This window comes from Pristiophorus japonicus, chromosome 18 (genome assembly GCF_044704955.1).
Source record: "Pristiophorus japonicus isolate sPriJap1 chromosome 18, sPriJap1.hap1, whole genome shotgun sequence".
In the NCBI taxonomy this organism is placed as follows: domain Eukaryota; kingdom Metazoa; phylum Chordata; class Chondrichthyes; family Pristiophoridae; genus Pristiophorus; species Pristiophorus japonicus.
The window spans coordinates 63,864,038-64,152,395 of record NC_091994.1 but is presented as its reverse complement, the minus strand read 5'-3'; the positions used below and the strand labels follow the sequence as shown (position 1 = coordinate 64,152,395).

The window sequence follows — 288,358 nt, the reverse complement described above, 5'->3', positions numbered from 1 at the left end:
CACCTGACCACCGGAGGGCCCACCTGTTGGAGTCGCAAGGGATCCCAGCATCCCTTGGGAGCACAGTATATAAGCAGGACACCCACAAGGTACTTGCACTCTGGAATCTTAATAAAAGAGCTAAGTGTTGTGTATCTGTAAAGCATGCACTCCCATGTTCCGCCACCAAGGAGCTCATCCCCTGAAGTCCCAAGGGATCCCAGCATCCCTTGGGAGCACTGTCTATAAGCCGGCCCCTAACGCCTGTTCCTTACTCTGGAGTGTCTTAATAAAGAATGAGGTCACTGTTACTTAAACCTCCCTGTGTGCAGTCTCATCTGTGTGAGGAACACAATACTTAGGTCAAACTTGCTCATTGCACACAGTACTCAGTCTGACCATTTATTATGAGTGTAACAATTGGCGATGAGGTAACGAACAACCGCGCGAAAATGCAAATAACAGTCGGCATCCTGGAGAAGTTCTCAGAAGGGGACGATTGGGAGGCCTTCGTGGAGAGTCTCGACCAATACTTCATGGCCAACGAGCTGGAAGGGGACGAGAACGCTACCAAACGAAGGGTGATTCTCCTAACTGTCTGTGGGGCAACAACCTATGGCCTCATGAAGAATCTCCTGGCCCCGGCAAAACCAACAGAGAAATCCTACGAAGAATTGTGTACGCTGGTCCGGGAGCACCTAAATCCTAAGGAAAGCGTTTTGATGGCGAGATATTAGTTCTACACGTGTCAACGATCGGAGGGTCAGGAAGTGGCGAGCTACTTCACCGAACTAAGGCGCCTTGCAGGACATTGTGAGTTTGAGGGATTCCTAGAACAAATGCTCAGAGACTTTTTTGTACTGGGCATCGGACATGAGACAATCCTTCGCAAACTGTTGACTGTAGAAACTCCGAATCTGAGTAAAACCATTACAATAGCCCAGGCATTTATGTTCACCAGCGACAACATCAACCTGATTTTGCAGAACAAATAAGTTTCGGCCAGTACTGTGCATAAAGTAATGCCGGTTTTGAGCAGAAATATACAGAGCAGAATGTACACGCCGTGGCCTGACCTCAATTGACCCAGAGTCCGCCATTATCCGTTAATGCAAGGCAGTTAACACCCTGTTGGCGCTGCGGAGGTGATCATCGGCCCCATCAATGCGGCTTTAAGCACTATGCATGCAATGGCTGCAGAACAATGGCACACCTCTAACGAATGCGCAAGCGAGCTGCAAACCCTGTAAACCCTGCAAACCACCATGTTGCAGAGGAAGATCGATCCACAGTGAATCAGACAGAATTGGAAACTCGTATTGAGGAGGCAGAGGTGTACGGGGCACACACATTCATAATGAAATGCCCACCAATAATGTTGAAAGTTGAATTTAACGGTATTCCAGTGTCTCTGGAGCTGGACACAGGGGCAAGTCAGTCCATAATGAGTAAAACGGCCTTCGACAGGCTGTGGGTAAAGAAGGCACACAGGCCCAAGCTCAGCCCCATTCACACCAAACTAAGGACTTACACTAGGGAACTAATCCCTGTAATTGGCAGTGCTGAAGTCAAAGTCTCCTATGATGGAGCAGTATACGAACTCCCACTGTGGATTCTGCCAGGGGTTGGCCCCACGTTGTTTGGCAGAAGCTGGCTGGGATAAATCCGCTGGAACTGGGACAACATCCGAGCGCTTTCGTCCATCGATGACACCGCAAGTACCCAGGTTCTAAGCAAGTTACCTTTGTTATTCGAGCCAGGCATTGGAAGCTTTTCGGAGGCGAAAGTGCAGATCCATTTGGTTCCCCGTACATGACCCATCCACCACAAGGCTCGGGCGGTACCGTACATGATGCGTGAGAAAGTGGAAATCGAGCTGGACAGGCTGCAACGTGAAAGCATCATCGCGCCGGTGGAATTCAACGACTGGGCCAGTCCGATTGTTCTGGAACTCGAGGAGGATGGTACGGTTAGAATTTGCGGGGACTATAAAATAACGATTAACCGTTTTTCGCTGCAGGACCAGTACCCGCTACCCAAGGCAGACGACCTATTCCCGACCCTGGCTGGAGGGAAGACGTTCACCAAGCAGGACCTGATCTCGGCCTACATGATGCAGGAGCTGGAGGAGTCTTCGAAAGGCCTCATCTGCATCAACATGCACAAAGGTCTGGTATCTACAACCGGTTCGGGATTCGGTCGGCCGCAGCGATCTTCCAGCGGAACATGGAGAACCTGCTAAAGTCGGTTCCTTGCACAGTGGTCTTCCAGGACGACATATTGGTTGCAGGTTGGGACACCATGGAACACTTGAAAAATCTGGAGGAGGTTCTTAGTTGGTTGGATCACGTTGTGCTCAGGTTGAAATGCTCGAAGTGTGTTTTCCTGGCACAGGACGGCGAATTCTTAGGAAGGAGAATCGCAGCAGATGGCATCAGACCCACCGACACCAAGACGGAGGCCATCAAGAAGGCGCCGCGACCACAGAACGTGATGGAGCTGCGGTCGTTCCTGGAGCTCCTTAACTATTTTGGTAATTTTCTAGCTGGGTTAAGCACCCTGCTAGAACCCCTACATGCGCTACTGCACAAGGGAGATGACTGGGTGTGGGGGAATTCACAAGAGGCTGCCTTTAAGAAAGCCAGAAACTTATTATGTTCTAACAAACTGCTTGTCCTGATAACCCATGTAAACGATTGGTGTTAGCTTGCAATGCGTCATCATACGGGGTCGAGTGTGTGTTACAACAGGCTAATGAATCGGGAATTTTGCAACCAGTTGCATATGCATCCAGGAGTTTGTCCAAGGCCGAAAGGGCCTACAGCATGGTTGAAAAAAGGCTCTGGCATGCGTGTACAGGGTACAAAAAAGCACCAGTACTTATTTGGCCTCAAGTTTGAGCTTGAAACTGACCACAAACCGCTCATATCGCTATTCTCGGAGAGCAAAGGGATTAATACCAATGCCTCTGCCCGCATCCAAAGATGGGCGCTCACGCTGTCGGCATACAACTATGTAATCTGCCACAGACCAGGCACAGAGAACTGCGCAGATGCTCTCATTCGGCTACCATTGCCCACCACAAGGGTGGAAATGGCACAGCCAGCGGACTTGCTCATGGTCATGGAGGCATTTGAGAACAAGAAGTCCCCCATTACAGCCCGCCAGATCAGGATATGGACCAGCCAAGATCCTTTATTGTCCTTAGTAAAAAATTGTGTCTTCCATGGGAGCTGGTCCAGTGTCCCAGTGGAGATGCAGGAAGCAATTAAGCCATTCCACAAAGACGCAAAGACGAGCTGTCCCTGCAGGCGGACTGTCTTTTGTGGGGCAATCGCGTAGTCTTGCCCAAGAAAGGCAGAGACATATTTATTTGCGAACTGCACAACACCCACCCAGGCATCATAATGATGAAAGCCATAGCCAGATCCCACGTGTGGTGGCCTGGCATCGACTCAGATTTAGAATCATGCGTGCGCCAGTGCAACACTTGCTCTCAGTTGAGCAATACACCCAGAGAGGCACCGCTAAGTTTCTGGTCATGGCCATCCAAACCGTGATCGAGGATCCATGCAGACAATGTGGGCCCATTCCTAGGCAAAATGTTTTTGGTTGTCGTGGGCGCTTACTCAAAATGGATTGAATGTGCAATAATGTCTGTAAGCACATCCATGGCCACCGTTGAACGCCTACGAGCCATGTTTGCCACGCACGGCTTGCCTGATGTCCTAGTCAGCGACAATGGGCCGTGCTTCACCAGTGCTGAATTCAAAGAATTCATGACCCGCAACGGGATCAAACATGTCACATCTGCCCCGTTCAAGCCCGCATCCAACGGCCAGGCAGAACGGGCAGTTCAGACCATCAAGCAAAGCTTGAAACGTGTGTCGGAAGGCTCCCTGCAGACCCAGTTATCCCGAGTACTGCTCAGCTACCGCACCAGACCCACTCACCCACCGGGATTTCTCCAGCTGAGCTGCTCATGAAAAGGGCGCTTAAAACAAGGCTCTCTCTTGTCCACCCTGATCTACATGATCACGTGGAGGACAAGCAGCATCAACAAAATGTGTACCATGACCGTGCAAATTTGTCACGGGATATTGAGATCAATGATCCTGTGTTTGTGCTCAATAATGGACATGGTCCCAAATGGCTCACTAGCACGGTCACAGCCAAAGTGGGGAGTAGGGTGTTTCAGGTCAAACTGACCAATGGATAAACGCACAGAAAACACTTAGACCAAATCAAATTGTGGTTCACCAACAGCTACGAACAACCTGAAGAGGACACCACCAACTTTGACCTTCCTACACACACACAAGTGGCAACTGACATCACAGTTGACCACGAAACCGAACTCATCATCCCCAGCAGCCCGGCAAGGCCGGCTGCCCAATAGCCCAGTGAAGAACTGACCAACCCATCCATACCCGCATTTGTACCGAGACGATCGACAAGGGAGCGCAAAGCTCCAGATCGTCTCACCTTGTAAATAAGTGTACTGTTGACTTCACGGGGGAGTGATGTTATCTATTTAACCCCTTGTAACCTGCATCACACCTGACCACCAGAGGGCCTACCTGGAATCCCAAGGGATCCCAGCATCCCTTGGGAGCACAATATATAAGCAGGCCACCCACAAGGTACCTACACTCTGGAATCTTAATAAAGGAGCTAAGGTCACATTTGCTCATTACACACAGTACTCAGTCTGACCATTTATTATGAGTGTAACAGGAAGGATCTCACTTACCCTAGCTAGCACTATCTTCTCCTTACCCCCTAAAAACTCCCTAACTGTGTTTTGGCAATCAAGCTCGAATGACTTTAATGTTTCCTTTCGTATGTGCTCAGCAAGCATCACCAGCCTCTCCCTCACTGATTTTGATTAATTCCTTTCACAAGCACGTTTCTAGTCAAACAGCTGTTTAACACAAAGGAGAGAACAGCCTGTAGTTGAGAACGTAAGGCAACATATTGTTTCTGAAACTAAAATGGTTACAGAGAACACTTACCCCCAAATCACAATGTAATCATCATGGTTGACCAAGGAATCTTCAAAACTAATGGAGGCCACAACGGCAATGAATATGATACCGTGGAAAAGCAAAGATTGCAGAAACAGTTTTAAATATAACTGTATAAGACACAATGAGCTGCTTTTCATACATTTATATAAATCTGTTCTATGCAGTCAGATTAAGGATTCTTACTGCCCTGACACCAAGAAAATTCGGTGCTCCTCTTACCTCAACCTCGCCCGATCCATTAAAACATAAATGTAGTAAAATACATGAAAAAATAGGCCTGTCGAATATTTGCACACTACATTAATAATAAAGCAAATCATATCACAATATACTGTGTTTAAATGAAACAGGTCCCTGGCAGGCAGCTCATTTTTAGCTGGGGCCCCTAGACATTGGCATATAGGCTGGTGCATTAATCTGTCCTTGCTCCCATGATGGAAATTGTTTTTAACGTTGCAAAGTGCATTACTTAGAACCCGCCTTTTTTTAAAAATATGGGTGGAACTTTCACTTTAGCAGGTCTGTAAAACGAGCGGTTGCGGACAAGCTGCCCATTATATTTCTGCCTATTTCCAACTCTGTAACATTGCCCGTATCCGCCCCTGCCTCAGCTCGTAAGAACATAAGAAATTGGAGCAGGAGTAGGTCATTTTGGCCCTTCGAGCCTGCTCCGCTATTCATTAAAATCATGGCTAATCTGAGCTTGGCCTCAACTCCACTTCCCTGCCCGCTCCCCATAACCCTTATCGTTCACAAATCTGTCTATTTCCACCGTAAATATATTCAATGACCCAGCATCCACAGCTCTCTGGGGTAGAGAATTCCAAAGATTCACGACACTCTGAGAAGAAATTCCTCCTCATTTCCATTTTAAATGGCCAGCCCTTATTCTGAAACTAAGACCCCAAGTTTCCACACGCGGCAAAACAGGCGCCCCTCCGAGCTGGGCGCCCGTTTTTTGCGCCGAAAAACGGGGCCTGAAAATAAACGCGGTATTCTTGAGCGCCTTGCAGCTCGATGTCTGCTTGGCGTGGCGCACAGGGGGCGGAGCCTACCACTCGCGCCGATTTTGTAAGTAGGAGGGGGCGGGTACAATTTAAATGAGTTTTTTTGGTGCCGGCAAACCTGCGCGTGCGCGTTGGAGCGTTCGCGCACGCGCAGTCTGAAGTAAACATTGGCACTCGGCCATTTTAAAAAGTGCTGCAGAAAAAGTGAAAATTTGTTTATTGAACCCTTGCAAAGGCTTGCATTTTAATTTTCTTGATATTTCTGTGTGTGAGGGAGTGCATTCTGTAATTAAAGATAGACTGTGATAAACGGGACACATGCACTTGTTTGAGACTATTCAAATTCTTTGTAGCTGTTCAATTTTTAAAATTTTTTAATAAAACCATATTGCCGTTCCATGATCAGCACTGAGGCTTCTTGTAGCTTTCTCCCCCTGCCGTCGGTCAGTCCCGACGGCAAACCGCTGCCTGAAAGGCCTGCCTGAAGCACTTTCACACAGGTAGGAACATGGTTTATTTAATCTTTTCTTTGCTTATAAATTTTTATTCAGGTTGGATTTATTTATATAATATTTGTATAAGTATAACTAAGGATTTATTGTAGAATTTAATGACTTCCCTTCCCCCCCTCCCCCCCCACCTCGTTTCCGATGCCTAATTTGTAACCTGCGCCTGATTTTTTAATGTGTAGAGAAGGTTTTTTCAAGCCTACAAAAATCTTCACTTGCTCCATTCTAAGTTAGTTTGAGTACGTTTTCACTGTGGAAACTTTCAAATCAAGCGTCAGTGGCCAGACACGCCCCCTTTTGAAAAAAAAATTCTGTTCAAAAGTGAAACTGTTTTGCCTGACTAGAACTGCAGAAAACTTAAATGTGGAGAATTCCGATTTCTAAGATACTCCGTTCTCCACCAGTTGCTCCTAAAAATCAGGAGCAAATCATGTGGAAACTTGGGGCCTATGTCCCCTAGTTCTAGATTCCCCCACAAGGGGAAACATCCTCTCTGCATCTACCCTGTCAAGCCCCTTCAAAATCTTATACGTTTCAATAAGATCACCTCTCATTCTTCTAAACTCCAATGAGCATAGGCCCAACCCGCTCAACCTTTCTTCATAAGACAACCTCTTCATTTCCAGAATCAACCTCGTAAACCTGCTCTGAATTGCTTCCAATGCAAGTATATCCCTCCTTAAATAAGACCAAAACTGTACGCAGTACTCTAGGTGTGGTCTGACCAATGCCCTGTACAGTTGTGGCAGGACTTCCTTACTTTTATACTCCATCCCCCTTGCAATAAAGGCTAACATTTCATTGCCTTCCTGATTACTTGCTGTACCTGCACGCTAACTTTTTGTGTTTCATGTACAAGGATCCCCAGGTCCCTCTACCGCAGCATTTTGTAATCTCTCTCCATTTAAATAATAATCTGCTTTTTTATTTTTCCTACCAAAGTGTATAAGCTCACATTTCCAACATTATACTCCATCTGCCAAATTTTTGCCCACTCACTTAGCCTATCTATGTCCTTTTGCAGTCTTTATATCCTCCTCACAACTTGCTTTCCCAACTATCTTTGTATCAAGAACAAATTTGGCTACATTACACTCGGTTCCTTCATCCAAGTCATTAATATAGCTTGTAAATAGTTGAGGCCCCAGCATCCCTGTGGCACCTCACTAGTTATAGTTTGCCAAGCTGAAAATGATCCGTTTCTCTGTTTTCTGTTAGTTAGCCAATCCTCTATCCATGCTAATATATTACCCCCAACTCCGTGAGCTCTTATCTTGTGCAGTAACCTTTTATGTGGCACCTTATCGAATGCCTTTTGGAAATCCAAATACACTACATCTATTGGTTCCCCTTTATTCATCCTGCTTGTTACATCCTCAAAGAATTCCAGCAAATTTGTCAAACATGACTTCCCTTTCTTAAGACCATGCTGACTCTGCTTGATTGTATTATGATATTCTAACTGTCCTGCTACTACTTCCTTAATAATGGACTCCAGCATTTTTCCAATGACAAATGTTAGGTTAACTGATCTATAGTTTACTGCTTTCTGTCTCCCTCCTTTCTTAAATAGGGGCATTACATTTGCGGTTTTCCAATCCGCTGAGACATCTCCAGAATCCAGGGAATTTTGGTAATTGCAACCAATGCATCCACTATCTCTGCAGCCACTTTGTTTAAGACCTTCGGATGCAGGCTATCAAGTCCAGGGAACTTGTCCACCTTTAGTCCTATTATTTTATCTAGTACTTTTTCTCTAGTGATAGTGATTGTTTTAAATTCCCCCCTCCGTATAGCCCCTTGATTATCTATTATTGCATGCTTGTAGTGTCTTCTATCATGAAGACCGATACAAAATAATTGTTGAAAGTCTCTGCCATTTCCCTGTTTACCATTATTAATTCCCCAGTCTCATCCTCTAAGGGACCAACATGTACTTTAGCCACTCTCTTCCATTTTAGATACCTGTAGAAGCTCTGATTGTTTTTATATTTTTTGCTAATTTACTCTCTTAATCTATCTTCTCTCTCTATAATTTTTTTAGCTGTCCTTTGCTGGTTTCTAAAAATTTACCAATCCTCTGACCTACCACTAACCTTCACAACATTGTATGCCTTTGTTTTCAATTTGATATGATCCTTTACTTCCTTAGTTAGCCATGGATGGTTCATCCTTCTCTTAGAGTCTTTCTTTCTCAATAGAATATATCTTTACTGAGAGTTAATAGAAACATAGAAACATAGAAAATAGGTGCAGGAGTAGGCCATTCGAGCCTGCACCGCCATTCAATGAGTTCATGGCTGAACATGCAACTTCAGTACCCCATTCCTGCTTTCTCGCCATACCACTTGATCCCCTAGTAGTAAGGACTACATATAACTCCTTTTTGAATATATTTTGTGAATTGGCCTCAACAACTTTCTGTGGTAGAGAATTCCACAGGTTCACCACTCTCTGGGTGAAGAAATTCCTCCTCATCTCGGTCCTAAATGGCTTACCCTTTATCCTTAGACTATGACCCCTGGTTCTGGACTTCCCCAACATTAATAAGAACATAAGAACATAAGAACATAAGAATTAGGAACAGGAGTAGGTCATCTAGCCCCTCGAGCCTGCTCCGCCATTCAACAAGATCATGGCTGATCTGGCCGTGGACTCAGCTCCACTTACCCGCCCCGCTCCCCATAACCCTTAATTCCTTTATTGGTTAAAAATCTATCTATCTATGATTTGAATACATTCAATGAGCTAGCCTCAACTGCTTCCTTGGGCAGAGAATTCCACAGATTCACAACCCTCTGGGAGAAGAAATTCCATCTCAACTCGGTTTTAAATTGGCTCCCCCGTATTTTGAGGCTGTGCCCCCTAGTTCTAGTCTCCCCGACCAGTGCAAACAACCTCTCTGCCTCTATCCTATCTATCCCTTTCATTATTTTAAATGTTTCTATAAGATCACCCCTCATCCTTCTGAACTCCAACGAGTAAAGACCCAGTCTACTCAATCTATCATCATAAGGTAACCCCCTCATCTCCGGAATCAGCCTAGTGAATCGTCTCTGTACCCCCTCCAAAGCTAGTATATCCTTCCTTAAGTAAGGTGACCAAAAAGTTACGAGATATCTCCTTAAATATCTGCCACTGCTTATCTACCGTCTTACCCCTTTAGCCAACTTGCCTTCATACCTTTGTAATTGCCTTTATTTAAGTTCAGGACTCTAGTTTGAGACATAACTTTCTCACCCTCAAACTGAATTTGAAATTTTACCATGCTATAATCACTCTTCCCTCGAGGATCCTTTACAGTGAAATTATTAATTAATCCTGTCTCATTACACATTACCAGATCTAAAATAGCTTGCTCCCTGGTTGGTTCCACAATGCAGTGTTCTAAGAAACCATCCCAAATACACTCTATGAACTCTTCCTCAAAGCTACCTTTGCCAATTTGATTTGTCCAATCAATATAATGATTAAAATCGCCCATGATTATTACCTTTCTTACAAGCCTCCATTATTTCTTGATTTATACTCTGTCCTACAGTGTAGCTACTGTTAGGGGGGTCTGCCCAGTGCCAGGGTTAAAGACATCTCCTCGCTGCTGGAGAAGATCTTGGAGTGGGAAGACGAGGATCCAGTTATCGTGGTCCATGTAGGAACCAATTACATAGGTAGAACTAGGAATGAGGTTTTTGCTGAGCAGTTTGAGGAGTTGGGGTCCAAATTAAAAAGCAGGGAAGTTATCCCCGGTGTCCTAGTAAATATTTATCCCTCAATCAATATCACAAAAAAAAAGATTATCTGGTCATCATCACACCGCTGTTCATGGGAGCCTGCCATGTGGAAATTGGCCACCGTGTTTCAATACATTACACTTCAAAAACAGTACTTAATTGGTTGTAAAATGCTTTGGGATGTTCAGTGGCCGTGAAAGACGCTATATAAATACAAGTCTTTCTTGTTTCTTTCTCTCCTCATTCTTCCTTCCAAAATTCATCACTTCACACTTCTCTGCATTAAATTTCATCTGTCATGTGTTGACCAATGTCACCTGAAGTCTGCTACTTCCCTCCTCACTGAACATGAGTTTCATCTCATTTGTAAAATATTAAATTATTCCCTGTATAACCAATTCCAGGTCCTTGATATCTATCAAAATGAGCAGTGGTCTGAATACCGACCCCTGGAGGACATCACTCGAAAACACTCATTCACCACTATTCTCTGCTTTCTGTCCCTTAACCAAATTTGTACTCACACTGCCACTGGCCCTTTAATGCCATGGCCTTCAATCATGTTATTATACTTCCCAATACACACCTATATATCCAGCACACATTCACATACCCAGAATATATTAACATGCCCAGAACATATTTACGTACCCAGAACATCTTGGGGGGAAAATTCCGGCCGGAGACTTCCTTCGGACGAACGCCTCCGACCCAAAAATCTTTTACGAAAATACCTGGTGGTCCCGGAGACGCCTTTGATTCCAATCGAAGGCCTTCATTCCATGCATAGTGTACGGGAAGATGACTTCCCTGTACGTACAAAAATGCTGCAGTCACGTGGGTCTGGACCACCAATCACTCTGCAGTATTCTCATTGATAATAATGTGAACTCGTTTTTAACAAGAAACAAAACATAATAAAAAAAACTTCAGATATTTAAAATTAATTGAGATTAAAGTCAATTGAAATTAAAGTTAACCTCCAACAGTGCAGCACTCTCTCGGTGCTGCCCCTCCAACAGTGCAGCATGTTGTACAGCTTTCTTGCTCTTTTCGCTTCGTTGCTTTAAACATCAAATTACAAACACACTCAGTTGTAGTAATGGCAGGATCAGGCCTTTTATTTAGAAATTCATATGATATAAACCAAGTATGAAAGTTACTGAGATACTTCACAAAGGCAGCTCTCTGCTTGTTCTGATTTCCGTGGCTGCTTGTGACACACACACCTTCCGAGTTTTCAGTGTCTAATGTGTGGTGTTGTGAAACAGCCTTCCCTCTCATCTTTATACTAAAAAAGCTTTTGAACTCTCGTTTCCTTGCATAGCACATTTAGACAATTAACATGCAGATGATGTAGAATCAAAATGGCATTATCCTGAAATCACGACTAACTGCTTTCTGAACTACTATACACAAACCAGATCGTTTCCTCGTATAGTAACAAAGGTACACTCAAATAGTTAACATACAGATAAATGACCAGCTACTCATTATCCTAAAGTCAAGTCTCACTGCCATAAATCAACTCCCACCATGAAGCACTGTAAACACACAGGTGATCAGATAGACACATTGCAATGGCTAAATGGCTCCATGTCGTCTAGCAGCCTGTTTCAATCCAATCATCCTGTTTTAATCCAAACTTCAATCTTCAACTTTTAACCCTTTCGATATCTCCAGACTGCGCCAAAGCAAAGCGTTGCAGAAATGTGGGCTTGTGCTCCCACATTCCTCCACTTCTCTGTGCCTCAGTGACAGGCCTTATCTGGGTAACATTTGTATGGCCATTTGAGCTCGTTCAACAGCATTTTCCAGTTGTAGTCCTTGTTTTCAAACACGCCATCCATAGTAAATCAAAATGACTAGCAGAATTAATTGAAACAGCACCAGCATAAGAACTGGGTGTACCATTGTGTTCATCACGCCAGTTGCCGTTGGGCTCCATCCAAACAATGACTCCCACTGGCTTACATGTCCATCTGATCCAAAGTTGTGCGAACGTTCTCAATTTCCGCAGTGTGATGGTTAATATCCACAATTGCACAATTGCTTGATTCAAACTCTGTAGCTGTTGAAATCTTGTACTCCATTTCCGCATTTCCTTCTTCCAAATAGCAGCACGATTACCATATCCATTTTCATTTAAGTCACACAGCGCACCTCAGTAATGACCCTCTCGAGTGCTCAGACCTCTGCTCATTTTGATAGATCTCAGAGATTTTATGTAACGGCTACACTCCAGAAGGAGTGCTGCAATTCAGTTTTTTTTCAATAATTTATAAACATCAATGCAATGTTTGTCGGCATAACTGGCTAGTTACCAGTAATTCTTGCACTGTGGAAAGAAGAGAGTGAAAAATAGAGATAGAAAGAGGAGTGAAAGAGAGAGGAGACAAAGATAATGAAATGTAGCCAGAAAATCACCTGCATTAGCTTTTGTTCCCACTCACTCATCGTTACCTCTAGTATTGCCCAAGGACCTATCCTTGTTCCCCTCCTATTTCTCATCTATATGCTGCCCCTTGGTGACATCATCTGAAATCACGGCGTCAGTTTCTAAATGTACGCTGATGACACCCAACTCTACCTCATCACCACTTCTCTCGACCTCTCCACAGTCAGACTGTTTGCCCGATATTCAGTACTGGATGAGCAGAAATGTCCAATTAAATATTGGGAAGACCGAAGTCATTGTCTTGGGTCCCCAACACAAACTGCTTTCCCTAGCCACGACTTCGTCTTTCTTGCTAGCATCTGTCTGAGGCTGAACCAGACTGTTCACAACCTAGGTATCATATCTGACCCTGAAATGAGCTTCTGGCCACATATCGCAGGGTCAGGCCAGCGATTGCGGGAGTCGGCAGCGAGGAAGGACTTCAATTTGTTCATGTCAGAATTCTGCGCATGCGCCACCCGGTAGCCAGGAATGGTGCTGGACGAGGTGTGGTGCCGAATAAGGGAGTCCCGGATAAGGGAGGTTCAACCTGCACTTGCCTTTATTAGTTGAGGCAGGGAATATAAGAGCAAGGAGATTATACTTGAACTGTATAAAACACTGGTTAGGCCGTAGCTGGAGTACTATGTGCAGTTTTGGTCACATTACAAGAAAGATATGATTGTACTGAAAAGGATGCAGAGGAGATTTACAAGAATGTTGCCTGGACTGGAGAATTTTGGCTATGAAGAAAGATTGGAGATGCTGTGTCTGTTTTCTTTGGAACAGAGGAGGCCAAGGGGAGACCAAGAGGTGTATAAAATTATAAGGAACTTGGATAGAGTGGATAGGAAGGATCTGTTTCCCTTGGCAGAGGGGTCAACAACCAGGGGGCATAAATTTAAAGTAATTGGGGGTGGTTTAGAGGAGATATGAGGGGAAATTTCTTCATCCAGAGCGCGGTGGGGGTCTGGAACTCACTGCCTGAAAGGGTGGTAGAGGTAGGGGAAAAAACATAAACTAAAATAGGTAAATAGGTAAACTATCCCTCCTCATCCTTCTGAACCTGTCTGCAGCCTTTGACACTGTTGACCACTCCATCTTCTTCCGACGCCTCTCCACCAATGTCCAGCTAGGTGGGACTGCACTTTCATGGTTCCATTCTTATCTATCTAATCGTGGCCAGAAAATCTGCTGCAACGGCTTCTCTTCCCACCCCAAGGATCTGTCCTTGGCCCCCTCTTATTTCTCATCTATATGCCCCTTGGCGACATCATCCAAAATCACAGTCAGTTTCCACACATACACTGATGGCATCCAGCTCTACCTCTCCACCACTTCTCTCAACCCCTGCTTCGTATCTAAATTGTCAGATTGTTTGTCCGACATCCATGAGCAGAAATTTTCTCCAATTAAATACTGGGAAGACAGAAACCATTTTCTTTGGTCCCCGCCACAAACTGCATTCCCTAACCACTGACCCCATCTCTCTCCCAAGCATCAACCTGAGGGCGAACAAGATTATTTGACCCTGAAATGAGTTTCCAGCCACATATCCATGGCATAACTAAAACCGCCTTTTTCCACCTCCGTAACATTGCCTGCCTCTGCCCCTGCCTCAGCACTTCTGTTGCTGAAACCATCATTCATGCCAATGTAACCTCTAGACTTGACTACTCCAACTCACTCCTAGCCGGCCTCACACATTCCACACTACATAAACATGAGGTCATCCAAAACTTGGTAGTCCATGTCCTAACTCGCACTAAGTCCCACTCACTCATCGTCCCTGTGCTCACAGACCTACATTGGCTACCAGTTAAGCAACGTCTCGATTTCAAAATTCTCATCCTCCCTATCTCTGGAATCTCCTTCAGCCTCACAACCACTTGAGATGTTTGCGCTCCTCAAATTATGCCCTCCCGAGCATCCCTGATTATAACTGCTCAACAATTGGTGGCCATGCCTTCTATTGCCTAGGCCCCAAGCTCTGGAACTCCCTCCCTAAACCTCTCCACCTCTCTTTCCTCCCTCAAGTCACTCCTTCAAACCTACCTCTTTGACCAAGCTTTGAGACAGATGGAGACAAAGAGAAATGGCTACAAAGAGAAAGAAAGAGGAAGGGAAAGACTTGCATTTATAGAGCGCCTCTCACCCCTCAGGATGTCCCAAAGCACTTTACAGCTAATGATACACTTTTGAACTGTGGTCAACAAGTTAAGACCTGTACCAGCCAGGACCCGATTTTAAGTGATTGGTCTGCCATACCCAAACAAATGTGCGAGGAGACCAAACCTTACATTCGTCGCAAAGACGAAATGTCTATTCAGTCAGATTGTTTACTGTGGGGTAATCGTGTTGTTATGCCGAAGAAAGGCAGAGAGAAATTTGTACGTGATCTACACAGCACTCATCCCGGTATTGTCATGATGAAAGCCATCACCAGGTCTCATGTATGGTGGCCTGGAATTGACTCTGATCTGGAATCATGTGTTCATCAGTGCAACACATGCACGCAACTAAGCAAAGTACCAGCGGAATCTCCACTGAGTCTGTGGTCGTGGCCATCCAAACCATGGTCAAGGATCCACATCAACTTTGCGGGTCCTTTCCTGGGTCAGATGTTTTTTGTTGTGGTGGATGCATATTCCAAGTGGATAGAGTGTATAATCATGTCATCCATTACATCCACAGCTACTATTGAGAGCCTTCATGTCATGCTTGCTCCACATGGTCTGCCTGACATCATTGTGAGCGACAACGGATCTTGCTTCACAAGTCTGGAATTTCAAGAGTTCATGAAACTTAATGGGATTAAACATGTGAGGTCAGCACCATTCAAACCTGCTTTTAATGGTCAAGCAGAGCGTGCTGTCTGTTGTGTATGCAATAACTGTTGGACTGAGTACTGTTTAACTCCAAGAGGTATGACCTTGGCTCTGCTTTATTTAGGCCCAAAGTAACTAATATAGAAAATGGCTGGTCTTTTATACTTGGGCTGCACACACCTCCAACAGTGACGCCATCTAGTAGCTAGTGATCCCAAAAGTACATGCATGACAATACCCCCTCTGAGATATTAACACAGTCTTTTACAAATTGAGACGGTCCGGTGTTTTACGCTCCCGGGTTGACCGTCTCAGTTCAACTCCAGCCTTGGGTGAATGTTCAGAGTCTGTTGTGACTGATGGCTAGGTGGCTGACCTGGTGGGAGTGGCAATGACCATGTCAGGGATTGAAAGTCCATTTTCATTGAACATGTCAGTGATTGAAAGTCCCAATTCACTGATGACCACTGAGTCCTCTGATGACTGGGAGTAGGTAGGTCGATTGTCTCTTCCTCCGACTGTTCCCTTTAGAAACATAGAAACATAGAAAATAGGTGCAGGAGTAGGCCATTCGGCCCTTCTAGCCTGCACCGCCATTCAATGGGTTCATGGCTGAACATTCAACTTCAGTACCCCATTCCTGCTTTCTCGCCATACCCCTTGATCCCCCTAGTAGTAAGGACCTCATCTAACTCCTTTTTGAATATATTTAGTGAATTGGCCTCAACAACTTTCTGTGGTAGAGAATTCCACAGGTTCACCACTCTCTGGGTGAAGAAGTTCCTCCGCATCTCGGTCCTAAATGGCTTACCCCTTATCCTTAGACTGTGACCTCTGGTTCTGGACTTCCCCAACATTGGGAACATTCTTCCTGCATCTAACCTGTCTAACCCCGTCAGAATCTTAAATGTTTCTATGAGGTCCCCTCTCATTCTTCTGAACTCCAGTGAATACAAGCCCAGTTGATCCAGTCTTTCTTGATAGGTCAGTCCCGCCATCTCGGGAATCAGTCTAGTGAACCTTCGCTGCACTCCCTCAATAGCAAGAATGTCCTTCCTCAGGTTAGGAGACCAAAACTGTACACAATACTCCAGGTGTGGCCTCACCAATGCCCTGTACAACTGTAGCAACACCTCCCTGCCCCTGTACTCAAATCCCCTTGCTATGAAGGCCAACATGCCATTTGCTTTCTTAACCGCCTGCTGCACCTGCATGCCAACCTTCAATGACTGATGTACCATGACACCCAGGTCTCTTTGCACCTCCCCTTTTCCTAATCTGTCACCATTCAGATAATAGTCTGTCTCTCTGTTTTTACCACCAAAGTGGATAACCTCACATTTATCCACATTATACTTCATCTGCCATGCATTTGCCCACTCACCTAACCTATCCAAGTCGCTCTGCAGCCTCACAGCATCCTCCTCGCAGCTCACACTGCCACCCAACTTAGTGTCATCCGCAAATTTGGAGATACTACATTGAATCCCCTCATCTAAATCATTAATGTACAGTGTAAACAGCTGGGGCCCCAGCACAGAACCTTGCGGTACCCCACTAGTCACTGCCTGTCATTCTGAAAAGTACCCATTTACTCCTACTCTTTGCTTCCTGTCTGACAACCAGTTCTCAATCCATGTCAGTACACTACCCCCAATCCCATGTGCTCTTACTTTGCACATCAATCTCTTGTGTGGGACCTTGTCGAACGCCTTCTGAAAGTCCAAATATACTACATCAACTGGTTCTCCCTTATCCACTCTACTGGAAACATCCTCAAAAAATTCCAGAAGATTTGTCAAGCATGATTTCCCTTTCACAAATCCATGCTGACTTGGACCTATCATGTCACCTCTTTCCAAATGCACTGCTATGACATCCTTAATAATTGATTCCATCATTTTACCCACTACTGAGGTCAGGCTGACCGGTCTATAATTCCCTGTTTTCTCTCTCCCTCCTTTTTTAAAAAGTGGGGTTACATTGGCTACCCTCCACTCCATAGGAACTGATCCAGAGTCAATGGAATGTTGGAAAATGACTGTCAACGCATCCACTATTTCCAAGGCCACCTCCTTAAGTACTCTGGGATGCAGTCCATCAGGCCCTGGGGATTTATCGGCCTTCAATCCCATCAATTTCCCCAACACAATTTCCCGGCTAATAAGGATTTCCCTCAGTTCCTCCTCCTTACTAGACCCCCTGACCCCTTTTATAACCGGAAGGTTGTTCGTGTCCTCCTTCGTGAATACCGAACCAAAGTACCTGTTCAATTGGTCCGCCATTTCTTTGTTCCCCGTTATGACTTCCCCTGATTCTGACTGCAGAGGACCTACGTTTGTCTTTACTAACCTTTTTCTCTTTACATATCTATAGAAACTTTTGCAATCCGTCTTAATGTTCCCTGCAAGCTTCTTCTCATACTCCATTTTTCCTGCCCTAATCAAACCCTTTGTCCTCCTCTGCTGAGTTCTAAATTTCTCCCAGTCCCCAGGTTCGCTGCTATTTCTGGCCAATTTGTATGCCACTTCCTTGGCTTTAATACTATCCCTGATTTCCCTTGATAGCCATGGTTGAGCCACCTTCCCTTTTTTATTTTTATGCCAGACAGGAATGTACAATTGTTGTAGTTCATCCATGCGGTCTCTAAATGTCTGCCATTGCCCATCCACAGTCAACCCCTTAAGTATCATTCGCCAATCCATCCCAGCCAATTCACGCCTCATACCTTCAAAGTTAGCCTTCTTTAAGTTCTGGACCATGGTCTCTGAATTAACTGTTTCATTCTCCATCCCAATGCAGAATTCCACCATATTATGGTCACTCTTCCCCAAGGGGCCTCGCACAACGAGATTGCTAATTAATCCTCTCTCATTACATAACACCCAGTCTAAGATGGCCTCCCCCCTAGTTGGTTCCTCGACATATTGGTCTAAAAAACCATCCCTTATGCACTCCAGAAAATCCTCCTCCACTGTATTGCTTCCAGTTTGGTTAGCCCAATCTATGTGCATATTAAAGTCACCCATTATAACTGCTGCACCTTTATTGCATGCACCCCTAATTTCCTGTTTGATGCCCTCCCCAACATCACTACTACTGTTTGGAGGTCTGTACACAACTCCCACTAACGTTTTTTGCCCTTTGGTGTTCTGCAGCTCTACCCATATAGATTCCACATCATCCAAGCTAATGTCCTTCCTAACTATTGCCTTAATCTCCTCCTTAACCAGCAATGCTACCCCACCTCCTTTTCCTTTTATTCTATCCTTCCTGAATGTTGAATACCCCTGGATGTTGAGTTCCCAGCCCTGATCATCCTGGAGCCACGTCTCCGTAATCCCAATTACATCATATTTGTTAACATCTATTTGCACAGTTAATTCATCCACCTTATTGCGGATACTCCTTGCATTAAGACACAAAGCCTTTAGGCTTGTTTTTTTAACACCCTCTGTCCTTTTAGAATTTTGCTGTACAATGGCCCTTTTTGTTCTTTGCCTTGGGTTTCTCTGCCCTCCACTTTTCCTCATCTCCTTTCTGTCTTTTGTTTTTGCCTCCTTTTTGTTTCCCTCTATCTCCCTGCATTGGTTCCCATCCCCCTGCCATATTAGTTTAACTCCTCCCCAACAGCACTAGCAAACACTCCCCCGAGGACATTGGTTCCGATTCTGCCCAGGTGCAGACCGTCCGGATTGTACTGGTCCCACCTCCCCCAGAACCGGTTCCAATGCCCCAGGAATTTGAATCCCTCCCTGCTGCACCATTGCTCAAGCCACGTATTCATCTGAGCTATCCTGCGATTCCTACTCTGACTAGCATGTGGCACTGGTAGCAATCCCGAGATTACTACTTTTGAGGTCCTACTTTTTAATTTAGCTCCTAGCTCCTTAAATTCATTTCGTAGAAACTCATCCCTTTTTTTACCTATGTCATTGGTACCAACGTGCACCACGACAACTGGCTGTTCTCCCTCCCTTTTTAGAATGTCCTGCACCCGCTCCGAGACATCCTTGACCCTTGCACCAGGGAGGCAACATACCATCCTGGAGTCTCGGTTGCGGCCGCAGAAACGCCTATCTATTCCCCTTACAATTGAATCCCCTATCACTATCGCTCGCCCACTCTTTTTCCTGCCCTCCTGTGCAACAGAGCCAGCCACGGTGCCATGAACTTGGCTGCTGCTGCCCGCTCCTGATGAGTCATCCCCCTCAACAGCACTCAAAGCAGTGTATCTGTTTTGCAGTGGGATGACCACAGGGGACCCCTGCACTACCTTCCTTGCACTACTCTTCCTGCTGGTCTTCCATTCCCTCGCTGGCTGTGGACCCTTCTCCTGCGGTAAGACCAACTCGCTACACGTGATACTCACGTCATTCTCAGCATCGTGGATGCTCCAGAGTGAATCCACCTTCAGCTCCAACTCCACAACTGTTTGTTGCAGTTTTGTCTGATCCATATGTTTCCTGCATGTTTGCCCATTTTTGAGCTTGACAATAAATACTCTGTTGCCCTCCTTGGCCATGACAGTACCAGTGATCCACTTGGGACCCTGACCATAATTCAGAACATATATAGGATCATTTACAGAAATATCGCATGACACAGCTGCGCGATCGTGATACCCTTGCTGAGTTTGTCTTCTATATTCAACATGATTATTCAAGTCAGGGTGTACAAGAGATAGCTTGGTCTTAAGACCTCTCTTCATTATTAGTTCAGCAGGCGAAACCCCGGTAAGCGTGTGTGGTCTTGTCCTGTAACTATGTAGTGTGCATGAAAGGTGGGTCTGCAGTGACCTTTGGGTCACTCACTTCATACTCTGCTTTATGATTTGGACAGCACGTTCTGCTTGCTCATTGGATGCAGGTTTGAATGGTGCTGACCTTACATGTTTGATACCATTGAGTTTCATGAACTCTTGAAACTCTTGATTGGTGAAGCACGATCCGTTGTCGCTAACAACGATGTCAGGCAGACCATGTGTCGCGAACATGCCACTGAGATTCTCAATGGTAGCTGTGGATGTGCTGGATGACATGATTGTACACTTTATCCACTTCGAATATGCATCCACCACAACTAAAAACATCTTCCCAGGAAGGGACCTGCAAAGTCTATGTGGATCCTGGACCATGGTTTGGACGACCACGACCACAGACTCAGCGGCAATTCCGCTGGTGCTTTGCTGAGCTGCATGCAAGTGTTGCACTGATGCACACGATTCCAGCTCAGAGTCAATTCCCGGCCACCATACATGAGATCTGGCGATGGCTTTCATCATTACAATGCCGGGATGTGTGCTATGTAGCTCACGTACAAATTTCTCTCTCCCTTTCTTGGGCATAACACGATTGCCCCACAATATACAATCCGACTGAATAGACATTTCGTCCTGGCGACGAATGTAAGGTTTGGTCTCCTCGCACATTTGTTTGGGTATGGCAGACCAATCACTTAAAATCGGGTCCTGGCTGGTCCAGGTCTTAACTTGTTGAGCCATGACAGGGGTTTCTTCATTCTCAAAACTATAACTAACAATAGCTCCACCAGCTGTGGCGTTTCCACCTCTGGTGTGGGCAACGGCAGACGGCTCAAAGCATCGGCACAATTCTTGATGCCAGGTCTATGGCGAATGACATAATCATAAGTGGATAATGTCAGCGCCCACCTCTGGATGCAGGATGAAGCATTGGCATTGATACCTTTGTTTTCAGAGAACAGTGAAATGAGCGGCTTGTGATCTGTCTCCAGTTCAAACTGAAGACCAGCAGGTACTGCTGCATCTTTTTAACCCCATACACACAGGTTAGTGCTTCTTTCTCTACCATGCCGTAGGCTCTTTCCACTTTAGACAAGCTTTTTGAAGCATACGCGACTGGTTGAAGTTTACCCGACTCATTAGCTTGTTGGAGTACGCAACCAATTCCATATGACAAAGCATCACAGGCCAATACTAAACGTTTACATGGGTCATAATGTACCAGCAGCTTGTTAGAGCAAAGTAGATTAGTGGCTTTCTCAAAAGCTCTCTCTTGAGATGCACCCCACACTCAGTTGTCGCCTTTTCTTAGCAGCATGTGCAGTGCTTCTAATAAGGTGCTCAATTTAGGTAGCAAGTTACCGAAGTAGTTGAGTAGACCCAGGAACGAAAGAAGCTCCATCACATTCTGCAGCTTGAGTGCATTCTTGATGGCCTTAGTTTTCGCGTCCGTGGTCCTGATGCCACCAGCAGCAATTTTCCTCCCCAGGAATTCGACCTCTGGTGCCATGAAGACGCACTTCAAGCGTTTCAGTCTGAGTCCCACTTTGTCCAGACGATGTAGAACCTCTTCCAGGTTGTTCAGATGTTCCTCGAAGTCACGACCTGTGATCAAGATGTCATCTTGGAACACGACGGTTCTGGGAACGGACTTCAGTAGACTCTCCTCTGAAATATTGCTGCAGCCGAGCGAACTGCAGCTCCTGTGTCATGTAGGCCAACGTCAAGTCCCGTTTGGTGAACAACTTCCCCCCGACTAGCGTTGCAAACAAGTCATCAGCCTTTGGTAATGGGTACTGATCCTGTTTTGAAACCCTGTTGATCGTAGCATTGTAGTCTGCACAGATTCTGACTGTGCCATCACTTTTCAGCACAGGAACAATGGGGCTGGCCCATTCATTAAATTCAACCGGTGATATGATCCCTTCACCCTGGAGTCTGTCCAGTTCGATTTCGATCTTCTCCCTCATCATATACAGAACTGCCCGAGCTTTATGACAGACGGGTCTTGCATCCGAGTCCACGTGGATCTGCACCTTGACTCCCGTGAAGTTACTGATGCCTGGTTCGAACAGCAAGGGGAACTTGCTCAGTACTTGGGCATATGTATCTTTCTCCGACGACAAAGCCTTGATGTTGTTCCAATCGCATCTGCTTTTTTCAAGCCAATTCCTGCTGAACAGCGTTGGACCATTGCCTGGGACAATCCATAGCAGTAACTCGTGAACCACACCGTCATACGACACTTTAATTGTGGCACGGCCAATCACCGTTGAGTTCTTTGGTGTACGTGCGCAATTTGGCATTGACTGGATTCAGCCTGGGCCTCACAGCCTTAGTATCGTACAGCTTGTCGAATGCCCTCTGGCTCATTATCGATTGACTCACCTCCGTTTCCAGTTCCATCGATACCGGCCTCCCATTAAATTTCACATTGATCATTATCAGTTTGCTCTTAATTAGGAACGAGTACAGTCCATACACTTCCTCCTCTGGTATCTCGGATTGCGTATCCGGATCCGCGCTAGTCTGACCATCATCCTCCACATGGTGTGTCGCAGCACGCTTGCTCATCTGTGAACACCTGCGCTGGAGATGCCCCACTCTCAGACAGCCTTTGCAACTATATTGCTTTAATCGGCACTGCTGGTGCCGGTGATTTCCCCCACAATGCCAACACGAAGAAATCGGATGCATTCCCGCTGGCAGACTTTGGGCAGCCACAGGTTTCGCGTACGCAGTCGGGTAGGCCCTGCCATGTGCCACTCTGCCAAATCAATCATATTTACAGTATTTGCCGAGTTTCGATTTTTCACTGATATCTGCTTTAGATTTCTATCCATCGTCATGCATGACTGAGCGATCTCCACCGCCAATAGTTTACGCAGGATCACCTCATGGTTGATGCCGATTACAAAGAAGTCCTGCAGCATGTCTGCCAACACAGCCCCGAACTTACATGGTCCCACTAGACGTGTCAGGTCGGCAACGAATTCTGACGCATTCTGGCCCTCTGCGCGAACGTGCATATAAAATCTGTATCTCGAGATGATGATGCCTTCGTCTGGTTTAAGGTGGTCCTGTGCAAGTGTACACAATTCTTCATACATCTTCTCTGTTGGACTCATAGGCAGGAGTAGATTCTTTATCAGACCATAAATTTTTGGACCGCAAACCATGAGGAACACCGCCTGCCGCCGATCTGCGTCGCCGACCTCCTCCATTTTGTTGGCCAAATGGCTCACAAAGTCTGTCCAATCTTCTCCTTCCACAAATCGCTCCAACAATCTAATTGTACTCATTTTTGCATGCAAGGTTCTTGTTGCCTCGTCGCCAAATGTTGTGTATGCAATAACTGTTTGACTGAGTACTGTTTAACTCCAAGAGGTATGACCTTGGCTCTGCTTTATTAAGGCCCAAAGTGACTAATATACAAAATGGCTGGCCTTTTATACTTGGGCTGCATACACATGCGTGCAACCCAATGGCCTCCAGCAGTGACGCCATCTAGTGGCTAGTGATCCCAAAAGTACATACATGACACTGTCCAAACAATCAAGCAGCGTATGAAACGTGTAACTCAGGGTTCACTGCAGACTCTCATGTCATGCATATTGTTTAGTTACAGGACAAGACCCCAAACGCTTACCGGGGTCTCTCCTGCTGAACTAATGATGAAGAGAGGTCTCAAGACCAAGCACTCTCATCCATCCTGACCTGAACGATCGTGTTGAAAACAGATGTCAAAATCAGCAGTGGTATCATGATCATGCTGTTGTGTCACACGACATCTGTTAACAATCCTGTGTATGTGCTAAATTATGGTCAAGGTCCCAAGTGGGTCACCTGTACTGTTATGGCCAAGGAGGGTAACAAAGTGTTTATTGTCATGCTCAAGAATGGGCAAACATACAGGAAACATGTTGATCAGATAAAGCTGCGGCACACGGATGAACTGGAACAAGTTGAGGAAGATACGATCAGTGACCAACCAATATATATTCATTCATCAGAGGACTCCGCCATCATCAATGAATCTGGACTTTCAATCTCTGACATGGTCATTGCCACTCCCATCAGATCGGCTACCCAGCCTCCAGTCATAACTGACTCAGAATGCTTGCTCAGAACTGGAGTTGAACTGAGACGATCAATTCGTGAGCGGAAAGCCTCGGACCATCTTAACTTGTAAAAAGACAGATACTAAGATCTTGAAGGGGGATGTTGTCATGTATGTATGCTTGGGGCTACTAGCCACCATGGAGCGCCACTGTCGGAGGTCATTGGGCTGTATGCACGTGTGTGCAGGCCAGGTATGTAAAGCAAGCCACAATGTAATACGGGCACTTCAGGCTGGAATAAAGTTGAGCCAGGTTTGCACCTGAGTGAGGTTACAGTATTCAGTCTATCGAGTTATTACATACATAACAGGCAGGTACAGCAGGAGCAGCGAGGTTGGGGCACAGGAGCGGCGAGTGATCGGGACCCAGAAGAGGCGAGGGCCCAGGGGCAGCACCAGTCAGCCCACACTGCAATATGTGTGCGCACTAGGTCCGTGCAGCAGAGCTGGTCTCCATGTAGCAAAGGCAGAGTGGTTTCAATGGGGGATTTTAACGATTATATAGATTGGGATAAGCAGACTAGCTCATGTCAGAAAGATTTTTTGAGTGTGTTCAGCATAGTTTTCTGTAACAACATGTCCTGGAAACCAAAAAGGAGGCAGGCCACATTAGATTTAGTAATTGAACCATATTTAGTGAACAGCCTAATGGTGCATGAATATTTACCTAATAGCAATCATAATATGATCGGACAGTATGTGAACACTTATCTAATAGTGATCATAATAGAATCGAGTTTAACATACTGTTTACAAAAGGAGAGATGCAAAACAGCAATTAATATTCTAGATTTATGTAAGGCTGACTTCAACGGGATGAGACAGAGGCTGGCCACAGTAAACTGGCCAAATCTGTTAATGGGTAAAGCAGCAGAAGATCAGTGTGACATATTCAAAAAATAATTTAATGTGATACAAAACCAGGTTAAATCCCTAAGGGCCAAAAGCTCTATTTGCCAAAAAAAAGCCATGGACGGCTAAAGAGGGAAGGGACAACATAAACTAAAAGAAAAAACATAAAAAGTGCAAAAACTAGCACAGATCCTGGCAACTGGGAGATACAAAAAACAACAAAAGGTGACAGAACAGAAAGTAACAGAAAACTAATGACGGTGATATTGTAAATGAAAATAAGGAAATAGCGGACATATTGAATAATTACTTTGCATCAGTATTTACAGTAGAAGAGGATAGAATGCAGGATATCCCAAGGAAACTAATATTAAATCTGGGGTGGGGACTCACCAAAATTATTGTAAGCAAAAAAACAGTAATTAAAAAAATAATGGCACTAAAGAGTGACAAATCCCAGGACCAGGTGATTTCCATCAGAAGAGACTGTTAACTAAAGCTGAAGCTCATGGAATTGAAGGCAAATTATTGACTTGGTTAGGAAATTGGCTGAGCAGCAGGAGACAGACAGTAGGGATCATGGGTAGGTACTTTTAAATGGCAGGATGTGACTAATGGAGGCCGAAATTCAGGTTCCGGATAAAGCCCGTTACCGCCATTTTGCAGCAGCCACGTTTCTATGAGGTCCCCTCGCATTCTTCTGAACTCCAGTGAATACAAGCCTAGTTGATCCAGTCTCTCCTCATATGTCAGTCCAGCCATCCCGGGAATCAGTTTGGTGAACCTTCGCTGCACTCCCTCAATAGTAAGAACGTCCTTCCTCAGATTAGGAGACCAAAACTGAACACAATATTCCAGATGAGGCCTCACCAAGGCCCTGTACAACTGTAGTAAGACCTCCCTGCTCCTGTATTCAAATCCTCTAGCTATGAAGGCCAACATACCATTGCCTTCTTCACCGCCTACTGTACCTGTATGCCAACTTTCAATGACTGATGAACCATGACACCCAGGTCTCATTGCACCTCCCCTTTTCCTAATCTGCAACCATTCAGATAATATTCTGTCTTCGCGTTTTTGCCCCCAAAGTGGATAACCTCACATTTATCCACATTATACTGCATCTGCCATGCATTTGTCCACTCACCTAACCTGTCCAAGTCACCCTGCAGCCTCTTAGCATCCCCCTCACAGTTCACACCGCCACCCAGTTTAGTGTCATCTGCAAACTTGGAGATATTACACTCAATTCCTTCATCCAAATCATTGATGTATATTGTAAAGAGCTGGGGTCCCAGCACTGAGCCCTGCGGCACTCCACTAGTCACTGCTTGCCTTTCTGAAAAGAACCTGTTTATCCCGACTCTCTGCTTCCTGTCTGCCAACCAGTTCTCTATCCACGTCAGTATATTACCCACAATACCATGTGCTTTGATTTTGCACACCAGTCTCTTGTGTGGGACCTTGTCAAAAGCCTTTTGAAAGTCCAAATACACCACATCCACTGGTTCTCCCTTGTCCACTCTACTAGTTACATCCTCAAAAAAATTCCAGATTTGTCAAGCATGATTTCCCCTTCATAAATCCATGTTGACTTGGAGCGATCCTGTCACTGCTTTCCAAATGTGATGCTATTTCATCCTTAATAATTGATTCCAACATTCCCCCCCCCCCCCCCCCCCCCCCACTGATGTCAGGCTAACTGGTCTATAATTTCCTGCTTTCTCTCTCCCTCCCTTTTTAAAAAGTGGTGTTACATTAGCTACCCTCCAGTCCATAGGAACTGATCCAGAGTCGATAGACTGTTGGAAAATGATCACCAAAAAATCCACTATTTCTAGGGCCACTTCCTTAAGTACTCTGGGATGCAGACTATCAGGCCCCGGGGATTTATCAGCCTTCAATCCCATCAATTTCCCTAACACAATTTCCCACCTAATAAGGATATCCTTCAGTTCCTCCTTTTCATTAGACCCTCGGTCCCCTTGTACTTCCGGAAGGTTATTTGTGTCTTCCTTCGTGAAGACAGAACCAAAGTATTTCTTCAACTGGTCTGCCATTTCTTTGTTCCCCATTATAAATTCACCTGAATCCAACTGCAAGGGACCTACGTTTGTCTTCGCTAATCTTTTTCTCTTCACATATCTTTAGAAGCTTTTGCAGTCAGTTTTTATGTTCCCGGCAAGCTTCTTCTCATATTCTATTTTCTCCCTCTTAATTAAACCCTTTGTCCTCCTCTGCTGAATTCTAAATTTCTCCCAGTCCTCAGGTTTGCTGCTTGTTCTGGCCAATTTATATGCCTGTTCCTTGGATTTAACACTATCCTTAATTTCCCTTGTTAGCCACGGTTGAGCCACCTTCCCCGTTTTATTTTTTACTCCAGACAGGGATGTACAATTGCTGAAGTTCATCCATGTGATCTTTAAATGTTTGCCATTGCCTATCCATCGTCAACCCTTTAATAATCATTTGCCAGTCTATTCTAGCCAATTCAAGCCTCAAACCATCGAAGTTACCTTTCCTTAAGTTCAGGACACTAGTTTCTCAATTAACTGTGTCACTCTCCATCCTAATAAAGAATTCTACCATATTATGGTCACTCTTCCCCAAGGGGTCTCGCACAACAAGATTGTTAATAAGTCCTTTCTCATTACACATCAGCTCCCTGGTTGGTTGCTCAACATATTGGTCAAGAAAACCATCCCTAATACACTCCAGGAAATCCTCCTCCAATGCATTGCTACCAGTTTGGTTAGCCCAATCAATATGTAGATTAAAGTCACCCATGATAACTGCTGTACCTTTATTGCATGCATCCCTAATTTCTTGTTTGATGGTGTCCCCAACCTTACTACTACTGTTTGGTGATCTGTACACAACTCCCACTAGCGTTTTCTGTCCCTTGGTATTCCGTAGCTCCGCCCATACCAATTCCACATCATCCAAGCTAATGTCCTTTCTTACTATTGCATTAATTTCCTCTTGAACCAGCAATGCCACCCCGCCTCCTTTTCCTTTCTGTCTGTCCTTCCTCAGTGTTGAATACCCCTGGATGTTGAGTTCTCAGTCTTGGTCACCCTGGAGCCATGTCTCCGTGATGCCAATTACATCATACCTGTTAACTGCTATCTGCGCAGTTAATTCTTCCACCTTATTCCAAATACTCCTCGCATTGAGGCACAGAGCCTTCAGGCTTGGCTTTCTACCACACTTTGCCCCTTTAGAATTTTGCTGTAATGTGGCCCTTTTTGTTTTTTGCCTTAGATTTTTCTGCCCTCCACTTTTACTTTTCTTCTTTCTATCTTTTGCTTCTGCCCCCATTCTACTTCCCTTTGTCGCCCTGCATAGGTTCCCATCCTCCTGCCATATTAGTTTAACTCCTCCCCAACAGCACTAGCAAACACTCCCCCTAGGACATTGGTTCCGGTCCTGCCCAGGTGCAGACCGTCCGGTTTGTACTGGTCCCATCTCCCCCAGAACCGGTTCCAATGTCCCAGGAATTTGAATCCCTCCCTTCTGCACCACTCCTGAAGCCACATATTTATCTGAGCCCCTATCCCCTATAGCTCTCCCACTCTTTTTCCTGCACTCCTGTGCAGCAGAGCCACCCACGGTGCCATGAACTTGGCTGCTGCTGCCCTCCCCTGATGAATCATCCCCCTCAACAGTACCCAAAGCGGTGTATCTGTTTTGCAGGGCGATGACCGCAGGGGACCCCTGCACTACCTTGCTTGCACTGCTCTTCCTGTTGGTCACCCATTCCCTATTTGGCTGTGTACCCTTTACCTGCGGTAAGACCAACTCACTAAATGTGCTATTCACGTCATTCTCAGCATCGTGCATGCTCCAGAGTGAATCCACCCACAGCTCCAGTGCCGCAATGCAGTCCGTCAGGAGCTGCAGCCAGACACACTTCCTGCACACGTAGTTGTCAGGGACACCGGAAGCGTCCCTGACTTCCCACATAGTACAGGAGGAGCATAACACGTGTCCGAGCTCTCCTGCCATGACTTACCCCCTAGATAAACTTAATTTGGCAACAACAATGCTAAATGTTACTTATTGATAAAGAAAAGAAAAAGAAAAACTACTTACCAATCACCAGCCAATCACTTAGCCCCTTGGCTGTGACGTCACCTTTCGATTTCTTTGTACTTTTTTTTTGCCTCCCTGCTGCAGCTGCACCGTCTGGCCTCCTCGAACTCCCCGCCAACCTCACCAAACTGCCGATGCTCCTGTTGGGCCTTTATAGGCCTCTCGACGTCCCGCTCCACCTCCTCGAACTCCCCGCCAACCTCACCGAACTGCCGCGCTCCTGTTGGGCCTTTATAGGCCTCTCGACGTCCCGCTCCGCCTCCTCGAACTCCCCGCCGACCTCACCGAACTGCCGCGCTCCTGTTGGGCCTTTATAGGCCTCTCGACGTCCCGCTCCGCCTCCTTGAACTCCCCGCCGACCTGCCGCGCTCCTGTTGGGCCTTTATAGGCCTCTTGACGTCCCGCTCCGCCTCCTCGAACTCCCTGCCAACCGACTGAGAACAGTTCTGGACACCACACCTTAGGAAGGAGTGTAGCGTAGATTTACCAGAATGATACCCGCACTCCAAGGGTTAAATTACGAGGTGAAATTACACAAACTAGGGTTATATTCCCTGGAATTTAGAAGGTTAAAGGGTGACTTGGACAAAGTTTTGAGGATATTGGGCTCAAATTTCCCCAAGAGTTGCCCCGTTTTTTTTGGAGTAAGGAGCTTTTTTTGGAGTAACTTAAAAATCGCAAATTTCCTCATTTAACTTGCTCCAATGTAAGTCAGTTAGTTAAGTTTTTTCTAGTTTAGTTTGTTCTCTCCAAAAGGGGCCATGACAAGCCACTTACGCCTCTTCTGGCCATTGAAGCAAATTTGGCCAGCTGAAAGTTACTCCAAACTAACAGGCAAATGTATGTGGCCACTTTTGTAGGCACAGAAAAACCTTACCTACATGTAAGAAATCAGCGCAGGTACCAGAGATGGGCGGGGGGAAGGTATGTTTACGGATTCTAAAGCACTAAAGACCTTCACAACATCAGCACACTCAGCACAACAGCTGCACAACATCATCAAAAATAAGTGAAAGATAAATCAGCTACTGAAAATAGAGCAATCCTACCTTGCCAACTGCACTGCAGAACGCACTGGCTAGCCCTCCCACCAGGGCTAGGGTTGGCAGGCACGCATGACTGTAGGGGTGAGAAATGTTTACTTTTTACAGTTGGCCCTAAAAGTTGCGTGGTCTTAATGGAGCATGATTCACTTTTAATGCAAAATATCTTTTATTGGCAATTTTACAGTGCACTTCAACGACAACAACAGCAAAGAAAGGCTGCACCTATCCCTCACCCACATCTCAGGGAAAGTGCATTTCCTCATAGATTCGATGATGGTGGAGGAGGGGGGGGAGGGGGGGCATTGGGGGCCTGGTTTGGGTCTGAACAGTGGCTGGTGCATGGATTGAAGTGGGAGTGGCATTTGAGTCTCCAGCGATTGTGCCCTTATTGCAGAAGCTAGTTCCCTCGTGGCATCTGCCATCATTTGCACACCCTCTGAAATACCCGCCCTCATTTCCCGTCTCAGTGCTGAGATTTCACCCGACAGTGTCGCGACCTCAACACACACCCCACTGACGGCCGTCACATGTGATCTTGTGAAGGCATTGCTCTCCTCACCTAATGAAACAACCAAATTAACCTCTGCTGAGGGCTGCATCTCAGGAGAGACTGGTCGACTTCTCCTTGTTAAGTCCTGACTCTAATGTATTGACTTACACGAGATACATGCTGAAGTCAAGGTCATTTCGGACCTGCACCTTTAATTCCAGCTCTCCACTGCTGCACTTGCCTGAGACCTCCCTTTATATACCACAGTGGGACAGGTATGCAGTGTATCCTGCAAGTGCACCCCTGGTGGTAAGGTATGCTTATTGTTACAGGTCATAGCCAGTTACAGTCATGTATAGCATGGTAAGATAGTTATATACAGTAATGTGAGATACATGACATCACCCTCCCCAAGGTCTTATTGCCTTTATAGATTCAGTCTCTCAGGTGGTCTGCGCTCTCGCGTGAAGCGTCTTAGTTGTGGTTCAGTTGTTTGCCTTGGTGCCTGTTTTTCGCTCGGTGTGATTGCTGGTATCTCGCCTGGGCTGTGAGACTTGTATTTATATAGCGTCTTTCATGGCCACTGAACATCCCAAAGCATTTTACAACCAATGTTTTTGAAGTGTAATGTATTGAAACACGGTGGCCAATTTCCACATGGCAGGCTCCCATGAACAGCGGTGTGATGATGACCAGATAATCTTTTTTTTTGTGATACTGATTGAGGGATAAGTATTTACTAGGACACCAGGGATAACTTTCCTGCTTTTTAATTTGGACCCCAACACCTCAAACTGCTCAGCAAAAACCTCATTCCTAGTTCTACCTATGTAATTGGTTCCTACATGGACCACGATAACTGGATCCTCGTCTTCCCACTCCAAGATCTTCTCCAGCAGCGAGGAGATGTCTTTAACCCTGGCACTGGGCAGACCCCCCTAACAGTAGCTACACTGTAGGACAGAGTATAAATCAAGAAATAATGGAGGCTTGTAAGAAAGGTAATAATCATGGGCGATTTTAATCATCATATTGATTGGACAAATCAAATTGGCAAAGGTAGCTTTGAGGAAGAGTTCATAGAGTGTATTTGGGATGGTTTCTTAGAACACTGCATTGTGGAACCAACCAGGGAGCAAGCTATTTTAGATCTGGTAATGTGTAATGAGACAGGATTAATTAATAATCTCACTGTAAAGGATCCTCGAGGGAAGAGTGATTATAGCATAAAATTTCAAATTCAGTTTGAGGGTGAGAAAGTTATGTCTCAAACTAGTGTCCTGAACTTAAATAAAGGCAATTACAAAGGTATGAAGGCAAGTTGGCTAAAGGGGTAAGACGGTAGATAAGCAGTGGCAGATATTTAAGGAGATATCTCGTAACTTTTTGGTCACCTTACTTAAGGAAGGATATACTAGCTTTGGAGAGGGTACAGAGACGATTCACTAGGCTGATTCTGGAGATGAGGGGGTTACCTTACGATGATAGATTGAGTAGGCTGGGTCTTTACTCGTTGGAGTTCAGAAGGATGAGGGGTGATCTTATAGAAACATTAAAAATAATGAAAGGGATAGATAGGATAGAGGCAGAGAGGTTGTTTGCACTGGTCGGGGAGACTAGAACTAGGGGGCACAGCCTCAAAATACAGGGGAGCCAATTTAAAACCGAGTTGAGAAGGAATTTCTTCTCCCAGAGGGTTGTGAATCTGTGGAATTCTCTGCCCAAGGAAGCAGTTGAGGCTAGCTCATTGAATGTATTCAAATCACAGATAGATAGATTTTTAACCAATAAGGGAATTAAGGGTTATGGGGAGCGGGCGGGTAAGTGGAGCTGAGTCCACGGCCAAATGTCGGAGCAGGCTCGAGGGGCTAGATGGCCTACTCCTGTTCCTAATTCCTATGTTCTTATTAATGTTGGGGAAGTCCAGAACCAGGGGTCACAGTCTAAGGCTAAGGGGTAAGCCATTTAGGACCGAGATGAGGAGAAACTTCTTTACCCAGAGAGTGGTGAACCTGTAGAATTCTCTACCACAGAAAGTTGTTGAGGCCAATTCACATAATATATTCAAAAAGTTAGATGTAGTCCTTACTACTAGGGGGATCAAGTGGTATGGCGAGAAAGCAGGAATGGGGTACTGAAGTTGCATGTTCAGCCATGAACTCATTGAATGGCAGTGCAGGCTCGAAGGGCCGAATGGCCTACTCCTGCACCTATTTTCTATGTTCGGTGTGATTGCTGGTATCTCGCCTGGGCTGTCTGTTGAGACTGCCCTTTCCTCAGCTTGTTCCACCTGTCTGTCCATCAGGTGTGGTGTGAGTTCCACATTGTAGTCTGCCTCTGGTTCTTCAGTGTTATCAGTGAATCTACTTTTTACTTGGTCTACATGCCTCCAGCAGGTTTGGCCATTGTCCATTTGTACAACCAGTAGCCTGTTTCCCTCTTTGTCTGTTACTGTCCCTGCAAGCCATTTGGGACCCCGGCCATAGTTTAGCACAAGCACTTTGTCCTCTATCTCATTCCACCTCCCTCTCGAATTTCGGTCATGGTACTCAGTTAGCTTTTGATGCTTAGCCTCAACAATTTCATGCATGTTTGGGAGATTAACGAGAGCCTGGTCTTTAAGGTTCGTTTCATCAATAGTTGCGCGGGGAGAACCCCAGTCAACGAATGCGGACGAGATCTGTATGCCAGCAGCTGTCACGACAGGCGGCTCTGCAGCGTGGGACCTTGGATTCTGAGCATGCCTTGTTTAATGATCTGCACTGCTCGCTCCGCCTGGCCATTGGAGGCCGGCTTGAAAGTTGCCGTCTTAACGTGATTTATACCGTGGTCAACTATAAAATCGTGAAATTCTGCGCTGGTGAAGCACAGACCATTATCACTGACCAATATGTCAGGAATGCCGTGCGTTGCAAACATGGTTCTAAGACTCTCCACAGTGGGGGAGGTGGTGCTCGAGATTAAAATGTGCACTCGATCCATTTTGAAAATGCATCAACGACTACGAGGAACATTTTGCCCATGAATGGGCCCGCATAGTCTACATGCACCCGTGACCATGGTTTGATGGGCCAGAGGCTTAGGGGTCATTACTGAGTTGGGCACAAATGGTGCACCGACGGACGCAGAGCTCCAAGTCCGCATCACTGCCAGGCCACCAGACATGAGATCTGGCTATGGCCTTCATAAGGACGATCCCCGGGTGCTCGCGATGGAGCTCCCGGACAAACGCCTCTCTGCCTCGTAAGGGCATAACTACTCGGCTGCCCCACATTAGGCAGTGTGCCTGTAGTGAGAGTTCATGCATGCGCCTATGGAAGGGTTTGACCTCCTCGGGGCAGGCATCACGAGCCTCTGCCCAGTCATCGGTTAAAATGCATCTTTTAACTAGAGATAACGTGGGGTCACTGGTCATTCAGGCTCTGATTTGGCGAGCCGTCATGGGCGAACCTGTGGATTCAAAGGCATTGATTGCCATGACCATCTCACATTCCTGTTCGTCAGACCCTTCTGTGGTCGCCAGGGGTAGCCTGCTAAGCGCGTCAGCACAGTTTTCTGTGCCTGGTCTGTGCCTTATCATGTAGTCGTAAGCCGCTAGCATGAGTGCCCACCGCTGAATGCGCGCCGAGGCATCGGCGTTGATTGCCTTGCACTTGGATAGTAGGGAGATGAGGGGTTTGTGGTCGGTTTCTAACGCAAACTTGGCCCCAAAAAGGTATTGGTGCATCTTTTTGACACCGTACACGCACGCGAGCGCCTCCTTCGCAACCATACCGTACCCGCGCTCCGCCTGGAGGCATAAGCAACGGGCTGCAATTTACCCGCATCATTGACGTGCTGTAAAACGCATCACACGTAAGGACTAACTTTTTACCCGAGTCAAAAAAGGCTAAAACACTGTTGGAACATAGAAGGTTGCGTGCCTTATTGAAGGCGCGTTCTTGGGCGTCCCCCCAAAACCAATCGCACCCCTTTCTGAGTAGCACGTGAAGAGGCTCCAGCAGCGTGCTCAAGTTCTGCATAAAGTTCCCAAAGTAATTGAGTAGCCCGAGAAAAGCGCGCAGTTCCGAGACATTCCGGGGCCTGGGTGCCAGGTGAATCGCTTCGGTTTTGGATTTGGTTGGGCAGATTCCTTCAGCGGCAATCCTTCTGCCCAAAAATTCAACCTCAGGCGCGAGAAACAGACACTTGGATTTCTTAACTCTTAGGCCTACCCGATCCAATCGAGTTAGTACTTCCTCAAGATTGCGGAGATGAGAGTCGGTGTGCCTGCCCGTGATGAGTATGTCATCTTGAAACACAACCGTCCTCGGGATGGACTTGAGCAGACTCTCCATGTTGCGCTGGAATATAGCAGCTGCCGACCTGATGGTGAATGGTCATCGATTTTATACAAAAAGGCCTCAATGTATGTTGATGGTGGTGAGTAGCTTAGACTCTGTCAGTTCTTGCGTCATATACGCAGATGTGAGGTCAAGCTTCGACAAATTTTTTCCTCCAGCCAACGTGGCAAATAGGTCCTCCGCTCTGGGCAGCGGGTATTGGTCTGGTAGGGAGACTCTGTTTATGGTAGACTTGTAATCCCCACAGATTCGCACGGATCCATCAGGCTTCATGACGGGGACGATGGGCTTGCCCAGTCACTGAATTCCACGGGAGAAATTATGCCTTCCCGCAGAAGCCGGTCCAGTTTGTTTTCAATCTTTTCTCTCATCACATAATGCACAGCTCTAGCCTTGTGATGGACCGGTCTGGCATTCTGTGTGATGTAGATTCTAACTTTAGCCCCTTTGAAGGTGCCCACACCTGGCTGAAAGAGATGTTCAAAACGGCTTAGAACTGTTGAGCAGGAGGTCCGTTCTTATGACGACATAGCGTGAACATCATCCCATTTCCAATTAAGTTCTGCTAGCCAGCTTCTCCTCAACAGGACTGGGAGATCCCCCAGGACAATCCACAGGGAAAGTCGGTGCACCATCCCTTTGTGTGTGACTGAGAGCATGGCGCTGCCAAGGACTGGGACGATTTCTTTAGTATCGGTCCTTAGTTTGGTGTCGATCTTTGTGAGTTTTGGTCTGTTGCTTTTGTGCGGCCACAGCTGTTCAAATTGTTGAACGCTCATGAGGGATTGACTGGCCCCCGTGTCCAGTTCCATGTTGACGGGTATCCCATTGAGTAGAACCCTCATCATAATTGGAGGCGTCTTGGTGTAGGAACAGTGGACATTGATCGTGTTAACCCGCTGTACCTCGGCGTCCCGTGCACTGTTCCAACCATCTTCTAGTGCGCTTTCCGACCCTTCCGATTCGTATACTCGCCGAGCTGCTGTTTTTCTGCACATGCGAGCCAGATGCCCTGTGTAGTTGCAGTTTCTGCAAACAGCATGCTGAAATCGACACACCATGGTAAAGTGCCTTCCCTCACATCTTCAACACAGACCGTTTCCATTGTTTCCGAAGGATGGGCTGCATCTAGCTGATCTCCCTTGAGCTTCTCTCAATCTGTTGTTGATTGCTCGCATTGTGGGTTGATGAGGTGTGATCGGTCGTTCATGTTGCCCTTGATTTTGATGGCTTCTGGCGCCACTGTCTGCTGTTGAAGGCCTGCTCTCCTGCCTTTGTCTGTGTATGGGGGTAGCGGTTTGTTTCAAAATGTGAACCCCTTGTTCCAATGCCTCGTTAGTTGTTGTACCCGAAGTATAGATCAGCCTCATTTCTTCTTCGCCTGCCACAACGTCTGTCTTGACCAGTGCTGTTGCCTTTAGAGTCGAGTTCTTAGTCTCTATAAGCTTTCGGAATATGCCTGCGCGGCCTATTCCTTCAATAAAAAAGTCTCTCAGTACTTCTCTCCTTAGTTCATCGGGGAACTCACATGAATTAGCCAGCCTCCGAAGTTCCGCCACGAAGTCGGGTATGCTTTGGCCCACACAGCGTCTGTAGTTGTAGAACCTGTGTCTGGCCATGTGTACGCTGCTCGCTGGCTTCAGGTGGTCTCTCACCAGTATGCTCAACTCCTCAAACGACTTGCTTGCTGGTTTCTCGGGTGCCAGCAGGTCTTTCATTAAAGCGTATGTTTTCCAGCCACATCTGGTCAAGAGATGGGCTCTTCTCTTGACTGCCTTATCGTCGCCCAGCCAGTCTTTGGTCACAAAGCTTTGCTGGAGCCTTTCTATAAAGTCATCCCAATTGTCTCCAGCATTGTATTTCTCATCTGAGCTGTTGGTAGCCATTCTGTGGATTCTGTGATCCCGTAACTCGTCGCCATTGTTAAGTCCTGACTCTAATGTACTGACTTACATGAGACACATGCTGAAGTCAAGGTCACTCAGGACCTGCACCTTTAATTCCAGCCCTCCAGTGCCGCACTTGCCTAAAACCTCCCTTTATATACCTCAGTGGGACAGGTATAGAGTGTCTCCTGTAAGTGCATCCCTGGTGGTAAGGTATGCTTATTGTTACAGGTCATATCCAGTTACAGTCATGTATAGCATGGTAAGATACAGTTATATACAGTAATGTGAGATACATGACACTCCTTCCCCTTGCCGTGGGTCTGCCTAGTGGCACCTCTCCAGTGTGAGGCGCAGGCTGGTGGTGGACTGGGTGTCCCAAGATGCATTTCCCGACCGCCACTGGTACCCGTGACCTCGGAAGGTGTGAACCCATGGAATGTTGCCGAGGAGCTCATGGAGGTTTCTGGCAGTGTGATGTCCTGTGCTATGGCCTGATCCATATCGCGGTCAGCATTCTCCCGTGAACACATTTCCATGGACCTCTCCTCCCCCCCACCCGCCTTGGTCTGGAGCGCATAAATCTGGATCCTCTAGTGGATCTTCAGGATCTTGAGGAGTGTCTCCTTCTTCTGCAAAATACAACAGAACAGTAAAATGGTTAGCAGCACAGGAGGGGGCAGGATTGGTGGCATGAGTAGTCTGATGCATAGCAGGCCAGTCAGCAGGTTAATTTGAAGGGCGACTATGCATTTTAATGACTCACCTTCACCCTCGCATGTGGGTCCAGCTTGTGCAGAGCTGATTCTTTTTCTGCCGGTGCGACTCAGCAAGGCAGCAACCCTCTGTTCCAGGGGTGACAGTTGGTGCAGATTTGGCGGACCTCCCCCTTTTCTAGTTCTCTCCCTTTTGTTGTGGGCCAATTTCTTCTGCAAAGACAAAAATATTAATTTTCAGATATGGTGCACTTCTGATGGGTGGGACACATACAGATGGTCACATTTTCTATTGCAATTCAAGTTAAAGATGAAGATATTACTTACACTCACTACTTGACCAACATCCTTCCATTTCTTCTTGCACTGCCTTCCAGATCTTGCAGTATTGACCCCAGCGGAGTATTCTTCTGCAATTAGGTTCCATCTTTTTCTCATTTCCTTGGGTGAAACTTTTGACGGATCATTCTTGCTGATATGCAGCTCCAGCCATTTCTCCTCAATTACAGTCACTAGTTTCCCCACTTCCACATGGAGGAAATTCTTTGTTCGTCTTGCATGCTCTTGCGCCATTCGTCTATTGGACTCACACACAGGTAATGTTCAAAAATCACACTTCTCGCCTTTTTTCCACCTATCCAGCTCTCCTTTCCACTCCCCCAGCCTCACAAAAATCACTATTTAAACCTTACCTTTATATATGTTCCATTACCAATGATACTGAGGACGCTCTCCTTTTAATTGGCCGATTGCCAAGCTTCCTGTTGCACTGCGCATGCGCGCATGCTGAAATGCCCATTGCGCATGTGCGCACGCTCAAACAGACATACGTCCCCCTGCCGGTACTCCACAAGGCGCTGGGCCCATGCTCCGTGCCCCTGCCAGCCGCGCTTGCTCCGCCCCCCCCCAGACTCTGCAGCGCCACGCCGATGGATCCGGACGACGAGGGAGTGGCCAAATTAATAGGTACATTTTTGCCGCTTTTTTTGGCTCACAAAGTCCGCGTGCCACCCCTAACTACGCCGCTTTAGGCGGCTGGAGAAATTTGGGTAGCCAATCACTGCTGTCTATTTTACACCCCTGCCGAAGTTGAAAGTTCTGCTTTATGTTTTAGATTATGCAGTGAAGTCCTCTCAGTAAAAGAACATTATTAATAAGAGTAGATGGCGCTACCCAAATTAATCTTGTGGAATGCCACACAGGAGGCTTATTAAGATAGAAGCCCATGGAATTAAGGGGTAAGTGCGGCTATGGATATGAAATTGGCTCATTGACAGGAAGCAGAGGGTGGTGGTGGATGGATGTTTTTCAGACAGGGAGATAGTTTGCAGTGGTATTCCCCAAGGGTCAGTTTTGGGTCCATTACTCGTTTCAATTTTTATAAATGACCTACACTCGGGTATAGGGAGCAGCATTATAAAGTTTGCAGATGATACGAAACTTGGCAAAGTGATAGATAGTGATGAGGATAGTTACAGGCTTCAGAATGATACAGACAGGATGGAGAAATGGACAGATAGAGTTCAATGCGGAGTGTGAAGTCATGCACTTTAGGAGGATTAATATGGAAAGACAGTATATGATAAATGGCACGATTCTGAAAAGTATAAATGAGACCTTGCTGTCCATATACACAAATCCTTAAGGTGGCAGAGCAAGTGAATAAGGTAGTTAATAAAGAATATGGGTTACTTGGGGTTATAAATTGTGGTTATAAATAGAGGAATAGAATATAAAAACAAAGAGATCATGCTAGATTTATAAATCACTGCTTAGGCCTCAGCTGGAGTATTGTGGACAATTCTGGGCAACACACTTGAGGAAATGGTACAGAGGAGATTTACCAGGATGTTTCCAGGGATGAGGGATTTCAGTTATGAGGGGAGGTTATAAAAGCTAGCACGGTCTCCTTGGGACAGAGAAGGTTAAGAGGTGACCTAAAAGAGGTTCCCAAGATGATGAGAGGTTTTGATAGAGTAGATAGAAAAAAACTATTCCCTCTGGCAAATGGATCGATAACCAGAGGTCATAGATTTAAAATCATTAGTAAAATATCGAGAAGGAAAATGAGGAGAGTTGTCGGGATCTGGAACGCTCGACCTGAAAAGGTGGTGGAAGCTAATTCCATAAATAATTTTAACAGTGAGTTGGATGGGGGTTACGGACAGAAAGCAGGGATGTGGGACTAAGCATAACTGTTCTTTCAAAGAGCCATCACAGACACAATGGACCCAATGGTCTCCTTCTGTGTTGTAAGTTTCTATGATTCTATGAACCTACCAGTCAACCAGATTTTTTTGCCTTCATTTAAAATACTGAAACTCACTTTTAAACAATTCAGTAAACATGATGACCTTACCCTTGTGTTTAATTGTCAATCTCCTTTGGAGACTCCCTTTGAATCATTTCTGGCTCCTGGTATAAATGCACAAGCTGAGTGTACGTAATAACTATCATGAGCTCATGTGGAAGTTGCAGTGGAGGCTCTGCAGCTGAAAGGTGATTGGTAGCTGCATAAGTATGAGGTAGTTTATTTTGGTAGGAGGAATAAAGATGCCACATGCTCCTTGGAAAATAAGAGTCTAAACGGGGTAACGGTGTAGATTCACAAATCATTAAAAATGGCTATGCAGATTAACTAAGCCATAAGCCATATAATGAAGAAGTGCAAACAAAGCTCGGAGGTCATTTTTAGAGAAATAGAATTAAAAAACAGCGAAGTTATGTTAAACTTGTATAGAATCTTGGATAGGCCACACTTAGGATACTGTGCACAGTTCTGGTTCCATGTTGCACAAATAATATAGAAGTATTCGGAAAAAGTGCAACATGGATAAAAGCAGAACTGAGATAAAAACTATCAGGAAAGACTGAACAGGCTAGGGCTCTTTTCTCTAGAAAAGAGGTGACCTGTTAGAGGTTTTTAAAATTATGAAGGGGTTCAATAGGGTATAAGTAAAGAAAATGTTTTCCCTTGTGGGGAGAGTCCAAAACTAGGGGTCATAAATATAATATAGTCACTATTAAGTCCAATAAGGAATTCAGGAGAAACTTATTTACCCAGAGAGTGGAGTGGTTGGGGCAAATAGAATAGATGCATTCAAAGAAAAGCGAGGTAAGTAAATGAGGGACTCAAATTGCGCACAACAAAGTCCCACAAACAACAATGAAATAAATGACCAACTAAACTGTTTTAGTTACCCTGCCCTTCTTCAAATGGTGACATGAAATCTTATACGTCGACCCGAGAGGGCAGGTGGGATTTCAGTTCAATGTCTCATCCGAAAGATGATAGGGGTTAAATTGTGCCAAGTACCGCCCATTTTTCAAACGCTACTCAATGCTTGATCTCACCTTTAACAAGCTCCCCGCTGGAGTGGAGTTAATCTACAGGACAAGCGGGAAATTGTTCAACATCCGGCGCCTCCAGTCCAGATCCAAGTTGTTCCACCCTCTTGTCATTGAATTACAATATGTAGATGACGCTGGCGTTAGTGCACAATCGAAGGCCGAATTCCAAACCATCGTTGACACCTTCACTGAAGAGTATGAGAGTCTGGGCCTTACATTAAACATCAGTAAGACAAAGGTTCTCTTTCAACCTGCCCCTGCCACACAGTATTGCTCCCCGATTATCAAGATTCATGACGAGACCTTGGACAATGTGGACCACTTCCCATACCTTGGCAGCCTACTATCATCAAGGGCAGACATCGATGACGAAGTCCAACACCGCCTTCAGTGTGCCAGTGCAGCCTTCGGATGCCTGAGGAAAAGAGTGTTCGAAAACCAGGATATCAAATCCGGCACCAAGCTCATGATCTACAGAGCAGTAGTGATACTCGCCCTCCGATATGCTTCAGAGACATGGACTATGTACAGTAGACACCTCAAAGCACTGGAGAAGTACCATCAAAGCTGCCTCTGCAAAATCCTGCAAATCCATTGGCTGGATAGGCGCACCAACATCAGTGTTCCCTCTCAGACCAACATCCCCAGCATCGAAGCATTGACCACACTCAATCAACTTCGGTGGACGGGCCATATTGTCCGCATGCCCAATACTAGACTCCAGAAACAAGCGCTCTACTCCGAGCTACGTCACGGCCGGCGAGCCCCAGGAGGGCAGAGAAAACATTTCAAGGACACCCTCAAAGCTTCCTTGAAAAAATGTAACATCCCCACTGAGTCTTGGGAATCCCTGGGTCAAGACCACTCAAAGTGGAGAAGCATCCGAGAAGGCGCCGAACACTTTGAGTCTCTTCGCCAGGAGCACACGGAAGCCAAGTACAAACAGCGGGAGGAGCGTACGGCAAATCAAGCACCGCACCCACCCGTTCCTCCAACCACCACCTGCCCCACCTATGACAGAGACTGTAGATCCTGCATTAGTCTTATCATTCACCTTAGAACTCATTTAAGTGTGGAAGCAAGTTGTCCTCGACTCTGGGGGACTGTCTAAGAAGAAAAGGATGGGTGAACAGAACTTAGTGCGAGTTAAGACACAGGCAGCAGAGTTTTGGATGACCTCAAGTTTATGGAGGATAAAACATGGAAGGTCGACCAGAAGTGCATTCGAATAGTCAAGTCTAGAGGGAACAATGGCAGTCGGGCAGATGTCGATTAACTATATCAGTTAGTCCACCTTGAAGGAGAGAAGCCTCCTTTTTACCCAAACAACACCAAGGTTGCAGCCAGGCTCAGCCTCAGACAGGAAAAGGGATGGAGTCGGTGGCTCGGGAGCAGAGTTTGAGGCATACATGTAGAAAACTGACGCATTGCTTTGGATGGAATCACCGAGGAGCAGCATGTAGATGAGAAATAGGAAGAGGCCAAGGATAGGTCCTTGGAAACACCAGAGGTAACAGTGCGCGAGCATGAACAGAAGCCATTGCAGGTGATTCTCTGGCTATGACGAGGTAGATAAAAAAGGCGAGTGGAGTCCCACCCAGTTGAATGACAGTGGAGAAGCGTTGGAGGGGGACGGAGTGCAGCAGCTCAGAGTGGGAAACCTGAGAGTTTGGTAAATGGGAGTGTTCAGTGAAGTGGGGCGGGAGGTGTTGCTTTGCCTTGTTTTTCCTAACTTTTTCTGCCGAGCGGCGGCATACCTGAGCGGGAGCAGACCGAGGCCCGAGTGTGGGGATAAAAGCCACAACAGACCACAGCATACGGCCAGTGTGATTGCCTGGTTGGGTCGGAGAGGAATTTCCCCAGATTTTTCCCCTAATTGGCCTGAGTTTTTATCTGTTTTTTTGCCTCTCCCAGGAAATCGCACGGCTCTGGGTGGGAAGAACTCTGCTGTGTGACATCACAGGTAAGGCAGGTAAGTGATTGGTAGTGATTGTGGGCTAAGTTTTTCTTTTAAATTAACATATAGCATATAACTAAATTCTAAAAATTAACCTTTATTTGTTTAACTAATTTAATAAACTATATAAGGTAAATATTTTGATTAACACTAAATTAATTAATTCAATAAAATAATGGGAAAACAGGAAATGTGTTGCTGCTGCAATGTGTAGGAGCTTCTGGACATTTTGGTCCAGGGCGACTACATCTGCAGTAAGTGTCTGCAGCTCGACGAACTTCGGCTCCGAGTTGAGGAGCTGGAGTCCGAGTTGCAGACATTGCGAGACATCAGGGAGGGAGAAAGTTACCTGGACCTTTTGCTCCAGGTCACAGCCAGATCCTCTAGATTAAATACTTTAGATTTGACACATGGTCAGGGACAGGAGGGTGTGACTGCAAGTGAGGCAGGTACGGGGATCCAGGAGGTAGTATTGCAGGAGCCTCAATCCCTGCACTTGTCCAATAGATTTGAAGTTCTTTCAACCCTTGAGGACAAGTGTGCAGACTGCGGGGTGGACAAGCAGACTGACCAAGGCACCGTGGTGTAGAAAACCATTCAATTGGGGGGAGTAAAGAGGCAGGTGATTGTAGTAGGAGACAGTATAGTTAGGGGGATAGATAGGGTTCTCTGCAACCGAGAACGTGGGTCCCGAAGACTGTGTTGCCCACCTGGTGCCAGGGTAAAGGACATCTCCTCCGGGCTGGAGAAGAACTTGGAGTGGGAAGGGGAGGATCCAGTTGTCGTGGTACAAGTGGGTACCAATGACATAGGTAGGACTAAGAAAGAGGTTCTGCTGAGAGAGTTTGAGCAGTTAGGGACTAAATTGAAAAGCAGAACCACAAAGGTAATAATCTCTGCAGTATTACCTGAGCCATGAGCAAATTGGCATAGGGTCAATAGAATCAGGGAGATGAATGCGTGGCTCAGAGGTTGGTGTGGGAGAAGTGGCTTTCAATTCATGGGGCACTGGCACCAATACTCGGGAGAGAGAGAGCTGTTCCGTGAGGACGGACTATACCTGAACTATGCTGGGACCAGAGTTCTAGCGAATCGACTAACTAGGGAGGTAGACAGGGCTTTAAACTAAATAGGGGAGGGGGAGGAGGGTCCCAGTGGAGAGAAATCTAGGATGCTAAAGAGAAAAGAAAAGGAAGCAATGCAGGAAAGTGATTGTGGTAAAGATAACCAGGTTATGCCAGGAAGGGACAGAGCATACAAACAAAAGAGTGCACTAACAAATAGGGTCCAGGTAAGAAAAAATAGCGATAAGGCAAATAGGGCTATAGTACAAAATAATGTTAAGATGTCTAATAATGTTAAAAAGACAAATCGAAAAGCACTGTATCTGAATGCACGAAGCATCCGTAATAAGGTAGACGAATTACCAGTGCAAATAGATGTAAACAGATACGATATAGTTGCAGTTACGGAGACATAGTTGCAGGGTGACCAGGGTTGGGAACTGAATATCCAAGGATATTCGATATTTAGGAAGGACAGGCAAAAAGGAAAAGGGGGTGGGGTGGCGTTGTTAGTAAAGGATGAAATCAGAGCAATAGTGAGAAAGGATATTGGCTCAGAAAATAAAGATGTAGAATCAGTCTGGGTGGAGCTAAGGAGCACCAAGGGGCAGAAAACATTGGTGGGAGTTGTCTATAGATCTCCAAACAGTACTGGTAATGTAGAGGATGGGATCAAACAGGAAATTAGAGATGCATGTAACAAGGGTACTACAGTAATCGTCGGTCACTTTAATCTACAAATAGACTGGCCAAACCAAATTAGTAATAATACTGTGGAAGACGAATTCCTGGAGTGTGTATGAGATGTTTTTTTAGATCAGTGCGTTGAGGAGCCTACTGGGGAACAGGCTATCCTAGATTGGGTATTGTGCAATGAGAAGGGGTTAATTAAGGTCTTGTTGTGCGGGGTCCTTTAGGGAAGAGTGACCATAACATGATTCAATTCTTTATTAAGAAGGTGAAGTAGTCCAATCCGAAGCTAGGGTCCTAAATCTAAACAAAGGAAACTACGAAGGTATGAGGAATGAATTTGCTATCATAGATTGGGAAGATTCATTAAAAGGCATGACAATGGATAGGCAATGGCTAACAGTTGATAGAGAATTCAAACAGGCTGCATTTAGACAGGTTGAGAAAACACAGACTCCCATGTCTACGTGCAGTTCAGCATGTTGCATTAAATCATCAATCAACTTGACATTTTAGGACCTTCGGTAGCGAGCCAATTAAAAGGTTAAAAGACTATTAATTGAGCCAATAAGGTCAAAGAAGGCGAGTTCTTTTCTGTAAATTGAAACCGGTATAAATACAGCCATTTTGGCCATGTGGTATCAGAAGGACAAAGGCTTAAAGCCAAGAGCTTGTTACTGCGGCCAAAATAAAACATTAAAACTACAATCGGAGTTCGTATTTCATTGGAAATTAAGAGATCTAACAATTTTGGCGTCACGAACACGATCGCTGAGGGAAGAAACTGAATTTTGGACATCGGACCTAGATACTGAGGTAAGGACTCCTCTTTATAAAAGTCCTCGGTCAAAAGTCTAAATTCGCCTCTCCTTCTACGCGATTCCGAAAGCCTCCGGTTTGCGAACCCTCCGGTTGGTAGTCGGCTCGAGGTCCCATAGACGTCTAACCTCGGCGGTGTGTTAGTTAATTAATCACCGACCTATTGATCGGCTAGAAAGCCTGCGTCTCGAGACCCCAGTAAAGAAATCAGTATTATGGCAGCAGGAGATAGGAGCAAAGAATTGCCTACAACTGTTAAAGGTGGGCAGGCACCACCTGAGGTTTCGATAGATGAGATTCTCGAACAGTTGAAAGAATACATAAGAGCAACAATTCAATTTATCTAAAACCTGTATTAAGATCGAACAAAAGTACGGAACCTCCAAAGGACAATGGTCCTTGGACGAGATTAAAAGGGTCTGGGGAAAAACAACCTGTATGAAAAATAAAGAGCGAATCAGATGGTCCCTAGCGATTATGGGACAGATTCGAAAGCGGAATGAAATTATAATGCATTCCCAACATGATCGAGAACTGACCAGTACAAAGGATCAATTGCAAGCTGTTTGTGCGCAGCTGCGACAGAAAAAGCTTGAACTTGAAAAGCTGGAAGTGGAAGTTAAAGATCTTAAAGGTGAAATTAAAGAATGGAAAAAATCATTAGGTCAAGAGACAGTAATAGGAAAAGGAAAATGTATCGGTCAATTCCCAGGGTATCCATGTTTGGATAAATTAAAAGCGCAAACCCGAAGACACGACCGAGGAATAGATACGGATTCTCAATCCTCCGACGATACAGGGTTGGAAGATGAAAAATTAGGGGTGCGCTTTGCCCCGTTTAAAAAAAGACGAGTTGTAGTCAATTCAGAAGAGACTGCGGATGAGGGCGGAACCAAAAAAACGAAGAAAAGGCTGTTTGAAAAATACTTATTTCATGATCCGGCAGACCCAGAGAAAATTGATAAATGGTCCAAGGAATTGCCTAATCCAAAGAAAGGGGGAGTGAAAACGTGGGACCAATTGGACCGCTTAAGAAATATATATCAACTTCATCCCTAGGACGGAGTGCAAATTTTGACCATAATGGTGCCAAAAACACAGGGAAGAAAATTGCACGACAAGGTAGAAGAAGCTTTGGGGCAGGATGAGCAAGAATTAGACGCAGGATGGGAGGCGATTAAACATTGGCTGCAAGCCTTCAGTCCAGCTAAGACAGACTGGGTAAAACTTGCCAACAGAAAGGAAGAGAGGAGGTCCTGGAGTATGACGAGCAGTTTAGATGCACATGGCTAGAACATTCGGGTATGAATAATATGGATGAGGAAATGGATGAACAAGTGTTTGGACCCCTGAAAGCAGCTTTCGTGGCAGGTCTAAAGCCAGAACTGTCCAAAATGCTTAAGGTAGTGTTACCGGACTGGGAAGGTAGAGGAACTACCTTTGCATCATTGGTGGACCGATGTAACCAATTAGATCAGGATATGGGAACTAAAGTCCGAGCTGCACAGGCTATGGGACGGAAAATATCATTATTGTGGGAAAGAAGGTCACTGGACCAAGACGTGCAGGGCAAAACAGAAAGGTCGCGGCCGGGGAAGAGGACGCAGCCAGGGGTACAATTCAGCCAACAAACCAGGCTTGTCACAAGATAACGACCTCATAGAAGCATTTAAGCGACTGACAATACAACAACAGAAGGAGTTACTTGGGATAGCAAAAAACGATTAGAGCCCACCCTGGCCCCCCTCCTCGCACTAATGCAACAGAGGGGAGATGGGCTATATGTAACTGTGAGGGTGGGCGATAAGGATGTGGACTGTCTTTTAAACACAGGGGCGGAATTAACATGCTTACCCCTACAATATGGAGACTTTTTGTCATTGGATGGTAGGGCACGTACAGCCTATGGTGTTGGGGGCCATAAAATGGAAATTAAAAGGACAACACCGGTACTTATAGGGCTGGGTCCACATGAACTAACCACGCCGGTCTGGATAGGCCCAGTAGATCAACCCCTTTTGGGAATGGACGTTCTAATCCAAGTAGATTCATCGTTGCATTTCGAGGATGGTCGGGTGACATGGTCAATTAGAACTTTGAAGAAAGAAGAATTGAAGGAACACCCGATATGGGCTAAAGATAAGAACGATTCTGGCCTGCTCCAGATGGAGCCTGCGTCATTTACCGGGACCAAGCCTCCATGCACTAAACAGTATCCCATCAGTCCAACTGCCATTGCGGGAATCTTACTGGTTATTCAGCAATTGGAGAAACAAGCGGTGCTTATTAAAACCCATAGCTCCTCCAATAGCCTCGCGTGGCCGGTACAGAAATCTAATGAGACTTGGCGTTTGACTGTCGTTTATAGGAAAGCTAACCAGTGTATTGATCAAAAAGCTCCTTTGGTCGCAGATCCCTCCACCATTTTTAATGCCCTCAAACTGGAACATAAATATTTCTCGGTTATAGATATGGCCAACGGATTTTGGTCGGTGCCTCTGGCACCGGAGGTTCGACAGTGGTTTGCTTTCACTGTCCAAGGACAACAGTATACTTGGACCCGGTTACTGCAGGGTTTCCACAACAGCCCTACGGTATTCCACATGGCTTTACAAAGCCATTTGTGAGAATTACCTCCCCTGTCATTCACAGTCATCCAATATGTAGACGATATCCTGCTAGCTTCAAACACGGAAGAACAGCATGAACAAGATTTACGAGCTTTGCTGGACCACCTTTGGCTGAAAGGATATAAAGCCAGCATCGACAAAGCACAAATATCACAAGAAGAGGTTGTATACCTGGGACAAAAGATTTCACAAGGAAAGAGAGAATTTACCCAGGATAGAACTGCAGCCATTCGGGCTGCTAAAAAACCCACCACTATTCAGGAACTAAGGTCTTTTTGGGATTGTGTAACTTTAACAGAAATTGGATTGACTCCTTCACACAGCTTGCTCAGCCACTGAATGATATTTTAAAGGGGAAACGTGCCTCTAAAGAAGCCATCACCCTCACTAAGGAACAGCAAGAGGCCTTCCTGAGTTTGAAAAAGGCTTTGTGTTCGGCACCGGCTCTGGGAATCCCCGACAGTGGTAAGCCATTTACCCTGTTTGTCCATGAGAAAGAAGGATATATGACAGCTATACTAACACAAGAACATGGGAATCGGCAAAGACCTATTCACTATTATTTGGCAAAACTGGATGGGGAAGTTGCCTAAGGGCTATGGAAGCTGCATGTCGAGCGGTAATGATCACTGCGGGTCTGAGAATGTGTAAAGAAGGGTTGCGAATGTGGTAGATGGATAGAGAATGTGGCAAAAGGATGGAGATAGGGAATCATGGGAAAATAGCTAAAGAAATGTCAAGATGCAGACAACTGCAGAATCAACAGAAAAAAATGGGGTTACCAAGATTGAAGTTGAGGTTAGACACGGGTCATGAGAAAGACGCAAGGCAGCACAAAGAAAGCAAGCAATCATAGATAGGAGGGGAAAAGTAATAGCTTTTACTGATAAGGAGGAAGGGAAACTACTGAAACTACAGTTCTTTACTGATAAGGGAAGACAGTGTAGCAAAGCTATAACTAACCTGACCCTGACACCAGCTCTAATTGGGAGACTTTCTTGCCTGCCATTGGACATACTCGGGGGGGGGGGGGGGGGGGGGGAGGCAGAAAGAGATTGGATAGACCAAGTGCTAATCAAATGTGTTCTGTTTTGAAAATGTACAACTATTGTTGTGTCGCGCTGAAAAGGGACTTGTCCAGGGGAAGGTAAACAGGCTCTGATTGAGAGTGTCCCTTTGTCTTGACAAGTCCCAGCCGGAGAATCTTCAATAAAGGTCTTTTACAGAAAAGGCAAGAGGTGTTCGCGTGTCCGTGTATTCGCTGAAACAGATTGAGGGAAAAAGAATCCGTATTAACATTTGGTGTCAGAAGTGGGATCTCAACGGATGGCTGCCGAAAGCTTGTGAATTAAGAGCCAGACTAGCCTTGGACGAGACGGGAGGAAAGTGGCCACTGGAGTGAGTACCCTTTAAAATACCACTTCAGTTTCCTTCAGTTCCAAAATTCTGAGGAAAGTTTGGCCACTCGCTGGTTCTCAGGTAGCGTCTGAAGGAGATCCAGGTCAATCTGGCGAATACCTTTTAACTTAAGAAATAAGTGTCCAAGTCAGGTACGACGTCGACTTTGTATATCAGTTAGTCTGTCTAGGCGCTGATTGGACTTAAATCGCATGGCGACACGAATAGGAAAACCGCGGGGCGACGCGGAAGAAAAGGGAAAGTGTAGAACTAATCCGCGGGGCGACGCGAGGAATTGTGTAGAACTAAATCGCGGGGCGACGCGAGGAATTGTGTAAGGATAAAAGGAATTGTGTAAGGATAAAATTGGGCAATCATGGATCCAAAATTGGAGCCGGATAAAGAAAAAATTTAATTAATAAGCTTTGTTGAATGAAGAGAGACTTTTGTGAATGTCTGTTTTTGAATGAGAGTACTTGTGTGATTTTTTGACTGCGGAATGAATTTTCATGTTTTTTTAAAAAGCCTGTTTGGAGGAGCGAAGCAGTTGTTTGCTTATTTTAGCTCCACCCACTTCTCCAAACAGAGTGAAAGTTTTTTCAACCCTTTGTAGTGTTGTCCTGTATGTGGGAAGTTTTAAGACATTTTAAGTTAGAAACGCAGGTGTGGATTTATTCGGATGATAAGTTACGGAGCTAGGAAATGCACAAAGGATAGGTTTGTTGAGTAAAAGATAAAAAAATACATGGTCCCGGTGGTTGAAAAAAAAAGAATTTATTTGACACGCTCACTTACTTTTCGAAAGAAAACATGCAATGATTGATTACATTGGGTTGAAAGACATAAATTTAGTCTCGGAATGAGATAAAGAATGCCTTTTAAAAAAAGCTTCTAGCTCAAAAAAAAAGTTTTAAATAAAGATTGAAACTACAAAATTTGAATTGGGATTTTGAGATATTAAGAGAAGGCACAACAAAATACTGAGGTGGATTCAAAAAAAAATTATTAAATTAAATCTGATCTCTTAAAGAAAAAAGGAGATATAAAACTAAAAGGTTTGGAAACAATCTAGAAATACCTTCAGGGATCAGGTCAAACTCCTGGGCGAGTGGCGAGCTATCCGCGAAGGTGTAAAAGGGACTTTTGAAAAATGTTAAAAACAGCAAGCTTTAGCAGTTTAGAAGAGACATTTTAATGACTTTGAAACTGGAGCATTTTGAGATAACGAGAAGCAACCCTCAAAGCCTAATTGCTGAACTCTATTCAAGTTATGGAGAAAAGAAAAAGATAAAGACGCCACTTTGAAAGTAAACAAATGATTTTAAATTAATTTATGGAGTCACGAGCCCTCCGTGTAAAATACAAAACCTAATTTGAAGAAAGGAGATCTGAAAAAAAAGATGTAACGTAATAAATAAGTGCTGAAAAAAATGTGTTTGTGATGGAAAAAAACATAACTTACGAAATACTAGTTGATGTTTGCTGTGAAAAAGATATTGGTTTAATTAGGAAAAGGAAAAAAAAATTGGAAGAGGTAAAAGACACTCTACAGTGATAATGATTTTAAATTATGAGAAAATTTCACTGCAGTTTGAAAGATTTCCAAAATGGACGTTGTTTATCAAGAAAAGTCCCGAACAGTCTTACCAAGCAGGAGGGTTTTGAAAATAACGAGGAGAAAAGATCTAAGTTATGCGAACTCAGCACAGAAAAAAAACTGGGAATTAGAGAATTTTACTGAATTTTAAAATTCTTATAGAAAATGGAACTGGCACGGATGTTTAGATTTTGTGTCGAGAGAGAAATAAAACACAAGATTTGTCCAGTGAACGGGACCGTAAAATAAAACGAAATGTTAGAATGTACACAGCGTGTGTGAAAATTGGATTTCAGTAAACAAAATAGCTATTAACAATGTGTGGTCTCGTTTCAAATCAATCAAAAAAATCTTTGGCAATAAGAAGTTAAGAAAACCTTGGAGTTTACTCTAAAATGCCGTCTTTCCTGATGAGAAGACTTTTATTATGACGGCTTTACTAATGATTTCTGCTTTTTTTAACGGATTCCTAATTTCTAAGCAAGTTTTGAAGGCACAAAGACTTTAAAAAAATAATTTTTCGGATGATTACGTGAAGTCATGTAATGACAGCAGGATTTCTTACAAACCTGTAAAGGAGTTAACCCTTTCCATTGACAGCTGTTTTATACTGGACATTATTAATTTGGACTTCTTAATAGAATAAAAAAAAGACTCACCTAACAGAGGAAATGGTGCGATAGTCAGAATAAAAATAAAAACAGAACTAGCCTATGTAATAATACTTGCCTGATACAAATAAAAGAAAGATACTCAAACAAAACAAATTCAAGAGTTAAAAGCTAAGATAAATAAGCTGGAAGAGATTTTTTTTTAAAAAACGGGGCCAGACGGATAGTGCAGTGTGCAGCCATAGCACCATCACCTATGGCAATAGAAACAATGTACCCCATGGTGGGTAAGTGTAGTCTACAAACCCAACCTAACTTTACCTCCGATTTCACAGAGTGACCGCAACATGCATGGATAAAAGATGAGTAGACCAGAACCTAACACCTGGTGACGACCAGGCTATCTGTTTAAAATTTGCAGATAAAACACTCACTGAGATGGGACCGCAGCGGCTACTTCGACTCTGGAGACTCAGGATACTGGGGACCATGAGGCCCACGCAGGCACTGGATAATACAGATGGACTACGAGAGATATAGCACACGCAGGAAAGACACAACTACATGAACTAGCTTTGTTTAATTTGACTACTGAAATATGCAACACAGCAGCCAACGACTGGAGCAAGGACAGAACTTATTTTAACGCATGGCTATGTATAGTGTATTAAGTAAGGTTGTAATGCAGCAGGCTGCCGATGCCATGGGCGCCAGTATATTCCGAGGACAGGAGCAAGTTCATAGGACCAAAAGGGGAAGGGCGCAGAAATCCAACTGGACGGAATTTCAGTTCTACAAGCTCATGCCTGGGCGGACAAGGCTGCAAACAAGCAGCCAAATCCACCCTGCAAGAACAGATGGGTGGGAAGAGAACAGAGCAAAAAGGGGGTGGGACCCCAGGATGTTTAGGGAAACTGGCCAGTGGGATAAAATAAAGACCAAGGGAGGTCTCTGGAATATAAAGGTGTATGTCCTGAAGCGTGACACGGTTATAACACGGAGAAGCCGGTATTGATCATGCGCAGCGCAAACAAGAAGGAATACAACCTAAAAAGGGGGGCTAGTAATAAAACAATCTAAAGAAAGGATATAATTTGGGGTGCGTCAGCGACTCCTTATCCTAAACCTAATGGATATCATTTTTCCTAGCTTCTGTGGGAATTAAACTATAAGTCTATACCAGAACCTGGCACAATGGATCCTTGAAGGCTCGGAACCCACTACCCTGACATTTAATGTCAGAAATGGAACAGGGCAAGGTCGAAAAAAAAAGGAGAATACTGGAAACACTAGGCACGGGTTATGCGGCAGGGGTTATGACGATGAATTCCATAGGCCTGTAGGCAATATACGACCGGGTTAACAAATTAATGGCGTAGTCTTGAATGGTTTAGTGGGGAAGGACTTGGATAACCAAGCCCTACAAGCGCGGTTGGGAGATGGCGCGGAAGGGGAACTGTTACAAGTGGCCCATACATTGCCGAAATGCCAAGACAATAAAATTGATCCACGCAATGGGGAAAGATATAAGTAAACGATTACAGGCTGAGATAGTTTGCTCTGGGTATGGGACCTGGATATTAAGTGAGGTACAACATAATTTGGAGCAACTCCAGAATGGAGACATACTAGATTGGATTCCGAACAGCATGCTTAACAATTGGACTCTAAATTTAAAAAAATGAATAACACATGCAAGGTACGAAGAAATAGTCACGCATGGGTGCCAAAATTCAGATGTATTACTGGGCAGGTGAATATGATCGGATTTATGTTGTCCATACCACAGTATGATGTAACAAAGGGAGACCCCTTATATCAGATCGATAATATTGGTGAAGTGAGAAACCAAACTCAGTTACGTTACCATCAGCCTGCCAGACGGGTGATTAAAATTAACAATAGTACCAAAGGCATTGATATAACTGACTGCTATAAAATTAACCAAGTGGTTTTATGTCGAGGTACGCCACGAATGACGAATGATGATTGCAGATTCCACCAAACAAACGGATGCATGCTGAGTATCACTCCTCTCGAACACGATCTTGAGACCATCGCTGCCCCGCAAGGGAACGGAGAGTGATGCTTGAGCACAGGGGCAGCCAACTTAACCATTAAGACCAGGGGAGGAGTCACCCCGTGTCCTCATTACTCCTAACTTCTGCTTCAGACCCAAGGGAGAAATAGACATAGACGGATATCATATACATCCCGAGACAACGGAAATCATCGACGGAACAATCACGGATACCCTCCGAGAAGGGTACGAAGAGGCGGTATGGGAACCGCAAGGCAAACAGATACCGGAACTAAATGAGGAACAATTACGTTTGGTGCAAGGAATCCAGAATCAAAGACGACAGTATGTCCGGCTGATGGAAGAAATAGACAACTTACAGAGAGACACTAACGCAATGCTGGCTGATCAGCCCTGGTACTCAAAGCTGTGGAACATTGGACTTAATATTCAAATTCACCCATGGATAAGAATATCACATGTACTTGTAGCAATACAGGGTCTGGTTCTGATGGTCATGATGGGATTAACATGTGCACGAATTAAACAGGCCAAACGATAAGTCAGGGCACGCACTATGATTAAGGCCATAAGGGATGAAAATTTAAGCAGTCCTACAGGAAGGACTTACCTTATATAACTCTGTGGGAAGGTTTCAGGAGGTCCCGAAGCTTGGGAGATGGCCACCCAGGTGAACGAACCTATCTGGAACTTGCCTACAGGGAGATAGTTATTGGGAAATATGGCCAGCTTGGCGTATAGACAAGGTCCAAAAGGGGGGAAATGTAAGAGAAATATTTGGCATTAGGGGTACCAGTGGGACAAGGGTTAAAGTGCTGGTTCCTGCACTGGCCCATAAGGAGGTAAAAGGCCTCTCTTCGGCCTTGTACCAAGGCTCCAGAAGTTAGCAATTCAATAATATTCCGACAGGATACGATGTGAGAACCTAAACAGACATTGATAAGACCTTGCGAAGAAGTTTGAGGCGGACTCACAGACAATAAGGAGGATCAGGAAAGAGAATGTGCACGGCTAAATGCAATACTCGTGGAATAAGCACCAGGGTTATCATGGAATGATAAAAGGGGGGAATGAGAATGTGTAAAGAAGGGTTGCGAATGTGGTAGATGGATAGAGAATGTGGCAAAAGGATGGAGATAGGGAATCATGGGAAAATAGCTAAAGAAATGTCAAGATGCAGACAACTACAGAATCAACAGAAAAAAAAGGGGTTACCAAGAGTTGAAGTTGAGGTTAGACACGGGTCATGAGAAAGACGCAAGGCAGCCCATAGAAAGCAAGCAATCCTAGATAGGAGGGGAAAAGTAATAGCTTTTACTGATAAGGAGGAAGGGAAACTAATTGGGTTCTTTACTGATAAGGGAAGACAGTGTAGCAAAGCTATAACTAACCTGACCCTGACACCAGCCCTAATTGGGAGACTTTCTTGCCTGCCATTGGACATACTCGGGGGGGGAGGCAGAAAGGGATTGGATAGACCAAGTGCTAATCAAATGTGTTCTGTTTTGAAAATGTACAACTGTTGTTGTGTCGCGCTGAAAAGGGACTTGTCCAGGGGAAGGTAAACAGGCTCTGATTGAGAGTGTCCCGACCGGAGAATCTTCAATAAAGGTCTTTTACAGAAAAGGGAAGAGTATTTGCTGAAACAGATTGAGGGAAAAAGAATCCGTATTAACAGGTCTAGTCCTCGACCAAAAGCTGATTGTCAAGTGTCCCCACACTGTACATGCTTTGCTGTCTATGAATAGAATGTCTCAGGTGACGGCAGCTAGATGGACCCGCTGGACAGCAGTTTTGGAAACTCCGAATCTCCATATCGTCCGGGCCAGCCCGGTTAATCCCGCATCTATGCTCCCGATGTCAGAATCGAGGGAGCAAGAGGGGGGAGAATGTGAAGAGCATGACTGCGTGGAGATTTTAAAAGAAACAGAAGAAGCAGCCATAGCAGCAGAGGAGCCTCTGCACAACCCATACCTCATCCTGTTTACAGATGGTTCCTCCTTTGTTGACAATGGTACCAGAAAAGCAGGATGGGCAGTTACAACCTTATATGAGGTAGTGGCAAAAGGATGTTTATCCTCAGGAAAGTCAGCACAACAGGCCGAGTTACGGGCCCTGTCAGAAGCATGTCGAATAGCAGGACAGACAGCTAATGTCTACACAGATTCGCGTTATGCTTTTGGAGTCGCTCACGACTTTGGTCTGTTATGGTGGAAAAGAGGATTTCTCACTGCTGCTGGTACACCTATCCGAAATGGAAAAGAAGTCTGAGACTTACTGGAGGCCATACAATTACCTCAGGAAGTGTCCATCCTGAAGTGTAAAGCCCATACCAAGGAAAATACCACAGAAGCACAGGGAAATGCCCGAGCCGACCAGGCAGCTAAAGATGCCGCCTCACAAGGCGTTCCTCCAGAAGAACCAACACAGATGTGCAGAATGAAAGCACTCAGGACTCTGACACGAGACCTTCAAACAATGCAAGGCGAGTGCACCCGAGAGGAAAAATGGACATGGATTGAGGCAGGAATTAAGCTATGTGAAGATGGTGTCTGGAGACAAAGAATTACCGACAAGCCAGTCGCGCCACAAGCGCTTATGCCTTTTTTAGCCCAACAGATCCACTCGTGGGGATACTTGGCCTCACAACAGATGACGGCACGGTTCCAGAAAAGCTGGTGGGGTCGGGGATTTAAAAAACATGCCCAGCTGGTAACAGACCGCTGTGTGGTCTACCAGAAAAATAATTCTGGACCTATCACGGTAATGCCCCAACTGAGGCCCCCTGCCCCTGTCGGACCATTCCAGCATCTGCAGGTTGATTATATATCTCTTCCTTCATGCCAAGGATACACTAACATTCTTGTCATGGTCGACATGTTCTCTCGATGGGTAGAAGCTGTCCCAACTAAAAGAGCCACAGCCAATCACACTGCAAAGGTCTTGTGTAAGGATTACATTCCCCGATGGGGAGTCCCGAGTAGCATTGACTCAGATCAGGGATCACACTTCACAGGTGCTGTCTGCCAAGAAGTCTGTAGGTTACTGAACATTACGTGGGATTTACACTGTCCTTATCATCCACAATCATCAGGACAAGTAGAACGAATGAATCGAACTCTGAAACAACGGCTTGCCAAATATCACCAAGAAGGAACACCATGGCCCCAGGCACTACCAATAGTGCTATGTAGCATTAGGGCAACCCCGAACAGAACTACAGGTCTAAGCCCATTTGAAATTATAACAGGAAGACCCATGTCGCTGCCAGGAACTATCGATTTACGGAAAGCTGATGTTCACTTAATGAGTGACACTTTGTTATCATACTGCCAGAACTTAACCAATACTATTAGTTCTGTTTCCTGACAGGTATCGGCAGCTTGGGGTAATCCACCCGAAGGAGGACACGACATCATCCCGGGAGTCTGGGTGTATGTGAAAAAGTTGCATAAAGAACCTTTGGGTGCCAAGTGGGAGGGACCTTATCAAGTGTTATTGACCACCCAGGCAGCTGTTAAAGTCCAAGGAAAGAAAGTCTGGATCCACGCTTCACACGTTAAACGAACTGAAGCTGAAATCTAATAAGGACAATTACTTTTTGCGAAAATGTATGAATTTACTGTATTATTGACTGTAGGTATTCTAGGCATAGGCCTACTTTTTACTAGCCGACCATCTGCACCAAAGGGAAATAGTAGGGTAGCAAGGGAATTATATGTAAATACCTTTTTATATATGTCATACATTTATGCCAAACAAGGTAACATTTCTAGTTGTTGGGTGTGTGCGCATATTCCTATTCACTCAAAGGGAGGGATTCCCTTGAGGCCAGTTCCCTTGAATAACTCGGAAATGGCTGAGTGGATAATTAATCAAAACAAAACAGGCAATGCGTTTCAGGATACGGAAAACTGGGCACGTAAATGGAAGTCAGCAGGTTACAATCTGACTACCTTTGAAGGGGGATACCAACCGTGCTACAATAATTCCAAACGGCCCCCATTTTTTGTGATCACTAATACAATGGGAATAGGAAGACCGGGGGAATCGGCCTGTCTGATTAGAAACATCAAAGGAGGCCAAAATATGGGGTATAGTAACTGCTGCCGGAATTATAATATAATCAAGCCACAGAACCATCCAAACTGGGCCGAATTGGGAATTTTTAACGTAACGGGGATTCTGAATAAAACAGATGGAAAAGCCTGGACAGGCCCCGGAGTGTTGCTGACAAAGAAACAGCTAACATTCATTGCATATAATGGCACCTATTGGGTGTGTGGCCACAAGGCCTACCCTTGGTTGCCCCAGAATTGGACAGGATCCTGCTATTTAGCCTACATTATGCCTTATATGTATCATATAAAGTCACTGTCAGAACATTTACACCGTCCTAAGAGAGCTATCACAGAAACAGAGAGGTTCTTTGCCATTCTGATCCCCAGGTATGGGACCGCCAGACTGGCAAGGGAATCCATTAACATGGCATCCGTTGTGGAACGGGTAGCCAATGATACCTCAGAGGCCCTAGTTAAAATCAATGCAGAAATGGTAGCAATCCGCACAGTAGCCCTACAGAATAGACTGGCCCTTGATTACATCCTGGCTGAAAAGGGAGGTACTTGCACCCTACTCGGAACTGAGTGTTGCACATATATCCCAGATAGCTCCGAAGAAATTACCCACTTAGCGGAGCATATCCAAAAGGAGGTAGAAAAACTTAAGCAACCCCCATCATTCACTTTGTGGAGCGGTGCCACTGAATGGCTAGGTTCAATAGGAACTTCATTGGTGGAAGGTTTGATTCTATTCGTTGTAATTATTTTACTTTTATATTGTTTGTTTATGTTGATTAAATGTTGTTGCAACCAGGCGGCTGTAGGTCCCAGCAGACCGTCTGTATGGGACATAGGGGTATGTTATGCTTAAGGGAAGGTTGTTTACTGGTTGAATTAAGATATTGATTTGGATTAAATTGGAATAAGGTTAATTAACCTACTAAAACCAGAGTTCCATTGTGGCCACGATGGAACTCGCGTTAGTGTAAATTTGTGTGGAAGCTACTAGTCCGGACATGTGGCGAAACACATCAACAAATTTTAGAAGGAAACTCTATTAACATGTATGAAATTATTTTGTAGAATGTTTAACCAGTGATACCTGATGTTTTATGATTCAGTTTGTGAAAGAATCAAAGAGGGGATTGATAGAGAATTCAAACAGCTGCATTTAGACAGGTTGAGAAAACACAGACTCCCATGTCTACATGCAGTTCAGCATGTTGCATTAAATCATCAATCAACTTGACATTTTAGGACCTTGGGTAGCGAGCCAATTAAAAGGTTAAAAGACTATTAATTGAGCCAATAAGGTCAAAGAAGGCGAGTTCTTTTCTGTAAATTGAACCCGGTATAAATACAGCCATTTTGGCCATGTGATATCAGAAGGACAAAGACCTGATTTAAAGCCAAGAGCTTGTTACTGCGGCCAAAATAAAGTGACATTAAAACTACAATCGGAGTTCGTATTTCATTGGAAATTAAGAGATCTAACACAGTTAAGGAACGAATGCATGAATTGCAACAGTTATACATTCCTTTCTGGCGCAAAAACACAAAAGGAAAAGTGGCCCAATCATGGCTAACAAAAGAAATTAAGGATAGTATTAGATCCAAAGAGGAGTCATACAAAGTTGTAAGAAAAAGTAGCAAGCCTGAGGATTGGGAGCAGTTTAGAATTCAGCAAAAAAGGACCAAGAGATTGATTAAGAGGAGAAAAATAGAGTATGAGAATAACCTTACAAGGGACATAAAAAACGACTGCAAACGTTTTTACAAGTACGTAAAAAGAAAAAGATTAGTGAAGACAAATGTCCGTCCCTTACAGTCAGAAATGGGAGAATTTATAATGGGGAACAAGAAAATGGCAGCACAATTAAATACTTCGGTTCTGTCCTCAGGGAAGAGGACATAAATAACGTCCCAGAAATGCTAAGGAACCAAGGGTCTAGTGAGCAAGAGGAATTAAAGGAAATGATTATTAGTAAGAAAATAGTGCTGGAGAAACTAATGGGACTGAAAGCCGATAAATCCCCAGGGCCTGATAATCTGCATCTCAGTGTACTAAAAATGGTAGCCATGGAAATAGTGGATGCATTGTTTGTCATCTTCCAAAATTCTATAGATTATGGAACAGTTCCTGCAGATTGGAGTGTAACCCCACGATTCTGAAGAATTGCCTATGATGATGAGGTCCGAACAGCAGAGCAGGTCTCCAGTCAACTTGGTTATTCCTTGCCACTGGACCAAGACCTAGCTCTGTCAAGCCCGTGTGGTGGCTGGTATGCAACAGCCACCACCATTAAAAAAGTCCACGCACACTTCAACATGTAGTTCGGGACCTGGAATATTAGGTCCTTCATTGAAACACCTGTGAAATCATCCCTTTTTGGCGTGGCAGCATGTCATCCTAGATACGAAGGACCGTCTATGATGATGATGATGCTTCCACTCTAAAAGTGAGTTTTCAGGTGGCTGTACAGTCCAATGCAGGAATTACAGTCTCTGGCACAGGTGGGACAGGCAGTCATTGAAGGCATTTGACAAGGTGCCACATAAAAGGTTACTGCACAAGATAAAAGTTCACAGGGTTGGTGATAATATATTAGCATGGATAGAGGATTGGCTAACTAACAGAAAACAGAAAGTCGGGATAAATGGTTCATTCTCTGGTTGGCAATCAGTAACTCGTGGGGTTCCGCAGGGAACAGTGCTGGGACCCCAACTATTTACAATCTATATTAATGACTTGGAAGAAGGGACTAAGTGTAATGTAGCCAAGTTTGCTGACGATACAAAGATGGGAGGAAAAGCAATGTATGAGGAGGACACAAAAAACCTGCAAAAGGACATAGACAGGCTAAGTGAGTGGGCAAAAATTTGGCAGATGGAGTACACTGTTGGAAAGTGTGAGGTCATGCATTTTGGCAGAAAAAAATCAAAGAGCAAGTTATTATTTAAACGGAGAAAGATTGCAAAGTGCTGCAGTACAACGGGACCTGGGGGTACTTGTGCATGAAACACAAAAGGATAGCATGTAGGTAAAGCAATTGATCAGGAAGGCCAATGGAATCTTTATTGCAAAGGGGATGGAGAATAAAAGCAACAAAGTCTTGCTACAGCTACAGTATTGGTGATACCACACCTGGAATACTGTGTGCAGTTTTGATTTCCATATTTACCAAAGGATATACTTGCTTTGGAGGCAGTTCAGAGAAGGTTCACTAGGTTGATTCCAGAGATGAGCGGGTTGACTTATAAGGAAAGGTTGAGTAGGTTGGGCCCCTACTCATTGGAATTCAGAAGAATGAGAGCTGATCTTATCAAAGCATATAAGATTATGAGGGGGCTTCACAGGGTGGATGCACTGATGGGGGTGACTAGAACTAGAGGGCATGATCTTAGAATAAGGGGCCGCCCATTTAAAACTGAGATGAGGAGAAATTTCTTCTCTCAGAGGGTTATAAATCTGTGGAATTCACTGCCTCAGCTGGGACATTGAATAAATTTAAGACAGAAATAGACAGTTTCTTAAACAATAAGGGGATAAGGAGTTATGGGGAGCGGGCAGGGAAGTGGAGCTGAATCCATGATCAGATCAGCCATGGTCTTATTGAATGGTGGAGCAGGCTCGAGGGGCCGTGTGGCCTGCTCCTGTTCCTATTTCTTATGTTCTTATGATGAAAGGGTGGGTGGGGAGTCTGGTTTACTGCACTCTCCTTCCGCTGTCTGCGCTTGTTTTCTGCATGCTCTCAGCGACGAGACTTGAGGTGCTCTGCGCCCTCCCGGATGCTCTTCCTCCACTTAGGGCGGTCTTTGGCCAGGGACACCCAGTGTCGGCAGGGATATTGCACTTTATCAAGGAGGCTTTGAGGGTGTTCCTGAAATGTATCCTCTGCCCACCTGGGGCTCGCATGCCGTGTAGGAGTTCCGAGTAGAGCGCTTGCTTTTGGAATCTTGTGTCAGGCATGAGGACAATGTGGCCTGCCCAGTGGAGCGGGCCGAGTGTGATCAGTGCTTCGATGCTGGGGATGTTGAAGGCTCAGGGGCAGCAGGGGCTAGCCCACACTGCGATATGTGTGCGCACTAGGTCCGTGCAGCAGGTCCGGGCAGCAGAGCAGGTCTCCAGTTGTCTTGGTCAACCCTTGCCTCTGGAGCAAGACCTAGCTCTGTCAAGCCCGTGTGGTGGTGTGCAACGGCCACCCCACGTTAAAAAAATCCATGCACAGGCATCTTCCACACTTCAACATGTAGTTCAGGACCTGGAGTATTAGGTCCTTCATTGAAACACCTGTGAACTCATCCTTTTTGGCGTGGCAGCAAGTCATCCTCGATACGAGGAACCACCGATGATGATGATGATGTGTCACATCATAGGCAGTACATTGGAAGCGAGGAAGACTTGCTTCCACTCTAAAAGTGAGTTCTCAGGTGGCTGTACAGTCCAATGCAGGAATTACAGTCTCTGCCACAGGTGGGACACAGTCGTTGAAGGCATTTGACAAGGTGCCACATAAAAGGTTACTGCACAAGATAAAAGTTCACGGGGTTGGGGGTAATATATTAGCATGGATAGAGGATTGGCTAACTAACAGAAAACAGCAAGTCAGGATAAATTGTTCATTCTCTGGTTGGCAATCAGTAACTAGTGGGGTGCCACAGGGATCAGTGCTGGGACCTCAACTATTTACAATCTATATTAATGACTTGGAAGAAGAGACTGAGTGTAATGTAGCCAAGTTTGCTGACGATACAAAGATGGGAGGAAAAGCAATGTGTGAGGACACAAAAAATCTGCAAAAGGACATAGACAGGCTAAGTGAGTGGGCAAAAATTTGGCAGATGGAGTACAATGTTAGAAAGTGTGAGGTCATGCACTTTGGCAGAAAAAAATCAAAGAGCAAGTTATTATTTAAATGGAGAAAGATTGCAAAGTGCTGCAGTACAACGGGATCTGGGGGTACTTGTGCATGAAACACAAAAGGTTAGTATGCAGGTACAGCAATTGATCAGGAAGGCCAATGGAATCTTGGCCTTTATTGCAAAGTATAAAAGCAGGGAAGTTTTGCTACAGCTATATAGAGTATTGGTGAGGCCACATCTGGAATACTGTATGCAGTTTTGGTTTTCATATTTACAAAAGGATATACTTGCTTTGAAGGCAGTTCAGAAAAGGTTCAATAGGTTGATTCCGGAGATGAGCGGGTTGACATGAGGAAAGATTGAGTAGATTGGGCCTCTACTCATTGGAATTCAGAAGAATGAGAGGTGATCTTATCGAAACATATAAGGTTATGAGGGGGCTTGACAGGGTGGATGCAGAGAGGATGTTTCCACTGATGGGGATGACTAGAACTAGAGGGCATGATCTTAGAATAAGGGGCCGCCCATTTAAAACTGAGATGAGGAGAAATTTCACCTCTCAGAGGGTTGTAAATCTGTGGAATTCGCTGCCTCAGAGAGCTGTGGAAGCTGAGACATTGAATAAATTTAAGCCAGAAATAGACAGTTTCTTAAACGATAAGGGGATAAGGGGTTATGGGGAGCGGGCAGGGAAGTGGAGCTCAGTCCATGATCAGATCAGCCATGATCTTATTGAATGGCGGAGCAGGCTCGAGGGGCCGTATGGCCTACTCCTGTTCCTATTTCTTATGTTCTTATGATGAAAGGGTGGGTGGGGAGTTTGGTTTTACTGCATGCTTCTTCCGCTGCCTGCGCTTGTTTTCTGCATGCTCTCAGCGACGAGACTCAAGGTGCTCTGCGCCCTCCCGGATGCTCTTCCTCCACTTAGGGTGGTCTTTGGCCAGGAACTCCCAGGTGTCGGTGGAGATGTTGCACTTTATCAAGGAGGCTTTGAGGGTGTCCTTGAAACATTTCCGCTGCCCACCTGGGGCTCGCATGCCGTGTAGTAGTTCCGAGTAGAGCGCTTGCTTTGGGAGTCTTGTGTCAGGCATGAGGACAATGTGGCCCGCCCAACGGAGCTGGTTGAGTGTGGTCAGTGCTTTTATCTGGGGATGTTGAGGGCCCAGGGGTAGCACGGGCCAGCCCACACTGCGATATATGTGCGCACTAGGTCTATGCAGCAGAGCAGTTCTCTAGTCGACCCTTGCCACTGGATAAAGGCCGAGCTCTTTGTCAAACCCGTGTGGTGGTGTGCAACGTCCACCCCACGTCAAAAAGATCCACGCACAGGCACCTTCCGCCCTTCAATATGTAGTTCTGGATCAGGAATAGTAGGTCCTTCATTGAAACACCTGTGAACGCATCCTTTTTTGGTGGAAGCAAGTCATCCTCGATCTGAGGGAGTGCCTATGATGATGGCCTGATCGCGAACACTGATGTGTGTGAGCATGAGGTTTCATTCTAACTACCAAAGCCATTGGGTGATCTTTCAGGAAGATCTCTCCGTATTATTAAGAATAATTTGAAAAAATCAACAGCAGAACGATGGAAGATGTGCGAAAGCATCAGCAGGCCTACCTCTCCCTCTCACAGCGCGGGCAGCACGCAGTTCCCGCGCGAGCGGCGCGGCACGCCCCGTCCCCGTCCCCGCCCCCGGCAGAAGCGTCTAGAAGCGGTGCTCGAGCCGCGATTGCTGCAGTCGGTCAGGGGCCGCGCACTGAGCCGCTGCAACAGTCCGTGTCTACACAGCAGCCGGGGTTAGACATAGAGATATATATATATATATATATAAAAGATATATAGCCTGTGCTGTTATTTTTAGGTAAGTTATTCGATTCTCACCTTGGTGGAAATGGTATTTATTTTGATGACAATAATGCTGGGTCAGTTATGAGAATAAACGGGTGACATTCGTGGAAAGAGATTCAAATGCTCTCCGCTTTGTGACGTGCTGTGCTCTCGCCGCCTTGCGAGCCGGAGGATGGCAGGGTGGATAATGGACGGTGGGAGGATGCGATGGTAAAATGTGCGATGGTAAAATGTGCTGAAATCCTTACAATCAGCGGCGGCCAGCGCCGGCGATACCCCTCCGGTCCCCGGTGCAGACGGGCGGATGCTCCATGCGCCATTTACAGCTGAGCGCCTCGGTCTCCCGCTCGCCGGCAGACCTGTGGCCCGTCGCCCCTCTCTCACTCTCCCTCCTGCTCCTCTCCTCCCCTCGGCTCGCCGTGTGCCGGCACGGGTTGCTGCTGCTCACTGAGCAGGCTGTGTAATTCGGTGTGGGTAATAGATGCAGTGTTGCTTGCTGCCGCTTTATATTTGTGTTTGCAGTAATGCCGCTTACGGGTTGACTTTGCTCGGACTGCAGGGGGGAAGGTTGAGCTGTTGAAGGCGCCAAAGTACAAAGTGTTATTCCTCGCTTGCCAGTCTATCCAAGTGATGTTTTTCTTGGGGATAATTAAAACCTGATCGGTGTCTAATACATTATATTGTTTGTTATTCCCCCCCACCCCCCCAATAGGGAAAGTTTATAATATGTCTTGCACTTCCAGCTATCTTTTTAACTGCGCCTCATAATTTATAATCAATTTGCAAGAGATCACTAACCCGACGTCCTGAAGTATTCATTTTCTCCCAGTTAGAAGAACCAAAGAAGTTTAGAGGACAGAAAGGGGCCATTGGCGCATCCTGCCGTTCGTTGCTGGAACAATTCAAAATGAATCCCACTTCTCCCCATAGCCCTGTACCATCCTCTGCTTCAAATATTTACGCCATTTTTACCTTAAAATAAGCGATGGTCTCTGCCTCAACTATTATACCCCTTGTGCCAAAGCAGTCCACGCTCCAAACAACCTCTGTAAAAAGAGCCTCCCTTCTGGTTCTCTTAATAATAATTTTAAATGATATCTCATTACTGATTCCCCAACCAGGCAATATACTCCTTCCCTATTCACTCTTATCAAAAGTCAATAACTTAAAGAAAAACCTACCTGCTCCAATTGGCATAGTCCCATAGTGGTGGTTGTGGGGCTGGAGAAGATTAGAGATGGGGAGGGTGAGGCCATGGATGGATTTGAAAACTAGGAAGAATTTTTAAATAGTTGTCTCTTAACCAGGTGTTGCTTAACTGGGGGCCAATGTAGGTCAGCAAGCAAGTGGTGATGGGTGAATGGGACTTGGTGCTAGTTAGGACATGGACAGTAGAGTTTTGGATGACCTCCAGTTTGCATAGAATCATAGAAATTTACAGCACGGAAGGATGCCATTTCAGCCCATCGCGACTGTGCCGGCTGACTAAGAGCTATCCAGCCTATTTGCACTTTCCAGCTCTTGGTCCATAGCCCTGTAGGTTACACCACTTTTAAGTGCACATCCAAGTATTTTTTAAATGTTTGAGGGTTTCTGCCTCTGCCACCCTTTCAGGCAGTTCCAGACCCCCACCACCCTCTGGATGAAGAAATTTCCCCTCGTATCTTCTCTGAACCTCCCCCAAATGACTTTAAATCTATGCCCCCTGGTTGTTGAACCCTCTGCCAAGGGAAACTGGTCCTTCCTATCCAGCCCCCTCATAATTTTATACACCTCAAATGAAGTCTCCCTTTAGCCTCCTGTTCCAAAGAAAACAGACCCAACATCTCCAATCTTTTCTCATTGCCAAAATTCTCCAGTTCAGGCAACATTCTTGTGAATCCCCTCTGCATCCTTTCCAGTACAATCATATCTTTCCTGTAATGTGACCAGAACGGCACACAGTACTCCAGCTGTGGCCTAACCAGTGTTCATACAATTCAAGCAGAATGTGGGAGATCAGCCAGGAGTGCATTGGAATAGTCAAGTCTCGAGGTAACAAAGGCATTGATGAGGGTTTCAGCAGCAGATGAGCCAAGGCAGGGTTGAGTCTGGCGAAGTTAGAGGTAGAAATAGGCGGTCTTAGTTATGGTGTGAATATATGGTCGGAAGCTCGTTTTAGAGTCAGTTAAGATACCAAGGTTCATCCAGTACTGGATATCGGGCCATTTAGAGATAGTGGGGGGTCGACTGAGTTGTTGGAAGTAGAGCTGGGAGCCATTGATGTAAATGTGGAAACTGATGCTGTGGTTTCAGATGATGTTGCTGAGGGGTGATGAGAAATAGGGGGCCAAGGATACATCCTTGGGGAACACCAGAGGTTAAGATGCGGGAGGAAGTTTGCCCCGTTTGGCTAGGGTAAGGGAGGGAAGTGGCAGAGGATGGTCTCAATCTTGGAGACAAAGAAGTCCATGAGCTACTCGTACTGGTTGTTGAGAGGGGTTTAAGAAGATGGTTTGCAATAGAGAAAAAAAGCAGGGGATATCTTTGCAGACCAGAATGATCCTGGACTAGTGAGCAGTTTTGGCAGACCAGAATAGCAGGGCCCAAAATTGCTTTATATGGTTTGCTGGATCTGGCAGTGAATGACTAAACTAGTTGTCAGCCCTATCTGTTCAGGTCTGTATACCTTGGACTTAAGGGAGCGGAGATGAGGGCTGTACCAGAAGGAATGGCCAGGGTGCGAGAGAGTTAATGATTTTAGTAGGGACTAGGGCATCAAAGGTGGTGGTGATGATGGTGTGGTTCAGCAGATCGGTAGCTGCAGAAATGTTGTGGGAATGGAGGGCCAAATGGTACTTACTCCTGCCACGAATTAGAAAAATGAATTATACCTCTATCATTTCCTCTGCAGCTTTGAAGTGCCACAGAACAAGTAAACTTTCAGAAAAGGAAAGGAGGTAAAATTCAACATCAAACACCTGGCCATAGGATGGTGCTCTGGTGCTGATGTCAGGTGTGACTGGAGTGCAATAATGAAACCGTTGCCTTTTGGAGGTTGAAATTCCCCCCTGGTTTATGCTGGCACCTGTGGAATCATAAATGTTGCTACGAGTCAGAAATCATAGTGTTTCTGACTGCCAATGGGCAAGACAGCTAAACTTTGCCATCGATGCAGTTTTTCGCTTGCTTGTTGATCTAGTTTGCTGGAAAAAAATTAATATGTATGTAGTATTTCTGTCTCTTGACTTGCCTCATTGAATAAATGGGACAATGGATAGGTAGAGTAATTTGCAGCATCGATATATATCCTATAAAATTGCACGGGTGAGTGTGATTCTGAAAAGTATCTTAAAATGTATTTCTCAACCTTTTATAATTAGTAATGGCTCCAATCATTGGAACATAGAATTTGGCCATTGCACAGTCTGTGTTCAAAGTTAAACATATAACACTATATTATAGCAACATTTGTTTTCTGACACAATGTCCACTTGCCATAAATCCAAATTAGAGTATGTTCTAACTAGTATTAAACATACAGTAATGCACACTACTGAAAGCTTACAAAGAGTTGAAAATATATTCCAGGATGCAACTTGTTGCAATGAAGCATGCAACTCTGAGGTTGCACAGAACTTAAATAATGCAATATCCTGACTCTTGATTCCAGCTCATTCATAGGGTATTCAAGAGTCTATCTGGGAGCAACTCTTACCTGTAGAACAAAATGTTATGGGAGGCTGAACAGTTCCCAGTGGACGTGTCCATAAGGTCAATTCCCATTATTCCAATTGTCTTTAAATTTGTCTTGATAAAGATTCTTGAAATCAATTTAACCAGGAGTCATTTTTGGGTCTTGAACAGGATCAGATTCGGCTGCGATTCTTCAATGTTCCCTGTCTCCCCCATAGTTGATTCGTCTTCCAGCATGTTCTGTCCGCAGTGCTACTTGAAGAATGGCCACTTGTGCAAGGTATCAGAACATGCTGGCACTCAGAGTTGCATACCTCCCAGTGTGGAGTAATAGAAAGATTTCAGCTTGCAGCTGTTTACACAGACATCTCCGGATTACTACCGGTGCTGCATGCTAATGAGTATAAGAATAGAAAGATAGAGAGGATGAACGTGTGGCTGGAGAGTTGGTGTAGGAAGAAGGCTTTATATTCCTGAGGCATTGGGACTGCTTTTGGAGGAGATGGGATCTGTACAAACCGGACCGGTTGCACCTCAACAGCGCCGGGACCAATATCCTCACGGGGAGTTTTGCTAGTGCTGTTGGGTAGAGTTTAAACTAGCTTGGCAAGGGGATGGGAACCTGAGAACAAATTCAATAGGGAATTAAGTAAAGCTGAAATTGGATAGCAATAATGTAGAAAGTGAATCTGTAAGACAGAAGAACAAGGGTTAGTAAGTAATCAAGGAGTGCTAAATGGTATATACTTTAATGCAACGAGTATAGAGAATAAGGCAGATGAGCTAAGAGCACAGGTAGACACTTGGGAGTATGACATTATAGTCATCACAGAGACATCGCTGAAAGCGGGGCAAGTTTAGCAGCTCAATATTCCTAGTTACAGAATTTTTAGACAAGACAGAGGGTAAAAAGTGGGGGGGCAGGGGTTGCAGTATTGATTAAATAAACTATTACAGTATTACGGTGAGGAGGGATGATATGTTAGAGGGATCATCAAATGAGGCCATATGGGTTGAATTGAAAAATAAAAAAGGGGTGATCACACTTTTGAGCATGTATTATAGACCTGCAAACAGTGGGAAGAAGATAGAAGAGCAAATATGTTGGCAAATTTCTGTAACATCCAAAAACCATAGGGGATTTTAACTCTCCTAATATTGATTGGGACAAATATAGTGCGAAGGGTATCGAGAGTGCGGATTCTTAAAATGCATTTTTTAGTTAGTGTGTAACAAACCCAACATGAGAGGGGGCGATTTTGAATTTAGTTTTAGGGAATGAAGCTGGGCAGGTGGAAGCGGTATTAGTGGGACAGCACTTGGGTTCCAGTGAGTGACCATAATTCAGTCAGATTCAAGGTAATTATGGATAAGGACAAGGATAGACCAGGAATAAAAGTCCTAAAAATTGGGGAAAAGCTAACTTTAAGTTGAGAAATGGAAACAGCTACTTGTAGGTAAATCAGTGTCCGAACAGTGGGAGGCATTCAAGGAGGAGATCCGGAGGGCTCAGGCCAAACATGTGCCCTTAAAGAAAAAGGGTAGGAATAACAATTCTGGAGCCCCCTGGATGTCTAGAGACTTGCAGGGAGGATAAAGGAGAAAAAAAAAGGAAGCTTATGTCATATACCGACAGCTAAATACTGTAGAATCTTTGTAGGAATATAGAAAGTTGAGGTAAAATTAAAAATATTAGGAATGCTAAGAGAGCATGGTAAATTCTTGGCAAGTAAAATTAAGGAAAATCCAAAGATGTTCTATAAATACATTGAGAGCAAGAGGATAATTAAAGAAAGGGTAGGGCCTATTGGAGACCATGAGGGTAATCTCTGTGGAGGCGGAAGATATTGGTATGGTTCTTAATGAATACTTTGCGTCTGTTTTCACAAAGGAAAGGGGCAATGCAGATACTGCTATTGAGGAAGAGTGTGAAATTCTGGATGAAATAAACATAGTGAGAGGAGTTATTAAGGGGTTTAGCAGCTTTGAAAGTAGATAGTCCCCAGGCCTGGATGAAATGCATCGCAGGCTGTTAAGTGAAGTAAAGCAGGAAATAGCAGAGGCCTCGACCATCATTTTCCAGTCCTCTTTGGATTTGGGCATGGTGCTGGAGGACTGCTAATGTGGTACCCTTGTTTAAGAAGGGAGAAAGGGATAGGCTGAGTAATTGCAGGCCTGTCAGCCTAACCTCTCTGGTGGGAACATTTATTGGAAAAAATCCTGAAAGACAGGATAAATCTACATTTAGAAAGGATTAATTAGGGACTGTTAGCATGGATTTGTTAAACGAAGATTGTGTTTGAACTTTGAGGAGGTAAATCAGGTTAGTCAATCAGGAGGGTCGATGAGGGTAGTGTATACGATGTAGTGTATATGGGCTTTAGTAAAGCATTTGATAAGGTCCCACATAGTAGACTGGTCATGAAGGTTAAAGCTCCTGGGATCCAGGGCAAAGTTGCAAGTTGGATCCAAAATTGGCTTCGAGGTAGGAAGCAAAGGGTAATGGTTGATGGATGTTTTTGTGACTGGAAGGATGTTTCCAGTGGGGTTCCGCAGGGCTCAGTACTGGGTCCCTTGCTTTTTGTGGTATACATCAATGATCTGGATTTGAATATAGGGAGTATGATTAAGAAGTTTGCAGATGACAGTAAAATTGGCTGTGTGGTTGATAATGAAAAGGAAAGTCATGGACTGCAGGAGGATATCAATCTACTGGTCAGGTGGGCAGAACAGTGGCAAATGGAATTTAATTCGGAGAAGTGTGAGGTAATACACTTGGGGAGGGCTAATAAGGAAAGGATATACACATTAAGCAGTAGGCCACTTAATAGTGTAGATGAACAAAGGGACCTTGGAGTGCTTGTCCCTTAAGAAGGCATACGGAATGCGTGCCTTTCATTGGCCGAGGCATAGAATACAAGAGTAGGGAGGTTATGCCTAAATTGTATAATACTCTGGTTAGGCCCCAGCTGGAATACTGCGTGCAGTTCTGGTTGCCGTATTATAGGAAGGATGTGATTGCATTAGAGAGGATACATAGGAGATTTACTAGAATGCTGCTTGGAATGGAGAATCTTAGCTATGAGGACAGATTGGATAGGCTGGGTTTGTTCTGATTGGAACAAAGGAGGCTGAGAGGAGACCTCCATTGAGGTGTATAAAATTATAAGTGCCTGGATATAGTGGACAGCTTCACATTAACGATTATCGGCTGGCTCCTTCCCAAGAATGAATACAGACCATACACTTCCATCTCGGGTTGTGTATCCGGGCCAGCACTGGACTGATCATCAGCAATGTGATGAACGGCAGCACGCTTGCTCATTTGTGGGTACATTCTCTGACGATGCCCCACTTTCGAACAGCCATTACAGGAGTTACTGGTTGTCAACCTGAGAATGAACCATTTATCCCGACGCCCTGTTTTCTGTTAGCATGGATAGAGGATTGGCTAACTAATATTTTACCCCCAACCCCGTGAACTTTTATCTTGTGGAGTAACCTTTTATGTGGCACCTTGTTACATGCCTTCTGGAAGTCCAAATAAACCACATCCACTAACCAGCACGCTTGCTCCACCCTCCACCCTGTTTGTTACATCCTCAAAGAACTAGCAAATTTGTCAAACATGACTTCCCCTTCATAAATCCATGCTGACTCTGTCTGACCAAATGTTGTTTTTCCAAATGTCCTGCTACTGCTTCTTTAATAATGGACTCCAACATTTTCCCAACCACAGATGTTAGGCTAACTGGTCTATAGTTTCCTGCTTTTTGTCTGCCTCTTTTTTAAATAGGGGTGTTACATTTGCAGTTTTCCAATCTGCTGGGACCTCTCCAGAATCCAGGGAATTTTGGTAAATTACAACCAATGCATCCACAATCCCTGCTGCTACTTCTCTTAAGACCCTAGGATGCCAGCCATCAGGTCCAGGGGATTTATCTGCCTTTAGTCCCATTATCTTACTGAGTACCACCTCCTTAGTCATTGTGATTGTGTTAAGTCTTCCCCCCCGCAGGCCCCCCCCCCCCCCCCCCCCCCGGTCCATAGCCCCTTGACTATCCACTGTTGGAATATTGTTGGTGTCCTCTACTGTAAAGACTGATACAAAATATTTGTTCAGAGTTTCTGTCATCTCCATGTTCCTCATTAATAATTCCCCAGTCTCGTCCTCTAAGGTACCAACATTTACTTTAGTCACTCTCTCTTCCTTTTTATATACCTATAGAAACTCTTGCTATTTTATGCTAGTTTACTTTCATAGTCTTATCTTCCCTTAATCATTTTTTTAAGTCATTCTTTGCTGGCTTTTAAAAGCTTCCCAATCTTCTGTCCTCCCACTAGTTTTGGCCACTTTGTATGCTCTTGTTTTTAATTGGATACTGTCCTTTTTTTTTTAAATTAGCCACGGATTGCTATCTTTTCTCTTGCACCCTTTCTTCCTCACTGGAATATTTTTTTTTTCTTCTAGTTGAACCTACAAAAGTAGCTTCTAAACAGTTTCAAATTGCAACTGCAACATATTTTGCACAAACATAATAGCTTGGATCTGTTGACCATAGATACTGGTCTGAGACCAATGGCTGCAGTGTAACTGCACTTTTGTATATAGTAAACAAGCATAATTTACAATCAGAGTGGTTACAGTACAGAAGGCGGCCAGTCGGCCCATCTATACCATGCCAGCTCTCCAAGAGCATTTAAGCTAGACCCACTCCCCACCCTATCCCGGCAGTCTTGCAATTTTTGTTCCTTCAGATATTTGTCCAATTCCCTTTTGAAAGCCACGTGTTGAAGCTCCGAGTAGAGCGCAGGCTTTGGGAGTCTCGTGTCGGGCATGCGGACGATGGAGTGTGGTCAATGCTTCGATGCTGGGGATGTTGGCCTGAGCGAGAACACTGAAGTTGGCGCGTCTTATTCTGCCAATGGATTTGCAGAATCTTGTAGAGGTAGCGCTGGTGGTACTTCTCCAGGGTTTTGAGGTGTCTACTATATTATAGTCCACATCTCTGAGTCATATAAGAGGGCAAGTATCACTACTACCCTGTAGACCATAAGCTTAGTCTTCAACCACTCTCTCCCTCAGGCGACCGAAGGCAGTGTTGGACCTCGTCATTGATGTCTGCCCTTGACAGGAGGTATGGAAAATGGTCTACGTTGTCCAAGGCCTCCTCGTGGATTTTGATAATTGGAGTGGGCAGTGCTGTGTGATAAATGGTTCATTCTCTGGTTGGTAATCAGTAACTAGTGCCACAGGGATCAGTGCTGGGATCCCAACTATTTACAATCTATATTAATGACTTGGAAGAAGGGACCGAGTGTAACGTAGCCAAGTTTGCTGACGATACAAAGATGGGAGGAAAAGCAATGTGTGAGGAGGACACAAAAAACCTGCAAAAGGACATAGACAGGCTGTGAGTGGGCAAAAATTTAGCAGATGGAGTACAATGTTGGAAAGTGTGAGGTCATGCACTTTGGCAGAAAAAAAAATCAAAGAGAAAGTTATTTAAATGGAGAAAGATTGCAAAGTGCTGCAGTACAGTGGGACCTGGGGGTACTTGTGCATGAAACACAAAAGGATAGTATGCAGGTACAGCAAGTGATCTGGAAGGCCAATGGAATCTTGGTCTTTATTGCAAAGGGGATGGAGTAGAAGAACATAAGAAATAAGAACAGGAGTAGGCCATTTAAAACAGAGATGAGCAGAAATTTCTTCTCTCAGGGTTGTAAATCTGTGGAATTCACTGCCTCGGGGAGCTGATGAAGCTGGGTCATTGTGTATCTCGGTCTTAAATGTATTCAGTTTCTTAACCGATAAGGGGTTATGGGGAAAGGGCAGGGAAGTGGAGCTGAGTCCATGATCGGATCAGCCATGATCGTATTAAATGGCGGAGCAGGTTCCAGAGGCCATATGGCCTACTTCTGCTCCTATTTCTTATGTGACTGGGTAAGGTTGGTAGAGGACCTTTGTCTTATGGATGTTTAGTGTAAGGCCCATGCTCTTGTACACCTAGGTGAAGGTGTTGACGATGGCTTGGAGATCGGCCTCCGAGTGTGCGCAGACGCAAGCGTTGTCTGCATATTATAGTTCAATGACGAGGATGGGACGACCTTGGATCTGGCCTGGAGGCGGCAGAGGTTGAACAGATTCCCATTTGTCCTACAATTTAGCTCCACTCCAGCAGGGAGCTTGCTAAGGGTGAGATGAAGCATTGCAGCAAGGAAGATCGAGAAGAGCATTGGTGCGATGACGCAGCCTTGCTTGCCCCTGGTCCGGATGTGGATTGGGTCTGTGGCGGATCCGTTTCAGGATCACGGCTCGCATGTCATCGTAGCGCAGGCAGAGGATGGTGACAAACTTTTGAGGGCAGCCGAAACAAGAGGATGATCCATAATCCCTCACAGTTGACAGTGTCAAAGGCTTTTGTGAGGTCAAAGAAGGCCATGTACAAGGGTTGGTGCTGTTCCCTGCATTTCTCTTGTCGTGTGGTGAAGATCTGCATTGCATTTCTGGGAGGAGCCCTTCAACCACAGGGATAAGACGGTTGAGGAGGATTCTTGCGATGACTTTCCCTGAGGTCGACAGCAGAGAGATTCTTCTGTAGTTACCACAGTCGGACTTGTCCCCTTTATTGAAGATGGTCGCGATTAGGGCGCCTGAGATCTCCTGGCATGCTCTCCTCCTTCCAGATAAGAGAAATTAGGTCATAAGAACATAAGAAATAGGAGTAGGCCATACAGTCCCTTGAGCCTGCTCTGCCATTCAATAAGATCATGGCTGATCTGATCATGGACTCGGCTCCACTTCCCTGCCTGTTCCCCATAACCCCTTATTCCCTTATCGTTTAAGAAACACTCTATTTCGGTCTTGAATTTACACAATGTCCCAGCTTCCACGGCTCTGAGGCAGCGAATTCCACAGATTTACAACCCTCAGAAGAAATTTCTCCTCATCTCAGTTTTAAATGGGCAGCCCCTATTCTAAGATCATGCCCCCTAGTTTAGTCTCTCCCATCAGTGGAAACATCCTCTCTGCATCCACCTTGTCAAGCCCCCTCATAATCATACGTTTCGATAAGATCATCTCTCATTCTTCTGAATTCCAATGAGTAGAGGCCCAAACTACTCAACCTTTCCTCATAACTCATCCCCGGAACCTAGTGAACCTACTCTGAACTGCCTCTAAAGCAAGTATATCCTTTCGTAAATATGGAAATCAAAACTGCTCGCATGTATTCGTGCCAATAGTGCTTTGGCGGGAATTCGATCTTGTTGTTTTTCAGCTGACGGATGGCCTTTTCTATCTTGTGCTGAGATGGTGGCGGGTAGCATGCTGCGGGATAATGTCGAGGGCACTTGTGTCGAAGACGAGTCTTGATTGAGGAGATCTTCGAAATGCTCCTTACAACGGGCACTGACTGCCTCTCTGTCCTTGATGAGTATCTTGCTGTTCTTGGCCAGCAGTGGGATAGGGCCTTGGGTGCTTGTGCCATAGGTGGTCATTCCAATCCAACTTCAATGATCCGAGCCAATTTCTACCTGTTGAGGCAGGCTTGTCTCCTGTCACTACTATAACAGACAAGCTCTGATACTGATCCTTGTATTTCACTGGTATGGTGACACTTCCAACTACAGGCTGAACCTCCCTTATCTGGAACCACCCCTCGCCCAGAACCATTCCCGGTTACAGGTGGCACATGCGCCGAACTCCAATGTGAACAAATTGAAGTCCTTCCTCGCTGCTGACTCCTGCAATCGCTGGCCTGATCCCACGATCTTCCTCTTCCTCTTCTTCCTCCATGATCTCTCTGCTGCACTCCCAGCCGAATATAGCCAGCCCCGAAATCCCCTTGCTCAGTTTCCTGAACCTTCCAATTTAACGTGACCACCCCTCGTCCGGAAAAATCCCTTATCCAGAACCGGCCGGGTTCCGGATAAGGGTGGTTGAACCTGTACAGGGATTTGCTCTCCTGAGTAGCCTCACAGCTCTCTTTGATTTCTTGCTATATAGTGATTCTGGTACTACGCTCACCAGTGTTGATCTCTATGGGTATCCTGGTTCCTGCGATGTCTACTTGGATGATACTTTGTGAATCGCTGTTAGCTCCCTTTATGCTCCTGATGACGTGAATCTCGAAATTCCTCACCCTGCTGCTCTTCAATGCTATGTAGTGTCTGCGATTTCTACTTTTAGCATTGCGATTCGGTTTATTCTTTTGTCGGCACACCTTTGCAAGATGCCCAATTTTCTTGCAGTAGAAACACTCTACCTTCACATGGACAGCTTTGAGTGAGATGTTGTCCCAGGCACCGATAGCACGATTTGAATGCACTATTACCGTGGCCAATTGTGGAGGCCTTGGGGCCCAACTGCCTTTTACTGATTTACCTGGAAATGGCACAAAATTCTCAGGAGTATGTGTCGGCCAAAACCGTCGACATAGCTGTCTGACCAGCTAAATCAAGTGTCGGGTTGGAGGTTGTCAAAAATTTACTTCTAACTTGTTCGTTTGTCAACCCACAAACAAAACAGTCTTGCAAACATCGGTCCTGAAAGTTTCAAAAATGACAGTGAATGGATAAAGCTACAATGTACTCACTGAAACCCTTGTCATTTAATTGATCGCTAAGAACATAAGAAATAGGAGCAGGAGTAGGCCCTACGGCCTGTCAAGCCTGCTCCACCATTCAATCTCATGGCTGACGAAGGGTCATTGACCTGAAACGTTAACTCTTTCTCTCTCCACAGATGCGGCCTGACCACCTGAGATTTCCAGCATTTTCTGTTTTTCGATCATGGCTGATCATTGACCTCAACTCCACTTTCCCTCCTGATTTCCATATCCCTTGATTTCCCCTCGACTCCAAAAAATCTATGTATCTCATCCTTGAATATATCCAGATACTCAGCATCCACAGCCCTCTGGGGCAGATAATTCCAAAGATTCACAACCCTCTGAGTGAAGAAATTCCTTCTCGTGTCTTAAATTGCCTTCCCCTTATCCTGAGACTGTACCCTCTAGATTTAGATACTCCAGCCAGGGGAAACAATCTCTCAGCATCTACCCTGTCAATCCCCTTCAGACACTTGGGACCTTGGAGTACATGTCCACAGATCCTTGAAGGTAGCAGGCCAGGTAGATAAGGTGGTTAAGAAGGCATACATAATGCTTGCCTTTATTAGCCAAGGCATAGAATACAAGAGCAGCAGGGGGTTATGCTTGAACTGTATAAAACACTGGTTAGGCCACAACTGGAGTATTGCGTACAGTTCTGGCCACCACATTACAGGAAGGACGTGATTGCACTGGAGAGGGTAAAGAGGAGATTTACGAGGATGTTGCCGGGAGTAGAGAATCTTAGCTATGAGGACAAATTGGATAGGCTGGGTTTGTTTTCCTTGAACGGCTGAGGGGAGACCTCATTTAGGTCTATAAAATTATGAGGGGTTGAGATATAGTAGATGGGGCCTATTTTCCTTAGCAGAGGGGTCAACAATCAGGGAAATAAATTTAAAGTAATTGGTAGTAGGTTTAGAAGGAATTATACGGGAAATTTTTCAGTGGGTTGTGGGGGTCTGGAACTCGCTGCCTGAAAGGGTGGTAGAGGCAGAAACCCTCACCACATTTTAAAAAGTACTTGGATGTACACTTGAAGTGCTGTAACCTGCAGGGCTACGGACCAAGAGCTGGAAAGTGGGATTAGGCTGAATAGCTTCTTGTTGGCCAACATGAACACGATGCACCGAAATGGCCGCCTTCTGTGCTATAAACTGATTCTATGATACCATTTGCTTTCCATATTGCTTACTGTACCTGCATGCTAGCTTTGTGTTTCTTGCACAAGGATATCCAAATCTCTGAACACCATTTTTCTCACCATTTAAAAGAAAAAAAAAAATTTTTCTCTATTCTTTCTACCAAAGTGAATAACCTCACATTTCTCTACATTATACTCCATCTGCCATCTTACTGCCCACTCACTTAGTCTGTCTATATGCCTTTGCAGACGCTTTGTATTCTCACAGCTTACTGTCCCACCTAGCTTTGTATCGTCAGCAAACTTGGATACATTACACTCGATCCCTTCATCTAGGTCATTAATATAGATTGAAAATAGCTGAGGCCCCAGCACTGATCCTTGCAGCACCCCACTAGTTACAGCCTGCCAACCTGAAAAAGAGCTGTTTATCCCTACTCTGTTTTCTGTCTGTTAACTAATCCTCTATCCATGCTAATACATTACCTCCAATCCCATGAGCCCTTATCTTTTGTAATAACCTTTTATGTGGCACCTTATCGAATGCCTTTGGAAATCCAAATCTACTACATCCACTGGTTCTCCTTTATCTCCCTACTCTGCTAGTTACATCAAAAAACTCTTAATAAATTTGTCAAACACGATTTCCCTTTCATAAAACCTTGTTGACTCTGCCTAATCATCTAAGTGCCCTGTTACCACTTTAACAATGGATTCCAGCATTTTCCCAATGATTGATATCTGGCTAACTGGCCTGTAGTTCCCTGTTTTCTGTTTTTCCCTCCTTTCTTGAACAGCGGTGTTGCATTTGCTACCTTTCAATCTGCTGGGAGCATTCTAGAATCTAGCGAATTTTGAAGCATTCATTTTGCAGCCACCTCTTTTAGAACCCGAGGATGTAGGCCGTCTGGTCCAGGTGATTTGTCAGCTTTTAGTCCCATTTGTTTCTCTAGTACTTTTTCTCTACTTAAATAAAATTACATTAAGTTCCTCAACCTCTAGATCTTTGGTTCCCCACCATTTTAGGTATGCTTTTTGCATCTTCTACTGTGAAGACAGATACAAAATATTTGTTTAACGTTTCTGCCATTTCCTTATTCCCCATAATTTCTCCTGCCTCAGTCTCTACATTTGTTACTCTCTTCCTTTTTACATATTTGTAGAAGCTCTTACAATCTGTTTTTATATTTCTTGCTAGTTTTCTGTCTTTTTTTTTTCCCTTTTTATCAATTTGTTTTTAGTCACCCATTGCTGGTTTCTGAAGCTCTCCCAATCCTCAGGCTTACTATTATTCTTCGCAACATTATAAGCTGCTGCTTTCAATCTAATGCTATCCTTAACTTCTTTAGCCACGGATCGATCACTTTTCCTGCAGAGTCTTTGTTTCTCAATGGAATGTATTTTTGTTAAGAATTATGAAATATGTCTTTAAATGATAGCCACTGCTTATTTATTGCCATACCTTTTAATCTATTTTTCCAATCTACCTTAGCCAACTTGGCTTCATACCTATGTAATTGGCTTCATTTAAGTTTAAGACTCTAGTTTCGGACTTGGGCAAGTCACACTCAAATGAATATGAAATTCTATTGTATTTTGATCACTCTGCCCCAGAGGATCCTTTACTATGAGATTGCTAATTAACCCTGTCCCATTACACAATACAAGGTCTAAAATAGCCTGTTCCCTGGTTGGTTCCATGACTTATTGTTTGAGGAAACTGTCCCGCATACATTCCATGAACTCGTCTTCCAGACTACCCTTACCAATTTAATTTGTCCAGTCTATATGAAGATTAAATTCACCCACAATTATTGCATTACCTTTGTTACAAGCTCCTGCTATTTCTTGATTGATATTCTGTCCAATGGCATAGCTACTGTTCGGGCCCTATATACTATGCCCACCAGTGTTTTCTGATCCTTGTTATTCCTTACCTCCACCTATACTGATTGTACTTCCTGATCTTCTGAGCCAAGATCCTTTCTCTCTCCTGTCCTTATGTCATCATTTATTATCAGGGCTACCCCCCCTCCTTTACGATTCTGCCTGTCTTTTCGAAATGTCGTGTACACTGGAACATTTAGTTCCCAACCTTGGTCACCTTGCACCACATCTCTAATGATCATTAGATCAAACCCATTTATCTCTCTTTATGCCACTAGTTCATCTATCTGATTATGAATGCTCCATGCAGTCAGATAAAGGGCCTTTAATTTAATTGTTTTACCATTATTCCCTGCTTTGACCTAATTCTCTGCTGCACTGCCACCATTAAACTCTCTGTCCCTTCCTGTCACACTCTGCTTATTTTTACCCAAATTGCTCTATTGCATTGACCTTGCTTTTTAGATATATAAATTTCTCTTTTTTTTTTTTTCCCCCCCCACCATTTTTTGTCCAAGTTATTCGTCAGAACGCTGGTTCCAGCCTGATTTATGCTTGTTCCAAAACTCTAACTTTCAGCAATTTCTAGGGGCTCAGGACAGTAGTGCAGAATCTCCTTCAGTGGTGTGTTCCCATCGGCTTGCAGGAACAAGCACATTTTTCAGGGTTTCATACACCTTGGGGCCTGCTTCCGTCAAGAAAATAGTCTGTTTCATTTATAAAACCACCTGGTTATAGTTTACATCGGGGACTTCGACATTACTTTCATGATAAAACATTTCTAGTCGCTCCACATACACTCCAAAAGTGTCTTGGTAACAATAGAACTCACCCAAGGAGAGAATGAGGGGAAAAAGTGAATCTATGCAGCTATCAAAACCAAACTCCAGTCAGTGGGCCTACACCTCCAGCTCTCACTGGGATCCACGGTTCCCAGAATATACAACAGTGAGCTCTAAATGTAAGCGTAAGCCGATTTAATGTAATACAATAGTGACTCTTCCACTTCCTCGGGCACTGCTACAGTCCTATTTTCATCTTCCTCTGACAGCAGTAATTGCAGCTCTGGGAGCATCGCAATAAAAAAACATTCAATTTTCCCCAGAAAGCTGATCCCATGTCTGCAGATTACGTTACCAAGGGGCAGCATGTAGATGAAGAAGAGAAGCGTAGGAGCGGCCATCTGGACTCTGGCAACGTTGACAGTTCAGCCACGTTTGCTCGAAATTTATCTCGGGTTTTTAAGCTTTTCTGCAAAACAAAGAACCTCTGACAGTTGGCAGGATTATCCTCCAACAAAAATTTCAGCTAGAGAATCCGAAGATCATATCCTCATCACCAATCTCTGATATCTTGAGACACAACTCTGCACAACATGGCTCCCGGGTAGAAGTGTGCAGAGCAGATGGCTTTATTGTTATTACAGCAATAGTCTTCTAGGTGGCTCTACAATCTCCTTGAATGTTATTGCCTCTCAGCTCCATAATCCTCTCCTACAACTCACTGTTTGATCTTTCCAATCCAACTTCCACCCCATCCACAGTGCTGAAAAAGCCCTAATCTCCTCATGTTCCTTTTTTTATTGTCTTGATTTGTGAGACTGCCCTCCCTTGATTCCACTCTTACCTATCCGATCATGGTTAAAGCACCCTAGCAAAGACTACTTTTTCCATCCTTGCATCCTCACCTCTGCAGAACATCTATGATCCATTTTAGTTATGCTTCTCCATCTATATGCTGCCCCTTGGTAACATAATCTGCTTTCTGGGATCAGCTTTCTGGGGAAGATTGAATGTTTTTTATTGCGACGCTCCCAGAGCTGCAATTACTGCTGTCAGAGGAAGATGAAAATAGAACTGTAGCAGCGCCTGAGGAGGTGGAAGAGTCACTATTGTAATACATTAAAACCGGTGTGTCTGCCACACATTCCATTGAAAAATCATATGTAAACTATCTTATGGAGGTGGCTATGTTAAACTGACAACAGTAGTGGTGACATTTGCCCCTTTTGCCAATAGATAGAACTCTAATAGAATCTCCAATATTAATTTGAACTCTAAACTGTAACAGAAATCATTGCATTTGCAGGCCGGCTTTCAATGGTGGCAATGCAGCTGTCATGTTTGCTGACCTCCTCCACCACTAGTGCTAGTACTTCTAACTATAATTTAGAAAAAACTTCTTGTTTTATCTTCTTGCCTGTTTTTTTTTTCATCCACCGGTCTCCATCTCTTTGGCTCTCTGGCCACTCACCCATATCTGGCCCCATTTCTGCTCTTTGGTACACACCTCCTCCCACTCCCAGCATCCTGAGCCTCGGCTGTCTGAGGGTACCAAGTTGTTTCTTTTAGGCATCTTGTTGCCTCTGGCCAACACTTCATCAAATCAAAGAGCAAGTTATTTAAATGGAGAAAGATTGCAAAGTGTCACAGTACAGTGGGACCTGGGGGTACTTGTGCATGAAGCACAAAAGGATAGTATGCAGGTACAGCAAGTGATCAGGAAGGCAAGTGGTATCTTGGCCTTTATTGCAAAGGGAGGCCAATGGTATCTTGGCCTTTATTGCAAAGGGGATGGAGTATAAAAGCAGGTCAGTCTTGCTACAGCTATATAAGGTATTAGTGAGGCCACACCTGGAATACTGCGTGCAGTTTTGGTTTCCATTTTTACGAAAGGATATACTTGCTTTGGAGGCAGTTCAGAGAAGGTTCACTAGGTTGATTCCAGCGATGAGGGGGTTGACGAATGAGGAAAGGTTGAGTAGGTTGGGCCTCTACTCATTGGAATTCAGAAGAATGAGAGGTGATCTTATCAAAATGTACAAGATTATGAGGGCTTGACAAGGTGGATGCAGAGTGGATGTTTCCACTGATTGGGGAGACTAGAACTAGAGGGCACGATTTTAGAATAAGGGGCCACCCATTTAAAACCGAGATGAGGAGAAATTTCTTCTGAGGGTTGTAAATCTGGAATTTGCTGCCTGAGAGCTGTGGAAGCTGGGACATTGAATAAATTTAACACAGAAATGGACAGTTTCTTCAACGATAAGGGGTTATGGGGAGTGGGCAGGGAAGTGGAGCGGAGTCCATGATCAGGTCAGCCATGATTTTATTGAATGGCGGAGCAGGCTCGAGGGGCCGTATGGCCTACTCCTATTTCTTGTGTCTTTTTAATCAAATTCATGAACATATCTGTCAGACCCAGTCTAGGTTGCACTCTTGCTGCTGCCAGCATGATGGGCCTTGGCCAGGATCATAGGCCGCCAGAGTGTGCGTCATCAGAATTAAGTACTTAATGCTGGGATTGATATTTTTTTCACACTGTTAGTCAGTACCTGTCACTGAAGCAGACATATCTTCCTTTTAATTTGAGTTTTTGTAAGTTACTTTCTATTGATCCTTTCAGGTGGGTGCAAGTGAAGATGTGCAAATAGTCCATCTACCATGCACATGTGATAGGAAATGAAACTGCTATAAATAATCAGTGATTATCCTTATTGTTAATGGGAATGCCGAATCCTATGTTGGTTGTTGTTTGGATTTTACTCGTGACCTGAGATTCCTTCCCAGATAAAACCTGCTTGCTTGACATGTAGTGCTGTCCTCATGAAAGCAAACCGTATGTATGATTTTATTTTTCTCTCTCGAAGATGATGCGTTTATTGCAAAGATCCATATGTAACACAATTTTTAAAAAGATGCAGTTCTCTACTTTTGAAAGATTTTCAAATAGTATGATCAAACAATACCTGCCCATCAATAATCAGTTCATGAACACTTCAGGTTCCACCAGAGCCACTCGGCTGCAGTACAGAAACAGAAATTTACAGCGCAGAAAGATGCCATTTCAGCCCATCGTGTGCGCTGGCCAACAAAGAGCCACACGGCCGTCTATCAGCAGCCCTGAAGGTTACATATAAACCTATGAATAATGGCGGACAGGTAAAGAGCATCCAGTCCGCCCCACACAACTGCGATAACCCCTGTATCTCAACATTTTACACCCACCCCACCCGGAGCCATGCGATCTCCTAGGAGAGGCAAAAAAAACAGATTTAAAAATTGAGGGGGAAAAAAAACTGGGAAAATTCTCCTCCGACCCATCCAGGCAATCGAAACTAGTCCAGGCGATCACTCTGGCCGCATTAGATTCCCTGAAGTATTTGCCAACGTATCTGTGCCAGCCAACAAGAGGTTATCGAGTCTAATCCCACTTACTAGCTCTAGGTCCGTAACCTTGCAAGTTACAGCGCTTCAAGTGCCCATCTAGCACCTTTTTAAATGAACTGAGGATTTCTGCCTCTAACACCCTTCCAGGCAGTGAGTTTCAGACCCCCACAGCCCTCTGTGTGAAGAAGCTTCCCCTCAAATCCTCCCCCTAAACCTTCCACCAACCACCTTAAACCTATGCTCCCTTCCTAATAGGCCCCTGCTATCCACTATATCCAGGCCCCTCATAATTTTATACACCTCAATGAGGTCTTCTCTCGGCCGCCTCCACTCCAAGGAGAACACATCCAGCCTATCCAATCTGTCCTCATAGCTAAGATTCTAAATTTCAGGCAGCATTTTAGTAAATCTCCTCTGCACCCTCCAGTGCAATCACATCTTTCCTATAATACGGCGACCAGAACTGCACACAGTATTCCAGTTGTGACCTAACCAGTGTATTGTACAATTTAAGCATAACCTCCCTGCTCTTGAGTTCTATGCCTTGACCAATAAAGGCAAGCATTCCATATGCTGACTTATCCACCTGGTCTGCTACATTCAGGGATCTGTCGACAAGCACTCCAAGGTCCCATTGTTCATCTGCACTTCTAAGTGGCCTACCATTTAATGTGTATACCCTTTCCTTATTAGCCCGCCCCAAGTGCATTACCTCACGCTTCTCTGAATTAAATTCCATTTGCCACTGTTCTGCCCACCTGACCAGTAGATTGATATCCTCCTGCAGTCCATGAATTTCCTCTTCATTATCAACCACACAGCCAATGTTAGTGTCATCTGAAAACTTCTTAATCATACCCTCTCTATATTGAAATCTAGATCATTGATGGAAACCACAAAAAGTAAGGGACCCAGTACTGAACTCTGCAGAACCCCACTGGAAACATCCTTAGTCACATACACATCCATCAACCATTACCCTTTGCTTCCTACCTCCTAAGCCATTTTTGGATCCAACTAGCCATTTTGTCCTGGAATCCCATAGGCTTTTACCTTTGTGACCAGTCTGCCATGTGGGACCTTATCAAAAGCTTTGCTAAAGTCCATATACACTACATCATGCGCACTGCCCTCATCGATCCTCCTCTCAAAATTCAATTAGATTAGTCAAACACGATCTTCCCTTAACAAATCTGTGATGACTGTCCCTGATTAATCCTTGCCTTTCTAAATGTAGATTTATCCTGTCCTTCAGAATTTTTTCCAATAATTTTCCCACCACTGAGGTTCGGCTGACAGGCCTGTAATTACTCGGCCTATCCCTTTCTCCCTTCTTAAACTTTGATATTATTCCGCTTGTGCCTATGTCCAAATTATCTATCAAGAAGAAAATTTCCCCCGCCCCCCCCCCCCTCAAGATATTCTTTAAAACCCACCTCTTTGCCCAAGCTTTTGATCACCACACCATTCATCTTCCTCAGACCTCAAGTCTGTTAAAGGCATTATGTAAATGAAAGTTGTTGTTGTTTAAGTTATATAAATAAAGTTCTAGGACACATCCATGGGGAATCTCCATGATCCAAATAATCATTTACATTTGGGGTCATGGAAACATGAGTATAGCTGTATTCCTGGCAATGGGGCTGTTAATCCAGACATGGACAGGAGCTAAATAAGGACAGGTGGGAGTAGCTGCCTATGACATCTAGGAAGCAATCAAGAGTATGGCAACAAGGAGCCCTAGCAAAACTGAGGTCAGTGGAGGTCAAAAAGAAAACTCCAATGGCTGAAGTCATACCTGACACACACTAATATGGTTGTCTGTGGCTAATTGTTGTGGCCTGAACACATTGATTCAGGAGGTGTCCACCGGTACGCTCGCGGCCTTCCGCGAGAGGTGGGCACCGGAGGGACTGGAGTGCATCATCACGCCCGGCAACCAAATTTTAATTTGATTTTACGTTTTTTAAGTTTAATTTGTTTTAATTGCCGGTGCTTTTAGTGTCCCCCTTCCCTTTTATAGGGGGCACTGGGAAAATTTGATTTTAGCGCCCCAAAAAAAAACCCAAAAAACAAAAAAAAAAAAAAGGGGGCCTTGAAAATGTCTGGAGTGTCACCCAGGTCGGGTGGCACCGTTTAATGTTTTTATGTTTTGCAGGTAAACTCAAAAGAGTTTCAAGACAATGTCTCCTCTGCCCAAACATCTTCAATTGCTTCCTCAATAATCTTCCCACCATCATCCGGTCTGGGATGAGGCTGCTCACTGATAAATTTTCAGACCGATTCACAACTCCACTGTTGAAGTAGCCATGACCGCCTAACAGTAGTACTTTGATAACATTCAACAACTTTTATTTATATAACTTAATAACAAACAACTTTCATTTACATAATGCCTTTAACAGAAAAAATTCCAAGGCACTTCAGAGGTCTGAGGAAGATGAATGTTGTGGTGACCAAAAGCTTGGGCAAAGAGGTGGGTTTTAAAGAATATCTTGAAGGGGAGGTGGAAAATTTTAAGGAGGTAATTAGTATGGGATCTAGGTCACTGAAAGCATGGCCACCGATGGTGGGGTAAAGGGAGAAGAAATGCACACGAGACCAGAGTCAGAGAAACAGATTACGGGAGGAGGTGTTTTGATTTGAATGAGGTTATAGAAATGGAGAGGATTGAGGCCATGGATTGATTTAAACACAAAGGTGATACTTTTAAAATGAGTCATTGGGGACTTGAGGTAGATCAACAACAAATGGTGTGATGGGTGAGTGTGATTTAGTGTGGAATAAGATACAGGGAGCAGAGTTTTGCATGAGGTGAAGTTATGGGGAGTTGAGGGTGAGACACAAGCCAGGAGAGCATTGGAGTAACCAGAGTCTGTATGTGATGGACATAAATGAGTAGTCGCAGGTGGGCTGAGGTTGGAATGGATGCGGGCGCTGTTATGGAGGTGGAAGTAAGTAATTTTTGTGCTGGAGAGGATATGGGCTCGAACAAGATGCTGAGATTGTGAACTATGGTTCAGTCTGAAACTGTGGCCAGAGGGGGATTGCAGCTGGTGGCAAAAGTAGAGTTTGCAGCAAGGGCCAAAGAAGTTACGACTGATCCAAGCCTGGAGGTCAGACACAGTCTGGCAACATAGAGCCAATGAGAGCTGGTGGAAAGATAAAGCAGGGAATCATTGCCATATATGTGGAAGTTGGACTTGTGGCCTAGAATGATGTTGCCAAGGATGGATCCTTGAGGGACTCTGGAGGTGACCATAAAGGGTGGGAAGAGAAGCCATTGTTAGTGGTGCTCTGACTAATTGGGGAGATAATATTGGAACTGGGCAGTGGGAGAGGGGCATTGGAGGAGGATTGTGTAAATTAACTATGCCAAAGGCTGAAAACAAGTCAAGGAAAATTGAGATTTAGTGCGGTACAGTCACAGCCAGAGAGAAGGTCATTTGTGACTTTGGTTATAGTGCAGTAGATGGGCAGAAACTTAATGGGAGGGATTTGAACAGAGGGTTGCAGGAGATTTCATTACTTATCGGGCAGGCAACAACATGTTCAAGGACCTTGGAGAGGAAAAGGCCAATAATTAGTGAGGATAGGGAGTTTAAAAGGATGGGTTTTTTTGAAAAGGGAGATAATAACCGTGGTTTCAAAACTTAGAGGGACAGTGGCAACATCAATTAAAATAAGAGCCAGAAAAGGGAGTTGGATGATCAAGAGTTTAATAGGAATGGAGTCGAGGAAACAGGAGGTAGGTCTCGTAGGTGGCAATGATACAGGGAGATGAGAAGGGGAAATTAGAGGGGTGAGACAATTCAGATCTCTAGTGAGAATGAAACAGGGGAGGTTTGTTTTTGGGAAAGCAGGAAGCAGTAGAGAATTGGAAGATTGCGAACATATTCCTGGCTGACAAGTGGCAGGTAACATTCATGCCATGTAAGTGCTAGCTAATGAGTCCCTCCAACAAGATCTTCCCTGAATGTCAACAGCACCATTATTGCTGAGCCTCCCACTGTAAATCTCTTGGAGATAACCATCTGATCAGAAGCTTAACTGGACCAACCATATCTGTCATGGGTATAAGATCAGGGCAGAGGCCGCATACTATGCAACAAGCTATGCTCGGAACTCCTAAAACCTTCTCCACCATCTACAGGAGTATGACTCACCACTCATCTGGATGGGTGCAGCTGCAAAATATTCAAGAAGCTCATCACCTTTGACGGCAAAGTAGTTTGCTTGATTGGTGCTTTTTGATATATACTTAATGACGTGGATTGGGTATACAAATTTCAAAGTATGCAGATGATATGAAACTCGGAAATATAGTAAACAAGGAGGTGGATAGTAACAGACTTCAAGAGGACATAGACATACTGGTGAAATGGGAAGACGCCATGCAGATGAAATTTAATGCAGAAGTGTGAAGTAATACGTTTTGGTAGGAAGAATGAGACAATATGAACTAAATGGTACAATTTTAAAGGAGATGCAGGGACAGAGACCTGGGGGTGTATGTACACAAATCTTTGAAGGGGTAGGACAAGTTGAGAAGGCTGTTAGAAAAGCATATGTGATCCTTTGCTTTATCACAGGAATGGAGTACAAAAGCAAGGAAGTTCTGCCAAACCTTTATAAACACTGGTTAGGACTCCGTTGGAGTATTGTGTTCAATTCTGGGCACCACATTTTAGGTTGGATGTCAAGGTCTTGGAGAGGGTGCAGAAGAGATTTGCTAGAATGGTACCAGAAATGAGGGACTTCAATTATATGGAGAGACTGGAGAAGCTTGGGTTAAGAACATTAGAAATAGGACCAGGAGTAGCTGAACTTCTACATCAACTCCATTTTCCTGCCTGTTCCCTATATCCCTTGATTCCCTTAGTGCCTAAAAATCTAAATATCTTTAGTCTTGAATATACTCGTTGACTGAGCAACCACAGCCCTCAAGAGGAGAGAATTCCAAAGATTCTCAACCCTCTGAATGAAGAAATTTCTCCTCATTTCAGACCTAAATGGCTGACTCCTTTATCTTGAGAATATGGCCTCTAGTTCTAGACTCTACAGCCAAGGGGGAAAGCCTCTCATCATCTACCCAGTCAAGCCCTCTAAGAATTTTATCTGTTTCAATGAGATCACACCTCATTCTTCTAAACTCCAGAGAATATATCTCATTATAGAACAGCCCCCTCATCCCAGGAATCAATCGAGCGAACCTTTGTTGCAACCCCTCTAAGGCATGTGTATCCTTCCTTGGATAAGGACACCCAAACTGTACGCTATACTCCAAATGTGGTTTTACAAAAGCTGATATAATTGCAGAGTACTTAAGGAGGTGGCCTTGGAAATAGTGGATGCGTTGACAGTCATTTTCCAACATTCCATTGACTCTGGATCAGTTCCTATGGAGTGGAGGGTAGCCAATGTAACCCCACTTTTTAAAAAAGGAGGGAGAGAGAAAACAGGGAATTATAGACCGGTCAGCCTGACATCGGTAGTGGGTAAAATGATGGAATCAATTATTAAGGATGTCATAGCAGTGCATTTGGAAAGAGGTGACATGATAGGTCCAAGTCAGCATGGATTTGTGAAAGGGAAATCATGCTTGACAAATCTTCTGGAATTTTTTGAGGATGTTTCCAGTAGAGTGGATAAGGGAGAACCAGTTGATGTGGTATATTTGGACTTTCAGAAGGCGTTCGACAAGGTCCCACACAAGAGATTGATGTGCAAAGTTAGAGCACATGGGATTGGGGGTAGTGTACTGACATGGATTGAGAACTGGTTGTCAGACAGGAAGCAAAGAGTAGGAGTAAATGGGTACTTTTCAGAATGGCAGGCAGTGACTAGTGGGGTACCGCAAGGTTCTGTGCTGGGGCCCCAGCTGTTTACACTGTACATTAATGATTTAGATGAGGGGATTAAATGTAGTATCTCCAAATTTGCGGATGTCACTAAGTTGGGTGGCAGTGTGAGCTGCGAGGAGGATGCTGTGAGGCTGCAGAGCGACTTGGATAGGTTAGGTGAGTGGGCAAATGCATGGCAGATGAAGTATAATGTGGATAAATGTGAGGTTATCCACTTTGGTGGTAAAAACAGAGAGACAGACTATTATCTGAATGGTGACAGATTAGGAAAAGGGGAGGTGCAAAGAGACCTGGGTGTCATGGTACATCAGTCATTGAAGGTTGGCATGCAGGTGCAGCAGGCGGTTAAGAAAGCAAATGGCATGTTGGCCTTCATAGCAAGGGGATTTGAGTACAGGGGCAGGGAGGTGTTGCTACAGTTGTACAGGGCATTGGTGAGGCCACACCTGGAGTATTGTGTACAGTTTTGGTCTCCTAACCTGAGGAAGGACATTCTTGCTATTGAGGGAGTGCAGCGAAGGTTCACCAGACTGATTCCCGGGATGGCGGGACTGACCTATCAAGAAAGACTGGATCAACTGGGCTTGTATTCACTGGAGTTCAGAAGAATGAGAGGGGACCTCATAGAAACATATAAAATTCTGACGAGGTTAGACAGGTTAGATGCAGGAAGAATGTTCCCAATGTTGGGGAAGTCCAGAACCAGGGGTCACAGTCTAAGGATAAGGGGTAAGCCATTTAGGACCGAGATGCGGAGGAACTTCTTCACCCAGAGAGTGGTGAACCTGTGGAATTCTCTACCACAGAAAGTTGTTGAGGCCAATTCACTAAATATATTCAAAAAGGAGTTAGATGAGGTCCTTACTGCTAGGGGGATCAAGGGGTATGGCGAGAAAGCAGGAATGGGGTACTGAAGTTGAATGTTCAGCCATGAACTCATTGAATGGCGGTGCAGGCTAGAAGGGCCGAATGGCCTACTCCTGCACCTATTTTCTATGTAAGACTTGTTACTCTTGTACTCACTTGCAATAAAGGCTAACATAACATTTGCCTTCCTAATTGCTTGCTATACCTGTTAACTTTATGATTTGTGTGCAAGGACACCCCCCCCCCCCCAAAAATGCCTCTGAATACCACCATTTACTAGTCGCTCTCCTTTTTTTTTTAAAGTATTGTGTTCCTAACACAGATGAGACTGCACACAGGGAGGTTAAAGTAACAGTGACCTCAGTCTTTATCAAGACACTCCAGAGTGAGGAACAGGCCTTAGGGGCTGGCTTATATACAGTGCTCCCGAGGGATGTGTTCTCTGGTGGCGGAACATGGGAGTGCATGCTTTACAGATACACAACATCACTACCCCCCACAAAGTGAAAACTATTTACAAGGTGAGGTGGTTGGGAGCCTTTCTTTCCTTGGTGGACCGCCTCGGTACAAATGTCTGTTCTGGTGTGTTGGCTGTGCCCTCACTGGGCTGGCGTGTTGTTGGCCCTGCTGGGTGAGCCTGGCCTTGCTGGGCTGTTGGGCGTGATGGGTTCAATTTCCTGGTCCGGGTGATGTCGTTGATCCTTTGGGGTTGTGTTGTGGACTCTCAGAAGGTAGTGTCTGCTGTGGGTTGTTCAGGGCAGTCTGTGAACCGCAGCCTCGTTGTTTGGTCCAGGTGCTTTCTGCAAATTTGTCCATTGTCTAGTTTGACTACAAACACCCTACTCCCTTCTTTAGCTATTACTGTGCTAGATCCAAGTAGATCCACTTGGGACCATGTCCATAGTTTAGCACATACACAGGGTCATTCAGATCAATTTCCCGTGACATAGTGGCGCGACCGTCATTTACAATTTGTTGCTGCCGCCTGCTCTCTACCTAATCGTGCAGGTTGGGGTGAACCAGCGGGAGTCTGGTTTTAAGTGTCCTTTTCATGAGTAGCTCAGCCAGGGGCACCCCGTGAGCGAGTGGGGTCTCGTGCGGTAGCTGAGCAGTACTCAGGACAGGCGGGTTTGGAGTGAGCCTTCTGTGACTCGTTTAAGGCCAGTGGGGTGTTGGGATGGGGCTGGGTCAATTGGGCGTCGGTGCAGGGCTGGGTCAGTGGGGTGCGGGACTGGGTTAGTGGATTGTGGGGCTGGGTCAGATGAATAACTGTGGGAGGCAGCTTGTGTAGACCATAAACACTGGCGTGGAGTTTGGTTAAAAAGGCCTGTTTCTGTTCTGTAACTTCGCTGTAACTCTATGTAACAAGTGAAGTGCCGGTGACACATTTTCTGAAGCTGTTTGGTGCAGAGAAAATATTGAAGTGTTCCAATTCTCAACAACCCCTCAACAAACAAACTCCTTTGGTAGAACTGGGAGATTCCAGTTATTTGCTAGTGCTGTTTGGGAGGAGTTAAACTAATATGGCAGGGGGATAGGAACCTATGCAGGGAGACCGAGGGGAATAAAATGGAGACAGAAGCAAGAGATAGAAAGGAGAATAGTAAAAGTGGAGGGCAGAGAAACCCAAGGCAAAAAAACAAAAAGGGCCTCTTTACAGCAGAATTCTAAAGAGTCGAAGTGTGTTTAAAAAGACAAGCCTGAAGGCTCTCTACCTCAATGCGAGGAGTATTCGGAATAAGGTGGATGAATTAACTGCGCAGACAGCAGTTAATGGATATGATGTGATTGGCATCACGGAGACATGGCTCCAGGGTGATCAAGGCTGGGAACTCAACATCCAGGGGTATTCAGCATTTAGGAAGGATGGACAGAAAGGAAAAGGAGGCAGGGTGGCATTGCTGGTTAAAGAGGAAATTAATGCAATTGTAAGGAAGGACATTAGCTTGGATGATGTGGAATCGGTATGGGTGGAGCTACGGAATACCAAAGGGCAGAAAACGCTAGTGGGAGTTGTGTACAGGCCACCAAATAGTAGTGAGATTGGGGACAGCATCAAACAAGAAATAAGGGATGTGTGCAATAAAGGTACACCAGTAATCATGGGTGACTTTAATCTACATATTGATTGGGCGAACCTAACTGGTAGCAATGCGGTGGAGGAGGATTTCCTGGAGTGTATTAGGGATGGTTTTCTTGACCAATATGTCGAGGAACCAACCAGAGCTGGCCATCCTAGACTGGATGATGTGTAATGAGGACTAATTAGCAATCTTGTTGTGCGAGGCCCCTTGGGGAAGAGTGACCATAATATGGTAGAATTCTTTAAGATGGAGAGTGACAGTTAATTCAGAAACTAGGGTCCTGAACTTGAGGAAAGGTAACTTTGATGGTATGAGGAGTGAATTGGCTAGACTAGACTGGCAAATGATACTTAAAGGGTTGATGGTGGATAGGCAATGGCAAACCTTTAAAGATCATATGGACGAACTTCAACAATTGTACATCCCTGTTTGGAGTAAAAATAAAATGGGGAAGGTGGCTCAACTGTGGCTAACAAAGGAAATTAAAGATAATGTTAAATCCAAGGAAGAGGCATACAAATTAGCTAGAAAAAGTAGCAAAATGGAGGACTGAGAAATTTAGAATACAGCAGAGGAGGATAAAGGGTTTAATTAAGAGGGGGAAAATAGTGAGGAAGCTTTCCAGAAACATAAAAAATGACAGCAAATATATGTGAAGAGAAAAAGATTAGTGAAGACAAACGTTGGTCCCTTGCAGTCGGATTCAGGTGAATTTATAATGGGGAACAAAGAAATGGCAGACCAATTGAACAAGTACTTTGGTTCTGTCTTCACAAAGGAAGACACAAATAACCTTCCTGATGTACTAGGGGTCCAAAGGTCTAGTGAGAAGGAGGAACTGAAGGATATCCTTATGAGGTGGGAAATTGTGTTCGGGAAATTGGGATTGAAGGCTGATAAATCCCCAGGGCCTGATAGTCTACATCCCAGAGTACTTAAGGAAGTGGCTCTGGAAATAGTGGATGCATTGGTAATTTTCCAACAGTCTATCGACTCTGGATCAGTTCCTGTGGACTGGAGGGTTGCTAATGTAACACCACTTTTGAAAAAGGGAGGGAGAGAGAAAACTGGTAATTATAGACCAGTTAGCCTGACATCAGTAGTGGGGAAAATGTTGGAATCAATCATTTAAGGATGAAATAGCAGCACTTTTGGAAAGCAATGATAGGATTGGTCCAAGTCGGCATGGATTTATGAAAGGGAAATCATGCTTGACAAATCTTCTGGAATTTTTTGAGGATGTAACTAGTAGAGTGGACAAGGGAGAACCAGTGGATGTGGCATATTTGGACTTTCAAAAGGCTTTTGACAAGGTGTCCCACACACGAGATTGGTGTGCAAAATCAAAGCACATGGTATTGGGGGCAATGTACTGACGTAGATAGAGAACTGGTTGACAGACAGGAAGCAGAGTCGGGTTAACGGCAGGCAGTGACTAGTGGAGTGCCGCAGGGCTCCGTGCTAGGACCCCAGCTCTTTACAATATATATTAATGATTTGGATGATGGAATTGAGTAATATCTCCAAGTTTGCAGATGACACTAAACTGGGTGGTGGTGTGAACTGTGAGGAGGACGCTAAGAGGCTGCAGGGTGATTTGGACAGGTTAGACGAGTGGGCAAATACATTGCAGATGCAGTATAATGTGGATAAATGTGAGGTTATCCACTTTGGGGGCAAAAACACGAAGGCAGAATATTATCTGAATGGTGAAAAGGGGAGGTGCAGTGAGACCTGGGTGTCATGATTCATCAGTCATTGAAGGTTGGCATGCAGGTACAGCATGCGATGAAGGCAAATGGTATGTTGGCCTTCATAGCAAGGGGATTTGAGTATTGGAACAGGGAAGTCTTACTGCAGTTGTACAGGGCCTTGGTGAGGCCCCACCTGGAATATTGTTCAGTTTTGGTCTCCTAATCTGAGGAAGGACGTTCTTGCTATTGAGGGAGTGCAGCAGAGATTCACCAGACTGATTCCTGGGATGGCAGGACTGACATATGAGGAGAGACTGGATCGACTGGGCCTGTATTCGCTGGAGTTTAGAAGAATGAAAGGGGATCTCATAGAAACATATAAGATTCTGACGGGACTGGGCAGGTTAGATGCAGGAAGAATGTTCCCAATGTTGGAAGTCCAGAACCAGGGGACATAGTCTTAGGATAAGGAGTAAGCCATTTAGGACTGCGATGAGGAGGAACTTCTTCAATGAGTTGTTAACCTATGGAATTCCCTACCACAGAGTTGTTGATGCCAGTTCATTGGATATATTCAAGAGGGAGTTAGATATGGCCCTTGTGGCTAAAGGGATCAAGGGGTACTGAAGGAATGATCAGCCATGATCTTATTGAATGGTGGTGCAGGCTCGAAGGGCCAGATGGCCTACTCCTGCACCTATTTTCTATGATTGTTTGTACTGCCCGCTCTGCCTGGCCATTGGAGGCTGGTTTAAACGGGGCCGAGGTGACATGTTTGATCCCATTGCGGGTCATGAATTCTTTAAATTCGGCACTGGTGAAACGTGGCCCGTTGTCACTGACCAGAATGTCAGGCAGGCCGTGAGTGGCAAACATGGCCCACAGGCTTAGTGGTGGCAGTGGCGGTGCTTCCCGACATTATTTCACATTCAATCCATTTTGAAAAAGCATCTACCACCACCAGGAACATTTTACCGAGGATCAGGTCCTCTCTGAGCACACATGCTGCACTGCCGTACACAGGACTCTAAGTCAGAGTCGATACCGGGCCACCACACATGGGATCTGGCTATCGCTTTCATCATTACTATACCTGGGTGTGTGCTGTGGAGATCCGAGATGGACGTCTCCCTGCCCTTTTTGGGTAGCACTACGTGGTTACCCCACAACAGGCAGTCTGCCTGAATAGACAGCTCGTCCTATCGCCGCTGGAACGACTTGATTAGCTCTTGCATTTCAACGGGGATGTTGGCCCAGCTCCCATGCAGTACTAGGGACAGCAGAGTATCTTGGCTGGTCCAAGTCCTAATCTGGCAGGCCGTGACAGAGGATTTATCATTTTCAAACGCTTCCATGACCATCAACAAGTCTGCGGGCTACGCCGCCATCAACAAGTTTGCAGGCTGCGCCATTTCCACCCCCGTGGTGAGCAATGGTAGCCGACAGAGCGTCCACACAGTTCTCGGTGCCTGTGGCAGTTGGTATAATTATACGCTGATAGCGCGAGTGCCCACCTTTGTATGCGGGCTGAGGCATTAGTATTTTTCCCCTTGTTTTCAGCGAACAGGGATATGAGGGGCTTGTGATCGGTTTCCAGCTCAAATTTGAGGCCAAACAAGTACTGTTGCATTTTCTTTACCCCGAACACACATGCTAATGCCTCTTTCTCAATCATGCTGTAGGCCCTCTCGGCCTTGGGCAAGCTCCTGGAAGCATAGGTGACGGGTTGCAACTTCCCCGCAACGTTGACTTGTAATACATACCTGACTCCGTAAGACAACGCATCACATGCTAGCACAAGTCTTTTACACGGGTTATACAATACAAGCAGCTTGTTGGAGCATAAAATGTTTCTTGCTTTCTCAAAAGCAATTACTTTTTTTTTTTCCCCATACCCAGTTCCCACCTTTATGCAATAACCCATGTAGGGGCTCGAAGAGGGTGCTTAACACTGGTAGGAAGTTACCAAAATAGTTACGTCCCAGGAACGACCGCAGCTCCGTGACGTTCTGTGGCCTGGGCACGTTCCTGATAGCCTCTGTCTTGGCATCTGTTGGCCGAATGCAGTCCGCCGCGATCTTTCTCCCCAAAAACTCCACTTCTGTTGCCATGAAGACTCATTTCGACCTCTTCAGCCGCAGCCCTACGTGATCCAGTCGTTTGAGGACCTCCAGGTTTTGTAGGTGCTTGACGGTGTCCTGACCCGTGACCAATATGTCGTCCTGAAAAACCACCATGCGTGGTACCGACTTCAGTAGGCTCTCCACGTTTCTCGAAGATCGCTGCAGCCGACCGAATTCCAAACGGGCATCTGTTGTAGATGAACAGTCCCTTGTGCGTCTTGATGCAAGTGAGGCCCTTTGAAGACTCCTCCAGCTCCTGCGTCATGTAGGCCAAAGTCAGGTCGAGCTTGGTGAACGTCTTGCCTCCTGCCAGACTCGCAAATAGGTCATCTGTCTTGGGTAGTCCTGAAGCAAGAAACGATTAATAGTTACTTTATAATCGCCGCAAATCCTGACTGTGCCATCACTTTTGAGTACTGGAACAATCGAGCTGGCCCACTCGCTGAATTCCACTTGAGATGATGCCCTCGCGTTGCAGCCTGTCCAGCTCGATTTCCATTCTCTCCCTCATCATGTGTGGTACCGCTCGCGCCTTGTGGTGAATGGGTCATGCTTCTGGGACCAAGTGGATCCGCACCTTCGTCTCGGAAAAGTTTCCAATGCCTGGCTCAAAAAGGGAAGGAAATTTAAGAACCTGGGTACATGCGCTCTGATGTCATCCCAGTTCCAGCGGATTTTGCCCAGCCAGCTCCTTCCAAGCAGTGTGGGGCCATCGCCTGGGACAATCCAGAGTGGCAGTTCGTGCACCGTGCACTCGTAGGTGACCTTGACCATGGTGCTGTCCAGGACAGTGATGAGCTCTTTGGTGTACGTTCTCAGTTTCGTGTGGATGGGGAAAGGGCTGGTCTGAGTGCCTTGTTGCACCACAGTCTCTCAAACATCTTTTTACTCATGATGGATTGGCTAGCACCAATGTCCAGTTCCATGGCTACGGGTAAGCCATTCAATTTTACGTTTAGCATTATAGGTGGTATGCACCGTGTATTTCAGCATCTGCCTCCTCTGAGACTCGAAATTGCTTTGATCCACCATGGACTGATCTTCCTCTGCCATGTGGTGGTTAGCAGGTTTTACAGAGCTTGCAGCTTGTCTGCAAGCTCTTTGGAGATGCCCCATTGTTCCACAGCTCTTGCAAACATACCCTTTGAAGCGGCATGAATAGGCTGAATGGAAGCCTCCACAACGCCAACAAGGTGTGAATTGCCTTGCATTCATCCTTTGTTGGGGACTCTGAATCATCTGGGTCACCTGAGGCCTGCAGACTCGCGGTTTCTGCCCTGTACATTTCTGCTCGCAAACACAGTTCCAGTTAATTTATGAAGATTGCTAGCACTTGTGTGCTGAGAGATTTGTTTGGTGTTATCACTGGTGGACATAAACGCCTGTGCTATCGCAATGGCCTTACTGAGGGTCGGTGTCTCTGCAGTCAAGTTTTCGTAGGTTAGTCTCGTGGCCAATGCCTAGTACAAAAAAAGTCTCAACATCTGCTCCAGGTAGCCATCAAACTCGCATTGTCCTGCAAGTCACCTTAGCTCGGCGACGTAGCTCGCCACTTCCTAACCTTCAGATCGCTGGCACGTGTAGAACCGATACCGCGCCATCAGCAGTATCAGGAGTCAGAAGATTCTTCATGAGACTGTAGGTTGGTGCCCTGCAGACCGTGAGGCGGACCGCTCTCCTTTTTGCAGCACTTCCTTCTCTGTCCAGCTCGTTGGCTACAAAGTACTGGTCTGGCCGTTCGACATAGGCTTCCCAGTCCTCACCCTCCGAGAACTTCTCCAGGATGCCCACAGTTTGCTTCATCTTTGCATTGGATTTGTATACTCATCGCCAGTTATTGTGTTCCTAACACAGATAAGACTGCACACAGGGAGGTTAAAGTAACAGTGACCTCAGTCTTTATCAAGTCACTCCAGATTGAGGAACAGGCCTTCGGGGCCGGCTTATATACAGTGCTCCTGAGAGATGCTGGGATCCTTGGGACGTCAGGGGATGTGCTCCCTGGTGGCGGAACATGGAAGTGCATGCTTTACAGATACACAAGAAGTATTTTTTTTTCCATTCTGCCGATCAACATGGATAATTTCACACCTCCCCACGTTATACTCCACCTGCCACCTTGCCCAATCACTTAACTTGTCTGTCTTCCTTTTCAGCTTTTTGTCCTCCTCACTGCTTACTTTCCCACCTCCATCACCATCGTCATCGGCAGTCCCTCGAAATCGAGGAAGACTTGCTTCCACTCTAAAAGTGAGCTCTCGGGTGACTGTACAGTCCAATACAGGAATTACAGTCTGTCACAGGACAGACAGTGGTTGAAGGAAAAGGTGGTTGGGTAGTCTGGTTTTCCACACTCTCCTGCTCTCTGCATTTGGTTTCTGCATGCTCTTGGCGACAAGAATCGAGATGCTCAGCGCCCTCCCAGATGCTCTTCCTCCACTTAGGGTGATCTTGAGCCAGGGATTCTCAGGTGTTAGTGGGGATGTTGCACTTTATCAAGGAGGCTTTGAGGGTGTCCTTGAAACCTAGCTTTGTAACGTCAGCAAACTTTGATATATTCCATTCGGTCTTCTCATCTATTGTAAATAGCTGAGGCCCAAGCATTGATCCTTGCAGCTAGTTCCACCCTTTCCAACTAGAAAAATGTCCTGTTTATTTCTAAACTCTGTTTTCTGTCCATTAACCAATCTTCAATCCATGCTAATATATTGCCCCCAACTGCATGAGCCCTTATCTTGCATAACCACCTTTTATGTGGCACCTTAGTAAAAGCCTTTTGGAAATCTAAATGTACTACATCCACTGGTTGTTCCCCCTTATCTCCTCTGCTAGTTACATCCTCCGAAAACTCTAATAAATTTGTTAAACATGATTTCCCTTTCATAAAACCATGTTGATTCTGTCTAATATGATTTTCTAAATGCCCTGTTATCACTTCCTTTAATAATGGATTCCAGTATTTTCCTGACTACCTGATGTCAGGTTAACTGGTCTGTAATTCACTGTTTTCTCTCTCCCTTCTTTCTTGAATAGTGTTACATTTGCTGCCTTCCAATCTGCTGGGACCGTTCTAGAATCTAGGGTATTTTGGAAGATCACAACCATTGCACCCACTGTCACACTTTTTTTTTTAGAACCCTAGGATGTAGGCCATCAGGTCCAAGGGATTTGTTGGCTTTTAGCCCCATAAGTTTCTCGTATATTTTTTCTCCTGATTTTAATTACTTTGTTCCTGAATCTCATTAGCTCCTTGGTTCCCAATATTTTTGCAATGTCTTTTGGACTGGATTTTGATCAAAAACCGTCTCCACCGATTACCACCCAAAAAACCACTGGTTAATTTTCCCCCAATCTTAATTGAATAATCAAAAAATGGGGTGAAAATCCACCCAGTGAGAAAAATCGATGTTCCACGTGGATTCTCGGCAGAAAACGCGATCCTAGTCAAATTTAGTTCTATTTAGTAAAATTTAATCCGAGGCTACGAGTTTGGCCTAGGGACAGGGGAGAGAAAACACAGCTTTTCTAAAAAATCGGAAAACATTCACGGGACCCTTTTCCAGTGAATTGCTGCGAAAGAATTTTTAAACTTTCACTTGCCCTTTTTTTACAGGGTTTCATACCTACCATCGATCGAAGGGCTGCTTCAGCTGGTTTCTCCTGGGCGTTTTTTTTTGCTCAACTACGGATCACTGCTACCACCAAACTTGGGCGGAAACGGTTTCTTCAGTGTTGCATGCCGGTGGTCTGCTCCCCAGCGGTATTTCGAGTACCGCCGGCGGAACACTTGCATGAATAGGAATGCAGCGGCAAAGCTGATCAAAATCCAGCCCTTTGTGTCTTTTACTGTGAAGACCATACAAAATATTGGTCTCTGCCATTTCCTTATTCCCCATTATAATTTCTTTGTCTGAGGCTGAGACAGATGTCTACTTTTGCTACTCTTCCTTTTTACATGTAGATGCTCTTGCAGTCTGTTTTGCTATTTCTTGCTAGTTTACTCGCATTCCAACTTTTCCCTTTATCATTTTTGGTCATCCTTTGCTGATTTTTAAAACTCTCCCATCCTTGAGCTTACCACTATTCAACATTACAAGCCTCTTTTAATCTAATGCTATCCTTAACTATTTTAGTTAGCCATGGATGATCATCTTTCCAGTTGAATTTTTATTAATGGAATGCACATTCGTTGGGAATTTTGAAATATTTTTAAAATATTTGCCACTGCTTTTCTACCGTCATACTTTTAAAATCTATTTTCCCATTCTATTATAACCAACTCAACCCTCATACATATGTAGTTGGCTTTATTTAAGTTTAAGACTCTAGTTTTGGACTTGAGTATGTAACTCTCAAACTTAATGTGAAATTCTAGCATATTCTGATCACCCTGCACCTGAGGATCCTTTACTATGAGATTACTAATTAACCCTGTCTCATTACACAATTTAAGATCTAAAATAGTCTGTTCCCTGGTGGTTCCCTAATGCATTGTTCTAAGAAACTGTTGCGAATGCATTCCATGAACTCATCCTCCAGGTTACCTTTGTCAATTTGATTAAAGACCCCCATTATTATTGCATTACCTTTGTTACAAGCTCCTATTGTTTCTTAATACAGGTTGAACCTCTCTAGTCCGGCACCCTCTGGACCTGACCAGTGCCTAAACAGAGAATTTTCCGAACTACGGGAGGTCAGTATATGACTACCAATGCACCCTACATAAGCATGTGCCTCGCCTAGCCTAGGCTTACCAGTATCTGTATAGTGCTGCTCACCTCTCTTGGGCTATCTACCTCATCATACCTTAAAAATCTTTGATTTCCGGGAAACCAGGACGCCACCCACGCAAAGCGGCAGTTCCGCAAACTAATGCCGAATCAGAGAGAGGATGTTTCTGGACCAGAGGTTCAACCTGTAATCTGTCCAACAGTATAGCTAGTGTTAGGGGGCCAATAGACTACTCCCATCAGTGTTTTCTGCTCCTTGTTATTCCTCACCTTTACCCATACTTCCGAGCCAAGATCGTTTCTACTGTTCTTATGTCATCCTTTTATTATCAGAACTACCCTTCCTTTTCACCCCGCCCCCACCTTTTTGTAACGCCAGGTACCCTGGAATATTTACTTCCCAACCTTGGTCACTTTGCAACCACATCTCTAATGGCTATTTGATCAAACCCATTTATCTCTTTGTGCCACTAGTTCATCTATCTTGTTACAAATGCTTTGTACATTCAGATAAAGAGCTTTTAATTTTTTTTTTTGCATTATTCGCTACTTTGACCTTATTTGTTGATGCACTATTACTGTTAAATACTCTGTCCCTTCCTATCAACTTTGCTTATTGTAATGTATTTGCTTTATGGGTTCTTTGCTTAAGAACTAGTTGGTTTGTTAAATCTTTTGCTCATAATTACACTACACTTTACCAATTCATCCACCAGGCTCACAACCACCTGCCTCATCGTGGATCCCCCGAACTCAACTGGCTGGGGCTTTATTGAATCTTGTGCACATGTGACTGGCTAAGCTGTTCCCAACTTAACAGCTCTACAACTATTTTGTTAAACATTAATATGTGCCCCCTGATTAAAGGGCGGCACTAAAACCGACAAACGTAAACAAATTAAACTTTAGACATTAAAATTTGGTTGCCGGGGGTGATGATGCACTCCAGTCCCTCCAGCGCCTACCTCTCACGGAAGGCCGTGAGTGTACCGGTGGACACTGCGTGCTCCATCTCCAGGGTCACCCTGGCTCGGATGTAACCGCGGAAGAGAGGCGGGCAGTCAGGCTGAACGACCCCCTCAGCCGCCCGCTGCCTGGACTGGTTGATGCCAACAGCTCTACAACTATTTTGTTGCAAGACAAAAAAACAATTAAATCAAGTGCCCCTTTATTAAAGGGGGGAGAACACTCCAAGCTGTTTTCAAATGCCCTTTTTTGTTTTTTTATTCAACAGCTCTACAACTCTTTTTGGGCAAACATAAACATTAAATCACGTGCCCCCCGATCTGGGGGACACTCCAAACATTTCCAAAGCCCTTTTTTTGTTTTTTTCCTAGTGTTTTTTGTTGTCAACAGCTCTACAAACCTGTGAGCATACTTGCAGGTGCATACATTATACTTGTTTTTATCCAAATCGCTACACTGCGCTCTCTTTTCTTGACTTTTCTCTGTTTCTAAATTTCCCCACACCTGAACCCCCTCTCTTTCCCCCACCCTCTGTTTTAAAAAAATTATAGCCCTAGTTACTTGATTCACTCGGACACTGGTCCCAGCCTGGTTGAAGTGGCGCCTGTCCCAATGGAACAGTTCCTCTTAAGTACTGGTGCGAGTACTCCGAATCGAAACCCCTTCCTCCTACACCATTCTTTGAGTCGCGCATTTAACTCGCTGATCTGCTTGTCCCTATGCCAATTTGCGCATGGCTCAGGTAGTAATCCAAAGATTATTACCCTTGAGGTTCTGCTTATTAATTTTAGACCCTACCTCCTCAAACTCACTCAGCAGAATCTCATTCTTAATTCTACCTATGTCGTTGGTTCCTACATGGGCCACGACAACTGGATCCTCCCCCTCGTGCTCTATAAGTTCTTTGCCAGTTGCAAGGAGCTATCCTTAACCCTAGCCTTAACACAGCCTTCTGGACTCTTTTTTTTTTCTTTCGCAGCTGCAGAGAACAGTATGCCCCTGACCATACTGTCACCTATCACTACCACATTCCTTTTTTCTCCCCCCACTTGGATGATCCCCTGTACCACGGTGGCATGGCTAGTTTGTCCATCCTCCCTGCAGTCCTTTCTCTCATCCATACAGGTAGCAAGTACCTCATACCTGTTGGTCAAGGGCTGAAGCCATCACTATGTTCTGGGTCCCCCATACCTGCCTGACTTGCAGTTGCACCCTCCTGCCCCTGACTGACACTAAAGTACTACTAAATCTCAGGGTGTGACTGCCTCCTGGAACAAAATGTCCCGATAACTCTCTTTTCTTTCCCCCCCCCCCCCCCACTGCACCTGCCTGATGCATCTGTCTGCAGCATATTAATCAACACACCAACTCTGAGCTAAAGCTCCTCGAGTTGCAGACAGCTACTGGAGATGTGGTTGCTCGGGATCTTGCTGCTCTCCACAAACTCCCCCACATACTGCAGTTACGACACACCACCAGCCCTGCCAACTTTATCTAACCTTTTTTATTTATTTAATTAAAGTTTTTGTTCAATTGATTATTCTACTCTTATTAATTTGTTTATCTAGTTTATTATTTTAATTAAGTAATGTTATAGTTTCTACACTTTAAGCTAGGGAAGTGAGTTAAAGTAATAAAAAACTGTAATACTCACCAACCAATCATCTAACTGCTGTCCTATGACTTCACTCCTTGATTTTATTTTGTTGTTTTTGAATTCGCCAAATAAAATATACTGCTGCCACTCTAGTCTGCTGTGTCCTCAGCCTTTTCTCCTGCTTTATTTATGCCGCCACTCTTGCTTTTGCTGCCGCTCAGGTCCGCTCCGATTCAAAACCAACAAGTCAATAATGTCTATAGCTAGGTTGATTATGAAGCGCAACAGCCAGCAGAAAGTGAACTACAGGAAAAAAACATGGAATAAAAGTGATATTATTTTTCGAATTACAACAATTCTTTTTACCGACAGTCGCTGGGTGACATGGAAGTTCCCTACTATCGGGTAAGAAATTAAAAGTAATGCTTTCCTATGGCTTGATGAAGTGCATTTAGTTTTTTTATTTGATTGGGGGTCATCTTTATCTAACATCCTGTTGAATAAAACCACAACATATCTTCAGTTGCTCACTTTAGCACATATAGGGCAGATGTGTGCCAATTTAGCCCGTTTCATTCTGGAATGTAAAGATAAACCCCGCTTCTATTCTCCACTGCTAACCGTCTTTTTAAACTCCTCTCCCCAGTCTCCACGCTCACCTCCAACAATAAGTGTGAGGAGCTCATGGACTTTCAATCTAAGATTGAGACCACCTGTTCAGCCACCTCTGCCTCTTCCCTTCCTTCTTCCAGCCCACCGGGCCAAACTTCCTCTAAGGATCCCCCCTGACCTCGCAACTTTCTCCAGTTTCTCCCCGATCACTCCTCATGACCGAGCTCATCCTATCCATGAGACCCACTTCTTGCCCCCTTGACCTATTCCCACCAAATCACTGACCACCCAACTTTCTTTTCTGGCTCCCAAGTTAGCTGACATTAACGGTTTTCTCTCCTCAGGTTCTGTCCCCCTCCCTCAAATCTGCCAACATCGCCCCCTCTCCTCAAAATAACAACCCTCGATCCCTCCATTCTTGCAAACTGCCGACCCAGCTCCAACCTTCCTTTGCTCTCAAGTCCTGGAATGTTTTGTTAAAAACATAGAAAATCGGTGCAGGAGTAGGCCATTCGGCCCTTCAAGCCTGCACCACCATTCAATATGATCATGGCTGATCATGCATTTCAGTACCCCATTCCTGCTTTCTCTCCATACCCCTTGATCCCTTTAGCCGTGAGGGCCACATCTAACTCCCTTTTGAATATATCTAACGAACTGGCCGCAACAACTTTCTGTGGTAGAGAATTCCACAGGTTCACAACTCCTGAAGTTTCTCCTCACTTCTGTCCTAAATGGCTTACCCCTTATCCTTAGACTGTGATCCCTGATTCTGGACTTCCCCAACATCAGGAACATTCTTCCTGCATCTAACTTATCCAATCCCTTTAGAATTTTATGTTTCTATGAGATCCCCCTCATTCTTCTAAATTCCATTGAATACAAGCCTAGTTGATCCAGTCTTTCTTCATATGTGCCTCCCAAATCCATCTTTCCCACAATTCCATGTTTGAATCCCTCCAGTCCAGTTTCCATGCCTGTACCGAAACAACTCTCCTCAAAGTCACAAATGACATCCTTTGTGACTGTGACAAAGGCAAGCTATCCCTCCTCGTCCTTCCTGACTTGTCTGCAGCCTTTGACACGGTTGACAACTCTCCTTCTCCAATGCCTCTCAAGCATTGTCCAAGGTGGCACTGCGCTTGCTCGGTTCCATTCTTATTTATCTAATCATAGCCAGAAAATCACCTGCAATTGCTTCTCTTCCTGACCCTGCATGGTTACCTCTGGTGATCCCCAAGGATCTATCCTTGGCCCCCACGTAATTCTCTCATCCACATGTTGCCCCTTGGCGACGACATATATAAAAACTGCATCTGTTTTCACATGTACGCTGATGACACCCAGCTCTACCTCACTACCACTTGTCACAACCTCTCCAAGGTCTCTAACTTGTCAGACTGCTTGTCCAACATCCAGTTTTGGATGAACAGAAATTTCTCCAGTTGAATATTGGGAAGACTGAAGCCATTGTTTTTGGTCCCCACCACAAACTCTGTTCCCTTGCCACTGACTCCATCCCTCTCCCCAACTTCTGTCTGAGACTGAACCAGACTGTTCACAACCTTGGTGTCATATTTGACCCTGAAATGAGCTTTTGACCACATATCCACAGCATAACTAAAACCGCCTATTTCCACCTCCGTAACATCGCCTCAGATCATTCGCTGCTGAAACCCTCATCCATGCCTTTGTTAGCTCTAGAGTTGATTATTCCAAAATACACCTGGCTGGCCTCCCACATTCTACCCTATGTAAACTAGAGGTGATCCAAAATGTGGCTACCGGTGTCCTAACTCTCCAAGTCCCACTCCTCACCCCTGACCTGCATAGGCTCCCAGTTAAACAATGCCTCTATTTCAAAATTCTCATCCTTGTTTTCAAATCCCTCCATGTTGTAGCCCCTTCCTATCTCTCTAATTTCCACAAGCCCCCCCCCCCCCCCCCCCCCCCAGACATCTGCGCTCCTTTAATTCTGTCCTCTTGAGCATCCCTGATTATAATCACTCAGCCATTGGTGGTCAGACCCTGTTGCCGAGGCCCTAAGCTCGAAGTCCCTGCCTAAACCTCTCTACCTCTTTCCTCCTTCAGGATGCTCCTTTAAAACCTTCCCCTTTGACCAAGCTTTTGGTCACCAGCCCTGATTCCTCCCTATGTGGCTCAGTATCAAATTTTTAAAATCTCAATACTCCTCTGAAGCGCCTTGGGATGTTTCACTATGTTAAAGGTGCAATATAAATACTTGTTTTTAAAACTGTTTTTTGTTTAGATAGCTGTAGCACATGTACATGTAATTGTATTTGTAATTGGAATGTTTGGAATTCCCAATACCCACTCTCTCTGGGGCTATGTATTCCAAGTGTATCCATAGCAATTTTTATATTCTTCATTACTTATAAGTTTTTATTTCGAAGAAAAGAATATATATACTTGCAGTTGAGGAAGTATTGACTCCCTTGCAATCCTTTTGCGGTGGCATATTGTCTTCTTTAGCTGATGTTGCTTTTTTGTGTACTTAAGCTGACCTATCCCTTCTCTGCAGTTTTCGGAATCATCCAATACTTTTTGAAACTTGGTTTTGCTCACTATAGTGTCAATACATCTAGGTGTTCTTTGGTGCTAAGAATTACATGTTCTAGTTTTATACAGCCCATTATTGGAATTTTCAATAATTCTTCAATTTTCAAACTCCACATTCAAATATCCTCTCTCCAATCATCAGAAAAGTCACACTCAAAGAAACTGGCTGTTCTAGTGAATAAGGCAGATGAGCTGAGGACACAGACATGTGGCAGTATGATATTTAATAGCTATTACTGAAACATGGCTGAAAGATGAGCAGGAATGGCAACCCAACATTCCTGTTTACAGGGTTTTCAGGCGAGAGGGAGGTAAAAAAGGAGGGGGAGCCGCAATATTGGTTACAGAAACGATTGCAGTTCTGAGGAGCGATAATATGTTCGAAGGATCATCAAATGAGGCCATCTGAGTTGAACTGAAGAACAGAAAAGGGACAATCGCACTGCTGGGAGTGTATTATAGACGACCAAATAGTCAGAGGGCGATAGAGCAAATATGCAGGCAAATTTCTGAGAAGTGCAAAAGTAATAGGGGATTGCAACTACTCTGATTCTATCCCAGTTTATTAATGTTAAAGGTATAGAGGGTGCAGAATTCTTAAAATGCATTCAGGAGAACTTTTTTAGCCAGTATGTAACAAGAGTGGAGGCGATTCTGGACTTGGTTTTTGGGAATGAAGCTGGGTTAGGTGGAAGGGGTATCAGTGGGAGAACATTTTGGTAGTAGTGATCATAATTCAGTTAGATTGGCATAGTTATGGAAAACAACAAAGATAGACCAGAAGTAAAAGTTCTCAATTGGGGAAAGGCCAATTTTACTAAGTGGAGATGTGATTTTAGAAAAAGTGGACTGGAAGCAGCTACTTAAAGGTAAATCCGTGTCCGAGAACTAGGAGGTATTCAAGGAGGAGATAGTGCGGGTTCAGAGCAAATATGTTCACACAAAGAAAAAAGTCGGGACTCCCAAATCTAAAGCCCCTCGAGTGTCAAGGGACATACAGGGAAGCTTACGTCAGATACTGAGAGCTAAATACTGCAGAAAGCCGAGAGGAATATAGAAAGTGCAAGGATGAATTTAGGAAAACAAAGAGAGGGTATTAAAAATATTGGCAAAGATGTTTTATAAATACATAGAGCAAGAGGATGACTAAAAGAGTTGGGTCTATTGGAGACCAAAAAGTTAACCTGTTTTAAGGCGGAAGATGTGGGTATGCGTCTGTGTCTTCACGAGAGAGGGGTGATGCAGGCATTATAGTTGGAGTGTGAAATATTAGATGAGATAAACATAATGAGAGGAGGAAATATTAAGCTGTTTAGCATATTTGAAAACTCGATAAATTGTCAGTCTAGGTGAAATGTATCCCAGGCTGTTGAGAAGCAAAAGAGGAAACAGCAGAGGCTCTGACCATCATTTTCCAATCCTCTCTGGCTATGTGTGGTGCTGAAGGACAGCTGATGTTGTACTGTTGTTTAAAAAAGGGATAGACCGAGTAATTACAGGCCAGTCAGCCTAACCTCAGTGGTGAGCAAATTATTGGAAAAAATTCTGAGGGACGGTATTAATAGAAAGACCAGGATTAATCGAGGACAGTCAGCATGGATTTGTTAAGGAAAGGTTGTGTCTGACTAACTTGATTGAATTTTTTGAGGAGAGTTTGATGTAGTCTACATGGATTTTAACAAGGCTTTTGACAAGGTTGGCTCATGGCAAACTGGACAGAAAAGTAAAAGCCCATTGAGATCCAAGGGAAAGTGGCATGTTGGATCCAAAATTAGCTCAGTGGCAGGAAGCAAAGGGTAATGGTCGATGGGTGTTTTTGTGACTGGAAGGCTGTTTCCTAGGTTCCTTGCTTTTTGTGATGTATATCAATAATTTAGACTTTAATGTAGCATCATAATTAAGAAGTTTGCAGATGATACAAAAATTGGCTGTGTGGTTGATAATGAGGAAGAAAACTGTGTACTGCAGAAAGATATCATTGAACTGGTCAGGTGGGCAAAAAAGTACAAATGGAATACAGTCTGGAGAAGTGTGAGGTAATTCAGTTGGGGACGGCTAACGAGGCAAGGGGATACACAATGGTAGGATACTGGGACATGTAGAGGAACAGAGGTACCTTGGAGTACATGTGCACAGATCCCTCAAGGTATCAGGACAAGTAGATAAGTGGTTAAAGCATATGGGATACTTACCTTTTTATTATGAGGGAAATTAGTAAAAAACATAATCATGGGGGATTTCAAATACCCTGATATTAATTGGACAGAAGAGGTGGGTAAAGGGGATAAGGGAATAGAGTTTATACAATGTGTACACAGGACTCCTTTCTAATCCAATATGTAAAAAGCCCATCAAGGGAAAATTTACTATTTGATCTAGTAATGGGGAATGAACCCGAGCAGATGAGAGAAGTAAAATGTATGGGAGCATCTAGGCAATAGTGACTATAATATAACATGCTTTAAAATGATAACTGAGTAGGACATAAGTATGGTGAAAACCAGAGTAATAGATTGGAGAAAAGCTGATTTTGAGGGGCCGAGAATAGAATTTGGGAAAATAAAATTGGCGACCATATTGGCAAAAAACGATGTAGAACAGCAAAAGAAACATTTAAAATGGTGTTCAATAGAGTGCAGGCACAATATATTCCACTAAAAGGAAAGAACAAACTAAACACTAATGAGACTCCATAGATGAATAAAACCATAAGGGAACAATCGAGGGTAGGAAAAGAGGCATACATTAAGTACATATACAGCAGGGGAGTGCATGATGAGGGAGAATATGAAAAGATTAGGAGAAAAGTCCAAAAAAACAATTGAGAAGGCAAAGAAGAACTATGAAATTAAATTATCAAGCATAAATTAATTTACAAGCACATCAATAAAAAAGGAATGTTGGGATGGGAATAGGGCCATTAAGGGATAGACAGGCTAATACCACAGGTAACAATAGAGAGATGGCAGATATATTATTAACTTGCTTCAGTATTTACCAGAGAGAACAGATGGACATGACATTGGATGATGAGATAAGTACATTTAAAATAAAATAAACAAACTCAGGATAAAACATTTTAAAAGAATCTAGGAAAGAGATAGCGGAGGCATTACTACACATATTTAATAATTGGCAAGTAAAACGTGTAGTGCCAGAGGACTGGCAGATAGCTAATGCAGTACCTATATTTAAGAAGGGGGATAGAACATGTTCAGGGGATTATAGACCAGTCAGCTTAACATTGGTGGTAGGAAAAATAATGGAATCCCTACTGAAGGAGTGGTGAGAATGTGGAACTTACTTCCACAAAGTGTGATTGAAGCGAATAGTATAGATGTATTTAAGGGAAGGCTAGACAAGCATATAAGGGAGAATGGAATAGAGGGATATGCTAATAGATTTAGATGAGGAAAGAGTGGAGCATAAATGTCAGCATTGACTGGAAGGGCCAAATGGCCTGTTTCATTGTCGTATATTCTGTTAATCCTATGTAATTAGCTGAGGCATGGAATACAAGATCAAGGAGGTTATGCTTGAATTGTATTAAACACTAGTTATGCCACAGCTAGAGTACTGTGTACTGTTGAGGTCACCACATTACAGGAAAGATGTGATTGCACTAGAGAGGGTACAGAGGAGATTTACGATGATGGGGTTGTTGCCAGGGCTGGAGAATTTAAAGTATTGAGAAAATATTTGATAGCTGGGGTTGTTTTCTTTGGAACACAGGATGTTGCGGAGAGACTTGATTGAAGTGAATAAAATTGAGGTTGCCTAGATTGAGTGGATAGGAAGGACCTATTTCCATTAGTAAGGAGGTAAATATCCGGGGGCATAGATTTAAGATAATTGGTGGAAGGATTAGAGGGGAGCTGAGGCAAACTGTTTTCACCCTGGAACTCGCTGTCTGAAAGGGTCGTAGAGGCAGAAACCCTCACCACATTTAAAAAGTACTTGGATATACATTTGAAGTGCTGAAACCTACAAGCTGGAAAGTGGGATTAGGCTGGATAGCTCTTTTTTGCTGACATGATGGGCCAAATGGCCTCCTGTGCTGTAAATTTCTATGCTTCTATAAGGGACTTCAATAATGTGGAAAGGTGAGAAGCTGGGATTGTTTTCCTTGGAGCCGAAGTGAATAAGGGGGGATTTAATGGAGATGCTCAAAATTATGAGGGGTTTTGATAAGAGTATATCGGGAGAAACTGTTTTCACTGACAGATGAATCAGTAAACAGAGGACAGATTTAAGATAATTGGCACAAGAAGGGGAGATGAGGGAACAAATTACGTGGCAAGTTATGATCTGGAATACACTGCCTGAAAGGGTTGTGGAAGAAGATTCAATGCAGGTTGAACCTCCCTTATCTGGAGCCCTCAAAACCTGGCCTGTTCTGGATAAGGGATTTTTCTGGATGAGCGGTGGTCACGTTAAATTGGATGGTACAGGTACTGAGCAAGGGGATATCTGGACTGACTGGCTTGGGGCTGGGAGTGTGGCAGAGATCATGGAGGCGGGTGGATGGATCGCGGGGTCAGGCCAGCGATTGCGGGAGTCGGCAACGAGGAAGGACTTTAATCTATTCATGTCTGCACATGCACCACCCGGTAGCCGGGACTGGTTCTGGATAAGGGAGGTTCAACCTGTAGTAACTTTCAAAAGGAAATTGGATAAATTCTTAAAAGAAACATTTGTAGTGCTACGGGGGGGGGGGGGGGGGGGGGGGAGGGGGGGGGGGAGGGGAGGGGGGAGCAGGGAGCAGGGGAGTGGGACTAATTGGATAGCTCTTTCAAAAAGTCAGCACAGGCATGATGGGCTGAATGGCCGGTTATATATGATTCTGAGATTTATTGTTTGTGTTCATCAAGTACTTCCTATTAAAGTATAGCTTTTGATGTTTTTGTGATCAATTGTTTTGACAGACTTTGATTTTATTTCAGTCATTGCATTGTTAAATTTTGTAAACTCAAGCGGTGCCATTTATCCCTCAACTTTTATACCTCGTCTTGGAAGAGCTGTGTCATAATAACTTCTAATTTATATTTAACTGGCATCAACAATTACAATTTGTATTTTTATACCTCCTTTAACATAGAAACATAGAAAATAGGTGCAGGAGTAGGCCATTCGGCCCTTCTAGCCTGCACCGCCATTCAATGAGTTCATGGCTGAACATGCAACTTCAGTACCCGATTCCTGCTTTCTCGCCATACCCCTCGATCCCCCTAGTAGTAAGGACTTCATCTAACTCCTTTTTGAATATATTTAGTGAATTGGCCTCAACAACTTTCTGTGGTAGAGAATTCCACAGGTTCACCACTCTCAGTGAAGAAGTTCCTCCTCATCTCGGTCCTAAATGGCTTACCCCTTATCCTTAGACTGTGTCCCCTGGTTCTGGACTTCCCCCAACATTGGGAACATTCTTCCTGCATCTAACCTGTCTAACCCTGTCAGAATTTTAAACGTTTCTATGAGGTCCCCTTTCATTCTTCTGAACTCCAGTGAATACAAGCCCAGTTGATCCAGTCTTTCTTTCTTGAAAGGTCAGTCCTGCCATCCCGGGAATCAGTCTGGTGAACCTTTGCTGCACTCCCTCAATAGCAAGAATGTCCTTCCTCAGGTTAGGAGACCAAAACTGTACACAATACTCCAGGTGTGGCCTCACCAAGGCCCTGTACAACTGTAGCAACAACTCCCTGCCCCTGTACTCGAATCCCCTCGCTATGAAGGCCAACATGCCATTTGCTTTCTTAACCGCCTGCTGCACCTGCATGCCAACCTTCAAAGACTGATGTACCATGACACCCAGGTCTCTTTGCACCTCCCTTTTTCCTAATCTGTCACCATTCAGATAATAGTCTGTCTGTTTTTACCACCAAAGTGAATAACCTCACATTTATCCACATTATACTTCATCTGCCATGAATTTGCCCACTCACCTAACCTATCCAAGTCACTCTGCAGCCTCATAGCATCCTCCTTGCAGCTCACACTGCCACCCAACTTGGTGTCATCTGCAAATTTGGAGATACTACATTTAATCCCCTCATCCAAATCATTAATGTACAATGTAAACAGCTGGGGCCCCAGCACAGAACCTTGCAGTACCTCACTAGTCACTGCCTGCCATTTTGAAAAGTCCCCATTTACTCCTACTCTTTGCTTCCTGTCTGCCAACCAGTTCTCAATCCATGTCAGCACACTACCACCAATCCCATGTGCTTTAACTTTGCACATTAATCTCTTGTGTGGGACCTTGTCGAACGCCTTCTGAAAGTCCAAATATACCACATCAACTGGTTCTCCCTTGTCCACTCTACTGGAAACATCCTCAAAAAATTCCAGAAGATTTGTCAAGCATGATTTCCCTTTCACAAATCCATGCTGACTTGGACCTATCATGTCACCTCTTTCCAAATGCACTGCTATGACATCCTTAATAATTGACTCCATCATTTTACCCACTACTGATGTCAGGCTGACCGGTCTATAATTCCCTGTTATCTCTCTCCCTTTTTTTTTTTTAAAAAGTGGGGTTACATTGGCTACCCTCCACTCCATAGGAACTGATCCAGAGTCAATGGAATGTTGGAAAATGATCGTCAATGCATCCACTATTTCCAAGGCCACCTCCTTAAGTACTCTGGCATGCAGTCCATCAGGCCCTGGGGATTAATCGGCCTTCAATCCCATCAATTTCCCCAACACAATTTCCCGACTAATAAGGATTTCCCTCAGTTCCTTCTCCTTACTAGACCCTCCGACCCCTTTTATATCCGGAAGGTTGTTTGTGTCCTCCTTAGTGAATACCGAACCAAAGTTCTTGTTCAATTGGTCTGCCATTTCTTTGTTCCCCGTTATGACTTCCCCTGATTCTGACTGCAGGGGACCTACGTTTTTCTTTACTAACCTTTTTCTCTTTATATATCTATAGAAACTTTTGCAATTCGTCTTAATGTTCCCTGCAAGCTTCTTCTCGTACTCCATTTTCCCTGCCCTAATCAAACCCTTTGTCGTCCTCTGCTGAGTTCTAAATTTCTCCCAGTCCCTGGGTTCGCTGCTATTTCTGGCCAATTTGTATGCCACTTCCTTGGCTTTAATACTATCACTGATTTCCCTTGATAGCCACGGTTGAGCCACCTTCCCTTTTTTTATTTTTAAACCAGACAGGAATGTACAATTGTTGTAGTTCATCCATGCGGTCTCTAAATGTCTGCCATTGCCCATCCACAGTCAACCCCTTAAATATCATTCGCCAATCTATCCTAGCCAATTCATGCCTCATACCTTCAAAGTTACCCTTCTTTAAGTTCTGGACCATGGTCTCTGAATTAACTGTTTCATTCTCCATCCTAATGCAGAATTCCACCATATTATGGTCACTCTTCCCCAAGGAGCCCCTCTCAGCGAGATTGCTAATTAATCCTCTCTCATTACACAACACCCAGTCTAAGATGGCCTCCCCCCTAGTTGGTTCTTTGACATATTGGTCTAAAAAAACCATCCCTTATGCACTCCAGGAAATCCTCCTTCACTGTATTGCTTCCAGTTTGGTTAGCCCAATCTATGTGCATATTAAAGTCACCCATTATAATTGCATGCACCCCTAATTTCCTGTTTGATGCCCTCCCCAACATCACTACTACTGTTAGGGGGAGTTGTGTACAGACCTCCCAATGTTTTTTGCCCTTTGGTGTTCTGCAGCTCTACCCATATGGATTCCACATCATCCAAGCTAATGTCCTTCCTAGCTATTGTCTTAATCTCCTCCTTACCCAGCAATGCTACCCCACCTCCTTTTCCTTTTATTCTATCCTTCCTGAATGTTGAATACCCCTGGATGTTGAGTTCCCAGCCCTGATCATCCTGGAGCCACGTCTCCGTAATCCCAATCACATCATATTTGTTAACATCTATTTGCACAGTTAATTCATCCACCTTATTGCGGATACTCCTTGCATTAAGACACAAAGCCTTCAGGCTTGTTTTTTTAACCCCCCCTTTGTCCTTTTAGAATTTTGCTGTACAGTGGCCCTTTTTGTTCTTTGCCTTGGGTTTCTCTGCCCTCCACTTTTCCTCATCTCCTTTCTGTCTTTTGCTTTTGCCTCCTTTTTGTTTCCCTCTGTCTCCCTGCATTAGTTCCCATCCCCCTGCCATATTAGTTTAAATCCTCCCCAACAGCACTAGCAAACACTCCCCCTAGGACGTTGGTTCCGGTCCTGCCCAGGTGCAGACCGTCCGGTTTGTACTGGTCCCACCTCTCTCAGAACCGGTCCCAATGCCCCAGGAATTTGAATCCCTCCCTGCTGCACCACTGCTCAAGCCACGTATTCATCTGCACTATCCTGCGATTCCTACTCTGACTATCACGTGGCACTGGTAGCAATCCCGAGATTACTACTTTTGAGGTCCTACTTTTAAATTTAGCTCCTTAAATTCGTTTCGTAGGACCTCATCCCTTTTTTTTTTTAAAACCTATGTCGTTGGTACCAATGTGCACCACGACAACTGGCTGATCTCCCTCCCTTTTTAGAATGTCCTGCACCCGCTCCGAGACATCCTTGACCCTTGCACCAGGGAGGCAATATACCATCCTGGAGTCTCGGTTGCGGCCGCAGAAACGCCTATCTATTCCCCATGCAATTGAATCCCCAATCACTCTCGCTCTCCCACTCTTTTTTCTGCCCTCCTGTGCAACAGAGCCAGCCACGGTGCCATGAGCTTAGATGCTGCTGCCCTCCCCTGATGAGTCATCCCCCACAACAGTACCCAAAGCAGTGTATCTGTTTTGCAGGAGGATGACCACAGGGGACCCCTGCACTACCTTCCTTGCACTGCTCTTCCTGTTGGTCTTCCATTCCCTATCTGGCTGTGGACCCTTTCCCTGCGGTACGACCAACTCGCTACACGTGCTACTCACGTCATTCTCAGCATCGTGGATGCTCCAGAGTGAATCCACCCTCGGCTCCAACTCCGCAACGCGGTCCGTCAGGAGCTGGAGGAGGATACACTTCCCACACACGTAGTCGTCAGGGACACTGGAGTCGTCCCCGAGTTCCCACATGGTACAGGAGGAGCATAACACCTGACCGAGCTCTCCCGCCATGACTTAACCCTTGGATAGGCAACAACAATGTTAAAGTTTACTCACTGTTATAGAAGAGAAAAAAGAAAAGCTACTCACCAATCACCAGCCAATCACTTACCTCCTTGGCTGTGATGTCACCTTTTGATTTCTTTCTACTTCTTTTTTGCCTTCTCTCCCCGCTGCAGCTGCACAGGTATGCCTCTCGCTGCTGCCACTGAGCCTTTATAGGCCTCACCAACGCCAGGAACTCCCGCCGCCTCTCGCAGCCGCTGAGCCTTTATAGGCCTCACCAACGCCAGGAACTCCCGCCTCTCGGACTGCTGCCGCTGAGCCTTTATAGGCCTCACCAACGCCAGGAACTCCTGCCTCTCGGACTGCCGCCGCCTCTCACTGCCGCTGAGCCTTTATAGGCCTCACCAACGCCAGGAACTCCCGCCTCTCGGACTGCTGCCGCTGAGCCTTTATAGGCCTCACCAACGCCAGGAACTCCTGCCTCTCGGACTGCTGCCGCCTCTCGCTGCCGCTGAGCCTTTATAGGCCTCACCAACGCCAGGAACTCCCGCCTCTCGGACTGAACATAGTAACAGGCCTGCGATCGATGAGGGGGGAGGAGGAGGAATACAAGGCCCACGATCAGGAGGAGGAGGAGGTGTTAATACAGATTCTTTTTCCCTCAATCTGTTTCAGCGAATACACTGACACACGAACACCTTGCCTTTTCTGTAAAGGACCTTTTTTGAAGATTCTCTGGCCGGGACTTGTCAAGACAAAGGAATACTCAATCAGAGCCTGCTGACCTTCCCCTGGACAAGCTCCTTTTCAGCACGAAAAGCACAGTAGATATACATTTTCAAAACAGAACACATTTGATTAGCACTTGGTCTATCCAATCCCTTTCTGCGCCTCTTCTTCCCCCCCCCCCCCCCCCCCCCGGAGTACATCCAATGGCAGGCAAGAAAGCCTCCCAATTAGGGCTGGTGTCAGGTAGGTTAGTTATAACTTTGCTACACTGTCTTCCCTTATCAGTAAAGAACCCAATTAGTTTCTCTTACTCCTTATCGGTAGAAGCTATTACTTTTCCCTTCCTATCTAGGATTGCTTGCTTGCTTTGTGCTGCCTTGGGCTTTCTCATGACCCATGTCTAACCTCAACTTCAACTCTTGGTAACCCCTTTTTTTTCTGTTGATTCTGCATTTGTCTGCGTCTTGACCATTTCTTTAGCTATTTTCCCATGATTCCCTATCTCCATCCTTTGGCCACCTTCTCTAGCCATCTACCACTTTCGCAACCCTTTTACACATTCTCATTCCCCCCCTTTATCATTCCATGATAACCCTGGTGCTTATTCCAGGAGTATCGCGTTCAGCCGTGCACATTCTCTTTCCTGATCCTCCTTGTTTGTGAGTCCGCCTCGAACCTCTTCAAGGTCTTATCAATGTCTGTTTAGGTTCTTGCATCGTATCCTGTCGGAATATTATTGAATTGATAACTTCTGGAGCCTTGGTACAAGGCTGAAGAGAAGCCTTTTACCTCCTTATGGGCCAGTGCAGGAACCAGCACTTTAACCCTTGTCCCACTGGTACCCCTAATGCCAAATTTTTCTCTTGCATTTCCCCCCTTTTGGCCCTTGGCTATACGCCAAGCTGGCCATATTTCCCAATAACTATCTCCCCATCGGCAAGTTCCAGATAGGTTCGTTCACCTGGGTGGCCATCTCCCAAGCTTCGGGACCTCCTGAAACCTTCACACACAATTATATAAGGCAAGTCCTTCCTGTAGGACTGCTTAAATTTTCATCCCTTATGGCCTTAATCATAGTGCGTGCCCTGACTTATCGTTTGGCCTGTTTAATTCGTGCACATGTTAATCCCATCATGACCATCAGAACCAGACCCTGTATTACTACAAGTACATGTGATATTATTCTTATCCATGGGTGAATTTGAATATTAAGTCCAATGTTCCACAGCTTTGAGTACCAGGGCTGATCAGCCAGCATTGCGATCGTGTCTCTGTAAGTTGTCTATTTCTTCCATCAGCTGGACATACTGTCGTCTTTGATTCTGGATTCCTTGCACCAAACGTAATTGTTCCTCATTTAGTTCCGGTATCTGTTTGCCTTGCGGTTCCCATACTGCCTCTTCATACCCTTCTCTGAGGGTATCCGTGATTGTTCTGTCGATTTCTGTTGTCTCAGGATGTATATGATATCCGTCTATGTCTATTTCTCCCTTGGGTCTGAAGCAGAAGTTAGGAGTAATGAGGACACTGGGTGACTCCTCCCTTGGTCTTAATGGTTAAGTTGGCTGCCCCCGTGCTCACGCATCACTCTCCATTCCCTTGCGGGGCAGCGATGGTCTCAAGATCGTGTTCGAGAGGAGTGATACTCAGCATGCATCCGTTTGTTTGGTGGAATCTGCAATCATCATTCGTCATTCGTGGCGTACCTCGACATAAAACCACTTGGTTAATTTTATAGCAGTCAGTTATATCAATGTCTTTGGTACGATTGTTAATTTTAATCACCCGTCTGGCAGGCTGATGGTAACGTAACAGAGTTTGGTTTCTCACTTCACCAATATTATCGATTTGATCTAAGGGGTCTCCCTTTGTTGCATCATACTGTGGTATGGACAACATAAATCCGATCATATTCATCCGCCCAGTAATACATCTGAATTTCGGCACCCATGTGTGACTATTCCTTCGTACCTCGCATGTGTTCATTTTTTTTTATCTAGAGTCCAATTGTTAAGTATGCTGTTCGGAATCCAATCTGGTATGTCTCCATTCTGGAGTTGCTCCAAATTATGTTGTACCTCACTTAATATCCAGGCCCCATAGGGAGCAAACTATCTCAGCCTGTAATCGTTTACTTATATCTTTTCCCCATTGCGTGGATCAATTTTATTGTCTTGGCCTTTCGGCAATGTATGGGCCACTTGTAACAGTTCCCCTTCCGCGCCATCTACCAACCGCGCTTGTAGGGCTTGGTTATCCAAGTCCTTCCCGACTAAACCATTCAAGACTACGCCATTAATTTGTTAACCCGGTCGTATATTGCCTACAGGCCTATGGAATTCATTGTCATAACCCGTGCCTAGTGTTTCCAGTATTCCCCTTTTTTTTTTTTCGACCTTGCCCTGTTCCATTTCTGACATTAAATCTCAGGATAGTGGGTTCCGGGCCTTCGAGGATCAGTTGTGCCAGGTTCTGGTATAGACTTATGGGGCCCAAGTTTCCACATGATTTGCGCCTGATTTTTAGGAGCAACTGGTGGAGAACGGACTATCTTAGAAATTGCAATTCTCCAGATTTCTTTTTCTGCAGTTCTAGTCAGGTAGAACAGTTCTACTTTGGAACAGAATTTTTTCTTCAAAAGGGGGTGTGTCCGGCCCCTGACGCCTGATTTCAAAGTTTCCACGGTGAAAACGTACTCCAAACTAACTTAGAATGGAGCAAGTGAAGATTTTTGTAGAAGTGAAAAAACCTGTTCTACACATTAAAAAATCAGGCGCAGGTTACAAATTAGGCGTCCAGAACGAGGTGGGGTGGGGGCAAGGGAAGTCATTAAATTCTACAATAAATCCTTATTTATACTTCTACAAATATTATACAAATAAATCCAACCTGAATAAACATTTATAAGCAAAGATTAAATAAACCATCTTCCTACCTGTGTGAAAGTGCTTCAGGCACGGAGAATGCTGCAGTCAGCCGGAGGCGCCCGTTCTTCCCGCAGTGGGGTGGGGAGGAGGCGCCTGTTCTTCCTGCGGGGGAGGGGGGGAGGGGGGAAGGAGACGGTGAGAAGGCTGCAAGTACTGATGTGCTGATGGCAATGTGCTTTTATTAAAAAATGTTCAAAAATTAAACGGCTACAAAAATGGCCGAGTGCCAATGTTTCCTTCACACTGCGCGTGCGCGAACGCTCCAACACGCACGCACAACGTTGCCGGCAGGAAAAAAACTAATTTAAATAGTACCCTCCCACTTACAAAACCGTCGTGAGTGTCGGCTCCGCCCCCCTGGGCGCCACGCCAAACAGACAAGGAGCTGCAGAACGCTCCAGAATTGCGAGGTTTTTTCCGGCGCCGTTTTAGGCGCGAAAAATGGGTGCCCAGCTCGGAGGGGCGCCTGTTTTTTATCGTGGAAACTTGAGCCCATAGTTTCATTCCCACAGAAGGTAGGAAAAATTATATCCATTAGGTTTAGGATAAGCAGTCGCTGACTCACCCCAAATTATATCCTTTCTTTAGATTCTTTTATTACTAGCCCCCCTTTTTAGGTTGTATTCCTTGTTTGCGCTGCACATGATCAATACCGGCTTCTCCGTGTTATAACCGTGTCACGCTTCAGGACATACACCTTTATATTCCAGAGACCTCCCTTGGTCTTTATTTTATCCCACTGGCCAGTTTCCCTAAACATCCTGGGGTCCCACCCCCTTTTTGCTCTGATTTCTTCCCACCCATCTGTTCTTGCAGGGTGGATTTGGCTGCTTGTTTGCAGCCTTGTCCGCCCAGGCATGAGCTTGTAGAACTGAAATTCCGTCCAGTTGGATTTCTGCGCCCTTCCCCTTTTGGTCCTATGAACTTGCTCCTGTCCTCTGAATATACTGGCGCCCATGGCATCGGCAGCCTGCTGCATTACAACCTTACTTAATACACTATACATAGCCATGCATTAAAATAAGTTCTGTCCTTGCTCCAGTCCTTGGCTGCTGGGTTGCATATTTCAACAGTCAAATTAAACAAAGCTAGTTCATGTAGTTGTCTTTTCTGCATGTGCTATATCTCTCGTAGTCCATCTGTATTATCCAGTGCCTGCGTGGGCCTCATGGTCCCCAGTATCCTGAGTCTCCAGAGTCGAAGTAGCCGCTGCGGTCCCATCTCAGTGAGTGTTTTATCTGCAAATTTTAAACAGATAGCCTGGTCGTCACCAGGTGTTAGGTTCTGGTCTACTCATCTTTCATCCATGCATGTTGCGGTCACTCTGAAATCGGAGGTAAAGTTAGGTTGGGTTTGTAGACTACACTTGCCCACCGTGGGGTACATTGTTTCGATTGCCATAGGTGATGGTGCTATGGCTGCACACTGCACTATCCGTCTGGCCCCGTTTTTAAAAAGAAAATCTCTTCCAGCTTATTTATCTTAGCTTTTAACTCTTGAATTTGTTTTGTTTGAGTATCTTTTATTTGTATCAGGCGAGTATTATTACATAGGCTAGTTCTGTATTTTTATTCTGACTATCGCACCATTTCCTCTGTTAGGTGAGTTTTTTTTATTCTATTAAGAAATCCAAATTAATAATGTCCAGTATAAAACAGCTGTCAATGGAAAGGGTTAACTCCTTTACAGGTTTGTAAGAAAGCCTGCTGTCATTACGTGACTTCACGTAATCATCCGAAAAATTATTTTTTTAAAGTCTTTGTGCCTTCAAAACTTGCTTTAGAAATTAGGAATCCGTTTTAAAAAAAAAAGCAGAAATCATTAGTAAAGCCGTCATAATAAAAGTCTTCTCATCAGGAAAGACGGCATTTTAGAGTAAACTCCAAGGTTTTCATAACTTCTTATTGCCAAAGATTTTTGATTTTAAAACGAGACCACACATTTTTAATAGCTATTTTGTTTACTGAAATCCAATTTTCTCACGCTGTGTACATTCAAACATTTCGTTTTATTTTACGGTCCCATTCACTGGGCAAATCTTGTGTTTTATTTCTCTCTCGGCACAAAATCTAAACATCCGTGCCAGTTCCATTTTCTATAATAATTTTAAAATTCAGTAAGATTCTCTAATTCCTAGTTTTTTTTTCTGTGCTGAGTTCGCATAGCTTAGATCTTTTCTCCTCGTTATTTTCAAAACCCTCCTGTTTTAGACTGTTTGGGACTTTTCTTGATAAACAACGTCCATTTTGGAAATCTTTCAAACTGGAGTGAAACTTTCTCATAATTTAAAATCATTATCACTGTAGAGTGTCTTTTACCTCTTCCAATTTTTTTTCCTTTTCCTAATTAAACCAATTTCACAGCAAATATCAGCTAGTATTTCATAAGTTATGTCCTTTTCCATCTCAGAACACTTTTTTTCCTTTCAGCGCCTATTTAGTACGTTATGTTTTTTTTTAAGATCTCCTTTCTTCAAATAAGGTTTTGTATTTTACACACAGGGCTTGTGTCTCGGTAAATTTGTTAATTTAAAATCATCAGACTATCGAAGACACTTTTTCTTTCAAATTCGTTCAATTTGTTTTATTTCAAGGTTGCGTCTTTTTTTTTCCCATCTTTTCCATAACTAGAGGGGAGTCTGGCACGTAGGCTGAGAGGGCTGCTTTTTGTTATCTCCATTGTTCCAGTTTCAAGGTCGTTACAATGTCTCTTCTAAACTGCTAAAGCTTGCTGCTGTTAACATTTTTCAAAAGTCCCTTTTACACCTTTGTGGATAGCTCGCCACTCGCCCAGGAGTTTGACCTGATCCCTGAAGGTATTTCTAGATTGTTTCCAAACCTTTTAGTTTTATATCTCCTTTTTTCTTTAAGAGATCAGATTTAATTTAATTTAATTTTTTTTTGAATCCACCTCCAGTATTTTGCTGTGCCTTCTCTAATATCTCAAAATCCCATTTCAATCTTTATTTAAAACTTTTTTTTGAGCTAGAAGCTTTTTTAAAAGGCAATCTTTATCTCATTCCGAGACTAAATTTATGTTTTTCAACCCAATGTAATCAATCATTGCATGTTTTTTTCGACAAATAAGTGAGCGTGTCAAATAAATTCTTTTTTTTTCAACCACCGGGACCATGTATTTTTTATCTTTTACTCAACAAACCTATCCTTTGTGCATTTCCTAGCTCCGTAACTTATCATCTGAATAAATCCACACCTGCGTTTCTAACTTAAAATGTCTTAACTTCCCACATACAGGACAACACTACAAAGGGTTGAAAAAACTTTCACTCTGTTTGGAGAAGTGGGTGGAGCTAAAATAAGCAAACAGCTGCTTCACTCATCCAAACAGGCATTTTAAAAAAACATGAAAATTCATTCCACAGTCAAAAAATCACACAAGTACACTCATTCAAAAACAGACATACACAAAAGTCTCTCTTCATTCAACAACGCTTATTTAAATTTTTTCTTTGGCCGGCTCTCTTTTTGGATCCATGATTGCCCAATTTTATCCTTACACAGTTCCTTGCGTCGCCCCGCGATTTAGTTCTACACTTCCTCGCGTCGCCCCGCGGTTTAGTTCTACACAATTTCCCTTTTCTTCCGTGTCGCCCGCGGCTTTCCTATTCGTGTCGCCGCGCGATTGTCTATTTCCCTATCCTCTGCGTCGCCGCGCGGTTCTCGTATTCGCATCGCTGCGTGATTTAAGTCCAATCAGCGCCTAGACAGACTAAGTGATATAGAAAGTCGACGTCGTACATGACTTGGACACTTATTTCCTAAGTTAAAAGGTATTCGCCAGATTGACCTGGATCTCGTTCAGACACTACCTGAGAACCAGCGAGTGGCCAAACTTTCCTCAGACTTTTGGAACTGAAGGAAACTGAAGTGGTATTTTAAAGGGTACTCACTCCACTGGCCACTTTCCTCCCGTCTCGTCCAAGGCTAGTCTGGCTCTTAATTTGCAAGCTTTCGGCAGCCGTCTGTTGAGATCCCACTTCTGACACCAAGGGCCCAAGTTTCCACATGATAAAAAAAACGGGCGCCGCTCCGAGCTGGGCGCCCGTTTTTCACGCCTAAAACGGTGCCGGGAAAAAAAACGAGATTTTGGAGCATTCTGCAGCTCCTTGTCTGCTTGGCGCGGCGCCCAATGGGGGGGCGGAGCCTACACTCGCGCCGATTTTGTAAGTGGGAGGGGGCGACCTCCACCTTTTGCCATTGGGAAATGGCTGCTCAATTTGAGGCTTCCTGCAGCCTTCTCTCTTTCCCGCCAGCCGTCTGGAACAGCTCCATTTTTCCCCCCCCCCCCCCCCAAACCGCGTTCGGTAGGCTGGCTCCTGCCCACGTTCGGTCGGCGCTCTCCCTCCCGCGTTCGTCGGCTTCCTCCCCCCCCCCCCCCCCGCACGTTCGTCGGCTCCCTTACCTCCTTCTCCCCCGCCCGCGTTCGGTCGGCTCCCTCCTTTCTCTTTTCTCTCCCCCCCCCCCCCCCCGCGCGTTCGGTCGGCTCCCTCATTTTGTGAGGCTTGCTGCACCATTCTTCCTGGCTGAAGCACTTTCACACAGGTAGGAAGATGGTTTATTTAATCTTTTCTTTACTTATAAATGTTTATTCAGGTTGGATTTATTTGTATAAGTATAAATAAGGATTTATTGTAGAATTTAATGAGTTCCCTTCCCCACCCACCCCCCCCCCCCCCCCCCCCCCCCAACCTCGTTCTGGACGCCTGATTTGTAACCTGTGCCTGATTTTTTAATGTGTAGAACAGGTTTTTTCAGTTCTACAAAAATCTTCACTTGCTCCATTCTACTTTAGTTTGGAGTACATTTTCACTGTGAAAACTTTTAAATCAGGCGTCAGTGGCCGGACACGCCCCCTTTTGAAGAAAAAATTCTGTTCTAAAGTAGAACTGTTCTACCTGACTAGAACTGCAGAAAAAAAAATGTGGAGAATTGCAAATTCTAAGATAGTCCGTTCTCCACCAGTTGCTGCTAAAAATCAGGCGCAAATCATGTGGAAACTTGGGCCCCAAATGTTAATACGGATTCTTTTTCCCTCAATCTGTTTCAGCGAATACACTGACACACGAACACCTTGCCTTTTCTGTAAAGGACCTTTATTGAAGATTCTCCGGCCGGGACTTGTCAAGACAAAGGAACACTCAATCAGAGCCTGTTTACCTTCCCCTGGACAAGCTCCTTTTCAGCGCGAAAAGCACAGTAGATATACATTTTCAAAACTGAACACATTTGATTAGCACTTGGTCTATCCAATCCCTTTCTGCTTCCCCCCCCCCCCCCCCCGAGTACGTCTAATGGCAGACAAGAAAGTCTCCCAATTAGGGCTGGTGTCAGGTAGGTTAGTTATAGCTTTGCTGCACTGTCTTCCCTTATCAGTAAAGAACCCAATTAGTTTCTCTTCCTCATCAGTAGAAGCTATTGCTTTTCCCTTCCTATCTAGGATTGCTTTCCTTCTTTGTGCTGCCTTGGGCTTTCTCATGACCTGTGTCTAACCTCAACTTCAACTCTTGGTAACCCCTTTTTTTTCTGTTGATTCTGCATCTTGACATTTCTTTAGCTATTTTCCCATGATTCCCTATCTCCATCCTTTTGCCACATTCTCTAGCCATCTACCACTTTCGCAACCCTTTTACACATTCTCATTGGAGGAGGAAGGCCCGCGATCGGGGGGGGGAGAGGAGCAGTAAGAGACCAGTGATTGAGGGCGGGGGGAGGAGGAGTAAGAGGCCTGCAATCTGGGTGGGTTGAAGAAAGTGGCCAGCGTTCAGGGATGGGTGGGGTGGAAAGGAGGTGGGAAGTGATGAGGCCCGCTTGATGGGGTCGGATGAGGCTGGCAATCAGGGCTGTGGATAGAGGCCAAAGCCTTGAAAGGTCAGGGTGAGCACTCCTGCTCCTGGCCCACAAGGAATGCTGGAAAAGACACTTGGCTTGAGGAGCTGGCAGCTCCCACCTCTCTCGCTCTCAAATTTCCTGAATAGATTTAAAATTTGTTCAGAATGTCAAGGATATTTACAAACTTAGTCCACCTTCCATTTAGTTATAATTTCAGTGCATGTCAGTCTGTTTAAAAACTTAACTTCTAGGCCATGCACAAAATTACTGGAATAGGATTATTTTTCCAAACTGTATACTTGATTGTTTAGAAACCATCTAGTTTGAGTTTGGAGTGTTTGATTCAGCACCTCCCCATGCACTTTATTAGTTGATACCAGTTCTGCAGGTCTCATGGCTACAGAAAAGGCAACAGAGGCTCATTGTCCTCTTCTGGCATTAGCCACCAGGGTGCAACACAACTTCTTTGGGCTGGCTTCAGGATTGCAGTCATCCAACTTGGCAGTAACTGGATGACTAATGTGTCAGTTGCTCAAGTGACTTCACCCCCACTAGCATAGCTTCTACATATTTCATAGTAAATGCATTAGTCAGCACATCTCCAAGATCCAGAGATTTAATTAAAATTTTGTTTTAGTTCCATTATTCCTTATGGAGTTAGTTACAGAACAGCAGTTCCAAACAACTTGGAACAAAGCAGGCTCCTTCCAGTCTTCAGTAACCTTGTTGGTGATATCTATCACTGCTCATGAGGAAAACCTTAATATTGTTAAGTACCAGGAATTGGTACACTGAGTATAAGGCTGTGGAGGTAGCGGCTGTTCTCAAAGTGGACACTGAATTCCCCTATCTTAGGACTGGAAAGGTTAAAAAGCTTTCAAAAAGGGTCCTGGGACCAACCGCAGATTTGATGCACATTCCATGGCAATATAACAGCCGAGGTTAAATTTGGTGCATTCCTATGTTTCAGCAGAGATTCCATCTTGTGGATTTATCCTCTAGTTAAATGTTAGCTCACCTTGGAAGCTGTTGTGATTGGGAATCACAGTTGCATGGAAGAACCTTCTGCACTCTGCCTTGGATAAGGCCTTTTATCTCCCTCCTACCCCCCGTCGCCCACCAGCACATTCAATGGTGCCAGGCACAGCAAATCCCATCTTTGGGGTGAAACTCCAATACCTTCTCAGGAGGAGCTGAAGCTGATAAACCCTTTCTATGCAACTCATGTCCCAGATGGGTATGACCTACCATGCTCATTAAATTAAACCCGTCCACAAGCAGTACACCTAGTTAAGACGTGGCATGTCACATATTTTGCTGTTGGAGAGACCAACTGTAGACCCAATGTAGATGGTAAGATGTTTGCTTTTGTCAGTAGTCAGCTTTGGATGTTTTAGAGATGGGTGGTATTCTAACGTCCCAAGGTTTTTTTTCTACTGTTTTGTGGCTCAGGATTTCTTGAGCTTTGAGTACAGGTATCTGCAAAAGAAAGGGCAGCAGCTTGCATTCTCACCCGAGCAAATTGAAAATATTCGGAGAAAGTGTTGTGAAAGGAATCTGGTTTCTCTCTTCCTTTTGTTGCCAAGGCTGTTCCAACATGGGACTTGAGCGTGGTTAAGTACATTGCCTTGCGCTAAACATCAATAAGACTAAGGTCCTCCACCAGTCTGTCCTCTCCGCACAGCATTGTTCCCCCCTCCCCCAGTGCACCAGTGCAACCTTCGGCCGGCTGAGGAAAAGTGTTTGAAGACCAGGCCCTCAAAACTGTTTCGTCTACAAGGGCTGTTGTAATACCTGGGCTTCTGTATGGCTGAGACGTGGACCATGTACAGCAGATATCTCCAGTCGCTGGAGAAATACCACCAACTATGTCTCCAAGATCCTACAAATCCCCTGGGAGGACAGACGTGCCAAAGTTGGCGTCCTCGACCAGGCCAACATCCCCAGCATTGAAGCCCTGACCGCGCTCGATCAGCTCTGCTGGGCAGGCCACACTTCGCATGCCAGACACGAGATTCCCAAAGCAAGCGCTCTACTTTGAACTCCTTTCATGGCAAACGAGCCAAAGGTGGGCAGAGGAAACATTTCATGGACACCCTCAAAGCCTCCCTGATAAAGTGCAACATCCCCACTGACACCTGGGAGTCCCTGGCCAAAGACCGCCCTAAATGGAGGAAGTGCATCCGGGAGGGCGCTGAGCTCCACGAGTCTCGTCGCCGAGAGCATGCAGAAATCAAGCGCAGACAGCAGAAAGAGCGTGCGGCAAACCAGTCCCACCCATCCTTTCCCTCAACCACTATCTGTCCCACCTGTGACACAGACTGTGGTTCTTGTATTGGACTGTCAGCCACCTAAGAACTAGTGTTCAGAGTGAAAGCAAGTCTTCCTCAATTCTGAGGGACTGCCTATGATGATGATGAAGTACATTGATTTCAGAATAGTTTGAATCCATGGTTCATGTGATTGCCAGCTTTTGTCATTTAAAAGAGCTACTTGCTCTTTCAGCATTTAGATTTGAACTTCATGCGTTGGTGAAGCTGCCATAATTATCCTGGCATTTGGATGTGGCACACAGATCATGTCTGACATTGTACTAGCCATAGACCTACTGCCTTGTCTACTGGGCATGTCCGCATATGATCAAGGGTCTTTGATGACACACAAACTAATACGAATTTCACTGATTATGATATGATGCATTCCTCTGCTGTGGCCACAAACTAGTTTCATTTTGGACTTGAGTGAAACGAGTGATATATAACCTGCAACCACTTCTTAAAGGTGCACGTCTACTTGTCCCCCTATCTTTTATTTTTGTTTTCTTAAAATTGGAAAGAGAAGGTAATTTTTTTTTTTAAAGTCCACTTTTTCTGCACCAAGTAGCCTATGTTACAAGACAACTCGCCAAATCAGCACCATGCCCTACAGATGAAGGAACAGTCTTAAATGAGTGGGAAGATCACTGCAAGAATAGCTAATGTACAACTATCTCCTCTTCTTTTTCCACTGCGGCGCCCGCCGCCCCCCCCACCAGAAAAGAAATCTGGGGCCACTATTGCACAAGCGGCAATATCGCTAGTCGTGTGACTAGTAGTTGCCTGCGACGGTTCCTGAGTTAAATACCAAATTACACACTAGACAAATGACAGTATCGTTAATGTTTGTTTTTAATACAGGAAACGTACAAGACTCACTACTTATACTCTATAGTTACTCAATAGAAAAGAAGTATAAGACTCACTACTTATACTCTCTTTAACTCTGCAGAAAGGTGGTCCAAAGGGTGTTCCTTCCTGCTCCAAATACTAACTCTGTTCAACTCTGCAAACAAGGTGTCCCTTGTCAACATACTCATAGTTACCCAATACATCCCGGGTGATCAATCTGGTCCTGACACTGTTCCTTCAAGGGTCGCTCCCTGGTCCCTGCTTCTATCGAGTGTTGGTCCCAGGTTCTCGCTCTGGACTGTCCCAACATGTCCATTTTTATACCTTTTTTTGTCCCTTTGTTAGCTGTATAGGTTGTTACTAATTGCCTGCTTGCTTCTACAAGATAGATATTCTGCTGTTATCTCAACTTGTCTCTCCTCCAAAAGTTATTACCAAGTTGGGAGTCTCCCTTCCCGTGTGCGACCATTCATTTGATTCCTGGAATCTTATCACCCCCCTGCTGTGGCCACAGCTGGTCCTGTGATGGTGGGTAACTCCCTCCTGTCCGTTGGTCTTCAGTCTGTTATTCCTGGCCTGACATTTTGTTCGGTCATTAGCAATTGCTGGATCTTTGTTAATTGGCATTTGGCTTTATTATCCCATGACTTTTCCTGATGGTTACAACTCTACCTCGTCCCTTATCTCATTGACCCTGAGGTTAACGCCTGCTTGTTTTTTGTGCAAGAGCTTTAGTTTTTTTAGACCCCAGGTCTGAACTAACTTCTTAATCCTTTGATATTTCCACACCACCACCATTGAAATGCCCTATATTGCAAGAAGCTACTTTGTTAGCTCATTTCCAGCCGGAGCAGTACATTTCAATAATTTCAATTGCTTTTACATTTTGTATCGCTTCATGCCAATGGTAAGCCAAAAAGTACTAGAGAGGGTACAGAGGAGATTTACGAGTATGTTGCCTGGACTGGAGAATTTTAGCTATGAGGAAAGATTGGATAGGCTGGGTTTGTTTTCTTTGGAACAGAGGAGGCTGAGGGAGACCTTATTGAGGTGTATAAAAATTATGAGGGACCTAGATACAGTGGATAAGACTGACCTATTTCCCTTAGAGGTCAAGAACCAAGGGGCATAGATTTAAAGTAATTGATAGCAGGTTTTGAGGGGAAATGGGGGTCTAGAACTCACTGCCTGAAAGGGTGGTAGAGGCAGAATCCCTCACCACTTTTTTAAAAAGTGCTTGGATGTACACTTGAAGTGCTGTAACCTACAGGGCTACGGACCGAGAGCTGGAAAGTGGGATTAGGCTGGATAGCTTTGTCAGCCAGCGCAAACATGATGGACTGAAATGGCCTCCTTCCGTGCTGTAAATTTCTGAGATTTCTGAATGCAGTACTGATTGTATGTTGGTGGTATATGAACAGTGTTACAGCCTACAAACCTAAAAGTAACCTAAATGAGTTGAACAAAATAAACACTCAAATCTAAGCCACAAATATATATTGCCTAATTTTCAGATCTAATTTTATTTTTGAATTTCATCCCAATTTAATATGGTTCAGCTCCATTCAGAAAAAATAAGTATTAGATCTATAATTGTATGTCAATTAGTGAATTGATTCCTAATGTTACTGTTTTTGTTTTTGTCTTTTTTCTGTCTTTCAGCAGAAGATTAACCTATTTTCCAAGTTAAGACAAGATGTTTATACTGAACCCCCCTTCCAGTAAGTACATATTACCAGTCACTTAAATCTGCCAGTTGAAATAAGTAAAACACAAACTTTTCATTGCTGCTTCTTAGTTTTCTTAAAACCCCATTTCTCTTCAGTTATTTTCATTTTAGCTGTCTCCCTTGCCCACCAACTAAAACCTTTCTCTCCACCCCAACCAACCTGTTACCCCTAACTCTTTTGCAGAAAATTGTTCAAAAGTTTAAATGGTAAATCTTGTTTTCTAGTATTAAAACATACTGTAAGAGTACAGATGATGCTACTGAAAAAAAATGATAATCCATTAAATTAAGTGATTGATTACAATAAAATACTATTACCAGCAAACATTTCTACTATCTGAAAAGCTAAATAATCAGCATTTTATACATGGCTGCCAGAAGGACTTGAAGTGGTGATATCAGTATGTTAGGAGCAAGCACAGGACCAAACTCAAAATCAGAACCTCGCAATAATTGGTTTAACTAAACGTGGCCAGGATTGAATTTTTGCCTTTAAACAATTCTGTTCCTTTTGAGTAAAATGGTATTTGATTTTAGTTGCTTCACAACAGTCCCAGAACGAATCCCATGACAGTTAGGTATATTTGGTGCCAAGCGTATGAGTGCTTTTTGCTGAGTGAGAACCTGGAAGGAGCTATCCAGAGTCTATAGAAAACTGCTGAAAGCCTCCAACTGTGGGAGCTGCAGAGTGATTACTTGTATGGGAAGAAGCCTTTGCACATCATGCAGGAAAAGAATTATCGACGTATGCCATGTGAATTTTCTGGTGTAAACTGCAGTGGGAAGGAAGGCAAAGATAGAACAGCTACCTTTTTGGGGTTGGGGTTCAGTGTTGATGCCTCTTTGAATAGGGATTTGATTACTGTATTGTAATAGTGGAAGGGCCTGAAGATTTACACTGATGGCTAACAGTAGGGAATGTCTGCTCTGAAAAGGCTTCAGTTTTGGTTTTGCTCAAGACGATAAGCAGAACCTATACTTCAAATCTGGGTTTGGTCGAATGTGAACAGAAAGTGATGCCAATGTGAGAATGCTGACTGCACTCAGAAATGTTAATATAGAACAATCATTTGTAAAAACACATGGTATACTGATGCAAATTGCCCTACTTTGAGCCCTTATTAAAAGGAATACAACAAAGTGAAGCTCCATATTAGTGTTTTCTTTGTATTAGTGTTTTCTTTGTATTAGTGTTTTCTTTGTATTAGTGTTTTCTTTGTATTAGTGTTTTCTTTGTATTAGTGTTTTCTTTGTATTAGTGTTTTCTTTGTATTAGTGTTTTCTTTGTATTAGTGTTTTCTTAGACTTGCCTAATGACTTTGCAGTTTGATATGCAATGTTACTATTTTTGAAAATTATGAAATAAACCATGTTTCTAATGGCATGTGGGTGTGCTGATGATCTGTGCTAATATTTTTCCCCAAGGTTTCACTTCCAAGCAAGTAGAAGTGAAAAGATAATAAAGATTGTGATTTTCCACAAATGTATAAAAATTAGATTTTGAATTCTAAATGTTACCTATTTTGGTATCTCAATTGAAACACGTGTATTCCTGCTTTTCATGTGTGCAGAATAGTTGTTTAGTATACGGATCAATGTATAATCATAATTTCTGCCCCCTTTTAAAAGAAGTATTTTTACTTTGAAGAACTAATTCTAGAGTTCATTATCATTCAACAGAATGTTCAGAGAAGCATTTTTTGTTATTGATATATTCTTTAACTTAATTGGTAACAAAAAATGTTCTTCCTGTTTATGGTAAGTTTGCTTTCAACATTGAATGCTAATATTGTTATATTCTAGAAGTTGCTACTCAGTGAGGGGGAACAGAATATAATACAAAATGTGACATTAGCAACCTAAGTTAATGACTGTCGTTGCTGACCGTACTCTTGCAATACTGGGCTCAGTAACCCTCAAGTTATTAAGTTTGTCAGTACTTGCTGTTTGAGCAAGTGAAAAAAGCATAAAGTTATGGTTAACTTATTTGTTTTAACAGAGAGGATTCACTGTTTAGCAAGGACTGGATTCAGTTTTGTATAATTCCCATCTATAACCATAGGGTAATTCTGTAATCCCATGCTCTTGGCAGGGATCCACAATCGGAGGGAACATGGATCAACAGTGGGGCTATAACATTAATCCACACTGCCTGCTGGGAGTGCGCAGCATTATGGAATTATCCCATATATTTTATCTTCATGAATGTACTTTTAAAAAAAAAAATTGCAGGATTTATCTCATTTAAATGTTGCGACAAATTATTTATTAAAAATGAGCAGACTATCCGCTCTACCAGATTACTGCCCAAGCCATGGAAGTGAAAATTGCCCCATGAATTTGACGATTTGAACTTAATGCTCCTTTGGTCTCACGTAGGATTCCCACCAAAAGTTTTTGGGTGAAAAAATTGTTCCGTTGTCTGAGCACGCTAATCTAAAGAGGAGCATTCTTTAACAGTGTAGATGATCGTCGAACCCCCAGTTGCTCCAGGGTGGATGTTTTTTGATGTGGGTACAGTTTACAACAGAGTGGCTATAAGCAACCTTTGCACTGATGCAAATGGAAGTGTGCTATTTGCACCAATTTTCTAAAGTCGGCTCAATATCATAAATACGCATAGGTCCAGGTGCAGATTTGGATATGTGCCCGGAGCTCACGGAGAGGAAAATTTTGTTTGTGTTGGGGCTAATTAAATGGGAGTGTCACATTAGGGTGACAATAATCCTAAAAGCCTTTGGAAGGACTGTCTAAACTCATCACCAGCCATACCAAGGCTGGGGGGTGGGGGGAGGGGGTGGTGGTCATTCTCCAACAGCTATCAAACAAAGTACTGGAAGTGGTGGTAGTGTTGCATTATGGGTAGGTAGCCCATTGGTATGCTTATGAGAACAAGAATATACACCCGAATTTCTAGGCCTTCATGTTTGTAAGCCTTCCTCTTCCATTGCCTTCATCAGTAGACAAAGACTGAGGCCCAGTGAAGCCATTGTTGGAAGCAGTTGAAATAATTTTTATTTGCATGTGTATATCAAAACAACATAAACCAAAAATGTAGAAATATTAACCAAGGTAACTTCACAGGAAATTGATGCAAGTTACTATATTGAAGGGAATATTTAGTTACCAACTATAGCATAGTGGCAAATTGTGAAAAGACTGCCATTATTTAAATTTGATAGGGATTCTAAAAAGTCCTGAATTTAAGCATAACCTTTTAGTAACATGCACTATTTGCCAAAGATAGTAAAGAAGCAAATTAATTTAATCTTTTTTATATTTTTTTGGTCCTAAACACATGGGGCAGACCGCCTGTGTAATACTGCAGGTAAAGAGCTACTTTTAAAAAGAATTATAATTTGTATTTTTACTTTATTTTGTCGACCTAACCATGGAGAAAACAGATGGAACTGTAAGGCAAAATATTAATGTTAAAGCAGTATTTACAAAAACTGGGGACTGTATTCCTTTGGCTGAGTGCCTTAGCTTGTATATTACAGATCAGATAAATGTAGATGTTTTTTTTAATTCATTCTCTGGATGTAGTTGGTATGGCTGACATTTATTGCCCATCCATAGTTGTCCTTGGTGGGCTGCCTTGAAGCACCACAGTCCATGTGGTGAGGATGCTCCCTCAGTGCTGTTTATTGGGGAGTTCCAGGATTTTGGCTTGCTGACACTGAAGGAACGGTGGTATATGTCCAAGTCAGGATGGTGTGTGACTTGGAGGGGAACTTGGAAGTAGTGATGTTCCCATGTGCCTGCTGTCCTTGTCCTTCTAGCTAAGGGAGATCATGGGTTTAGGAGGTGCTGCTGAAGAAGCCTTGACGAGTTGAAGTGCATCCTGTAGATAGTAATGCAACCCCGGCACACCAATGGTGGAGGGAGTAGATGTTTAATAAGCCAGTGAATGAGGTGCTGATCAATCAGACTGTTTTGTCCTAGATAGTTTAACATTTCTTGGGTGTTGGAGCTGCATCCATCCAGGCAGGTGGAATTTATTCCATCACACTCCTGACTTGTGCCTTGTTGATGGCGAGGCTTTGGGGAGTCGGAAGGTGAGCTACTCACCACACAATAGCCAGCTTCTGACCTGCTCTTGTAGCCACAACATTTATGTGGCTACAAGAGCAGGTCCAGTTCAATTTCTGGACTGTGATGATCCTGCTCGCCCCCCCACAACCCCTCAGGATGTTGACGGTGGGTGATTCGGTGGTAATGCCATTGAATGTCAAGGCGAGGTGGTTAGATTCTCGTTGGAATGGTCAATGTGTGACACTTAAACTGACAATATTCATGCATCAGGATGATACCTGTGGGGTTTTTTTGGTGTCGACTTGGGCTAGCAGTGAGGTACTAAATGAACCAAACCTGGCTGGCTCCTGGTGTTAATAACAAGAGATGCAAGTGTGCAGGTGCACTTAAAATAATTTTAAAATGATCTACTGGCCAGACTGTGTAAGGCGGAACTTCCTGTTTTGTAGTGAAAAATGGAAGTGCCTTCCCCATTTCTGAGACATGTAATGATTGATTGATTTATGTAACTGTGGTATGTGAAAGATAACATGTAATTTATTTATTTCAGTGGGTAAGGAAAACTTTTTTAGGAACCAAACTAAAAAAATACTTCGAGCTCCTTGAGATCGCTTTAAAAAGAATCTATCCAAATCCTGCCAGTGGGGTTGTGCATTCCGCTTAAAGTGTGAGCTTTGACTTAACTTTGAGAATTGCTACAGCAGATCCCCATGCACGTGTAAATGTATAGCAGATCTTGTAGCATACAACCTATTGTCAGGGGTTCTGATTTATAGTAATTGAATATGTGAATTTATATTCTTATTGCAAAGTATTACATGAGTGGTAATATATTTTTGGATTCAGATTGAGTAATTATATCCATGTGGAAATTTCAAATCAGTGGCCTTGACGATCGTCTCTCTCTCTCTCTCTCTCTCTCTCTCTCTCTCTCTCTCTCTCTCTCTCTCTCTCTCTCTCTCTCTCACTAGACACGAGTGCTTCCTTTCCAGTGTTCGCAAACACTATCACCACCATCCCTCCCAGTGTTTGCACACCCAGCATCTTCCCTCCCAGTTCTCTAATATCCTTGCGTGCATCCCCAAGTGCTCAAGTTCCAGGAAATCCTCTGCCCCCTCCTCCCCACACTAAGATTTAATTCCTTCTACACTACCTAAAATCTGGAATTACTTCCTCACCATCCTCCTATGTATCTTGAACTTTCAAAAGGGGTGAGTGATAAAATTAATGATCGAGTGAATCAAGGCCACTGATAGTTTCTAAGTAAATGTGCACATAGAATCGCCAACATTTTAAAAATATTATGTAGGCCAAATGGTATTTGAGTTATTCAATCACCATAAATCATTGGCACTGATAATGTTACACAGCATTATAAAACAATTCCTCTGAGCCACCATGAAAAATGCCATGTCAGGTCTGCTAATTTCTACTAAACATTAATTAATGGGAAGTTCCAATATGGTGCTATAAAGAAAGCAAATGTGACATTGTATTTGCACAGTGAATTTTCTGTGATGCTGCTCTACAGGCAGAAAAGCAGCAGGGTATGACTTCCACCCACCTGTTTGAGCCACTAATCATGGTACACTCTCCATGGGACACCCACCTCGGGTGAAGGAGAGGGAATTGGGTCAGCTGGAAGGAATTCACTGTGGTGGCTTACTGCACGCTAAGTGGGAACAGAAGTGAAAACTCTTCTCAATGCTAGTTTTGGTAATTAAGTTAAATGCTGCTGCATTGATTGCAATGCTGAAACTAGCCTGTTAAATTTTAAGTCTCCTTCTCGCAAGGCTCTAACCCTAACCCTAAATTGCTCTTGGTAATTCTGAATACTAGGAATTCACAGAAGCCCCATTATACAGCCAATTAACACTAGTCTTGGCTTGTCTACCAGTCAGTTTCACTGGCCAAGGATGATAAAATTAAAATGTTTTTTATTGTACTTGTCTTCATTCCCATGCCTAGATCATTGCTATGCCTTATATACAGGACCAAAATTCAGGATTCTATTATCCCCACATTTTCATTATCCACCTTCGAGGACCATGTCTCCTCCCTTATGGCAGGTAATGGTGGTTTCACTCTATTTGCATTTTATCACTAAATCATGACTAAGTCATGATTTACTATTTTCCCATTTTCATTTCAAAACCGGTGTGATATGCTTATAACTGGATTTTAACAGTGCCTTGTTGAACACATAAGTCAGTCTGCGAGATTTTAATGTTGCATTTTGTACGGTTGTTTATTTCTGATTAAAATGTAGATGGATGCGATAAGCAGAGGTTACAGCACAATAGGATCCCATTCTGCCATTGTGTTTATGCCAGTCTCTAACTGGAGCAAACTACTTCAATCCCATTTCCTTGCCCTTTTCCTATTCTGTCTTTTTAAATACAGGTTAAACCTCCCTTATCTCGAAATGCCCCTCATCCTGAACCATTTCTGGCCACCAGGTGGTGCATGTGCAGAACTCCAACATGAACAAATTGAAGTCCTTCCTCGCTGCCAACTCCTGCAATCGCTGGCCTGACCCTGCGATCCACTGCCCACCCCCATGATCTCTCTGCCGCACTCCCAGCCCGAAGCCAGCCAGCCCCGCTATCCCCTTGCTCAGAACCTGTACCATCCAATTTAATGTGAATACCCTTCCAGAAAAATCCCTTATCCAGAACAGGCCAGGTCCCGAGAGTTCCGGAGAAGGGAGGTTCAACCTGTACTTATTGGCCCGAATTTTGCGATCTGCAGCAAAGTGATGGTGCTCGTCGCTGACCTTGATGAAAACTGCCCGCAAGGATCTAGTGATCTCTGGCATTTATTTCACTTCTCCCGACATTAATTTGAATCTGACACCAAGTCTAGTGGATCTCCAGCAACAGTGATGTCATCAAGCTGGCTAAACAGCCAATCGCATTGAAGAATTCTCACAGCAAACCAGGAAATAAAATGCACTGATTTTCCTTTACTTTTTAATCATTTTACAGAGTGAAATAAAGATTGGGACATACACAAAGGTTTAAGGTAGAAGTTGAAATAGGATGAACTTTAAAAAAAAAACATGGAATTTCTATCATCATGGAAAAATTTGACTTTCCACAAGTATAAAATTAGTTTTTCAAGGCCAGAACCAGGAATAATTATGACGCTCTACGCCAGTAAAAACCCAGTTACCTCATTCAATAAGGCTTAACTTTTTCAGGGGTTTAAGAGCGATATTCCAGCATAAAAGCCTAAATTCTCGTCAGTTCAGTGATTTCAATTGATTACTGGCTGTGGGGAGTTCCCTGTGGAGAAGCAGGAATGATTGATAGCAACTTCTGGATTTCTGCATTTATCATGCATCAGAAGTTTCTGCCAGTTTCACAGTTGTGATGATGACGAACACTGACAGTTTTGCTGTCATTACAACCGCAAATTCCAGAGCATTAGATTCCCTTTGTCTCTGTCTCAAAATCTTTGTGTGTTGAGACATAATTTATAAACCCCTCAACTCCATTTTTCTAACTTCCCCTTCATTTTCTAGTGATGATCTTACATTTATGCCCTCCTTTGAAAAATTATTGTATCAGTGGAAACAATTTTTCACAGCATAATTTTGAAAATTTGAGATACCTTCTCTGTTCTGAGGGGAGGGTGGGGGGTGGCCTAATTTTTGAGCCTTTGTGTTTCTCATTCTGATGATTCTTTGCTGTACTCTTTCCAAGCCTCTAATATCTTCCTATAATGGAGTATCCACAACTTCTCTCAATACTCCCAACTGTTGCCAAGCCACTAAAAAGTAGAAATTCAAAATTGCTTCCTTGTTTTTGCATTCAATACCCCCATATATAAAACATATTTCCCTTTTCATAGCGCTTTCTACCTGCACTCCCACCATTTAAAGATCCATGCCCCTTTAGATTTTTTTTTTCCTTCACTCTGTTTTTAAAAACCTTGGGCATAAAATTGAATGGAATGGTGCCACCTGCTAGGGAACATCCCAAAAACATAATATATAAATATGCTGTAAAAATAGATTTCTTTCATGTAATATATTTCAAAACACTCAGTCCAGTTGCTTTTTGGCCCACTTACCTTTGGCACTGTGCAATGATGCACAGAAGAAATGAGAGTTGAACAGAGAGTAAGTTATCCAAAATATTGAGAAATCAGTTGTTTTCCTCATATCTGCAAGCACACGGGGAGGTTCCCACAACTCCGGCAGTGGTGGTTTGGCTTCATATCTCAATGCCAGTGACTGATGTTCTGCTTCACCTTTCTATAGGTAGCCTGGCTCACAGGGATGGTTTCCCTAAAACAGCAGGCACTCCTGAAATCAAACTAGGTGGAGCTTCCACACTTTATAGAGGGCAGTAGCAGACTAACAAGGTAGCACCTGAATTTTCCACATCCTGTCTGGCATTGGAAAAATGGTAACAACAATACTACTTTCTTTCCTTAATCTTCATCGTGTCAAAAATCAGTCTTTTGATAAAGCCAAGGAAGTGTTGCCACGTCGTCCCCCCAGGCCGAAGGTTCTTTTTTTTTTCTGTGCGTGCGCAACTGCAGGGCAGGTTGAGAAAGCAGTTGAGATAACTTACGGGACCCTGGGCTTCATAACTGAGTTAGAGTACAAAAGCGTGGAAATTATGATGAACCTGTATAAAACACTGATTTGGCCTCAACTGTAGCATTGTGTCTAATTCTGGGCACTGCACTTTAGGAAGGATGGGATGGCCTTGGAGAGAATGGCCCCAAATTTCGTGCCGTGGCAAACGGCGCACCTCTGAGCTGGGCGCTTTTTTTCGCGGCAAACTGCGCCAAAAAAAAAAAATCCAATATTCTCTAGCTCCTTGGAGCTCGATGTCTTGCGGCTCGCTCTTCGCAGCAGGGAGCGGAGCCTAACACTCATGCCGATTTTTCTAAGCAGCAGGGGGCCTTCGTGGTGCCGGCAACCCTGTGCGTGCGTGTTGGAGCGTGCGTGCACGCGCAGTCTCACACAAACATTGGCACTCAGCCATTTTTAAAAATACTGCAGAAAAAGTGAAGATTTGTTTCTTGGACCCCTGCAAAGGCTTGTAATTTAATTTTTTTTGATATTTCTGTGTGTGAGGGAGTGCTTTTAGCAGCACTGCTGAATAAATCACCTGAAATCAGTGAGTTCAGCTTTTCACTGCTAAACTTGCAGAACCGGTGCTGCATTGGTGCATGCAAATTAAAGACTGTGTTTGGAGAAATAAGAGTGCCAATTCAACTTTGCAATAATACGTGGTGTTGACAATGCAGCACCCAGTCTGCAAATTTAAATATAAAACTGTCAATGTGGCTGCTTCTCCCTGTCCAAATGGCCTCAGTCCCCCTCACAGCTCGAAGGCTGCTGCTGTATCTTTGGCTGGCTGCCGGCCAGCCACTGACGCCGCCCCGAAAGCGTGGCCGAATGGCCTCAAGAACCTTAATGAGCTGCGTGTGTCCTGCGTTGATTGTTCGGCTGCCGGCCAGCCACTGACGCCGCTGCTATCTCATGGCCGAATGGCCTCACATCGGTCCGCTGATTCTTTGGCTGCCGGCCAGCTGCTGATATCTCATGGCCGAATGGCCTCGGGTCCGTCCGGTGCTGCTTTGCGGCCAGCCGAGAAGAGAATGAAGGCCTGCCTCGAGCACTGCAGCTCAGCTCGAAGCTTGCTGCCGCTGCAGTCGAGACACTGACGCCACACCGCTGTCTGTCTCCAACATGAAAGGCCTGCCTGAAGCACTTTCACACAGGTAGGAACATGGTTTATTTAATCTTTTCTTTGCTTATAAATTTTTATTCAGGTTGGATTTATTTGTACAATATTTGTATAAGTATAACTAAGGATTGATTGTAGAATTTAATGACTTCCTTCCTCCCTCCCCGCCCCCCCCCCCCCCCCCCACCTAGTTCCCTACGCCTGATTTTCTAAAGTGTAGACAAGGTTTTTGAGCGTACAAAAATCTTCACTTACTCCATTCTAGGTTAGTTTGGAGTAAGTTTTCACTCACGAAACTTTGAAATCAGGCGTATGTAGCCGGACACGCCCCCTTTTGAAAAAAAAATTCTGTTCCAAAGTGAAACTGTTCTACCTGACTAGAACTGGAGCAAACTAAATGTGGTGAATTCCGATTTCTAAGATACTCCGTTCTACACCAGTTGCTCCTAAAAAAAAAATCAGGAGCAAATCATGTGGCAACTTGGGGCCAATGATTCCAGGGATGTGGGACTTCAGTTATGTGGATAGACTGGAAAGCCGGGGTTGCTCTCTTTAGAGCAGAGATTTGATAGATGTTCAAAATCATGAGGGGTCTGGACAGAGTAGATAGAGAAACTGTTCCCATTGGCAGAAGGGTTGGGATCCAGAGGACACCGATTTAAGCTGATTGGCAAAAAACCAAAGGCGACAGAAGAAAAAACATTTTTACACAAGTGGTTAGGATCTGGAATGCATTCCCTGAAAAGGTGGTGGAGGCAGACTCAATCATGGCTTTCAAAGGGGAGTTCGTAAGTACCTGCAAGAGAAAAATTTGCAGGGTTATGGGGGAAGAGCCGGGGAGTGGGACTAGCTGGCAGAGAGCCGGCACCTTCCGTGCTGTAACCATTCTATGATTCAATGAATTAGGTACTTTTTGAAGTGTAGTCACTTTTGTAATGTAGGAAATGGGGCAGCCAGTTGCATACAGTAAGATCCCACAAGCAGCAATGTGATAATGACTAGATAATGTGATTTTTGTTATGTTGATTGCGGTATAAAAATTGGCCAGGACACTGCGGATAACTCCCCTGCTCTTTGAAATGGTGTCATGGGATCTTTTACGTCCACCTGAGCAGACATGGTTTAACATCTCATCCAAAAGTACTGATTAGGCTGCAGTTAGAGTACTCTGTGAAATCTTGGTTGCCCCCATTATAGAAAGGCATAGAGTTTACATAATCACCAGGATGATGCCAAGGATGGAAATCTATTATGAAGAGTTACTTGAGACACTGGGATTATTTCTACTGGAGCAGATAAGACCAAAAGGAGATTTAGGAGATTTTTAAAATTAGTAAGGGTTCTAATAGAACAGTTGGTAAAAGACTATATACTCTGGGTGGGAGAGCAGTGATGGGAACTCAGTCATTTAAAATTGTCACAGTGAGGAGAAGAGGGGGAGGGGAAATTTATTCGCACATGTAATGATGTGCTTTAAGGAATGGTTGAAACAATAGCCATTGCATCTTTTAGATTGGATTGCTCTATTAAAGCACTGGCACAATAGGGGGAAGGGTAGCCACTGCATGGGAACACCATTACCTCCAAATCACACACCATCCTGACTTGGACATATATTATCGTTCCTTCCTCATTGCTGGGTCAAAATCCTAGAACTCCCTACCTAACAGCATTGTGAGAGTGCCGTCACCACATTGACTGCAGCGGTTTAAGACGACCTACAGCCACCTTGAGGGCAACACGTGATGGCCAATAAATGCTGGTGTTGCCTGCGACGCTCTTCTCCGAAGATCAATTTTTTTAAACTCTCAGGTCCTGCATTTGAGAAGGACTCTTGCAGGGCATCTAATGTCTGTGAAGTAGATGGCAAGTCAGTTGCATCTGCAGTACCATATTGGGTGGCATCACAGCACTGCAATCCACCCAACATGTGATTGCTCCAGGCGTACCCGCAGTGGTCACAGATGCTCAGACCGCTGTCATAAAGATGTTGGGTGATAGCGAGAAAACTGTCTGACAGGCTTGGTAAGCGTTTATAGGCTACCATTTCACACAACCACATTGCTTGGTCCCATCAGGTTTGCTTTCCTACAGGCCAGTGGTCAAGTAGAGCCAGCATGAGTAAGTGGAAGAAATGCACTAGTATGTTGCTGCCACCTTCGGATAGCAGTACGTGTATGCTATCCTGCCAGCTCTGTTTTGATGCCTTGAGATGTGTAGCAGCAATAGAAAGGGAAAATTGGGTGGGGTGTATAACATACAACCAATCTGAAAGCGCCCATTTTAATCCGCCAATCCCCTGCTGAGACAAAGTTCTGCCCAATGTTTTGGACAATGTTTGAAAGTTGCTTTGATAGGGTGAAATGAATGCAAGCCATGTGAATTGGTGGATACATCATGTTTTTTTTGCGGTAGGAAAGGGAAGATGAGACAAGACTGCCGGATGTGACAGTCAAAAGAAGATCTATAGCTACCAACAAATTGTTTTCTGCATAACCTTCAGGCCGATGCTGCGCCTCTGGCTGATTCCTCTGCTGCTCTTGGCATGCGATCTTCTTTCAAGGCTTCTCTCTTTATAAGGCGGAGTTTTGCAGCAGGCCGTCCACCACCAGGATCCTTGATACCCTAACTGGACTGCTTTGCAGAGCATCCCAGACTAATCCAAGCACCTGAAGTGTGCCTTTGGCATTCCAATTGTCTGCTCTATGATGACTGGTAAGAGAATGAACCTCATTATAGTGGTGCTCAGCTGGTGTTCTGGAAAATTGCAGGTATCACCCCTAGTTATTATACAAGGCAGCCTTAATCTCTCAGGATCCATTCAGACATTTCCCTTTCTGGGTCAGAAGGCTCAAAAAGAAGGCATCATGGGAGCTATCATTCACTTGCACAGAGCAGTTCTGTTGGTTGCAAATTAGCTGGATATTGAAATAGTGAAATCTTTTATGTAATGAGATTGATCAAAAGTGCACATATAGACACATGGTCGTAACCTATGATTCTTTGGACCTTGGGACATCTGATAAATTGTAGTACCCTGGCATTCTGCATGTGGTTGGCCATGGGTAAGCCTCACTGGCTTACTGTGCCAGACAACATCTGACTTTTATACATCTTGTGCTCATCCAATTGACTAATGTTAATAATATCCCCAGTGGATTGACCCCATAGCAGAAAAGTTCAGGGTGGCTGTGACCTTCACCGGCAGTATAGGGTTTATGGTGAAGTTGGGCTAGGTTGCAGCATGTGGTATAATTAATTCCTTGTGGAGAGCGAACTCTGAAAACACTGCAACTGGGCCAGCTGAAGATAGGAGTACCTTGGTCTGTATATTCTTGAATGAGAGTACCAGTGGGTGGGTGGGTGCCATGCTGCCTTATGAACCTCTTCCTCTCTTTTCCCCCACCCCCCCTTCAAAAATCCAAAATACAGGGGTACTCCCAATGGGGAAACTCCTTGCAGCTTTTTTACTATGTGGGTAGGGGTATTTGGGAGCCCTGCAGCAGAAGGCACAAAGATAGATGGTGAAACAGTTATCCATTTTAAGCAAACAGAAATAAGAATTTGGCTATGAAATAAGCTTTCACTGAATCTTTTCAGAACAGCTGCTGGGCCCTTTAAAACAACTTCTGCATTTACCACATTACCTTATTACCCATCAAAACCGGACTCCTGTTTTATATGACTGATGAATGAAAATGTCATTACCACTTCGTCTAAATTTTAGATCAGGTGGTTCTGGCACTAGCTGGAGATAATGGTGGAAAAGTGGGTGGAAATTTTCCCTGCACCATCTCCTGGAAAGCCCAAAAATCAGTGGTAAAGTTAGAAAAATCCTGGCATAGGAGTTTACCCACCACCAAGGTAAGATTAACTGGCCTGTAATTTCCTGCCTCATCCTTCTCCCTTTTCTTATGCCAGAGGTCGTGGTCCACATTGGTACCAATGACAAAGGTAGGAAGAGGGATGAGGTCCTGCAGGCAGAGTTTAGGGAGCTAGGAGAGAGATTAAAAAGCAGGACCTCAAAGGTAGTAATCTCCGGATTACTCCCAGTGCCACGAGCTAGTGAGTACAGAAATGGGAGGATAGAGCAGATGAATTCGTGGCTGGCAAGATGGTGCAGGCGGGAGGGCTTTAGTTTCCTGAGACATTGGGACTGCTTCTGGTGGAGGTGGGACCTGTACAAGCCAGACTGGTTGCATCTCAACAGAGTTGGGACCAATGTCCTCGTGGGAGCGTTTGCTAGTGCTGTTGGGGAGGGTTTAAACTATCTTGGCAGGGGATGGGAACCTGAAAATAGATTCAGTAAGGAGGGGAGTAAAGCTGGAATTAGAAAGCAAAAATAAAAGAGAGGAAACGAGCAGAAAAAAAGGGTAAAAATAAAACACACTTAAAGGCACTTTGATTAAATACACAACATTTGTAACAAAATAGATGAGTTAACAGCACAAATTGAGACAAATGGGTATGATCTGATAGCCATTAGAGACGTGGTTGCAAGGTGACTGGGAATTAAATATTCAGGGGTATTTGACAATCTGGAAGGACAGACAGAAAGGAAAAGGAGGTGGGCCAGCTCTATTGATAAAGGAAAGAATCATTGCAATAGTAAGAAATGATATTGGCTCAAATGATAAGGGTGTTGAAACAGTTTGGATGGAGATAAGGAACAATAAGGAGAAAAAGTCACTGGTGGGCATAGTTTATAGGCCCCCTAACAATAGCAACTCTGTTGGTCGGAGCATAAACCAGGAAATAGTGGGGGCTTGTAAAAGGGGAAATGCAATAATCATGGGTGATTTTAACCTCCATATTGATTGGACAAATCAAATTGGTCAGGGTAGCCTTGAGGAGGAGTTCATATTGCATAAGGGACGCAACTGTTCCTTGAGCAGTACGTAACCAAACCGACCAGGGGGCAAGCTATCTTGGATCTGGTCCTGTGTAATGAGACAGGATCAATAAACAATCTCCTAGTAAAGGATCCCCTTGGAATGAATGATCATAGCATGATTGAATTTCAAATTCAGATGGAGGATGAGAAAGTTGGATCTCTAACCAGCGTACTAAGCTTAAATAAAGAAGACTATGAAGGTATGAGGGCAGAGTTGGCTAAAGTGGACTGGGAAAATAGATTAAAGTATAGGACGGTTGATGAACAGTGGTGAACATTTAAGGAGATATTTCTCAATGCTCAAGAAAAATATATTCCAGTGAGGAGGAAAGGGTGTAAGAGAAAAGATAGCCATCCATGGCTAACGAAAGAAATAAAAGACGGTATCCAATTTAAAAACAAGGGCGTACAAAGTGGTCAAAACTAGTGGAAGGACAGAAGACTGGGAAGCTTTTAAAAGCCGACAAAGAACAACTAAAAAAAATGATTAAGAAAGGGAAGATAGACTAAAAGTAAACCAGCACAAAAATAAATATAAAAATAAATAGCAAGAGTTTCTATAGGTATATAAAAAAGAAAAGTGGCTAAAGTAAATGTTGGTCCCTTAGAGGACAAGACCGGGGAATTGGTAATGGGGAACATGGAGATGGCAAAAATTCTGAACAAATATTTTGTATCGGTCTTTACGGTATAGAAAATAGGTGTAGGAGTAGGCCATTCGGCCCTTCGAGCCTGCACCGCCATTCAATGAGTTCATGGCTGAGCATGCAACTTCAGTACCCCATTCCTGCTTTCTCGCCATACCCCTTGATCCTCCTAGTGGTAAGGACTACATCTAACTCCTTTTTGAATATATTTAGTGAATTGGCCTCAACATCTTTGTGGTAGAGAATTCCACAGGTTCACCACTCTTTGGGTGAAGAAGTTTCTCCTCATCTCGGTCCTAAATGGCTTACCCCTTATCCTTAGACTGTGACCCCTGGTTCTGGACTTCCCCAACATTGTGAATATTCTTCCTGCATCTAACCTGTCTAAACCCATCAGAATTTTAAACGTTTGACATCCCCTTTCATTCTTCTGAACTCCAATGAATACAAGCCCAGTTGATCCAGTCTTTCTTGATAGGTCAGTCCCGCCATTCTGGGAATCATTCCGGTGAACCTTCGCTGCACTCCCTCAATAGCAAGAATGTCCTTCCTCAAGTTAGGAGACCAAAACTGTACACAATACTCCAGGTGTGGCCTCCCCAAGGCCCTGTACAACTGTAGTAACACCTCCCTGCCCCTGTACTCAAATCCCCTTGCTATGAAGGCCAACATGCCATTTGCTTTCTTAACCACCTGCTGTACCTGCATGCCAATCTTCAATGACTAATGTACCATGACACCCAGGTCTCGTTGCACCTCCTCTTTTCCTAATCTGTCACCATTCAGATAAGTCTGTTTCTGTTTTTACCACCAAAGTGGATAACCTCACATTTATACTTCATCTGCCATGCATTTGCCCACTCACCTAACCTATCCAAGTCACTCTGCAGCCTCAGCATCCTCCTCGCAGCTCTCACTGCCACCCAACTTAGTGTCCTCTGCAAATTTGGAGATACTACATTTAATCCCCTCGTCTAAATCATTAATGTACAATGTAAACAGCTGGGGCCCCAGCACAGAACCTTGTGGTACCCCACTCGTCACTGCCTGCCATTCTGAAAAGTCCCCATTTACTCCTACTCTTTGCTTCCTGTCTGCCAACCAGTTCTCAATCCATGTTGGCACACTACACCCAACCCATGTGCTTTAATTTTACACATTAATCTCTTGTGTGGGACCTTGTCGAAAGCCTTCTGAAAGTCCAAATACACCATCAACTGGTTCTTCCTTGTCCACTCTACTGGAAACATCTTCAAAAAATTCCAGAAGATTTGTCGAGCATGATTTTCCTTTCTCAAATCCATGCTGACTTGGATCTATCGTGTCAACTCTTTCCAAATGCGCTGCTATGACATCCTTAATAATTGATTCCATCATTTTACCCACTAACAATATTCCAACAGTGGATAGTCAAGGGGCTATGTGGTGGGGGGAGGAACTTAACACAATCACCAAGGAGGTGGTACTCATTAAGATAATGGGACTAAAGGCAGATAAATCCCCTGGACCTGATGGCTTGCTTCCTAGGGTCTTAAGCGAAGTAGTGGCAGGGATAGTGGATGCATTGGTTGTAATTTACCAAATTTCCCTAGATTCTGGGGAGGTCCCAGCAGATTGGAAAACTGCAAATGTAACTCCCTTTAAAAGGAGGCAGACAAAAAGCAGGAAACTGTAGACCAGTTAGCCTAACATCTGTGGTTGGGAAAATGTTGGAGTCCATTATTAAAGAAGCAGTAGCAGGACATTTGGAAAAGCAAAATTCGGTCAGGCAGAGACATGGATTTATGAAGTCATGTTTGACAAATTTGCTGGAGTTCTTTGAGGATGTAACAAACGGAGTGGATAAAGGGGAACCAGTGGATGTGGTGTTTTTGGATTTCCAGAAGGCATTTGACAAGGTGCTACATAAAAGGTTACTGCACAAGATAAAAGTTCACTGGTTTGGGGTAATATATTAGCATGGATAGAGGAATGGCTAAATAACAGTCAGGATAAATGGTTCATTCTCTGGTTGGCAACCAGTAACTAGTGGGGTGCCGCAGGGATCAGTGCTGGGATCCCCAACTATTTACAATCTATATTAACGATTTGGAAGAAGGGCCAAGTTTGCTGACGATACCAAGATGGGAGGAAAAGCAATGTGTGAAGAGGATGCAAAAGCACATAGACAGGCTAAGTGAGTGGGCAAAAATTTGGCAGATGGAGTATAATGTCAGAAAGTGTGAGGTCATGCACTTTGGCAGAAAAAAATGAAAGCATGTTATTTCAATGGAGAAAGATTGCAAAGTGCTGCCGTACAGTGGGACCTGGGGATACTTGTGCATGCAACACAAGGATAGTATGCAGGTATAGCAAGTGATCAGGAATGCCAATGGTATCTTGGCCTTTATTGCAAAGGGGATGGAGTATAAAAGCAGGGAAGCCTTGCTACAGCTATATAAGGTATTGGTGAGGCCACACCTGGAATACTGCTTGCAGTTTTGGTTTCCATATTTACAAAAGGATAAACGTATAAGAATATGAGGGGGCTTGACAAGGTGGATGCAGAGAGAATGTTTCCACTGATGGGAGAGACCAGAACTAGAGGGCTGCCCATTTAAAACATGAGATGAGAAATTTCTTCTGAGGGTTGTAAATCTGTGACATTCGCTGCCTCAGAGCTGTGGAAGCTGGGACATTGAACAAATTTAAGACTGAAATAGACAGTTTCTTAAATGATAGGAGGTTATGGGGAGTGGGCGGGGAAATGGAGCTGAGTCCGTGATCAGATCAGCCATGATCTTATTAAATGGCGGAGCAGGCTCGAGGGGCTGTATGGCCTACTCCTGTTCCTATTTCTTACGTTCTTATATGGCACCCTGCAATCCTTTGGCACAATTGCCATTTCAAAACACTTCTGGAAAATGGTTTGTGCTTTAGCTATCTCTAGCCCAACCTCCACCATTTTCTAGTTTGGTTACTTTTCCACATTGAGACCTAAAGAAAAACTGAGGTAAAATTCTGAAGTATCACTGTCATTCTTCGCCTTATTAACAAGACAGCATCTTTCATTTATAAATGAGACCACCCTTCTTTAACTATCGTTTTACTTCATATGTGCGTATAAAAGCTTGTGCTGTTTCCCTTTAATGATTGCCAATCCTGTTTCATACTCTTTCATTTTCCTAACTTCCTTTTTTATTTGCTTATATACTTGTTATATTATATAAAATTACCTCTACAACTGTCATATTCCACTTTGATTTACTTACTTTGTGGCGCAGAGATAAACTATGCCAAATACCACTCCTATTTAGGAGTCACCCTGTCGCATAGACAGTATCTCCAGAACCTTGAAGAAACTGAAGAGTAGGATCAACCTTTTCCAGAAGCACACCGGATCCATCTGGAGAGCAGGCACTCAAACCCTCCTATGGCAGCACTCGCCCTGGTGTACTCTGCAGCGGAGTACTGCTCTCCGGCATGGCTTATCAAGTCCGCATGTCGCATCTCCACTCTTGAGAATTATCACCAGTACGGTTTTATCGACATACACACCTTGGTTGCACGTGCTTGCAAACATTGCACCACCACTCCCACGCCACAAATATGCAGTCTCGAGAGAAAACAATCAGCAAGAAATGCCAATCCAGGCCAACTTGACCAACCTACCACCAACCCGTCTCAAATCTAGAACACAATTTTGGACTGTCGCCAAAGCCCTTCAACGATCTCCCCTCCGCCTTGATGACCGATGGCAAAATGCTTGGAAGAACTGACCTACGGAATGGATTCCTTATACAGGACCCCACAGTACCTCCTGAACGATCAAACACTGGACAACCATCAACCACCTCAGAATCGATCATGGTAGATACTGCTGCCACCTCCATAGATAGAAGATTAAAGCACCTCCATTATGTGACTGCAGAGCTCCTAAGCAGACACTTGAGCACCTCATCAAACACTGGCCTCAGAGGAAATTAACAGGAAGCCTATGAAATATCCATGCTGTTACACCGGAGCTTTGGCCTGAATATCTGACTTGGATATTCATCATCAAATTGTTTTTTGCTACTACCATATGAAAGAAGAATAGATTTGCTTTCTCTAGTTATCCATGGCAGTCCAGTCTTTAATGCATGCTATTTATTCCTAAATGGAATGTATTTAACCTGTATCTTATCCAACTCGTAATATAGATAAATGCTGCTTTTCATATATTAAGGCCTGGAAAACATTGTAGCATGTAATCATGTTGCACGCTCTTTACAGATTTAAAGGTAGAGTTCTGCACTTTTAATGATCATTGTTGTCTTTAAACGCATTACAATTTTTCTGTATACAGAGTAAGAGGTCGACTTTTCCCATCAAAACACGGGTGGAGTGGGGGCAGTTAAATGGTTAAAAATGTGAATTCTGACCTGATCCAGCCCACTTCCGTTTTTCCCAGAGGCGGGATGGGAGGGCAGCCAACCCGCTGCCAGGGGGCATTACCACAATTTAAATAGAGGGGCTTCCAGCCTCATTACTTCCCCTCCATTTTGTGTGTAACTACCTGTGGACGGGTTTCTTATAATTCGTGAAATTGCTGAGGAACTCCGATTGTCGCCCGTCAATTCGCTGGGTCTGTTCTCGACGGTAGTGCAGGAGTCCCCTGAGGCCATCTCACTCTCCAAGAGTGCTGGCTCTTTTCATGCAAAGGCACTTTTTGTTGGCTAAGATCAAGTGTAGTCTCGGTTGATTGGGCATTGATATGCAAATTGACTAATTGCAGAAACTAGTTTTTCCAGTTTTGCTGGCTCTGGCCTTTTGGCTTGGGCCAAGCAGCAATTGGAGAGAAGAGGAAAATCTGCATGTCGACCAACCATTGGGCGGGCCCAGAGGCCCGCCAAGGTGCTGGACTGGCACCACAACAGATTGAAGGCTTCGGCCAAAATACACATCGAAAGGAGGAATCTGCAACCCAGATGGCGGCGAACCAGGGTGTCCGAAACACCATCCGAGTGATGGTAAAGAAAGTGGATGGACAGACAACGATCAACCGGGACCTTTCCGTGAAGAAAATCCTGCTGGGAACATGTGGCATGAAAGTCGCCGATGTCTTCGCCTTGCAGGACCTCCCGAAGAGAGGTTACTTTGATGTGACCTTCAGAACCGTCGCCCTATGTCTGAAGTTCCTGAAGGAGGCGAGTGAACTGCTGTGCTCAGTGCTGACTTGGGAGCCACTGTTCACCCTCCCATCACAGAGAAGACGCACTCACAGTGCAGATGTACAACCCCCACATCCCGGTCATTGATGTGCTGACTTTCCTCGCCAGGTATGTCGATGAGGCAGGAAACAGCAGTGACTTGAAAGACTTGCATGGGATTTGGACCAGCAAGCGTCAGATCCAGGTCACCATGAAGGTGGACGCCAGCGGAACCATCCTGCACCCCCCCCCCCCCCCCCCCCCCCCCCCCTCCAGCTTCGCCATCGGAGGAAGTCGGGGCTACATGGTGTACGCTGACCAACCCAACGTGTGCCGCACCTGCAGGAAGGTAGGCCATGTGGCGGCAAGCTGCAAAACTGTCATCTGCCAAAACTGCAAGAACGAAGGCCACCAGACAAAGGACTGTAAGGAGACCAAGTGCTGCAACGTCTGGTCTGGCTGGGCACCTTTACAAAAACTGCCCCAAACGCAACTTCAGCTATGCGCAGGCAGCAAAGAACATTGCACGAGAGGAGGAGGAAGCTGAGGAACACAACGCTCCAGAGGAGAGCCGCACCCTCCCCCCGACCAACGCCCTGGGCAAAGAAGCAACCACCCCCGTGGACTCTGAACAAGTCGGCGAGGAAGAGAAGCCTACCACGGCGAGCTGCGAGACACCAGCAGCCAGCAGTGAAGCTCTCCCCCAGCGCACCGAGTCCAGGAACGAGGAGACAGCAAACGATGAAGCGGGATGGGAGACCGTCAAGAAAAAGGCCCGCAAGCGTAAGGAGAACAGGCGAGCAAGGGCCCCTCCGGAAACGACAGGGAAGAGGCGGCTAACAACCACGATAGACAGCAGCGACGGCAGCTCGCCTGATGAGGAAAGGCAAGAAAAAGCCCCTTACGACTGCCACCAAAACGAGGCAATATGCCAACCCACAGCCACAGGCAACCGGGAGCAGTGAAGCGACCAGCGCAGCCCCGCTCCAGGAACCCGTGAGCAGCGACGCGCCCAGCGCACGAGCTCCGGAACACCGGGAGCGAAGCAGCAACCAACGCAGACCAGCTCCGGGAGAACTGGAGCAGCGAAGTGCCCAGCTCACCCCACCTCCGGAATACTGGGAGCAACGCAGCGATCGAAGCACACCAGTCCGAGACCGCCGCAACTGATGAAAAGAGGGAACCACAAAAACCAGGCGAGGACAGTGCAGAGGACATATCGGACCTTATAACAGCACTGCAGCAGTCCCCTGTCGAAACACTCCCACGGCAGAGGATGACGAGCACGCCAGCCCAGGTGCAGTAGACTTGTATAGTTTAAACCTATGCATGACAGAACTGGCCACTGGGCAGACCTCGGACTTAAAGAACGATTTTTTTGAAGTGTAATGTTTGTAACTGTAAACAATACCTTTTAAAATGGATTTAAAAATAGCTACTATTAACGTGCGAAGCGTAAAATCCACTACGCGATGTGTTTCCACCTTGGGGTACCTCGCCAAGGTCATAGAAACATAGAAAATAGGTGCAGGAGTAGGCCATTCGGCCCTTCTAGCCTGCACCGCCATTCAATGAGTTCATGGCTGAACATTCAACTTCAGTACCCCATTCCTGCTTTCTCGCCATACCCCTTGATCCCCCTAGTAGTAAGGACCTCATCTAACTCCTTTTTGAATATATTTAGTGAATTGGCCTCAACAACTTTCTGTGGTAGAGAATTCCACAGGTTCACCACTCTCTGGGTGCAGAAGTTCCTCCGCATCTCGGTCCTAAATGGCTTACCCCTTATCCTTAGACTGTGACCTCTGGTTCTGGACTTCCCCAACATTGGGAACATTCTTCCTGCATCTAACCTGTCTAACCCTGTCAGAATTTTAAATGTTTCTGAGGTCCCCTCTCATTCTTCTGAACTCCAGTGAATACAAGCCCAGTTGATCCAGTCTTTCTTGATAGGTCAGTCCCGCCATCCCGGGAATCAGTCTGGTGAACCTTCGCTGCACTCCCTCAATAGCAAGAATGTCCTTCCTCAGGTTAGGAGACCAAAACTGTACACAATACTCCAGGTGTGGCCTCACCAAGGCCCTGTACAACTGTAGCAACACCTCCCTGCCCCTGTACTCAAATCCCCTTGCTATGAAGGCCAACATGCCATTTGCTTTCTTAACCGCCTGCTGCACCTGCATGCCAACCTTCAATGACTGATGTACCATGACACCCAGGTCTCTTTGCACCTCCCCTTTTCCTAATCCGTCAAAGCGGACCTGCTGTTCTTGCAGGAGTGCGGTCTGCCACATTCCAGCAGTTACCGGCAGTGGTCACAATGGTGGCTCATGGACCATCCATATGGTCAGGAGGCAACAACTGCTGGTCTTCCGGCCTAGGCATTCTGCTGCGGGGAGGCCACTTCATCACCGAAGTTGAGGTGGTGGGCGGCAGCCTCCTCATAGAGGGGAATTTTTGTACATTACATCTGCTAAGACTAATTAACGTGTATGTCTCACCTCTCCGAAGCGAGCGGCTGGCCCTCTTCCAGCAGCTCCCACTGCTGCTGGCGACGCCCAGGCCGGTCATTCTGGGCGGTGACTTCAACTGCATCATCGATGTGGCTGGATGATCCAGCAGAGCCGACAGCAAACTGGGCGCCACGTCCAGACTCCTGATGGATGCGGTAAAAGATGCCAAGCTGTGCGACGTCTTCAGCAACCCTGCAGACGAAGCACCGCTCAGATACACCTGGTCGAGACCAGACGGGTCTGTCCGTTCCAGAATAGACTTCCTGTTTGTGTCCCACGTGCTCAAGCTCAGATCCACTGACATCACGCCACTCTGACCACTGCCTCCTACTGGCCGACTGTCGCCCACAGGAAAACCAGAAAGTTGGCAGAGGGATATGGAAGCTGAACGTGAAACTGTTGACTCCGGAAAACGTTGAGGAACTCGAGAGGAATTACAAACGTTGGAGAACCGTAAAACCCCTCTGCGATTCCCCGATACACTGGTGGGAAACAATCAAGACGAACATCAAGGGGTCCTTCATCCTCAAAGGTGTTCAGGAGGCGAGAGGGAAACAGGGAATTGTCCCAACTCCAGACGAATATGCAAAACCTGCTCCTGCTGCAGTCAATGGGAGTCGATGTCGCGGAGGAACTCGAAGAGGTGAAGGGCCAGCAAGCCTCGCTCTTTGCCTCAGAGTCCTCCAAGATCACCTTCCGCTCCAGAGTCCGCTCCGTCGAGCAGGATGAGACATGTTCGCACTGCTTCTTCCAAAAGGTACACGGGGAGCTCTGATCACCAGCCTAAAGGAAGAAGACGGTTCTGTGACGTCTTCGCAGCCTGACATGCAGAGGATCAGCAAATCCTTCTATGCCGGGGTGTACGACGTCAAGCCCACAGACCGTGCGGCCTCCCAGTCTTTCCTGTCGTCTATTTCGGAGGTCTTGGACGACAGCGAGCGGGAGAGTTTGGACCACCGCTAACTCTGGACGATTTGACACAGGCCGTCCAGTCCTTCGAGACGAATAAAACTCCTGGAAGCAACGGCTTACCGGTCGAGTTGTATTCGGCTCTGTGGGACTGGATGAGCCCAGACCTGCTGGAAGTGTACGGGAGTATGCTTCTGGCCGGCAGCATGACAGAATCGATGAGGAAAGGCATCACCACCCTCATCTACAAGCAGAAGGAGGAAATCAAAAACTGGCGGCCCATTTCGCAGCTCAATGTGGACTACAAGATCCTGTCAAAGGTCATCGCCAACAGGGTCAAGTCTGCTCTTGAGCTGGTGATTCACCCAGACCAGACCTGCACTGTCCCAGGCAGGAAGATCTCTGATAGCCTCGCGCTACTCAGGGATACGATCGCCTACATGCGGGACAGGAGGGTGGACACCTGCTTAATCAGCTTAGACCAGGAGAAAGCCTTTGACAGGATATCGCACACGTACCTGATGGACGTGCTCTCAAATGGGGTTTGGGGAGGGTATCCGCAATTGGGTCCAACTGCTCTACACAGACATCGGTAGTGCAGTTCAAATCAACGGGTGGGAAACTGAAAGCTTTCCATTCCGATCTGGAGTCAGGCAAGGCTGTCCCCTCTCCTCTGTCTTTTGTGTGTTGTATCGAGCCCTTTGCCGAGTCCATCAGGAGGGATGCGTGCATTAGAGGGGTGACGATCCCAGGCAGTGGAGGCGCTCAGGTCAAGACCTCCCTGTACATGGACGACGTCGCCGTCTTTTGCTTGGATCCGCAGATAGCTCTCAATCTGCGACCAGTTTGAACTGGCCTCGGGAGCAAAGGTCAATCGCAGCAAAATCGAGGCCATGCTCTTTGGCAACTGGACCGACCGATCCTTTATTCCCTTCACCGATAAACCAGATTACCTGAAGGTGTTGGGAATATGGTTCGTAGTGGACGGGGCGTGCGCCAAAAACTGGGAAGAGCGTATCGCCAAAGTGAAGCAAAAACTGGGATGGTGGAAGCTGCGCTTCCTCCATGGCAGGAAAGCACCTGGTCATCAGGAGTTAGGTGCTCTCGGGGTTGCTGCACGTGGCACAGGTCTGGCCTATCTCGCTCCTGTGCCGCGGCAGTTACCCGGGCGTCTTCCACTTTGTCTGGAGGTCCAAAATGGATCGTGTCCGCAGAGACACAATGTACAAATCTCTGGACAGAGGAGGAAAGGATGTTCCGAACGTGGGCCTCATCCTGATGGCCACCTTTGTGTGCGGCTGCATCAAGCTGTGCACAGACCCCCGGTACGCAAACACCAACTACGTGCTGACGTTCTACCTGTCCCCTTTGCAAAGGATAGGCCTGGCCACGCTGCCGCGAAACGGCCCCACCAGCTGGACCATGCCTGCCCACTTGTCCTTCGTGGAAAAAATTTTCACAAAAAACCCCTTTGGCCACAGGGCCATAAAACAGTGGTCAGCACGTAATGTCCTGGACGTCCTATGAAAGAAGGAGAGGGTGGACCCTGTCGGGTGGTTCCCTGAGCGGACTGTCGAACTCGTTTGGCAGAACGTCTCATCGCCAGAGCTGTCACACAAGCGCCAAGACGTAGCTTGGTTGGCGGTGAGGAGGGCCTTACCCGTCAGAGCGTTCATGCACAGCCGACATCTCAGCAGCACGGCACGGTGCCCCCGAGTCGGCTGCAGGGCGGACGAGACTGTCACCCATCTCCTTCAGGATTGCGCCTTTGCAAGGCAGGTTTGGAAAGAGATGTAGTGGTTGCTGTCGAGGTTCATCCCGAGCAGCTCCATAACACACGACTCTGTGCTCTACGGGCTGTTCCCAAGGACAGACATCACCTGCTGCTGGAGGGCCATCAACTCAGTCAAAGACGCTCTTTGGTCTTGCCGAAACTTGCTGGTCTTCCAGAGCAAGGAGATGTCCACGTCTGCGTGTTGCAGATTGGCGCAATCCAAGATCCAGGATTGCGTGCTGAGGGACGCACTTAAAATTGGTGCAGTCGTCGCAAAGGCACGGTGGGGAAGGGCCACAGTTTAAAGCCCTTCAGCCACGGTAAACCCGGGGGCAGGAATCAGTACAAAATTCCCCTCGGGCCGTACTTGTAACTTTTTTCTTTTTTGTGTACATGGAGCACCATGATCTGTAAACACCTATGTAGTGCCATGTACAATGCAAAGTCTGTTTCGTGATGCACGTTGGAAAGGAAAAGTGTAAATGTACCGTCACCCATTCCGTGTACTGTATAGTGACACGTAATGTAATTTGTTGAATGTACTACAATGTATCCCGTATTGTACTTGAACTGAAAAGCAAGGAAATGTATCGAACGGAACTGCCGTCAGCACCCAAATGTAGTGTATGGGATTGCTGACCGCAGCTAAATGTACTGAACTGCTTTTGAATGTACTGTATAAATTTTTATATGAATAAAGTATATTTTGAAATTTAAAAAAATTTCCCCCACCCTCAACTGATGATGCCAGCCCCGATTCTCCGCACCACGCGCTCTCCCATTTTTTTTTCCCTCAATCCCACCCCTATGATCTCCAATTGTCTGACGAGATTCCCCCATCGCCTGCCGATCCTGAAATCCCGCCGCCAGACCGACCATCACAACTGAGGCCGATCCGCCCACAGCCAGCCAGCCCCTCAAGCTGGCTGGCTGCGGGCGGGAATCCGAGGCGTCCCATTCAAAAATCAGCAGGCCTCCCGGGTTTCTCGTCTGCCTCAGAGTCCCAACCCGCCTCCCCGAACAAAATTCCGCCATAAAAAATACTGGCCATTTCAAGCATTATTCCAACTTTATTTACCAATATAGGTGAATTTTGAGGTACAGAATGTTGGTTTAATGAGAACAATCTGATTTCAGGAACATCCTATTTATTTATAGACAAGTAAAGAGCAACATTAGAATTTTTCTACGTTATGCTAGTGGTACGAGTAGCTGATTTTTATGCAAGAGTTTTATGTCATTCTAATAACACACTTTTTTTGTGCTTTTGGAATAGTTTAAAAATAACATGTAATAGCTTGAATTTATTTATTTCAGACAGATCTTACAGCTTGATCTCAATGTCAGAATTCCAGTAGGGATTGGCTGGAGACCTAATCTATATCTGTAAATACAACACTGTTTACTTTCTTTTACTTTTTCATTTGGTTAAATCAATATCTCTGACTTAAATACGGAAAAGGTACTGAGTCTATGCTGGGGAAATACACGCTAAAATATAACCATGAAATAAATGCTAAGAAAATAAAATGAGGGCTTTGGTTAATAATGTAATAAATTTAGTTTAGATTTTTTTTAAATTGCCAGGCATTGGTTGTAACTGTCAGCCAACTGTCCCAGGAGACTAGTTGCTCATTTAAATTTTTTAATGAGGCTGCATGCTTCAGATTTTATCTTTTTTCCAGCTTTAACGCTGGCCGGGTGGGTTTCCCGGGCCTCAGGGAAACTCAGCAGCTAAAAGGAGGTGAGGATTGTTGCATGGAAGAGGTAAGTGCTTTCCCAGCACTGCTTGTGGGCTAAGAGGAGTAGAAGTGTGTTTTCCCCCAGCCCCCCAAACAAACCTGTTTCCCACGCCATGCGTTCAAACCGACCCCCATCTCTACCTTCAAGATCTTTCCTACCACCCCCGATCCTCCAAACCGCACTGTACCCACCCCCCCCACCTGTCAATCGGGCTGGCTTCCAGCAGGGAAACCTGTTTTATAAAAAAATACTGGAGTTTGGCAGTTGGGAAAACTTGGACAGAGTGCCTCCTCATCCCGCCCCACTCCAGGTTTAGAAATCCTGCTCCAGTAAGTATCGGGGCTATTATGTCCATGTTTCTCACAATTAATTCCTTTTTGACGTAGTGGTTGTTATGTAGGCAAACGCAAGAGCCATTTTTCTCTGTTTTTCATTAGCCGTAATGGGCTGATGAACAAAAGGTTTTTTTTGTAATATTCGATGAGGGAAAATATTGGGACACCAGGACAATTCCTGACTCTTCATTGGATAGTGCCAAGGGATCCTTAACTTTCACCTAAACCATCGTAATAGGTGAACAAGATCTCAACTTGTCTCATCTGAAGATGGCACCTTCGACAATGCAGCTCTCCCTCATTACTGTCACTTTAGATTTTCAGCACAAATCTTTGAATGAGGCTCAAATTCATAATTTGATTTAGAGATAATATTGTTACCAAAAGAGAAATAAACTGAGTATGAATCTGCTTTGCAATCGACTGCAGATTGGAAGCAAGGCTATACTAGTGCTATATCTCTCATGCCACTCCTTTCACGCATGTTTCCCCACTGAGCAGAACTGAATTTACTCATAGTGCCAAAGCATTGCAAATTATTTTTTTTAAATCCTAACTTTCCTTTCATATAACACAATGCATTTACTTATTAATTTTAAGTGTCTTGATCAGCCAGTTGACCATTGGTATGAGAACAAGTTTATAGCTAATATATATATATCTCTAATTAATCTTTACAGCTTTGTAGTGCAGTTAACTAATTGGGGTCTCTTTGAGGTTAAGTTGGCTACAAGATTACCTGCTTGGCGATGGAAGGACGATTTGGAAACAAGTCAATTGGTCATCTGATATCTGAGCCAGCCACATGTGCAGTACTACAGAATGCTGTTGATCGTTGGCCAGCCAACCAACCTGCCTCATTGATAGAACCTGGTGTGATAGACCTGTCACTAGGGGTGGGTTTCTTTCCGCTCATCTACAGATAACTTTAAGCCAGTTCCCCAACAGATAGTGATGCAAGATGAATATGCAGTAGAAATATTCTGGTGCTCTGCTGGTAAGCTGCACGGTTTTAGTTGGTATTACTCCAGCAGTACTCCTGCATACACTTGAGCATTGGCTTTTGCCAATCTACATGCGAGTTCTCTGAGTTAGATATGTGAGGTGGCATTTACAGTAAAATAATGCACACTCTATTTTGGGTAAACAGAAACTCTACCTCCCAAAACATTACTTCTGATGATCACTAAAAGACTGTCCTTAAAAAAAATAATAATAATAAATAAATAAATAAATAAATACATAAATAAATAAATAAATAAATATAAAAAAACCACAAAATTTCAGCCAACTATTAATGCAGCACTTGAAGATGGTGTGGCATAAAGAATGTAATGTATAGAAAACTTTTTTAGTAAACTGTACAACTTGGAATTTCATTCAAATGAATTTCACAGTGGAACCTGTTAGTGATATCTGGTTTGGCATTAACATTAGAAGTTAGTGATTTAAAATATACTAGTTTAATGAAACGGCATCAGTTAAAATTCAGTTGGTCCATTTAATTTGAAATGTATTCACTAAGTAGGTTCCACTGTATCAGTTTTGATTTTATAAAATTGTAAGTGCTGAAGTAATTTTAGACGGTTTTTAAATTGTCTGTTCAATGCTGCACATGCTTTAAACGTGTTTGTTGCTGAGCAGAGAGAACGTGCTCCCCACAGGAAGGGAGATGAAAATCAACAAGCGACTTGCCCCAGGCCACTCGCACAATTCCTAGCGACCAGTAACAGCAACATTGGCGGATACCAGTGAGCAAATCGCACATCTGCCCTCTTGGCCAGAGAGTGGTGCAGGGGGAGCTTAAAAGAGAGAAAGAAAAGACATGTTTGTGAGTCCGTGTATAATAACACACTGATTCTAGATCAATAAACAGTCAATTTCACAGATCAACTTCAGAGTGATTCAGTGAAATATATCACCTGTTCTGATATGCTTTGTAACAATGTTTTCTTTCTCATTGCATGAAGTTGAGAACATTGATTTCTTTGTCAACAAGAAATACATTTTGAAAAATGAATATTTTTGATTTGTCTGAGTTTTGTCATCAAGATTTGGCTCGGTCTTTACCATTTCTAATTCTAAAATTTCCCTCAATCTGCTGTATACTTTATTATCTTTAATCTATTGTATTCCACAAGGAATGCTGGACAGTTTAGTTTGGTTTAATGATTGATTGTAGTGAATTTTTATTCAAACATCTATATAATTGAAAGTCTTGCATTTAGCACACATTCACAGTGCATGAGAAACTGTAAGTCACTCTTCAGAAGGTTATGCTCCATTACATCATTGTGACAGGAACAGGAGTAGGCCATTCAACCCCTCGAACCTATTCCACCGTTCAGTGAGATCGTGGCTGATCTGTGACCTAACACCATGTACCTGCCTTTGGCCCATATGCCTGAATACCTTTTTGTTAACAAAGCTATCAATCTTCAATTTAAAATTAACAATTGATCTAGCATCAATTGCCTTTTTGTAGAAGAGAGTTCCAAACTTCTACCACCTTGTGTGTAGAAGTGTTTCCTACTTTCATTCTTGAATGGTCTGGCTTCAATTTTTAGATCAGATCACTCCTCAACCTTCTAAATTCTAGGGAATACAACCCTAATTTGTGTAATCTCTCCTTGTAACCTGACCCTTGAAGTCAGGGTATCATTCTGGTAAACCTACACTGCACTCCCTCCAAGGCCAATATATCCTCCCTACGGTGTGGTGCTCCAGGTGTGGTCTAATTAGGGTTTTGTACAGCTGCAGCATAGCTTCTACCTCCTTGTACTCTAGTCCTCTAGATATAAAGGCCAGTATTATATTTGCCTTTTTGATTTATGTTCTGTACCTGTTCATGACATTTTAATGATCTGTGTACCTGAACTCCCAAGTCTCTTTGGACATCCACTGTTTTTAGCTTGTCACCATTTTAGAAAGAACCCTGTTCTATCCTTTTTAGGTCCAAAGTGGATGACCTCCCATTTGCCACAGTTCTGCCCATTCACAATCTATCAGTATCCTTTTGTAATTTTATGCTTTCATCTACAATGCCGCCTATCTTTGTCATTAGCAAATTTGGATATATGACTTTCTTTGCCATCATCTAAGTCGTTAATAAATAGTGAATAGTTGAGGCCCCTGCGGGACACCATTAGTCACATCCTGCCAATTTGAGTACTTCCCTGTTATCTCTGCCGCTCAGCCAATTTTCTAACCAGGTCAATAATTTGCCCTCGATTCCGTGGGCTTCCAGCTTAGATAACAGCCTCTTATGTGGGATTTTATCAAATGCCTCTGGAAGTTGATATAAGTAACATCCATTGACATTTCCCTATTCACTACTTTAGTCACACCTTCTTTGTACACATCAGTTTGCCCAAACATAGTCTGATGATAAAAGCTACCAATCATAAATCATCCAGACCAACCAATCCAATCGGGAACTAGCAAATGCCTAAAAAAAAACTATCCTGCAAATCATTCAAAATTCTGCTGCCCATGTCCTAACTCGCACCAATTCTTCTTCACCCATCACCCTGTTCTCGCATTGATTTTAAAATTCTCATCCTAAGGATTTCCCCTCTTGCCCTCATCCCTCCCTATCTCTAATTTCCAGACTACAACCCTCCTGAGAAGTCTACATTGCTCCAACTCTGCCACCTTGTGTCGCCTCACCATTGATGGCCTAGCTTTTAGTCATCTAGGCCCTAAACTCTGGAATTCCCTCTCTGCTTCTTCACCTGTCTCAGCTTACAACCTACTTCTATGACAAAGTGTTTGGTGACCTATTCTAATGTCTCATTCTTTGGTTTGGTGTAATTTTGTGTCTGATTATGCCAGGATCAACCATTGCTCACCAAGTGAACTCCAAACATTTACCTTTGGCCTTCTGTTAAGCCACTGGGCATTGACTGTCTTTCTTGGTTTCTTTCCAAACAGAATTTCTATGTATAGCTTTCCCTCACCTTTGTGTATACAGGAGGTTAATGTATGAGAACATGCTGTTGACTGGGTGCTGTCAGTGCAAATCAGGAATTTGCAGTCCACTATTTTCTGACTTGTAAAATTATCCCTGTAATTGAGTTTTATCTCCTGTGTACTTGCATGTGAATATTTGAACTTTGAACCCAAGCTCCACAACTTCTCTTTCAAGACCCACTCCTCTCTTGTCACTTCTCACCACCTCCCCTTGGAGCCTGAGCTTCTCACTTTTGGAACATGCCCTGATACGGGTCCTTGTAAATACTACTCCTCTGCTGATCATCTCAGCTCCCACTGTCATTGGCTTGAATTCCTGTCTCAAATTCTAGAATACATCGCCATCACCCTACTAGGTCCCTACCCCTCACTCATCTGTGTTCAAATTCTTTCAGTCTGGTTTCCACCCTGTCCACAGCACTGAGGCTGCTGGTTTACTGCATGTTCCAGATTATGGGGCAAGGTGGCTGAATGCTCTGCTACCAATAAAATTGAGGGAGTTTTGCTATCGTTGATGGCAGAGCTTTCAGTCATGCCCCTCCCTAAAACCCTTGCTACATCTCTCCCCACTTTCAGATTACTCCAACAGTGCTTCTGCCATTTCCCCCTAACTTACCTCATTCCTATTTGGGTCTTGCCCCCAGCTGTGAAATGCTGTGAATTGTTTACTATTTTAAAAGCGCTATAAATGCAAGTTATTGCTGTTGCTTCATTTTCCAAATCAGTTAACTGTTGAATTCTCCAATCTTGGTGACAAAATAGCAGTTAAACCCTGTGCCATCATATTGACTAATTCAGTGAACTAGTAATACTTGATAAACCAGAACCTGGTCCAGAAATTTCTCAGTTGCTCATTTTACAATGACCTCCTGTAAATTGATCTAAATTAGTGTTTTTGCACTGCATGGTACCTCAAACAGATAATCTGATGTGTTTGTGTGGGTGTGTTTTCAGTTAACAAAAAATGTGGCTATGACCATGGTTTACAGGGTTGTGGGTTTGCCCTTGCTTATTCAGGTCACTGACAAGCCGACTTATGAAGTTGAGAATTTCAGGAGAAATCCCATGCTGGCCTGAAGGAAATTTAGCAAAAAAATGTTCAGGAAAACAAGTTAACTTTAATCCTGACTTTGTTGCATTCTATAAATGACAATACTGTCTTCAGAACATATTTCTTCATATTTCATAACTTGTGCTTGTTGCCATAACTTCAACCCCTGCACAACCAAATCTTCCAGCATCTTTTAAAAGTTGTTTAGCTACAACAGTGTACAATATTAAAGTACCAGTGTGATATTTATCCATTTTCCAATTCTGCAATCATTAAGGCCTGTCTAAGTGATGCTGCTGGTTCAGTATTAAACTATGGGCAATGTTTTCTGGACAAATACTCACTGGGTTAAGATTGATAAAACTAATTTCATCCAGCTTGCATCTGTCTAGCTAGATTTGATTTCAGGCCCCAAAGTTTGGGACAGATGTTAACCCACAGACTCCTTTATAAGATTACAAAATAATAAAACACAATATTGTTTCAGTTGTGGATTGATCATTCCTGTCCAGGTCAAATGTGTAAATGATACTTTGGAGACCTATGAATAAATTAGATATTTTAAAGTGAGGCTGCACTGGTCAGTCCATGCCCTGCTCACCCGCTGACAATGTAGCATCGTTCAACATTCAATCAGTACAAGTAGTCATTTGACTCAGTAGGCATTTCATTTTATAATTTATGAACTAATGTATTTGAAAAAAATTAATTTCCAGAAGCTCATTGCTTTTAACAGTTAAAGTCATTGTGCAACAGCTACCCAGGAACTGGCATTTTGTCTACCTCTACCACCATAGGTGGTTTGGACTATTGACATCTATGTGATTTGAAGAAGTGTCAAGAATGCATATTCATTTTCTGTCAAAACAACTGTGACAAGTAAAAGTGCTAACCTATGAATACATTTATTATAATAGCTAAGTATGAAGGAGTTTCAAGGCAAAGCTCAATTGTGTTGCATGTATGTGTTTTAGGACATAACATAAGAACATTCTCAAACTACAGATTAAGTGTGTGAAACATATTTGTCTATTCACATACAAGTGAATAGGTCATCCAAAAGAAAAACATAGGACACTGTCCATTTGAATGTAGAATCTTGCAGTAGCCATTTGAGCACAAGAGCCACAATTTCTTTATACTAAAGTAAAGACTTAAATACAGTTAATCTGTCAGGTCAAAATGATCATGCTCATCCCAATAAAATGTTCAGCATTATTCACTATTTACATATAATTATACATTTTCATATAATTCTGATAGTTACAAAGACCTTTTTGATTTGAGTTATTAATGACACTGGTCAGCACAAGCAACTGGACTTGAGATTTAAGCACCTGCAATATAAGCCTCAATAACAAATAGCCATGATTGCATCGCCTTATAACATAAAATATGGAACGATAAAAGGCCATTTCAAATACTTAACCGTAGATCCTACATTATTCATCCTGGACTGGTGGTCTTCTTTGGTTTGACAATTCCAAGGTCTTGGCAATTCATAAGCCATCATGTTTACACAGCATTTGTGCTTATTGTCAAACAAGAACACCTTTTGTCCAGTTTCCAACTACAGATTTGTCCAGTTTTTTTTTAATTCCAAAAGTAGTTTAACTTTTTACAATGCAAGTTTGATGCTCGATTGTCCATATAGCCATGTCTACAAAATGAGAATAGTTATTCCAGGTCAGAGGGTTCAGTGTTCAATCCTAAAGACAGTCCAAAGACTATATTGTTTCAGAAGTGTCAACCAAGTTGCTTTCTCTTTCAATTTGTGAGGGTGAAAAGTTGTTTGGGGCTTCTGAAATTTGAAGAACTGTTATTAGCTCACACTGCAAACTTTGACATGAGCTGGAATTGGAATACCTCAAATTCCATCCTTTAGAGAAGCTGATTCAAAGGGAGGGTTACACCCAACATGACAGGATTAATACTACCTGCTTAGCACACAGTTCGTAGCCCATACAATGTTGGATCATGATTCAAGGATCCTATGGAATCATCAAGTTCTGAAGAGGATTGAGAGGCAGATATTTTTATGAATTCCTCTAATTGTGGGAGTATATTATGTTATTTCAATACCTGTATTGCTCCTAATGTATTGTATCCCTGCCTTGCTTATGCTGGAACTGGTGGACTTTCGTTCTGCTTTTGCCCTTTCACATTAGTTTAAATATCTCATCTGAAAAATGGCACCTCTGACAATGCAGTATTCCACCAGTATAATATTGGAGTGTCAATCAAGATTCTATGCTTATCACTGGAGTTGTGATTGAACCATGAAATTCTGACCTAGAGGCAAGAGTGCTACAAGGCTGACAGCAAGGAGGACTTTATTACCAGAACAGGCAGCAGCAAACAAACTACAAAATCCTTGCAATAATCGATGTCCTTATCATGAGGGCAGAAACTGCAATCCAAGCATCTTGCTTCACACGAAGGCCACCTTTTTTGATTTAAAATAAATTAGGTTTTCCAGTAGAAGTGTAATCAAAGCTTTGTGATTCCCCTATTCTATGGAGAAATCCCTATTTGGGAAGCAAGCAGAGGTGTTGTCAAAATCTTCAGGCAATAAAAATAAGGCTTGAAAACGATTCCCAGTAAAGAGGGCTATCCTTTTACTCGGATGCATGTGCTAAAGAGGAAAGCAGCAATGTGAACCAGAATGAGGCACTATCAGGAACAAGAGTCTCTAGTGTGGGCATCTTTTCATCCATGATGTGCACAAAACCGGCTATGACTAATTCATGCCTGCATTTCACATTTTACATAGGCACTCCTAGGGTTTTCACCACTTGTAGGATGCAGAATCTTAGAGTGCGCATCTCAAACCACAACAAAATACATGGCGATGATTCATAAGAACGTCGATCATTGGGGTTACCTAGAATCCAAATGTTATGATTGTTGCAATTATGCAGATTGTACACTAGATATTCTCTAGGGTTTAACATCGCCATTGCGTCCTGGAGTGTGCCTTACACCCCTACAATCTAGAGTGCACCCTTACTACGCAGTATCTGGTTAACCAATAGCATAACTTGGGGAACATAGAACCTCTGTTACATGTACCATTTTGAGGCCATAGCTGACATCTGATGTGTCTTTACACAGATGGACTCTGGGACGATTCTGTTCGAAGATTTTAACTGCATTGGTCTTGAAGTCTTTCATCCAGAACCACAAACCACAAAGATAGCTGTTGCTGTACGACTCCAGATTCCACTTGTGTATATAAGCTGCTTGTTCATAAAGCACTCATAGAAGTGAATCTTGCCAATATTTATCCCTCAGTCAACATCACACAAAACAATTATCTGGTCATTTATTTAACTCCTGTTATGCAACCTTGCAATGTGCATATTGGCTGCCATACAGGTTCTCCTTTCTTTAAAGGAAGATGAACTGAGAAACACTTTACCAAGATGAAGCACAATTGTGCTCCATAAAAACAAAACTGCCAGCTTCCAAGGTAAAAATAAATTTTCAAGCTAACTCTTAAGTTAACTGGTCATTCTGGTTCTGCTTTTACGGCCATTGGGTGTTCGCACAACCCAGTTTGGCCTCTCTGAGTCAGACTGAGATAGAGCTCTTTTCTGCCTAAATTTGTGTGGACAAAAGCCTTTTCTAATCTCATTAACCAACAATGGATCTTCACTGATTGAAAACAAAGTATACCATCTATGTTGATGCGCAAAGACTTTTTCCTCAATGATGTAACCATTTTAGCTAAATGGGGTTTTCTCATTCTTCAGAAGTTACAGTAACATGCAAATATAAACAGTCTCTTGGCTGTCCTGTCTCACTTTTGGTAGCCCATTAACACTTCAAGTCAGCAAGGCCTCCACCCATTGTTAAATGCCTCCTTGCTTTAAAATGTTGTATTTAACATCTTAAATATTATAAATTAACAAAGTAGTGCTCAAACAATGTGTCTTGATCCCAAAACGTTGCTGACGTTCCAGAACATTGCGAAGAATTGCTTCAGGAGATTGGTCTATTAAGAAACTACAGGGAGTCCTTCCAGTGTCCGGCCAGCATTTATTCCTCAGCCAACATCATTAAAACTGATTATCCGGTCATGTTTGTCCAACCTTGCTGCTGCATTTCCCTATATTACACTTCCAAAATCTTCATATGCTTCAACCATTTTGAGATGTGAAAGGTGCTACATAAATGCAAGTTTTTTTCTTCTTTAACTATTCTATCAATTTCTTTGGAAGAGAGATTCCGAAGAGCATTATTTTACATACTTCTAATCACAAGAGATGAGGTTAATGAAAAACATACTCACTGAAAAACATGCTTCTTGGTCTTGAATGCTTGGTCTTGTCATGATTACATAAAAGCAGCAATTTCTATTTGCAGAATGAGGATCAAATTATAACAATTCGTTTCTGGCTAATTTACAATCTGTACGGGGTGTCCGTATTTGTCACCGAGCTAGTTGAGATTTCCCATGGCAGCCATAGAATGATGCAGCACAGAAGGAGGCCATTTGACCCATCGTGCCTGTGCCGGCTTCACAACCTATCACCTATCTTTTGGAAACTGCATTTATTATTTAATATTTACCAGGGAGCTTGGTCTCATTTTTAAATTCTGCCTGACTCGTTTGATGAACCCAGAAATGTCACTGATTCTTGGGAACATTGGAAGCTGGCAGAACCCCAACTTCCGATTATCAACAGATTCTAATAGGAGATAAAGGGCTTCCTCTACTGTCCTATATCCCAACTGCAGTTTTAGGCATCTCTGTGGGTGTTACTACGCTTTTCAGAAAGCACACCAGATATGTTTTTAACACCCAATAGTAAGTACGCCTACTGCAAGTGTAGGTGCTGTCTGGGCTGCAAGTGGACACCATTGAAAACAAATTGAATAGCAATCAATCCCTGAAGGATAAGATTCCATTTGATTATAGGCCTGCCAGCATAAGAGTGATCAAAAAAAAAATCGCTTGCCTGAAATCTTCAACTTGACCAGCCTATGTTTGTCACTGTTGGAGCTGCAAAGTGGCACTCTGGAGATTCCGTCTGCTCCACTGAGTGGGTATCCCTGTTACACTGCTACTGGTGCAGGAAGCTGTCTTTATGATAATAACCTTGTCCCTGTGATTTAGCCCAGGATCTTGGTGAGCCAAAGCAGCAGGTGGACATTCTGTTCCATCGTCTTTTACGTTCTAGATTTTGTGCTATTGTACTTTACATGGGATTATTTACATATACATAGGATATACAGCACAGAAACAGGCTATTTGACCCAACCAGTCCATGCCAGCCGTTATGCTCCACTCGAGCCTACTCCCGTCTGCCCTTATCTAATTCTATCAATAACCCTCTATTCCCTTCTCCCTCATATGCTTGTCCAGTCTCCCCTTAAATACATCTATACTATTCGCTTCAACCACTCCCTGTGGTAGTGAGTTCGACAGTCTCACCACTTTCTGGGTAAAGAAGTTCCTTCTGAATTCCCTATTGGATTTCTTGGTGACGATCTTATGTTGATGCCTCTAATTTTGTTATTGTCTCCACCTGTAAAGTAAGTGAGTTCCATATTTTAATGGTTAATTCTCCCTGTATTATTTGTTTTTAGATGGGGCAATATTAAGATCACATAAAATTTTACCCTAAAAATGAATTTTTTTTTTAGAAATATTACTCACCATTTTATCATGAATTGACTATAGAGCCTTAAATTCCACATACAACCGAGGACTTGCACCTACCTAAGTAGTTTTTGGGTGATGAAATATTAGCTAAGAACATTACCAATCAACCATTTCCCTAAATTACGGAGTAGTATGTATCCCACTATGATATTCAGCTGGCCATAATTAAACATAAATAGTTGTGGCAACCACAGCTTATATTGTATAGCAACCTTTTAACCTAAAAAGTATCCCAAGGCATCAGTCACAGATGGGTTTAGAGAAGTTTTCAAATCAAGCAAGAGAGAGAGAGATAGAAATTTAAGGAGGCACATTCTATTCATGCTGTGGCCATGTTCTGAGCCAATGTATGACTTTTTTCATTCTTCTACAATGCAGTACATAGAGGGATTGCTATGCTTTCACAAAGCAATGCAAGTCATTCAACGTTTAGGCACCACTGTCACCCAAACAACTGTCTATTAAATTACAGTTGCCTACTTCAGCTTTCTGTCCATTTTGGTGATAATTTGTATGTGGAGGAACAAATGAGGTTGAATGTTAAGTGACCACCCTTTAGATTGTTCTTCCTCATTCTTTGTATATGGCGGGTGAATTACATTCAAAGCTGCCACCTTTCTCTAACTTTATTCTCCCCAATGCAGAGCTTTCTTTTTTGTGGTGTGCACAACATATATGTGCACTTTAATTGCATTAACTTATTGCCATCTGTTGCGAAAGACCTGAGGCGTAGTATAAGAATAAGACACTATCACCAGCGGTGGCTGGGAGGAACCACATGGCTACCTCTAGTCATTAAAATCTTAAAGGGGCTTGTATATTTAGATCACAGACATTTCATTTGTATGTGGAGATTGAACTGCATTCAAAGAATGAGAAGATCATACCTACGGTATATAATCTAAATGTTTTTAAATCTCATTAAGTTTTTATAAACTGTTAAACAATTGGGGATATTTGTGAGATTTAGACAATGTGTCACATAACTGTTGATGGACGTATGTCATGTGATGCTATTGCCCTTTAGGTGAATTATAGTGAGTTTTTTTCCCCACAGCGGATTACTACTGCATATACAATTTTTTATATTCTATGGGTTTTAACTGCATATAAGGGAAGTATGATTTGAACAGATGCCATTTGTATGCAGGATTATTTTAAACCTAGAATCTTCTGAGTGGGGTCTCTATACAATACTGGTTTAGCAGACATTTTGAAACTGTAGTGTTGGCTTCTGTGTTGCTCTGATCTGCTGTTTTCTTTCAGATCGAGAAAGACTTGAACTTGGCTGGCTTTGGAAAACACGTGAAGTGCAGGGTGCAAAACACAATAGTAGGACTTGAACCTTAAGCCTTTCTCCCACGTAAAGCTTAGCATTTAGGTATTTAAAAAGCACGCACATTTGAAAGTTGGAAAATGTGGGGAAGCAGCATGATGTCATTGTCCAATGGTTGGAGTGGGCAGCGGGAGAGGGATAGAGAAAAGTTTTTAACCCTTTGGCATATGCTTGTTAGGTTTGGGGAAGTTGCTTTAGAAATTGTAAAAATTTCAGTGTGGTAAGCCAATTTGTGAAAGAAAAGTATCTTTAACTCAAACTTGAATGATTTTACCCTTTTACCATTCATTGCTAAATTGTAAATGGTTCAAAAGTATAATTAATCCCAACTAATAATTTGGAATGAAAGAAATATTACTATATTTTGGTTTTCTTTGTTTTTGAAAAGTTTGCCAACGTGTTTTTTTTGCCTGTCGTTACTGGTGAAAATGATCATTGGAAGAGTTGGCTTTGACTAAGATTATAAGAGACCTCCAGACTCTCCAGTAATTTCCAAACAATTCTCCATTATCTTCTTCCCATCACTAATTCATTTTTTAGCCTTTTATTCACAGAATAGCTTTCATCTAGATCTTCATATACTTGGTGGCAGCTGAGGGGAGGGGTTCATCAGATAACATACTGCTTTGCTGAAATGCATGCAAATCTAGAGGTTTTGTATTTTTAAAGTACCTATGTTTGCTTGCAGAAAAAAGCAGTGATCATTAATAGAGAAAAATCTATTTAAACACACTGGCACGGATTTTGCAGTGATAATGACAGCTAAAATATCAGCATTCACCGTCATTACACCTTTGAAACTGACCGTAACTTCAGGATTTCGCGCATGCGCAGATAAACGCAGGAATCCTGAAGTTGCGATCAGTCATTCCCTGCTCCGCCACAGGCTGCACTGTGGAACTCCCAATACCGGCAATCAGTGAAATCACTTGAACTGACAAAAATGACCCTTTTTCTGCTCTAATAACACTGTTAAACACCCCATAAAAAGTTACGCCTTGTTGAAAGAGATGTAACTGGTGCTTAACCGGTATATTGATTGCTGAACAACCGTTCTGGCCCTGAAAAACTAATTTTATATTTGTGGAATGCGAATTTCTCCACTGATAAAAATTAACTAGATTTTTTAAATAAATATTTTAAAACATTTCTTTAAAGTTTATGATATTTCAGCTTCTACCTTAATCCTATGTGCATGTCTAAATCTTCATTTCACTCTTTGTAAATTTAAAAAAATTAAATGATAAAGGATGCTTTTTATTTCCTGGTTCCCTGTCTCTGCAAATTCTTCAATGTTTTTGGCTGCTTAAACAGCTTGATGACATCACTGCTGCTGTAAGCCACCTTTTGACAGTGCTACAATCAAATTAAGGCCGAGAAAGCTAGTTTTCACCACAGGGATCAAAAAATCTTTGTGGGCAGCTTTCTTCAAGGTCAGTGGTGATCGTCGCCGCTTACTGCAAATTCTAGGCCATAACATCAATAATCCTTTCCTTATTTAAAACTTTTTTTAAACTGAAGGAATGGCTTACTCTTGGCATTTTCCAGCAGCAATATCCATTATAGCAGCCCAATAAATTGTGATATGTGTTTTTCTTAAGTAAACTAAAATGCTATACAAACTGCATGAAACAATAATGTAGTTGCTTGGAGTATTGATTCCAAAGTGGCAATGCTTGAAATTATTGATTTTAAAAATAAAATTTATCTAAGCCGGGATTTCAAAGCATTAATATTGTAGTGATTTTAGTTAAAGCAGAGTAGCTTCTTTCTTTAATAACAAAAGCCCTCCTATGTTAATGTTTCCAATTATAGTGTAGTTTCCTTGATTCCTTGTAACCACTGGCAACACATGCTACCAAAAGGCTATAAGTTACCCAGCAGTTGATGGAGGCTGCAAGGAAAGGTGAGACATCCACTTTGTCATATTTTACTGCTTAGTTGGAATACTAAAAATGAATTAGTCCTAGGAACCAGATACTGGAGAAGAAATTAACATAAAATACAAGATGTTTGGAGCCAGGAGTTTTTCCTCTGTTATGTTAACCAGTAGGTTAAATATAAGTTAATGAGCTGAAATTTCAGAATTGTTTGTTATTATTTTCAATATAAAATCCATTTTAATTAGTAGAGTTGTACAAATGTTATTTCAATGATAAAGGAACATGGTTCCTTTGGCCCACAGTTTCATGGATTGGATTTATTTTTTTGAATGGAAGAAGGTTAAACCTGTGAATTGAGCTAAACCAAAAATTAACCCCAATGATCGCTAATTAGTTCAGGCTTTCTCAAAAGTTTGAGATGTCCATCCTTCTGCGTAAAATTTATGAACCCTGAACCTTTTTTCTTTTGTTGGCCTGCTCTATAATATTTGCCATTTACCTCAATATGCACTTTAATTACTGGAAGGGAGAGGCCATCTTATTCCCACCAATAACAAAAGCTTAATTTTCAAAGGGCATTACTGATTTAATAATAATACCAGAGCTCAAAACACTATGTATTTGTCACATCTCTTACCCACCCAGTTCCAATACAAACTGAGCATTTTCAGCCTTTCTCCATACTGATGCATTGATAACTGACCTGGATTCACCAGATAATGCCCATAGCCACGACAAAAACTGAAGTTTTTGACCCAGGGCATCCTGGTTCAGCATAAGAAACAATCACAGAACATACAAAACAAGTTTGACTTGACTGCATTTACACAAATGTTCTGCTAATGTTGGATATATTGAGATTATGTTAGTCAAACTTTTACGGTTGGGATGTCTTGAAATTTACATATACTGATATCTGTTTATCTATGCAACTGTTACTTTGTTGCCTTTTCCAGTATGATAATTATCACAATAGCCAAGGATAAACCTGGCATAAAAAAGGTTAAGATGACCATATTATTGGGACTAACGTTTTCAGCAAAAAATTTTAAATCTAGTGCCCAGTAACTTGTTATGGATTACGCTTATTGATACGATGCAAAAAGTAATCAGATTATCAAAGTATTAAATCAAATCATGACATCCCTATTGGATTGTTTTGCCACATGCCCATTCTTGGTCCCATGCAAAAAGGTGGCCCATTAGAATGAAATTTATGTCTGCTCTTTTTGTTTCACAGCGAATATCTCTACTGATACAATAACCCTTCTCTGATCCAAAGTACTATCAATAAATAATAGCCTACTAAAGTTCCCCTTGGGCTATGTGACTTCACAGCAAGTTTTGTTTATTTGTTCACCTCAGCTGCTAGCAAACAGGTCCCACCAAATTCATGAACTTAGTCATTGCTGTTAATGGACTGAACAGCAGGTCTTCAGCTAGTAATTTTGAGCCCTTTATGTTGATGGGGAAGAAATGTCTACATTGATCCAAAATCTAGAAATGTATTGCTTGTCCACAACCTTTCAGCTCGACCAAGTTACATTATACCTGAGCAGACTTTCACTTCCTTTTTTTTAAACTGAGAAATGCATAAAGCCAGCAGTGTAGTATTTTGCTCAGGGTTTTCTCCTCTTTACCAAACCCCACAAGTCCTGTAGAGATGTTCTAGAAGTGGCTACTAGAATTAACATTGTAGTTACCTGATTTATTGTATTTTTGGTTTTAGGTATTTTCCAGTATGCTAAGAAGTTGTTTCTTAGTGAGCAGGCAGGCCGGGTCCAGTTTCAAGAATTTGCACGCAAGAATGCTGCCAATGCACTATCTCTTACAAATCTCGTGATGGGACTGTCTTCGATTCTGTGTAGCTTAAATGGGTAAGTACCAAAGATCTGCTTAAACTGAATATTCCTTAGGGTTACTTGCAATTATTTATTAACATTTCTTTGAAAACAAAAGTACAAATTGGAAATAAAAACAGAAAATGCTGGGAATCTCAGCGGGTCAGGCAGCATCTGTGGCGAGAAACAGAGTTAACGTTTCAGGTCGATGATCCTTTATCAAAACCCTTCATCATCCACCCAAAACATTAACTCTGCTTTCGCTCCACAGTCGCTATGAAGGCCGGCATGCCATTTGATTTCTTTACTGCCTGCTGTACCTGCATGCTAACCTTCAATGACTAATGTACCATGACACCCAGGTCTCGTTGCCCCTCCCCTTTTAATTAATCTATCACCATTCAGATAATCTGCCTTCCTGTTTTTGCCACCAAAGTGGATAACCTCACATTTATCCACATTATACTGCATCTGCCATGCATTTGCCCATTCACCTAACCTGTCCAAGCCCCTCTGCAGCCTCTTAGCATCCTTCTCGCAGCTCGCACTGCCACCCAGTTTAGTGTCATCTGCAGACTTGGAGATATTACATTCAATTCCTTCGTCTAAGTCATTAATGTATATTGTAAATAGCTGGGGTCCCAGCACTGAACCCTACGGCACCCCACTAGTCACTGCCTGCCGACCAGTGGAAACAACCTCTCTGCCTCTATCTTGTCTATCCCTTTCATTATTTTAAATGTTTCTATAAGATCACCCCTCATCCTTCTGAACTCCAACGAGTAAAGACCCAGTCTACTCAATCTATCATCATAAGGTAGCCCCCTCATTTTCGGAATCAGCCAAGTGAATTGTCTCTGCACCCCCTCCAAAGCTAGTATATCATTACTTAAGTAAGGTGACCAAAACTGCACGCAGTACTCCAGGTGTGGCCTCACCAATACTCTGCACAGTTGCAGCAAGACCTCCCTGCTTTTGTATTCCATCCCTCTCGCAATGAAGGCCAACATTCCATTCGCCTTCCTGATTACCTGCTGCACCTGCAAACTAACTTTTTGGGATTCATGCACAAGGACTCCCAGGACCCTCTGCACTGCAGCATGTTGTAATTTCTCCCCATTCAAATAATATTCCCTTTTAATGTTTTTATTTCCAAGTTGGATGACCTCACATTTTCCGACATTGTATTCCATCTGCCAAACCTTAACCCATTAGCTTAATCTATCTAAATCTCTTTGCAGCCTCTCTGTGTCCTCTACACAACCCGCTTTCCCACTAATCTTTGTGTCAGCTGCAAATTTTGTTACACTACACTCTGTCCCCTCGTCCAGGTCATCTATGTGTGTGGTCCCAGCACCGATCCCTGTGGCACACCACTAACCACCGATTTCCAACCTGAAAAGGACCCATTTATCCCGACTCTCTGCTTTCTGTTAGCCAGCCAATTCTCAGTCCATGCTAATACATTTCCTCTGACTCCACGTACCTTTATCTTCTGCAGTAACCTTATCGAATGCCTTTTGGAAATCTAAAATACACCACATCCATCGGTACACCTCTATCCACCATGCTCGTTAGATCCTCAAAGAATTTTAATAAATTAGTTACACATGATTTCCCCTTCATGAATCCATGTTGCGTCTGCTTGATTGCACTATTCCTATCTAGATGTCCCGCTATTTCTTCCTTAATGATAGCTTCAAGCATTTTCCCCACTACAGATGTTAAACTAACCAGCCTATAGTTACCTGCCCTTTGTCTGCCACTTTTTTAAACAGAGGTGTTACATTAGCTGCATTCCAATCCGATGGTACCTCCCCAGAGTCCAGAGAATATTGGTAGATTATAATGAATGCACCTGCTATAACTTCCGCCATCTCTTTTAATACCCTGGGATGCATTTCATCAAGATCAGGGGACTTGTCTACCTTGAGTCCCATTTGCACTACCCCCCCTAGTGATAGTGATTGTCTCAAGGTCCTCCCTTCCCACATTCCCGTGCCCAGCAATTTTTGGCATGGTTTTTGTGTCTTCCACTGTGAAGACCGAAGCAAAATAATTGTTTAAGGTCTCAGCCATTTCCACATTTCCCATTATTAAATCCCCCTTCTCATCTTCTAAGGGACCAACATTTACTTTAGTCACTCTTTTCCGTTTTATATATCGGTAAAAGCTTTTACTGTCTGTTTTTATGTTTTGCGCAAGTTTACTTTCGTAATCTATCTTTCCTTTCTTTATTGCTTTCTTAGTCATTCTTTGCTGTCGTTTAAAATTTTCCCAATCTTCTAGTTTCCCACTAACCTTGGCCACCTTATACGCATTGGTTTTTAATTTGATATTCTCCTTTATTTCCTTGGTTATCCATGGCTGGTTATCCCTTCTCTTACCGCTCTTCTTTTTCACTGGAATATATTTTTGTTGAACACGATGAAAGAGCTCCTTAAAAGTCCTCCACAGTTCCTCATTTGTGCCACCGTTTAGTCTGTTTAGTTTAGTCAGAGAGCACCAGTTCCAACTGTCACAGGATGGGAGAGTGGAGAGCACCAGTTCCAACTGTGAAAGGTTGGGAGAGTGGAGAGCACCAGTTCCAACTGTCACAGGATGGGAGAGTGGAGAGCACCAGTTCCAACTGTCACAGGACGGGAGAGTGGAGAGCACCAGTTCCCACTGTCACAGGACGGGAGAGTGGAGAGCACCAGTTCCAACTGTCACAGGACGGGAGAGTGGAGAGCACCAGTTCCAACTGTCACAGGACGGGAGAGTGGAGAGCACCAGTTCCAACTGTCACAGGACGGGAGAGTGGAGAGCACCAGTTCCAATTGTCACAGGATGGGAGAGTGGAGAGCACCAGTTCCAATTGTCACAGGATGGGAGAGTGGAGAGCACCAGTTCCAACTGTCACAGGACGGGAGAGTGGAGAGCACCAGTTCCCACTGTCACAGGATGGGAGAGTGGAGAGCACCAGTTCCAACTGTCACAGGATGGGAGAGTGGAGAGCACCAGTTCCAACTGTCACAGGACGGGAGAGTGGAGAGCACCAGTTCCAATTGTCACAGGATGGGAGAGTGGAGAGCACCAGTTCCAATTGTCACAGGACAGAGAGTGGAGAGCACCAGTTCCAATTGTCACAGGACAGAGAGTGGAGAGCACCAGTTCCAATTGTCACAGGACAGAGAGTGGAGAGCACCAGTTCCAACTGTCACAGGATGGGAGAGTGGAGAGCACCAGTTCCAACTGTTGGGTCGGGTCGGGATCGTGAGTCGGGGGGGTGGTGGGAGGAAGAAGGTCCGTTCGGTTTGGGTCGGGGGGGGAGGGAGGGAGGTCAGGTCGGGTCCAGGCGGGGGGTGGGGGGGGGCGGGAGTCGGGTCGGTCGGGTCGGGTCGAAGCCGGGGGGGGGGGGGGGGAGCGGGAGTCGGGTCGGGTCCAGTCCGGGGGGTTAGGTCGGGTCCGGGGGCAGGGGGGGGGGGGGGGGGGCGCGGATGTCGGGGTCCGGTGGGGGGGGGGGGAGGCGGGTGCCGAGTCCAGTCCGGGTGCGGGAAACGGGAGTCGGGTCGGGAGGAAGCAGGAGCTGGGCGTGGGAGGAGCCTTATTCACGCAGCCCCAGTGAGGCCATTCGGCCAGGGCTAGGGGCTGCGTGCTTCGGCACCTCCCACACAGTTTTGGGCGCCTGGAGTTACTGCACATGCGCGCCCACTGTAGCGCGCATGTGCAGAGGTCCCTACACTGTTTTCAGCGCAGGGGCCTGGCTCTGCCCCCTACAGCTCGTGCTGCGCTGCGCCGAGCTGAAATTGACCTGCAGGGAGCTGGAGAATCTGGAAGTTTTTTTTAGGCGCACTTTGTGGCGCGAAAAAAGGCGTCCAGGTCGGGACTGCGCCGTTCTAGGCGCGGCTCGAAACTTGGGCCCAGAGAGTGGAGAGCACCAGTTCAAATTGTCACTGGATGGGAGAGTGGAGAGCACTAGTTCCCACTGTCACAGGACAGAGAGTGGAGAGCACCAGTTCCCACTGTCACAGGACAGAGAGTGGAGAGCACCAGTTCCAACTGTCACAAGACAGAGAGTGGAGAGCACCAGTTCCAATTGTCACAGGACAGAGAGTGGAGAGCACCAGTTCCAATTGTCACAGGACAGAGAGTGGAGAGCACCAGTTCCCACTGTCACAGGACAGAGAGTGGAGAACACCAGTTCCCACTGTCACAGGACAGAGAGTGGAGAGCACCAGTTCCCACTGTCACAGGACAGAGAGTGGAGAGCTCCAGTTCAAACTGTCACAGGACAGAGAGTGGAGAGCACCAGTTCCAACTGTCACAGGACGGGAGAGTGGAGAGCACCAGTTCCAACTGTCACAGGACGGGAGAGTGGAGAGCACCAGTTCAAACTGTCACAGGACAGGAGAGTGGAGAGCACCAGTTCCAACTGTCGCAGGATGGGAGAGTGGAGAGCACCAGTTCCCACTGTCACAGGACAGAGAGTGGAGAGCACCAGTTCCCACTGTCACAGGACAGAGAGTGGAGAGCACCAGTTCCAACTGTCGCAGGATGGGAGAGTGGAGAGCACCAGTTCCAACTGTCACAGGACAGAGAGTGGAGAGCACCAGTTCCAACTGTCACAGGACAGAGAGTGGAGACCACCAGTTCCAACTGTCACAGGACAGAGAGTGGAGAGCACCAGTTCAAACTGTCACAGGATGGGAGAGTGGAGAGCACCAGTTCCAACTGTCACAGGACAGAGAGTGGAGAGCACCAGTTCAAACTGTCACAGGATGGGAGAGTGGAGAGCACCAGTTCCCACTGTCACAGGAGAGTGGAGAGCACCAGTTCCAATTGTCACAGGACAGAGAGTGGAGAGCACCAGTTCCAACTGTCACAGGACAGAGAGTGGAGAGCACCAGTTCCAACTGTCACAGGACAGAGAGTGGAGAGCACCAGTTCCAACTGTCACAGGACAGAGAGTGGAGAGCACCAGTTCCAATTGTCACAGGACAGAGAGTGGAGAGCACCAGTTCCCACTGTCACAGGACAGAGAGTGGAGAGCTCCAGTTCAAACTGTCACAGGACAGAGAGTGGAGAGCACCAGTTCCAACTGTCACAGGACGGGAGAGTGGAGAGCACCAGTTCAAACTGTCACAGGACAGGAGAGTGGAGAGCACCAGTTCCAACTGTCGCAGGATGGGAGAGTGGAGAGCACCAGTTCCCACTGTCACAGGACAGAGAGTGGAGAGCACCAGTTCCCACTGTCACAGGACAGAGAGTGGAGAGCACCAGTTCCAACTGTCGCAGGATGGGAGAGTGGAGAGCACCAGTTCCCACTGTCACAGGACAGAGAGTGGAGAGCACCAGTTCCCACTGTCACAGGACAGAGAGTGGAGACCACCAGTTCCAATTGTCACAGGACAGAGAGTGGCGAGCACCAGTTCCAATTGTCACAGGACGGGAGAGTGTAGAGCACCAGTTCCAACTGTCACAGGACGGGAGAGTGGAGAGCACCAGTTCCAACTGTCACAGGACAGAGAGTGGAGAGCACCAGTTCCAACTGTCACAGGACAGAGAGTGGAGAGCACCAGTTCCCACTGTCACAGGACAGAGAGTGGAGAGCACCAGTTCCAACTGTCACAGGACAGAGAGTGGAGAGCACCAGTTCCAATTGTCACAGGACAGAGAGTGGAGAGCACCAGTTCCCACTGTCACAGGACATAGAGTGGAGAGCACCAGTTCCAACTGTCGCAGGATGGGAGAGTGGAGAGCACCAGTTCCCACTGTCACAGGACAGAGAGTGGAGAGCACCAGTTCCCACTGTCACAGGACAGAGAGTGGAGACCACCAGTTCCAATTGTCACAGGACAGAGAGTGGCGAGCACCAGTTCCAATTGTCACAGGACGGGAGAGTGTAGAGCACCAGTTCCAACTGTCACAGGACAGAGAGTGGAGAGCACCAGTTCCAACTGCCACAGGAGAGAGAGTGGAGAGCACCAGTTCAAACTGTCACAGGACGGGAGAGTGGAGAGCACCAGTTCCAACTGTCACAGGACAGAAAGTGGAGAGCACCAGTTCCAACTGTCACAGGACGGGAGAGTGGAGAGCACCAGTTCCAACTGTCACAGGATGGGAGAGTGGAGAGCACCAGTTCCAACTGTCACAGGATGGGAGAGTGGAGAGCACCAGTTCCCACTGTCACAGGACAGAGAGTGGAGAGCACCAGTTCCCACTGTCACAGGACAGAAAGTGGAGAGCACCAGTTCCAACTGTCACAGGACGGGAGAGTGGAGAGCACCAGTTCCAACTGTCACAGGACAGAGAGTGGAGAGCACCAGTTCAAACTGTCACAGGACAGAGAGTGGAGAGCACCAGTTCCAACTGTCACAGGACAGAGAGTGGAGAGCACCAGTTCCAACTGTCACAGGACAGAGAGTGGAGAGCACCAGTTCCAACTGTCACAGGAGAGTGGAGAGCACCAGTTCCAACTGTCACAGGACAGAGAGTGGAGAGCACCAGTTCCAACTGTCGCAGGATGGGAGAGTGGAGAGCACCAGTTCCAACTGTCACAGGACAGAGAGTGGAGAGCACCAGTTCCAACTGTCACAGGACAGAGAGTGGAGAGCACCAGTTCCAACTGTCACAGGATGGGAGAGTGGAGAGCACCAGTTCAAACTGTCACAGGACAGAGAGTGGAGAGCACCAGTTCCAACTGTCACAGGATGGGAGAGTGGAGAGCACCAGTTCCAACTGTCGCAGGATGGGAGAGTGGAGAGCACCAGTTCCAACTGTCACAGGACAGAGAGTGGAGAGCACCAGTTCAAACTGTCACAGGACAGAGAGTGGAGAGCACCAGCTCCAACTGTCACAGGATGGGAGAGTGGAGAGCACCAGTTCCAACTGTCACAGGACAGAGAGTGGAGAGCACCAGTTCCAACTGTCACAGGACAGAGAGTGGAGAGCACCAGTTCCAACTGTCACAGGAGAGTGGAGAGCACCAGTTCCAACTGTCACAGGACAGAGAGTGGAGAGCACCAGTTCCAACTGTCACAGGACAGAGAGTGGAGAGCACCAGTTCCAACTGTCACAGGATGGGAGCGTGGAGAGCACCAGTTCCAACTGTCACAGGATGGGAGAGTGGAGAGCACCAGTTCCAACTGTCACAGGACAGAGAGTGGAGAGCACCAGTTCCAACTGTCACAGGATGGGAGCGTGGAGAGCACCAGTTCCAACTGTCACAGGACGGGAGAGTGGAGAGCACCAGTTCCCACTGTCACAGGACAGAGAGTGGAGAGCACCAGTTCCCACTGTCACAGGATGGGAGAGTGGAGAGCACCAGTTCCCACTGTCACAGGACAGAGAGTGGAGAGCACCAGTTCCCACTGTCACAGGACAGAGAGTGGAGAGCACCAGTTCCAACTGTCGCAGGATGGGAGAGTGGAGAGCACCAGTTCCCACTGTCACAGGACAGAGAGTGGAGAGCACCAGTTCCAACTGTCACAGGATGGGAGAGTGGAGAGCACCAGTTCCAACTGTCACAGGACAGAGAGTGGAGAGCACCAGTTCCCACTGTCACAGGACAGAGAGTGGAGAGCACCAGTTCAAACTGTCACAGGACAGAGAGTGGAGAGCACCAGTTCCAACTGTCACAGGATGGGAGAGTGGAGAGGACCAGTTCCCACTGTCACAGGACAGAGAGTGGAGAGCACCAGTTCCCACTGTCACAGGACAGAGAGTGGAGAGCACCAGTTCCCACTGTCACAGGATGGGAGAGTGGAGAGCACCAGTTCCAACTGTCACAGGATGGGAGAGTGGAGAGGACCAGTTCCCACTGTCACAGGACAGAGAGTGGAGAGCACCAGTTCCCACTGTCACAGGACAGAGAGTGGAGAGCACCAGTTCCAATTGTCACAGGACAGAGAGTGGCGAGCACCAGTTCCAATTGTCACAGGACGGGAGAGTGTAGAGCACCAGTTCCAACTGTCACAGGACGGGAGAGTGGAGAGCACCAGTTCCCACTGTCACAGGACAGAGAGTGGAGAGCACCAGTTCCAACTGTCGCAGGACAGAGAGTGGAGAGCACCAGTTCCAACTGTCACAGGACAGAGAGTGGAGAGCACCAGTTCCAACTGTCACAGGACAGAGAGTGGAGAGCACCAGTTCAAACTGTCACAGGATGGGAGAGTGGAGAGCACCAGTTCCCACTGTCACAGGAGAGTGGAGAGCACCAGTTCCAATTGTCACAGGACAGAGAGTGGAGAGCACCAGTTCCAACTGTCACAGGACAGAGAGTGGAGAGCACCAGTTCCAATTGTCACAGGACAGAGAGTGGAGAGCACCAGTTCCAACTGTCACAGGACAGAGAGTGGAGAGCACCAGTTCCAATTGTCACAGGACAGAGAGTGGAGAGCACCAGTTCCCACTGTCACAGGACAGAGAGTGGAGAGCTCCAGTTCAAACTGTCACAGGACAGAGAGTGGAGAGCACCAGTTCCAACTGTCACAGGACGGGAGAGTGGAGAGCACCAGTTCAAACTGTCACAGGACAGGAGAGTGGAGAGCACCAGTTCCAACTGTCGCAGGATGGGAGAGTGGAGAGCACCAGTTCCCACTGTCACAGGACAGAGAGTGGAGAGCACCAGTTCCCACTGTCACAGGACAGAGAGTGGAGAGCACCAGTTCCAACTGTCGCAGGATGGGAGAGTGGAGAGCACCAGTTCCCACTGTCACAGGACAGAGAGTGGAGAGCACCAGTTCCCACTGTCACAGGACAGAGAGTGGAGACCACCAGTTCCAATTGTCACAGGACAGAGAGTGGCGAGCACCAGTTCCAATTGTCACAGGACGGGAGAGTGTAGAGCACCAGTTCCAACTGTCGCAGGATGGGAGAGTGGAGAGCACCAGTTCCCACTGTCACAGGACAGAGAGTGGAGAGCACCAGTTCCAACTGTCACAGGACAGAGAGTGGAGAGCACCAGTTCCCACTGTCACAGGACAGAGAGTGGAGAGCACCAGTTCCAACTGTCACAGGACAGAGAGTGGAGAGCACCAGTTCCAACTGTCACAGGACAGAGAGTGGAGAGCACCAGTTCCAACTGTCACAGGACAGAGAGTGGAGAGCACCAGTTCCAACTGTCACAGGACAGAGAGTGGAGAGCACCAGTTCCAACTGTCACAGGACAGAGAGTGGAGAGCACCAGTTCCAATTGTCACAGGACAGAGAGTGGAGAGCACCAGTTCCCACTGTCACAGGACAGAGAGTGGAGAGCACCAGTTCCAACTGTCGCAGGATGGGAGAGTGGAGAGCACCAGTTCCCACTGTCACAGGACAGAGAGTGGAGAGCACCAGTTCCCACTGTCACAGGACAGAGAGTGGAGACCACCAGTTCCAATTGTCACAGGACAGAGAGTGGCGAGCACCAGTTCCAATTGTCACAGGACGGGAGAGTGTAGAGCACCAGTTCCAACTGTCACAGGACAGAGAGTGGAGAGCACCAGTTCAAACTGTCACAGGACGGGAGAGTGGAGAGCACCAGTTCCAACTGTCACAGGATGGGAGAGTGGAGAGCACCAGTTCCAACTGTCACAGGACAGAGAGTGGAGAGCACCAGTTCAAACTGTCACAGGACGGGAGAGTGGAGAGCACCAGTTCCAACTGACACAGGACGGGAGAGTGGAGAGCACCAGTTCCAACTGTCACAGGACAGAAAGTGGAGAGCACCAGTTCCAACTGTCACAGGACGGGAGAGTGGAGAGCACCAGTTCCAACTGTCACAGGACAGAAAGTGGAGAGCACCAGTTCCAACTGTCACAGGACGGGAGAGTGGAGAGCACCAGTTCCAACTGTCACAGGACAGAGAGTGGAGAGCACCAGTTCAAACTGTCACAGGACAGAGAGTGGAGAGCACCAGTTCCAACTGTCACAGGACAGAGAGTGGAGAGCACCAGTTCCAACTGTCACAGGACAGAAAGTGGAGAGCACCAGTTCCAACTGTCACAGGAGAGTGGAGAGCACCAGTTCCAACTGTCACAGGACAGAAAGTGGAGAGCACCAGTTCCAACTGTCACAGGACGGGAGAGTGGAGAGCACCAGTTCCAACTGACACAGGACGGGAGAGTGGAGAGCACCAGTTCCAACTGTCACAGGACAGAGAGTGGAGAGCACCAGTTCCAACTGTCACAGGACGGGAGAGTGGAGAGCACCAGTTCCAACTGTCACAGGACAGAGAGTGGAGAGCACCAGTTCAAACTGTCACAGGACAGAGAGTGGAGAGCACCAGTTCCAACTGTCACAGGACAGAGAGTGGAGAGCACCAGTTCCAACTGTCACAGGACGGGAGAGTGGAGAGCACCAGTTCCAACTGTCACAGGACAGAGAGTGGAGAGCACCAGTTCCAACTGTCACAGGATGGGAGAGTGGAGAGCACCAGTTCCAACTGTCACAGGATGGGAGAGTGGAGAGCACCAGTTCCAACTGTCACAGGACAGAGAGTGGAGAGCACCAGTTCAAACTGTCACAGGACAGAGAGTGGAGAGCACCAGTTCCAACTGTCACAGGATGGGAGAGTGGAGAGGACCAGTTCCCACTGTCACAGGACAGAGAGTGGAGAGCACCAGTTCCCACTGTCACAGGACAGAGAGTGGAGAGCACCAGTTCCCACTGTCACAGGACAGAGAGTGGAGAGCACCAGTTCCAACTGTCACAGGATGGGAGAGTGGAGAGCACCAGTTCCAACTGTCACAGGACAGAGAGTGGAGAGCACCAGTTCCAACTGTCACAGGAGAGTGGAGGGCACCAGTTCAAACTGTCACAGGACAGAGAGTGGAGAGCACCAGTTCCAACTGTCACAGGAGAGTGGAGAGCACCAGTTCCAACTGTCACAGGACAGAGAGTGGAGAGCACCAGTTCCAACTGTCACAGGAGAGTGGAGAGCACCAGTTCCAACTGTCACAGGACAGAGAGTGGAGAGCACCAGTTCCAACTGTCACAGGATGGGAGCGTGGAGAGCACCAGTTCCAACTGTCACAGGACAGAGAGTGGAGAGCACCAGTTCCAACTGTCACAGGATGGGAGCGTGGAGAGCACCAGTTCCAACTGTCACAGGACAGAGAGTGGAGAGCACCAGTTCCAACTGTCACAGGAGAGTGGAGAGCACCAGTTCCAACTGTCACAGGACAGAGAGTGGAGAGCACCAGTTCCAACTGTCACAGGACAGAGAGTGGAGAGCACCAGTTCCAACTGTCACAGGATGGGAGCGTGGAGAGCACCAGTTCCAACTGTCACAGGACAGAGAGTGGAGAGCACCAGTTCCAACTGTCACAGGATGGGAGAGTGGAGAGCACCAGTTCCAACTGTCACAGGATGGGAGCGTGGAGAGCACCAGTTCCAACTGTCACAGGATGGGAGAGTGGAGAGCACCAGTTCCAACTGTCACAGGACAGAGAGTGGAGAGCACCAGTTCCCACTGTCACAGGACAGAGAGTGGAGAGCACCAGTTCCAACTGTCACAGGACAGAGAGTGGAGAGCACCAGTTCCAACTGTCACAGGACGGGAGAGTGGAGAGCACCAGTTCCAACTGTCACAGGATGGGAGAGTGGAGAGCACCAGTTCCAACTGTCACAGGATGGGAGCGTGGAGAGCACCAGTTCCAACTGTCACAGGACGGGAGAGTGGAGAGCACCAGTTCCCACTGTCACAGGATGGGAGAGTGGAGAGCACCAGTTCCCACTGTCACAGGACAGAGAGTGGAGAGCACCAGTTCCCACTGTCACAGGACAGAGAGTGGAGAGCACCAGTTCCAACTGTCACAGGACAGAGAGTGGAGAGCACCAGTTCCAACTGTCACAGGACAGAGAGTGGAGAGCACCAGTTCCAACTGTCACAGGACAGAGAGTGGAGAGCACCAGTTCCAACTGTCACAGGACGGGAGAGTGGAGAGCACCAGTTCCAACTGTCACAGGATGGGAGAGTGGAGAGCACCAGTTCCAACTGTCACAGGACAGAGAGTGGAGAGCACCAGTTCCAACTGTCACAGGATGGGAGAGTGGAGAGGACCAGTTCCCACTGTCACAGGACAGAGAGTGGAGAGCACCAGTTCAAACTGTCACAGGACAGAGAGTGGAGAGCACCAGTTCCAACTGTCACAGGATGGGAGAGTGGAGAGGACCAGTTCCCACTGTCACAGGACAGAGAGTGGAGAGCACCAGTTCCCACTGTCACAGGACAGAGAGTGGAGAGCACCAGTTCCCACTGTCACAGGATGGGAGAGTGGAGAGCACCAGTTCCAACTGTCACAGGATGGGAGAGTGGAGAGGACCAGTTCCCACTGTCACAGGACAGAGAGTGGAGAGCACCAGTTCCCACTGTCACAGGACAGAGAGTGGAGAGCACCAGTTCCCACCGTCACAGGATGGGAGAGTGGAGAGCACCAGTTCCCACTGTCACAGGACAGAGAGTGGAGAGCACCAGTTCCCACTGTCACAGGATGGGAGAGTGGAGAGCACCAGTTCCAACTGTCACAGGACAGAGAGTGGAGAGCACCAGTTCCAACTGTCACAGGACAGAGAGTGGAGAGCACCAGTTCCCACTGTCACAGGACAGAGAGTGGAGAGCACCAGTTCCAACTGTCACAGGACGGGAGAGTGGAGAGCACCAGTTCAAACTGTCACAGGACAGAGAGTGGAGAGCACCAGTTCCAACTGTCACAGGATGGGAGAGTGGAGAGCACCAGTTCCAACTGTCACAGGACAGAGAGTGGAGAGCACCAGTTCCAACTGTCACAGGATGGGAGAGTGGAGAGCACCAGTTCCCACTGTCACAGGACAGAGAGTGGAGAGCACCAGTTCCCACTGTCACAGGACAGAGAGTGGAGAGCACCAGTTCCAACTGTCACAGGACAGAGAGTGGAGAGCACCAGTTCCAATTGTCACAGGACAGAGAGTGGAGAGCACCAGTTTCAACTGTCACAGGACAGAGAGTGGAGAGCACCAGTTCCCACTGTCACAGGATGGGAGAGTGGAGAGCACCAGTTCCCACTGTCACAGGACGGGAGAGTGGAGAGCACCAGTTCCAATTGTCACAGGACGGGAGAGTGGAGAGCACCAGTTCCAATTGTCACAGGACGGGAGAGTGGAGAGCACCAGTTCCAACTGTCACAGGACGGGAGAGTGGAGAGCACCAGTTCCAACTGTCACAGGACAGAGAGTGGAGAGCACCAGTTCCAACTGTCACAGGACAGAGAGTGGAGAGCACCAGTTCCAACTGTCACAGGACAGAGAGTGGAGAGCACCAGTTCCCACTGTCACAGGACAGAGAGTGGAGAGCACCAGTTCCCACTGTCACAGGACAGAGAGTGGAGAGCACCAGTTCCAACTGTCACAGGACAGAGAGTGGAGAGCACCAGTTCCAACTGTCACAGGACAGAGAGTGGAGAGCACCAGTTCCAATTGTCACAGGACAGAGAGTGGAGAGCACCAGTTCCCACTGTCACAGGACAGAGAGTGGAGAGCACCAGTTCCAACTGTCACAGGATGGGAGAGTGGAGAGCACCAGTTCCCACTGTCACAGGACAGAGAGTGGAGAGCACCAGTTCCCACTGTCACAGGACAGAGAGTGGAGAGCACCAGTTCCCACTGTCACAGGACAGAGAGTGGAGAGCACCAGTTCCAATTGTCACAGGACGGGAGAGTGGAGAGCACCAGTTCCAACTGTCACAGGATGGGAGAGTGGAGAGCACCAGTTCAAACTGTCACAAGAGCATCCAGTCGTGCCCCGGTAACTGCCCTCAAAGGGAGTGGAGTGTGGGAAATTGCACTCAGCTTCCATTGACGGGTGGTAAGGCCAATTCTGCGGCAGGAGCAGGATTCCACGTTGGGGGCTAAAATTCCCTGCCCCAGAAGGTTACCGCCCCCAAGATGGGAGCCTGTGCGGGGAGGCAGAGGGAAGTTGAGGGGAGACGGGGGCAGGGGATGGAGTGGAGGTGGGGGGGCGGAGAAACCCAGGGCGGGGGACAGGAGGGGCCACATTGCAGCGGAGGTCTGGGGGGGTGAAGTGTGTTGGAGGGGTGGGCCTGGGGGCTCTGCCTCAGTGCAGGGAGTGTTCAGAGTGGGATGGACGGGTTGACTGCGCAGATGACAGTTGGTGGATGTGGTGTGGGTGGCGTGGCTCCGGGGTGGCCGGGTCTGGAGGCTCGACATCCGGCGGTGTTCGGCATTTGGGAAGGATTCTGACGGGACAAGGCGGGGTTAGTGTTCCCAGTGTTGGGTGGGTCCGGAGCTGGGGAAGGGGTGGGGGGCACGCTCTTGGGATGGGGGGTAGGCTGTTTGGGGTTGGGATTGGGAGAGATTTCTTCACTCGGGGAGTTGTTGGCCTGTGGGGTTCCCTGCCGCGGAGAGTGGATGTGTTCGGGAGGGAGTTGGATGTGGTCCTTGCTGCTTGGGGGGTCGGGGAGTGTGGGGGGGAGGTGCTGGGGTGGGTGATCAGCCATGATCTTGTTGAATGGCGGTGCAGGCTCGAAGGGCCGTATGGCCTACTCCTGCACCTATTTTCTATGTTTCTATGTTTGGTGGTCTGTACACAACTCCCACTAACGTTTCCTGCCCTTTGGTGTTTCCCAGCTCTACCCATATAGAAGGATATACTTGCCATAGAAGGAGTGCAACGAAGGTTCACCAAACTTATTCTTCGGATGGGGCAATTGTCCTATGAGGAAAGATTGCACAGACCAAGCCTATATTCTCTAAAGTTTAGAAGAATGAGAGGTGATTTCATTAAAACATACAAAATTCTTACGGGGCTAAACAGGGTAGATGCAGGGGAGGATGTTTTCGCTGGCTGAGGAGTCTAGAATCAGGGGGTCACAGTCTCAGAATAAGGGGTCGGCCCTTTAAGACTGAGATGAGGAGAAACCTCTTCACTCAGGGGGTGGTGAATCTTTGGAATTCTCAACCCCAGAGGGCTGTGGAGGCTCAGTCTTTGAGCATATTCAAGATAGAGATCAATAGAATTTTGAATATTAAGCGAATCATAGAAACATAGAAAATAGGTGCAGGAGTAGGCCATTCGGCCCTTCGAGCCTGCACCACCATTCAATAAGATCATGGCTGATCAAGGGATATGGGGATAGTGCAGGACAGTGGAGTTGAGGTAGAAGATCAGCCATGATCTGATTGAATGGCGGAGCAGGCTTGAGGGACTGAATGACCTACTCCTGTTCCTAATTCTTATGTATGTTCATCCAGGCAAGTGGAGAATATTCCATCACTCTCCTGACTTATGCCTTGTAGATGGTGGAAAGGCTTTGGGGAGTTAGGAGGTGGGACACTCACTGCAGAATACCCAGCCTCTGACCTGCTCTTGTCACCCTTCAAGGTTGGCAGGTTTCACATTGTACTGATACTGAAGAGCTGCTGATGCCAAATAATGAGTTTCTATGTTTTGTGCGCTGGGAGCATTGAATACTTATTTAAATGAACTGACCTCACTTTAATATGCAAGTTCAGCTCATAGCACTATACGTATACCCAGTGCACTGCTTTGCTGCTGCTCCAATAGCACCAGGCCACATTATCAGCCATTATGTTTGTAAATCACACAATGCCAAGCTGGTTGGGCACAGTGGGTAAAGTGGATTGGGGCAGTATCATTACTATAACCACATTTGTTCACAACCCACCACCTTTCCCTGTGTAGTTTCAGCATGCTGTCAATCGAGCTCCTTGGAATCCTCTGCTAACCATTCCTGTGGACAATTGCAGCATAGAAACATAGAAATTTACAGCGCAGAAGGGGGCCATTTCAGCCCATCGTGTCCACGCCAGCCGACAAAGAGCTGCACGGCCCTTGGTCAGCAGCCCTAAAGGTTACATATAAACCTATGAACAATGACGGAAAGGCAAAGAGTACCCAGCCCAACCAGTCCGCCTCACACAACTGCGACACCCCTTATACTGAAACAGTCTACACTCCACCCCAACCAAAGCCATGTGAGCTCCTGGGAGAGGCAAAAACTAGACTTAAAAACCCAGGCCAAGTTGGGGAGAAAAAATCTGGGAAAATTCCTCTCCGACCCATCCAGGTGATCAAAACTAGTCCAGGAGATCACCCTGGCCTTATTAGATTCCCTATAGTACTTACCATTATATCTGCACCGTCCAACATAACGTCATCCAGTCTAATTCCAATTACCAGCTCTAGGTCCGTAAACCTGCAGGTTACGGCACTTTAAGTGCCCATCCAACCATCTCTTAAAAGTGCTGAGGGTTTCTGCATCCACCAGTCTTCCCCAAAAAATTGAATCAGATTAGTCAAACACGATCTTCCAGATCCCCACAATCCTGCGTAAAGAAGCCCCCCTCAAATCCCCTCTAAACCTTCCACCAACCACCTTAAAACTATGCCCCCTTGTAATAGACACCTCCACCAATGGAAATAGGCCCTTACTATCCACTATATCCAGGCCCCTCAATATTTTGTACACCTCAATGAGGTCTCTCAAACTCCTCTGTTCCAATGAGAACAAACCCAGCCTAACCAATCTGTCCTCATAACTAAGATTCTCCATTCCAGGCAGCATCCTAGTAAATCTCCTCTGACCCTCTCTAGTGCAATCACATCTTTCCTATAATACGGCAACCAGAACTGCATGGAATACTCCAGCTGTGGCCTCACCAAAGTATTATACAATTTAAGCATAACCTCCCTGCTCTTATATTCTGTGCCTCGGCCAATAAAGGCAAGCATTCCGCATGCCTTCTTAACCACCTTATCCACCTGGCCTGCTACTTTCAGGGATCTGTGGACAAGGACTCCAAGGTCCCTTTGTTCATCTACACTATTAAGTGGCCTACCACTTAATATGTATACCCTTTCCTTATTAGCCCTCCCAAAGTGCAGCACCTCGCACTTCTCTGAATTAAATTCCATTTACCACTGTTCTGTCCACCTGACCAGTAGATTGATATCCTCCTGCAGCCCAAGACTTTCCTCTTTATTATCAACTACACAGCCAATTTTAGTGTCGTCTGCAAACTTCTTAATCATACTCCCTATATTCAAATCTAAATTGTTGATATATACCACAAATAGCAAGGAACCCAGCACTGAGCCCTGCGGAACCCCACTGGAAACATCCTTCCAGTCACAAAAACATCCATCAATCGTTACCCTTTGCTTCCTACCTCCAAGCCAATTTTGGATCCAACTTGCCACTTTGCCTTGGATCCCATGGGCTTTAACCTTCATGACCAGTCTACCATGTGGGACCTTATCAAAAGCTTATAAAGTCTATATATACTACATAGTACGCACTACCCTCATTGACCCTCTTGGTTACCTCCTCAAAAAATTCAATCAGGTTAGTCAAACACGATCTTCCCTTAACAAATCCGTGCTGACTGTCCCTAATTAATCCTTGCCTTTCCAAATGTAGATTATCCTGTCTTTCAGCATTTTTTCCAATAATTTTCCCACCACTGAGGTTAGGATGACAGGCCTGTAATTACTCGGCCTATCTCTTTCTCCCTTCTTAAACAAGAGTACTACATTAGCAGTCCTCCAAACCTCCGGCACCATGCCCAGATACAAAGAGGCCTGGAAAATGATGGTCAAGGCCTCTAATATTTCCTTTTTTAATTTGCTCCACTATCTGGGATGCATTTCATCCAGCACTGGGGGCTTATCTACTTTCAAAGCTGCTAAACCCCTTAATACTTCCTCTCTCACTATTTATTTCATCCAAAATATCACACTCCTCCTCGATAGCAGTTATCTGCATTGCCACTTTCCTTTGTGAGAATAGATGCAAACTATTCGTTAAGAACCTTACCAACATCTTCCGCCTCCGCATAAAGATTACCCTCATGGTCTCTAATAGGTTCTACCCTTTCATTAGTTACCCTCTTACTCTTAATATATCTATAGAACATCTTGGGGCTTTCCTTAATTTTACTAGTCAAGAATTTTTTGTGCTCTCTCTAGCATTCCTAATATCCTTTTTAATTTTGTTTCTTAATTTTCTATATTCCTCTAAAGATTCTATAGTATTTAGCCATTGGTATATGACATAAGCTTCCTTTTTTTTCATTATCCTCCCCTGTAAGTCCCTAGACATCCAGGAGGTTCTAGGATTATTATTCCCAACCTTTTTTCTTTAAGGGCACATGTATAACCTGCGCCTTCCGGATCTCCTCCTTGAATGTCTCCCAGTGTTCCGACACTGATTTACCCACAACTAGCTATTTCCAGTCCACTATGGCCAAATCACTCTTTAACTTAGCAAAATTAGCTTTTTCCCCAATTCGGGACTTTTATTCCAGGCCTATCCTTGACCTTATCCATAACCAACTTGAATATGACTGAATTATGGTCGCTGGCACCCAAGTGCTATCCCACTAATACCCCTTCAACCTGCCCAGCTTCATTCCCCAAAACTAAATCCAAGACCGCCCCCTCTCGTGTTGGGCTAGCTACATACTGACTAAAAAAGTTCTCTTGAATGCATTTCAAGACTTCCGCACTCTCGATACCCTTCGCACAATATTTGTCCCAATCAATATTTGGATAGTTAAAATCCCCTACTATTAATACCCTATGGTTTTTGGACTTCAAAGCAATTTGCCGACATATTTGCTCTTCTATCTCCCTTCCACTGTTTGGCGGTCTATAGTACACACCCAGCAGTGTGATCGCCCCTTTTTTATTTTTCAATTCGACCCATATGGCCTCATTTGATGATCCCTCTAACATTGGGGAAGTCCAGAACCAGTGGTCAGAGTCTAAGGATAAGGGGTAAGCCATATAGGGCCGAGATGAGGAGAAACTTTTTCATCCAGAGAGTGGTGAACCTGTGGAATTCTTTACCACAGAAAGTTGTGGAGTCCAGTTCGTTGAATATATTCAAGAGGGAGTTAGATGTGGCCCTTACAGCTAAGGGGATCAAGGGGTATGGAGAGAAAGCGGGAGTGAAGTTGCATGATCAGCCATGATCATATTGAATGGCGGTGCAGGCTCAAAGGGCCGAATGGCCTGCTCCTGCATCTATTTTCATTGTTTCTATTTCATCCCTCCTCACCACTGTAATAGTTTCTTTAATCAGTATCGCAACACCCCCCCACCCCCTTTTTACCCCCCTCTCTATCTTGTCTAAAAATCCTATAACCAGGAATATTGATCTGCCAAACCGACCCTCTTTCAGCCATGTTTCAGTAATGGCGAAAATGTCATACTCCCAAGTATCTACCTGTGCTCTCAGCTCATCCGCCTTATTTGCTATACTCCTTGCATTAAAGTATATACTATTTAGCACAGGAAGACCTCCTTGATTACTACTTACTAAGCCCTGTTTCCTCTGTCTAACAGATTCACTTTCTACATTCTTGTTATCCAATTCTGCTTTATTTCCTTCCCTCTTGAATTTGTTCTCAGGTTCCCATCCCCCTGCCAAGCTAGTTTAACCTCTCCCCAACAGCACTAGCAAAACTCCCCGCGAGGATATTGATCCCGGCGCTGTTGAGGTGCAACCCGTCCGTTTTGTACCTATCCCATCTCCCCCAGAAGCGGTCCCAATGCCTCAAGAATTTAAAGCCCTCCCTCCTACACCAACTTTCCAGCCACGTGTTCATCCTCTTTATCCTTCTATTCTAAAACTCATTAACACGTGGCACCAGTAGTAACCTGGAGATAATTACCTTTGAGGTCCTACCCTTTAATTTTCTTCCTAGCTTCTTGAATTCTGCCTGTAGGGCCTCATCCCCCTTTTTACTTATGTCGTTGGTCCCGATCTGGACCACAACCTCTAGCTGTTTACACCCCCCCCCCCCTCCGCAGAATGCCCTGCATCCGCTCTGTGACATCCTTGACATTGGCACCAGGGAGGCACAAAAACATTCAGCAGTCACGTCTACAGCCGCAGAAATGCTTGTCTATTCCCCTAACTATAGAATCTCCTATCACCAGAGCTCTTTTATTCTTTGCCCCATAACCCTGTGCAGCTGAGCCACCCGTGGTGCGTTGGAATTGGCTCTGGTACCATCATCCTTACCGATACTCAAAAGTGAATATCGGTTTGAAAGCTGCACATGGGACGACTTCTGCACTACCTGCCTAGCATTCTCACTACGCCTGGTGGTCACCCACTTCCCCTCTATGTGCACGCCCGCTGCTCCAGCTCCAAAACGCGGATCTCGAGTTGAAGTTGGAGACACCTCCTGCACATGTCGTTGTCTACGGTGCGTGAAGCATCCAGGACTTCCCACATGCCGCAGGATGTGCACTCCACAGGACTGAGCTGCCTGCCATCCCTCTAGTTAGACTTATCTAGTTTAGAATCTAATTAAAAAGAAATAGAGAAAAGAGGGGTACTTACCAACTCACCTCACCGACCTCTGTGGCCTCCCAAACTCACCGACCTCTGTGGCCTCCCAAACTCTCAGACTCGTGACCTCCCGAACTTACCGACCTCTGCGGCCTCCCGAACTCACCGACCTCTGCGGCCTCCTGAACTCACCGACCTTTGCGGCCTCCCGAACTCGCAGTACTAGATCTTCACAAAGGTCTAACCAAAATGTTAGTTTACTTTTTTGCACTACAGTTGTAAATAGCATTCAGGAATTAACCTATGTTTTAGTCTTTTTGTTTATATTGTGTGTAAAAAAAAAATCAACAGAAATGTGCTCTCCTAGACATCATACAGGTCCTTATTTTTCCATGTCAAAGCCGTGGTTACTACTTTTGCTTAAAACTAGGAAGAGGCTTTGTAGCATTTCCTGACATTTTCTGCACCTTTATTTCTTGGGCCATTTCACTGGCAAGCAAGTTTTGTGTTTAGACGTTTTTAATGAAATGGTTTAGAATGTCATTGGACATACTTTCAGATTTGCAATTGTTCGAGATATTTTACTGTATTATAATACTTTTTGCATCACTGTCAATATAGTTGAAATAATGTTATAAATAGCAAATGTAGGAGAAAATTTCCAGGAAGGCAGAGAAAATGCTTCCAGGAAGTCCTCAAATCGCCCTTGAAAAAATGTAACATCCTCATCGACTCTTGGCAATCCCTGGCCCAAGACCACTCAAATTCGAGGAGAAGCATTTGAGAAGGCGTCGAACACTTTGAGTTTCTTCGTCGGGAACACGCGGAGGCCAAGTACAAACAGCGGAAGTAACGTACGACAAACCAAACACCCCGCCCACCTGTCCCTTCAACCACCACCTGCCCCACCTATGGCAGAGTCTGTAGATCCCGCATAGGACTCATTAGTCACCTTCAAACCCATAATATTGGTGTAGAAACAAGTCATCTTGCTTAAGGGAACTGCCTAAGAGATGGAAAAATGTGTGAAGTTATTGATTAAGCCATGTTTTTTATAGAATGGGAAGTATTAAAATGCACATCAAATATGATATAGCTCATTAACGTACAAAAAATAGAAAAACTGTGGATGATGTTTAGAATTTTAATTGAGTTAATTCCTTAAGTTGTTTTAACTTAGTATTTTGGCATTGAACTATAATCACTACGATAAACTTACATAGAGGAGAGTTTGATCCAGAAGCAATGGTAAGTAGTACCACACAAGATATCTTTAGCACAACTTTCTAAATAGAAAAATCTCTTTCTTAGTGGCAAGATAAAGAATTTGAGCTATTGGGGTGAGCCACCATAATATTCCTCATGATTTTGCATTTATTGGGTTATTGTCAAGTTTGTTGAGGGTTGCTATAGCCTCTTATAGTCAGTTGTAGAGCTTTACTTGCTGTATCCACATGGAACTGTAACGGTCTTCGTATCACAGTAATTGAATTTTCAATATATTAAACTTGCAGAAGGATGCACAATCTGCATGTTTTTGCCGGCTGTAAGGTTATTTCATATTGCATTGTATAGAGGCTCTAAATAGCAAAGAATAGAGACTGATATTAGCGGTGTGGAAGAGATTCCAGTGGATTTTGCCCCCAGATAGCAATTTTTTCCCTCTGTGTCAGCTTAGAGCCACTAAGAGCAATTGTAGGATCCAACTGACATCAGCTAACTTGTGACAGATTGGGAATCAAACCTAAGAAGGTCTGTATGGTTCTGTAGCACATTGGCTTTGTTCCCTCAGTAGTTACAGTAAACTGGTTATAGTCTTGGATTTAGTGGGTCTGCTTATTCTTCAGGACCTGCAAAACAAAGCACTGGTTTAAATAGCTAGCTTTTAGTTAAATCTTAAAAATTATATTACAGCAAAGCTGTTTCTTAAAGAGTGGATAGAAAAGATTAATAACCACAAATCATTATTGCTGGTGTAATGAGAGGAGAGTCAAATACAGCATGGTGAGATTAATAATAACATTTTAATGCAAAAATAAAATTACTGTACATCAAAATGATTTAAAACCCACAAAAGAATCTTTGAACCCTAAACATGAAGGTTTTCCTGTTAACAATGATAATCATAAAGCCATTTAGTAACAGCAGCATTTTCTTTAAGAATTTCAATTATTGTTCCATAGGCACCACTACTATGCTTGCTGGTTTCTCCTTTTTGGATTTCTCCTTGACCTGGCTGATGGAGCTGTTGCTAGACAACTTAATGCGTGTTCTGCACTTGGTAAGTTCAGACTTCAACAGGCATGCAGATCTTTCAGTTACAACAACCCCAACAATACTGAGGTGACTTGTTTAGTAGTGCAATATCAGAGGTAAAGCCTAAGTTAACCCAAAGTAGTGTATTTGTGTTTGTTTGTTTCAGCAGATTACTAACAATGTTCTAGTTTGGGGCTTATATGACAATGCAGAACTGTGCTATTCTTGTCTTTCTGATGCTACAAACAAACTTTACCATGCAAAAGGAAACATTCTAAATGACAAATGATGCATCTACCTTTTCTACTATAATTCTAAAAATGACACGGGAACCCCAAGAAAAGTGCCTAAAGCCATTTAAAACTCCTTGTATTAAATATATTTTCTCATCTCTCAAAAGCACCACACTCACTTGTACATATTGATTTGCAGAAATGGCCACCAACAGGAACCCTGTTAACGAACAAGAAGAATGGCGCAGATTATATATTAATATAAATTGGTTAAATATGTTATTTCCATCATATGGTTTGACATTCTTTGAACCTACCAATGAATTTCCTATTTGTAACACTTTATAATGAAACTTTACAGTTGGTGACAATGGCTGAGAAATTCCTCTGGTTGCTCTCACTGCATAGCTTTGCCAGACGTGTGGTGGAAACTCCATTTACTTACTGCAAGCAAAGTAGAAATTTCCCAGCCAATGACTGTAGACAAGAACTTGGGAACTTGAAAGTCATGTTTGAGGCTCAAAAATATTTTGTTCTAATGGTGGTAATTTTAACCACCAAAAACAGGTGGATGGGTTGGGGGTCAGGTGGGATGTTAAAATGTTTTAAATCTCAAATCCGACCCCAAACCGCCCACTTCCGGTTTTAATGACTGGGGCAGGGTGGGCGAGCGACCAACCCACTCCCAGTAAGCGGATTGGCCATTTAAATATTATAATGATGCCTCCGATTTAACCTGTCTTCGCAGTTTAACCATGGCCGGCCGAGGATCTGACCCCACTCCCCCGCAAGGGTTCTGGGATCATATCCGACCCGCCACCCCTCGCCCTCATGCTAAAACTAACGCAGCTGCAGGCTCCCTGCCTGTTCCTGGGGCTGTGATCTCCAGAGCGGTGAAACCCGGACTTCTGGGTTTCCCAAACAAAACTCCTCTCCCTCCTGCTCAAGGAACCTGAGCCAATAAATATCGGGGCCTATGAGTAAAATACCTCAGTAAAAGGACACGGTTGCATACAGTTAGGCTTGATGTTCCAATTCTATCAGCAGTCTAATCATGTTGGTTGATGACTCAGTTATACTGTTGCGACTAATATACCAAAATGTTTATCTACTGTTGGGGTTTAGTTGTAGTCCATGGATTCTGGGTTTCTATGCATGCATATTACAGCCTGCAAGGACCTGGACATTGTGTTTTCACATCACAACACATCAAAGGCATACTATAACTGCACAATGAAAGTAGAAGGAAATAAATAAAGAAGGAAGGAAGTTAAATAATAAAACCAGAAAACTTAAGTAGAATTAATAGAGAAGAGCCAGATTTGTAAGACTGGTCAAGTGGCAACCCTGGTTACACTTGCACTGCAGCTAGAGTGAACCACTGTCCGTGCAAGATATGCATTTCCAGGTAGTCTCAAAATTGGCACTGAAGTTTTTATCATGACATAAAATAGCTACAGAAATCTACAGGGGTGACATCCCAGCATAAGTGGACACCGCCAATCCTGACCTCACATCACAGCAACAAATGCATAATATAACTGAGCATTTTTGGTCCCTGCATGTTTTGGGATTTATGTAGCATGAAAATAATGCCACACAAATGACAAAAGTACAGTACAACTGCAGCATTAGTTATTCCAGTTACTACCTAGAGCAAATTACATGAGACCGGGCCGTACAAACCAGACCAGGAGTAATTAACACATGTATTTAGTTCTGAAATCACTGTGGCACATCAGTCTTTTAATCAAATTGAGTATCTCAGCCTGTGTTAGCCACTCTCCCCTATTTATATTATCACAACTCTTCAAAAAAAAACTTACCATTAAAAGGTAAGTGGAAACATTAGCAGATTGCAGTACCAATGAAAAAGTGGGCTTGAGAAGCGTATGCAATCAACATGGGAGGCCTATGTACCTACCATTCGAACTCTCAATGTAATGATTTTTGTGTAACTGTGTGTTATATCTTCTGTACGACCTCATAGACACACAGACTCTAAAATGGCTGATAACTTCAGGAACCTGTCAGGCGACCTGTTCCCTCTGTAAACAGCAATGGCTGCATTACCACAGTAGTCCACTGGGTGGAGCTATATATATATTACACTTCTCTCTCCTTAATGAAGAAGTAATTATAACAAACATTCACCATACATAACTTGCATGGTTATATAAAACAAAGGATATGGACTTACTTTGCCATTTTTACAAATCAAGCTCAACCACTTGTTTTCTGTTTCGAAGAGGATACCTTCGCTCTCGAACAGAACTTCCCAAACATGGTGTCGAACTTAGACTCATTCTAGGCTGATCTTGAGGGAAGTTTTCCTCCAAGGGATGCCCTTGATTTACATTTGAACTCTAAAACTTCAGATTGTTTGTCTGCCTGACTCGGACTCTGACTTAAATTCTGACTTTTTCTTGGACTTGTTTCCAGTACATTTGATGGAGGATATGCTACTGGTACTCTACTTGTATCAACTATCTGATGAGTCAGAAATAATCGAATCATTCCAATCTTCAACTCCTTCCACATCTAGGTAAAATATCATCAATGTGAACAAACCTAACCTGTCCATGATCAAACATATTGACCAAATATGTGCGAGGACCACATATTTTCACCACTCTTACTGGTAACCACTTTAACCATTTATGCTGATGGTTCTTCACTCTCACCTTCTGATTTACTTAATTGTTTCTCTTCTACAGACTGCCAAGTTTGGTTTTAACATCGAGAATCTGGTTCGTGGCTGTCATTTGAGAAACAACTCTGCTGGTGTTCTGTTGTATGAGGAGTATTACGATACGTAATTGGAAAATTAGCCAATTTGTGGTCCAATGACAACTGTCGTTTCTTTGGATTTGGATCCACCACCTGTTTGATGATGGCACATTTAGCAATTTTTACCGTGCGCTCTGCTGCACCATTTGAAGCAGGGTGATATGGTGGAACCATGGTATGTTTCACACCATTTTTGCTCGTGGACTGTACAAATTCTTTTGAACAAAATAGTGGTCCATTATCAGAAACAATTTCTTCTGGGAGGCCAAATGAAGAAAATAATCTTCACAAAATGTCTCATGTTTTACTTGTTATTTTCCGCATTGGAAACACCTCTACCCACTTCAAATGGCTATCAATCACAATGAACAACTGCTGTCCTTCTAGCTCAGCAAAATCGATATGTAACCTTTGCCACACCCTGGGAGGCCATTTCCATGGCTGTAATGGTACTGATGGTGGTTTCTTGCTTACCGATTGACATGTCGTATACTGACTAACGATGTACTCTATATCTTTATTTAGACCTGACTACCATAAGTAACTGTGCAAAACTCTTGGTCAAGCACATTTCCAGGTGCAGGTCATGAAGACCTCCTAATAATTTGGACCTGAATTTATTTGGTATAACTACTCTTGCACCCCACATGATACAATCTTTATCGACTGATAATTCATTCCTATGAATGAAGAATGGATGATATCTTTCTCTGATACCTGGTTTGGCCAGCCATTTACGATGTAATCATACACCTTTGACATAACTGGGTCACGTTTGGTTGCTCTCCCAATCTCTTCAGCTGTGACTCAGTTCAGCAATTTATGAAAAATAGAACACTTCTTCCCTATTGAGTGTAACTTGTGATGGGGAAGGCAGCAGCATTACTGTGATCAGCTGGCCGTCTGTAATCAATATCATATGTATATGCTAACAAAATCAAAACCCATATCTGTCTAATCTGTGCCCTCAGTACTCCACTGAGTTTTGAAGTAACTCGTACTCTGTGTTTCTCTAGCTGTTTGAGGACTTAATTCAATATGTTATTATGAATTTGCCTGTTTGGTGCTGAAATGAGTATGTCATCTAAATAACACTGATGATGAGGTTCAACACCGCCTCCAGTGCGCCAGTGCAGCCTTCGGCCGCCTGAGGAAAAGAGTGTTCGAAGACCAGGCCCTCAAATCTACCACCAAGCTCATAGAAACATAGAAAAAAGGTGCAGCAGTAGGCCATTTGGCCCTTCGAGCCTGCACCACCATTCAATATGATCATGCATCTTCATTCCCTTCCTGCTTTCTCTCCATACCCCTTGATCCCTTTAGCCGGAAGGGCCACCTCTAACTACCTTTTGAATATATCTAACAAACTGGCCTCAACAACTTTCTGTGGTAGAGAATTCCACAGGTTCACAAATCTCTGAGTGAAGATGCTTCTCCTCATCTCGGTCCTAAATGGCTTACCCCTTATCCTTAGACTGTGACCTCTGGTTCTGGACTTCCCCAACATCGGGAACATTCTTCCTGCATCTAACCTGTCCAATCCCGTCAGAATTTTAAATGTTTCTATGAGATCCCCTCTCATTCTTCTAAATTCTAGTGACTATAAGCCTAGTCGATCCAGTCTTTCTTCATATTTCAGTCCTGCCATCCCGGGAATCAGTCTGATGAACCTTCGCTGCACTCCCTCAATAGCAAAAATGTTCTTCCTCAGATAGGGAGACCAAAACGGTACACAATATTCCAGGTGAGGCCTCACCAAGGCCCTGTACAACCGCAATAAGACGTCCCTGCTCCTATACTCAATTCCTCTTGCCTTCTTCACCGCCTGCTGTACCTGCATGCCAACCTTCAATGACTGATGTACCATGACACCCAGGTCTTGTTGCACCTCCCCTTTTCCTAATCTGTCACCATTCAGATAATATTCTGTCTTCCTGTTTTTGCCACGAAAGTGGATAACCTCACATTTATCTACATTATACTGCATCTGCCATGCACTTGCCCACTCACTTAACCTGTCCAAGTCACGGGGCTGTAGTAATACCCGTCCGCCTGTATGGCTAAGAGACATGGACCATGTACAGTAATCACCTCAAGTCGCTGGAGAAATAACGCCAACGATGTCTCTGCAAAATCCTACAAATCCCCTGGGAGGACAGACGCACCAACATTAGCGTCCTCGACAGGCCAACATCCCCAGCATTGAAGCACTGACCATACTTGATCAGCTTCGCTGGGCAGGCCACATTGTCCGCATGCCAGACAGGAGACTCGCAAAGCAAGCACTCTACTTGGAATTCCTTTACGGCAATCAAGCCAAAGGTGTGTAGAGGAATCGTTACAAGGACACCCTCAAAGCCTCCCTGATAAAGTGCAACATCCCCACTGACACCTGGGAGTCCCTGGCCAAAGACCGCCCGAAGTGGAGGAAGTGCATCCGGGAGGGTGCTGAGCACCTTGAGTCTCATCGCCGAGAGAATGCAGAAATCAAGCGCAGGCAGCGGAAAGAGCGTGCGGAAAACCTGTTCCACCCTCCCTTACCCTCAACAACTATCTGTCCCACCTGTGACAGGGACTGTGGCTCTCGTATTGGACTGTTCAGTCACCTAAGGACTCATTTTAAGAGTGGAAGCAAGTCTCGATTCCGAGGTACTGTCTATGATGATGATACTACCTCTTCAATGCCTTGCAAAATCTGGTTCATCACCCTTTGCAATATGGCAGGGGCAGAAGACACTCCAAATAGTAGCCCAGATGAGTATTTATAGTCAAGCATGACTTGGATTCCTCATCTAGTTCAAGTTGTAAGTAGGCATTTGTAAGATCCAACTTTGTGAAGATCTGACCACCTGTCAGTGTTGTGAACAAATCTTCTACATTTGGCAATGTATTGGGGAGATTACCCTCTAGAACCTGGTTTACGGTTACTTTGTAATCACCACACAATCTTACCTTACCATTGGACTTAGGTACAACAACAATGGGGTAGCCCAATTACATAGATCTATCTTAGAGATAATGTTCTCAGTCTCTAGTATTTTGAGTTCTTGCTCAACTTTCTCCTTGAGCGCATATGGTACAGGACGTGGCTTGCAGTAAACTGGTATAGCGTCCTTCTGTACCCTGACACTCGCCTTGAAGCCTTGGATCAGACTGCCTCTTTCTCAGAACACCTTCGGATATTTATTGATGACATCATCCTTCGATGCAAATCTCATTTCAACACAAAACATCTCACTCCAGCTTCAGGGATCCCAACCAATTTCTTCCTAGCAAGTCAGGCTTGTCTCCTACCACTACTAAGAGAGGCAAGCTCTGAAATTGACTCTTGTATTTCACCGATACGGTGATATGACCTACCACAGGAATGTTCTCTCCTGAGTAGCCTAGCAGCTCTATCTTAGATTTCTCCAATGGGAAATCACACAATTTGTCTAGATGTAGCGATTCTGATACTATGCTCACAGATGCAACATCTACATGGATGATGATACTTTTCGATTCGCTGTTAGATACCCTCGTGCTCCTGATGATGTATATCTCTTCATCCTGTTGCTGTTCTTCCACGCTATGTAGTGTCTGGGGATTTCTACTTATAGCCTTGAAAGTTGGTTTACTGTTCAGTCGGCATGTCTTTGCAGGATGCCCAGTTTTCCTGCAGAAGAAACACTCTGCCTTCACATATGGACAACTTTGAGCAATGTGTTGTCCCAGGCACCGATAGCATGACTTCAATGTATTGTTACCGCGGCCAGTTTCTGAGACCTTGGGGCTCAACTGTATATTACTTTAAACCTGTAGGCGATTCACCTCGGTTGTCTGACGACTCGAAATGGTACGAAATTCTCAGGAATATTGGTCGGCCATATCCATTGACGTAGCTGTCTGACAAACTGAATCAAAAGTCAAGTTAGGAATTGTCAACAACTTTCTTCTGATCGCTTCATTTTCCATCCCACAAACAAAGCGGCCACGCAATGTTTGGTCCTGAAAGTTTCCGAAATGACAGTGAATAGATAGCTTTTTTAATGCTACAATGTACTTACTGATACTTTCGTCGGTTAACTGATCCCATATTCCGAAACGATAGCTTTCAGCAATTTCCAGGGGCTCAGGACAATCTGCTTAAGTGATGTGTCCTTTGGCTTGACAGGCACAAACAAATTTTTCGGGATTTCATACACCTCGGGCCCCGCTTCAGTTAAGAAAATAGCCCGTTTTCTTTCCAACACCACCCTGTTACAATTTTCACTATCGGGGTCTTCGATTATACTATTCGCGGTGAAAAACATTTCTAGCCGCTTCACATACGCTCTGAAAGTTTAATGGTGATGTTGAAACTCACCCAAGCACCCTATTATTCCCTTAGGCGCGGCCATCTGGACTCTGGCAGTTCAGTCACGTGTGCTTGTAATTTACCTTGGATTGTTAGCTGTTAATCAAAACAAAGAAGCTCTCAAAGTCTTATCTGTCAGTTGGCTGAATCATCCACCAACAAAAATTTCAGCTAGGTTATCCAGAAATCCTATCCTTCGTCGCCAATGTGATATCTTCTGTACGACTTCACTAACACACAGGCTCTAAGATGGCTGATAACTTCAGGAACCTTTCAGGTTCACTACGTTGATTCCGGGGATGAGGGGGTTGACTTATGAGGAAAGGTTGAGTAGGTTGGGCCTTTACTCATTGGAGTTCCGAAGAATGAGAGGTGATCTTTTCGAAACGTATAAGATTATGAGGGGGCTTGACAAGATGGATGCAGAGAGGATGTTTCCACTGATGGGGGGAGACTAGAACTAGAGGGCATGATCTTAGAATACGGGGCCGCCCATTTAAAACTGAAATGAGGAGGAATTTCTTCTCTCAGAGGGTTGTAAATCTGTGGAATTTGCTGCCTCGGAGAGCTGTGGAAGCTGGGACATTGAATAAATTTAAGACCGAAATAGACAGTTTCTTGAGCGATAAGGGGTTATGGGGAGCGAGCGGGGAAGTGGATCTGAGTCCATGATCAGATCAGCCATGATCTTAATGAATGGCGGAGCAGGCTCGAGGGGCCGTATGGCCTACTCCTACTCCTATTTCTTATGTTCTAGGTGGCCTGTTCCTTCATTATTGTTGTAAACAGCACTACCACAGTAGTCCACTGAGTGGAGCTATATATATTACACTGTGCAAAGCAGTAGCACCAGAAACAACATTGACACAATGCAAAGCGCAATTTCTGATGAAAACAGTTGTGTCAGGATGGAGTTTAAAATGGAATTCTCATAAGTTCTGTTAACACTTGAAAGCTTTTAGAATGTATCCCTTTTTAATAACATTTGACTGCAGTACTATTGATATTAGCACTTTTTACTTTCTGCATATCTGAACTCTGACACTTATCAAAGGAATTATTTTTTGAATTTCAAGTTCTATCTCTTGACTCTGTCCCATTCTTGAATAAACTGTTATCCTTAATGGGTACCTCGGTGGGAATATATTGGTTACAAAATCAGAAACACTGCAGCCTTGTTAACTGTTTTTCCATTGTGAGCATGTGCACTCTAAAACAGCACTTATTGTTCAATGACTCAGGACCTAGAAATTACACCGTGTACTTGCATAAAAACATTTAATAAGTTTGTCTGAAATTTCTCCATTTGCTATTCTAGCGGAGGCATTAAAAAAGAGAATTTTCAGACAAGTGTATTAAACATTTGTATGCTAGTATCAGACTGCAGTTTCAAGCCATGGTTACTGATTTGTTTTATCACAAAAACTATTTGAAATTCTATAGCAAAAAGGTGTCTCTTGGAATTTAACATTGGTGAGGCATAAGAAGACCAAATAGACACTGAGCAGGAGGAAAAATGGATAGATGAAGGTGGTTTCTGGGGATCAAAGACACAGCTGAGGAGAAGAGTTTTGAGGATGTTTTCAAAACAAGGAAAAAGGTAGCAAAGTGGAGAGACCTGGGCAAGGATTGCCACAGGGCAGGCTTGTCATGGCTGATTGGGCAACCCCAAATAGTACAGCAGGAGACAAGAAAATCCCCAGTGTTAGAAGAGTAAAAGATGTGGACTACGGAAAGATGCCAACTGGAGTGTAAAATGCATGCTGGGACATAAGACAGGAGATCACAGAACATGGGTGGGGCAATTTAAAAGCAAGGATCAGAATTGTGAATTCAATTCCGAGCACAGGGAGCCGCTGAAGCAGGGAGAGTTCATGGGTATTGGGAGTGCAGGATTTTGTGGGGTGCGGATGCAGTGTGCAAAGTTTTGAATGATTTGAAGATTGTGAAGGATTGAAGCAGGAAACTGGCTAGAAGATTGTCAAGAAGTGGAGCTTCTAGGCAATGAAAGCATGGATTAGATTTTCAGTGACAGGGAGGTGGATGAGACCAAGGTCAGATGCACACAGGTCCTGGCTGGAGTAAAAAAGAAAGGCTTTGATTTACCAACATTCAGCTGAAGGAAAATTTGGCTTTTTTATATCTTAATGCCAAACAGACTTTAAGGGGGTGATTTTCATCTGCCCACTCCCATTCATACTGAAAAATGGAGTGGTGGAAAAATTCTGTTTTAATAATCCTGCACCCCACTGGCCACCCAAGGCCTGCATGAATTGATTTTCAAGCAAGCCGCAAAATGAGCGAACAGTGCTCCCGGTCGGAACAGGCAGGATCATTATTTAAATCAGGAGGCTGCAACTTTTGCCGGAAACCCGCTGGTGCCACCGTGGGCCGAAGTTAACTGCTGCCCGAAATCATAGCATAGGTAGATAGAAATCATAGGTATTTTGGTGCTGCATGCCAATTTAAATGAGCTAAACCTACCATGCAGTACTTAAAGCTGAACTGCCTTCCGTACCTTAAAAAAAATGGTAAAGTGCTTCAGCACCAACACAAATGGTTCAACAAGCTAGGGATGGAGCACCTAGGGTCTCGAGCAATGCAGCTTTGTGCAGCGGGTCAACACTGCAAGAGAGATCCTCTACCCACAGGGACCAGATCACCGAGGCCATCGCTGCCAGCAGTGTCGCTCCCACGACCTGGCTCCAGTGCCCAAAGGAGTTTCATGACCTCAGACCAGTGGTCAAGGACAGCGAATGCATATTCAAAACCCATCTCCTACCAACTGCACCACTAGCCTCACACTGCTCAATGCACAACCTCGCCGGCCCCAATCACTCACCTACCAATAATCTGTATCAAACATAAGACACATCTCCCATTCCTAGCTTCACTTTGAGTGCTGGACATTCTTGGCAGGGGCATGGCTGAGCCATTGGCCAGTAGCGTCATATGTTACCTTTCTTCTCACATCCCACTTCCTCCTCATCCCACAACATCTTTTGATTTACAAGGTGCGCATGGTGTAAGCATGCATCTCTTTGCTCTCCTGGCCTCCCCTTACCCCAACTTTACCCTTGTAGCTTCCTCATTTCACACACCCAAGAAATCAGCCTACCCAGCCAGTGGTTGACTGAGGAGAGTGAAGAAGAAACATTGTCATTCGATTTTAAACTCCCAGCTCCTTGAGGTCGTCCTGCAAGGCCATATACAGTGCCCTCCACTGAAATTCAGCAGCCTTCTACCAGCCATGATGCAGCCGCTGGGGTAGCACTATGTAAAATCACTAGGATAGGTAAAGGCACTTGCAAGACAGCCACTAAGGGAATGCACATGGGTGATTAGTTGATTTCTTGATGTCATATTGGATAGATGGATGTATAAAATTGGATTAGACAGTTTGCTTTGTGGTGGCTTTTATTTCAGTATTGTGGCCAATACAATGCTGTCGTGGTCAGTAACAGAGGGAAGGGAAGGTAAGGTGTGGAACAAATGTTGAAAGGGGAATTGGAATTGTAGTCACTGGTACCGCAGGCGGATTCCATCCTGGATATCCGGGCCAGGAAGGGGCTGCATGGGTTGTCTCCTTCTGCTTCTTCCTCTTTCCTCTGCGAGTGAGTGGTGGAAATCTGAAATAAAAGCAGAAAATGCTGGAAATACTCACCAGGATAGAGCATCTCAACCCAAGACGTTAACTCTCTTTCTCCACGGATGCTGCCTGACCTGAGTATTTTCAGCATTTTCCATCTTCTCGGAGGCTTTCTTTAAACATTTGATGCCTTGCAAGCATCCATCCAGCAGCACTCCCTGCAACGTTAAAAACTTTTAACATCTGTTGCAGCAAGCCATTATTTCAACACAATATAAGAAAAATAATCCAAAAGCTTAAATCCAAATTTACCTGAAAGATGTGTGTGTGTGTCTCTATAAGAAGCGCTGACAGTGTCTCTGCAGGGCTGCTTCATGCACGCTTTTCTGAGCATGCTTAGGACCCAATAGTAAGATCGAAGTTTGCATATGTGGCATCACACTCTGCTGATTTATATTTATGGAGCCAGCACTACCTTTGGCCCTTATTAAAATGGCACCCTCCAAGTCCTACGCTGGAGGCAGGTGGCACCAATTTTTTCCTGAAAGACTGCAAATTTCTAGGCTTTTATCTCTTATCCAAGAGAGGGCCCTAAGTTTTTGCCAGCTGGCAGAATTTCATTAATTTCACACATGCAGCCCTATGTTCTTCGTCACACAATAGGTGTGCATTTATGAAACCACAAGGGCTATCACTCTGTGTCCAGCACATCTGTGACCATCTGCTGAGAATAATACAAGTGAATGCCTGTTTCCAACTGTAGTAATGATGCCTTTATTCTAAAACAGTCTACCGTACTACATTATTTGAAGCTTTAAGAAAAGTGCAACTTAGGAGACTTATTGATACCTACTGCGTACAATTACATAGAAATTACCACACAGAAACACGCCATCTAGCCCAACCAAGTTGTGTTGGTGTTTTTTCTCCACACGATAGGTAGTCCAAATCGCATGTGCACATCCCGTTCCCACATCCTTTCATCCCATTTTTCTTCAACCTATTCTTAAATGTTGACATGGGCCTAGAAATTGGTTTGTCCCCGAAGATGGGCACAGGGATCACGATGCGCTCGCAATTCGCACCCATTCAGAGGACTGCAGGTAGCACACAACCTGGTGCTGCCTGCTCATTTGCATGTTTGTGGTGTTCAGCCCAGCGCTGAATGTGCTGCTGAGTTGCTGAACGCTCAGCAGGGGCCCAAGTTCGTGCAAGGCTAGCACCAATTAAAGATGCCTGCACTACTTAAAGGTAGTCTGCACCTCTTAAAGGGGAGGTATATTCTGCCTGCAGATCATCATTCAACTGGCTCAGGAAGACAAGAGGAGGAGAGAGCATGCACCAAGGTTCTCCGATGCAGAACTGGAGGCCTTGGTGCAGGAGGTCAATTCGAGAAAAGTGGTCCTCTTTCCACAGTGGGCCAGGAGGCCCTCCAGGCAACAGACAAAAGTGCAATGGCAGCAGATAGCCAATGTGGTGAATGCCAGCAGTGTAGCCCATAGGACATGGGCTTAGTGCAGGAAGATGTTTAATGAGTGGTCACAGTCAGTGAATTCATTTTCCAGCGCCATATCCCACCATCTGCACTAGCCCACACACTGCTTAATGCACTGCACCCCCATCACTCACCTACCAACAATCTACCAAACACGACTTATACCTCACAATCATAGCTTCACCTCACCCTCACACACTTAGCACTGCTGCAAGCCTCTCACACTCACAGTTTGCACATACTGTCAACTATTGAACCAATACTGGCACATCACCCAAACACATTACACCACACTCGCTGACTCACTTCCCTTTCTCTTGCAGGAAAAGGTTGCGAATAATTGGTGCCAGCAGAACCTAACCGGCGGGGGACAGGTTCGCCAGCATAACCTCACACCCATGGAGGAGACAGTGCTGGCCATTCTTGGGAGGGACATGGCTGAGCTCGTGGCCAGCGGCAGGGCTGAAAGAGTACAAAATGCTGGTATCCTCATATGTTTTCCTCCTTCGCACTTCCCCTCATCCCTCAATCTCTTCTGATTTACAATCTGCAGATGGTGTAAGCATCCACCTCTTGCTTTCCCCCTGTCCCCTCAACACAACCCTACCCTTGTGCCTTTCTCATTTCAGATATCTAAGAAATCCAACCTGCCCAGACATGGTTGTAGAAGAGGGAGAGGAAAGTGATGATGAAGATGAAATGGCATCACTCGATCTGACACTCGCAGCCACCAGCTCAGATATTGGCACTGTGCGGAGTTTAGACAGTGGGTTAGAGGCGGGATCTGCACGTGGTAAGTCACCGGGCACGAATGGGCCACAGCCAGGGCAGGAGCAAAGTGCAGAGCAGGTGCCAGCTCCCCAGAGGCCGAGATCGCGCACATGTTTTGCTGCAGTGGATTCAGATGAGGACTTTGATGGGGCGGCCTACAGAAGAACGCTGATGGGTATGCACAACAAATTGCTTGGTGCACTGGTAAGCCTACCAGAAGCCTGAGTGCAATGTCAAGGAACATGGAGGAGTCCGATACCAACCTTGCACAGGGGTTTGTGTAGAGCTTGGAGCCCGTCCTCTCTAAATGGAACTGACGGGTAGATCCATTAACACAGTTGTGGACCCAACCATCATGCATTGTCTGATGGCTGATTTCTCAGCTTGCATTGCAGCACAAGCACAAGCCACCCTACGTCTGAGAGCTGCAGTGGAAGTGCAGCCTGAAGTCATGCAAGCTCAGATGGCTGCCATCGTGGCTGGGTTTACCAGTGTGGAAAGGGGCTTGCAGGATGTCACAGCATTCCAGCAACCTGTCTTCCAACAGATGGCTATCAATTCTGAAGCGCCACCCCAGAGGGAGTGGCAGTGGCACCATGGAGCACGGACCTTCGTCCTCCCACCACTCCACCAGTGCCCTTGCTGTTGCCTGTCGGCCAGCCAGCCCAGACTGCAGCCGCCTATGCCGAAGTGGTGCAGTATGCAACCGGGCCTTCTAGGCCCAGAGGTGCTCCAGGTCATCCTGCAAGGCCATCTGCAGTCTCCCACCAGCCATGCTGCAGCCACTGGGGTAGCACTTCATAGGAGCCCTAGGACAGGCAATGGCACACTGAAGACAGGCACTAAGGGAATGCAGAAGGGTGATTAATTGCTTTTTGAAGGTTATATCGTATTGATTAATGGATAAATGGATTGGAATGTTTCTTTTGTGGTGGCTTTTATTTCAGCATAGTAGCCAAGAGGATGCTGTGATGGTCAGTAATAGAGGGAAAGGTAAGATGTGGGACTATTGTTGATTGGAGAATTGGGGTTGCGTTCACTCGTACCACAGTCGGATGAGTCAATCACGTACATCCCCAGCAGAAAAGCGCTGTATGGGTTGTCTCCTCCTTCCGCTTCCTCCTCTACCATCTCTTCCACTTCTTTGTCCTCCTCTTCCTCCTCCTGCTCCCCAGCTAGTGTATGCCAGGTGGCAAGGGCTGTGTCTTCATGATGGCGCGGTTTTGGAGCATGCAGCAGACCACGATGAATCTTGAAACGCCTTCTGGTGAACGCTCCTTCAGCGTGGTCCAGGCAGCGGAAGCGTTTTTTAAGGACGCCAATAGTCTGCTCTATCAGGTTCCGTGTAGCAGCATGGCTGCGGTACGGATGCAGGGTACAGTAGCATAGTAGAGTAGTTATGTTACTAGACTAGTACTCAAGAAGGCCTGGATTAATGATCCGGAGACGTGAGTTCAAATCCCACCACGGCAGCTGGGGAATTTAAATTCAGTTCATTAAATAAAACTGGAATAAAAAGCTAGTATCATTAATGGTGACCATGAAAGTACCGATTGTCATAATAAACCCATCTGGTTCACTAATGTCCATTAGTGAACGACATCTACATCCTTACCTGATCTAGCCTACATGAGATTCCAGACCCACAGCAATATGATTGACTCTTAACTACCCTCTGAAAAGGCCTAGCAAGCATTAATTTGTATTAAAGCACTATAAAAAACAATAATAAGAATAGGACCACCTGGCATCAACCTAGGCACTGGCCTCGGACACGACAAGGGCATACCCAGCCCCATTCGACTCTGCAAAGTCCTCCTCATTAACATCTGCAGACGTGTGCCAAAATTAGGAACGCTGTCCCACAGACTAGCAAAACAGCCTTACAGTCATACTTACAGAATCAAACCTTTCAGCCAATGTCCCAGACTCCTCCATCACCATCCCTGGCATCACCGCTAGCAGCACTGGCTCACCAGAGGTGGCGGCACGGTGGTATACAGTCAGGATGGAGTGGTCCTGGGAGTGTTCCAACATTGATTCATGGCATCAGGTCAAGCATAGACAAGGAAACCTCCTGCTGATTACCACCTATGACCCTCCCTCAGCTGATGAATCATGTTGAACTCCTCCATGTTGAATACCACTTGGAAGAAACACTGAGGGTAGCGAGGGCACAGAATGTACTCTGGGTGAGGGACTTTAATGTCCATCACCAAGAGTGGCTCGGTAGCACCACCACTGACCGAGCTGGCCGAGTCTTGAAGGACGTTTTTGCCAGACTGGGCCTGCGGCAGATAGTGAAAGAACCAACTTAAGGGTAAAACTTATTTGACCTCATCCTCACCAATTTACCTGTCGCCAATGCATCTGTCCATGAAAGTATTGGTAGCAGTGACCACTGCACGTTTGTTATGGAGACAAAGTCCCGTCTTCATACTGAGGATACCCTCCTTTGTGTTGTGTGGCATTACTACTGCTAATTGGAATAGATTCAGAACAGATCTAGCAGTTTAAAACTGGGCATCCATGAGGCGCTGTGGGCCATCAGCAGCAGAATTATATTCCACCACAATCTAACCTCATGGTCTTGCATACCCCTCAATCTACCATTACCATCATGCCAGGGGACCAACCCTAGTTCAATGAGGGGTGTAGAAGAGTATGCCAGGAGCAGCACTAAGCATACTTAAAAATGAGGTGCCAACCTAGGGAAGCTGCAACACAGGACTACATACAGTGGAAGCATCATGCTTTCGACAGAGATAAGCGATCCCACAACCAACGGAGCAGATCAAAGCCCTGCAGTCCCGCCACATCCAGCCATGAATGGTGATGGACTATTAAACAAATAACAGGAGGAAGAGGCTCCATGATTAACCCCATCCTCAATAATGGTGTATCTCAGCACGCAAGTGCAAAAGGCAAGGCTGAAGCATTTTCAACCACCTTCAGCCAGAAGTGCCAAGTGGCTGATCCATCTCGGCCTCTTCCTGAGGTCCCCACCATCACAGAAGCCAGACTTCAGCCAATTCAATTCACTCCACATGATATCAAGATGTATGCAATGAATACAACAAAGGCTATGGGCCCCGACAACATGTCGGGCGTCGTGTTGAAGATTTGTGCTCCAGAACTAAGTGTTCCAATACATCTACAACATTGGCATCTACCCAACAATATGGAAAACTGCCCAGGTATGTCCTGACCACAAAAAGGACAAATCCAATCCAGCCAATTACCGCCCCATCTGTCGACTCTCAATCATCAGCAAAGTGATGGAAGGTGTTGACTGCTATTAAGCGGCACTTACTCACCAATAACCTGCTCAACGATGCTCAGTTTGGGTTCCGCCAGGAACATTCTGCTCCAGACCACATTACAGCCTTGGTCCAAACATGGACAAAAGAGCTGAATTCCAGAGGTGAGGTGAGAGTGACTGCCCTTGACATCAAGGCAACATTTAATCAAGTGTGGCATCAAGGAGCCCAGTAAAATTGAAGTCAATGGGAGTCGGGGAGAAAACTCACCACTGGACATCGCTGCAGTAGTTCCACTTGGCAGTATCCTAGACTCAACCATCTTCAGCTGCTTCATCAATGACCTTCCCTCCATCATAAGGTCAGAAATTCGCTGATGATTCCACAATGTTCATTTCCATTCGCAACTCCTCAGATAATGAAGCAGTCTGCTTGCATGCAGCAAGACCTTCAGGCTTGAACTTGTAAGTACCAAGTAACATTTGTGCCACACAGTAACTATCTCTAACAAGAGAGAATCTAACCACTGCCCCTTGACATCCAACGGCATTACCATTGCCGAATCCCCCACCATCAACATCCTGGGGGTCACCATAGACCAGAAACTTAACCGGACCAATCACATATATACTGTGGCTACAAGAGCAGTCAGAGGCTGGGTATGCTGCGACAAGTGTTATCTCCCCAAAGCCTTTCCACCATCTACAAGGCACAAGTCAGGATTTTGACGGAATACTCTCTACTTACCTGGATGAATGCAGCTCCAACAATACTCAACACCATCCAGGACAAAGCAGCCCACTTGATTGGCACCCCATCCACCACCTTCAATATTCACTCCCTCCACCACCGGTGTACCGTGGCTGCACTGCAGCAACTTGCCAAGGCTTCTTCAACAGCACCTCCCAAACCAGTGACCTCTGCCACATAGAAGGACAAGGGCAGAAGGTGCATGGGAACACTATCATCTCAAAGTTACCCACCAAGTCCTACACCTTCCTGACTTGGAACTATATCGCCATTCCTTCATCGTCGCTGGCTTAAAATCCTGGAACTCCCTCCCTAAGAGCATTATGGATGTACCTTCACAACACGGACTGCAGCAGTTCAAGGCGGCAACTCAACACCACCTTCTCAAGGGCAATTAGAGATGGGCAATAAATTCTGGCCTTGCTAGCGACACCCACATCCCAGGAACGAATAAAGAAAAAAAACTGCTCTCATTCTACTCATGTCGCCCACATGTGGTTGGGTTGCGGAGCGGAGTCATGAGCCAAGTGTCGCCCAAGACTGAGGAAACAGCAGACTGGCGCAGAATAAAAGCATCGTGACTACAGCCAGGATACCGGGCATTCACCATCATGATGTGTTGAGCATGGTCGCACATCAATTGCACATTCAGCGAGTGGTAATCTTTACGGTTGAAGTACATCTCGCCGTTTAGATATGGTGCCCGCAAAGCCACGTGCATGCACCATGGGGAAGCCCGCTATCTTGGCAAAGCCATGTGCATGCACATGGGGAAGCCCGCTATCTTGGCAAAGCCACGTGTATGCTCTGCCTGCTTCTCTCGGGTCAGAAGCCCCCTCTTCTGGCCCAAAGAGCTCCTGTCACCTCTCGGATGCAGGGAAGATGTTATAGATGTTACCTGCTTCAGCCTGGAAGGATCCCCCTCTGACACGAAGTAATTGAGGGTCACCTTGAGGGCAATGGGCAGCGCTGCCCTTGCCCTGGTGTGAGGCTGCAGGTCTGGTTGCAAGAGGTGGTAAAGTTCTGTGTGTACCTCCTTCGTAAAGCGCTGATGTCTCATACAATGCTCCTTGCTCAGGTTGAGGTAAAAGAATTACTCTCGGAAGACCCCAGGTGGGTAAGGCCTCCTGCTGAGAACCCTTCTCCCTCCTACCGCTCCCTCTGTGAGCAGCTTGTCCTCTTCTTCACTGCCTATGCTCCATCTCCCTGTCATGCTGCGGGCCGAGGGGGATGACAACTAGAATACCCATGACTGGGAGCAAGTGGTCTGACCAGAACCCTTGAAGTCCGAAGCAAGGCCTTCTCCACTTGCAGCATCACACCCTATCACTTCACCAACTTTAGAAAGCTGCAAACACTTCCAGAAACTTACACAGACCCAGTAGAAATGAATCAGCAGCTGACTTGAGAGTGGTTGTTGATCCCTTTAAATATCGCTGGTAGGGGGGTCAATGCAGCTACTGAACGCATGTTGCACGCTGATTTACGTCACAATCTGCCTACTCTACATACTCTGGCTGCAAATAATGAAAATCTGAAACGAGAACTGAAAATACTGTGGAGAGAACAGACAAAGTTAACAGTTCAAGCTCGGTCCTTCTTCAGAACTGAAAAATAAACAACAAACAAGCATTTTAATAAACTCACAATAAAGACCATCATTTGACATGCCAGAACTTTGGTGAAGGTTATTTTGGCAACAAATTGTAATGAACACCATTGGGTAATACTGTTCCTCCCGGTATGGATGAAGAAGCTGAGTTCAGCCTATTTTTTACCACGCACCTCACCCTGTTACTCTCACTCACGCTGCCAAGCAGCAGCCTGGGTATTTCCACACTGGAAGGTTTAACCAGTGAGGACACCACAACGGAATGTTTAGCTAGTGAAGCACACCGCATATGTGAGCACAAGTAGGTGAGGAGCGAGCAGCTGTCTAGAGGATCATTTTGCATCCATTCATAGTTGCTGATGGGGCTCCTGACCTCCATAGGAACATATGAATTTCTAAGGAAAAAACAGCTACAGTTCATCCTGGAAGCATCTAGTTGGCCGCCTACCACCGTGGTAGTTGCATAATACACAATAATTGGGTTGTTGACTATGGTAATCATTCTCTATCACTTAATCAACAACAATCCCACACACAAGGTGAGGAAACAAACCTCCAGTAGTGGACAGCTTTGGGAACCATAGGTCCAAAGTCATCTGTTCCTCCCAAACATGCTACACTTACCATATGTCATGTCTCAAATTACTTATATACTATATCCCATAATATTTTCTGAAAGAAATCTGAAATTTGTATTTGAATGAATCAACACTATCTATTTCCACTGTTTCTCTAGGGAGCTGTTCCATAGATTGACAGGTGGTTAAAATAGCAGGATTGGGAAACCCAACCCTATTCCCGCCCCTTTAAATTTTAGTGCCAAAATCAGATCATGGCCAAGGCTCTTGGAAAAGGGCAGGTGGGGGCCTACAGACGGCTCCCCAAGGTCAGTGTCTCTTTTAACACTCAGGAGTGCTCCCCCTGACCCTTCAAGGAAACCTTCAATCTCCTCCACGCCCGATCTCCACCTTCCCGCTAGCTTTCCTGATTGTCAATTTCCCACTAACGTCCTGCCGTTGATGATTCTTCCCGCCTACCAGCCAGTCTGTCCTTTCAGCCGGTTGCTGGGCGGGAGGCAGCCCTACATATATTAACGTGGCCCTGCCATTAAGATTGTCGGGGCATCTACATCCCCGGCTTTGCCAGGTTCTGAGGCCAATTTGGGCCTGTCCCCACACCCTCCCTGGCTCCCCGTTAATATAGGGGCCAATGTTTCCATAAAATAGTTTTGAATTTACCCTCCTTTAAGCGCAGGCCAAGTTCTCTTGTTCTTCCAGGAGAAACATTATATTATCTAGTCCCTTTAGAATCTGAAAAAGAACAATTATATTACATTTTAACCTTCTTGTTTCCAGTGAGAACATGCCCAATGTGCATAATTGCTCCTCATAATTCAATCCCTTCATCTCCTCAATCATTCTGGTTGTCCTCTTAATCCTTTCAATAGCAGCAACATCCTTTTTGAACTGCGAAACCAGACCTGTACACAGCAACGTCTCCCGTAAGCTGCACTGCTTCCTGTATAGCCTGCTTCTCCCAATGCATGGACCATTCAAATTTTAACACGTGCGGTATCTACACTGTAAAAGCCGGTGAGCGACCTGTGCGGGACCTTGCAGATAAATGTGGGCCGCGCAGTTTAGCGGGAACATTGGTACATAGTATTCTAAGTATGGTCACACCAATGATTTATAAAGTGGCAGTATTACCTCGTTATTTTGGCTCAGTATTGATCTTTTAATACATCCCAACCAATAGTCCCTCTTAATTTTGGGGGTGCATGGCCCCTTTAAGGGACATTCACGCGAGAAGCTTAACTTTGAAAAAGCCAGTCCCGTGCAGTGCGGGACTGTCAGAGTACCATATACCTTAAAGAACATTGATCCCAACATCTAATTTGCTTTACTCTCTGCCACCGAACATTGTTGCGATAGCTTCAGTTTATTGTCAGTCCAGACCCTAAGATCTCTTTCATTTTCCATGCACATTATTTTCTTTCCATTTAAGAAATAGTCCCTACCTGGCTTTTTATTTCCATTTGAAGAACTTTGGATTTCTCAACATTGAATTTCAGCTCCCACCTGTCTGCCCAATTCCCAAGTACATATTCAAATTCTCCTGTAGCTTATCCTGTTTAGCTCTGGAGTCGACCACCTTCATTAGCTTTGTACTATCTGCAATTTTAGGCATTGTGCTTGTGACTCCTACCTTTAGGCCATTTATAAAGAGATTAAATAAAATGAAAGAGGTCCCAAAACAGACCCCTGTGGGACCTCACTGATAACATTTTCCCAGGCTGATGCTGTAAAATATTTCCATGGACTCTCGCCTTCTTTATTTTCAATACCAGTCTTTCCGCAGAAACTGTATTAAAGGCCTTACAAAAATCCAAGTACCACATCCAGTCTTATCCCCATCAAGCTCCTTTGTCACACCCCTTCATGAACCCATATTGGCTATCTTTTATGATTTATTTCTACCAGATGCTCCATAATTTAATATGAATAAATATTAATGTTTCTCATATTACAACAGTGACTACACTCCAAAAGTACTTAATTGGCTGTAAATTGCTTTGAGACGTCCGGTGGTCCTGAAAGGCAAGTCTTTCTTTTCTTTAAGGGTTTCCATAACTTTATCCATAATTTTAATTATATAAAAATTCAATAGAAAAGTGAATAGTACTAGAGGACTGGCGGACAGCTAATGTTCTTCCTATATTCAAAAAGGAATATAGAACTGATCCAGAGGACTATAGACCTGTTAGCTTAACATCAGTGGTAGGAAAGATAATGGAATCTTTACTCAAAAATATAAGGGAATAAAGGGTTATGGGGAGCGGGCAGGGAAGTGGAACTTAGTCCATGATCAGATCAGCCATGATATTAAATGACGGAACAGGCTCGAGGGGTCAAATAGCCTACTCCTGCTCGTATTTTTTAAGTTCTTATAATAGAAAAACATCTAGAATCTTAAAATTTAATAAAGTTTAGTCAACACGTATCTCAAAAGAGATGGTTATGCTTGACCAACCTTATTGAATTCTTTGAAGAAGTAACTTCCAAAAGGCATTTGATAAAGTGCCACATAATAGGCTTGCCAGCAAAGTTGAAGCCCATGGAATAAAATGGACAATGGATACGAAATTGGCTAAGTGATAGGAAACAAAATAGCAATGAACAGTTGTTTTTCGAACTGAAGGAAGGTGTACAGTGGTGTTCCCCAGGGATCGGTACTAGGACCACTGATTTTCTTGATCTAGATTGACTTGGACTTAGGTGTACAGGGCACAATTTCAAAATTTGCAGATGACACAAAACTTGCAAGTATAGTGAACAGTAAGGAGATTATTGATGGACTTCAGTGGGACAAAGACAGTCTGGTGAAATGGGCGGACATGTGGCAGATGAAATTTAACACAATAAAGTGCTAAGTGATACATTTTGTTGGGAAGAACAAGGAGAGGCAATACCTGTATAACCTAAAGGGTACAATTCTAAACAGGATGCAAGAACAGAGTAACCTGGGGGTATATGTGCACAAATCGTTAAAGGTGGCAGGGCAGGTTGAGAAAACGATTTTTTTAAAAGCATACGTGATCCTGGGCTTTATAAATAGAGGCATAGAGTACAAAAGCAAGGAAGTTATGATGAAGTTTTATAAAACACTGGTTCGACCTCAACTGGAGTATTGTGTCCAATTCTGGGCACCGCATTTTAGGAAGGATGTGAAGGCCTTAGAGATGGTGCAGAAAAGATTTACAAGGATGATTCCAGTGATGAGGGACTTCAGTTACGTGAATAGACTGGTGAAGCTGGGGTTGTTCTCCTTCGAGCAGAGAAGGTTGAGAAGAGATTTGATAGAGATGTTCAAAATTATGAGGGGTCTGGACAGAGTCATCATCATCATCATAGGCAGTCCCTCGAATCAAGGATGACTTGCATCCACGTCAAAAAGTTCACAGGTGTTTCAATGAAGGATCTAAAATTGAAGGGTGGAAGATGCCTGGATGTGGATTTTTTTAACGTGTGGTGGCCGTTTTATACCAGCCACCACACGGGCTTGACAGAGCTAGGTCTTGGTCCGGTGGCAAAGATTAACCAAGACAGAGTAGATAGAGTAACTACAGATATTACCATTGGCAGAAGGGTCGAGAACCAGAGGACACAGATTTAAGGTGATTGACAGAAGAAACAAAGGCGACATGAGGGAAAACTTTTTACGCAGCAAGTCTCCTCCTTGATAAATATTGAGGCAAAAAATAATATTTTTGCAACACTTTCGCAGTCTGTGTAGCATCAGTTGTCCTGCCCTCACCCAATCCCACTTTCAGTGGCTCCATTTCATTCATCATTTTTTTTCCTCTTAATATAACTGTAAAAGAAACATTTTATTATCCTGCATTTGTTTTGCTATATTCAGGTCAAAATTTTTCTATGCCACTTTGATGCCTGTTTTACAATGCATGCAAACTTTCTGGCATTGAATGTGTCTTAATATAATGCATTTTCTTTCATGGCCTTAAATGCATTTTATTTTCTTCTTGATGAGTTGCTTGGTTGTCCCATTCAACCAGTCTTGGGTCAGCTTTTACAAGAAGGTTGTTTTTAGTGCATGACAGATTGTTAGAGTTATTGGGGGACCTGTCTAAGTTTTCACCACAAACTGCACATGTGGCGTTTTATTAAAAAGCATGGAATGGAAACTGCAGTCTGCCTTAGCGGGTGGCACCTCCAAGGACATCTACAGCACAGCCTCTCACAGTAGAGGTAATACCAGTCTTTGATCTCTCAGAAACGCTCCAACATAATATCAGCTCATCTTGGACAAAGTAGCTTATGAAAAAGCTCTTGATAGGATCTGCAGCAAAGTCATTGCTGCTTTTCAGTCAGTTCACCAGCAGGCACAGTGAACACGAAGCCACATACTCACAGGTTGCCTGGTTCCCTAATGGACTAGCACAAAATCCTCCACTCAGCTAATGAATCGTTAGGACACTTAAACTAACACGCTTGACCTGACAGTCTATGTAAATGCAATCGCAATAAAAAAACAAGAGACCACAAACTGGGCAGAACAATGGAGGTCGGACAGAGCATCTTTCCTACAATTGACAAGCTAATGGATCTATAATTTGCCGGTCCTGACTTGCTTTTTTTGAATAGTGGTATATTAGCCGCTCTCCAGTCATCAGGAATGATTCCAGAATCCAGCATGCTATTAAATATATGAGCAATGGGCTAACTTAGCACAGTTCCTATTTCTTCAAGCAACCTCGGATAAATGTCATCTGGAGCAGCAGCTCGATCTGATTTGAGACCCTTGTGCTCCTCAAGATTAGATATGCGTCTGTATGACATTTGAAACTTTAGTGTCAACTACAAATTGCATTAATGATAATTAAGCATAGTCTACAGGAGTAACGACTGATGTAAAGTTGTCATTAAAAACCTCCGCCATGTCCTGGGAGTGCACCTGAATTTGCCCAGAGAAATTCTTCAGTGGTCCTATGCAGTTCTTTATTGCCCTCTGACAGTTAACATAACTAAAATAGATTTTATTAAACCAGAAAAGCCAAAAATGTTGTGATTCACTGCCACTATAAAAAAAAACAGTTCAGCTCAGCAATTCAAACAGTGGCTTGGTTCAACAACTTGTATCTATGGGGACATTTTAGGCCTCACTCCACCTGGTTGTAATGCCAGGAAAGTGGCACAGAAGATGTTGCTGTGTTACTTCCATGTTTTTAGTATGTAATTTAAATTTTATGACTGCGCCCAGAAGCAGATATCACGCTTCGAACATAAGTGGAAATATGTGTCATGCGCTACTGGGACAGAGACCAGGGGTAGAAATTGCCTCCCGCCCGAAAGGGGGCGCTCCCATGCCGTTTCGATGGTTTTTACTGCAGCAACGGTTCAGGTCGCCTCTTGAGCGACATTCAGTTATTTGTTAAGTTTTTTTACCTTGGATCCGGAAGTCGCTCCTAATGGGGGCGGTGACAACACTTGAGGGACGGAAGTTGGGGGTGGTGCGGAGTGGCCACCGCGATGACCCATCACGCCGCTGCGTCACCACGGCTATCCCCTTCACTTATAGGGGAGAGTCTCCGCGATTTTAAAACTTGGGCCCACTGGGCCACCAGGTAGGGTATCGGCCAAGCTGTCTGTTGGCGGCCCGGTTGAACCCGGAGGCATAATTGTCGTGCCAACATGGCACTTGGCCGATTAAAAAAAAAAGCGGCAGTGCGTCCTCTCCTTTAAGGGAAGCGGCACCGCTGTTGCAAAAGGCCACAGCCTCACTGGACCACCGGGAAAAAACAGGTTTTGGCACCGCCTGGCGGGCCAAAGATATTCAGAAGGGAATGTAACCATCAGCGGTGCGCACTGTGATGATGCGCTTACTACGGATTGGCAGTAGTGGGGGGGGCGGTGATTGAGGCACCACCGAGAAAATTGGGAGGGCAATTGGGCTAGCAGCGGCCATTCCACGAAAAATCGGCAGCCACCCCACTCCGCAGCGTGACCGCCGATTTGCAATGGTAACAGGCCTTAAGGAGAGAGGCAATTTTGACCCCCAAGTGTAGCAGGTATAAACTCGCTTTCCTCAGCCTATCATCCTGGAAACACCTGCAGATGGGGCATTACACTGGGGAATATTTGGACCCCTGTCTTTACGGCAAGAAATACCGCATACAGAGGAAATCTTTTCAGAAAAAAAGTTGCCTGATAATTGTTCCTTATAAAGTTTTAACATTGGCAGAATTATTGACACCTCAGTCAAGAAATTGCATAGCATTCAATTTTGAGACGCTACACTGCCTACTAAGGCCTCAAAATGTCAGGCAGGAAGTGCACCGACCATCAAATTGGGTAAAGACGAACAAGAGACATCCTTTACTAATGAATACCTGCTTGAGGTCCCGCGCACGACATTGGTTTGCCCTGAGACAGCCATCGTAGGCTGCATTCAGCTAAATCAGTCCTACTGAACACCTGCCAACCAAGAATGTAAGTAACTTACTTGAATGTGGAGCAGTAGTGCTTCTCCCGACAACACATATCTTAAAACATAACTGTCCTATGTACAAATGTAGCCAGCAGCCCCAGGGAAGCCTTTATACTCATTGTGAAGCTCTTCTTAACTCATCAGCTTGAACACGAACAGATTCCATTTCAAAAAAAAATAATTTGATAGCCTAATGAGTTAATGGGCAAAAGTTTTTGCATCATATACATGGAGTTAGCTTAACAATTCCCCTCACAATTGCTCTGATAATGAAGCAGTCCATGCCCACATGCAGCAAGACCTGGACAATATCCAGACTTGGGCTGATAAGTGGCAAGTAACATTCGAGCCACACATGTGCCAGGAAATGATCATCTGTTAAGAAAAAGTCTTAACTATCTCCCCTTGGTATTCAATGGAATTACCATTGCCAAATCCCCCACCATCAACATCCTGGGGTCATCATTGACCAGAAACTTAACTGGACCAGCCACATAAATACTGTGTCTACAAGAGCAGGTCACAGGCTGGGTATTCTGCGGTGAGTGACTCACCCCCTGACTCCCCAAAGCCTTTCCACCATCTGGTCACGAAAGTAAAAGCCCTTGGGACCAAAATTGGCTCAAAGGCAGGAAACAGAGGATAATGGTTGCTGACTGTTTGTGACTGGAAGGCTGTTCCTAGTGGGGTTTTTGCAGGGCTTGCTATTTGTGGTATACATCAATGATCTAGACTTGAATATAGGGGGTTTGATTAAGCAGTTTGCAGATGATACTAAAATCGGCTGTATGGTTGATAATGAAGAAGGAAGCTATACACTGCAGGAAGATATCAATCAACTCGTCAGGTGGGCAGAATTGGTAGCAATATGGTGGAGGAGGATTTCCTGGAGTGTACTAGGGATGGTTTTCTAGACCAATATGTCAAGGAACCAACTAGAGGGCTGGCCATCCTAGACTGGATGATGTGTAATGAGAAAGGACTAATTAGCTATCTTGTTGTGCGAGGCCCCTTGGGGAAGAGTGACCATAATATGGTAGAATTCTTCATTAAGATGGAGAGTGACAGTGTTAATTCAGAGACTAGGCTTGAGACTTGAATTAGCGAGAATAGACTGGCGAGTGATACTTGAAGAATTGACGGTGGATAGGCAATGGTAAATATTTAAATATCACATGGATGAACTTCAACATTTGTACATCCCTGTCTGGAGTAAAAAAAACGAGGAAGGTGGCTCAACCGTGGCTAATAAGGGAAATTAAGAATAGTGTTAAATCCAAGGAAGAGGCATATACATTGGCCAGATAAAGCAGCAAACCTGAGGATTGGGAGAAATTTCGAATTCAGCAGAGGAGGACAAAGGGTTTAATTAGGAGAGGGGAAATAGAGTATGAGAGGAAGCTTGCTGGGAACATAAAAACTGACTGCAATAGCTTCTATAGATATCTGAAGAGAAAAAGATTAGTGAAGACAAATGTAGGTCCCTTGCAGTCTGATTCAGGTGAATTTATAATAGGGAACAAAGATATGGCAGACCAGTTGAACAAATACTTTTGGTTCTGTCTTCACGAAGGAAGACACAATTAACCTTCCGGAAATACTAGGGGACCGAGGGTCTAGAGAGAAGGAGGAACTGAAAGAAATCCTTATTAGGCGGGAAATTGTGTTAGGGAAATTGATGGGATTGAAGGCCGATAAATCCCCGGGGCCTGATAGTCTGCATCCCAGAGTACTTAAAGAAGTGGCCCTAGAAATAGTGGATGCATTGGTGATCATTTTTCAACAGTTTAGCGACTCTGGATCAGTTCCTATGGACTGGAGAGTAGCTAATATAACACCACTTTTTAAAAAAGGAGGGCGAGAGAAAACGGGTAATTATAGACCAGTTAGCCTGACATCAGTAGTGGGGAAAATGTTGGAATCAATTATTAAAGATGAAATAGCAGCGCATTTGGAAAGCAGTGACAGAATCGGTCCAAGTCAGCATGGATTTATGAAAGGGAAATCATGCTTGACAAATCTTATAGAATTTTTTGAGGATGTAACTAGTAGAGTGGATAAGGGAGAACCAGTGGATGTGGTGTATTTGGACTTTCAAAAGGTTTTTCACAAGGTCCCACACAAGAGATTGGTGTGCAAAATTAGAGCACATGGCATTGGGGGTAATGTACTGACGTGGATAGAGAACTGGTTGGCAGACAGGAAGCAAGCAGAGAGTCGGGATAAATGGGTCCTTTTCGGAATGGCAGGCAGTGACTAGTGGAGTGCCGCAGGGCTCAGTGCTGGGACCTCAGCTCTTTACAAAGTACATTAACAATTTAGATAAAGGAATTGAGTGTAATATCTCCAAGTTTGCAGATGACACTAAGCTGGGTGGCGGTGTGAGCTGTGAGGAGGATGCTAAGAGGTTGCAGAGCGACTTGGGCAGGTTATGTGAGTGGGCAAATGCATGGCAGATGCAGTATAATGTGGATAAATGTGAGGTTATCCACTTTGGTGGCAAAAACAGGATGGCAGAATATTATTTGAATGGCGGCAGATTAGGAAAAGGCGAGGTGCAATGAGACCTGGTTGCCATGGTACATCAGTCATTGAAAGTTGGCATGCAGGTACAGCAGGCAGTGAAGAAGGCAAATCGTATGTTGGCCTTCATAGCGAGAGAATTTGAGTATTGGAGCAGGGAGGTCTTACTGCAGCTGGAATATTGTGTTCAGTTTTGGTCTCCTAATCTGAGGAAGGACGTTCTTGCTATTGAGGGAGTGCAGCGACGGTTCACCAGACTGATTCCCGGGATGGCAGGACTGACATATGAGGAGAGACTGGATCAACTGGGCCTGTATTCACTGGAGCTTGGAAGGATGAGACGGGATCTCATAGAAACATATAAAATTCTGACGGGACTGGACAGGTTAGAAGCAGGAAGAATGTTCCCGAACCAGGAGACACAGTCTAAGAATAAGGGGTAAGCCATTTAGGACCGAGATGAGGAGAAACTTCTTCACCCAGAGAGTTGTTAACCTGTGGAATTCCCTGCCGCAGAGAGTTGTTGATGCCAGTTCATTGGATATATTCAAGAGGGAGTTAGATATGGCCCTTATGGCTAAAGGGATCAAGGGGTATGGAGAGAAAGCAGGAAAGGGGTACTGAGGTGAATGATGAGCCATGATCTTATTGAATGGTGGTGCAGGCTCAAAGGGCCGAATGGCCTACACCTGCACCTATTTTCTATGTTTCTAGAACAGTGGCAAATGGAATTTAATCTGGAGAAATGTGAAGTAATGCATTTGGGGGGGCAGGGGGGCTAACAAGGAAAGGGAATATGGTAGGACACTCAGAAGTGTAGAGGAACAAAGGGGCCTAGGAGTGTATGTCCACATATCCCTGAAGGTAGCAGGCCAGGTAGATAAGGTGGTTCAGAAGGCATATGAAATGCTTGCCTTTATTAACCCAAGCATAGACTACAAGAGCAGGGGGGTTATGCTTGAACTGCATAAAACACTGGTTAGGCCACAGCTGGAATACTGGTCACCGTATTACAGGGAGGACATGATTGCACTGGAGAGGGTACAAAGGAGATTTACGAGGATGTTGCCGGGAGTGAAGGACTTTAGCTATGAGGACAGATTAGATAGGCTGGGTTTGTTTTCCTTGGAACAGAGGAGTCTGAGGGGTGACCTCATTGAGATGGATAAAATTATGAGTGGCCTTGATAAAGTGGATAGAAAGGGCCTATTTCACTTAGTAGAGGGGTCAACAACCAGGGGGGAATACATTTAAATTAATTGCTAAAAGGTTTAGAGGGGATTTTTCTTCACCCAGAAGTTTGTGGGGATCTAGAACTCATTGCTTGAAAGGGTGGTAGAGGCAGAAACCCTCACCACATTTAAAAAGTACTTGGATGTGCACTTGAAGAACTGTACCCTGCAAGGCTACAGAACTAGAGCTGGAAAGTGAGATTAGGCTAGATAGCCGCTTGTTGGCCAGCACGACATGCTAGGCTGAAATAACAACCTTCCGTACTGTAAATTTCTATGATCCACAAGGCACAATCAGGTTATGATGGAATACTCTCCACTTACTGGATGTGTGCAGCTCCAACAACACTCAAGAACACCATCCAGAACAGAGCAGGCTGCTTGATCAGCACCCCACCCACGACCTTAAACATTCACTCCCTCTATTACCATGGCATTAGCGTGTACCATCTTCAAGATGCACTGCAGAAATTCACCAAGGCTGTTTCGACAGCACTGCCTACACCTAGAAGGACAAGGGCTGCACACACTTGGGGTCACCATCACCTCCAAGTTCCCCTCTAAGTCACACATCATTTTGACTTGGACATATATCAGTGTTCCTTCATTATCGCTAAGTCCCTGCCTAATAGCACTGGGAGTACCTTCAGCACATAGACTGCAGCAGTTGAAGAATATGGAACTCACTGCCTGAAAGGGTGGTAGAGGCAGAAACCTTCACCACATTTAAAAAGTACTTGGATGTGCACTTGAAGTACTGTAACCTGCAGAGCTACAGACCTAGAGCTTGAAAGTAGGATTAGGCTAGATAGCCGCTTGTTGGCCGGCATGACACGATGAGCCGAAATGACCTCCGGAGCAACTAGGGATGAGAAATAAATGCTGTCAGCGATGCCCACATCCCGTGAATGATTACATTTTTTTTTAATTTAAATTACAACAGTGACTACACTTCAAAATTACTTAATTAGCTGTAAAGTGCTTTCGGATGTCCTGAGGTCATGAAAGGTGCTATATAAATCCAGTTTTTTTTTCTTTTAGACCATAATGGCCAAGTTCTACATATCATGTGCAACATATCAGTTACTTAATCTAAGTTTCTGTTTTTCACGTAGTTTAGACATGAATGTTATTGGCAGCTTTTACAGTGACTTAAATGGAAGAGTCGAGTTTGCTCCCAATTTTCCATGGTCAGCTCATCGATATAACTTCAGGTCAAGGTGCAGATTAAGACACTAGAGGTGGCAATGGAACATTGTAAGGGAAATTTACAGGGGTGGGTACAATTAGAGGGGAATGTCCCAACAGAGGGACATTAAAGCTGCAAGCCTCTGAAGAGTCTCAAAAACTAAACATTAATGAAACTCCATGGATGAGTAAAGCCATAAGGGAAAAAATGAGGGTAAGGAAAGAGGCATACATTAAGTACACAGACAGCAGGGGTGTGCATGATAAGAGAGAATAAAAAAAGATTAGGAGAGAAGTCAAAAAAAACAATTAGGAAGTAATAAATTAAATTAGCAAGGAACATAGAACAAAATAGTAAAATATTTTACAGGCACATCAGTAAAAAAAAAGAAAGGTCAGGATGGGAATAGGAACATTAGGGATAGTCAGGATAATACCACAGGTAACGATAGAGATAGCAAAAATAGTAAATAATTATTTTGCTTCAGTACTTATCAGGGAGATAGAACATTGATAACATAATATGACATTGGATGATAACATTAGTAATGAAATAAGTACATTTAAAATAAAAAGAGGGGATATATTAAATAAACTAATCAAACTCAAAGAGGATAAAACCCCTGGTCCAGATGGATTGGATCCATTATTTTAAAATAATCTGGGGAAGAGATAGCAGAGGTGTTGCTACGCATATTTAATAATTCCTTAGAAAAAGTTGTAGTGCCAGAGGACTGGCGGATAGTTAATTTAATACCTATATTTAAATTATAGACCAGTCAACTGAACATCGGTGGTAGGAAAAATAATGGAAACTCTACTAAAGGAGAAAATAGAAGAACATCTAGAAACCAAAAATATAATATGAATAGTCAGCATGGATTTCAAAAGGGAAAGTCTTGCTTGACCAACCTCATTGAATTTTTTGAAGACGTAACAGTGTAGACAATGATAATGCAGCAGTCGTAATTTATCTAGATTTTCAAACGGTCTTCGCTAAGATACCCCATATTAGACTGATGCACAAGGTCAGAGAATGCAGAGTCAGGACAAGTTGCAGAATGGATAGCTAGCTGGCTTCTAGACAGAAAGTAGAGAGCAGGGGTAAAGGGTAGCTATTCACAGGGGCAGAAGGTGGATAGTGGTGTTCCATAAGGATCAGTGCTGGGACCACTGTTGTTCACAATTTATATTAACGATTTAGACTTTGGAATCAAAAACACAATTTCTAAATTTGCGGATGACACCAAATTGGGGGATAGTCAATACTGAGGAGGACTACAACAAATAACTGGCAAATGAATTTCAACACAGATAAATGTGAGGTATTATATTTTGGTAGGAAGAATAGGGAGGTCACTTATTACTTGGGTGTGAGTCTAGGTGGGGTAGAGGAACAAAGGGATCTCGGAGTACAAATAACAAACCACTAAAAGTAGTGACACAGGTTAACAAGGCCATAAAAAAGCAAACCAAGCACTAGGGTTTATTTCTAGAGGGATAGAATTGAAAAGTAGTGAAGTTATGCTAAACTTGTATCGAATTTTGGTTAGAGCACGTTTGGAATACTGCGTACAATTCTGGTCATCATATTATAGAAAAGGATATAGAGGCACTGGAGAGGGTGCAGAGAAGATTTACAAGTATGATACCAGAAATGCGAAGGTATACCTATCAGGAAAGGATGAACAGGCTGGGTCTCTTTTCTCTTGAAAAAAGAAGGCTGAGGGGTGACCTAATAGAGGTCTTTAAAATGATGAAAGGTTTTGATAGAGTGGATACAGAGAGAATGTTTCCACTTGTGGGGAAGAGCATAACTAGAAGCCATCAATATAAGATAGTCACCAACAAATCAAATAGGGAATTCAGAAGAAACTTCTTTACCCAGAGAGTAGTGAGAATGTGGAACTGAATGGTTGAGGCAAATAGTATTGATGCATTTAAAGGGAGGCTAGATAAGCATATGAGGGAGAAAGGAACAGAGGATTATGCTGATAGATTTAGATGAGGAAAGACGGGAGGAGGCTCGAGTGGAGCATATAAGCTGACATGGACTGGTTGGGCCGAATGGCCTATTTCTGTGCCGTATATCATGTTTCTGTGTCGTATATCATGTGTTACCCACATTCCAAAAGTAAGCAGAAAAAAACAAGGAACTTTAGGAATTCAATCATTTGAATGCGTAACATTAATCAGTTATCGTTCCAAAAAACTTTATAAAGGTTTTTTGTATAAAAAATTGGTTTTACTAAAAATAAATCCATACACAGCATTTATATCTTGTTTGAGAAGTCCTGAGGTGAAATAAATACAAGTCTTCCTTTATTTTTATGTAGCAGCTTCCAAACGTATACCATTTCTGCACCATGCAGATGTCTGAGAAAACTTCATTAACAGATGTTGCGATTGTCATCACAACCACAGAGCTTTAAATCTGAAAAGCTGACCAAAACTCAATTCTTTAATGAAACAAAAAGGAACCAGGAAGTGTGAGGAGAAAAGTATGCATGCTAAGTAACACCAAACCAGGCTAAAGAGTTGTTTTGGTTTAATGAGCAGAGAAAATGAGGATTTCATATGATGTATATGCAATCAGGTTATCCCTGATTTGGAGGGGTTTTTGGAGTATCCAGTACACTAGTGTTTGTCAGGAAAATTTCTTCAGATTCCAATACTTTTAGTTTAATGAATCGCATATACCCCAGGTCTGACTGTCTGTGGCAGTTTGCATGATACAATTTCATTGGTCTGTTTTCATTTGTTTACAGGAGCCAAATTGGATGATTTTGCAGATTTCACAACATTTGGAATTGCAACCTCATTGTTGCTGCAGGCCCAAGGCATACTAGACAGTGTGTTTGTCATCTGCTTTGTGATGGCTGTGTTTGTACGCCTCTGCTTCTTTTCTAGTGGTAAGACTTCACTTTCTTTGGTCTATGAATAGTGAGCGATTACTGTTGGTACTGAGAATACAAATATTTTCCTAGTTTACATGAAGTATTACAAGGGTCACATGCAGTGGCAGTGACTTATATTGTTTACGCAAAAAATTCCAAATAGAGTTTATATCAACTGTTAGAGAAGATAGTTAATTTTTTGTGCTGTCATGGGACAACATATTTGAGCTCTAGTATAGTGTGGTGAAGTATGCATCTTGCAATCTGCAGAGTTCCAGCTGCACGGCAGTGGGGAAGCATTGCATCAGGGTTAGGAGGGCAAGTTGTTACATGGCATTAACTGTTGCACACTTCCAAGGATCTGACTCGAGTAAGTCACTCATCCTCTTGGTAGCAAGTGGTTAATGGTTTATTGTTTCTTACCCTCCCGCACGCTGCATGGCACATTACAAAAAATATATACTGCAGCAAACAGAGGGGCGAGTGCTACAAAATTGTTTTTGATCATGAAATAAATGGGAAGGCATGTCCTTACATCTGTCACCCAAATGTGCATGTTTTGTACTCTTGCAAATGTCTTTTCAGTGCCCCTGTACACATTTTGCTTTTCCTTAAATTGTTTTAATAAAAGTAGCAAATTTGAAAACTCCTATCTTTTCATCTGTATAATCAAGCCGCCTTTCCCAGAACTCTAGCTGTTATTAGTGATTTCCAGGATGATATTAAGGTCTATTGGTACTTTTTCTTTTAGGAATCCCATTCGTCTACCGTGGCCTACCGTGTCCTTATGCCTCAGCCATCCTAGCCAGCACCTCTCTCTTGACTGGAGGCAATCGCTTCCTCCTGTATATTGTTGCAGTAGTGATGATTCTCTTCATGACTGACCAGGGCAACTACCCCCATGACAAAGTCCTGGAGTCACAGCTCTGGAAAAAAGTAGTTTTCATTGGAGGTGGGTAGACTGTCAAATATCAATGCTGAGGGCATGCATTTTAAGTTTATTCCAGCTTCATATGCTTTTTATTAATTTTAGCAAAATGACCAACGGTGCTAACCATTTTGTGACATAATGAGTTTCTGTGGTGTTATTGTTACAGAAATAGTTTTTTTCATTGTCATAAATCTTATACATTGGGGTAGATTTTAACTATTGGGCGGCCTAACGGAGGAGCGCCATGGCCAACTACCTGATAATACTGGCATCTCATCCTCATTAACATATATGCAGTGGGCTGTGATCACGGAGGGAGAGGATACTGGGCAGCAATGGCCCACATTATTAAGTGTTAACGGTTCTCTCTCCTCAGGTATCATCCCCCTCTCCCTCAAATCTTCTGTCATCACCACTCTCATCAAAAAACCAACCCTCGACCCCTCCGTCCTTGCCCCTTCTCCAACCTCCCCTTCCTCTCCAAAGCCCTTGAACATGTTGTCGCCTCCTAAATCCGTTTCCCGCAATTCCATGTTTAAATCCCTCCAATCCGGATTCCGTGCCTGCCACAACCGAAACGGCTCTCATCAAAGTCACAAATGACATCCTTTGTGACTGTGACAAAGGCGAACTATAATCTCTTCTCGTTCTTCTTGACTTGTCTACAGCCTTTAATACGGTAGACCACTCTATCCTTCTCCAGCGTCTTTCCATGGTCGTCCAGCTGGGTGAGACTGCACTTACCTGGTTCCATTCTTACCTATCTAACCATAGCCAGAGACTCACCTGCAACAGCTTCTCTTCCCGCCCTCGTATCATTATCTCTGCTGTCCCCCAAGGATCCCCTATTATTTCTCATCTACATGTTGCCCCTTCACGACACCATCTGAAAACATAGTGTCAGTTTCCACATGTACGCTGATGATACCCAGCTCGACCTCAATACCACTTTCGACCTCTCCACGGTCTCTAAATTGTCAGACTGCTTGTCCAGCATCCAGTTCTGGATGAGCAGAAATTTTCTCCAATTGAATATTGGGATGACCGAAGCCATTGTTTTTGGTCCCTGCCACAAACTCCATTCCCTAGCCACTGACTCCATCCCTCTCCCCAACTCCTGTCTGAGGTTGAACCAGACTGTTTGCAACCTTGGTGCCATATTTGACCCTGAAATGAGCTTTTGACCACATATCCGCAGCATAACAAAGACCACCTATTTCCACCTCCGTAACATTGCCCGTCTCAGCCCTTGCCTCAGCTCATAAGAACATAAGAATTAGGAACAGGAGTAGGCCATCTAGCCCCTCGAGCCTGCCCCGCCATTCAATAAGATCACGGCTGATCTGGTCGTGGACTCAGCTCCACTTACCCGCCCTCTCCCCGTAACCCTTAATTCCCTTATTGGTTAAAAATCTATCTATCTTTGACTTGAAAACATTCAATGAGCTAGCCTCAAGTGCTTCCTTGGGCAGAGAATTCCACAGATTCACAACCCTCTGGGAGAAGAAATTTTTTCTCAACTCGGTTTTAAATTGGCTCCTCCGTATTTTGAGGCTGTGGCCCCTAGTTCTAGTCTCCCCCACCAATGGAAACAACCTCTCTGCCTCTATCTTGTCTATCCCTTTCATGATTTTAAATGTTTCTATAAGATCACCCCTCATCCTTCTGAACTCCAAGGAGTAAAGACCCAGTCTACTCAATCTATCATCATAAGGTAACCCCCTCATTTCTGGAATCAGCCTAGTGAATCGTCTCTGTACCCCTTCCAAAGCTAGTATATCCTTCCTTAAGTAAGGTGACCAAAACTGCACGCAGTACTCCAGGTGCGGTCTTACCAATACCTTATACAGTTGCAGCAAGACCTCCCTGCTTTTGTACTCCATCCCTATCGCAATGAAGGCCAATATTCCATTTGCCTTCCTGATTACCTGCTGCACCTGCAAACTAACCTTTTGGGATTCATGCACAAGGAGAATTCCTCATCGGCGCCAAACCCCGGAACCTCCCTCGTGAGCCGGCGCCTCACAACTTGAGCCGCCTCGAGGAAATCCCCTCCGTGCCTTTCAGTTCCGCGCGGAGGGGTTTCCTGTACGGGCTGCTCCTGCACACTCTCAACTTTGCCATCCTCGCCGGCCGTCCGGACACGCCATGGCGTACCATCTTGCCGTCCGGAGGAGGCGGGGGTCCCCGATGGAGGGCACTCTATGCGGGAGTCCTCCCACTATTCATCGGGGACTTGGCCTGGAGGATGGTGCACGGAGCAGTGCCGTGCTACAAATTTTTAAGCCGGTTCATGGACTCCCAGGCCGCCTGCAATTTCTGCGGTCTGGAAGAGTCCGTGTTCCATGTTTTTATGGAATGCACGAGGTTGCAGCCCCTGTTTTATTATTTAAAGGGGCTGCTCCTGAAATTCTGGCTGCACTTCAGTCCCACTCTCCTGATCTTTGGGCACCCTGTGCGGAGGGGAGCGGGTAGGTCCGAAGGCCTCCTCGTAGGACTGCTCCTGGGCACGGCCAAGGGTGCCATCAGCCGGTCCAGGCAGCGGGCGGTCGAGGGGGTCGTTCAACCTGACTGCCTGCCTCTCTTCCGCGCGTACATCCGCGCCAGGGTGTCCTTGGAGATGGAGCACGCGGTGTCCACCGGTACGCTCGCGGCCTTCCGCGAGAGGTGGGCACCGGAGGGACTGGAGTGCATCGTCACGCCCGGCAACCAGATTTTAATTTGATTTTATGTTTTAAAGTTTAATTTGTTTTAATTGCCGGTGCTTTTAGTGTCCCCCTCCCCTTTTATAGGGGGCACTGGAAAAAATTTGATTTTAGTGCCCAAAAAAAACCACAAAAAAAAAGAAAAAAAAAACACAAAAAAGAAAAAAAGGGCCTTGTAAATGTCTGGTGTGTCATCCAGGTCAGGTGGCACGGTTTAATGTTTTATGTTTTTCAGATAAACTCCAAAAAGAGTTTCATGCACAAGGACCCCCAGGTCCCTTTGCACCGCAGCATGTTGTAATTTCTCCCCATTCAAATAATATTCCCTTTTACTGTTTTTTTTCCAAGGTGGATGACCTCACACTTTCCGACATTGTATTCCATCTGCCAAACCTTAGCCCATTCGCTTAACCTATCCAAATCTCCTTGCAGTCTCTCTGAGTCCTCTACACAACCCGCTTTCCCACTAATCTTAGTGTCATCTGCAAATTTTGTTCCACTACACTCTGTCCCCTCTTCTAGGTCATGTATGTATATTGTAAACAGTTGTGGTCCCAGCACTGATCCCTGTGGCACACCACTAACCACTGATTTCCAACCGGAAAAGGACCCATTTATCCCGACTCTCTGCTTTCTGTGCGCCAGCCAATTCTCTATCCATGCTAATATATTTCCTTTGACTCCGCGTACCTTTATCTTCTGCAGTAACCTTTTGTGTGGCACCTTATCGAATGCCTTTTGGAAATCTAAATACACCACATCCATCGGTACACCTCTATCCACCATGCTCGTTATATCCTCAAAGAATTCCAGTAAGTTAGTTAAACATGATTTCCCTTTCATGAATCCATGCTGCATCTGCTTGATTGCACTATTCCTATCCAGATGTCCCGCTATTTCTTCCTTAATGATAGTTTCAAGCATTTTCCCCACTACAGATGTTAAACTAACCGGCCTATAGTTACCTGCCTTTTGCCTGCCCCCTTTTTTAAACAGAGGCGTTACATTAGCTGCTCTCCAATCCGCTGGCACCTCCCCAGAGTCCAGATAATTTTGGTAGATTCTAACGAATGCATCTGCTATAACTTCAGCCATCTCTTTTAATACCCTGGGATTTATTTCATCAGGACCAGGGGACTTGTCTACCTTCAGTCCCATTAGCCTGTCCAGCACTACTCCCCTAGTGATAGTGATTGTCTCAAGGTCCTCCCTTCCCACATTCCTGTGGCCTGCAAATTTTGGCATTGCTTTTGTGTCTTCCACTGTGAAGACGGAAGCAAAATAATTGTTTAAGGTCTCAGCCATTTCCACATTTCCCACTATTAAATCTCCCTTCTCATCTTCTAAAGGACCAACATTTACTTTAGTCACTCTCTTCCATTTTATATATCGGTAAAAGCTTTTACTATCTGTTTTTATGTTTTGCGCCAGTTTACTTTCGTAATCTATCTTTCCTTTCTTTATTGCTTTCTTAGTCATTCTTTGCTGTCGTTTAAAATTTTCCCAATCTTCTAGTTTCCCACTAACCTTGGCCACCTTATACGCATTGGTTTTTAATTTGATACTCTCCTTTATTTCCTTGGTTATCCACGGCTGGTTATCACTTCTCTTGCCGCCCTTCTTTTTCACTGGAATATATTTTTTTTGCGCACTATGAAAGAGCTCCTTAAAAGTCCTCCACTGTTCCTCAATTGTGCCACTGTTTAGTCCTTGTTTCCAGTCTACTTTAGCCAACTCTGCCCTCATCCCACTGTAGTCCCCTTTGTTTAAGCATAGTACCCTCGTTTCTGATACAACTTCCTCATCCTCAATCTGTATTACAAATTCAACCATATTGTGATCACTCATTCCGAGAGGATCTTTTACGAGGAGATCGTTTATTTTTCCTGTCTCATTACACAGGACCAGATCCAAGATGGCTTGCTCCCTTGTAGGCTCTGTTACATACTGTTCTAAGAAACAGTCCCGTATGCATTCAATGAATTCCTCCTCCAGGCTACCCACTGCGATTTGATTTGACCAGTCGATATGTAGGTTAAAATCCCCCATGACTACTGTCGTTCCTTTTTCACATGCCTCCATTATTCCCTTGATTATTGCCCGCCCCACCATGAAGTTATTATTTGGGGGCCTATAAACTACGCCGACCAGTGACTTTTTCCCCTTACTATCTCTAATCTTCACCCACAATGATTCAACATTTTGTTCATTGGAGCCAATATCATCCCTCACAACTGCCCTGATATCACCCTTTATTAACAGAGCTACCCCACCTCCTTTCCCTTCTTGCCTATCTTTCTGAATCGTCAGATACCCCTGTATGTTTAATTCCCAGTCTTGGCCACCTTGCAACCATGTTTCTGTAATGGCCACCAAATCATACCCATTTGTAATGATTTGTGCCGTCAACTCATTTACTTTATTTCGAATGCTGCGTGCATTTAGGTAGAGTGTTTTCATCCTCGTTTTTAAACCATGATTTTTAGTTTTTACCCCTCCTGCAGCCCTTTTATATTCAGTGGCCCTTTTTGTTTCTTGCCTTTGGTTTCTCTGCCCTCCATTTTTACTCATCTCTTTTCTGTTTTTTGTTTTTGTCTCCTTTTTGTTTCCCTCTGTCTCCCTGTATTGGTTCCCATCCCCCTGCCATATTAGTTTAACTCCTCACCAACAGCACTAGCAAACACTCCCCCTAGGACATTGGTTCCGTTCCTGCCCAAGTGCAGACCGTCCAGTTTGTACTGGTCCCACCTCCCCCAGAACCTGTTCCAATGCCCCACGAATTTGAATCCCTCCCTGCTGCACCACTGCTTAAGCCACGTATTCATCTGTGCTGTCCTGCGATTCCTACTCTGACTAGCACGTGGCACTGGTAGCAATCCCGAGATTATTACTTTTGAGGTCCTACTTTTAAATTTAACTCCTAGCTCCTTAAATTCGTCTCATAGGATCTCATCCCTTTTTTTACCTATGTCGTTGGTACCAGTGTGCACCACGACAACTGGCTGTTCTCCCTCCCTTTTTAGAATGTCCTGCACTCGCTCGGAGACATCCTTGACCCTTGCACCAGGGAGGCAACATACCATCCTGGAGTCTCGATTGCAGCCGCAGAAACGCCTATCTATTCCCCTTATGATTGAATCCCCTATCACTATCGCTCTCCCACTCTTTTTTATGCCCTCCTGTACAACAGAGCCAGCCACAGTGCCATGAACTTGGCTGCTGCTGCTCTCCCCTGATGAGTCATCTCCCTCAACAGCACTCAAAGCAGTGTATCTGTTTTGCAGGGGGATGACCAGGTGGGACCCTTGCAGTACTTTCTTTGTACTACTCTTCCTGCTGGTCTTCCATTCCCTAGCTGGCTGTGGATCCTTCTCATGCGGTAAGACCAACTCACTAAACGTGCCACTTATGTCATTCTCAGCATCGTGGATGCTCCAGAGTGAATCCACCCTCAGTTCCAATTCCGCAACGCGGTACGTCAGGAGCTGGAGGCGGATACACTTCTCACACACGTAGTCCTCAGGGACACCGGAAGCGTCCCTGAGTTCCCACATGGCACAGGAGGAGCATATCACGTGACCGAGCTCTCCTGCCATGCCTTAACCCTTAGATACCCTTAAATTGGTAATAACAATGTTACAGTTTACTTACTGATATAAAAAAGAAAAAGAAAAGCTACTCACCAATCACCAGCCAATCACTTACCCCATTGGCTGTGACGTCAACTTTTGATTCCTTTCTACTTCTTTTTTGCTTTCTCTCCCGCTGTAGCTGCACCGGTACGCCTTTTATAGGCCGCTCCCGCGTCTCACCAACTGCCGCTGGCTCTCGATCTCCCGCTGGGCCTTTTATAGGCCGCTCCCGCCTCTCACCAACTGCCGCTGGCTCTCGATCTCCCGCTGGGCCTTTTATAGGCCGCTCCCGCCTCTCACCAACTGCCGCTGGCTCTCGATCTCCCGCTGGGCCTTTTATAGGCCGCTCCCGCCTCTCACCAACTGCCGCTGGCTCTCGATCTCCCGCTGGGCCTTTTATAGGCCGCTCCCGCCTCTCACCAACTGCCGCTGGCTCTCGATCTCCCGCTGGGTCTTTTATAGGCCGCTCCCTACATCTGCTGCTGAAGCCCTCATCCATCCATAGACTTGACTATGCCAGCGCACTCCTAGCTAGCCTCCCACATTCTACCCTACGTAAACAAGAGGAGATCCAAAACTCAGCTGCCCATGACCTAATTTGCACCAAGTCCCGTTCACCCATCACCCCTCTGTTCGCTAACCTGCACTGGCTCCCGGTTAAACAACGCCTCGATTTCAAAATTCTCAACATATTTTCAAATCTCCATGGCATCGGCCCTCCCCATCTCTGTAACCTCCTCCAACCCCAAAACCCCTCAAGATGTCTGCGCTCTTCTAATTCTGCCCTCTTGAGCATCCCTGATTATAATCGCTCAGCCATTGGTGGCCGTGCCTTCTGTTACCCAAGTCCCAAGCTCTGGAACTCCCTGCCTAAATCTCTCCGCCTCACTACATCTCTTTCCTCCTTCAAGAAGCTCCTTAAAATCTAGCTTTTTGACCAAGCTTTTGGTCATCAGCCCTGATTCCTCCTTATGTGGCTCGGTGTCAAATTTTTTATCTCATAATACTGCTGTGAAGTGCCTTGGGACATTTCACTACCTTAAAGGTGCTATATAAATACAAGTTGTTGTTGTTGAAGTGTGCAAAGTTGATTTTAGCATCTAAGTGGAAGGGTTTCTTCTACTGTATCGCCAAGTTCTACTATGCTCCTCTCGACCCCACATTTAACCATTCTCCCGATTGTCGCCACTTCCGTCCTCTGATCGCGGATTCCCCTGGCCTCCTCTCTTGATCCCCAATTGCCCACATGCCTGGCCCCAATCTTCCACCTTGGCCCAAACCATACTCTCGTCCCTCAGCTCCAAGATTGTCAATCTCCCTCCACCCCGATCTCTCACACTTCTGCCCTCGTCATCGTCGTCCCTGTGACTATAGGCCCCCTGACATGATTCCAACTGCCGTTATCTCACCCACCCCATCCCACCCCCTGACCCACTTACCTGAAGGCCACTGTGATAATAGCAGTGCCCAATTTCTCACTACTCCTCTCTATTACAATCATGTCCGAGGTAATGATTACAATCATTACCAGCATATTGGACCTCATGATTCCTACACAAGGAATATAAATGGGCATACTCAAATTTCTAGGCAATTGATCTTTCTAATGTTTAATTGAAGGAAATTTCTGCTCATCTCGGACTGGATGTCAGACAAGCAGTCTGACAACAAAGAGGCAGTGAAGGGTTGAGAGAGGTGATGGTAAGGTAGAGCTAGGTGTCGTCAGCATACATGTGGAACCTGATTTTAGGAGGTGGCCATGGATAGATCCTTAGCAGACTCCAGAAGTAGCTGTGTGGGGCGGGAAGAGAAGCCATTGAAAGAGATTCTCTGGTTACAACTGGACAAGAGTGGAACTCGGCAAGGTCAGTCCCACTCAGCTAGACAACAGAGGAGAAGCATTGGAAAAGGCTGGTGTGGATAGCCGTGTCAAATGCTGCAGATAAGTTTGAGAAGAATGAGGAAGGATAGTGCACAACTGTCGATGTCACATAGGATGTCATTTGTGACTTTGATAAGGGCTGTTTCAGTGCAGAGGTGGGGGTGGAAACCTGATTGGTGAGGTGCAAACATGGAGTTGAGGGAAAGATGGGTACTGATTTCGGAAGCAACAGCGTCCAGGTACTTTGGAGAGGAAAGGGAGGTTGGAGATGGGGCAATATTTACAAAGACAAAAGGGTCAAGCATGGTTTCTTTGAGGAACGGCAGATTTGAAAGGGAGGATGACAGTACCTGAGGAGAGGAACAAATTTTCATACAAATTTTTAAAATTCAAACACCTGGTAGTTAAAATATTAATGAGCTAAGCATTGAAGTTGTTACCCTAAACAATAAGAAATTTGTAAACCGTTTTTGGTAGTTGATAGATATCTCACACCCTTTGTTAGGAAGTGCTGACTTACTAGCCCTCGTCTCTCTGGTTGTGAATACAGCAAGATAGAATAAGGACAGAATCACACGATAATGGTCAGATTTTTTTTAAAGCTGCTAGGGCAGTCTTTCACCCTGATTTAAGGGGCGTAGTGTGCTCAGAATATTTATTTTGCAAAGACAGATGGTGCTGATTGAAATGAGTCCAATTTTAATTGTTGTACAGTATGCTCACCCACTGTCTGAGAAATAAAACAGCCCAGTGTTTCGTTCTGGAGCTCATCTGATTGAAGTTTAAGCAATCTTTCAGCCGAGTGGTTGGAGAGCACTAAAGGGGATATGTGCAAAAGACATAATGGATAGGATCTTGCTGGAGCAGGACATCTCACAGCACACACCATTAATCAGACTTTTCTGCAATCTTCAGTTCGAAAAAAATGTCACCATAGCTTGCTGACAGTGCGATCAGATAACGGCATGGTAAGGGCAATGGGGAATCTGGGACCTTAGTGAACAGTGGGACAATAGTTATCTCTTTAACCAATGAGATTTAAGGATTGAAAAAGACATAGAGGAACATCGGAGAAGGAGGATGAATTAGAGTCAAATCAGGTACAGAAAGAGAAATAAAGAAAATTGGATTATGAGAGAGCGAAAACAAAAGAAAGAATGGAAAAGTAACAAAAAATTAAAAATATTACATTTGATATTTTTAAAGATTGGATTAAGTGAGAGGAAAAAAGAGACAGAAAGGAAAAGTAATAAAAAATATTCAATTTGACATTTTTTAAATCTCTTAACAACAATTTGCTGGAATGTGATTGAACAGTTTTAATTGTTCCCTTTCTGGGCGAGGGAGGTTGATTGGCATTGCATTAACAACAACAATTTGTATTTATATAGCGCCTTTAAAGTAGTGAAACATCCCAAGGCGCTTCACAGGAGTATTATGAGATAAAAAATTTGACACGTAGCCACATAAGGAGAAATTAGGGCAGGTGACCAAAAGCTTTGTCAAAGAGATAGCTTTTAAGGGGGAAAAAGAGGTGGAGAGCTTTAGGCAGGGAATTGCAAAGCTTAGGGCCCAGGCAACAAAAGGCACAGCCACCAATGTTTGAGTGATTATAATCAGGCTTGCTCAAGAGGACAGAATTAGAGGAGCGCAGCCATCTCGGGGCGGTTATGGGGCTGAAGGAGATTACAGAGATAGGGAGGGGCGAGGCCATGGAGGGATTTGAAAATAAGGATGTGAATTTTGAAATCAAGATGTTGCTTAACCGGGAGCCAGTGCAGGTTAGTGAGCACAGGGGTGATGGGTGAGCGGGACTTGGTGCGAGTTAGGACACAGGCAGCCGAGTTTTGGATCACCTCTAGTTTACGTAGGGTAGAATGTGGGAGGCCAGCCAGAAGTGCGTTGGAATAATCAACTCTAGAGGTAACAAAGGCATCGATGAGGGCTTCAGCGCCAGATGAGCTGAGGCAAGGGCGGAGACATTACATCTGCAGTAAGTGTTGGCGACTCAAAGAACTTCGGCTCCGAGTTGATGAGCTGGAGTCTGAGCTTCAGACACTGCAACACGTCAGAGAGGGGGAGAATTACCTGGACACTGTTCCAGCAGAGAGTCACACCCCTTAGGTTAAATAATTCAAATTTGGTCCATGGTCAGGTACAGGAGGGTGTGACTATGAGTGAGGAAGCTATGGGGACCCAGGATGTAGTGATGGAGGAGCCTCAGCTCTTGCACTTGTCTGACAGGTTTGAGGCTCTTACTCCCTGTGTGGATGAGAGCAGGAACTGCAGGGAGGATGAGCAAACTGACCACAGCACCGCGGTACAGGGTCCCATTCAAGTTGGGGGAGTAAAAAGAAATGTTGTAGCTGTAGGGGACAGTACAGTTAGGGGGATAGATACTGTTATCTGCAGCCGAGAGCGTGAGTCCCAAAGGCTGTGTTGCTTGCCCAGTGTCAGGCTTAAGCATTTCTCCTCTGGGCTGGAGAGGAGCTTGGAGTGGGAGGGGAAAGATCCAGTTGCCGTGGTCCACGTAGGTCCCAATGACATAGGTAGAACAAAGAAAGAGGTTCTGCTGAGGGAGTATGAGCAGCTAAGGGCTAAATTAAAAAGCAGAACCACAAAGATATTAATATCTGGATTACTACCTGAGCCATGAGCAAATTGCATAGGGTAAATAAAATTGGAGAGATGAACGCGTGGCTCAAAGATTGGCGTGGGAGAAATGGGTTTCAATTCATGGGGCACTTGCACCAGTACTGGGATAAGAGAGAGCTGTTCCGTCGGGACGGGCTTCACTTGAACCAGGCTGGGACCAGTATCCTGGTGAATCGAATAACTAGCTGTAGATTGGGCTTTAACCTAAATAGTGGGGGGGAGGGATCATGTGAGCTGAAATTTAAAAAATCAAAAAGAAAGGCGAAGGCAATGGTGCAGGCTAGCGACAGAGGTAATGATAAGCAGAATGTGACAGGAAGGGACGGAGCATATAAACATAAGAGTGCATCAGAAAGTGGGGTCAGAGTAAGGAAAAATGGTAAAAAGACAAAATTAAAATCTCTTTATCTGAATGCATGCAGCATTCGTAACAAGATAGATGAGTTGATGGCACAAATTGAAATAAAAGATGACCAAGGCTGGGAACTGAATATTCAGGGATATTTGACATCTCGGAAGGATAGGCAGAAAGGAAAAGGAGGCAGGGTTGCTCTGTTAATAAAGGATGAGATCAGTGCAGTAGTGAGAAATGATATTGACTCAGAAGATCAAAATGTAGAATCAGTTTAGGCGGAGATAAGAAATAATAAGGGAAATAAGTCACTGGTGGGAGTAGTCTACAACCCCCCGAACAGTAGCTACACTGTAGGGCGGAGCATAAATCAATAAATAATGGATGCTTGTAAGAGAGGTAGGGCAATAATCATTGGTGATTTTAATCTTCATATTTATTGGGCAAATCAAATTGGCAAAGATAGCCTTGAGGAAGAGTTCATAGAGTGTATTCGGGATGGTTTCTTAGAACAATACGTTGTGGAACCAACCAGGGAGCAGACTATTTTAAATCTGGTAATGTGTAATGAGACTGGATTAATTAATGATCACCTAGTAAAGGATCCTCTTAGGCAGAGTGATCATAGCATGGTAGAATTTCAAATTCAGTTTGAGGGTGAGAAAGCTAGGTCTCAAACGAGTGTCCTGAATTTAAACAAAGACAATTATAAAGGTAGGAAGACAGAGTTGGCTCGAGTGGACTGGGAAAATAGATTAAAGGGTAAGACGGTAGAAAAGTAGCAGCAAACATTTAAGGGGATATTTCATAACTCTCAACAAAGATATATTCCAGAGAGAAAGAAAGACCCAAAGAGAAGGATGAACTATCCATGCTAACTAAGGAAATAAAGGATGGTATCAAATTGAAAACAAAGGCATACAATGTTGCGAAGAATAGTGGAAGGCCAGAAGATTGGGAAATTTTTAGAAACCAGCAAAGGACGACTCAAAAAATAATAAAGAGAGAGAAGATAGTTTATGAGAGTAAACTAGCAAGAAATATAAAAACAGACAGTAAGAGCTTCTACAGGTATATAAAAAGGAAGAGAGTGGCTAAAGTAAACAGTGATTTCTTAGAAGATGAGACTGGAGAATTAATAATGGGAAACAGGGAAATGGCAAGAGACTTTGAACAAATATTTTGTATCGGTCTTCATGGCAGAAGACACTAAAAGCATCCCAATAATTGATAATCAAGGGGCTATTCGGAGGGGGAAACTTAAAACAATCACTGTCACTAGAGAAAAAGTACTAGGCAAACTAATGGGACCAAAGGTGGACAAATCCCCTGGACCTGATGGCCTGCATCCTAGGGTCTTAAAAGAAGTGGCCGCAAAGATAGTGGATGCATTGGTTATAATCTACCAAAATTCCCTGGATTCTGGAGAGGTCCCAGCGGATTGGAAAACCGCAAATGTAATGCCCCTATTTAAGTAAGAGGGAGACAGCAAGAAATTATAGACCAGTTAGCCTAACATCTGTCATTGGGAAAATGCTGGGGTCCATTATTATGGAAGTAGTAGTAGGTTATTTAAAAAAATCATAATATAGTCAAGCAGAGTCAGCATGGTTTTATGAAAAGGAAATCATGTTTGAAAAATTTGTAAGAGTTGTGTGAGGATGTAACAAGCAGGGTGGATAATGGGGAACCAGTAGATGTCATGTATTTGGATTTCCAGAAGGCATTCGATAAGGTGCCACATAAAGGGTGACTGCACAAGATAAGAGCTCACGGGTTGAGGTTAATATATTAGCATGGATAGAGGATTGGCTAACTAACAGAAAAAGAGTCGGGATAAATGGGTCATTTTCAGTTGGCAAACTGTAACTAGTGGGGTGCCACAGGGATCAGTGTTGGGGCCTCAACTATTTACAAGCTATATTAATGACTTGGATGAAGGGACTGAGTGTAATGTAGCCAAATTTGCTGATGATACAAAGATAGGTGGGAAAGCAAGTTGTGTGGAGGACGCAAAGAATCTGAAAAGGGATATAGATAGATAAATGAGTGGGCAAAAATTTGGTAGATAGAGTATAAGGTGGAAAAATTTGAGGCTATCCACTTTGGTAGGAAGAATAAAAAAGCAAATTATTATTTAAATGGGGAGTCATTACAAAATGTTGAGGATACAGAGGGATCTGGGGGTCCTTGTATATGAAACACAAAAAGTTATCATGCAGGTACAGCAAGTAATTAGGAAGGCAAATGGAATGTTGGCCTTTATGGCAAGGGGATGGAGTATAAAATTAGGGATGTCCTGCTATACTGTACAGGGCTTTGGTGAGACCACACCTAGGTCTCAAGTTTCCACATGATTTGCGCCTGATTTTTAGGAACAACTGGTGGAGAACGGTCTATCTTAGAAATCGCAATTCTCCACATTTTTTTTTTCCACAGTTCTAGTCAGTTAGAACAGTTCCACTTTGGAACAGAATTTTTTCTTCAAAAAGGGGGGTGTCCGGCCACTGACGCCTGATTTCAAAGTTTCCACAGTGAAAACGTACTCCAAACTAACTTAGAATGGAGCAAGTGAAGATTTTTGTAGAACTGAAAAAACCTTGCCTACACATTAAAAAATCAGGCGCAGGTTACAAATTAGGCATCCAGAACAGGGAGGGGGGGTGGGGGGAAGGGAAGTAATTAAATTCTATAATAAATCCTTATTTATACTTATACAAATATTATACAAATAAATCCAACCTGAATAAACATTTATAAGCAAATAAAAGATTAAATAAACCATCTTCCTACCTGTGTGAAAGTGCTTCAGCCACGGAGAATGCTGCAGGCGTTCGTTCCCGCGGGGGGAGAGGAGAAAGCCGTTCGTTCCCGCGGGGGGGGGAGAAAGCCGTTCGTTCCCGCGGGGGGGGAGGAGAAAGCCGTTCGTTCCCGCGGGGGGGGTGGGGGGGGAGGAGAAAGCCGTTCATTCCCGCGGGGGGGGAGGAGAAAGCCGTTCGTTCCCGCGGGGGGGGTGGGGGGGGAGGAGAAAGCCGTTCATTCCCGCGGGGGGGGGAGAAAGCCGTTCGTTCCCGCGGGGGGGGGGGGGGGGAGAGAAAGCCGTTCGTTCCCGGGGTGGGGGGGGGAGAAGAAAGCCGTTCATTCCCGCGGGGGGGGGGGGGAGAGAAAGCCGTTCGTTCCCGGGTGGGGGGGGGAGAAGAAAGCCGTTCATTCCCGCGGGGGGGGGGGGGGAGAGAAAGCCGTTCATTCCCGCGGGGGGGGGGGGGAGAAGAAAGCCGTTCATTCCCGCGGGGGGGGGGGCGGAGAGAAAGCCGTTCATTCCCGCGGGGGGGGGGGGGGAGAGAAAGCCGTTCATTCCCGCGGGGGGGGGGGGGAGAGAAAGCCGTTCGTTCCCGGGGTGGGGGGGGGAGAAGAAAGCCGTTCATTCCCGCGGGGGGGGGGGGGGAGAGAAAGCCGTTCATTCCCGCGGGGGGGGGGGGGAGAAGAAAGCCGTTCATTCCCGCGGGGGGGGGGGCGGAGAGAAAGCCGTTCATTCCCGCGGGGGGGGGGGGGAGAAGAAAGCCGTTCATTCCCGCGGGGAGGGAAACGGCTGCCTCAACTTTCTGAGGCTTCCTGCAGCCTTCTCACTGCTGCAAGAAGCTGATGTGCTGATGGCAATGTGCTTTTATTAAAAAATGTTCAAAAATTAAACAACTACAAAAATGGCCGAGTGCCAATGTTTCCTTCACACTGCGCGTGCGCGAACGCTCCAGCGCGCACGCGCAGCGTTGCCGTCAGGGAAAAAACTAATTTAAATGGTACCCGCCCTCTCCCACTTACAAAATCGGTGCGAGTGTAGACTCCGCTCCCCTGGGCGCCGCGCCAAACAGACAAGGAACTGCAGGGCGCTCCAGAATCGCGCGTTTTGTTTTAGGCGCGAAAAACGGGCGCCCAGCTTGGAGGGGCGCCTGTTTTTTATCGTGTGGAAACTTGGGCCCCTAGAGTGCTGCATACAGCTTTGGTCTCCTTATTTAAGATGCGGATATACTTGCATTGGAGGCAGTTCAGAGAAGGTTCACTCGGTTCATTCTTGAGATGAAGGGGTTGTCTTATGAAGAAAGGTTGAGTCGGTTGGGCTTATTGGAGTTTAAAAGAATGAGAGGTGGTCTTATTGAAACATAAAGTTCTGAGAGGGCTTGACAAGGTAGATGCAGAGAGAATGTTTCCCCTCATGAGGGAATGTCAACTAGGGGACATAGTTTCAGAATAAGGGGTCGCACATTTAAAACGGGAATGAGAAGAAATTTCTTCTCTCAGAGGGTCGTGAATCTTTGGAATTCTCTACCTCAGCTGTGGAGGCCGGGTCATTGAATATATTCAAGGTGGAGATAGACAGATTTTTGAATGATAAGTGAATCAAGGGTTATAGGGAGCGGGCAGGGAAGTGGAGTTGAGGCCAAGATCAGATCAGCCATGATCTTATTGAATCGTGGAGCAGGCTCGAGGGGCCAAATGGCCTCCTGCTCCTATTTCTTATTTTCTTATGTACATGTGTAAACTGACGCTCTGTTTTCGGATGATGTCACCAAGGGGCAACATGTAGATGAGAAATAGGAGGGGTCCAAGGATAGATCCTTGGACACCAGAGGTAACGATGCGGCGGCAGGAAGAGAAGCCATTGCAGGTGATTCTCGGACTACGATTGGATAGATAAGGATGGAACCAGGCGAGTGCAGTCCCACCCAGCTGGACAGTGGTGGAGAGGCGCTGGAGAAGGATAGAGTGGTCAACTGTGTCAAAGGCAGCAGACAAGTCAAGATGGACGAGGAGGGATAGTTTGCCTTTGTCACAATCACAAAGGATGTCATTTGTGACTTTGATGAGAGCCGTTTTGGTATTGTGGCAGGTGCAGAAACCTGATTTGAGGCATTCAAACATGGAATTGTGGGAAAGATGGGAAAGGATTTGGGAGGCAATAACACATTCAAGGACTTTGGAAAGGAAAGGGAGGTTGGAGATGTTTGCAAGGACAGAGGGTTCGAGGATTGTTTTTTGAGGAGAGAGGTGATGATGGCAGATTTTCGGGAGATGAAGATAGTACCTGAGGAGAGAGAAACATTAACAATGTCAGCTAACATGGAAGCCAGAAAAAGAAGTTGAGTGATCAGCAGTTTGGTGGGAATAGGGTCAAGGAAGCAGGAAGTGGGTCTCATGAACAGCATGAGCTTGGAAAGGTCATGAGGGGAGATTGGAGAGAAACTGGAGAAAGATGTGAGATCAGGACTGGGGCCGGGGGGTCCTTACAGGAAGTTTGGCCTGGTGGGCTAGGGGAAGAACTTTCATGTCATTAAAAAGAGACTTACACTGTTAAGTTTCAACTCTTAACATTTTGCTGTGAGTTTAATGGCCAGTTAATTTGCGAATCCAGCAAGTTCTTTAAAATAATGTGGCGGGGGGGGGTGGGGCGGGGGTGTTGATAAGGGTGAGAAGCCATTTGTTCGACCAGCAACTCACGCCGCATCTCTTAATCCCCTGAACTTGCTAGTCGTTAACACAGTCGTTTCCAGCAAGATCTAGCCCAATAAGAGCGTGTTGCTCATCCCGTGGTAACAGTACCAACTAAGTAAATTTTGGGCAGTACGAATTAGCTCCTCGACATGAGATCCACTTATGTGAGTGACTGGCACGCTGAACCATGAGAAAGTGCCTATGCCAGACCTCAATTTGTAACAGCCCTTTTATGGCTAATGGGTGTAATTGCTCTGTATTCAAATAAATGATTGGGTTAAATACAGGTCAAACTGAGATTTTTTTCTTAAGATCTTTCACAGATGAATTATTGTTAGGTCAGGTACTGTTAAGGCTGGAATGTACTGTCAGTTTCAGTTTGCAGCTGAAAACCATGTAAGTAAACGAGTTTGTCTCACAAACAGCAGTTAGAGAAATCTGCATGTAACATTCTGTAATTGCATAAATTATACTTGTAAGTGGTTAATTACATTGTTTTTCCTGTTACTTATCTAAGTTCAAAAGTTCATGTTCTGATTACATTGTTCCGATGTGTTTGTATATTTTACAAAAGCATAGCTACCTTCAAAGTACAGTATTTAGTGATTCGGATAGCTTCTCTGGATTTTATTGCTGTCAGTCCACAGACTATTTGTATTGCTGGAGTGAGGGGAAGAGTGGCAGCACTGACAAACAGCAAGTCATGGCATGCTCTATGAATGACCAACCTTTGTTTCATTCATTTTAAACAATTCCGGTGTATTATGTGACGGCATGTTCGGAGTTTGTGTCCACATAGTGCTTGTGCAGTTATACTACTGCATTCTGGGAGTTGTAGTCTGCTATGTGTTTTAACCTCTTCATTCAAATGACTGAGTGATAGCTGTGGATAGGCCCACTGTAACAAATTTAAGATCTGCTATAGATATGTTCTCAAGCTCATCGTCACTGGTCTCTCACATAAGCAGATCCCATGCCCCTTAGGATCAATTTACCATTACTGTCTAATATCTAGTAATGGAATATCATGACTTTGGACCATAACGATAAAATGTCATACAAAATGTATACAGTAAATGTATGGTGCGGACTGCAGGAAGATATCAGTGTACTGGTCAGGTGGGCAGAACAGTGGCAAATGGAATTCAATCTGGATAAGTGTGAGGTAATGCATTTGGGGAGGCAAGGGAATGCACATTAAATGGTACGACACTGAAACGTGTAGAGGAACAAAGGGACCTTGGAGTGCAGGTCCACAGATCCCTGAAGGTAGCAGGCCGTAGATAAAGTGGTTAAGAAGGCATATAGAATATTTGCCTTTCTTAGTCGAGGCATGGAATACAAGAGCAAGGAGGTTATGCTTAAACTGTATAAAACACTGGTTAGGCCACAGCTGGAGTACTGTGTGCAGTTCTGGTCACCACATTACAGGAAAGATGTGCGTCCACTGGAAAGGGTGCAGAGGAGATTTACAAGAATGTTGCCTGGACTGGAGAATTTTGGCTATGAGGAAGGATTGGAGATGCTGGGTCTGTTTTCTTTGGAAAAGAGGAGGCTAAGGGGAGACCTGATTGAGGTGTGTAAAATTATGAGGGGCCTGGATAGAGTGGATAGGAAGGACATGTTTCCCTTGGCAGAGGGCTCAATAACCAGGGGGCATAGATTTAAAGTAATTGGGGGGAAGTTTAGAGGGGACTTGAATTTCTTCACCCAGAGGGTAGTGGGGGTCTGGAACTCACTGCCTGAAAGGGTGGTAGAGTAGAAACCCTCATCACATTTTAAAAATTCTTGGATGTGCACTTAAAGTGGCATAACCTACAGGGCTACGGACCAAGAGCTGGAAGCGCTAACGAGCCTTTTTGAAAGTGGTAATTTCACCTCCAAAGATTCTTAACTATACATAAGGCCAAAATAAAGAAGGGGAGAGGGACTTTCCACTGAGAAAAATAAATAGTTAATTATTTTGGATTTGTAAGTATAAATAGCAGGAAGGACATTTGCTTTGTCCTGTTTGGCTTGGTCTGAGGTAGAATTTAAGCAGTTCAATTCAGCAGTGGATAAGAATTAAAATATGACCATTTCTTAAAGAGAAATATTGTAAACTTGTTCTCCAGTGTGGTTTGTAATTCTTTGGAAGAAAGTTAAAAATATTGCCACAGGACAATCTGCCTTTCAATCACAAGAAAACAATTTACAGCTGTATGGTGGAGTGATTGTGTACTCTGCACACACTCACACTGCGACATCTTCCTGATACTATCAGACTGTTAGCTCCATGTTACATTCTAAACTTTGACCCCAGGCTTTTGAGAAAAACTGAGACCTTCATATGAAAACATTAATGCAGTTACTCAAACACACAAAAGATTATTTTATAGGTAAGTTTAATAATGTTATTATGAAACATGTAAAGTTTTTGTCTAATTATATTTAAATCTTATTTTATATAATAGAAATTTCAGTTCCTGAAAAAACAGTGGACAAAAGGATTCAGAAATCTTTGGTTAAGTGATGTGATTAGTTCACTCAACTACCCTCTGCTGCCTGAAAAAAATAACATATTATTGAATTCTAAATAATAAATTTAATTACCAGCTAATCACCTGGAAGAAATTTTGTGGGCAGGAAGCCAAAGTGGGAAGAATGAGAGAAAAGTAGAAGAAATATTGCTAAGAAATAGCACCAAGCATAACTGTGATAGAAAAGTGTGACAGAAAAAAAGGAAGTAGGTGTTAAATATACAGGATGTTCAAGCTTTACAACAAGATATAGATGATGTAGATAGTGTAAATTGGATGAAATGTTTTATAAGATCCATGTAATGCAGCTGCTAGGTGTAGCTAAGAGTAATTGCTGTTAGGTAAATACTGGATGAGGTCTGAGTGTAATTGCTCTTCTGGCCATAGCTCACAATTGAGTTTTTTTTCTCTTTTTAATTATGATTTGGTAAGTCACTCAAGATCACAGAAGTTCTGTCTCTGGTGTCAAATGATTGCGTTTGTTTATATTTTTTTCAAAAAGTACACAGAAATATGAGCGTGACACTTGTCATGTATTGGATAAAAAAGGAAAAGTTTAACCGTGTGGAAATGTGGGAGAGCTGTACCATTTTTTATAATATACCAGCAAATCTCCCATGGCACTGCTTACAGTAAATCAGAAGATGCACTGTTTTATAAAGGCAGGAACTTTATACCATGTAAAGCAGTCCTTTAAGGTTAAAAAGCTGAGTTCATAGAGTAAAGAGGCTGCTGCTGTTAAGTTAGCACAGAGTGCATTTGTACAGATGCCAGTTAAGAGACAACAGTGATCCTAGCTCCAGCATTTGTTACTGGACCATTCTTCTTTTTCTTTGAATTGTGACACTTTTAAATGTGACAGAGAAGTAGAATGAACAGGAAATGTATGCTGGACATAGCAGCACTCCTGACGCATGCAGGAATGCACGTCAGGAAATTCCACACAATGAGCCTGTGACTTTCTGGCCACAAATCAAAGTCCCGGCCACAGTATGGAAGTGATAAAGTCAAAATATAAATATATAGATACCAGTGTGTGTGTGTGTGTGTATATATTTTATATATATCTGAACCTGCCTTTAATGTAGTAAAATGTCCCAAGATGCTTCAAAGCAATGTAATCAGACAAAAATTGACACCAAACCAAAGAAGGAGACATTAGGATGACTAAATGCTTTGTCAAAGAGGTAGGTTTTAAGTAGCATCATAAAGGAGGAGAGAGAGGTGGAGTGGTGAAAAGGTTTGGGAGGATTTTAAATTTGAGGTGTTGGTGGATCGCAGTGACCAAGACTTGGTGCAAGTTAGGATACAGACAGCAAAGTTCTAGCTCAAGTTTATGGAGAGTGGAAGATGGGAGGCCAGCCTGAACATTGCAATAGCTGAATTTGGAGGCAGCAAAAACACGGATGAGGGTTTCAGCAGTAGATGGGCTGAAGCGGAGGCGGAGAAGCACACATACTAGCATGGGTCCCATAGTGTTCCTTACAGCAAGTCAGAGGATACACTGTTTTATAACGGTGAGGGTATTAAGTAATTATCAAAGTGACTGATTTATGATTACTAAAAGGTCAAATTCCATTTTTCTTACATGGTATTCTGGGATTTCACTGGTGTTTTGGGGATCTGATTCCGATTCTGTCCAACCCTGTGAAACCCCTTAATTTTTGATATATAAGTCTTGTATATATGTCACACTTATTTTTTTGTAACTCTTATTATGCTTCACAAATTCAATGGAAGGAAAATTGTTGCCGGATGGTAATTTGATTGTCAGGTGTTTAAAAAGTACCATAAGAAAAACATACCACAGATTCTCAAAGAAATTGATATTAGAAACATAGAAAAATAGGTGCAGGAGTAGGCCATTCGGCCCTTCAAGCCTGCACCGCCATTCACTAAGATCATGACTGATCATTCCCTCAGTACCCCTTTCCTGCTTTCTCTCCATACCCCTTGATCCCTTTAGCCGTAAGGGCCCATATCTAACTCCCTCTTTAATATATCCAATGAACTGGCATCAACAACTCTCTGCGGCAAGGAATTCCACAGGTTAACAACTCTCTGAGTGAAGAAGTTTCTCCTCATCTCAGTCCTAAATGGCCTACCCCTTATCCTAAGACTATGTCCCCTGGTTCTGGACTTCCCCAACATCGGGAACATTCTTCCCACATCTAACCTGTCCAGTCCCATCAGAATCGTATACGTTTCTATGAGATCCCCTCTCATCCTTCTAAACTCCAGTGAATAAAGACCCAGTTGATCCAGTCTCTCCTCATATGTCAGTCCAGCCATCCCTGGAATCAGTCTGGTGAACCTTCGCTGCACTCCCTCAATAGCAAGAACGTCCTTCCTCAGATTAGGAGACCAAAACTGAACACAATATTCCAGGTGAGGCCTCACCAAGGCCCTGTACAACTGCACTAAGACCTCCCTGCTCCTATACTTAAATCCCCTAGCTATGAAGGCCAACATACCATTTTGCCTTCTTCACCGCCTGCTGTACCTGCATGCCAACTTTCAATGACTGATGAACCATGACACCCAGGTCTCGTTGCACCTCCCCTTTTCCTAATATGCCGCCATTCAGATAATATTCTGCCTTCATGTTTTTGCCCCCAAAATGGATAACCTCACATTTATCCACATTAAACTGCATCTGCCAAGCATTTGCCCACTCATCTAACCTGTCCAAGTTCACCCTGCAGCCTCTTAGCATCCTCCTCACAGCTCACATCGCCACCCAGTTTAGTGTCATCTGCAAACTTGGAGATATTACACTCAGTTCCTTCATCTAAATCGTTTATGTATATTGTAAAGAGCTGGGGTCCCAGCACTGAGCCCTGCGGCACTCCACTAGTCACTGCCTGCCTTTCTGAAAAGGACCCGTTTATCCCGACTCTGCTTCCTGTCTGCCAACCAGTTCTCTATCCACGTCAGTACATCACCCCCAATACCATGTGCTTTGATTTTGCACACCAATCTCTTATGCGGGACCTTGTCAAAAGCCTTTTGAAAGTCCAAATACACCACATCCACTGGTTCTCCCTTGTCCACTCTGCTCGTTACATCCTCAAAAAATTCCAGAAGATTCGTCAAGCATGATTTCCCTTTCATAAATCCATGCTGACTTGGACCGATCCTGTCACTACTTTCCAAATGCGCTGCTATTTCATCCTTAATGATTGATTCCAACATTTTCCCTACTACTGATGTCAGGCTAACTGGTCTATAATTACCCGTTTTCTCTCTCCCTTTTTAAAAAAGTGGTGTTACATTAGCTACCCTCCAGTCCATAGGAACTGATCCAGAGACGATAGACTGTTGGAAAATGATCACCAATGCATCCACTATTTCTAGGGCCACTTCCTTAAGTACTCTGAGATGCAGACTATCAGGCCCCAGGGATTTATCAGCCTTCAATCCCATCAATTTCCCTAACACAATTTCCCGCTTTATAAGGATATCCTTCAGTTCCTCCTTCTCACTAGACCCACTGTCCCCTAGTACATTCGGAAAGTTATTTGTGTCTTCCTTCGTGAAGACAGAACCAAAGTATTTGTTCAGTTAGTCTGCCATTTCTTTGTTCCCCATGATAAATTCACCTGAATCAGTCTGCAAGGGACCTACGTTTGTCTTCACTAATCTTTTTCTCTTCACGTATTTATAGAAACTTTTGCAGTCAGTTTTTATGTTCCCTGCAAGCTTCCTCTCATACTCTATTTTCCCCCCTCTTAATTAAACCCTTAGTCCTCCTCTGTTGAATTCTAAATTTCTCCCAGTCCTCAGGTTTGTTGCTTTTTCTAGCCAATTTATCTGCCTCTTCCTTGGTTTTAACACTATCCTTAATTTCCCTTGTTAGCCACGTTCCCTGTTTTATTTTTACTCCAGACAGGGATGTACAATTGCTGAAGTTCATCCATGTGATCTTTAAATGTTTGCCATTGCTTATCCACCGTCAACCCTGTAAGTATCCTTTGCCAGTCTATTCTAGCCAATTCACGCCTCATACCGTCGAAGTTACCTTTCCTTAAGTTCAGGACCCTAGTTTCCAAATTAACTGTGTCACTCTCCATCTTAATAAAGAATTCTACCATATTATGGTCACTCTTCCCCAAGGGGCCTTGCACAACAAGATTGCTAATTAGTCCCTTCTCATTACACATCACCCAGTCTAGGATGGCCAGCTCTCTAGTTGGTTCCTCGACATATTGGTCTAGAAAACCATCCCTAATACACTCCAGGAAATCCTCCTCCACCGCATTGCTACCAGTTTGGTTAGCCCAATCAATATGTAGATTACAGTCGCCCTTGATAACTGCTGTACCTTTATTGCACACATCCTTTATTTCTTGTTTAATGCTGCCCCCAACCTCACTACTACTGTTTGGTGGTCTGTACACAACTCCAACTAGCATTTTCTGCCCTTTGGTATTCTGGTGGCTAGCTCCTTAATCAAGACATAAGTATACATATATGCACACCGTAAATACTAAGTGCTGAATTCATTATAAAAAGTTTTTAATATCATATTTCATTACAGGATGTATATCTTTCCCTATAGAGTGTATGATTACAAGCACATGACAGTATGGAAAATAACAGCTAGTATAGAGTGTTGAGATAATGTAATAAATCACAAGTTCTAGGTTTAGTAACATAATATGTTGCTGCCTTGAAGCATGGGATGCAGTATAATGGTACTATAATGGGGATATGTATATGCTCGACAGTAGAATTCATATATATTAACACACTATGTAATCATTAAGTCTAAAAAAAAGTTCCATTAACTAACCAAGAAAAATTAAATGCTGTGAACATTTTTAAAATCAATTTGTCTTAAGCAAGTGCTTAGTTTAATAGCAAATGTATTTAGAAGCACATGCAGGCTATATTGAATATTTGAAACGACTTTTTCTTTTCTGTTTTCTAGGTCTGATGGTGTTGTTTTGCTGTCCACTGCGGTTGGCTTGCACATACTATCTGATTTGGTGTTTCTCCTACACTTTCTTCCCATCTAGTCTGTGGGGTTACGAGTGTTAAATCCATGTTTCATCCTTTCCCTTCACAGGGACAGGTTTGATGCAGCAGTTCAGCAAACAGAGCCCAAGAGTGATTCTTATCAAATGACAAAAAGACAGCCTCGTGCATGAAAACTGTAGAAGGATTGACCCTTTTGACCTAGCTAATGGACTGATATAGACTCCATTTCTGTTTAATTTTTCTGACAATTCTGGAGGTACCTTTATTTTTTATTTTGCGTTTCATTAACAGTTTTTCTCATTCGCAGGTATTTGCTTTTAGATATATATAATTTCTGACTTTTTTCCTGTTCTCCAAAATAACAGGTACAGAACATATTATTCCTCTGTTTCGATTGTGAGTTCTGGAGGATAAGATCTCTGTACTTAAATCGCTCATTAAAAGTTTGAGCACTTTTTTAATATATTCAGAAAAGTATTAATGATGTATTCAGAAAATTATTTTTCTCCATTTTGAACTTTTCACTTTAATAAAGTGAAACAAATTTGTTCAGTCTTATTCTCCACAATAACTGATAATTAGGATAAACCCAAGTTATTAATTGGAGAATTGTGTGAACAACAATAATTTATAAGACATTGGAGCATAGGAGCAATGGTCCTTTGAATCTCCTTCTCATGTCATATAAAGTCATGCCCCTTTTAGTCATCCTTTTTCATCCCTCCCCCACCACTAACCCCAGAAATACTCTGCAGCTCACTCCAGTTGGTGACAGCTGATCATTGTTTTCAAATTTAATTTTAGTGTTTTCTTTTCCTCTGCCTTTCGTTCAACAACCCAAGTTTAAAAAAAAATGTCCACTGGATTATGCATTGCATAAAATTCCAACAGGTATTGTCCAGCCTCTACAGCTCCGTGATTCGAAAATGCTTGGTGCTCCTCTAAACTGAAAGGACCATCTACTTTGGTACAAAGCAACAGACACATAGCTGCTCAGCCTACGCAGGGGCCATTGAGGCATCCTGCCACCGACAGACCCCCATCAACAGTCAAACTTGAATTAGTCTTCAGATATCATTTGTTCCTGAGTCAGACATAATGGAATTCTCCTTGAATCTGTTTTGCTGTACCAAGACAGATGTTGGTCCAGAGTCAGGGCATATAACCACAGAAGCTTTCGCTGCCCAGCTTATTAGTGTTTATACTGCTGTCGCCCACCTTCAAACCAGGTCAAGTGGAAGAAGTATACCTTCCTTATAACTTATCACTCAGTACCAGTCAGATTCTTCAATATTTACAGGTTTAATCATAAAATAAAACATGCCCCTCCTGGTCAGATTAGATACAGGCTGGCTTGTGGTTTGTAGCAATCAGCAAATGTTAAACTGCATTCGCCAGTGGGATAACACTATTAGGATCTTTGATAGCTTTTCTGTCAACCACCCTGAACTCCCCAATGAAGTAAAGGATACTGTCTTTGAAGCAAACACATTGACTCTCCTGTACGCCATTTTCTTAGCCACACTCTTAAAGTGAATCAAAGGGCTAAGAAGCTTATGCCAGTTATATGTTCCTGTAAAACTCTGGATCAACTTAATGCAAGTGTTCTACATTTCCATACACTAGCAGTGCGAGCCACGTAAAACAATTCTGTTATCACTCTCTTTGCAAGTTTCAACTCATGTCATCTTTGGATACTCCTTTCTGGGCATGCAAAGGCTTAGCATGCTATCTTTGGTGAGGCAGTAGATAAATCTCTCTTTTCTTTCCAAGATTGTTTTTACTAAACCCTGAATACAGAATCATACACTATTCACAGCATACTTCGGGCTGATTCTTTTATGCTTCATTGGGTGAAGAGGAATTTTAAGAATTATCCCTTCTAAATGATGTACTCCACTTTTGAAAATTAATCTAAATTCCTGGACTTGGGAGACATGCAATAGGCCCATGGCATTAAACAGATAATGGCACAATACCAGGTTCATTGAGTGGCGTTTTCTCACAAGATGATGAGCCAAATGCACACTTTTGCTACCTCAAATTAAAAAATGTCAGATCAGTGTGCTATTTGAAGTGTTGGAAATAGCCACAAGAACTACTGCCACAAACAATGTTTTTCATCGCAGCTCGTGCCTTTGCATCATTGGTTTCTCAATTGATCAAACTAATCTCTTGGAAATCTTTATATTGGTGACTCCTTACTTGGCACAAGAAATTCTGAAATGCTGTATAAAATACATCAACAATAATTCAAAGCCATTGCTGCAACCATGCTTAGGCCGAGGCAAATCAGTACACTTTGTTTCACATCATAATGGCCTAGGAATCCTTCCATTGTGGCATCAAACCTCCAAAAAAGATTCTCTTATCAGGGCACTGAATCCTAAAATTAGACCAGAAAAAAACTCTTGCCCTTTCATTTATCTCCATAAAAAGCTGTTGACTTTCTTCCAACTTCTCCTCTGAAGTTCCAACATGCAGCCAGTGATTAGATTTGAAGAATATCCATTTAAATGTTCCTGCATATTTCACAGTGTTGTTTCTTAAGTTGATTGCTGCAATCAACCCCAAACTGAGAATGATGCGGTTTAGGCAACATCTGCACATTGTTTCACACTTAACACAGTGGAGGAAGGAGGCTCTTCAAATTTCTTGTACCTATAAATTAAGGACACTACATGCCTGATTTTTGATCCAAGACATCTCAGCAAACTCCTCAACATGCAGATATTCAGGATGGTAATGCTTCCTGCCTAGATAACACGTTCATGAGAGAATACAGTCCACCTGCAGGATGTGCATTCCCCATGCAACTATATTACAAAAAGTTTCTCAGTTTCCTTTTTTCTTCAGACTCATGTTAGCTCCCAGGTTGCTTTACCAAATGTCTGTCTTTATTTTCAGCCTGCCTATATTGGATGTGATTAAACCTTTCACAATACCTTTCCAATTGAAAGTTCTCTCACAGTGGTTCCTTGCAGACTCTTGCTTTGTTACTTCTGTTACACATAGACCCAACTTGGCCACAGATGTACATAGGTGAAATTTGGAACATAGCATTGTATCAGGTTGCAACCTACAATCCACAACCCTTTCATATATCACTCTCCCTGGTGAGTTTGTTGTATGGTTGAGAGAGCCACTTTCAGGATGACTGGGCCTAGACATAATCTATTTTAAACAGGTTAATACCAGCATTAAAGCCAATTGGGAAATCTAGACTATGGACTCAGGAGGAATCAGCATAGCATATTAACAAACTGAAATAAAGAGGGGCTTGCTTGTCAGGGGCCCTATGGCTTTCCAATTGCTTCAATTATGAATGAACAATGGTCTGCTTTTACAACTGTTTGGGATCTTGGCCCTACGTAAGTCAATGAACTTTCATTTGAGACTCTGCACAAAAGTAGGCACAGGATTAAACAGTATCCATTCTGTATTCTGTTATATACCAGCTAAACATGTAAATACATAAAAGTAGCTTTAATAAACTCAATTTGCCACATGTGAAGATGCATGTTAAAATATTTTTGGTAGTTTATATCACTTGATGGCATTACAATTGAGAACAGTTCACACTGAAGCAATGAACAGTCATTATTGGTGCCACTGGATTAAGTTAAATTCAGTTTTTATCACTTGAAATTTCACAACTTTTTATAAATGTTTCAGGGATTGTATTCTACAATTCTATCTGTTTGTAATCAGGGCATCTGATTTATGATGTTTAGGGATCATATTCTGTGAATCAACATTTTCTCCTTGGAAAACAGTAAACCTGTAATTTTAGTTATAACCTCTAGAGTCAGTCCACAATCCACACCAGTATAGTCTGTGCTGGAAATGAAAATTTTATCAGTTTTATTTTTAATTATTTACCTGGAATGTGGTATAAACAGAATATATAATGAGGAACTGTGCCATACTGTACATGGTTTGGAACTGACAGCATGGCGTTGTGACTAAGCTATTGCGACATCAAATTATAAAGTGTTGGCCGTTTTGGTGCAGTGTATCTTGCGGGAGAACAAAGGTCTTAGCCATACTAATGACAGCTGCCACAAAGTTCCACCACCATCAAAATGAGTGCTCAATTATTAGGCAAAATAATTTTCAAAACATTCAAAATATCCTTCAGCACTTTCTGTGCTTTACCACCAGGCCATCAGCTTTGGTGAGTTGTGCTGTAGTTGACATAGTTACAATTCCTATCTAATTCTATATTAGGATATTGTTCATGTCGCTTCAAGTACAGCAAGGGCATATGCCTTGCATCCCTTATATCAGCACACCTTTCCTGAAATGTCATACTGTTTGGTGAAAAAAATCATAATGCAAAGTGAAGCAGTACATAAATTGGACACAGTACTTGAATGTTTAAAAGAAGGAAAGAAATTTTCCTGAGCTTACATTTTTGGGAAAACCAAAAATTACGGTTGATATATTAACTGAATACAGTGTGATATGTATTGCAACAACTTTTCATCCACATTCTAGTGGGTTTTAAGTACTTTTTAAATATTAGTGTAAAACCACATTCTTTCCCTACCCCAAAAGTGTATTGTGCATCTGTGCAAAATATTTTTTGTGGCCCATTCGTAAATGGTATCTGCTATACAAAAGTTGGTCCTGACAAGGCCCAGATGACCCTTTCATTTATCAGAACAGAAATTACACAAATGTGGTTCACTATTACTAAAGAAAGTAAATTATAGAAGAGGATTTTTCCATAATATCAACGGCATTTTTTTATAAGTGGTATTTTTGCACATAAGATTGCACTTTGAATACTAAACCCTGGCAAACAGCATGTTAAAACTCTATGAGCATTGAAGTTGCATTTGTGGGAACTATGTGATCCTATAGTTGAATCAATAATAGATACAAACAGTCGTTGGTAAATGTGGGCAGTTAGTGTTTTCTTATAAGTATTCATCCATTTTTTTAATATAAATTTGGACTGGGAAAAGTAGTTGTCCGTACTGAAGGTGAGAACAAACCCACAGCTAATTACAATTTAGGGAGGGTCAATAAAACCCTACAATTTTCTTGGATTAAACCCAACCCAAATCTAATTGAGGGAGGGGAGAGGATGAAATGTCAGTTATACTAGATTGTTATTTTGCACTGATGATTTGACTGTGATTTCTTGTGCCAATCATCAAATATCATGGTTTCATACTGAAAAATACATTTTAACATTTGTGAGAAACCTTTTGGGATAGAAAAACAGAAAGGAACTAGCATCAAAAATAAGCCATCATTACCAAACAAGCATCAAATGTATCCTAATACATTTTAAGTTTTACCTTATTAACATTAAATGGAATGTTACAACTGGATATGAAAATGATGGGAAAAGATATATTCCAGCAGAGTTGGAAGTTAAACAAAAAGAACAGGAAAAGGTCATTGAGCTTATCCAGCTCAGCCAACTTTCCTAACTTCTAGGTCCTCTTTCTGGACCTGAGATGATTCTAGCCCGTAGTTATTTTCCACTCCACTAAATTAGGAATCTCTTCAGTTCCTTTCTTGAAGATTGCTGTTAAATCAGCATTTACTGTGCTCGGTAATATTCTAGTCTATAATTTAACATCTGCTGAAGAAATTTCTATCAATTTCCACAGGTGATATGAATCAAGGTATTCAAAGCTCAATTTGGATGATGTGAAGATGGACTTGCTTGTTTTCATCATCCTTCATAGAGAAAGCTTTAAAACCTAGAAGGATTTCTTTACCAAATATTTCCATAGCCTAAAGCTCCTTTATAGCCAGCTGTGATACCTATTAATATGAAATGAAACACTGGAAACTTAGTAAAGAGTATGCTGCTTTTTAAACATTTCATGGCTGCTAAAAATGTGCTTTCAGTGCTCAAAGGGTTAAATCCAATGTGTTTTTGTAAATAGATTGAACTCAATTTGATTTTAAAGACCATTTGAACATGGCACATCTTCATGGAACAGTGATAGAATTCTACAAAAGTTTATACTATTCACATATGTGTATTAATATGGTTTCAAAAATGATATATTTGGTCACAGATTAATCTTGCATTTAGTTACCAGGTAAAATCCCTCTTCCCTCCAAACTCTTGCAAATTTGTCATTGATAATGGTGTACAGAACAGAACAATCATATGTCAATGCATTATTTTTTTTTAATTTGTAGGAAAAATGAGGGGAGGTAGACACTGAAGTTCCCCCCTCTGCACAAAAAATTTAAAGTGTAAACACCATTCATGAGGTATGAGTTGCATCTTTAAGGATAAAGGGACAATGGTTTCACTGTTAAGTGGCCAACAATATAAAACCTACAGATAGAAACTGCCATTTAATAAGGTTTAATCTTTAATGTTTAAAATCTGTATACTGTCGTAAACAGAAATAAAGCCCAAACTGATGAATAACTTTATAGGGCTGTGTATTTTCTAGATTCTAGAAGTTAGTAGTCAGAACCTAATGTGTGCATGTCCTTAAAAACTCCCAGAGCACATTTTGGGTCAGCCTAGCTTAGGGTGTGCAAACACCACATTGAGGTCAGCTTAGAATGAATGAACCAGCTTTTGTTTGAGGGATTTGTTGTATTCAAACTGACTCAAGGTCCTCCTTCCTGAAAAATTCATGTTTTGTGCAGTTCAGTCAGCTGAGACTTCAACACGTTGGTTTGTGAGTGACATGCAAAGAGGTAACCGAATGCAGGCTTCTGACTAAAGAACCTCAACTGAACTGTAACCAATTGTCTTTGTATTCTAGAAATTGTGAACTGGTTTTGAGCCATACAGATTTTTTCTATAAAAAGAATAATGCATGTTTTATAGGGAATTATTATTCTTTGTGAATCTAAAGGTGTATGTTGCATGTCTGATATAAATGATTACCTGTTTTCATCTTTATAGCCATTTTTGTTTCCATTGTACAGAACAGACAAACTTTGTGACTCCTCTCTAGTCAAGTTTAGCTAAATGCTACTTTTGATCTGTCATTGACAGTAAAAGCAGTAACTGCTCAATTTCTTTTCCATTTTGTATGTAGCAATGTTCAGAATATAAACTTGTTTGCACAATGTATATGTGAGTACTTTAAAATGGACCTTCTAGTAATTTGGGTACCGTACAATTTAAACAACATTCAACAGATACCAGCAATCATATCTGTTGTGATGAGAAGCTTGATAGGTTACTTCATGGTTTTACTGAAAATGTGTATAAGAATTAAATACTGCAGAATCTTACCCAATCATATGTAATCAGACTCTGAGGTACCCTGAACTTCAATGTCAGTTTGGATCTTTGAAAATAATTCACATAACCAAATCATATTTGACTTAGAGTTTAAAGCACTTTCTCATAATGAGTAGATAATGGCAACACCATATTGGGCACAAACTTCCCCTGCCACCATACTGTTATAGTTAAAGGTGTGTCTTTTGTTTCTCTAAGTAAAGATTCAGTTGCCTCAGAATGAAAGCAGTCATTTTGGAGACTTACCTGTACTGTGCCACAAGTCTTGCAGTGGAGAGACTGCTGCAATGTATGATTTTAACTTGCACCCAAAGTACTGAAGTCGTCACTTTGAATGCTGGCTGCCAACTTCTAATGAAGACATTTCTATTTTTCCTGTTTTTCTTAACAATCCCCTATTCAGGAGGCTAGCTGATACTGATACGTAATGAGCCACTGAAAGGTGGAGAACAACAGTGGGACTGCCTCATTTTTTTTCTCCTGCCCCATTCTCCGTGTAAGGGAGACTTTTAATCTAGCTCAGATTGGGAACCCGTCATGTGTAATAGTTGCAAATTCAGGCTTCAACATTTAATGAAACAAGTAAATACAATGCTTTCTGCCAAGAGGCAGACCCCTTGGGAAGACTCAACTTGGCTTAACAAAAGCAAAGTTTGTCTGTAAACAAGGAAACAAATGGGGAAACTGCTGAAGTGTAACTGCCATTGATCTATCAATCTGCTTTGTGACAAAATGTAGATAGCAACTAAGTAAAACAATCTGTTACTGACAAATTCTGGGTGGTTTCTCTAATGCTGGATTAAAGAGTTTCAATCTGATGACACAATCTTGTTCTTGGTAGCGGCTTAGAAATTTGGAATTTTCATCTATTTATTTTCTATGTAATACCTGTAGTTCAGTTACACATTGTTGAACATAAAACTACTGTTCTCCCCGAATAAAATAAAACAAAATTACTGTTAATGGTCTGTCATTTTTGTGCTAAATATTTTTAGGTAGTAGAATAATAGGAAATGGTAGCAAGCAAATTGCCCAAATTGTGTTTGTTGATGATGAGGTCAGCTTTAAAGTAAATAAGCCAATTTTATTAAGTTGAAACTAACCCAAGCCCATCTTTTCTAGGAAACTGTTTGGGCAATTTTAAATTGACTCCAGAATGTTAGGTCCAGCTGCTGGTATTGTTTATAATATCAATCCTAACCCAACTGACTGGAAATCTGAAATAAAAACAGATAATGCTGGAAATACTCAGCAGGTCAAACAGTATCTGTGGCGAGAGTAGTTTCAGGACTGCTTTCTTGCTCTTTTTCGTTTCATTGCTTTAAACGACAGATTAAGCACACTCAGTTGTAGTAATGGCAGGATCAGGTCTTTATTAAAACTTCATACGACATAAAAACCAGTATGAAAGTTACTGAGACATACACTCCACAAAACCAGTGCATGCTCCCTGCTTGTGAGACACACATGTTCTGTTTTCCAGTGTCTCCTCTTGAGACACAAACCAATTCTAGTGTCTGCCTTCTCTCGAGACTCGCACGTTCCATTTTTCAGTGTGTCTGTTAAAACATTCTTTTCCAAAATCAGGTCTTTAAACTCTATATACCATATATACTATTAATAAATCATGGTACATCAAAAGTCCATACAAATACTAAAAAACTGACAATGTAAACTAAACAACCAGCTACCCAACATCCTGAAATCAAGTCTTATTGCTGCAATCAACTCATACCTTGTGTATTCCACCCCACCCGAAACTATGTGATCTCCTGGAAGAGGCAAAAAAAAAATTAAAAACCCGAGGCCAATTTGAGGGGGGAAATCTGGGAAACTCTTCTGACCCATCGAAGCAATCGAAACGAGTCCAGAAGATCACTCTGGCCATTAAATTCCCTGCAGTGCCTACCTTCTGTAAGAGGTGATCTCCGTCACAGCCAGAAACATAGAAAATAGGTGCAGGAGTAGGCCATTCGGCCCTTCGAGCCTGCACCGCCATTCAATGAGTTCATGGCTGAACATGCAACTTCAGTACCCCATTCCTGCTTTCTCACCATACCCTTTGATCCCCCTAGTAGTAAGGACTACATCTAACTCCTTTTTGAATATATTTAGTGAATTGGCCTTAACAACTTTCTGTGGTAGAGAATTCCACAGGTTCACCACTCTGGGTGAAGAAGTTTCTCCTCATCTCGGTCCTAAATGGCTTACCCCTTATCCTTAGACTGTGACCCCTGGTTCTGGACTTCCCCAACATTAATAAGAATTAGGAACAGGAGTAGGCCATCTAGCCCCTCGAGCCTGCTCCGCCACCCAACAAGATCACGGCTGATCTGGCCGTGGACTCAGCTCCACTTACCCGCCCGCTGCCCATAACCCTTAATTCCCTTATTGGTTAAAAATCTATCTTGTGATTTGAATATATTCAATGAGCTAGCCTCAACTGCTTCCTTGGGCAGAGAATTCCACAGATTCACAACCCTCTGGGAGAAGAAATTCCTTCTCAACTAAACAAATCCAGCTTTCGCTTGAAGGAATTCAGTGAGTCTGCATCCACCACATGAAATGGCAGTTTGTTCCAAAGGTCCACTGTTCTCTGTGAAAAGAACCACCTCCTGATGTCTAACCTAGATCTAGCCTTATACAACTTAAATGTGTCCCCCCTGGTTCTGCCTAACCTATTTAATTGAAAGAAACTCTCAGCTGGAACACGCTATTCCCTTCATTATCTTATAAACTTCAATCATATCCGTCCCTCTTAAATCTATGGTGCTCTAAGGTAAAGAGTCCCAACTCTTTTAGCCTAGCTTGATAACTAAGGTGCTTTAGACTTGGAATTAGTCTAGTGGCCCTCTTCTGCACCCTTTCCAGAGCCTCAATATCACCCACCATGTGAGGAGACCAAAACTGGACACAGTGTTCCAAGTGTGGCCTGACCAAAGGTCATGTACAAGGACAAAACAGTACGCCTCGTCATATACTCAATTGTCCTATGGATACACCCCAACACCCTATTTGCTCTAGCTAGTGCTGCACGGCATTGCTCGTGTACCTTTAAGGATGTATATAGTAGAATGCCCAAATCTCTTTCTACCTCCACCATGCCTTTCCCTGGAGGGTATATGAATGTTGAGGATTTGCCCTGCCCACATGCATAACACTGCACTTATCTTGGAGGTGTCAGCCTTTGGGATGAGACGTTAAACCGAGGCCCCATCTGCCCTCTCAGGTGGACGTAAAAGATCCCATGGCAGTATTTCGAAGAAGAGCAGGGGAATTACCCAGGTATTTGTCCCTCAACCAACATAAAAAAACATACATCATTTTTCAGTATTGAGCCCAATCTCCCAACACATAATTGCCTCTTCTACACGAGACTCTTCTACAGCTCTAGCACTTTCTTGGTATCATTTGCAAATTGTGCCACCAACCCCTTGCCATGGATTTTACTATAACACAGGTGAGCAAATTGACAAATTCGAATGACTTTCCTGTGGAGACCTCCACAGCTTTGATCTAAACTTCATTTTGCAATCCATGGTCATCAGAAAATCTGCTTGAACTTTTAACCCAGCATGTGTCATCTCAGACTGCGCCGAAGCAAGGTATTCGGTAAATACGGGTTTTCGCTTCCATATTCCCCCAATTCTTTTCTTTGTCTCTGCCAGATCTTATCTATGTAATGCTACAATGTACTGTAATATCAAGTAATCATGGGCTTAAAAGATTTCTCCAGCTCTCCTTACCATTATCCATCTTATGGATAGTCTTGCTAAGCATCATCATCATAGGCAGTCCCTCAGAATCGAGGAGGACTTGCTTGCACTCCCAAAGTGAGTTATTTGATGGCTGAACAGTCCGATACGAGAGCCACAAACCCTGTTACAGGTGGGACAGACATTCATCGAGGGAAGGGGTCGGTAGGGCTGGTTTGCCGTGCGCTCCTTCCGCTGCCTGCGCCTGGCCTCTTCATGCTCCTTGCGTCGAGACTCAAAGAGCTCAATGCCCTCCCAGATGGACTTTCTCCACCTCGGACAGTCTGTGGCCAGGGTCTCCCAGGTGTCAGTGGTGATGTCGCACTTTACCAGGGAGACTTTGAGGGTGTCCTTATTACGTTTTCGCTGTCCTCCTTTGGCTCGTTTACCATGAAGGAGCTCCGCATAAAGCATTTGCTTAGGGAGCCTCGTGTCTGGCATGTGTACTATGTGGCCTGCCCAGCAAAGCTGAACGAGTATGGTCAGTGCTTCAATACTGGGGATGTTAGCCTGGTCGAGGACACTGATGTTGGTGCGCCTGTCCTCCCAGGAGATTTGCAGGATCTTGCGGAGACATCGTTGGTGATATATCTCCAGCGACTTGAGGTGTCTTCTGAACATCGTCCATGCCTCAGACCCATACAGGAGGGCGGGTATTACTACAGCCCTGTAGACCATAAGTTTGGTGGTAGATTTGAGGGCCTGGTCTTCAAACACTCTTTACCGCAGGCGGCCGAAGGCTGCGCTGGCGCACTGGAGGCGATGCTGAATCTCCACATCAATGTCTGCCTTTGTTGATAAGAGGCTCCCGAGATATGGGAAATGGTCCACGTGGATCTTGATGATTGGAGGGCAGTGCTGTGCGGCGATGACAGGCTGGTGAAGGACCATTGTCTTACGGATGTTAACCGTAAGGCCCATGCTTTCATATGCCTCAATGAATGCATTGACTATACCCTGGAGTTCAGCCTCTGAATGTGCACAGACGCAGGCATCATCCACATACTGCAGCTCAATGAGGTTGGGGTGACCTTGGACCTGGCCTGGAGGTGGGTAGGTTAAACAGCTTCCCACTGGTTTTGTAGTTTAGTTCCACTCCAGCAGGGAGCTTGTTGATTGTGAGGTGGAGCATGGCGGCGAGGAAAATTGAGAAGTGGGTTGGAGCGATAACGCAACCCTGTTTGACCCTGGTCCGGATGTGGATTGGGTATGTAATGGATCCGTTGGTAAGGATCACGGCCTGCCTGTCATCGTGAAGCAGGCGAAGGATGTTGGCAAACTTTGGGGGCATCCGAAACTGAGGAGGATGCTCCAATAACCCTCACGGTTGACAGTGTCAAAGGCTTTTGTAAGATCGAAAAAGGCCATGTATAAGGGCTGGCGCTGCTCCCTGCATTTTTTCTGCAACTGGCGCGCTGCAAAGATCATGTCTGTTGTGCCCCGTAGGGGACGAAATCCGCATTGTAATTCCAGGAGGAGCTCCTCGGCCACAGGGAGAAGACGATTGAAGAGAATTCGAGCGACAACTTTCCCACTGGCTGATAACAGGGAAATTCCCCTGTAGTTGCCGCAGGCGGACTTGTCCTCCTTTTTAAAAATGGTCACTTGCTAAGTATAATTTCCCACTAGCTTTCAGTCATCCCAATGTCATTTTGATTTCCACCCTGAATTTTAGAAGTCAAATCTTATATCGCAACTTATTTTTCATTTCAGTCCCTCTGATAGTTTCCAGTACGTTTAACTCTATATTGTTTAATTAAAAGTCAGTTTATATCAATGCTTGAACAAAATTTGACGCTCCTGAGCCACATTAACCATTTCCTGTCGTGCTGTTGTCAAGTACCTGAACATGTCTGAGACCCATTCTTCAGTGCATCTTCACCATGCATTTCCGCATGCTAGTTGCCTCATACGTAACATCACATTTGCACATCCCAATATCATAACATACTTGACATCAGATACAAGCCATTCCTAGACTTTTCAGTTATCTTATCACAAGATCGGAGGTTTTCTTTCCCTGCATGGTCCCAATGTTTAGGGCAGTGGCCAGGCTATCAAATACATTTTCCTTATTGTTCAGACAAAGACACAAACACCTCCAAGAGAAACCTTTCAATCAGTGACTCTCCCTACACTTTCCTAACTTTCAATTTAATTTACATTGATACCAAATTAAAAACCCTTTCATGAATCATACTCATGTGCTTTATGTTACTCAGGGATTCATTCACACATTTCTTCCTATGCTCCATGCTCCACCTCACAGTCAACAAGCTCCCCGCTGGAGTGGAACTAAACTACCGAATCAGTGGGAACCTGTTCAACCTTCACCGTCTCCACGCCAGGTCCAAGACCACCTCAACTTCTGTCGTCGAGCTACAGTACGCGGACGACGCCTGCGTCTGCTCATATACAGGCTTATTTACTGAGGCGTACGAAAGCATAGGCTTTACGCTAAACATCCATTAGACAAAGGTCCTCCACCAACCTGTCCTCGCCGCACAGCACTTTCCCTCAATCATCAAGATGCACTGCGCGGCCCTGGACAACGTGGACCATTTCCCATTCCTCGGGAGCTTCTTATCAACAAGAAGACATTGACGACAAGATTCAACAGTGCACCAGTGCAGCCTTTGGCCGCCTGAGGAAAAGTGTTTGAAGACCAGGCCCTCAAAACTGCCACCAAGCTCATGGTCTACAGGGCTGTAGTAATACCCGCCCTCCTGTATGGCTCAGAGACATGGACCATGTACAGTAGACATCTCAAGTCGCTGGAGAAATACCACCAACGATGTCTCCGCAGGATCCTACAAATTTCCTGGGGGGAAAGACGCATCAACATTAGTGTCCTCGACCAAGGCAACATCCCCAGCATTGAACCACTGACCACACTGAGCGGGCCACATTGTCCGCATGCCAGACACGAGACTCCCAAAGCAAGCACTCTACTCGGAACTCCTTCACGGCAAGTGAGCCAAAGGTGGGCAGAGGAAACATTAGAAGGACAGCCTCAAAGCCCCCCTGATAAAGTGCAACATCCCTACTGACACCTGGAAGTCCCTGGCCAAAGACCGCCCTAAGTGGAGGAAGTGCATCCGGGAGGACACTGAGCTCCTTGAGTCTCATCGCCGAGAGAACGCAGAAATCAATGCAGGCAGCGGAAAGAGCTTGTGGCAAACCAGTCCCACCCACCCTTTCCCTCAACGACTATCTGTCCTACCTGTGACAGAGTCTGTGGTTCCCGTATTGGACTGTTCAGCCACCTAAGGACTCATTTTAAGAGTAGAAGCAAGTCTTCCTCGATTCCGAGGGACTGCCTATGATGATAATGATCTTCCTAACCCTGAAATTCACTCATAATCACCTATAAAGTGATTTTAGAAAAATTCCCATTTATTACCCTTCCATCTCATTCAGGAGGTCTGGAGAACTATCCAATACAATGTGATCATTACTATTGTGTTCCTAACACAGATGAGACTGCACACAGGGAGGTTAAGGTAACAGTGACCTCAGTCTTTATTAAGACACTCCAGAGTGAGGAACAGGCCTTAGGGGCCGGCTTATATACAGTGCTCACAAGGGATGCTGGGATCCCTTGGGATTTTAGGAGATGCGCTCCCTGGTGGCGGAACATGGAAGTGCATGCTTTACAGATACACAACATCACTCCCCTCCAAAGTCAAAAGTGAAAACTATTTACAAGGTGAGGCGGTCGGGAGCCTTTCTTTCCCTGCTGGACCGCCTCAGTATAAACGTCTGTTCTGGTGTGTTGGCTGTGCCCTCGCTGGGCTGGCATGTTGTTGGCTCTGTAGGGCTGTTGGGTGAGCCTGGCCTTGCTGGGCTGTTGGGCATGATGGGTTCAATTTCCTGGTCCGATGTGGTGTCGTTGATCCTTTGGGTGTGTATTGTGGGCTCGAAAAAGGTGGTGTCTGCTGTGGGTTGTTCAGGGCAGTCTGTGAACCACAGTCTTGTTTGGTCCAGGTGCTTTCTGCAAATTTGTCCATTGTCTAGTTTGACTACAAACACCCTACTCCCGTCTTTAGCTATCACCGTGTCCATAGCTTAGCACATACAAAGGGTCATTCAGATAAATTTCCCGTGACACAGTGGCGCGCCCATCGTTTACATTTTGTTGCTGCCGCCTGCTCTCTACCTGATCATGCAGGTTGGGGTGAACCAGCGAGAGTCTGGTTTTAAGTGTCCTTTTCATGAGTAGCTCAGCTGGGGGCACCCCTGTGAGCGAGTGGGGTCTCGTGCGGTAGCTGAGTAGTACTCGGGACAGGCAGTGTCATGTATTCAACTGTCATTGTAATCCATGTATAAACTGACCTAAGTTGTACACCCTGAGAACACTGGCCACTAGGTGTTGAACTTGTGGGAGACACTCCTAACCTGGACTTTCAGATGTAAAAGGGGAAGCTCCACCCACCTTCACCACTTCAGTGCTGGCTAATAAAGGTTACTGGTCACAGAGTGACCGTCTCTCTAGTATGGGCCTCATGTGCATTTGTACTGTATAGTAAGGACATATTATTGGCGACGAGGATGGGAGTTAAACCACGCAAGCATGGCCACTAGCAGCACAGACAAGAGGTACTGTGTTGGTGATGATTGGGACGATTTTATTGAGAGACTACAGCAAAGTTTCGTCACTAAGGAATGGCTGGGACAGGATTCGGCCGACAAACGCAGGGCTCATCTCCTGACAGTTTGTGGATCCAGGGCGTACTCCCTGGTGAAGGACCTTCTAGCGCCAGAGAAGCCGGTGGACAAGACTTTTGAAGAGCTCAGTAAGTTGCTCGGGGAACACTTTAAACCGACGAGCAGCATGCACATGGCGAGACATCGGTTTTGCACGCACAGGCAGCGAGAAGGGCAAAGCGTTCCAGACTTCATGGCAGACCTCCGGCGACTGGCGAGCCTATATAAGTTCCCAGATGCATGCAGAGCGGAGATGCTGCGAGATTATTTTATTGAGGGCATCGGGCACGCTGGGGTGTTCAGGAAACTGATTGAGACCAAAGACTTGACCCTGGAAATGGTGGCTTTGATGGCCCAGACATTTATCTCAGGGGAGGAAGAGACCAAAATGATGTTTGACAAAAATCTTGGTTTAAATGCAGCAAATGGACAGGGAGTCAACATTGTTAACGCGGCACACAGTTCTATAGGCAGACAAGGGCAATCGGACAATGCCCGAGCATATAGTCGAACCCAAAGGGGGAACTCAACAGAGACAATGGCTAGCTGAACAGCGATTCATGCCATCGCAAGGGACAATGCGGCCAGTAATGGGGCCATCAACACCTGTCAATGGTGCATTTAAGGACAGTTACAGAGACAGTCAGAGATGATTGACTGGTAATGGACCTTTTGTTTCCAACAATGGCTCATGTTGGAGGTGTGGAGGCAAACACACAGCCAGAGCTTGCAGGTATCAGCAATATACCTGCAGAAATTGCAACATCAGCGGTCACGACGCGTATGTGCAGGAAGCCTGCAGACAGGTTGATGTACGAGGAGGACGGGCCTGATGTAAGCCCTACGAGGCCAAATGGACACTGGGGGAAATCGCTGGAAGCTGAAGTTCAGCGAGTTCATGTGGAGCACATATACAGTTCATACACCAGGACGCCACCGATAAAGATGAAAGTGCTCCTCAATGGCATCCCAGTATCAATGGAGCTAGACATGGGGGCCAGCCAGTCCCTGATGAGTATCAAACAGTTCGACAAGTTGTGGACATCCAAGGCCAAAATTATTGCCGATTGACGCACAGCTACGAACATATACAAAGGAGATCATTCCGGTGCTAGGCAGCGCCACGGTAGTCTTGACCCACAAAGATTCAGAGAACAGGTTGCCACTCTGGATTGTCCCGGGGGACGGTCCCGCACTGCTGGGGAGGAGTTGGCTTGCTGTCATGAACTGGAAATGGGGCGATGTCAATGCAATTTCTTCTGTGGAGCGAATATCATGCTCACAGGTCCTGGACAAATTTGACTCACTATTTCAACCCGGCATTGGCACTTTCATCGGGACCAAGGTAGCGATTCACATAAACCTGGACGCCAGGCCAGTACACCACAAGGCCAGAGCGGTGCCGTACTTGATGCGGGAAAAGATAGAAGGCGAATTGGACCGCCTGCTGAGGGAAGGCATCATCTCGCCAGTCAAATTCAGTGACTGGGCGAGCCCGATTGTGCTGGTGCTCAAGACGGATGGGTCGGTCAGGATATGTGGTGATTACAAGGCCACCATCAATTGGGTGCCACTCCAAGACTAGTACCCGCTACCGAGAGCGGAGGACCGCTTTGCGACGCTATCCGGTGGCAAACTTTTTTCACAATTGGACCTGACATCAGCTTACATGACCCAGGAGCTGGCAAGTGAGTCAAAGAAGCTGACCACCATCATGACACACAAGGGATTGTTTGAGTACAACAGATGTCTGTTTGGGATTCACTCGGCCGCCGCGATCTTCCAACGAAATATGGAAAGCCTCCTCAAGTCGATTCCAGGGACGGTGGTTTTTCAAGACGACATCCTCATCACGGGTTGCGATACTGAGGAACACCTCCACAACCTGGAGGAGGTGCTACGCAGACTGGACCGGGTAGGTCTGCGACTGAAAAAGACGAAGTGCGTCTTCCTAGCCCCAGAGGTAGAATTCCTGGGGATGAGGGTAGCAGCAGACGGGATCAGACCTACTGTGTCCAAAAAGGAAGCGATCCAGAGAGTACCCAGACCCCGTAACACGATGGAGCTGCGTTCATTTCTGGGGCTCCTGAACTATTTTGGTAACTTTCTTCCCAAATTGAGCATGCTGTTAGAGCCGTTACACGGGCTCCTACGCAAAGATCGCGATTGGGTCTGGGGGGACAGCCAAGTAAGGGCTTTTGATAGAGCACGCAATTTGTTATGCTCCAACAATTTGTTAACGCTATATGACCCATGTAAGAAACTTGTTTTAACGTGCGATGCGTCATCCTAGGGTCGGGTGTGTGTTGCAGCATGTTAATGCCAAGGGTCATTCTGTTCCAGGCAGAAAGGGGCTACGGGATGGTAGAAAAGGAAGCGCTTGCATGTGTATATGCAGTAAAAAAAAATGCACCAGTACCTGTTTGGCAGGAAATTTGAGCTGGAGACAGATCACAAACCCCTAACGTCCCTTTTGGCCGACAACAAGGCCATAAATGCAAATGCGTCAGCCCGCATACAGAGGTGGGCACTCACGTTAGCCACCTATGACTATACAATTCGGCACAGATCAGGCACCGAAAACTGCGCCGATGTACTCAGCAGGCTCCCACTAGCCACCACCGAGGGAGCAATCGAACATGCTGCTGAGATGGTCATGGCTGTTGAAGCTTTCGAAAGCGAAGGCTCACCCGTGACAGCCCATCAGATCAAAGTCTGGACAAATAGAGACCCGCTACTGTCTTTAGTCAAGAAATGTGTCCTGAATGGGGACTGGGCAGCCACATAGGGGGCATGCCCTGAGGAATTTAAACCATTTCACAGGCGCAAGGATGAACTCTCGATTCAGGCCGATTGCCTACTATGGGGAAACCGAGTAGTCATGCCCCAGATGGACAGAGAGGTGTTCATCCAAGAACTCCACAATGAGCACCCGGGTATTGTCATGATGAAGGCAATTGCCAGGTCACACGTTTGGTGGTCAGGGATAGATGTAGACCTGAAACTTAGTGTTCGCAGGTGCAACACGTGTGCCCAGCTGGGCAATGCGCCCAGGGAAGCCCCCCTTCACCCTGGTCCTGGCCCGCCATGCCATGGTCACGCATCCATGTGGACTACGCTGGTCCTTTCATGGAAAAATGTTTTTGGTTGTAGTAGACGCCTACTCCAAATGGATCGAGTGTGACATTCTCAATTCAAGCATATCCTCTGCCACGGTAGAAAGTCTACGGGCAATGTTCGGCGCCCATGGTCTACCAGACATCTTGATCAGCAACAATGGCCCGTGCTTTACAAGCATTGAGTTCCAGGACTTCATAGCATGTAATCAATCATGTCAGAACGGCACCGTTCAAGCCGGCCTCAAACAGCCAGGCAGAACGAGCAGTGCAGATAATCAAACAGGGGATGCTCAGAATCCAAGGGGGTTCCCTACAAAGCCGCTTATCATGCCTCCTGTTGGCCAATAGATCACGACCACACTCGCTCACAGTGCAGAGCTGCTAATGAAAAGGACGCTCAAAACCAGGTTATCCCTTATACACCCCACCATGAAAGAAATTGTGAGAGCAGGCGCCGGTCACAATGTGACTACCATGATGGGAATGTGAGGGCGCGATGTAGTGATGTCAATTACCCTGTCTTTGTCCTCAACTACGCTGCAGGGCCCAAATGGCTCGCAGGCACTGTGATTGTCAAAGAGGGGAATAGGATTTTGGTAGTTAAACTTACCAACAGACAAATCTGCCGCAAACACATGGATCAAACAAAAAGGAGGTTCAGCACACCCATAGAAGAAGCAGAGAAAGAACACGATGTAGAGTTCACTCCACCACAGGTGACCGAACACTGGAATCAAGTGGAGGAGAGCCCGGTCACTGTGGGTAGTCCGGACAGGCCTGAGGCACCACAAACGGCAGACACTCAGACCAGCGCCCAACAACCGGAGCCCCAACTCAGGCGCTCTACAAGGGAGCGTAAACCACCAGAGCGAATTAACTTGTGATCCCAATAAGACTTTGGGGGGGAGGTGATGTCATGTATTCAACTGTCATTGTAATCCCTGTATAAACTGACCTAAGTTGTACACCATGAGAACACTGACCACTAGGTGGTGAACTTGTGGGAGACACTCCTAACCTGGACTTTCAGGTATAAAAGGGGAACCTCCACCCACCTTCATCACTTCAGTGCTGAAATAAAGGTTACTGGTCACAGAGTGACCTTCTCTCTAGTATGGGGCTCGTGTGCATTTGTACTGTATAGTAAGGACATATTAGGTGGGTTTGGAGTGAGCCTTCTGTGACTCGTTTAAGGCTCTGTTTGATTGTTTGTACTGCCTGCTCTGCCTGCCCATTGGAGGCTGGTTTAAACGGGGCCGAGGTGACATGTTTGATCCCACTGCGGGTCATGAATTCTTTAAATTCGGCACTGGTGAAACATGGCCCGTTGTCACTGACCACTATGTCAGGCAGGCCGTGAGTGACAAACATGGCCCTCAGGCTTTCAATGGTGGCGGTGGCAGTGCTTCCTGACATTATTTCACATTCAATCCATTTTGAAAAAGCATCCACCACCACCAGGAACATTTTACTGAGAAATGGGCCCGCATAGTCGACATGGACCCTCGACCATGGTCTGGAGGGCCAGGACCACAAACTTAGTGGTGCCTCTCTCGGCATGTTGCTCAACTGAGCATATACGCTGCATTGCCGTACGCAGGACTCTAAGTCAGAGTCGATACCGGGCCACCACATGTGGGATTTGTCTATCACTTTCATCATTACTATACCCGGGTGTGTGCTGTGGCGATCCGAGATGAACGTCTCCCTGCCCTTTTTGGGTAGCACTACGCGGTTACCCCACAACAAGCAGTCTGCCTGAATGGAAAGCTCGTCCTTTCGCCGCTGGAATGGCTTGATTGGCTCTTGCATTTCAACGGGGATGCTGGCCCAGCTCCCATGCAGTACACAGTTTTTTACTAGGGAGAGCAGAGGATCTTGGCTGGTCCAAGTCCTAATCTGGCGGGCCGTGACAGGTGATTTATCAATTTCAAACACTTCCATGACCCTCAACAAGTCTGCGGGCTGCGCCACCATCATCAAGTTTGCAGGCTGCGCCATTTCCACCCCCTGGTGGGCAATGGTAGCCGACTGAGAGCATCCGCACAGTTCTCGGTGCCTGGCCTGTGGCGGATGGTATAGTTATACGCTGATAGTGCGAGTGCCCACCTTTGTATGCGGGCTGAGGCATTAGTATTTATCCCCTTGTTTTCAGCTAACAGGGATATGAGGGGCTTGTGATCGGTTTCCAGCTCAAATTTGAGGCCAAACAGGTACTGATGCATTTTTTTTACCTCGAACACACATGCTAATGCCTCTTTCTCAATCATGCTGTAGCCCCTCCCGGCCTTAGACAAGCTCCTGGAGGCACAGGCGACAGGTTGCAACTTCCCCGCAACGTTAGCTTGTTGTAATACATACCCGACTCCATACGACGACGCATCACATATTAGCACAAGTCTTTTACATGGGTTATACAATACAGGCAACTTGTTGGAGCATAAAATGTTTCTGGCTTTCTCAAAAGCAATTACTTGTTTTTTTTCCCCAGACCCAGTTCTCACCTTTACGCAATAACAGGTGTAGGGGCTCTAAGAGGGTGCTTAACCCCGGTAGGAAGTTACCAAAATAGTTGAGGAGTCCCAGGAACGACCGCAGCTCCGTGACGTTCTGTGGCCTGGGCGCGTTCCTGATAGCCTCTGTCTTGGCGTCTGTGGGCCGAATGCCGTCCGCCGTGATCTTTCTCCCCAAAAACTCCACTTCTGTTGCCTTGAAGACGCATTTCGACCTCTTCAGCCGCAGCCCTATGCAATCCAGTCACTGGAGGACCTCCTCCAGGTTTTGTAGGTGCTCGGCGGTGTCCCGACCCATGACCAATATGTCGTCCTGAAAAACCACCATGCGTGGTACCGACTTCAGTAGGCTCTCCATGTTTCTCTGGAAGATCGCTGCAGCCGACCGAATTCCAAACGGGCATCTGTTGTAGATGAACAGTCCTTTGTGCATGTTGATGCAGGTGAGGCCTTTTGAAGACTTCTCCAGCTCCTCCGTCATGTAGGCTGAAGTCAGGTCGAGCTTGGTGAACGTCTTGCCTCCTGCCAGCATCGCAAATAGGTCATCTGCCTTAGGTAGCGGGTATTGGTCTTGTAGCGAGAAACGATTAATAGTTACTTTATAAACGCCGCAAATCCTGACCGTGCCATCACTTTTGAGTACTGGAACAATCGAGCTGGCCCACTCGCTGAATTCCACTTGAGATGATGGCCTCGCATTGCAGCCTGTCCAGCTCGATTTCCACTCTCTCCCTCATCATGTGAGGTACCGCTCGCGCCTTATGGTGAATGGGTCGTGCCGCTGGGACGAAGTGGATCTGCACCTTCGCCCCGGAAAAGTTTCCAATGCCAGGCTCAAAAAGGGAAGGAAATTTGTTAAGAACCTGGGTACATGAGGCCTCATCAACATGTGATAGTGCTCGGATGTCATCCAGTTCCAGCGGATTTTGTCCAGCCAGCTCCTTCTAAGCAGTGTGGGGCCATCGCCCGGGACAATCCAGAATGGCAGTTCGTGCACCGTGCCCTCGTAGGTGACCTTGAACATGGCGCTGCCCAGGACAGTGATAAGCTCTTTGGTGTACATTCTCAGTTTCGTGTGGATGGGGCTCAGGGCTGGTCTGAGTGCCTTGTTGCACCACAGTCTCTCAAACATCTTTTTACTAGTGCCAGTATCCAGTTTCATGGCTACGGGTAAGCCATTCAATTTTACATTTAGCATTATAGGTGGACATTTCATCGAAAATGTACCCCATATACTTCAGCATCTGCCTCCTCTCTCTGAGGCTTGAAATTGCTTTGATCCACCATGGACCAATCTTCCTCTGCCACTTGGTGGTTAGCAGGTTTTGCAGAGCTTGCAGCTTGTCTGCAAGCTCATTGGAGGTGCCCCATTGTTCCACAGCTCTTGCAAACATATCCTTTGAAACGGCATGAATAGGCTGAATGGAAGCCTCCACAACGCCAACAAGGTGTGAATTGCCTTGCATTCATCCTTTGTTGTGGACTCCGAATCATCTGGGTCACCTGAGGCCTGCTGGTAGTTGCAGACTCGTAGTTTCTGCCCTGGACATTTCTGCTCGCAAACACAGTTCCAGTTAATTTATGAACATTGCTCGCACTTGTGTGCTGAGAGATTTGTTTGGTGTTAACACTGGTGGACATTAACACCTGTGCTATCACAATGGATACTGAGGGTCGATGTCTCTACAGTCAAAAGTTTTCATAGGATGGTCTCGTGGCCAATGTCCAGTCCAAAAAAGTCTCTGAGCATCTGCTCCAGGAAGCCATCAAACTCACATTGTCCTGCAAGTCGCCTTAACTCAGCGACGTAGCTTGCCACTTCCTGACCTTAAGATCGCTGGTACGTGTAGAACTGATACCTCGCCATCAGCACGCGCTCTCCCTCGGGTTAAAATGCTCCTGAACCAGTGTACACAGCTCCTCATTTGACTTATCTGTGGGTTTCACCGGAGCCAGAAGATTCTTCATGAGGCTGTAGGTCAGTGCCCCACAGAATGTGAGGAGGACCGCTCTCCTTTTTGCAGCGCTTCCTTCTCGGTCCAGCTCATTGACTACAAAGTACTGGTCTAGCCATTCGACATAGGCTTCCCAGTCCTCACCCTCTGAGAACTTCACCAGGATGCCCAAAATTTGCTGCATCTTTGCATTGGATTCATATCCTCATCGCCAGTTATTGTGTTCCGAACACAGATGAGACTGCACACAGGGAGGTTAAGGTAACAGTGACCTCAGTCTTTATTAAGACACTCCAGAGTGAGGAACAGGCCTTAGGGGCCGGCTAATATACAGTGCTCCCAAGGGATGCTGGGATCCCTTGGGACTTCAGGGAATGCATTCCCTGGAGGCGGAACATGGGAGTACATGCTTTACCGATACACAACAATTACCATCTTAATCGACCTTCTATTCCTTAAATATTGTCATTCTAGAGAGCAATTCAGTCTTCAAGATGAGGGATGTTAATTATCTTTAACACAACAGTTTCCCCCAAAAAACTTCTTTGTTAAAAGTTTAAACGCAACCACATAGACTGGATCTTTTAAAAAAAATAAAATTTTAACTATCCCCTTAAATTTCAGATAAATTTCCCTTCCCGAGTGCTTGAACAGCAACTCATCAATTAATCTAATCAAATTTAATTACACAAAAAAAAGTCCAGATTTTGTGATATAACAAAAGAAAATCGAAGTATTTGCAATGTATTTGAAGGCAGGTCCTTTATCTTCCCTCTTGAGCAATCTGTCTTGGAAGATAATACGTGACTTCAAATCATTAATTCCAAGCATTAAAAAAGCTAAGTCCAATTTTGTCACCATGCTGCGACATTCAAGAATCATTACTGTCTGCGGATAAGAAGTTAAACTCTGAACATTACTGAAGCTCACACTGCAAAGTTCAAGCTCTGTAACACTTTGAATTCATTTTTATATCAAAGAACCCCTCTTGGTAATCTTGTACCATCAACACTCATAAGGCCCCTGCTTAAAAAAAAACAGAAAATCCATTGTGGCTCTCCTACCAGCCCAATTCATCAATTCTGATCCCATTGTCACCGGGAAACATCTACTCAAATTCAAAAAATTTAAATATTAAAATGGACAAAATATTTACATTCAACTATGTAAAAGAGTTCACAGCTGCCTGTGAAAAGAGTTAACTTCCTCTTTTGCATTTCAAAAGTTGACAAACACAGACATCACCAATCAGTGTCAGCTACTGCCAAACAAATTCTTAGCAGCTTTACAAGTTTAAAAAAAAACTACTTATGCAAAGTCTTTCTGCCTTTAAAAGTTGTAAAGGTCCTGATCAATTCAATTCAGCAGACAAAAATATTAGACATCATCAGTAACATTACCCCAAACATTCTGTAAAACAACTCCACACACAATCGCATTCCCTCCCCACCGCCCCCTCAGTCACACATTGAAATTGGTCAGAAATTTAAAAAATACCACTTGTTGATGTGAATGCCTCATGTCCGGAACTAAAGTCCTTCACACAATTTGCACCAATCAGAATTTCACCATGGCCATAATAAAAGTTTAGTTTTAATAGGGTAATTAACCTCAATAATTCCAATGACATTCAGACCAATATCTTAAACTTGAAAAAGAGGGAGGAGCCACAGCCACATTAACAAAGAAATATTTACACATGCTTTAAAAAAAATTAACATTCACACTGAAACATCAAAAGAAAATGTGTAGAACAGTAGAAAAGAGACATGATCTTCCCTATCCTCCTTTCAATTCAGTCATAACTATTTATCCATTTTCCCCTACGCCAATTTTCAATTTCTGATGTTTTCTACTGAATCCCATTCTGTTCTGATTCAGAATCTTAAACTCGCAATTGGTGTCTGCAACTAAGTCTATTGCCTTCTGCACAATTTTTAACAATTCCCTCTGCTGTATGGGAGGTGTGTAACAACATATAAAGGGCGACAGTAATGCTGAATATTCAGCCGAGAGTCCCTGTTCTTCTCTCAGTCCACCCTTCAGAACTGCTGTATCTGTCTCTCCTAATATTTTCAACGTTCAACTTCCATTTCACATACCTTTAGATCATGCTTATAACTCCCACATTTTAGCTTTTCACTGAACATCTCATCAGTTCTGAGACAGGCCAGTCCTACAGAAACTTTAAGAGCAAGCTTCTCCCACTGCTTTCATCTCTGACTTCAGTAATTGCTCCTCATGCATCTGGGGTGATGAGGTTCTGTCTCTGAAGAGGGGTCGTTTCTCCAGGAGCACCTCAATCTTCATTTGTCTGGCAGACCCTGTGTCCATTTCCCGCTGCCCTTCCACACAAGCCTCGATAAGGGTATGGCCACCCCTATCCTGAAGTAAGGGTCCTAAAGAAACGACTTGTGTGGTTGAGGCGTGGCATCCCTATAGCAATTCCCCCTCACCTGCGAAATCTACCCCCAACCTCCCCAACTGAACCGAGGTATCATTCCTGTCTGTGACTCTTGCTTCCTTTTCCTGATTCTTCAACTTTTCTTTTAACTTTTCTAATTCTTTAGCAAGTCCATCCGTTTTCTATTAACTGACAGGTTGGGATCCAGGCGCCACCTGGTCCTGCTCCTTTTATGCAACTCCTTCCGGGATTCATCCACTCAGACCCTTCTGCCTGCCATCACTGTAACCCCTGTCTCATTTGCAGGACTGGGTAACCTGCAGCTCTATGATACAAGCTTTCTACCCTTGCCAATCATTTATCAAAACTATCGTCCTTGCCCCAGGCATCTACTTTCAGAACTACCAAAGGGGGTAGAAGATTCAAAATAATCTCTCTATGTGTACCATCCCATAATGACTGATATCAATCCAAGTACTTCCCAAACATTTATACAACGGGAATATACATTCTCCTGCTTCCCTGAGTCCTTCCCCTGGTAATAATGAAAGCCACTTGATCAACTGGTCCTGAATGAGCACCAAAGATCGCAACTATTATTCTACCAAGCAGGGACCTGGGAGTTGTTTCAAAACCTACTACCTTTCCCCGGTGATTCCCTAAAGCTTGCAGAATCGTGTGAACCCTGTTTCTCAGATATGTCCCCTGACTGCCACCATCCCAGAATATTACACCACCATTGGGCAAACATATTAAGATCCTGAAGCAGTGTAGGTCGCACTTCACCAAGGATAGCTCTCATGTCCTGTAGGTTAGATGCAGGAAGAATGTTCCCAATGTTGGGGAAGTCCAGAACCAGGGGTCACAGTCTAAGGATAAGGGGCATGCCATTTAGGACCGAGATGAGGAGAAACCTCTTCACCCAGAGAGTGGTGAACCTGTGGAATTCTCTACCACAGAAAGTTGTTGAGGCCAATTCACTAAATATATTCAAAAAGGAGTTAGATGTAGTCCTTACTACTAGGGGGATCAAGGAGTATGGCGAGAAAGCAGGAATGGGGTACTGAAGTTGCATGTTCAGCCATGAACTCATTGAATGGCGGTGCAGGCTCGAAGGGCCGAATGGCCTACTCCTGCACCTATTTTCTATGTTTCTATGTTTCTATGTTTACCCTTCCTCGCTCATACCAGGAATCCCCAAAACCACGCAATGTAGTGTTCCCTTCACAAGCTCCATAGGGAGTAGAAGATTCATGATAATGCTCTCGCTTTGTCCGTCCGAACATGCTTCCCCCTGTATGGTATTCTTTTTCCGCTCTACTTTGATTCAGTTGGAGCAGCACGAGTCCGGGGTCAGAGGCCTATAAAAGGCCCAGCGGGAGAGTGAGGCGTACTTGTGCAGCTACAGGGAGAAGGCAAAAAAGAAGTAAAAAGAAACAGAAAGGTGACATCACAGCCAAACGGGTAAGTGATTGGCTGGTGATTGGTGAGTAGTTTTTTTTTCTTCTCTTTAACAGTGAATAAACTTTAACATTATTGTTGCCTATCTAAAGGTTAAGTCATGGCAGAAGAGCTCGGTCACGTGTTATGCTCCTCCTGTACCATGTGGGAACTCAGGGACGACTCCAGTGTTCCTGACGACTACGTGTGCGGGAAATGTATGCACCTCCAGCTCCTGATGGTCCGCGTTGCGGAGTTGGAGCTGAGGGTGGATTCACTCTGGAGCATCCACGATGCTGAGAATGACGTGAGTAGCACGTGTAGCAAGTTGGTCATACCACAGGAGAAGGGTCCACAGCCAGATAGGGAATGGAAGACCAGCAGGAAGAGCAGTGCAAGGAAGGTAGTGCAGGGTCCCCTGTGGTCATCCCCTTGTAAAACAGATACACCGCTTTGAGTGCTGTTGAGGGAGATGACTCATCAGGGGAGGGCAGCAGCAGCCAAGTTCATGGCATCGTGGCTGGCTCTGTTGCACAGGAGGGCAGGAAAAAGAGTGGGAGAGCGAGAGTGATAGGGGATTCAATTGTTATGGGAATAGATAGGCATTTCTGCGGCCGCAACCGAGACTCCAGGATAGAATGTTGCCTCCCTGGTGCAAAGGTCAGGGATGTCTCGGAGCGGGTGCAGGACATTCTAAAAAGGGTGGGAGAACAGCCAGTTGTTGTGGTGCACATTGGTACCAACGACAAAGGTAAAAAAAGGGATGAGGTCCTACAAAACGAATTTAAGGAGCTAGGAGCTAAATTAAAAAGTAGGACCTCAAAAGTAGTAATCTCAGGATTGCTACCAGTACCACGTGCTAGTCAGAGTAAGAATCGCAGGATAGCGCAGATGAATACGTGGCTTGAGCAGTGGTGCAGCAGGGAGGGATTCAAATTCCGGGGGCATTGGAACCGGTTCTGGGGGAGGTGGGACCAGTACAAACCAGACGGTCTGCACCTGGGCAGGACCGGAACCAATGTCCCAGGGGGAGTGTTTGCTAGTGCTGTTGGGGAGGAGTTAAACTAATATGGCAGGGGAATGGGAACCAATGGAGGGAGACAGAGGGAAACAAAAAGGAGACAAAATCAAAAAACAGAAAGGAGATGAGAAAAAGTGGAGGGCAGAGAAACGCAAGACAAAGAACAAAAAGGGCCACGGTACAACAAAATTCTAAAAGGACAAAGGGTGTTAAAAAAACAACCCTGAAGGCTTTGTGTCTTAATGCAAGGAGTATCCGTAATAAGGTGGATGAATTAACTGTGCAAATAGATGTTAACAAATATGATGTGATTGGGATTACGGAGACGTGGCTTCAGAATGATCAGGGCTGGGAACTCAACATCCAGGGGTATTCAACATTCAGGAAGGATAGAATAAAAGGAAAAGGAGGTGGGGTAGCTTTGCTGGTTAAAGAGGAGATTAATACAATAGTTAGGAATGACATTAGCTTGAATGATGTGGAATCTATATGGGTAGAGCTGCAGAACACCAAAGGGCAAAAAACGTTAGTGGGAGTTGTGTACAGACCTCCAAACAGTAGTAGTGATGTTGGGAAGGGCATCAAACAAGAAATTATGGGTGCATGCAATAAGGGTGCAGCAGTTATAATGGGTGACTTTAATATGCACATAGATTGGGCTAACCAAACTGGAAGCAATACAGTGGAGGAGGATTTCCTGAAGTGCATAAGGGATGGTTTTCTAGACCAATATGTCGAGGAACCAACTAGGGGGGAGGCCATCTTAGACTGGGTGTTGTGTAATGAGAGAGGATTAATTAGCAATCTCGTTGTGCGAGGCCCCTTGGGGAAGAGTGACCATAATATGGTGTAATTCTGCATTAGGATGGAGAATGAAACAGTTAATTCAGAGACCATGGTCCAGAACTTAAAGAAGGGTAACTTTGAAGGTATGAGGCGTGAATTGGCTAGGATTGATTGGCGAATGATACTTGAGGGGTTGACTGTGGATGGGCAATGGCAGACATTTAGAGACCTCATGGATGAACTACAACAATTGTACATTCCTGTCTGGCATAAAAATAAAAAAGGGAAGGTGGCTCAACCGTGTCTATCAAGGGAAATCAGGGATAGTGTTAAAGCCAAGGAAGTGGCATACAAATTGGCCAGAAATAGCAGCGAACCCGGAGACTGGGAGAAATTTAGAACTCAGCAGAGGAGGACAAAGGGTTTGATTAGGGCAGGGAAAATGGAGTACGAGAAGAAGCTTGCAGGGAACATTACGACGGATTGCAAAAGTTTCTATAGGTATGTAAAGAGAAAAAGGTTAGTAAAGACAAATGTAGGTCCCCTGCAGTCAGAATCAGGGGAAGTCATAATGGGGAACAAAGAAATGGCGGACCAATTGAACAAGTACTTTGGTTCGGTATTCACTAAGGAGGACACAAACAACAAGGGTCAGAGGGTCTAGTAAGGAGGAAGAACTGAGGGAAATCCTTATTAGTCGGGAAATTGTGTTGGGGAAATTGATGGGATTGAAGGCCGATAAATCTCCAAGGCCTGATGGACTGCATCCCAGAGTACTTAAGGAGGTGGCCTTGGAAATAGCTGATGCATTGACAGTCATTTTCCAACATTCCATTGACTCTGGATCAGTTCCTATCGAGTGGAGGGTAGCCAATGTAACCCCACTTTTTAAAAAAGGAGGGAGAGAGAAAACAGGGAATTATAGACCGGTCAGCCTGACATCGGTAGTGGGTAAGATGATGGAATCAATTATTAAGGATGTCATAGCAGCGCATTTGGAAAGAGGTGACATGATAGGTCCAAGTCAGCATGGATTTGTGAAAGGGAAATCATGCTTGACAAATCTTCTGGAATTTTTTGAGGATGTTTCCAGTAGAGTGGACAAGGGAGAACCATTTGATGTGGTATATTTGGACTTTCAGAAGGCTTTCGACAAGGTTCCACACAAGAGATTAATGTGCAAAGTTAAAGCACATGGGATTGGGGGGTAGTGTGCTGACATGGATTGAGAACTGGTTGTCAGACAGGATGCAAAGCGTAGGAGTAAATGGGTACTTTTCAGAATGGCAGGCGGTGGGTAGTGGGGTACCGCAAGGTTCTGTGCTGGGGCCCCAGCTGTTTACACTGTATATTAGATGAGGGGATTAAATGTAGTATTTCCAAATTTGTGGATGACACTAAGTTAGGTGGCAGTGTGAGCTGTGAGGAGGATGCTATGAGGCTGCAGAGCGACTTGGATAGGTTAGGTGAGTGGGCAAATGCATGGCAGATGAAGTATAATGTGGATAAATGTGAGGTTGTCCACTTTGGTGGTAAAAACAGAGAGACAGACTATTATCTGAATGGTGACAGATTAGGAAAAGGGGAGGTGCAACGAGACCTGGGTGTCATGGTACATCAGTCATTGAAGGTTGGCATGCAGGTACAGCAGGCGGTTAAGAAAGCAAATGGCATGTTGGCCTTCATAGCGAGGGGATTTGAGTACAGGGGCAGGGAGGTGTTGCTACAGTTGTACAGGCCACACCTGGAGTATTGTGTACAGTTTTGGTCTCCTAACCTGAGGAAGGACATTCTTGTTATTGAGGGAGTGCAGGGAACGTTCACCAGACTGATTCCCGGGATGGTGGGACTGACCTATCAAGAAAGACTAAATCAACTGGACTTGTATTCACTGGAGTTCAGAAGAATGAGAGGGGACCTTATAGAAACGTTTAAAATTCTGATGGGTTTAGACAGGTTAGATGCAGGAAGAATGTTCCCAATGTTGGGGAAGTCCAGAACCAGGGGTCACAGTCTAAGGATAAGGGGTAAGCCATTTAGGACCAAGATGAGGAGAAACTTCTTCACTCAGATAATGGTGAACCTGTGGAATTCTCTACCACAGAAAGTTGTTGAGGCCAATTCACTAAATATATTCAAGAAGGAGTTAGATGTAGTCCTTACTACTCGGGGGATCAAGGGGTATGGCAAGAAAGCAGGAATGGGGTACTGAAGTTACATGTTCAGCCATGAACTCATTGAATGGCGGTGCAGGCTAGAAGGGCCGAATGGCCTACTCCTGCACCTATTTTCTATGTTTCTATGATTCATAGACCTTGGGAATTATTGGAAAAGCTCCACATAACACAAAGTTTAGGCTTAAACCCAACTGTTAGTTTATTACACAAAAAACAACAAAAAATTACAGAACTAGACTTTTTAGAGATTGATCGAAGACATACAATCGCCCATCCAGCCAGTTGCTGCTGCTGTTGACTGTCGGCCCATGGAGCTGGGGAATATGGTGGGTTCCAGGTCCTCTTCGAGCTTGTCTCTTGTTAGCTACATGCCGTCTCTGCTTGCCTGCCTTCTCGCTTCTGTTAGCTCCCTAATATATATTCATTTGATTATACAAGTCTCATGCTGGGCTGCTTCCAGTTAATACGTTTGATGAGTTTGATGGCTGTAATGATGAGTTTGGATGGCCACAATTCACACCTCATTATCTGTTGCTTTCACCACCAATCTGCGCACAGAATCGGCGGGGCAAAAGATAACTCCTTACCTTTTATGCCTCGCTGTCTAAAAATGCACATCTTGTGGGATCCTTTGTGGTCCTGGGTTTTTGCAGACTTGAGGTCTCCATGGGGAACTGGTTTTCCCTCCGGCCAATTAGTCCATGGGCTTTTCTGCCTGATTGTATCAAAACCCTTTGTCTCGATGTTAATTGGGTCTTGCTCCCGACCCCAGAAATCACATTAATCAATTGAGTCACCACCTGCCTGGGACTGGCGCTCCTTTTTCCTGCCCAATAGTCCCAAAGGTTTTCTTTTCTTTTCAGTCCGTGGTATCTTGCTGTGCCCTGATCACAAAATGTGCAAACCCTTACACTTCCCCCTTTCCTGTCTCTTGTTATAAACTCAGAGACATTACTCTAGGTGGCTTCTTCTTTTTCCTGAGCTTTTTTGTGTGTATTGTAGTCTTCCACTGCATTTAGCCATAACTCTACCCCTATCCCTCAAATTTCCATATTACATACTTTTTACAACGTCTGGCCTTAATCCATCTGACTTCAGTTTATACTTTTACAAACATTGGTTCATTTTAATAACCTTCAAGATTCCCTTCCCTCATCTTTTGATTTAATTTACAGGACAAGACGAATAGACACAACACTATTACCAATTGTACAATTACTAACGAGTGCAATACGATTCAAACCCAGGGGGATCTCAATATTGAGTCCCACATCCCACCGTGGTGGGGCAATCATTTCCTCAATTTCCTCCCTTACTTTTTCGCTCTTTTGGTGTAACGTGGAATAATGATTGTGGGACAGCTCGATGTTCTTTAATAGTTCAGTCAAATGTTTGGGTAACGGCAGGATATCGTATCTGAAATGCGATATGTATCCCAGGAGGTTCTGTAAAGTAGCGTTGACTGTAATACTGATATGTTTGTGGTCTGAGATAGGATTTATCCTTTCT

General features: G+C 44.6%; 1 protein-coding gene across 13 annotated transcripts; it reads left to right on the top strand.

Annotated features, from left to right (window-relative positions):
* The first annotated feature begins 64,661 nt into the window (after positions 1–64,661).
* On the top strand, positions 64,662–263,928 carry tmem269 (transmembrane protein 269). Of its 13 annotated transcripts, XM_070860099.1 has the most exons (12): positions 64,662–64,774; positions 101,504–101,576; positions 104,549–104,581; positions 130,806–130,864; positions 143,122–143,333; positions 170,565–170,679; positions 172,450–172,540; positions 174,247–174,394; positions 196,824–196,921; positions 230,452–230,595; positions 231,332–231,532; positions 255,677–256,190. In XM_070860099.1, exons 7-12 carry the CDS (start codon positions 172,522–172,524, stop codon positions 255,784–255,786), a joined length of 720 nt encoding a protein of 239 aa, XP_070716200.1. In that variant the 5' UTR covers positions 64,662–64,774; positions 101,504–101,576; positions 104,549–104,581; positions 130,806–130,864; positions 143,122–143,333; positions 170,565–170,679; positions 172,450–172,521; the 3' UTR covers positions 255,787–256,190. The 13 variants fall into 13 exon arrangements, 12 of the variants coding, with proteins under 12 accessions (XP_070716200.1, XP_070716199.1, XP_070716198.1 ...); XM_070860098.1 differs by lacking the exon at positions 143,122–143,333; XM_070860097.1 differs by lacking the exons at positions 104,549–104,581; positions 143,122–143,333 and having other exon boundaries at positions 130,809–130,864.
* The last annotated feature ends 24,430 nt before the right edge of the window (positions 263,929–288,358 follow it).

Bases quoted from the DNA above. Each gene is read 5' to 3' on its own strand.
- tmem269 (XM_070860093.1), top strand. From the start codon at position 130,840: ATGTTTATACTGAACCCCCCTTCCA. The intron at 196,922-230,451 runs GTAAGTTCAGAC...ATTTGTTTACAG, and splicing joins TAATGCGTGTTCTGCACTTG to GAGCCAAATTGGATGATTTT. The intron at 230,596-231,331 runs GTAAGACTTCAC...TTTTTCTTTTAG, and splicing joins CCTCTGCTTCTTTTCTAGTG to GAATCCCATTCGTCTACCGT.